Source organism: Stegostoma tigrinum, chromosome 7, assembly GCF_030684315.1.
Source record: "Stegostoma tigrinum isolate sSteTig4 chromosome 7, sSteTig4.hap1, whole genome shotgun sequence".
NCBI classification, from domain to species: domain Eukaryota; kingdom Metazoa; phylum Chordata; class Chondrichthyes; order Orectolobiformes; family Stegostomatidae; genus Stegostoma; species Stegostoma tigrinum.
The window spans coordinates 12,373,011-12,619,699 of record NC_081360.1 but is presented as its reverse complement, the minus strand read 5'-3'; the positions used below and the strand labels follow the sequence as shown (position 1 = coordinate 12,619,699).

General features: G+C 43.9%; 1 protein-coding gene and 1 long non-coding RNA gene across 3 annotated transcripts; one reads left to right on the top strand and one right to left on the bottom strand.

The window, feature by feature from the left end:
* Window positions 1-59,830: 59,830 nt before the first annotated feature.
* LOC125454055 (ATP-dependent 6-phosphofructokinase, liver type-like) lies at window positions 59,831-115,187 on the bottom strand. Its single transcript, XM_048534333.2, has 22 exons — window positions 114,775-115,187; window positions 105,316-105,389; window positions 101,242-101,319; window positions 98,978-99,167; window positions 96,440-96,605; window positions 92,809-92,853; window positions 91,743-91,851; window positions 85,502-85,597; window positions 84,385-84,477; window positions 82,366-82,491; window positions 79,969-80,033; window positions 77,486-77,549; window positions 74,495-74,641; window positions 73,973-74,043; window positions 72,937-73,024; window positions 71,960-72,112; window positions 71,091-71,255; window positions 70,577-70,638; window positions 66,830-66,941; window positions 65,335-65,434; window positions 64,686-64,791; window positions 59,831-61,955 (listed from the first exon to the last, which is right to left on the bottom strand). Exons 1-22 carry the CDS (start codon window positions 114,857-114,859, stop codon window positions 61,808-61,810), a joined length of 2,343 nt encoding a protein of 780 aa, XP_048390290.1. The 5' UTR covers window positions 114,860-115,187; the 3' UTR covers window positions 59,831-61,807.
* On the top strand, window positions 114,069-208,443 carry LOC125454057 (uncharacterized). Of its 2 annotated transcripts, none has more exons than XR_007247921.2 (5): window positions 114,069-114,154; window positions 148,225-148,309; window positions 153,164-153,291; window positions 153,621-153,644; window positions 207,222-208,443. It is a non-coding gene; the product is annotated as an uncharacterized LOC125454057 (long non-coding RNA). The 2 variants fall into 2 exon arrangements; XR_007247920.2 differs by having other exon boundaries at window positions 114,069-114,184.
* The last annotated feature ends 38,246 nt before the right edge of the window (window positions 208,444-246,689 follow it).

Below are 246,689 nucleotides of genomic sequence, written 5' to 3'. Positions count from 1 at the left end.
ACATGGACCGTTGTTCCAACCTAGTTTCCACGTTCTCTTCTCAATTGAATGAATTGGCCCTGTATCTTGGAAATGGGGTTTTCTACAGCTGGGAAGTGGTGGGACAAGAATATGGACTTTCATACTTCCCTCTAATGAATTGATGGACAGCATTAACCAGGCAAGTGTGATAGATATGGCCTAAACTAGAGGAAAGGCACCCTGAGCTGGCAGCTTTTAATGCAAGGAAGAGGGAAGTTTGCTGAGGAGTTGGGGAGATGGGTGCAGTTGAAGGAGAAAAAGAATGTGTTGAAGCAGGTAAGATTTAATAAGTAACTTATTTTACATGGGATAAATGAGATAGTCTTGTCTCTCCAAATCGCGTAAGTGTTTGAGTAAATCTATTTCACGTCAGTAGCTGTACTTGGATCCCAGATGACCACATATGAGCTGTCTCATTGCTGACCGGCTTACTTCATTGCGCTGAGTCAACTTGCCACTGATCTGATATTGACAGCACAGGGTACAGTTACTGGCAATTTACCAGGGTCTCGGAAGGGAAAATCAACGCAACCCAACACGGTGCACTCTCTGTCTAAGCGGTGAATGTACGACCAGGCCCTGATGCATTGAGAATTGTGCCTTATGTAGATGCTTGCCCTTGCCTCGATCATGCTGGCTGCTATCCCTCATCCTTGGAAGCATCGATCTACATGGCGCCATGTGACCTTCACTTTGCTGTCCAATCAGCTCCTCTGAAGCACTCCAGCATTCCTCTCCTGGTCAATTAGTTTGATGCTACAGTGCCTGTCAAACAGTTGAAAATACACCTGGGTGAATCATCATCTGATTTACCATTACTAATCCTTTGCAGCATAGTCTGTTCTCGGTAGCATATCTTTTTGTTTGGGGTGGGATGGGTGGAAACTGGGGGATGGGAGAGTCCTTTGGTGGGAATTACGCTGACAATTTTTTAAAAATTACACTCTGCTAGCTCAGTGGTGACTTGTAACTAGCCGAATAAATCCATACAGGCTAGTTTTATATATAGATATATATAATATATTGTTTTGAAAGTATCATTTTGTTTCAGATGAACAATGGTTAGAACTGTTGCATTGTCATTCTCAGTAATCTGAGAATCAGAACTCCAATGTTTATAATATTGTATAGATTGAATATTTATGCTCTCGCTCTCTCCTCTCTCTCCTGCTCTCGCTCTCTCACATTATCTCTGTCCTGCTGTATTTTTTTTCTTCCTTTTCCTGCCATGTTCTGCCAAAATAGCATTAACATATTGCCTGGGATGAAGATGATGTCCTTAATATGTCCTTGTAGAAACTACTGAAAGGCCTTGTGTTGGAGATGATCGAAGACACTTCTAGTTTGAAATGAAGGGATGAATAGAGCTGTCTGTTCCATGTCCTGTCATGTTGTGGTCTCACTCCTCCCTCTTGCAGTTGTTTTTTAATCATTCATGAACAGTTTTTTTTTCTTTTAAGGTGGTCAATCCAGATCATGTTTGAACTGACTGATCAATGCACTTCGTTCTTGTTGTATTGTTTGGCTGTAGCTACTTTGATAAGAGTTATCCAAAGTCTGTTGTCACTATAAAATTCCCAATCAAGTGGTAGGGTTTAAGTTTCCATGCCAACCAGTTAACCACCTAAACACCATATTTGGAATATTTTTCTTCTTTGTGCATTACCAGTCAGTTCAATAGGTGTGAATTCAGATATTGGTGTTCATTGAGGTCTATGTGCCCAAACTGCCAATATCTAGTGCACAATATCAATAAAATGAAGATACATCCGGAGAAATGGACATTGCTGTTATGAGACGGAACACCCGAAATCTCTGAATATAGACATTGTGATTGACTCCCCGGAATGTGCATCCTGAATTTTTTACAACAAATGTTTTCTGGGGATGGGGTTGAGACGGGAGATTGATAATCAGGATAAGGATGAGTATTTGTGCTTCTCTGGTTTTCCTGGTTGAGGAAAAAAGTTTCATTGTGATAGTACTAATTGTGCCAGAATGTCCTTTCCCTCTTAATATGGCTGAGAACCAGGCTATTCACTACCAATATCTCATTAACAGAGGTACTAATATTCTCCTCATCCTGCCTCCATCTCTTAATATTCCAGTTGTTAGCGAACTCTGGATTCCATGTTAGCATGGTGTCTCATTATCTAGTCTGTCTTGGTTATGGATCTTGTATTGAATCCAGTATGACTCTGCAAGGTGTTAAGAGGCAAGAGTTCACTCCATCATGTCATTAGCCTATCCTAATGATAATGCTGCCCCCCACATAAATCATGTTTCATTATCAACAAAATGTTTGTAAAAGCTTCCAAGGTTCCTCCAACACTTGGACTGGTTGCTGCCTCTCTGCTGCTGTTAGGATCTCCCACATAGTTCACGGTAGCGTAAGTGATGGGAGAGGCTGGGAAGCTTTCAGGGTGTTGTAGGGTTTGCTTTGTTGAGCATTTGTTCTGCCTTGGCTTCTGCTCTACAGTTTGACCATCGTGACATACTTAACCTCCAGGTCAGCAACCTCTGGACAGCATTGGGTCACATCCTGCCCGTGTAGGAAGATGCTTGGTATGTAGACCTCCATGTCTGATGGTAGCTGCATACCTGACCTCAAAAAAAAAATGAATCCCAAGGTAATTGTGGCAGTGTTGTGCTCATCACTGCAAAAGCGATGGTTTTAGACCTGATTGCAATTGCCAATTCCTAAGTCAGTCTTCTACTGGAGAGCTAACTTGGGTTCAGTGAAACCGAGCCTATGTAATACATTTAATGTGGGGTTGGCCATTGACTGGGAAGTTTTCTGAAATAAAACATTCACTATTGATGGGCTTCCATTGGAATGAAAAGACAGCTAGTCTTCCGTGTGTTTGAATCTCTAGCGAGCAGTGTCGTGCAATGTGGCAGTTTTGGTTGTCAAGTCTGGTTTAGTTTTTTTCGCCCCAGACATCCTATTTGAAACTGCTCTGCTTTCATGCTTCTGATGCATCCCATCCTCGGTGTCCAACTGTCCCACACCACTCAGATTGGTGCCTAGACTCTAGGGGTCTTGTGTGAGACGGGTGCCAGAAAGCTAGGTAGTCACCCCTATTTCCATAGGGAGAAGTGGTACAGCTTTTTGGTAGTGGTCAGAGTAACAGGGTGGGGTTGGGGGGGGTGGTGGTTGGTGGGGGGGTTGCGCGGCAGTTGTGGGTATAAGGCCAATGGAGAAACCATTGCACTAACAACTGGGGTGAATAAGTAGACTTTTGCAACCAATAATCACAGTTTCCAAATACTATATTGGTGTATAAAAACCAATGCAACACCCCACCTGGATTTAGTCTCAAATTTCTCCAATTTAGACTGTGACTCCAAGCATACTGTAACCATGGAGACCCTATTGCTGACAGCCTTACCTTTAGAATACTGAAATAGAAATCTTCAAGGCCAACATGCTTCATGGCATCACATTACCACCAAAGGGATCAAATGTGCCCCATGTCTTTCTGCTGTTTAATTGTGATTTTTTTTTCTTTTTCTGGTCTGGGTTAGGGGTCTGTTCTATACAGGGTATGTACTCCAATCTGACCCCTAACCGTCTTCTCCCCCACCCCCACCTCATGTTTTCTGCTCCTCTGTAATGATGTTATGTTTGATTTTTTTTTTCCACCCCCCCATGTGTGTTTTGAGAAGGTAGAATCCTGGAAGATGGGCATTGGTTTGGATTTCTGACCTCTGATTTGGCAGTTACTTTAAAATAGAGCATCTAGATACGTAGAAGTGAGTACAAATGATTCTTCTCCAAGATTGCTTATGGAAATGTCCAGTTGATTAGTTTGTCATTCCTGAAGACTCCAGGACAATCCTGGAGGTGTGACTATCTTTGACTATCTAGTGGTAACCCTTTCACAAGGGAGATTACCTTTTGTGCACATTCTCCTTGTTTTCATAGATAACCTTGCTCTATTGTAACATGCTTCCACTCCTCCCAAATGTGATAGAGGGGATAATATCTTTCTAAAGGGAAGGGGCAATTCAAAAATTCAGTTTTGGGGCTTATTCTGCAGGCTATCATGCCGTCTCTTGGTCATGACTGGGATGAGTCCTGCTCGTTAGCCCCATAAAGTCTGCTATCCTGTGCCCAGATTCTCATGATTTGGGGCCAACTTTCTGACCACAGTCCAATTGCTAGTTCCAGTCATTCACACTTGTAAACCCGCCTTGCAACAATTTATTTTCATATGCTGTTCATTTTAAACATGTGGAAGGTCACTTAACCAGCTCTGGGCCTGAAAAGGACTCAGGATGGAAAACTGCTCAGTTAGCCAGGAATTTTAATATGGCCCAGATGATGTATGTGATGGTTTAAAGGGGAATTGAGATATTGGGGATCCACATCCAGCTTTGTTAGGCCCAAGTTCTACCAATTGTTTACTCAGTGAGGAAGGTGCCATTTCTCAGGCCTTCTCAGAGTTCCATACACTTGCCCCTGAAAATTTTGGATATTGTTTGTTTTTTCTTTCTTCTTACCTCTTCTTTTCTGTTCTGCTGTTTCAGTTTTGCTGTACAAAGAGTCTTAAGGAAAAACATTCTTTGTATTATATGATGGTAGTATGTTAATGTTACAAAATTATTAACAGAAGAAAAATTTATTTTTGTTACTGGTCTGTTTCCTAATTCTTTTTTAAATTGGTATTGTAAGATAACTATGCAAAATTTGTTATGTGGAGCATTTTTATTTAAGAATGTAATATGTGTAGAAAACAGTAGAATATGCTCGGCCTGGGATATATGGCTTGTGTTTTTTTTATTTTGATGTGCAATTTATGAACACGTAATTAAAAAAAATGCAAACAATGCTGCAACCTCTCCTGAAGAAATGTCTGCCAATTCTTTCCTTTTTAAGTCTTGGTTGTCTGGATATCACCTACAATTTTCTTTGTAACACTCAATAGGACTAAGAGAAGAGAAACAGCAGTAGGCTATTCCATTAGATAATGGCCGAACTATGCTTTAACTCCATCTGCCGGCCTTGGCTCTCTAGTTCTTAATGTCCTGACCTAATTAAAACTGCAAATCTTTATTTTGAAATTTTCAATTGACTGTGACAGCCACAACATTTTGGAGGAGGAGATGGCATGTTATTTGTTTCCTATCACCCCTGAAAGAAAATGAGGGAAGGATCTCATCCCTGCTGATCTGTTTTCCCTGCAGCTGAAACCCCTGTAAATCGCCTCTTTTGCAATAGAATCAGGGAATGGTTACAGCCTAGAAAGAGACCATTTGACCCATTCTGTCGAAGCTAGCTAGCAATAAGAGCATCCTAGACAGCACAGTTTCTTTGTCCTTTCCTGTAGTTCTTCAACTTTTTTTCCTTGAGATAACCTTTCTGAAAGCCACAATTAAATCCGTTTTCACCACACCATGTACTTGGGCAGTGCATTCCGTAACCGGTCACTCTAGTGTATCAATGGTTGTGGAGTCGAACACCTGAGAGAGTCCTGACCTGTTAGAGGGTTGGTGGTTTTATTTTCAAATGCAGATCTGCAAAGCAAATGCTGTCCCTGGTCACATTCAAGCAAAGAGTTGACTTAAGGATTTCCCTTCTACATTTCAGTGTCCGGAGAGGCGACAAAGTGTGAAATGGTGGCTATAGTTTAGAGTTTTGCTCGATCATTACTTAAGAATTATCTATCTTGTTACCTCAACATCAGATGTTGTAGTTAGGCAAAATGGACTTCCAGGAATTAAAAAATTAATCTGAAAAAAAACAGCTAGAAGCTGAAGTAGCTCACCCAGTCCTTCAAGCCTGCGCCATCATTTAGTGCAATCGTGACTCATTTTATATTTCAACTTTAATACTTACTTCCCATATCCTTTTTTTCCCTTGAGCTACCAAAAGTTAACTATTACAGCATTAAATCTATTCAACGACAGTTACAAAAATTTGCAACCTTTTGAGTAAAGGAATTTATCCTAACCTCCGTCCTGAAACTTTCTCTTCATTCCAGATTCCAAGTAAGGAAACCGCTCCCCTGCCTGCCCTTTTAACACCCCTTCAAGTTCCATGAGTTCACCTTTCATTCTTGCAATCAGCAAAGAATATAGGCCCCAATTTACTTGAACCTTGTTATAGGATCTCTCATTCCCAAGGATCAGTCTGTACTGTTTCAGTTATGTGCGTATCCTTTCTTAGCTGTGGTGTCACCAAAGCCTTGTTCTTTTTTTAAAAAAAGTAACAAGGCCTTGTTATACTGTATTCTTTAGCTGGATGCTAACATTGATTCCTCCAAAAGTACAGACCAGACCCTCCAATTACCAATATTAGCAAGTCGTATGCTTGCAAAAGTGTTAGGCTTTTCGAATATTCTACAAAAATGAATAATCCGCACTTCTCCATTTTTATGTCCTGTACTTATGTTGTTGCCCACCTTACTTGTCTATATCACTTTGCATCCATCTTCAAACCTTGCATTTCCATCTAGCTTTGCATCATCAGTAAACTTGGATACATAGGACAAAGAACAAAGTTTCATAGTCCTATGCTATAGTTTTAACTTTGTTTTAATCCCAATCCATGATAATTGTTATGGGCTAATTTTCTGTTTAAATGAGATGACATTTGAGATTCTAGCTACTTAGTAAGCGAATAAAGCTACAAGCTTCCACAGTTTTGAGCACACAAGTTATACTATACTGAGTTTAAAAGAGTTACAACAATCTACATGTACAGCATATACACAACTTGTATTCTAATGTCCCGAGTTAACAAATTAACTGTGACAAACTCACTGATCAAATGCTGCGTGGAATGCGTCAAACAGCAAAAGGGGTCCTGACTTCCAAGGATTTCTCAGCAATCCGACCTTGCTGTTAGTGATACTCTGGATCACCGAATCCCATTGAAAATCTTAATTCTTCACATTGAATGACCTAACCATGAAATTCCCACAACTGCCATTTTAATTCATAATGCTTCACTGACTGCTTATGTCTGGGTATTTTAGTTGCTTCTGAAACTGTTTTCTTCAGGATTCCTGAGGCAGTTTGCAAGCATCTAATAACAGCACAATTTCAGCTCTTTACTGAACGTTTGACTTCAACAACCTGCAGCTGCTGTCTCTGAATTTTTCTGAACCTCAATCTTTCTCAGTTTCACTAAGTAATTTCTTTTGGGCTCTTTCACCTCAGATTTCAGCTCTCTGAATTATTAATAACTCACAGAGCTGCTTCCAAGCCCTCGCTACTCTGGATGACTCCCAGGCACCTCCTAAGTCCTGACTCCCATCTCTTAACGGCAGCAGATTACTTGCAGGGTTTCTGCAAACTTCTGAAAAAAACCCAAAGAACTGTGGATTCTGACATCAGAAATTGCTGAAAAAACCCAGCAGGTCTGGAAGCGTCTGTTTCTGTTTTCTGTAAATCTTAACTGCCTGAGGTATGCTGTAACAGCATCTTTTCAATGAAGGGCCTTTGTTTCTCCGCTTGACTGACCCACAGATCAAAGGTGGCAAATTTCTGCCTTGACTGATTTTAACTAACTGACTAAAACTGACTTTGGTCTTTGAACACCTACCTGCCCACCAACATTTGAACTGTTTTGAGTGACCTGTTAAAGCCATGCAACAAGCTCCTTCTTTTTCCTAGGCAAATTGAATACAGCAACTATTGGAACATCCTGTGCCTACATAACAATTTTCAGCTAACTCACCAGTTTCAAATACTTCAAACACAATCTGATTTTATCACAACGTAAATAGCGCAGACCCCGCAGTGATCCTTGCAGCACTCCACTAGCCACAGCCCCTCAACCTGAAAATGTGCTGTCTAATCCGCTGCTTTGCTACCTGTTCCTAAACTGATCACCCAATCATGTTGATATATTAGTCCCAACGTCGTGAGCCCTTTCATTTCTTTTGGTGTGGCACATTTATCAAATGCCTTTTAGAATCTAAGTATACGGTATCATCTACCAGTTCCCCTTTAAATCCCCAACACATTACATTGTTGGATGTCTGTAATAAATTTGTGAAACACAATTTCATAGAACCCTATGCTGACTTTGTCTGATCAGACAATGATTTTTTAAAGTACCCAGTTTGGATTTCCTTAATAGATTCCAGTGCTATACTGATGGCTGATATCACACTAACAGGCCTATAGTTCCCTATGTTGTCTTTTGTCTCTTTCCCTCAATAGTGGTGCTACTTTGACTAACTTCTAATTTGTTGGGGCCATTCTAGAATCTAGGAAATGTTTGAAAATTGCTCAAATATACTCGATCTCAGCAGCTACATTTTTTTTCAAACCTCATTTAGGATTTGCTGGATTTTAACCTCTTAGGTATTCCTGGATGTTGTTACATGAAAGTCAGGAGAAAAATCATTGTGTGTTGTGTTTCTTTGTATTACTTCTAAAAGTAATGGGGGTAAGAAACAAAGGCTACTTGGATTGTCTAAGCAAGTTGGGGATGGGTTTTTATATGTTGCAACTTTTAGAATTGCATTGAGCCAGAGTTGGCAATGCTGTCTCTGCAGAAACCTTCACGCCATGGACTCTGATAGGTAAGAAGGGATAAGTCAAGCTTTTCAGCTACTTGCCAGGCTATAAGCCCTCCATGAAGTTGATCCTTCAGAGTTTTACCAATAACAGGAGGGGTGTCTGTGAATTTTGCAATGGCCAGAAGTACTTCACACACCGATGTATACATGTTACAGTCTAGCATTGCCTGCAATTTGCATTCCATTTACATACAACTCCAAATGTAAAGCTTGTGAACCAAAGCATATTCTACACCTGTTGTCAATAATCCCATATTTCTTAGTGGTGGATTTTTATTGCTTCGTGATATTTTTCTGTGCTCAGGCAAGTAATCAGCACGTAGTATGAAGGTAAGTGACAGAGCCAAAAATACTCAGGGGGATAATAAATGTGAGGGAACAGAGATAAAGGGGTAGACACACAAAGGTTGCCTTATTGGTTCTATGCTGCTCCTCCTTTATTGCTTAAAACCTGTGACAGAAGAATATCAGTGATTGTGTTGCACTTGAATCATAGAACCCCTACAGTACAGGAGGAAGCTATTTGGCATATTGAGTCTGGACCAACTCTCTGAAGAGCATTCCACGCTGACCCCTTCCAATATCCCCATATTTCCCCTGGCCAGTCCACCTAACATGCACATCTTTGGATTGTGGGAGGAAACCCATCCAGACACCAGGAGAATATGCAAACTCCATGCAGACATCTGAGGCTAGAATTGAACTCAGCAACCTAGTGCTGTGAGGCAACAGTCCTGACCGCTGAGGCACTGTGCTACCCTGCTTGGCATAAGTGCATTGTAGCTGGAGGTACTTGGAGGCAGTGTGAGGCTAGAAACACTGGTTAGAGGTGTATAAGTGTGAGATGCAATACTTGAATGTTAGATTTGAGTCCTGAAAGCCACAGGGGTGATGCAGTCAACAGTGTGAGTGATTAGCATTAACAATGGGATGAGATTTCCTTCACTAACTTTGATCACCTTTGTCAGGTCATTAAACGTCTTGTGGCAGTGTAGACAAACCTTTGAGACCAAATTCTGGAAATTGATCTGCTCCTATTCCCTTTGGAGGGTGGTCCTTCAGGAATCTTGGGCCGTTTGTGAAAATGTGGCCTCTCTCCTCGGGCCAACTTCCATGCTAAGGGCCTCCAGAACAGCAGAGCTGTCTCACCCCTAAAATTCCATCTACTTTGTTTGCCGTTACTTCAGTGGGATTCAGCAGCAGTCTGCTATGATCCCTCCTTTAGGTGGGACAGACTGTCTTTAAGTGCAGGAAGTTTAAGTGCCACACGCAAATGCCCTTGCATGCTATTCCAATCTCTGGTGTGCATACAGCTAGCTAGTAACATGGATCAAACTGGATGACCAGTGAGGAAGCAGCATTAAGTTGTAAGCAACCTGCCTCATAGGAACAGGTATAGACAGGTCACAGATTGCATCTCCATGCCCAGAAACTTGTTTAGATCAATATTCAGATTGAGTTTATCTGCTGTCTGCTTATCAAGACTAATTTCCCTTTTCTATCCATTTCTAATGTAATCAAACACCCAAAGACCAAGTGCTGCAACTGACATTCTTGTGTTACACTTCATTACATGTTTTATTGCTTTCTACCAGACCATACTTCCAAATATCTAACCATGCATGCTTGAGATGCACAAGAGGTAATAATTTAATCGGAGAATCCAAATGGCATTTATGATGTACCTTAAGTCCTCTTTAGACAGTGTCTAGACTGAGATTCAATTACCATTTTTATCTTGCTTTTGAGTACGTGCCTTTTTTTTAATATGTAATAGGTCTTATTGAAAAATCTTGCTGTTTGTTATTAACCTTGAAAAATGGGCTGCAGTCTGGCAGACCAGCAGGGGAATTTTTATTATTTATATTTTGGTTCTTGTAATTACAGTGAAGGTAACCACAGATGAATGCAACTTTAACAGGAGGGTTCAATGTCCAGCTTTGCAAATGTTGCTTGTAGTTCTGAGGTACAGCTCAGTGTCAGAATACTGTTCTCCAGTTCCTCACTCTGCTTTGATCCTAATTCATGCACGAGTTGTGGCACTGAAATGTAGAAAGGTCACCCCCACCATGAATGGAATTCCAGTTGACCCTGTCCTCACCTAATATCAGAAACACAAGTCTCCTCCTTTGTGTCCAGGTGGTTCAGTTGGTAGTACCTAAAGGTTTTGAGTTCAAGTCCCCATGCAAGACTTCAGCGCAAAAGTCGTCATGCTTGAGGGAGATCACTATCAAAGATGCTGTCTCTAGTGAGAGGTGTTGAACTAAAGCCTGGTCTTTCCTTTCTGCTGAATGTTAAAGACCCCGTGACATTATCTTAAAGATCTCTCTCCAGTGACTTGGCCTATATTTGCCTCTCAATCGACATCACCAAAACAGAACACCAATTGCTCTTTGTGGGAACTTGCAGATCGCAAATTGCTATGCTTCCTATGTTACAACAATCAAAGAATTTCATTAGCTTCAGTGGCTCCTTTGATCATGAGAGGTGTTAAATAAATGCAAGTCCTCCTTTTCTTTAGATCCTGATACACCAGTAGGTAGCAGGATTTGGACTTGCTTGATTCTGAACATTATTTCCTATGCTAAGGTTTACTGAGCAAAGCTGGTGGAGTTCACATAGGGTAGTGACTTACTCGTAATCTCTCTGGACAAGATATCTAGAGGTCCAGGCTAATATCATGGGTAGATGGGTACAAATCCCACCAATGGAAACAGGCAGCTTTTAAATTCAATGAACAAATCTGGAATTGAAAGCTAGTCTCTAATCATTTCATCAACATCTGTTCCCATCTAGTTTACCTTTTAGGGAAGCCGTCCCTATCCGGTCTGACCTACGTGTGATTCCAGATCCACAGCAAAGTTGTTGACTTTAAAATTTCGCCTGAAATAGCTGAGCAAGCCATTCAGTTCAAGAGTAATTAGGGATGGACAACAAATGCTGGTCTTGACAGCTATGCCCACATCCTATGAAAAAGATTGTGCTGAGTATTCAACTTACTGTTCAAAATGGTTCCAAACTTTTTGCTGATACAAAGATAGTCATAGAATCATTGAGTTTCACAGCATTGAAAGAGGGCCTTCCATCCATTGTATCTGTGTCAGTCATCAAGTACCTGTCTACTTTAATCCCATTTCTCAGCACTTGACCCATAGCCTTGAATGCTATGCTCACCTAATGACTTCGTAAATGTCTTTAGGGTTCCTGCCTCTACTATTGTTTCAGGTTCTGACTTTCAGATACCAACAACCCACTGGCTGAAAAAACCTTACCTTAAGTCTACACCGTGTGGTTATTGATCCTTTCGTTAAAGGGAAATGTTCCCTCTTAGGTATTCTGTCCATGCCCCTCATAATTTGAACTCCTCAATCAGGTGTTCCTTCAGTCTTGTCTGTTCTTAGGAAAACAACCCCAGCCTATCTGGTCTCACTTCAGTTAACATGCAAGTGAATCTCATCTGCACCATTTAGTTATGGCTACTAAATCACATCCTTCCTATGGTGTGACAATCAGAACTGCACACAGGTCCTGACTGGAGTACCAACTGATGTTATATGCAGCTCCATCGTAACCACCTTGCTGTTGTACTCAGTACCCTAATTAATAAAGGCAGGTATCCTCTATGCCTTCTTAACCAACTTGTTCCTGCTACTTTCAAGAGTCTATGGACGTGTGCGCTAAGGTCCTTCTGATCCTCTGTGCCTCTTAGGGTCCAGCCACTCAATAGGTACTTCCTTGTTTTGTCAGTCCTCCCAAAATATGTCATCTCACACTTTGCAAGATTAAATTCCATTTGCCATTGTTCAACCTGTCTATATTGTTCAGTAGGGTAAGGCTTTTCTCCTCACTATTTGCCACACTATCATTTTTCATTGCTCTCTGCAAACTTACTGATCATACCTCCTGCATTCATGTCTAGATTATTTACTTACACTACAAATATCAAAGGTGCTGCTATCGAAACCTGTGGTATACCACTGAACACAGGCTTTAAATCACTAAAATACTCTTCAGCCATCACCCTCTTTCTCCTGCTACGGAACCAATTTGCCAAATTGCTCTGGATCATATCGGGTCTTCTCGTCCAATCCTATGCATCCCTTGACATCAGGGTTCTCTGGACTCATTGGTTCCTCCCTTTGTCTTTACAGGAACATATTGGCCCTAAATTTTCACTGTTTACTTTTTGAAAGAATCTCACTGCCCAGATGTAGATTTTCCTACAAGTAGCTGCTTCCAGTCCATTTTGGTATGACCCTGTAATATCTTATTAAAATCAGCCTTCCCCAATTCATAACCTTCAGTCTGGTCCTTTTCCAGCAATACCCTAAATCGTTCTTAGTTATGGCCACTATTACCAAAATGCTCTCTCATTTGCACTTGCCTGGCTTCGTTCCCTAAGAATAGGTGCAGCACCACTCCGTCTCTTGTACAACTTCCTACATGCTGACTTAAAAAGCTGTCCTGGATACAGAATTCCACCTCTCTAAGCATTTCACCCTTTGTTTATCCCAGTTAATACTGGGGAAGTTGAAATCCCCTCTTGTCATCCTTACATGCCTGTACGATTTTCCCATATGCCTGTCCTTCTATCTCTTCTTGACTAGGGGTGGGGGATGGGTTGAAGTAATTGACTCTTTGATCAATATTGAGACAACAACTCTTTTACACCCTTCCCATTGCCTGTCTCACCTGAGCATTCAATACCCTGGCATATTGAGCTGCCAGTCCTGCCCGTTGCTCAACACATCTCTGTGATAACAATGATATCATATCCCCTGTGTTCATTAACATCCTCAAGCCATCTGCCTTATTCGCAAGACTCCTGGCATTAAAATAAATGCCAACCAGCTTTTCCAAGCTCCCTTGTGTTTAACTCAACTATATATGCTCTGCCTGCTGAATTGAGTTGTTTTTTCCCCTCAACTTGTCTGTGTATAACCTAGCGTTGTACTGTTGTATACCGTTCCTTTGCCAAATTAGTTGAAACCCTCACCAACAGCACTAGCAGTCCCCCATTCCAGTTTAGGTAAAACCTTTAGGACTTGTACAGCTCCCACCTTCCCCAGAATTGGAGTCTGTGATCCAGGAAGCTAAAGGCCAAACTGCTCCCAACTCCTCAGCAACAGAGTCATCTGCTCTATCCACTTGTTATTGTACTCTCAAACACGTGGCACCAGGTGTAAATCGGAGACTGCAATCTTTCAGGTCCTGCTTTTCAATCTACAGCAAGATCCTAAATTCTTGTTGCAGCCCTCTTCCTATCCATGTTGCAAAAGTAAGGGTGTTATGCTCGTTTTTATACAGGGCACCAGTGAGACCACATCTGGAATAGCGAACACTGTGTTGGTTACCTTTATTTAAGGAAGGATGTAAAGGCATTGGAAAAGTTCAGAGAAGTGTTTCCAGATTAATACCTGAAATAAGTGGGTTGCCTTATAAGCAAAGGTTGGACAGGATAGGCCTTTGTCCGCAGGAGTTTAGAAGAGTAAGAGGTGGATTAATTGAAACACAAAATCCTGAGGTGTCTTCACAGAGTAGATGAATAGAAGATGTTTCTTTTAGTGGCAAAGTCTGGAACTAGGGGTTACTGTTTAAGTATAAGGTGTCACACATTTAAAACAGAAAATAGATTAATTTGTTTCTCATTGATGGGCGAGAGTCTTTTGGAACTCTTCTTGAAAAGGAGGTGGAAGCAGAATATGTAATATTTTTAAGGCAGAGGTAGATAATAAGCAAGGTGAGTGACAGGTTATCAGCATATGGGGGATTGTAGGTTTGAGGTTACAATCAGATCAAGTTTGAGGAGCTGAATAGGCCTACTGCTACCCTTTATTTCCATGTTCGTATCTGCTGTCATTTAACGAAATGGTAGAACAAGGGACAACACTCATGCTCCTATAATTCTTATTTACATCCTAACTCTTCAAAGAGGAGGTGTTGGTCTTGTGGTATTATTGCTGGACTCTTAATCCAGAGATCCACATAATGTTCTGGGACCACAGGTTTGAATCCCACAATGGCAGATGGTGGAATTTGAATTCAGTAAATACCTGGAATTAACAATCTGATGATGACCATGAATCCATTGCTGATTGTTGGAAATATCCCATCTGGTTCACTAATAACCGTTAGGGAAGGAAACTGCCATCCTTACCTGGTCTGGCCTGCATGTGATTCTAGACCTACAGCAATGTGGTTGACTCAACTGCCCTCTGGGCAACTAGGGATGGGCAATAAATGCTACCCCAGCCAGCGATACCCCAATCCTGTAAATGAATAAAGAATGGTGATGTAATTTAAAAGGACAGTCACCACTGTGTAGGCAAATACAGCAGCTGTTTTGCACTGGCTCACAAATAAAGACAAACACAGAAAGCAATCTGATATTGCTTGCGACATAGAAGGAAAAGTTTGAGGCAATTCAATGGTGAAATTCTCCGCTCAATATTTAACGTACCGTGGCTCAGTAGTTAGCGCTGCTGCCTCCCTACTCCAGGGACTCAGGTTCAATTCCAGTCTCGGGTGACTGTGTGGAGTTTGCACGTTCTCCCTGTGTCTGCGTGGGATTCCTCCAGGTGCTCCGGTTTCCTCCCACAGTCCAAAGATGTGCAGTCTAGTTGGATTAGCCATGGGGAAAGCGGGGTTACAGGGACAGAACGGGGTTGGGGGACAGGAGGAGTAGGCAAGGGTGGGATGCTCTTCAGACAATCAGTGTGGATTAGATGGGTGGAATGGCCTGTTTCCACACTGCAAGGATTCTGTGATCTAGTTGAACAAAACTCAAAGCCTCATCCAGCATCCTGGAACAGTGCAGCCTTCCTTCAGTACTGCATTAGGAATGTCAGCCTGTAGAGGGGAGCTATCTTCCCAGTGTTAAGACTCCTCACAATGTGGTAGGTTAATTGAGCTAGCACAGGTTGGGAATGATCCTGGTACATGTAGGCCTGTGTATGATACATTTGCAAGATTAACTGTCCAAATGTGACATTGAAGCACAATATGGAAAATAATTAAGATCTGGAATAAGTTACAATTCCATTAAAAGAGGAAATACTTCTGTCCTCGTAGGCGTTATAGGCAAATTAAAAATATTGTTTGGAAGAAAAAGGCTATTTGTAGCCTATTGAGTTATGAAATTATTTACCAGCTTGAGTTCAAATAATGGCCACTTCCTGGAGTGTTAATGAGGTCCCTATAGATTATGCTAATTGTTAAGCAAACCTTCCCCACTCTAAATTTTTAATTGCTTTTAAGAATGGTGTCATTTAGATTCTTTAAAGGTGATTTTTGATTTCTACCCACTAACGAAATTTATTGAACAAAAGTGATTGTACAAAATCTTCATATCTCTTTATGGCTTTCAAACAGTTTTCAACAGATTCTGTGCCTCCCAGAAAATTAACGACTTGTTAGGATTTAAGCCACTTTTGCAAAACGATGGGATCTCCTACCCTCCGGCTCCTTCTCACCTCCCCGCCCCTGATCTGCCTCTCCCCTACTTCTTCCCAGATGGAATCCTGTCAAAAACTCTATAGGCAAACAAGCAAGGACATGGCGAGAGAAGTGGATTTTCCTGTGAACCCTTTCGGAATCAGACCCATTACAAGAATAGGAACATCGAAGAAAAGTAAGGCTACGTTGTGAACCACAAAAGGGATATCAGTCTAGAATTCCATTCCTACACACACACACCCCAACCCCAACCCCAAAAATCCTTTCATTCTCAGACAATCCTTAGCACCTGATTCTTTAACTGAGCTTACAGCCACTTAGAACATAGAACAATACAGCGCAGAACAGGCTCTTCGGCCCCCGATGTTGCACCAACCTGTGAACTAATCTAAGCCCCGCCCCTACACTTGCCCCAGTATATCCTTGTTGTTCAGTGTCAAGTTTCACTTGACAATCAACCCAGAGAAGCACCTTGGGATACTTGACCACACTAGTGAATAAGCGAATTCGTTTTCATTGTCACATATACTCAAACACGGGGATACATGAGTGTAGCGAACAGTGTACGAAGTCACTATTCCTGGTGCCATTTTAGTTACAAAGGTGCTTAGATACAAAATCTTAGGTATAAGGTAGAAAATAAAGGAATAAGTTAGATGTTCACCATTACAGTCCTTCTGAAATGCTTATCCATGGCCCTGGAATGGAACTGACAGCAGGGAGCAGTGGGCCATTCCAGAGTGATATCCCTTTCGTGGTTCACAATATAGCCTTATTTGTCTTCGATGTTCCTATTCTTGTAATGGGTCTGATTCTGAAAGGATTCAGATGAAAATCCACTTCTCTCACCATGTCCTTGTACGTTTGCCTATAGAATTTTTGACAGGATTGCCATCTAGGAAGAAGAAGGTGAGAGGCAGATTGGGGGCGGGGAGGTGAGAAGGGGCCGGAGGGTAGGAGATCCCAGTGTTGTTGAGTCCCTTTGCCATGTTGCCCGACGCCATCTTGACTCCTACTGACGACACCACCACCATGAGTCCACGCTGGACTGACCCTGGAAATGGCAGCCACTGCAGATCCTGCAATGGGCACTGGGCCCAAACTCCCCTCCATCCACCACCACCACCAGGGAGACACTCTCGCCTCCCTCCTCAGCCGCTACTGCCGGGAGCTCAAACTTGACTGCCTCCAGGAGAAGCCTTTATCAGACACGTTGCTACTCCGCTGCCATCTCTCAGTCAAATGGGAGTGTATGGACAGGACATATTGATAGATGCTGATTAAGTTGCCATACCTCCTTCAGCCCCACAGCCCTTCGAGGTCTGTGCCCAACTCCAACTCTGACTTTCTGTGCAGCTAATGCAGAATCCATTTGGCAATGGGTGATAGGAACATATCATGGTCTCCCCATTCACTCTGATCACAGCTAATTATAAGTGATGAGGCAGCAATCGGCAAAAGATATCGAGGAGAGATCCTCACCATGCCAGCAGCCTCTGAATCCACAAATAGGAGAATCCACAAGAGGAGGAATAGCCATTCGGCCTCTCGAGCCTGCTCCAGCATTCCAGATCATGGCTGATCATTTACCTCAACACAATTTTCCCTCACTATCACGGTATGTGAAAGTGACTGTAGTCCCAGAGGCTGCTCTCTCAATAGAGAGAGATGGAGCAGTGGTGAGTTTAACTGGAAGGTTACCACACCTCAGGCTAGGTTCAGTGTCAGGATGTGCATGGTAGCCTCAGAAAATACAGGAATTGAACACATTGCTGTTAGCATCACTCTGCGTTACACACTAGCCCTCTAGCCAATTGAGCTAACTAGCCCCCTATCGTTCTAGTCTGTGATTTCATAGAAATTTCTATCTTGAACATACACAATGGTGGCAAATCCACAGCTCCACAGAATTCCAAAGATTCAGTACCCTCCAAATGGAAAAACTTCTCATCTTAGTCCCAAATGTCTTATGCCTTCTGAGATTGTGCCCCCTGGTTGTAGACCACCACCTTCCCTGCCAATGGGGAAACGTCCTTTCTGTAGCTGCCCTGTTTTAGGTCATTATTTTTCTTTCTTAAGAGGACCAAGGTAAAGGCGAACCCACAGAACACTGCAGTGTTGGCATCAGAGAATATGACAAAACAGCACTTGCCTGAGCCCCAACCACACCCTCCACGTTTTCCTGGGATATGGGCATCAATGGCATGGTCAGAATTTGTTGCTCATCCCCTCTTCCTTTTGAACTGAGTGGACACCTAGACCATTTCAGAGTGTACTTACAAGTCAACCACATTGCTGTGGGCCTGCTGTTACCCACATGGATCTTACAATCAATGAAAGTTGATATGGTTGTCTTACTGAGATTAGCTCTGTATTTCAGATTTATCAATTGATTTTAAATTGCACTGGCTGTAGAGAAATTTGAACCCATATGCTGTATGGCATGAGCTTCTGGATTACTGACAGGCTACCTCTATGCTGATGTGTCCTCTTCAGCTTTGAGAACAGCCTGTATAAAGCAATAGCAGAAGACTCATATGAACTGCACCTCCCAGTCGTGAACCATTTCAACTCCCCCTCCCATTCCTCAGACGACATGTCCATCATGGGCCTCCTGCAGTGCCACAATGATGCCACCCGAAGGTTGCAGGAACAGCAACTCATATTCCGCTTGGGAACCCTGCAACGCAATGGTATCAATGTGGACTTCACAAGCTTCAAAATCTCCCCTTCCCCCACTGCATCCCAAAACCAGCCCAGTTCTTCCTCTCCACCCACTGCATCCCAAAACCAGCCCAGTTCTTCCTCTCCACCCACTGCATCACAAAACCAGTCCAGCTCGTCCCCTCCCCTCACTGCATCCCAAAACCAGCCCAGCCTGCCTCCTCTTCCCTAACCTGTTCTTCCTCTCACCCATCCCTTCCTCCCACCTCAAGCCGCACCTCCATTTCCTACCTACCACCTCATCCCGCCTCCTTGACCTGTCCATCTTCCCTGGACTGACCTATCCCCTCCCTACCTCCTCACCTATACTCTCCTCTCTACCTATCTTGTTTTCCCTCCATCTTCGGTCCACCTCCCCCTCTCTCCCTATTTATTCCAGAACCCTCTCCCCATCCCCCTCTCTGATGAAGGGTCTAGGCCCGAAACGTCAGCTTTTGTGCTCCTGAGATGCTGCTTGGCCTGCTGTGTTCATCCAGTTCCACACTTTGTTATCTGAGCTGTGGCTCAGTTGACTTTACAGTTATACATCTGAGTTCCTTTCATGATCCTTGAATTTATTGTCCTCTTCGGCACAACATTATGGGTCAAAGGGAATGTTTCTGTGCTATACTGTTCTATGTCCTATGCTATAATTTAGGCTGATGATGCCAGTGTAGGACTGAGGGTGTACCACAATGTTGGAAGCACTGATTTCAAATCAAAAGACAAACCAAATGCTCAAATGAACAGGAAACATCCCAGGGAGATGGCTAACAGGAGTGTTCTCTGTGACCTCTAAACAGAAGGCCTGCCATTATTGCATTGTTGTTTGTGGGAGCTTACTGTGCACAATTGGCTGCTGTGTTTTGCACATCACAATAGTGAGACTGTGTGCAAAGGTAGGTCAGTAATTGTGATTGGCTTTGGGGTGGTCTGCAAGGTGCTGCGCAAATGTGAGCTTATTGTTTCTTTTTCTTTTCAAACTACTATGCTTCCTCACAGAGCTACAATGGTTTCTCTTGATAAGCCCATGCCTTTCCCCACAGGAAGAGAGGATGAGTTAATCGAAGCCCAGTCTCATTAATGCAACACTTTCCCCTTTATTGGAAAGTGATGGAGCAGTCGGGGGACTCATACATACAAAACCAGTCAGAAATTTTTCGAGTGTGCCGTCTCCGATTGTTCTTACTGGTGGGTGACCCACAGGAGTTACACCTGCCGTTCCCAATCCTCATTTTTTTGAAAGTCTAACTAAATGTAAGTAGCCCCAGCTGTTATTTCCTGCATCCCATATCATTCCCCTCCCTCCCCACCCATAACCAGGTTCAGATCCTGACATTCCGTGTACACTGTAATGAAAAATGTATGAGCATTAGTATGTCCCAAGTGAGCACATTCACTTTGCTGAAAGAATGGTGTTAAGCCATCACAGTAGAAAAGGGAGCACAATCACTTAAGCAAGGCTGCGATTTTCATTTTGTGTTTGATCCTTTAAGTAAATCTGATTTTGTTTCTCTTTGTTCTGTACTCCAGTATTCTTTTTCTACCTCCCCCCCCCCTCCCCCACCCCAAAAATCTTCCACCATGCGCCCTCTGGATCTTGAGTTTGTCCCGGATTCTGCTACCTGTATCCTAGCTCACATTGAAGCTTCCTGCTCACTGACCTACATTGTTTCACTGTCTAGCAATGCTTTCCAATTTTTTCAAATCCCTTCATATCTTCAGCCTTTTCTATCTTTTTCAGTAAGCTGTGCCAGTTGCTGCCACCCTCCATGACCTCTCACTCCTCCAGTAATGGGGAGGTGATGGCCTGGAGGTATTATTGCTGGCCTGTTAATCCAGAGACCCAAATAGTGTTCTGGGGACCTGGGTTCAAATCCCACCATGGCAGATGGTGGAATTTGAGTTCAATAAATATCTGGAATCAAGAATCTAATGATGACCATGAATCCATCGTCAATTGTCAGAGGGGAAAACCCATTCGGTTCACCAACGCCTTTAGGGAACGAAACCGCCATCCTTACCTGGTCTGGCCTACCTGTGACTTCAGACCCACAGCAATGTGGTTGGCTCTTAACTGCCCTCTGAGCAATTAGTGTGGGCAATAAATGCTGCCTGGCCAGCGACGCCCTCATCCCGTGAATGAATAAAAAACAGGTAATGACATCCTGAGAATTCCAAGATAATAAAATGTGAGGCTGGATGAACACAGCAGGCCAAGCAGCATTTCAGGAGCACAAAAGCTGACGTTTCGGGCCTAGACCCTTCATCAGAGAGCTCCTGAGATGCTGCTTGGCCTGCTGTGTTCATCCAGCCTCACATTTTATTATCTTGGAATTCTCCAGCATCTGCAGTTCCCATTATCTCTGACATCCTGAGAATTCCTGGTTTGTGGCTGTTTGATAACTTTCCGTGCTTTGTCCCAGATCCAAATCCTCTGCTCATCAATGCAAATTGAATTAAGCTTTTATACTGTTATAATTGTCCCTTTGTATGTTTACTTGTTGTTTGTAAAGTGAAGCAAGGTACCAATAAAATCTCTAATTCAAAATAATTAAAGTGCTTTAAGTTTATCAAAAGTCTGGAGAATCCAGTGAAAACTCAAAATATAGTTTAGATCAGAAGGGTAGACTTGCTGTAACACCATTCTGGTAGATACAGAGCATTCTCCTGAACATAAGGCCCAGGGAACAAAAACAAAGTTGCTGGAAAAACTCAGCAAGTCTGGCAGCATCTGTGACGGAGAAAACAGAGTTAACAGTTCAGGTTCGGTGACCCTCAGAAGGTACAGGGGGATGTTTACAGGAGTTACCACTTCTCACGGTAATTCTAAAGCTAAGAGAATATTTAAGCTGGACCAGGATAGGCTCTGGACAGAGAATATATTCAGTAACTTCTAGCATGGTGGTCAACTGTGGGTTGTGTAGCTTGGTGGATTAAATGATAGAGTCCAGAAACCTTGTCTTGATTTTCTTCACCATCTTGGATAAGGTCCAACAGTTCAAGATTGTCCTTCCATTGTTCAATAAAGCACCTGTTTCTTGGGCACCACATCACAGGAAGGATGTTTAGGTATTTTAGAGGATGCAGAAGAGATTATCCAGAAAGACCTGGGGGACTTGAGTTGCATTGAGCAACTAGAGAAGCTGCAATTGACCTCAAACTGGACAGGACGAAGGTTAAGGCCAGTTCTCTCGGCCAGAGTGGCAGATGACTCAGTGGCTCAGTGGTTAGCATTGCTGCCTCACAGCGCCAGGGATTTGCATTTATTCCACCCTCAAGTGACTGTCTCAGCTTCTCTTCCCTCTGAACTACCTGTAAGGACCCCATTTCCTTGCAATCTAGTTTAAATCCACCCCAGCCGCTTCTGCAAACCTCCAATCTCGTTGGTCCTGCTCTTGTTCAGATCTAACTCATGCAACTTGTTGGTGAGGCTTTTTACTGAATTCAGTGCCCACTCCTAGTCTCCCAGTTAATGAGAAGGATATTATTAAGCTGGAGGGTGTTCAGAAGAGATTTACCAGGATGTTGCCAGGAATGGCGGGTTTGAGTTTTAAAGGGAGGCTGGAACTTTTTTCACTGGGGTGTAGAAGGTTGAGAGGTTGATCTTATTAGAGGTTTATAAAATAATGAGGGGAATAGACCGGGTCAATGGCAAGTGTCTTTCCCTAGGAGTGGGGCATTTCAACACTAGGCGACATATTTTTAAAGCGAGAGGCAAAAGATTTGAAAAAAAAACATGAGGAGCAATTTTGTTTTTACACAGAGTGGTTCATGAATGGAATGAACTTTTAGATGAAGCAGTGGATGCAGGTACAGTTACAACATTTACAAGACGTTTAGATAAGTTCATGAATAAGAAATGTTTGGAAGGATATGGGCCAAGAGCGGGCAGGTGGGACAAGTTTTGTTTGGGTTTATAGTTGGTATGGACTGATTGGACTGAAGAGTCTGTTTCCCTGCAGTCCGACTCTATGACTGTCTCTGCCACCTCTCCCAGAAACGGTCCCAATGCCTCAAGAATATAAAGCCCTCCCTCCTACACCATTTCTCCAGCCCCGCATTCATCTGCTCTATCTTTCTATTCCTTTCCTCACCACTGTGTGGCACCAGAAGTAAGCTGAAGATTACAACCTTTGAAGTCCTGCTTTTCAATTTCATGCTGAACTCCTTAAAAGCCTACTTTCAGGACCTCAGTTCTCTTTCTTCTCGACCCAATGTGAACCATCACCACACCTGCTCACCTTCTTCCTTCAAGTGCCCTGCAGCCATTTTGTAATCAGCTTGATCCTGGCAGTGTGAGGCAGTGTACCATCCTGGAGTCACGTCTACTGCCAGGGAAGTGCCTGTTTACTGCCATCACTAATGAATCCTATTGGCCTTCCAAGCTTCATCACTTCCCCTCTGCCCTGAACAGCTCGACCAACCACAGTGACGTGACCTCGCCTCTGCCAGGCCTCCACACAGCAAAGTGTTTTCCAAGGTCAAAAAATTGTTTGTGAGTGAAATGCATCTGGGAGGTATCTGTGAGTGTCTAATCGAAAGAGAAGCCTGATGAAGGGCATATACTGCAGAGAAAGCATAGGAGAGCGAGACCAATTGGTCAGCACCGATAAAAAGCGGCCGCTGGCATCCCGTGTGGAATAACCTCTTCCCGTGCGGCATACAATTATATTTGAGTGAGGGCAGAATTTGTTGCATGCTCTCCTTTGCAATCAGAGACAACAAATTCCAGCACATCTCCTGACCTCCCCAGTCCAAAGCCATTGAGTCATAGAGGAACGAGGAAAAAAGTGGAGAAGTCTGTCAGTGCAGCCTCTACTCTACTTGTTTTTTCATACAATCCCTACAGTCTGGAAACAGGCCCTTCAGCCCAACAAGTCCACACCGAACCTCAGAACATCCCACCCAGACCCATCCCTCATAACCCACCTAATGCACACATCCCTGAACACTATGGGCAATTTAGCATGGCCAATCCACCTAGCCTGCACATCTTTTGACTGTGGGAGGAAACTGGAGCACCCGGAGGAAACCCACACAGACACGGGGAGAATGTGCAAACTCCACACAGACAGTTCCCCGAGTCTGGAATTGAATCCAGGTCCCCTGCCTATAGAGTCATAGAGTCACACAGCACGGAAACGGACCCTTCGGTCCAACCTGTCCATGCTGACCATAGTCCCAAACTAAACTGGTCCCACCTGCCTGCATTTGGCCCAAATTTCTCCAAACATTTCCCATTCATGTACTTATCTGAATGTCTTTTAAGTGTTTTAACTGTACCTGTATCCACCATTTCCTCTAATAGTTCATTCCACACATGAACCAGTCGCTGTGTATAAAACCTGTCCCACATGTCTTTTTAAGTTCTTTCTCCTCTCACCTTAAAAGTAAGCCCCCTTGTCATGACATCCCCCAACCTAGGGAAAAGACATCTGTCATTCATCATATCTATACCCCTCATGATTTTACAAATCTCTATAAGGTCGGTACTCAGCTTTCTTCGTGAAAAAAAGTCCCAGCCTATGTAGCCTCTCCTTATAACTCAAACCCTCCATTTCCAGCAACATCCTGGTAAATCTCTTCTGATCCCTCTCCAGTTTAATAATATCCTTGCTGTAACATGGAGACCAGAACTGGGCGCAGTACTCCAGAAGAGGCCTCAACATTGTCCTGTGCAATCTCAAAATGACATTGAGCTTCAGACATTGCTACTAGTCCCTACCTCCACTGCCCAGCACCAAAGACGCCACCTCCAGCCCCGTTCAGAATCAGCCTTTCCAGATTCGCCAAGGGTGGCTGATTGAGAACACTGAGGCTTTCTCTTTTTACTTGCGAAAAGAGGGAACTCTGACCTAGATTGCAGTCCCAGTGAGACAAAAAGGCCCAGCATCCACTGTGAGACATGTATAAGGACATTAGATTGAACATTGCCCTCTCAGATATCGCAGCCACTAGGTCTGATATAAAGTGGATCATTTTTACGCCAAGTCTTCACTCATTTCAATTGGCGAGTTGTGACAATGTTAACCACAGGCTGATTCATCAGCATTCAGAAGTAACAAAAGGCTGATTAATTGCTTTTGAATGCAGTTGATGTTTGTCATATTTTGAAATGAGCCCTCATGGTTAAATACTTCACAGGTCCCAGAGCTCCCTGTGGTTATGGGGGGCAGTGGCTAAGGTTAGAGTGATGGTCAGGGGTGAATCATAGACATACTGAGGCCGCAAACGTTGGAGGATCAGGGCACACAAATCTGTTTTTTACCCAGCTGCCTCTCAGAAAAAGGGTTACCGTTTGAAGTCTTCCCAGCAGATATTAGTACATTTAACGCCAATTAATATTGCCCCAGCGCAATACTGAAGAAGTGCTGTATTGTAACAGCAATAGGGGCAACAAGGTGGCTCAGTGGTTAGCACTGCTGCCTCACAGCACCAGGAACCAGGTTCAATTACAGCCTGGGGTGACTGTCTGTGTGGAGTTTGTACATTCTTCCCGTGTCTGCGTGGGTTTCCTCCGGGCACTCCGGTTTCCTCCCACAGTCCAAAGATGTGCAGGCTGGTTGAATTGGCCATGAGAAATTATCCATAGTGTTCAGAGGTGTGTAGCTTAGGTAGGCTAGAAGGCAATGGGTCAGGATGGGATGCACCTAGGGTCGGAGTGGACTTGTTGGGTCGAAGGGCCTGTTTCCACACTGTAGGGATTCTATGAAGTAACAGGATCATGACTGAGGAGTGCTGCACTGTCAGGGGGTCAGTACTGAGGGAGTGCTGCACTGTCAGAAAAACAGTACTGAGAGAACGCTGCACTGTCAGAGGGACAGTACTGACGGAGGGCTGCACTGTCAGGGGGTCAGTACTGAGGGAATGCAGCACTGTCAGACGGACAGTACTGAGGGAGGGCCACGCTGTCAGAGGGACAGTACTGTGGGAGTGCTGCACTGTCAGAGGGACAGTACTGTGGGAGGGCTGCATTGTCAGAGGAACAGAACTGAGGGAGGGCTGTGCTGCCAGAGGCACAGTACTGAGGGAATGCTGCACTGTCAGAGGGACAGTACTGACGGAGGGCTGCACTGTCAGATGGACAGTACTGAGGGAGGGCCGCGCTGTCAGGGGGACAGTATTGAAGGAATGCCACACTGTCAAAGGGACAGTACTGAGGGAATGCCGCACTGTAAGAGGGACAGTACTGAGGGAGTGCTGCACTGTCAGAGGGACAGTACTGTGGGAGGGCTGCACTGTCAGAGGGTCAGTACTGAGGGAGGGCTGCGCTGTCAGGGGGACAGTACTGAGGGAGTGCCGCACTGTCAGTGGGACAGTATTGAGGGAGGGCCGGACTGTCAGAAGGACAGTACTGAGGGAGGGCCGTACTGTCAGAGGGACAGTACTGAGGGAGTGCTGCATTGTCAGAGGAACAGTACTGAGGGAATGCCGCACTGTCAGTGGGACAGTACTGAGGGAGGGCCGCACTGTCAGAAGGACAGTACTGAGGGTGTACTCCACTGTCAGAGGGACAGTACTGAGGGTGGGCCGCACTGTCAGAGTGACAGTACTGAGAGAGGGCTGCACTGTCAGAGGGACAGTACGGAGGGAGGGCCCTGCTGTCAGAGGGACAATACGGAGGGAGGGCTGCACTGTCAGAGGGACAGTACTGCGGGAGGGTTGCACTGTCAGGGGGTCAGTACTGAGGGAATGCTGGACTGTCAGAGGGACAGTACTGAGGGAGGGCCGCACTGTCAGAGGGACAGTACTGAGGGAGGCCTGCACTGTCAGAGGGACAGTACTGAGGGAGCGCCGCACTGTCAGAGGGACAGTACTGAGGGAGCGCCGCACTGTCAGAGGGACAGTACTGAGGGAGGGCCGCACTGTCAGAGGGACAGTACTGAGGGAATGCTGCACTGTCAGAGGGACAGTACTGAGGGAGTGCTGCACTGTCAGAGGGACAGTACTGAGGGAATGCTGCACTGTCAGACGGACAGTACTGAGGGAGTGCTGCACTGTCAGAGGGACAGTACTGTGGGAGGGCTGCACTGTCAGAGGAACAGAACTGAGGGAGGGCCGTGCTGCCAGAGGCACAGTACTGAGGGAATGCTGCACTGTCAGAGGGACAGTACTGACGGAGGGCTGCACTGTCAGATGGACAGTACTGAGGGAGGGCCGCACTGTCAGAGGCACAGTACTGAGGGAGGGCTGCACTGTCAGACGGACAGTACTGAGGGAGGGCCACACTGTCAGACAGACAGTACTGAGAGGGGGCCGCATTGTCAGACGGACAGTACTGAGGGAGGGCCGCACTGTCAGACGAACAGTACTGAGGGAGAGCCGCACTGTCAGAGGAACAGTACTGAGGGCGTGCCGCACTGTCAGGGGGTCCATACTAAGGGCGTGCTGTGGTGTCAGACAGCTGGATGAGCCATTAAACTATCAGCACCGCAGCGCCCCGCACCCCGCAACTCCTCATACCTGCGAGGTAGATATCAGAGATCTCATGGCATCATTTTGAAGAAGGACAGAAGACTTTTCCACAGTACCCTGAAAAATATTTATCCCCTAATCGATATCACTGAACAATGGATTAAATGGACCCTGTGAAACTGCTGTCTGTGGAAAGGTGACCGTGTGTGAAATGGCATTGTGTCTTCAATATGACAATGTTGCCTGTGTTGACAAGTGTTTTGGGACATTGTGTGCTTATGACAGGTGTTAGAGAAATACAAGTCTCCTTTGTTAGTCTCAAACACAATCATTTCAACGGCAACAAATACTGGGATCAAAACCATAAACACTGGAGTAGAGATGATGGGAACTGCAGATGCTGGAGAATCCGAGGTAACAAAGTGTGGAGCTGGATGAACACAGCAGGCCAAGCAGCATCTCAGGAGCACAAAAGCTGACGTTACAGGCCTAGGCCATTCATCAGAAAAGGAGGATAGGGAGAGGATTCTGAAATAAATACGGAGAGAGGGGGAGGCAGACCGAAGATGGATAGAGGAGAAGATAGGTGGAGAGGAGAGTATGGGGGGAGGTAGGGAGGGGATAGGTCAGTCTGGGGAGGACGGATAGGTCAAGGGAGGCGTAATGAGGTTAGTAGGTAGGAAATGGAGGTGCAGCTTGAGTTGGGAGGAGGGGATAGGTGAGAGGAAGAACAGGTTAGGCAGGCGGGGACGAGCTGGGCTGGTTTTGGGATGCAGTGGGGGGAGGGGAGATTTTGAAGCTGGTGTAGATAGTTCATGTGCTCTTGTGCATGTACATTGTCTGTATGGCTGCAGCTGCTGATTCCCTTCCTTCCGAAGCTGTGCATTGAGATTCCTGAGCCCCAGACACAAAGCGTCCAGCTCTCCACCTCTCCTTCACACTTACTTCTTCAACTGAGCTTATCATCACTTGGCCCCTAACCTCTCCTTTTCCTGCTCGGTGTCAGACCCCCTTTTGTTCTGTCCGATTTGCTGATGAACCCCTGAGATCTTTGCAGGGGCTACACAAATGCAGCCTGCTGTTGCTGGAAAAGGTGCCTCAGTCAGGGGTCCACCTGCCTGATACCATTTATTGGGTTGCAGAGCCAAGTTCCCTGGGACCTTGCATTGCCACCTCTGGGTGCCCATTTCCCTTCGACCTTTCACCTCAACCTCTCCAACCCAATTAAATCTCCAGGATCTGGGACCTTTCAGATCTTCATTTAAAAAGGAAGGTGCAAGCCTACAAAATTTTCCTGCTTCTCCCCAGTATTTATAGGAGATGTTAATTTTATTACATTTGCGAGCCGGGCTGCAAGATAACGCTGGAGGGTTGGCACCCCCACTGTCAGGATGGATTCTCTCCCTGTTGATGTCGATGACACACTTTCCCTTTTTGAAGGCAGAAAGCTTGCAAGGCTAACTCAGGCTCCACCTGCGAGTGTGAAAATTGGGCTGCAATCTCCCAAAAGAACAGAGGAGCTTGTTCCACTTGCTGTTTCCTTGGAAACGAGAGCCGGCGCTGCTAATAATTGAAAGTAAGTCCTTGGGAACCCTCAGCTATTTTGAGGTTTATTTAAACTGGAAAAAATGCAATTATATGAGAAGGTTTGCAGCACCCGGTGTAAGCATGCAGGAAGATAATGTTGTTAAATTAAACAAAAGGACACACACGCACACACACATACACAAACACATGCAAATACACACAAATAAACACATGCGCACAAATACACACACAAATACACACACATGCAAATACACACACGTGCACGAATACACACACACAAATAACACACACACACACACACACACAAATACCCACACAAACACACACACAAATAACACACACACACTCTCTCTCTCTCTCACATACACACACAGACACACAAACATACACCCACACACACACACACACACACAGCCTCCCACACACAAATACACTCACACAAACACACACACACACAACCCCCCCCACACACACATACACACACATACACACACACACACACACGCACATACACACACGTGCGCAGAAAGCCAGTTTAAAATGCAATCTAATCTTTCCCTCTGTATTTGGGAAGAATGAGAGGAAAGAAAATGCACATGTGTAATTATTCAGCAGCTGAGAGACTGATGGGCTATGATCGAAGAGCACTTAGCTTTTGTCAGTGATATTTGTGCGTGAGGTGAAGTACATCTGTGTAGCCAAAGGCTCTTAGAGCCTGTGTGCATTAAATACCACATTATGGATAGCATCCTGTCCAACATAGTGACTTAACTCTTCAGTGTCAGGTTCGGCGTGGGGAACCGAGGGGTTCAGGTGACGGAACGAAACAGATGTCATGTAGAATGAGACATCTCCTCAGCACCCAGTTGTTGGCAGCATCAATGGCTAGAAATGAAAGACTTGCTTTTTAGCATCGCAGTTTGTAACCTCCTCAGGCCTACCCGAGGCACTTGGCTGCAAAGGGATTTTCTTTGGAAATGTATCACCCTTGGCCCATGTAAGAATGTCCTTGCCTGTTTCAGTGGGATCCATCCTGTGCTCGAATGTACCTTTGAATCTGATCTGTCCAAATGGGTTCCCTTTCCTGGACATTCAAGATGGCAGCGGAGTATCAGGGCTTAGCCTGGGGCTTGTCAACTTTCCTCTGCTTTCTCTCTCTCTATTTTTCCCCTTTTCTTTAAAGCCTGGAGAGTAGCGGGCGAAGGAGGAGGTCTCTGGAAGCAGCTCCACCCCAGCCCGGCCCAGCCCAGACTCGCGGGCTGAGACGATGGTCTGGGCCTGTGGCTAGGCCCAGGTTACCCAAAGGAGCAGGGGTGGGGGTGATAGGTGGCAAAAGGGACAACAGTGGGGGGGACCCAAAGGGAGCATCAATAGGGGAACAGGAGGTACTGAACCCACGGATCCCCAGGCTCCAACTCAGACACGGCTGTTGTGATTGTGGCAATGATGGAGGCCTGTCATGGAGAACCCCAGGGCCCTTGCAGAGTCCCCGGCCGACGTCAAGCAGGTAGAACAGCTAGAAGAGAGAAAGATGGAATCTATTGCAATCGAATCTTGCATTGCGTTCAGTGTTTCAAGATGGTGCCGGCGCATGGCAACACATTGCGAGTAACATGCAATTTACCCTATCTTTCAGATGTGTGTGACAATAAATCTAAGTCTAATCTAATCCTCTAACTCCTACAGTTGCTCCTACAGCTGGTGGCGGAGTCCCCTGCTACAGCCTGCGACTAACCTACCTTCACTGTTCAGCACACACGTTAGAACTGCTGCAGGTCTGTGCTCCAAAAGTCTGGTCTTATCCAAATAGGCCTCACTACTTACGTTCGCTGTGCCAGCCTGGTGCTGAAATAGGGGGCTATCCTGCTGAAAACATCTACCCTGATCGGACACTTTCCCCTCAAATCCTGTGAGTGGGCCGTCACTTTGGTTCCTGAAAAGTGGCCAGTCTACCCCCGCTCACCCCAGAAGGGTAAGACACCCGAAAAGTGTCAATGATGGGTCAACATGCTCCTATTACAGTGGCAATGAGAGAGGGGCTCACCGCTAGCATTGCACCGCTAGCAGGGTGCCGTTGTCAAGTTGAGAAAGGCCATTGTGCCCATCGTGGTAATGAGAAGCATGTACTTGTTTCCCGTAGACCTCCAGAGTTAGTTTAAAGCCCTCCAAAATGCTTTGCACAGAAGTCAGTCCCAGCTCCGGGCAGATGCAACCAGTCCAGCGTTGTACAGGTTCCGACTTCCCCAGGGCCAGTTCCACCAGGAAACTAAAGCCCGCCATGTTGCACCATCCTCCCAGGCATGCATTCATCTGCCCCACCCTCATACTCATCACGTCTCACTTCCACTGAGGGCAATCTGGGCATTATTGCATTTGAGGCCCGGCTTGCTAATTTTCTCCCTAAATTCTAATTGACACTCTCTTTCTGACCTAAGCCGACGTAGACCCTGACCTCTGGTTGCCCACCTAAGAAGAAAGTCCTGCAGCCGCTCTGTGACCTCCCCAATCCTAGCACCAGGGAGGCTAACAAACTATGGAATCACCTCTGTGGCACACGTGCTTGTTCCCCTAATAATAAATCTACTATCACTATTGCTCTTCCTTCCTTCTCCTTCCCCTCCTGCACATCCAAACTCTTTGTGGTGTGACCAGCTAGGCTCTGACAACACTCCCTTGAGGAACCAGCGTCCTCGCCAGCTTCCGAAAGGTGGTGTCCGCTGGTCACCCGTTTCCTTTCTGCCTCCAGACTTTAGGCTGGGGCATGGCTATGGCTCAGAACATACTGTTATGTAGCTCCAAGCCTTTACAGTGACTCTAGCTGCCTCTCAGGCTCTGAAGCCAGGAGCTCAGTGGTTCTGCAGCACTCTGGACACCAGTAAGATCTATGACTTCCCACTTAATGCGGGACATACCTTTCACTGAGCTGCTGTGTCTTAAAACTATTTTCCTTGGGGTGGAACAGCAGCTCAGTGGTTAGCACTGTTGTCACCAGGGACCTCAGTTTGATTCCACCCTTAGGTGACTGTCTGTGTGGAGCTTGCACATTCTCCTTGTGTCTGCATGGGTTTCCTCCCACTGTCGAAAGATGTGCAGATTAGATGGATCAGCCAGGCTAAATTACCCATAGTGTGCAGGCTAGGTGGGTTAGCAATGGGAAATGTGGGGTCATGGGGTAGGGGTTTGGGTCTAGGTGGGATGCTGTTTGGAGGGTTGGTGTGGGCTGAATGGCCTATTTCCACATTACAGGGATTCTACAAGTGTGGTCATGGCTGACTATCCAACTCAGTAACATGTTCCCATTTTCTCCCCACATCTTTTGATCTCTTTAGCCTTAAAGACTAATAACTGTCTCCTTCCTGAAAGCATTTAATCTTTTGACCTCTTCTGCCTTCTGTGCTGGTGAATTCCACAGGCTCGCCACTCTCTGGGCGAAGACATTTCTCCACATCTCCATCCTAAACGGCCTGCCCTGTCTCCTTAAACTGTGAGCCCTGGTTCTGGACTCTCTGGTCATTTTTTTCTGTGCTGTGGAGTCCCTAGATCAAGGTAACGTTCCATTAGTAGGCATCTTCTCGTTGCTTGTGATTAGTGTGAACTAGGTGGCTGGGGGTGGCCTGTTTCTGAGGAGATCAATACATTGCCGAGAGCCAAGTAAGAGCTGTCTCCATTTATCCTGGCGTCATGAGCCAACAGAACAGAACTCAATTGGCCTGCAAAGGCCAGGGGAGCACAGTATCAAATGGAACTCTTATGCTCCACCGCATGCACTCTCAGACAATGACAGCAGTTCTAAAGGTAGCCTCATTTCACCGAGATTGCAGCATCCCTTATTCATGTGAAGCACCTTCAGGTTGTGAGAATGGGTCTAAAGCTGTAATTTAATCCTCAAGGTCACACAACCTCAATGAACCACCTGAGCTTAATTCTCAAGGTCGATGATGTCATTCTCAAGCCCGAGGGTAATTACAGCTCTATTATTCATTCCTCACCTTGTATACTTCTGCAGAGAATTTATGCACTGGAGTATTGTATTCCAGTAAAACAGAAAGCAGCATTTTCCAATAAACCCCTTTCTTCGTGTCAGCTAATGCTATGACAACAGACCCACACCCCCTCCTCTCCCCTCCCCGCTTCTAGAAGGTCACCAACCTGCAATCTTTCTTTCCTGGTCACATCTCCCTGTTACTGTTTTAAATGTGGCTGTGAAGGAGTTCCTAATCTCTCAATGCACTTTACATAGGTGAAAGGGCACTGAAAATGGCTGCTTGGCCTATCCACAGGGATGCAAGCATTTATTCCAGTCATTTCCTCCCATTCTTTCCTTGACTAAATCTATCATTGTAACCCTTTAATCCCGTCTCCTTCAGTTGCTCATTTAGCTTCCCCTTTAGGGTGGTTCAGCAGTCAGCACTGTGGCCTCATTGCCACCAGGGACCCGGATTCGATTTCACCCTCGGGTGACTGCCTGTATAGAGTTTGCACATTCTCCCCATATCTGTGCAGGTTTCCTCCCACAGTCAGGAGTCATGTGGATTGGCTGTGCTAAAACACCCATTGGGTCCAGGGATTAGTGCTTAGCTGCCTTAGGTGCGTTAGCCATCGGAAATACAGGGATAGGGTAGGGGGTGGGTCTAAGTGAGGTGGTCTTTGAGGATCAGTGTGGACTTGATGGGCCGAATGGCCTTCTTTCATGCTGTGGGGATTGAATGATTCTAAGAAAGCTGGAAGAGATCGAACCAGTCCTGGTTCTGGACTGTGTTTCAGCAAGCTCAATGCCAGAAATGGCTGCAGGAGCGTGAAGTTACACATAGGATCTTCACCATGGATGGCATTCAATGGACGGACTCGGATGTTACAAATTCAGGCCTCTACCTTTTAGACTTAAAGTGAGATAGGATGTGATCCACCAGGAATACAGGGATCCAGATGAGCATGGCAGCTGACAGCCAGATAGAGGATAAAATGTCATGGAGAGAACGGGGATCAAGTTAAACTTGATTAAACCTGTTAAACTTGTGTTGTGAAGGTGATGGAGTGCTAGATCTTTGCAATAGAGTACACCACTGGATGGAATCAGCCTGAGTGCTGAACGAATCTTGACTACCTCTGGGATGGAACAGACGAGAAAGTGTTAACAACTGGAGATAGTTGGAACTGCCAATGCTGGAGAATCTGAGATAACAAGGTGTAGAGCTGGATGAACACAGCAGGCCAAGCAGCATCAGAGGAGCAGGAAGGCTGATGTTTTGGGTCTGGACCCTTCTTCAGAACTGTCCTTGATTTGATCCATTACATGATACACTTCATGACATACAGGTCAGACAATGACTATTCAGGAAGACAACTTTAGCAGTAACAAACATGTCTCCTGCAACACCCTTGAACTACAGGCACAACATTGCCCATAAGGTGCGCTAACTTATTACTGAGAACAACTATTGCTGAATCCATTAGGCGGAGGTGTACCATATTGCCTCCTTAGCAGCACAATGAATAATATTTCTTTTAAAATAAAAAATACATGCTATGGAAGGCCCTAAAATCAGATTCTGTCAATTTCCAAACAAAAAAGTCAATCTGTAATCTTCACTTTACAACGCCGAACGACTGGAACAGTTATAATGATGGGGACGGTACATTTTAAAGCAGGAGAGTTGCTGTACATTGTTGCATTACCTGTATACAGAGTTAGGAATGAGTTACCCAGCAAGCATTTTTTTTCTGAAAAAGGTCTAGGCTCGAAACGTCAGCCTTCCTGCTCCTCTGATGCTGCTCGGCCTACTGTGTTCATCCAGCTGTACACCTTGTTATCTCAGATTCCCCGGCATCTGCAGTTCCTACTATCTCTACTCAGAGAGTAGTTGCTTTATGTAAGTGTTCCAGGAGTGCATCTTCAAGGCTGCGCTGAAGAGTCTCACGACAAGTATATAACCGGGTGCGGACAGTTTGAGTTATAAAGAAAGGCTGGATAGGTTGGGACCTTTTTCACTGGAGTTTGAAGGCTGAGAGTCGACAATATGGAAGTTTATATAGGTATAGGTAGAATCAATGGTAGTTGTCTCTTTCCTAGGTATGAGGTTTCAAGATGAGGGGGCACATTTTTAAGGTGAGAGGAGAAAGACTTAAAAAGGGGCAAATTTTTTACACAGATGGTGGTTTGCATGTGGTATGAGCTTCCTGAGGAAGTGGTGGACGCTGGTACAGTTACAACATTTAAAAGACATTTGGATAAGTAGGTGAATAGGAAAAGTTCAGAGGGATATGGCCTGGAGCAGACAGGTGGCACAAGTTTAGTTTGGGATTATGGTCAGAAAGGACTGGTCTGTTCCCATGCTGTATGACTCTATGATTCTGTGTGACAGGGCGCTAGCCTAGAGTAGCTCTTACCAGGCACCATGGCAAACTCTATCAGACAGAAGGAGCAATGAGTTCTTGCACGTGAATCCAGCAGTCAGACCTGGCATGTTTTTAAATGCACAAGAGGTTCCTGGATCGACTCATCATTATCATTTACACCAGAGATTTTGTAACTGTTTTCCACGTGGAACATTGAATAGATTTATAAGATATTAAGATTAAATCGATTTAATAGATATCATTATGGTAGAGTGGGAGCTCATTTAGCCATGCCTCAATTATTAGCTGTATTGTCAATGAACAAGAACAACATCTCTATCATTGAGTTAGTACATTTAGATAATGCTATATCCAAAGTGCTTTATGGGAGAATTCAAGACAAGAATTTACTACTGTGTCACATAAAGACATCCTGGGTCAGGAGATCGAAAACATGGAAAGAAGCTTCTTTTAAGGAGTCACAGAATCATATAGTACAGAAGAGGATCTTCAGCCCATCAAGTCTGTACTACCCAAACTGTACAATTATCTATACTAGTCCCACTTTCCCACGCTAGCCTTGAATGTTATGATGCTTCAAGTGCTCAGCCAAGTACTTGTTAAAGGTTGTGAGGTTTCCTGTCTTAACTACCGTCCCAGGCAGTGCATTCCTGACCCTACCACCAGCTGGGTTTTAAAAAAAAAGTTTTCCCCAAATCCCCTCTAAATGTCCTGCCTCTCACTTTAAATGTATGTCCCCTTGTTACTGAGCCTTTGATGAAGGGGAACAGCTGCTTTCTATCCACCCTGTCCATGCCCGTCATCATATTATACACCACAAACAGGTCCCCCCTTCAACCTTCACTGCTCCAGAGGAAACAGCCCGAGCTTATCCAGCCTCTCTTCACAGCGGAACTGCTCTATCCCAGGCAACGTCCTGGTAATTCTCCTCCATACCCCCTCCCAGTGCAATCATACCATTCCTATAGTGTGGTGACCAGAACTGCACACAGCACTCCAGCTGTGGCCTGACCAATATTCTGTGTAGCTCCAACATAATTCCCTGCCCTTTTAATCTATGCCACTACTGATAAAGTCAAATATTCTGTATGCCTTCTTAACTACTGTATTAATTTGCCCTACCCCCTTCAATGATCTGCAGACTGGCACTTCCAGATGCCTCTGTACTTCTGAGCTTTCTGGTGCCTTGCCATTTCTTGAGAAAGAAGTGAAGATGTTTGGGGAGAGAACTGCAGAAATTAGGTCTTAAGCAAACACCAGTACAGCAGTTATAATCAGGAGTATGCAAATGGACAGTATTGGAGGCTGAGATCCCATACAGTTGTGGGACTCGAGATTACAGACTGAGATAGATATTAAAGACAGAGCGAGATCTAAAAGGAAATAATGGGGAGGAAAGTTTAGAATGACAAACACATATTGAGAAAGATGGTGAGTTAGATAGTGCACCATGTAGAACTGTGTGACATATAAAGTGGGTCAAGAGACAGAGCATTCTAAAAACCAACAGAAAACCAGGAGAATGCTTAACAGCCAGACTGCGGAGAAATTTGAGGATGGAGCTAGAGTGCCTCTATTAGTTCCTGTAGTTTGAGCCAGAGGGCCTGACTGTTCTGTACTGCTCGATCCAATTATTTGGCGTACGCTTCTTTAATAGACAGTCAAATGAAAGCTGCAACTGTGGAGGCAAATTATTGGGTTTGTCATTTCTCCAAGGCACTGTGTTCAGACATTAGTAGACCACACGGAATGGTCTCATTCAGTGCAAGTCTAATTTATTTTCGACGGGAATAAAACTGCCACTTGCGAGTTTAGTGCTGAAGGAAATTGCAGCTCGGAGGGACCCAAACAGCGAAGGCTAATCAAGTGTTGAAGAAATAGATCAGTTTAATGAAGGTGCAGGAACAGTGACTGAATTTGGCAGGAATCAATGTTGGGGTCACAGCGGGGTCAGTATAGGGGCTCGTAGAGGAGAGTAGCAGTTGACAGAATCCGAATGTGAGGGTGGCAGTCTGGAGTCTCAAGGCAATACCCCTATCCAGCACCTGAAAGCGTAGATCAAACAGTATGTCATGGGGCTTGTGAGAAGGCACTGCACTGCAAGTTACAGTCCTTCAGTTTCAAATGTTACCTGGAGATGTTCAACGATCAATACCCAATCAAGACAGATAGTTAATGCACTCAAAAGGCCTGGGTGATTAATTCAGTGGCTTCAGCCTCTCAAATGGAGCTTTGATGAAGTGTGTTTAAAGAGTTAACATTTGGGCCATGGAAGACATTTCCCTTTGTACCAATCAGGCCTCTCTGCTGTGTCTGTGACATTTAACATCAGATTTTTATGATTAAGATGTGAGTTGGAGGTTTCCACAAGCAAGGATGGCAGACCCCAAAACCGTCCCAACCCGAATCAATCCAAACTCTGTGCAGTTGGCACCAATCTGATCCACAGTGACCACCCAGCCCTTTGACCCCCATAAAGACTGTCACAAAAAAACCCTGTCTAATCCACTCATGGCCGCAAAGGGACAAAATATGCATTTTCACCTATTCTAACCTTAATGTAACTCCAGACTCACATCAATGAGTTCGATTATTGACAGATCTAGCATGTTGAAAGCTGGGTATCCAAGATGTGCTGTGGGCCATCAACAGCAGCAGAATTGTATTCACTCACAATGTGTATCTTCACAGCCCAGCATATCCCTCACTCCACCATTACTATCAAGCCAAGGGATCGACCCTGGATCAATGGAGAGTGCAGGAGGGCATGCCAGGAGCAGCACCAGACATGTCTAAAAATGAGGTTTCAACCTGGTAAAACTACCAAACAGGACTACGTGCATGTCAAACAGTATAAGCAGTAAGTGAAAGACAGAGCTAAGCGATCCCATAACCAATGGATTATATCTAAGCTCTGCACTCCTACCAAATCCTGTTGTGAATGGTGGTGGGTGATTAAACAACACACTGGAGTAGGAGGCTCCACAAATGCCCCCATCCTTAATAATGGAACAGCCCAGCACATCAGTGCGAAAGATAAGCCTGAAGCTTTTGCAACAATGATCCGTCCTGGCCTCCTCCAGAGGTCCCCAGCATTACAGATACCAGTGTTCAGCTAGTCTGATTTACTCCATGTGATATCAAGAAACCGCTGAAGGTATTGCAAGATAACAAAGTGTGAAGCTGGATGAACACAGCAGGCCAAGCAGCATCTCAGGAGCACAAAAGCTGACGTTACAGGCCTAGACCATTCATCAGAAAAGGAGGATAGGGAGAGGATTCTGAAATAAATATGGAGAGAGGGGGAGACGGACCGAAGATGGATAGAGGAGAAGATAGGTGGAGAGGAGAGTATGAGTGGGGAGGTAGGGAGGGGATAGGTCAGTCCAGGGAGGACGAACAGGTCAAGGGGGTGGGATGAGGTTAGTAGGTAGGAAATGGAGGTGCGGCTTGAGTTGGGAGGAACGGGCAGGTGAGAGGAAGAACAGGTTAGGGAGGCAGGGAGAAGCTGGCCTGGTTTTGGGATGCAGTGGGGGGAGGGGACGAACTGGGCTGGTTTTGGGATGCAGTGGGGGGAGGGGACGAACTGGGCTGGTTTAGGGATGCAGTGGGGGAAGGAGAGATTTTGAAGCTTCTGAAGTGCACATTAATACCATTGGGCTGCAGGGTTCCCAAGCGGAATATGAGTTGCTGTTCCTGCAACCTTCGGCTGGCATCATTGTGCCACTGCAGGAGGCCCATAATGGACATGTCGTCTAAGGAATGGGAGGGGATGTTAAAATGGTTCGCGACTGGGAGGTGCAGTTGTTTACTGTGAACCGAGCGGAGGTGTTCTGCAAAGCGGTTCCCAAGCCTCAGCTCGGTTTCCCATATTCCGCTTGGGAACCCTGCAGCCCAATGGTATCAATGTGCACTTCACAAGCTTTCAAAATCTCCCCTTCCCCCACTGCATCCCTAAACCAGCCCAGCTCATCCCCTCCCCCCACTGCATCCCAAAACCAGCCCAGCTTCTCCCTGCCTCTCTAACCTGTTCTTCCTTTCACCTGTCCCTTCCTCCCACCTCAAGCCGCACTTCCATTTCCTACCTACTAACCTCATCCCGCCTCCTTGACCTGTCCATCCTCCCTGGACTGACCTATCCCCTCCCTACCTCTCCACCCATACTCTCCTCTCCACCTATCTTCTCCTCTATCCATCTTTGGTCCGCCTCCCCCTCTCTCCCTATTTATTCCAGTTCCCTCTCCCCATCCCCCTCTCTGATGGAGGGTCTAGGCCCGAAACGTCAGCTTTTGTGCTCCTGAGATGCTTCTTGGCCTGTTGTGTTCATCCAGCTCCACACTTTGTTATCTTGGATACTCCAGCATCTGCAGTTCCCATTATCTCTGAAGGTATTGCATACTGCACAGGCTATGGGCCCTGACAACGTTTCAGCAATAATACTGAAAACTTGTGCTGCAGAGCTTGCTGCTCCCCTAGTCAAACTGTTCCAGTTCAATTACCACACTAGTAACTACCCGACATTGTGGAAAATTTCCCAGGTATGTCCTATGCACAAAAAGCAGGACAAATCCAACCCGGCCAATTACCACCCCATCAGTCTACTCTCAGTCATCAATACACTGACGACAGTGCTTTATTCTTGAATGCTGCATGCCTGTACACACATGCAGCTTATAAAATTAAGGAAAGATTTAAATCACATTGTGCCATACTCACTAAATATATCAAAGAATATTACAGCCATTCAGGAAGTTTTGAAACATTTATCACAGTTCTAACATAGGCAGTGTGGCAGCCAATTTACACACAGCGAGTTCCCATCATGTGTCAGTGGCCATAAAAACTGTTTGACTGTTATTGACTGAGTTGGGATACTCCCACGACCTTCTTTGACACAGTGGCATGCTCCCTGTTATTTCCAGACATTGGGTTTCAGTGTAAAATGTCACTCGAAAGACATCACCCCAGTCAGTGCAGCACTCTCTCAGCTCTCCACAGACTGTCAGCCTGGGTGTTTGCTTTCAGGGTCTTGGATTGAGACCCGAACTGGAAGCTTTGTGAGAGTTTTCCCAACTGTGTGGGGATACTGCTTCGCAATGTTGTTCATCTTGAGTTCTCTCCCTGCAGGCAGATCCCACTCACAGTGACCTGTACCATGGGCTGTCCAAGGAGGCAAGTCCTGAACCCACCCTGCCAAACTACTTCAAAGCTCATTGTTGGCATCAACCTTTATCACATGTAAAGCCCAGTGGTATTCCCCACAGTTTCTGTGGCTGCATATACTTTTACATACATGTGGTAGCCAGGGACAATAATAAGTAGTTGGCAGTAGAGTGGGACTTGAACTCCAAATGTCAAATTTCAACTTCAAAGAGTAACATTCAACTTCCCACACCCCAGGTCATAAGCCCTGCTGGGCAGTGTGTCTGTGTAGTGTCCAAACATAGAATTCCTACACTGTGGAAGCAATCATCCAATTGAATCCACAACAATCCTTAGAAGAGCATCGCACTCAGATCCCTCCCCATCACTATTCCACCTGACCTGCTCATCTGCAGGGAGGAAGCCCACACAGACACAAGGAGAACCTGCAGATTTCACACAGTCCCCTGAGGGTGGAATTGAACCCTGATGCTGTGAGGCAGCAGTTCTAACCACTGAGCTACAGTGCCATGCCTAATTAGCAATTGATTTCATGTCTTTGATTGTGAAATGTCCCTTACTCACATTTGCTGTGCGGTCACACATTAAGAAAAGCCTCTTGGGTAAACTATGACTGTGACATGGAGGAAGTAAATGCAGGAAGATTATGACCTTCAGGAGTGGTGGAATTTATTTAACAATAACAGAAATGAGTGTGGGGACTTTGAGGTAAGATTCAGGGGAAAATTTGTAAAAGGTTTAACATTTGTCGCTTTAACATACTGAGATGTGAAATGGTAGCAAAGCAGAGGGTGATAACATCAGGCACAAGCAGAGCTTTCCTTTAATGCAAATATGCCTTTATTTTATATTGCTGGATCAATGAAAGGCATGGCTTGGGGGATGGGGATGAGAGAGGAAAATCGATGTACCTTGGCAGGGGGAAGACAACAAAAACTACAACTGCAAAAAACAATTCCATTAACTCTTTCAGCATTAGTTATCACTTCTTCAATCATTTCTCACTTACTTTTCCTATCTGATTCTGCTCTCTATCTCTTCCTCCCTGTTCGAACCCACTCGCTCTATCTCTCCCTCCCTGTTTGACTCTGTCAATGTTTTCCTTCCAATTTTCCTTCTGTATTTTTGAATCTCCCTCTCAATATCCATCAGTCTCTCAGTCACTGTCTCTGACCAGCTGTCTTTTTTCTCTCTCTCTGTCCATCTCCCCCTCTATCAAGTACTCCCTCAGTATCTATCATCAATATATGTAATATCTCTTTCCTGTCTTAGATATTAACACACCAACCACACACAAGGATTGTGAAACAATGTGAGTTATTTATTTGAAGATATTTTTACAGATCATGCTCATTTGGACCTTTGTCTAGTGTGTCTGATTTGTATCACTGCTGCTACGAACTGCCTTCAGTTCTTAACCTAAATGCATTACATCCAGTCAAGGTCAGTAACAATCTGTTGTTAAACTAGTTAAAATATGCCCCTTTAAAGGGGTATGCACATCATATGGTGCAAAATGGTGCAGCGATCTGCCATTTTTCTTTCTCAGTCAAAAAGAGGATGGAAAAGAGGGTCGATTTCTATAAAGTACTTTGTTTAAATCTTAAACAAGGGCCTATGATTGTTCTGAGATCTTATCCAAACTTGGCCCCTTTCAGGCAGGCGCTATGGGAAATAGAATTGCTCCTTCTAAAGGGTGGTAATCTGAAACTAAATCTAAGGCTTGGTTGGTAAACCTACAACCTCTGAGCTTTACCTTTCTTTTAAGATTCTGAATGAACATTGTGAGTTTACCTTCTGTAGCAATTACAAAGCTTGGCCCAGCCTTAGACTGTAGGGGGCTTTGGGTGTTGTAGGGAGGGTGAAGATGAGGGGCGAAGTGTGGTAGTCATGGGGCCTGAGAGGTCGTAGAGTCATTGAGTCATACAGCACACAACAGACGCTTTGGTCCAATTCATTCATGCCGACCAATCTAACCTAGTCCCATTTGCCTGCATTTGGCCCATATCCCTTTAAATCTTTCCTATCCATGTACCTGTTCAAATGTCTTTCAAATGTTGTAACTGTACCTGCATCCACCACATCCTCTGGCAGTCCATTCCACACAGGCACCACCTGCTGTGTGAAATTGTTGCCCCCTTAGGTCCCTTTTAAATCTTTCCCCTCTCACCTTAAATCTATGCCCCTCCCTATAACTCAAACCCTCCAGTCTCGCCAATATCCCTAGTAAACCTCTTCAGCACCCACTTCTGTTTAATAACACCCTTCCTACATGGTGTGGTGGCGGGGGAGGGTTTAAGGCCTTTGGGGAGGGGGAGGAGAGAGGGTCGTAGGGTTGAGGAAGAGTGAAGAGGTGTGGTTAAGATTGAGAAGGAGGGCAGTTGAGAGGATGTGGGGAGGTGGATAGGGTACAGTGAGAGGAAGGAATGCAATGCGTAATTCTGTAAATAGAATAGCTTGCTTTCCAATTCCTATTCTGGCTGAGCGGACTGGTAACCGAAATACACAGATTCTGAATAATTGGCAAGAGACGTGGAAGGGAAGCAAGGAGAATTTCGTTACCAGTCTGTTAAAGAGAATCTGGAATCCATTGCCTGAAGGACTTGCTAGATGTTGACTTAATAGCAACTTTGTGAATAAAATGGTATTCTATTTTAGAGAGGAAATGGTCGCTCGGCTATGAAAGGAAGTAAAGACTTATGCTCATGATAAGATTGCTCTTTGATAGACGCAAGGTTGGCTGAATGGTCTGCTAAAGACTGTAAGACATAGAAGCAAAAGTAGGCCATTCAGCCCATTGAGTCTGCTCCAACATTCAGTGAGATTATGGCTGATCCCATAATCCTCAATTCCACTTTCCTATCTTTTCTCCCTAACCCTTATTGATTTAAAAATCTGTCTCAACCTTGAATCTTGCTGCACTGTTAGATTCTATGACTTTTTTGGGTGGCACAGTGGATCAGTGGTTAGTACTGTTGCCTAAAGGTGCTGGAGACCTGGACTGCCTGTGTAGAATTTGGACATTCTCCCCGAGTCTGTGTGAATTTCCTCCGTGTGCTCCAGTTTCCTCCCACAGTCCAAAGATGTGCAGGTTAGGTGGTATGGCCATGGAAAATGTGGCGTTTTGAGGATAGGGTGAGAGGTTGCTGAGTCTGGGTGGGACACTCTTCAGAGGATTGGGACAGACTTGATGGATTGAATGGCCTCTTTCCATACTGTAGGCATTCTACGAGGATCTAGGTGTTTGGGTTTGGTTGTGCGTTGTGAACATGGAGGAAAATGTTTGTGATCCAAAATTGTTAAGTGCAGTGTCGAGTCCTGCAGGTTATAAGGTACCTAGTCAGAAGATGAGGTGCTGTTCCTCCAGCTTGTGTTGAGCCTCGCTGCTGTGGAAACACTGTCATGGGAACATGGTGATGTATTGAAGTGTCAGGCAACTGAAATATTATAGATAGCAAGAACTGCAGATGCTGGAAACTTTCTGAAGAAGGGTCCTGACCCGAAATGTCAACTTTCCTGCTTCTCCGATGGTGCCTGGTCTACTGTGTTCCTCCAGCTTCTTACTGTGTTGTAACTGAAATGTCAGAGTCACTTTACAGACAGAACATGGGTGTCCTGCAAAACACTCTGTGTTTCGTCTCCCCTGTGTGGAGGAGACCACACTGTGAGCAATGCATACAGTAGACGAGATTGAGTGAAGTGCAGATAAGTCACTGCTTCACCTGGAAGGGTGTCAGGGGCCTTGGATGGTGATAACTGTATCCATAGGGTATATAGCCCTCTGGGATCTCTGCATTCCTCCAGTTCTGGCCTCAAGCTCTTGTTCCTCCTCCCACTATACCTCTTTGACTATGATATTGGTCATCTGCCTGAATATTGCTTTGTGTGGTCTCGTGTCCAATTGTACTTGAATGGTCTTGAGGAGCAGCTCGAGAAAGAAGTCATGGAGGTCTACAGCATGGGAACAGGCCTTTCGACCCTACCTGTCCGTACTGCACCATTTTCACAATTAAATTAGTCCCATTTGAGTGAGGTCTGCAGCATGGATCTTTCAATGTCTGTAATGTTTACATTTTCTCTGTTATATCCAAATCACATTGCTGTAAGAGCAATTTAGTTCATCTCGCTTGCTTTCCCTGTAGCACTGCTTTTACTCCTCAGATAGCCATTCAATTCCAACGTGAGAGCTACAATTGAACTTCCCTCCATCCCACTCTCAGGCAGTGCCTTCCAGTTCCTAAACACTCACCACTTATATATGTTTCTCCTTGTTTCACTCCTGCTTCTTTGGCCGAAAACTGGGACTCTGCCAATGGGAACAATTTCTGTCTGTCCACTCTGTCCAGGCCCCTCACGATTTTAAACGTTTCAGTCAAAATCTCCACTCAACCTTCTCCTCTCCAAGGAGAATGGTACCAACTTTCCCAACCCATCCGTTCTACGTCTGCAATCATCTTGTATTTTATTGCACTCTCTCTCTACAAAGCTTTCAGATTCCTCCCAGCTGGACAACTGGACCCAGAATCCTAGCTGAGGCTGAACCAGTGAAGGGTCAATGTAATTTCCTTTGCTCTATTTATGAAACTCAGGATTCCATACGCTATTTTATCCAGGCTCTCAACCTGGTGCACTTTTAATGGCTTGTACACAGCATGTCTCTGTGTTCTCGCACCCTGTGTAGAGCTATGTCCTTATTTTAGACAATTTCTCCATGTTCTTCCGATCAAAGTGTACAACCTCACTCTTCTCTGGATTCACTTGCATTTACTCCCTCCAAAAGCATCCATCACTAACGCTCAGTAGCAGCACTATCTACAGGATGCCCTGCAGAAATTCACCAAAGATCCTTAGACAACACCTTCCAAACCCATGGCCACTTCCATCTAGAAGGACAAGGGCAGCAGATATAATGGGAACACCACCACCCTCAAGTTCGCCTCCAAGCCACTCAGCACCCAGACTTGGAAATATATCGCTATTCCTTCATGATCGCTGGGTCAAATTCCCTTCCCATTGGCATTGTAGGTCAACCCACAGCAGGAGGAATGCAGCGGTTCAAGAAGGCAGCTCGCCACCACCTTCTCAAGGGCAACTAGGGATGGGCAATAAATGCTGGCCCAGCCAGAGATGCCCATATCTCATAAATGAATTTTTAAAAAAGCACCTGCTTATTTCACCTGCCTGACTACATCCTCTTGTAGTTTATCACTGTCCATCTCACAGTTCACAATTTTGACAAATTTTGGATTATCTGTTAAATTGTGCACCCACGCCTAGGCCAATAATATAAATTGTGCAAAGCTGTGATTCTGCAGCAGATCCCACAATACATGCTCCTCCAGTCCAGAGAACTACTGTTCACCAGAACTCTCTGCTCTCTGTTCCTCAGCCAACTTCATATCTAGGCAGCTGCTGTCCTTTTCATCTCGTGAACTTTAATTTTGCTGGCAAACCTGTTGGAAGACTTCTGAAAGTCCATGTTAACCACAACGTTGGCATTACCCTCAATCACGGTGACCTCATCAAAAACTCAATTCAGTTTAACTACAATGATTTGCCTTGAAACAACTCCATCCTGGTTTTCCTGGAAAAATCCACACTTATAAAATGACTGGATCCCTGGATTATGATTTCAAAAAGCTTTCCCACTACCGGGGTGAACCTGATGGACCTGAATTTATCCTTATATCTCTTTTGAGTAAAGGTGTAACATTTACAGTTCTTGGGGCCTGATGGAGTCTCAGTAAAGGCTTCATAAAATGTCGCAGTTCCCTGAAGTGGGATAGAAAAACGTCACACAAATCCAATCCTTGGTTGTTCAACATGTTGATCATCGTAGTGGTTTATCACTTCAGCCAATGGGAAAGCAGACAGCGCCTTTCTTTTTATCTGGTTGGATAACCTTCCAGCCAACCGGCCATTTTTTTCCATTGAATGGTAGAAGCACGGAGTAATGCAACACAGAGACCCTACAACTCTGTTCTTTGAAAGGAGAGCCCCCACTGCCCCAAGATCCTTGCAAAACCTTGTCCTTTAAACTATTGAGCCAATTTCCTTTACAAGGCAGTGCATTAGAAATCCTAACCACTCTCTGGGCAGAGTATGTCTGCTCTGAATCTCTTGCCAATCGCATTAAATCAGTCCTTTTCATTGACCTTTTGGGCAATGGAAACAGGTTTTCCTTACTTCCTCAATCCAATCCTTCCTGACTTTAAACCTGACTTTAAACACCTTATCAAGTGCCTTCAATTCGCCTTCTCTGCTGTAATATAAGTGGAAAACCTCCAGCTTTTCCAATCAAACTGTCTAAACTGAAGCCCCTCTTCCCTTGGATTATTTTTGAAAATTCCTTGCGTGCGCTTTGCCAAAGGCTTGACTTCCCTACAGTCCCAAAGTCTGGCGGGGAAGACACCCCTAGTTCCACCCTCCTGGGAGAGTGTCAATGCTACCGAGATAACCCGAGAGCTGTGGGTCCCGGGAAAATCTGGTGCACGGAGATGGGCGTGTGCGCCCATTCACCGTCCCCCCGGGCCTGTGGCTATCGAATTGGATTCGTCTAGCGAAAAGGGGCTTCACCGATCAAGAGCAGGTCGCCATCACTGGTTCGTGGCGCCTTTGATCGTGTGTGGCGGTGGAGGAAGAAGCTGGTCGGGCCTAGCTCAGCAAGCTTCTCGTTCACCCTCATGTGGAGCGTAGAAAGCGATGGGAGAATGCAGGACGACACGCACTGTTTAATTCACAAGGAAGGCTCAAACGCTACTGCTCGTTGGCGCAACTTCAGATTCGTTTCTCAGCTCAAGAGAAAACGCCAAAGTCTGAATCAATTACTTCTGTCTCTCCCCCGAGGACAATTTTATGGATTCCTGATCAGTTCCCAGAAGGTGCTTTCCCGTCCCTAGTTACCATGGCGACAGCAAGTCAGCCTAGAGGAACCTATATTGTTGTCAAGTGCGTTAAGTCTCTTTTCTTTCCCCCCACTGTCAGCTAATTGGGCCATTAAACTCATCAGCATTCTCTCCAGGGAAGCCATTACTTTTCTCTTCCTTGAATAATTTGGAACATTTCCCTATCGCTCTGAAATACTCTGCCTCTTAACATATTAAAATTCATCCTTGACCCCACAGGAGGAAGCTCCCATTTCTTGGCCTTATGTGCTTCCTGCAGTCAAACAAGGATTGCCATTCCTGATGACAACACCTGCCCAGTAGCTCACACTTGGGGTACATAGTCGTTTACTCTCCCACCTCGGCTGCTTCCCTATTGATCATCTGTCATCTTTAATGCCTGCCTCAGACCTTTTTTTGCTGTTTCACAGTCCAGTCGTTACTTATCCAATCACTCTCATTGTCACCCCTTCGCTCGACAACAGAAACCCGCACAATTCCTCTCCTCTTACAGCACTTCCTTCTGCAGTAATTCTTTGGAGGCTTGAGGAACAATTGTTTAATTCACGTGAGCCGACTCCTTTGCCTTCCTTCCTGGTTTCATTAAGCTCACTGCCAACTTCCAGGGACGCAGCCTGTGCGTTCTCTGAGGGTGACTGTGAGTGTGAGCGAGTGTGTGGGGGTGAGAGTGTGTCTGACTGAGAATCAGTACCCTAGTGTGTGAGCGGGTGTCTGAGTCTGAACAAGTCTCTGAGTGTCTGAGAGCGAGAGGGAGTGACTGAGTGTGAGTATCTGTGAATTTGTGTGTGAGCTGGCGTGTGAGCTTGAGTCAGGGTGAGTGTCAGAACGTGAGCTAGTGTCTGAAAGTGTGTGTGAGTGAGAGTGAATGCCAGAGCGTGACTGTGAGTGAGCGCACATGAGTGTGAGTATCTATGAATGTGAGCAGGGGTTTAAAATGTGTTCATATGAGAACCTTTGAAAGAGAGTGCGAACGTACGTGTGAATGTCTCAAGCTGTGTATTTGTGTGACAACGTGTCTGATTTGGGTAAGTATGCATAACATACGGGGCCCGTTTGGGGCTTGTGGATCAGCGGGGGTAAATGGGAAGGGCAATTAGGAGGGAGATTTGAATGTTTTGAGGCAGGAGCAGAAGATGGCCGTTCAGTCTGCTGTGACGTTCAATAAGACCACGGGTTGAACTGATAATTCTCATTCTGCTTTCTCGCCTTTTCCCATAACCTTATTAATTAAAAATCCATCTGTCTCAGCCATGAGTCCACTTAACAACTCACCCTCAACAGACCTCTGTGGTAAAGAATTCCACCGATCCACTACTCAATGAGAGAAGACATTCCTCGTCATCTCGGTCTTAAATGGGGGACTCCTTATTCTGAGATTCTGTCCTCTGGTCCGACACTCTCCTGCAGGGGGAAGAAACAACCTTTCCGCACCCACTTAGTCAAGTCCCCTAAGAATTGTGTAGGTTTCAATATGATTGCCTCTCGTTCTTCTAAATTGCAATGAATAGGTCCAGTCTACTCAATCTCTCCTCATAAGACAGTCTCCCCATACCTGGTTTCAGCCCAGTGAACCTTCTCTGGACTGCTTTCTATAATGCCAGTATATCTCTCTTTGGATCAGGGACTCAAAGCTGTTCACAGTATTCTAACTGTAGTCTGTCTAGTGCCTTGTACAGATTTAACAAAACTTTCCTACTTTTATCCTCCATTTCCTTTGAAATAAAGGCTAATACACTGTTTGTCTTTCCTGTTACCCACTGAATTTGGATGCCAGCTTTTTGTAATCGATGGACAAAGACTCCAAAACTCTCTGTTCTATAGCTTTTTTGCAGTCTTTCTCCATTTAAACAGTACTCAGCTCCTCCATTCCTCCTGCAGAAGTGCATATCCTCACTTTTCCGACATTATTTTCTGTGAGCCAGGTTTTTGTCCATTCACTTAATTTGTCTGTATCCCTCTGCGGACTCTTTGCATCCTCGTTGCTTGCCTTCCAACCTAATTTTTGTGTCATCTGCAAACTTGCTAACAGTGTATACACTTTCTTCATCCCAGACATTAGTAGACATTGTAAGTAATTGGTGAGGAAGCTCATGAGGCAAGTTTGGTGAGACATAACAAAAAAAAAGCCAGGTTTTCGAGGCAGGGATCACTTCAGAAATCTCAGGACCTTTCAGGTTTAGCCAAGAAATTTAAGATTCGGGCCTATGCCCTTATGTATCAGTACACATATGCTGAGTGAGTGTCTGAGTGTCTATGTGTTTGTCGAGTCATTGCGTACACTGTGTATATGTGTGTGAATGTGTGTGTGTGTGAGTGTATGTGTGTGTGTGTGAATGTGTGTGTGTCTGTATGTGTATTAGTGAGCAAGAGATAAACTCTCTGGAATTTACAAATTTCCTTCAGAGTGTGACAGTGTGGATGTAGATCCGATGTTTTCCCAGGCTGGGGAGTGTAAATCTAGGGACCATAATCGCATAATAAGGGGTAGGCCATGCAAGACAGTGATGAGGAGGAATTGCTTCGCTCATATTGTGAGGAATCTTCGGGAATCTCTATCCCAGAGGGCTGAGGAGGCTCAAACATTGCATTAATGCGAGATGAAGATTGACAGTTTCCAATCTTCACCATCCTCGATGTTTCTTAATCCAGTCTGTTTTGGAAGTGTGTGTGAGTCTATGAGGGGGTATGCGTTGGGTAACAGTTTGTGTGTGTTTGAGTGTGTGTGTGTTGGGGTGTGACACATTGAGTTAGTTGCATGTGGGTCAGAATGTGTGACTCTGTCGGAATATGTACAGTAAAAGTAAAAGGTGTGTAGGTTTGGAAAATGTGGGGATGATTGTTGTGAATGTATGCTGTATACGTGAATGTTCTGCATCAGTATATGTGAGTGTGTGTGCTGGTTCAGTATATGTGAGTGTGCGCTGGTTGTGTGTGTGTGTGAGCACGCGTGCAGAGTAAGTATATATGACTGTGTGTGCTGGTTAAGTGTATATGAGTGTGTGTTACTGGTTAAGTATATGTGTATGTGTGCTGGTTAAGTGCATGTAAGTGCGTGCTGGGTAAGTGTATATGACTGTGCACCTTTTCTCTGTACTGTGCTCTGACAATGCACTAAAGCAGATGCCGATTTGGAGGGGAGTAGGTGCCCGTGTCACTCCAATGGAATTAAAACTCCAGGTGAAGCAGTGAGAAAACTGATGGGAAAAAAACCATGAATCACTCTGGAATGAACACAAAGGAAAAGCAGTCAGGCTCTGATGCAACACAACGCTTGCAGAAAATCTGTTCAAAGATTGACGATGGCTGCCATCTGGTGGTGTCTGGAAACATTACCCTGGCAGAAAAAATCTTTTGTCTTCCTAGTGGGGAAATGCAGCCTGTTGCTCACTGCCACCTCATCTTATTGTTGTTTAAAGAAGGTCTCACACTATTAATGTTATATCTTACTTCTGAACTGCTTGGTTTATACTAATTTTTAACATCTCTTTTTTCAAACTCCAGCATTTATTTTAATATATCTTTTCAAAGAAAGACAGAGGGTCAATGGCGTTGAGAGTAGTAACTGTGAATGTTTACTCTTAAGTTAATTCTGGTGGGTTGTCGCTGGCTGGGCCAGCATTTCTTGCCTACCCCTAGTTGCCCTTGAGAAGGTGGTGGTGAGCTGCTTTCTTGAACCGCTGCAGTCCATGTGCTGTAGTTAGACCCATGACACCCTTGGGGAGGGAATTCCAGGACTTTGACCCAGCGACACTGAGGGTGCAGTGATATATTTCCGAATCAGGATGGTGAGTGGCTTGGAGGGGAACGTGCAGGCGTATCTGCTGCCCTTGTCCTTCTGGATGGAAATGGTTGTGGGCTTGGGAGGTGCTGGCTGAGGATCTTTGGTGAATTTCTGCAGTGCATCTTGTAGATGGCACCCACTGCTGTGACTAAGCATCTGTGGTGGAGAGAGTGAATGCTTGTGGATGTGGTGCCAGTCAAGCAGGCTGCTTTGTCCTGGACGGTGTCAAGCTTCTCGAGTGTTGTCAGAGCTGCACCCATCCAGGCAAGTGGGGAGCACTGTACATGGAATGAGGATGGATTGCAGAGCCCAGTTCTGTGAGAGAGATAGATTGACTGACACTAGCAGAGAAATGTTCATTAGCTCTGACGTTCACACGCTCCTTTCACATTGCTGGCTTCAGTAACTCCTGACTGGTGAAGTGGGAAGGTTGCCCTCTTCTTGAAAGTAAAGATACAATCTTGTCCATTAAATCGTACATTAGGAGTCTGGAACTACTTCCACAATTAGTCTTGCTTTTTGTGCCATGAGGAAGCCCCGTGTCAGCATTTCTTAACCTCAGGTGGGTGTGTTTGGCCTCAGTGCCGCCAGGGCTAGTGAAAGGATTGGAGTGGCGGTGGTGGGGGAAAGAGTTCATGGCAGACCATAGAATCCCCCATTCCCGACTCCCGTCCAATTGTCTATGATGCAAGTGCTGTGGAAGTCAGCACAGACACAGTGTGCCCATTGTAGTCGAATAGTTCATCGCCCTCTGGCTGGTGTCACCTTTGGGCAGTGGTTTTCTGATTGAGTAAGGCTGTCAAGCGTCTGCTAAAATTGTACCCCCCTCACCCCCACCATGTGAAAGAGAGAGACATAGAATGAGAGAATGTGGGGAAACATTGCCCAAGTTGAATCCCATTTGAATATGGAATTGGAAGGGAGAGGATGGTGATGCTGGCGTAGATGCACTGCCAGGGCCTCACGGACCAGGCCTGGAATCTCATTTGTGGGGATACAAACTCTTCCTGAAACTGCCCTGACCACTGCTCCCATCAGTGGGATCGAATAATCCATCGTACCATGGCAACCAGCTCCCACAGAGCCCTGAGACAGAGTCGTATCTCTGCCCCTCACGTCAGTTGCCATGGTAATGTTCACTATGGTGTTTTTATAGTTGGTAACTAACGTTCAAATCGATTGCATCAGGTTAATTGGCCATGTGATAAGGCAACACAAAGTAGACTGAATGCATTAACTTGGCTCACCAGTGGTTTCTGCAATGGTGATAAACACAGCTCTCACAAGGCCTGCACTACCGAGTGGAGATTGCTTAAAATAAACACTAATTAAAGAGCTGATCTCATTGTTAATGCTTTTTATTTTCTGTTTATGAGGCTAAGGGATGTTGTTGTTGGGGAATGGAGCTCTTTAGTCCAGACTCTCGTATTCTAGGCCTATCCATGTTAGGCCCCATGCCTTATTCAGAATTAGATTTAGCTTTAGGGTCACTTACTCAAATGAATACAATCAAAAGTTAACAAGTTGCCACTTACGGCACCATTTTAGATACAAAGGCACCTAGGAACAGACTCTTAAGCACAAATTCTTAGGGGAAAAACACAGAAAAGTAAATAAATTGAAAGTCCAACATTACAGATTGTAGGAATAAATTAGATAATAGAGAAATAAAAACTTCAGAACAATCATGCTTGCAGCTCAGTCCATGCCTCTGGTCCTGGCCGGGCCTTGACTCCAGAGTGCGTCAGGTTTCACCTTAAGGCTCTCACCAGCTGGAAGACCGCTCTGGAATCATCTCGAGGCTGGAGGTCCATGCTCAGGCTATGCCAGGCTGAGAGACTGCCACTCTAGGAACCTGAGAGATTACCAGGCCTGCAGACTGCCACTCTGGGCCACTGAGAGATCACCAGGTCTGGAGACCGCCACTCTGGGCCACACTGTGGGCTTTTCTTGGCCCCCAAAACAGCCTGTGCTCAAGAAATCTGAAGGCACATTTGTACAACAGTTTGAATTCAATTTCCTTTTTACTCACTCATGGGAACGGGGCATCGCTGGCTAGGCAGCATTTATTGCCCATCCCTAATTGGCCAGACGGCAGTTTAGAATCGACCGCATTGCTATGGGTCTGGAGTCACATGTAGGCCGGACCGGGTAAGGATGGCTGTTTCCTTCCCTAAGGGGCATTAATGAACCAGGTGGGCTTGACCAACAACAAACAATGGAATCATGGTTATCATTAGACTATTAATTCCTAATATTTACTGAATTAAATTTCTATCATCGGCCGTGGCGGGATTTGAACCCAGGTCCCCAGAACATTACCCTGGGCCTCTGGATTAACAGCTCAGCAATAACAATACCATGTTATTGCCATTACATAAAGTGAAGAGCCGACCAGGCTGAGACTTACAGAGATGCCAAATTTCTAGCCCCTCTGCACACTGTGACATGGGTGTGTGTATTAGATGGGGCCTTGCTCCCATTCAGCATTGGCACCAGTTTCTTCAATGTCTAGTGTTGCCTTGGTATGTAGTCCTTGTCTCTGTAGGTACCTGTCCTTAAGCCACAGCAACCTGTCTTTGGAAGATGGTAGGCATTGGCGTGATCCATTTCGGACAGGGGCGTTCTTAAGAGTGGGAGCGAGTCCTGTCTTCCACATTATTCGAGGGGCCTGAACGCTAGTCTGATGCACCCAGGCCAACGTGGAGCTGTCCGGGATCTATCGCACGTGGAGCTGGTGGTGGTGAGTACGTGGCAGGTTTTGCGAGGGCTTCCTTAGCTGACGGGACTCACACTCCCCAGGGACGCCTGTCAAAATACATCCAGCACTCCCCATGCTGCAGTTACAGTGAGAAGCCTGTAGACAGTGTAGCCGCAGGTTAAAAGCTGACAGATACCCGACTTCAGCAAGCCCATCCAGGAGTAGGTGAGGTTTGGTGGCTCAGTAATGCATGATGTGTTGTGACAGAAGTGATCATTCAATTAAAAATTCTGTTTCTGTTCTGGTTGCCATCTCAGAATAACATCAGTATTCTGCCGGCCTTGCACGCTGATGTTGATTCAGGGGTAAATATTAGCCAAGAGACCAGGGGTTATGGTACCGTGGGATCTTCCACAATAACCTGGAGTGGGCAGGTGCTCAAAAATGGCAAGTCCGGCACTGTGGCACTCCCTCAGTATTGCACTGGTGCGGGCAGTGGTGTGAGAGACAGCATCTCTGCCACTGTGGCACTCCCTCAGTACTGCACTGGTGTGTACAGTTGTACGAAGACATAATCTCTGGCAGTGTGACACTCTCTCAGTACTGCACTGGCACGTACAGTGGTACAAAAGACAACATCTCCAGCACTGTGGCACTCCTTCAGTACTGCACTGGAGCATGAGCGGTGTGAGAGTGAAACTCCTACGAGTGAACATAAGCACACATGGAGGCTGGGACAAGAGACATCTTACTCCATAGATCCAGGCTCACATCGCACTTAAAATTCAGATCATTGACCAAATTGACTGTGACAGAACAGATGACACACGACACAATGAGCCTAAGTTTGAATCATGTGGATTGTATCTTTACAAAGATCTGTGTGTACCAGTACTGCTGGTCCATTGGTATCTATCAGGCAGAAGACTTAGAGAAGTCAAGGTGAATTTGTGCATTGGCACTGCAGTGGGATTCTGCAAACAACTGGAATTAGTGATCTATTATATGCTGCACTATGGAACACCACATGCTGAGGGACATATCCTTCAGGATGGGTGGTGGTAATATGTTTGCACTTGCTGTCATGTTATTTTTAGCTTTTAGTGTGTATCATCCTGCCTTTTCAGGACATATGGAATCAATGGTTGTAAAAACTTAGAATCACCTAATAACTCTGACAAGGTGTATGGAAAGCTTGATCATCTTCTGAAAGGGACCTTTCACGTGGTTGACTTTGAACCTCATTGATGTGTTTGTATTTATTTGTTTTCTTAACAATTTCCATCTTGTTGGCACCTGTCTTTTGTTCTATTAACTGATTTGGCTTTTGGAACCACACTTCCCACACGTCACCAATGTCTCTTTGGGACATGCTTTTTAGATATCAAGAAAGGCTAGCCAGCTTTTGATTGGATATGGCAAACTGCAATTGTTAGAGTGTTTATTGGTTTGCTGCACTTCCACTGACTACAGCAATAATGTTAGCTGCTCCTAAAGCACATAATTGCTGTTGTCCTGTTGCTATCATTTTACACTTGCATCTATCCTCAAATCAATGGTGTGGCCCTATCTCTTGTCCAAAGGGTCCTTTCCAGAGTCTTTATTTATTGTAGAGGCAATCAGGCTATCTGATTGTCCCTTTGCAACAGCATCTTCTGACTGACTGGTCAGTAGACTGTTGAAGGTGCAGTCTCTAAGACATGAATTAGAGTCTGTTAGTCCTTAACTTGAACTGGTCTTTGAGACCTTTTTTCTGTATCGTTTTGATCATTGACAGAAAGAGTGGAGATGCTAATTCTGCAAAAACTCCTCTTTGCCACTGGTGAGCAGGAATTTCAAAGCTCTTGGGATTTTCTATCATTTGATTTGTAAAATAGAACTGTAACCATTGTTTGAACTGTTGTAATTCAGTAAAGATGTCAATGGATTGCCATTCAATAACAAGGTTTCTATTATTCATGATTCTGTCTTAAAATGTTGGAATTGTACCTTTAGGTTAGTGTAAAGTAAGAATAAAGCTTCTTGATGACAGAAATTAAAAGTGCTCCATTTAAAAGAATCAGAATGTCCACCTGTTGCAAGATTGCTACTTTGTCATCAATTGTCAGGACAGAGGTTTTGAGAGCACAGGTTAATGTCTCAGCTCACAAGATTGTAAGTGTTTCTTAAAAAGGAATCTTAGAAATTCCTTTTAATCTGAAAAATATGCTTACATTACAATTACAATAAATTAGCTTTGTATTCTTGGTGGTTGCTGTCCTATTCTAAAGATCGATATAGATATCAGTACTCTTAGAAACCGTTGCTGCTGATTATTTAGTTGGCGTTCAGCTAGTTTTCCAAATATCCAACACCAAGCTATTAGCTTCATTTTTTTTTGTAGATGGCCACAGCTGCCAATAATGTGATTTTGCCCTCACCAGGGTATTTTCTGTGATGTAGCAATATCTATTTATCCATTGTAACATCCTCTCCACGTGGACGTTGTGGTATTGAAAAATCCAACTGATGATTATGACAGCTACAATTATATACAAATGTTGCATTTGTCAGACTAGTGCCCAGGGTAATATTAAGTTATAGGTTATGACAGAGCAGTATGCTTTCAATAACATGCCAACTGATCTGCAGTAAGGTAGAGTAGGCGACCTCTATATTTTTAGATCACAAGCTGTAATAGTGATCAGGTCATAAGCATCTGTCTGAAAGCTAAAGTGATTTCAGGCTTATGGGACATAAACAGAACAGGTTAAGAGTAAATCTTCCTCTTAGAATACTAATCTGATCATGTACCCAAAAGTGCAAACTATATCATGTTTATGCATTTTGATTTTTATTTAACATTTCAAACTTTCCTGGTGAGGAACTCAACAGATCACAATTAGCCCATTCCAGGACTTTGAAATAAAAAGAACTCAGACAGAGCCACAAAAACGTGTCTCAGTACCCATAGGCTACAACCAACTACAGTTCCAGCTCTTAGTTACTATCTATAGACTCCAGCCCGAAAGCCGTAAATACCAGACTGTGGTTCACCCTCCACCCTCACATCATTGGTAATATAGTATACTAATACTCCACTACCAAAGCAAATCTCAGGGAAAGACCGTCAATTCATAGACAACCTGATCGTTGTTCATGCAAGTGTACCTAGGGAAGGAGTGAACATCATTAAATCCACAGAAAATTAGGAGAGATAAAGGGTCCAACAATGCCTTACAGCGTGTTGCCTTTTTCCTCAACGAAGATGAGGGGTGGAAAGCCTCATTGTGTTAAAATATAAAACTTGGTGGCCAGAACAGGCAGAACTTAATAGGACAGCACGTGTGAAGAAATCAATTATCCAGAACAACCTCTTATCACACTGTCTTGTAATAATTCACTGCCATATTAATCAGTAGAGCCTCTGACTAGATTAGGATTTAAATCTGACTGCAAGGCAACGAAACCATAATTAAGTCAGTGTTTATTGGATGGGAGTAATTAATTTTACACATGTATGCGACATCATCATCAGTGGAAGAGGCTGTGATTTATAACTTCAGATGAAAGCAATTTTCAAGGATAATTACAGGCTTACCTCTCAACCCATTGCAGACGGCAGCCAAGTGCCCATTTCTTATAGTTTGTGAACTCTCCCTTTCTTTCTCTTTTGGTTTTAAATATACTGCTAGGCACTGATCATTGAACACCCTGATCTGCACACTTACTAATTAAGATATCTCACAAACATGCTTAAAACATCCTCACTTAGAGTCTTAGAATGTACACCGTGGAAACAGACCCTTCGGTCCAACTCATCCATGATTAATGTATAGATTAATGTATGCCCATTTGCCAGCATTTAGCCCATCTCTCTCAAAACCCTTCCTATTCATATACCCATCCAGATTGTCTTGTTCAACCTTCATCCATGTTCCCTAACCCACAACTCAATCCCGGTTCATCAATACACCCTTTCTTCAATCCCCTTCCTCCTGCACAGATCTCTCCACAGTCTTCCCCCAATCCCTCCCCAATTCTAAACCCCTGCAGCCAGCTGAAGGCTCTACATTCTTCTAGCTCTCAGGTCTCATGCATTTTTCTGCTATTCTTCAAAGATCAAGGATCATAGAATCCCTATAGTGCAAAAACAGGTCATTCGGCCTAATAGGTCCACACTGCCCCTCTGAAGAGCATTCCACCCAGACTTGTTCCCCTACCCCTGTATTTCCCATATCTAACCCACCTAATCTAAACATCTCTGTGCACTACGGACAATTTAGCATGGTCAATCCACCTACCCTGTACGTCTTTGGACTATGGGAGGAAACCGAGCACCCAGAGGAAACCTGCACAGACACAGGGAGACTGTGCAAACTCCGCACAGACAGTCGCCTGAAGCTGGAATCAAATCTGAGTTCCTGGCGCCGTGAGGCAGCAGTGCTGACCGCTGAGCCACCATCCTGACCCCCTTCCTAACATTGCCTTGTCAAACATCTTGGGGATACTCAATGATGTTAAAAAGGTGTTGTACAAATGCAAATTGTAGTATTCCTTCTGTTACCCCTTATGTCTTCAGTTTCCACTTCAAACCCATTCCAAAACCTGTCAGGGTTTAGAGGTCATACACAGGTGCTCTGACAGATGTTCACAACCTATAACCTGTCAATAAGTAACTGTGTTCTAGAACTGGACCTTTTTACTCGTTCATGGGATCACTAGCCAGGCCAGCAATGTATTGCTCATCCCTTATTGCCCAGAGGATTGCTGTACATCTAGGAGTCATACATGGGCCAGACAAGGTAGGTCAAAAGATTTCCTACTCTAAAAGGACTTTTAAGGGAATCAGATGTTTCTTCTAAAAGCAACAATTAACAGTGGCCACCATTTGAAAAATTGAGATCAAATTTCACCATCTGCCATAGTTGGATTCAAATTTGCATCCCCAAAATGAATAGGCTGGGGCGGTTTGCAGATTCAGCAACATTGTCACTAGACCACCACTTTCTCAAAAGCTGAATGAACAGCCCATTCAAAAATTTACCTCCTCTTGGTATCATAGAATCCCTACAGTGTGGAAGCAGGCCATTTGGCCTGGGTCTACACAGACTCTGCTAACAGCATCCCACCCAGACCCATCCCCCTCCCTTATCCCTGTAACCCTGTACTTCCCATGGCTAACCCATCAAGCCAACATATCCCTGGACCCAATGGGGCAATTTAGCATGGCCAATCCACCCTAACCTGCATATCCTTGGGACTATGGGAGGAAGCCCACACAAGACACAGGGAGAACGCGCAAACTGCACACAGTCATCTGAAGCTGGTAATCGAACCCGGGCTCCAGGGACATGAAGCAGCAGGGCTGACCACTGAGCCACCCAAGTCTTTTTATAAAAGCAGCATATTACAACTAGGAGGGGGCTCCTGTCTTAAAATTTCAATCAGCTTTTGTCTCGAAGGGCGGTTTACTTCCAATCTCTAGCTTGCACTGGCTGTGGCTGTGGGGAGTCAGAAAGGCCACAGGTTCAACTTTCTACTTCACAACACAGAAATCAAGACTGAGTTTTAAAGAGGTACTGACTTTTAGAAGAATTTAAAATCAGATCCCATCAGGTAGATAATGAAAGGCTCGGTTTCAAAGAGGAGCAGGGAAGCTCTCGACAGTAAAAATACCTCAGTCAACACCAGGGGCTGTACCGGTGTACAAGTCTTTGCTCACTTTAACTCGGGCTATTCTTGAATCTGCATTGCGGATTTTTTTTTTAAAAACACCCCAAGAGAACTGCAGATGCTGTAGAATCCGAGATAACAAAGTGAGAGGCTGGATGAACACAGCAGGCCAAGCAGCATCTCAGGAGCACAAAAGCTGACGTCAGCTTTCGTACTCCTGACAGTATCTGTCAAGGTTCACCTCTGCCAGCTAAAGTCATTTGCAATGCCACAAGGCAGGGGGTGGGGGGGGGAAACATGCTGGGAGAAAATTCTTCTGGAACTGGAGCGCAGAGTAAATCTCACCCTTGCGTGATGAGTTAGGCCCAAGGGAAGGAAACAAAAACTGCTCATGTTTTGCAGCTCAAAACAAGGTTTTGTGATCCTCTTTTGCTGGCCCCCTTTGCATTTCCTGTTTCTTGCATTGACACATTCCCTGGAAAGCAATCGGATGTCTTTGTCAACAACCATTTTATTTTTCTGAGTTGGGGGGGGTGGGGGAGTTTCTGGGGGAGGAAATTTTAAAAGCCAAAAAGAAGTCAATAGGTGAGCAATCAAAGCCATTGCACAGTACAAATTTAATCACACGCAACACAATTTAAATCTAATTCAGGTCACAACTCATTGACAGTACACAGTTTGTTATATACACGCACGCACAGTCCACGGACACATTGCAAGGGGCACACTTAACTGGCCAGCAAAAGCTTGCTCTCGGCGCTAAAAACCGTGCTCGTCACCTCTTCGAAACTTCAAAACGGCTGAATGCGTTCATGTTGACTCGGGCATCCTTTCACTGTTCCCTGGCAGCCTTACGACCTCCCAGACGTGGAGTTGTCTGGCCCCCGAGCCATGTGCCAGCAAACGGGCCACATTGGCCCTTCTGTAGGCAGCATGTCTCTTACCAGCTAGTGAAGGAGACCTAGTACCTCAGCCTGGCTTGAATGTGCAATGCAGTAAACCGCCTGGTATTGTCACATCTCATTGACCTTGTGTCCTCTCAGAGTTTCGCCACATCACATGATTTGCTGCAGTGGTCACATGATTAGAGAATACAGTCGAAATGTTTAAAAGGAACAGTCTGTCGTCCTTGAATGTATGCTGGCCGAATCCTCGTTTAAAATAGACACACACACACACACAAAGTCTTACTACATACTTATAAGAATAATAGCTGTTTCCATCCTCTGTAAATGATCATCTGAAGATAGCCCTGCTTAAGCTTTTTTCTTTCAAAAACTCGAATCCTCTCTATATTAAAACAAATCGTGAAAAATTTCAGGATCCCAAGGGCGGGGGAAGGGACTCATTGAAATCAAGAGAAGCCATGGTATCTCAATTCTATTTTTTAAAAAGGACATTTATCAGAATATATGCGAAAAAAAGTTGTGTCAAGGGGCTTCATTTCAGGAGCTACTCAAGTTGAAGCATGGCCAGGGTGACTTGAAGTGCTGAGGATAGTTCAGCATCAGAGACAACACAAACACACAGTGTACGATTTAACACGACGACACTCTGTTGCATTTAGAAATGGGAATTAGCTACATTTCCTCGGAGTGACTGGGGAGGCAGCTGCTCTAATCCAGCTACTCTCAGTTGCTATTAGGGCGAGCGTTAAGGGCGGACAGCGGGAGGATTTAACACGGGATCGTTTTCAGCGCCGCTGCTGCCGCTCGATTGCAAATTCACACGATCGCGGCGAGCAGCCTTTCCACGGAGGAACCCTATGGTCACTCAACTCCTTCCCCAGCCTCGGGCTAAAATCGCGAGTTACTGTGTCGAGCGGAGGGGTTGGGGGGGGGGGGGCGCGGGGAGAAGAGATAAAACAACCCGCGAAGTTGCACACGCCACAGACGAGTCAAGTAAAAAAAATCAAAGCAGAAAGCAATGCCTGGAACAGGATGGAGGGACAGCGAGCTCTCTGGCTGCGGCACATGATAGCCTAGGAAGTCCGTGTTATCTTTGTACCAAACTCCTGTATAGTGTCAGTAGCAGCGAGGAGTGGTGAGGAACGGCCAGAGGCAGGGACAGCTGCAGGGTGGCGGCCGAGGAGGGGGGAGAGGGAAGGGCGGAGGGGGGCAAACAGAGAGGGCGAGACAGAGTCAGGAAATATGGAGGTTGTAAGAGATAGATAATATGGAGTGGGGCAGCCACAAAATGCTCCAGAGCAGCTCAGGGTCTGGGGAGGGGACTGTAGCTGAAGCGAATGGAAAGCACTAACTTTCTCACAGGCCTGAATCCAGTCTTTTCACTTGAATTAAACCTGACCCTTTTGGGGTCCAGAAAAAAAGTGTTGGGAAACTCCTCTCTCTCTTTCTGGACTGAGCTCCTGCGACACACCCGGAAGTACGGGGGTGGGTGGTTATTATTCTACGGAACAGGTGCTGTCTCAATGCAAGCCGTGTTTTTTTTTTGAAACGCTACTTCACGGTCAATTCATGCTAACGGTGTTTAAAACGCGGTGACGGGGAGATCGGTCCAAGCGGCCGCCTTTTTCTTTTAAGTCTCGCTCCTGCTGTTGAACTCAGAAACCAGACTCGACGCTTAGACTGCGCCTGTTGACGTGCTCGACCTTGCCCGTGATGTAGTTATCGAAGCGGGTCTGGTACTTGGCCAACATCTTCAGGAGGGGCCGTACCCTCAGCCACCACTGCTCCTTTGGCATGCGGTGCCTGTCAAGGACACAGAGAATTCAGGAGTTAAACCTCTTTGCAGCAGCAACATTGCAGCGGGCAAACTCCACTCCCAGAAGTTGGGAGCAAACGCAGAGTTTTCCATCTGATCAGCGGAAGCACATTGACTTCCCTCGTCAACCTCCATCGCCACCTCTGCCCACCAGCGCCCTCTGTTGGATACGCTCGGGAGGAGATACAGGCTTCAGAGGGCCCGGGGAGAAACAGTGACAGGTCAGTTCTGCTAACAAACGCGTGTTTGCTCGCCGCAAAACAAAAACAAAAACAGTGGGGCCGTAACGCCACGGATGAACAAGCGGATGCTGTTTGGATAACGCGAGCTTTCTGCTGTTCTGGCGTAGCGGTTTTCTGAAGCAGGGTCCAGACCCGAAAGCGTTTCCTGCTCCTCTCATGCTGCCTGGCCTGCTGTGTTCATCCAGCTCTACGCCTTGCTACATGCTCTATCTTCCCTAAAACGTGTTCTGCTACGGTGATTTTTTTTTAAAAAGCTCGAGGTCACACCAGAACGCAACTAGGGTGTTATAGGAGAACCACCTGTCGGAGGACAGCTTGATGGATGTGGACATACGCGAGATGCTTGCTAGGGCCGTTTTCCTGAAAAAGAGGAGATTGGAGAACCGTGCCCGAAACCACAGGGATCTGGACAGCAGAAACGGGGAGAGGTTGTTCCCTCGGCAGGAAGGCAGAGAGGAAGAGGACGTGGATTTCAGGAGAAAGGCCATAAAGGCGACGTGAGACAAAATGTTTTTTTGCGCAGTGTGGGGGCAGCATCTGGGTGTGACAGAGACAGACCATTTCATGGATTTCAACAGGGATCTGAACAATTACCTGAAGAGGAGTAGTATTTGCAGGACAATGGGGGAGAAAGGGCTGGGGAGTGGGACCAGCAGAGTTGCTCTCACAGAGAGCTGGCCTGGTTCCAACAGGACTAACTGCTTCCCAGTGCATTGTAACCATCCTCTGATGGTATGCTGGAATAGATGGAGAGAATTTATTTCTTCTGCCCGATGATTCCAGAGTAAGACTGAAGGGAGCTCATAGTGAAGTCAGGAGGCAGTTCTTGTTAGGGCAGTGGAACAGTTGAGAACTCTCTCCTAGAAAAGTTACTGAAGTTCTCTCTTGTTGGGTAGGAGTACTAAAGGGATGTGGACCCAAAGTGAATACTTGGCACGAGAACAGATTGGCCAGTAGCTAATGGAAAGAGAGTCCTTCTCTCACATTCAGTGTCTTCTTCATCAACATCCAATGCAGAGTTGGGGTTCAGAAATGGACAGTCTGGTCCAATCATATCTCCACATGCTGTCACACTGCGATGCTGCACCCATTTGTGCTTTAGGGAGGGCAATTCCAAATTCTGGTGCTTCCAGGGTGGCGGGCCTGGCTCAACAAATGTGGGCAGCACTGCTGTAAGCCCCATTGTAGTCTATGCCGTGAACGTGTCTTGTACAGCAGGACTGTGGGGGGGGGGGGGGTCCACATTTCTGGTGACTTCCACTAGCTGCGATGAACAATGAAGCCAGTGGGGTCCATTGTGCTTTCTAGGCATTTTTGAGCACCACACATTAATTTTGCTTCACAGCCATGCCCTCAGCTTCCTTGGCCCAGAGTTCTGGAATTCCCTCCTAGATAATCTCCTCTCCTCCTTTGAAGGCACTCCTTAAAATGTAGCTCTTAGCCTTTTTACCCCAGCCTTTCATTAGGCCTAAGGTAAAATCTGTGTTATCTGTCACACTCAGGGGAATGGTGGGGGCCAGTTATGTTACTCCAGACACAAGACAAAGCTTTGAAGAGTGGAGAGGAAGCTCGTGAATAGTCAACTGTCCCACAACAGTAGGGCATCACAATAAAATCCCTACAACTGGAAGGATGACTTAGCAGCTTTTTAAAAGAAAAATGAACAAGTTCTGACTTTACTGATCATGGTATACTGCTGAGAGAAACAATCATTTAGACAAAATAACCAAAACTGACTTAACAATTTCAACATAAACTATATCTGCAGATTACAACCTACTGCTTTCATTATTAGTTTTTTTCCTTTGGATAAACAAATTATCTGAGCAGAAAACATAACTGGCTCTCTTTAAGGAAAAGAACAAACTGTCAGAAATTCTGGTTATTAGAGAATATCAGTTTGTATGATGTCAGATCGTGCAAACTTTACTGTATGCAGAGTGGCATGAAATTTTGTCCAGTTAGACTCCTGTGAAAATACTAAATAAAAAACCAGAAGAACTGCGGATACTGTAAATCAGCAAAAACAAAACAGAAGTTGCTGGAAAAACCCAGCAGGTCTGGCAGCATCTGTGAAGAACAAAAAAATCAGAGTTAACGTTTCAGGTCTCGTGACCCTTCCCCAGAACCGGTTCTGAAGGGTCATTGGGCCTGAAACGTTAACTCTGATTTTTTTCTCTTCATGGATGCTGCCAGACCTGCTGGGCTTTTCCAGCAACTTCTGTTAACTTTCTTTGGATGTTTATAGAAACACAAATCAATTGCTTGGGAGAAAAAATGTCAGTGTATGGATTAGGAGGGTGATGAGGAAAGTGTAAAAAAAAACACAACAATCTGTGGTTACTGCAGTCCTTTCTATCACCAGCTGGCATTTCCTCGTTTTAGGTGGTCTGGTTCTGGAGAGGGGTACTGCTTGATACTTCCATTGTGTTAATACCCAAATTCCCTCCACTATCTCCTTCCACTTGTACTTACTCAAAATCCGTCTCTGCCTTCAGCTCGGTCACAGGTCGGAAGACCAAGGCCTTCCTGTTCATTCCCAGGACACAGGCTGTCTCAGGAGAGTTGGCGAAGACTTGTCCTATCCAAGGAAAGGATTAGAGGGAGGACAGTGAGAATGGACATACTTTCGAGAGGCTCGAACCCCATATTCGACATGAACATCCAGCAATCCCATGGCCCCTGCCCTGCCACTGTCCTCAGCTAAATCTTTCCCTTAACTGGGACCAGATCTTTCCACAGATCGGGAGGGCTGCACTCCCCAGATGATGTAGCGAAGTAGTCAAACTAACTTTAAAAACCATCAGGAGCTCCTCACAGCTTCCCTCATGCTACAAAAGGGGCTGCCTGGCATGATGGGCCTCCTCTCTCAGCCCATGCATGTCTGGTTAGGGGTATTCCACCTGGAACACCTCACTCACTGGGTTGCGAGCGAAGGATTCTTTATCCCCTCTTCCCCCGCCCCCAACCCAACCTCAGGAGTCTCCTCAGTGATCGGTTTGGTTCCAGGTCTGCCCAGAGCAGCTCTCCCTGGCTTCGCCGACCAACTCGCTGGAGGTTCCCTGGCCCTGCTCTAACTCTCTCTCTCTCTCTCTCTCAGCACCGCACAAGGCCTGGAGCTCACCTTTCCTGTAGCACTCCAGGAGTTTCTCCGTCAGCCACTGCACAGCCTTGACGCCCAGCTTCGTCCCAAAGTTCCTGTCGAAGGGTGTCGGTGAACCGCCCTGAAAACGGAGAAGAGGTGAAGTAAACAGAGGCGAACATTTCGATACAAGAGTGACAGGCGGCCATGCGTCGCCAGGCCTAACGGTCTCTGCTTTAACTCTGTCCGCCACCAGCCCTACAAATGATGGGCGGGCAGGGATAAGAGTTAAAAATCAGAGAATAAAAAAAGTGTTCCCACTGTCAACCTGTGGCTGTCCTGGTCATTGCAACATTAGGACCAGTCAGTCATTCAGATCCTGGAGCTGGTTCCAGCAACTGTGGGACAGGGGTCTTGTTAACGCAAAGGAACCTCGCTACTGGATAGCGTCACTAACATAGCAAAGGGCCATTAATTGCCCGGTGCCCTGGAGCAGAATCTCAGTGACCGGATCCTGCTGGGCAGATGCGATTGCTGGAAGTTAAGGAATCTCTTCAGACGGAACTCCCGTCGAAGCAGGGGCATGGGCTCAAAACCAGCCCACCCAGCTGCCTCAGCCCGGGGCTCCCGTTGAACGTATTGCAAACGCCCCACCCCACCTCCCACAGCACCCTGACAGAAGCTGCCAGTCACCACCTTCCTGCCTGTAAAAGGGCAGGTCATGCATCTGGCTCGGATCTGGGACAGAGTGCTGTACCACAGCAGACTCTGGGCATTTAGTCAGTTGGTGGAGATCTTCCCCAACGCCGCTGATGTTTCTCTACTTATAGAGACATGCTGCATGGGAATAGGCCCTTCGGTCCAACCAAATCATGCCGACTATGTTCCCAAACTAAACTAGTCCCGCCTGTGTTTGGCCCATATCCCTCCTTTCCTATTCATGAACTCATCCAAACATTGTAACTGTACCCGAATCCATCACTTTCTTTGGCAGTTCATTCCACACACAAACCACTCCCTGTGTAAAGAGAAAAATTGCCGCTCGTGTCCTTTTTGAAATGTCTCTCCTCTCACCTTAAAAACATTCCTCCTAGCCTTGCGCTCCCCTTGCCTAGGGAAAGGACTCATGTCATTCACCTTATCTACGCCCCTCGTGACTTTTTTTAAAACCTCAATAAGACCACCCCTCAAACTCCTACGCTCCAGTCAACAAAAAAAAACCCAGCTTTTTTTTAAAATATCTCAAACCCTCCATTCCTGGCAATACCCTGGTAAATCTTTTCTGAACCCTTTCCAAATTTAATAATATCCTTGCTCAAGGATGGCGACCAAAACTGCACACGGTACGCCTTAAGAGGCCTCACCAACGTCCTGTTCGACCTCCACACGATGTCCCAACTTCTACACTCAAAAGGTCGGAGCAATAAAAACAAGCGTGCGAGACGCCTTCTTAACCACGCTGCTTATCTGGACCCAGACAGTGAGTTATGTTGCTGAGCCATTAGTTGAAACCATTTGCCTTTGAGGAGTCACCTACCTGCTGCATATGGCCCAGCACATTGGTGCGACAGTCAAACACACCCTTTCCCTCAGCAGAGTACAGGTTGTACAAGAACTCAGTGGTGTAATATTGGTGACACTTCTCGTTTCTGCAGGAAAAGGAATGGAATGAAAATTCACATAAATGTCTTTTTTCTAAAGAGAGCAAACATTGACCTCCCAGTTCTACGTTCACCTTTCCTAAAGCAATATGGTGGACTCCTCTTGCCCTCCTCCTATATCCCCTCTAGTCCCACCCACAGGGCTAAGATAGGCAGCTCACCAGGAGGTAATTCACAAGCCCAGTGTGTCAGAGCACTGACTGGCTCGAGCTCCCAGTTTAACCATGTTGACGAATGGTATAATCCATACGACAGAGGGCCCTGCTACCTCGTCAGTGACAGTTACAATGCGGAGGTGTAGGTGTGTGTCAGAGAGGTGGGGGAACACAGTCAGTATGTGCACAGAAACAAGAACAGGAGGCCATTCAGTCTCTCTAGCTTGTTCCATGGTTCAGATCATGGTAAGTCCATTTAGCCGATCTGGCGCCATTAAACTCAAGACAGCTTGCCAGCATCAACCCGTGTCTTCAATATTTCCAAGTGCCCATCAGCAGCTCCGACCCCCAGCTTGGAGGCATTTGCACCTCTGCAGGGGAGGGGGGGGTGCTGCTGGGTTCAGTAAAAAGTGGAATCTCTTCAGGGCTAAGGGGACAGCACTTTGACAGGGGGCACAGCAGATCGGTTGCAGAGAGAGAGAGAGAGAGAGAGAGAGGGTGTGTGTGATGGTCCTGCCTCCGAGGGAGGTGAACGTTTTGAGTCCAAAGCCACAATTCCACGTACTGGGGAGGATTCCTGAAGTAATTGCTGGCAGAGGAGGTGCCAATGTCTCCCCCGTTCCAGGGAATAATCTTGCTTCTGTGCAGCCTACTGCCTGGTGACGTGTAAATGACAATTTCGGCTGCCCTTTACCATGCAGGATGTACCAGAGCGAACTTGGACCCAATGGCTATGGGGAAACCCAAAGGGGCAGCAGAGACTTCTCAGCCTTGCTTGCAGTCCACCAGAGGCTAAGTAACATGGAAGGTCAAAAGAATCCTAGCGAAAACCAATGGGGGGGGGGGGGTGAGGAATCAAAACACACACACAGTAAAAGCAATCTGGTGCGAGAGACTGGAGTGAGGCACTATGCAATGGCGAAGCATCAGGACAAGAGAGACCCTGGATGGTGCCAAGCGAGTGGATTTTATTTTTTAATAAATGAGGAATAAAGGGTGGCAGTGTTAGAAGTCGAAACATTGGCTCATTTTAGACAGAACAGAGGATGCGGAGGACCACGACTGGGGTGGGGATAGGATGAGCAGCCTGGATGTTTCTCACCCCCTACAATTCAGTCAGTGTTAAAAAGACTGCCAGTGAAAATCAGCTCTGGGGGACCATTGGTAGCTGTGTCAAAGAAAGGAAACAGCTCACCGAACCCCAGGCATTTCTAACAGGGATCGGAACGGCTTTCGAAAAGTCCACTCTCCTTTCATCTAAACGCTAATAAAACAGGAGCGGCACTTAACTAAACAGAAGGCACAAATCCGACACTCAGCGAGAAAGAAAAAAACACACTAAATTCCCCTCCAGCAAGTTATTCACGAGGCTTAACAGATACAAAGGACTCATTGCCCAGAAAGAAACTCAGCAGCACCTTCTAGTGGTCAGCACGAGAATGTCACCACTGCTGCTTTCAATGTGTTAGCTCAGAGGCTGGGAGCACAGCACTCTGTTCGGAGAGACCAAAGTACCTTTGCTAGTCTCACAATGCCCCGTTTAATGCTGGGGAACACCGGATCTTAGGTAGCACTGAGAAGGATGAAAGTAGGCTACTTCTTCGCCCTGTCTGGGAAGATGGGCAGAGGGGAAAAAAAACTTCCCTTTTCTAAAAATAAAGACCAAATGTCCTGGTCCACAAAGCAAGACGACAGACCTGCATCTGTCACAATGTCAGCTCATGGGTAAGCAGTCACTGAAGCTATAACATAAGGAGCACGGCACACAATTTGCATTCAGCAATCCTTCTTAAACAATAACATGATCACAGCTCAGGGATGGGGGCCAGGGGTTGATGACACCAAGGAGAACTTCCTTGATCTTCCTCAAAAGCATCCATGTAGGATCTTTTACGTCCACCCAAGGAGGATTGCAGGGATTCAGTTTAACAGAAGATCAAAATGAAAACAAGGAACTGGAGTAGGCTATTCAGCCTATTAAGCCTGCACTATCAGACAATCGTGGCTGATCGGATTGTGGCCTTCTCCACTTTATAGCCCAACCCGCCCCTTCCCAATTTCCCTTTCACAAAACCACGTTGACTTTGCCCAATTAAATTAACAGTTTCTAAATGTCCTGCTGCTCGAATCCATTACTGAGGAGCAAGTATTCTCCTAATGGAAGATGTCAAACCAATTGATTTAGTTTCCTGCTTCCTGTAATCTTATTTTCTTGAATAGAGGTACTACATGTGTTAGCTTTCACAGTCTGTCGGAGCTTTCCCAGAATCTAGGACACTTTGGAAGATTAGAGTCAACACACTCACTGACTCTGCAGCCACTTCCAAGGTGGTCCTTAGTCCAAGTACATTTCCTACTACTTTTTCTGGTGTGATGGATTGTTTACTTTTTCTCCCCTCAAGAATAATTAGGAAATTGAGAGGTGATTTCTGGGTCTTCGACAGAAGTAAGGATCATAAATCTGTCATTCCCCCATTATTAATTTCCCTGTTTCACCCCCTTAAAAGGAGTCAACACTTACTTGAGTCCTGATGAAGTGTCAAGACCAGATGTTCCTGCTCCTCAGATGCTGTCTGACCTGCTGTGCCCCTCCAGCTCCACATTTTATCAACACTAATTTTACCTATTTTCTATCCCTTTTACATTTATATGGATGCTTTTATTAGCTGAGTTTTTATTTCTAACTTTATTCCACTCATTCTCAAATTTCATCCTCTTTATGACGTAATTATTTTTTGTTGGTTTCTAAAATGTTCCCAATTTTCTATAGCATGGCTATTTTTAGCAGCATTGTACAACGTCTTTTTCAATTTGATATGAACCATAAATTTCTTAGTTAGCTGGGTCATGATGTAACATTTGTACAGTATCTATTTTAACGAGGAATATTTCTGTCAAGAGTTCTAAAGTATCTCTTTAAATTCCTGCAAATGCTTCACTACCGTATTATTTATTTTCCAGTTCTACATTAACCAGCTTCATACCCCTGTAATTGCCTCAATGGGTCTGATACCAGTGATTTAGACCCAAAGTTCTCACCCTTAAACTCAATGTGAAGATCCATGATGTTACTATTTGAAGGATCCTTTACAACAGTGACATGAGTCAATCCTGTCTCATTACACATTACCAGGTCTAAAATATTGTACTCCCTAGTTGGTTCTGGAGTGTATCCCAAGCACACATTATGAACTCGTCCTCCAGACTGTTCTTGCCAATCTACAAGATGACTAAAATGTCCCCTTACCTGAGAGATGACATCTTATAGTGCAGCACTTGCTCATCCTGGAATGCAAGCCTCAGGAGTGGCATTTGAACTCTTAACCCTCGAACTCCAGAGGCAAGACAGCTACCCACTGAGCCAATGGCTGTCACCCAAGGTGACCAGGCAGCAGACAGGCACATGTGTGCACTGGCCTTACCACTGACGCCCCATGTTCCTCTGTGGCTTTCCCAGGAAGACCCTACCTCAAGACAAGCCCTCGCTGGATGGTCGTCTTCATCTTCCCAGTTAGATGCTCCACATTGGCCTGCAGATATGAAGCAACGCGTCAGAAACAATATATTCTTCTCCCTGAAGGTGGCTTTAGCAGAGCAACTTGGGAGCAGCTGCTTCTACTGAGGAAGGGCACAGATTTAATGTAATTGGCAGAAGGACCGGAGGCCGAACATGGAGAATTTCCCCTTTACAAAAATGTAGCAACTCGTTATGATCCAGAGCACACTGCTGGAAAACAAGGGGGAAGAAGAAAGGCAGACAGACAGAGAGAGAGAGAGAGAGAGAGAGAGAGGTGGGGGTTGGTGAAGAGAGAGGAGACCAAGGGAGGTAGGGGATAAAGAGAGGAAGGGTAAGGGAAAGGGCAATAGGTTTGGGGATGGCGACAGTGGTGGAGGTGAAAAAGGCATGCCCCCAACCAAAATGTTGGACCAGACCCCTTTTGCCCCCACCACCAAACCCAGATTTTGCATCTCATGAACCCACCGTCAAGTCATGAATGTTAATGGGGTCTTCGTAGATGTAGGCAGCATCAGCCCCGACAGCTAACGCTGTTGCCGAGGCCAGGTAGCCACAGTAACCTCCCATGGTCTCCACGATGAAGACTCGGCGCTTGGTTCCCGATGCGGACTGCTTAATGCGGTCACAGGTCTGCCAAGGGACAAGTAAAACGTGAGTAACCCGAGAGGTCAAGTCGCCCAGCCCAGAGAATCTGCAGATCTCAGACTGACCCAGCTTTCTGCAGTGACCCAAACCTTCTCTGGCCAGACCTGCTCCAAACCTAAAACTAGCTCACCCTCCTGGTCACTCTAAACAACATTTAACCTGGTTTTGCCTAACAGTGGGCCTCAACTTCCTAAATCCCTCCGATCCAGACCTCGATTCCCCTGGTCCCTGTGAGCCCAGGCCCCTCTGACCCCAGAGGTGAGGCGATGGTCTAAGGTGGTATTAATCGCTGGACTGTTAATCCAGAGACCCACATAACGTTCTGGGGCCGTGGGTTCGAATCCTGCCTCAGCAGATGGTGGAATTTGAATTCAATAAAAAAAAAAAAGAGAGTCTGGAATTAAGAGTACAATGATGACCATGAATCCATTGCTGGAAAAACCTATCTGGTTCCCTAATGTTCTTTTGGGAAGGAAACCGCCATCCTTATCAGGCTTGACCTACGTGTGACTCCAGACCCATGGCAATGTGGTTAACTCTGAGCTGCCCTCTGAGCAATTTGGGATGGGCAATAAATGCTGCCTGGCCAGTGACGCCCTCATCCCATTAATGAATAAATAAAAAACCTGATCTGACTGATGGCTGTGGAGCTGAACAACCCACCACATCCCCCCCAAACTCTGACCTACTTCCATAGCTGCATTGACTGCGGTATCACAGCCAAGGCTGAAGTCAGTGCCTGGCACGTTGTTGCTGATGGTTGCCGGGATGACGCACATGGGGATGCAGAGCTCTTCGTAGCGTTCCCGCCCCTCGGTCAGCTGCAAGGCCGCCACGAACGCCTGGTGAGGAACGAGAAACAGGCGTCGCTTCACTTCACTTTTACCTCAGACAAACACACTGACCAATTCCTGAAAGAAACTGCAAAGCGCAGAGAGGTCTGGACACTGGGCAGGAGAAGGCCAAAAGCGGTGAAAACAGCAGGGATCATGGACATCGGAAACACCAAACTTTTTTTAAAATTATTTAAAAAGAAAACCAAAACAGCCTGTGGCTTTTAGGTAGACGTGTCAGCGTGATAGTGCCTTGGAATGAAGGCAATCCTGCTAGGGAAAGTGTGATGGGTCTCGGTTTTTGCAGGGTGACACATGGGAAGGTCCTTTAGGACAAAACACTTGAAAACCTCTGAACCTGACAGTCAGTGTTGTACTTGATAATAGCCTCAGGGCTGTACTGCACGTGCCAGGCCAGCCAGTACACCCTGGTTGTCAGATTGGGAACTTGAACATGCTGCTGCTGACTCTGCAAGGATCTAAGTTACGCCCCACTGCGCCTCCCCTGTGACAACCTAACAGACCTCCTGCTTCAGATGAATGTTACCTGCTCCGTGGGTTGTTCCAAATTGTTACAATGCCAGCAAGAGAAAAATATAGGATGTCCATTCTGGTCATCATGGCTCCAGTACCAGGTTACAGCAACAGGTGGTGAGGCTGAGCAATGCTCTGTACCACTCCTTGCCTGGCAGCTCAACAAAGCAAATGTCTGAGATGGGGAGATGGGAAGAGTTGGCCAGAGCTGCAGGGGGCAGTGGGTGGGGGGGTGGCGGAGATGAGGAGGAGGAATGACAGGAGCTTCCCCGACTTGCCGATCATGCGGAATGTCTCACCTCAAACCCACCGATAATGAGGAGAGCGTGGATCCGGTGCTGCCGGATCTGTTTCACCAGCTGCTCCATGCACTTCTCGGGGAGCGTCCTGCAAACGAAGGGAAGGAAATAGCGGCAGATACGTTCAAACAATGTCGGTGTAAATTCAAGCCCGTACAAGAACACCGAGGGATAGCGGGCCTCTGACTGCGAGGGTGAGGAACATGAATAGAATCATTGCACAGACACAGGCCAGTCAGTCAGTCAAACCGGTCTCGGTCAGCTCCACACTAAACTCTTCTCAATTCACATCATCCAATCCTTATCAGCATGTCCTTCTACCCTCATGTACTTATCTATAGTGTGCACAACTATTTGCCTCCCTGCACTGGTGAGTTGTGGGTAAAGACACATCTTGACTTTATTAGTGATTTTATAGTTATGGCCCCTGGTTTTGGGCTTGTACACCAGTCTGCGCTTAGTTTACTCTATTGAGCGTCATTATTTTACACAACTGTGCATGATTATGTGCATGTTTGTGTGCCTAGCTGTGTACACGTATATACACGCACACAGTGAACATTTATAGGACTGAGCTATGATGATCCCCATGGTGGAATATTCTGCCATCAAACAAATAATGCTTAAAATATTAAAGAATGGCTATTTTGGTGAGGGAACATATCTGAATGATGGCATCAGAGACTGCAGCACACCCTCAGCACTGGACTGGCAGAACAGGCTCGTAACCCTCATGTGGCACTAGACCCCAGAACCCTCCAACTCAACAGGACATATCCAACACCGATCGGATTGTAGTTTCACAGTTCTCTTCTCGTGGGTGTGGTTAAGCGGGGACACTGTAAGGGATTCTATGATTCTACGTGAACAAGCAACATCAGGAAGACCATTCCAAGTGATCCCAGCGATATGAGCAGCTGGTTTCCGAACAACTTGTGCACAGTTCGATGCCAGACAGAGACTTTATACAGCAACACACAGTCTGCTTGGAGGAGTGGGGGAGGGAATGGTCACCAGGTGAAGGGGCAACACTCACCGTTTCGTACCCAGCAGTGAGCCACCTTGTCCAGTCCAGCCTCCAACATCACACCATCTCATTTCCTTAATCTGCAGGGGGCGGGAAAAAAGGGCAAGGGGGACATGCATCAATAATGTCTCAGTTCTGCTGAGTAACACATTTCTCTTGCTTCCTGTTACATTATATTATAAACATCCCTGATATTATATGGCAGTGTCTTCACTAACTCGATGTGAGGAATGTCACAGGACATCAGCTATAATGCATGTATAGACACTGTATCTCCAACTGTACCCAGTGCCACAAGATACTTTTATATTTAACAACATGATAACGCACAACACACACAGTCATCTGTCAATGCCAAAAGACCTGCGCTATTTATGCAGAGACAAGAGTTTCCTTCATCACTGGGAGCAGTGCCACAGGAGATCGTCTGGTATCCAGCTGGATACAGTTGAACCCCTGCCCAATACCTCGCGAACGCAGGGGGAGCAATCTGGCTCGGCACGGACACGAACAAGGCTGTGGAACACTGACCTGGCCTGCAGCAAAGCCTTCCAGCCCATCGGCGACAGTGTAGACAACGTGGCCCGACGAGAGGCCGACTCGAACCGCAGAACGCACTGCTGCGTTCATCCCTGCAGCTGGAGCTCCAATGTTCACGATGGCAAAGTTGAAGTTACTCTGAGAATGGGCAGAGGGCAGAGACACACATCAGCAAGTGCAACATACACTGCTGTCTGGGACAGTGGTGCAGTAACTCGCAGGGAGCAGACTGATCAAAGTTGTCACTGTGGGTTGTACAGGTCACTCAATACCAGACCTGTAGATCTACTTAACAGGGTTTAGTTTAAAAAAAAAGTGATATGCTATTTTGGAGATAGCAAGGTGTAGAGCTGGATAAACACAGCAGGCCAAGCAGGATCAGAGGAGCAGGAAAGTTGACGTTTCGCGCCTAGACCCTTCTTCAGAAATGGGGGAGGAGAAGGGGGTTCTGAAAAGGGAGAGGCAGATAGAACATGGATAGATGAGAAGAAAAATGGAGAGAAGACAGACAGGTCAGAGGTGGGGATAGAGCCAGTAAAGGTGAGTGTAAGTGGGGAGGACGGACAGGTCAAGGGGGCGGAATGAGGTTAGTAGGTAGGAGATGGGAGTGGGGCTTGAGGTGGGAGGAGGGGATAGGTGGGAGAAAGGAGAGTCAGGGAGGCGCGGACGAGCTGGGCTGGTTTAGGGATGTGGTAGGGGGAGGGGAGATTTTGAAGCCTGTGAAGTCCACATTAATACCATTGGGCTGCAGGGTTCCCAAGCGAAATAAGAGTTGCTGTTCCTGCAACCTTTGAGTGGCATCATTATGGCACTGCAGGAGGATCAGGATGGACATGTCGCCTGAGGAATGGGAGGGGGAGTTGAAATGGTTCGTGACTGGGAGGTTCAGTTGTTTAGTGCGAACTGAGTGTAGGTGTTCCGCAAAGCGCAATGGTATCAGTGTGGACTTCACAAGCTTCAAAATCTCCCCCTCCCGCTACCACATCGCAAAGCCAGCCCAGCTTATCCCTGCCTCTCTAACCTGTCCTTTCTCCCACCTATCCTCTCCTCCCACCTCAAGCCCCACCCCAATCTCCTACTTACTAGCCTCATCCTGCCCCCTTGACCTGTGTGTCCTCCCTAGACTGACCTATCCCCTCCCTAACTCTCCACCTATGCTCACCTTGACTGGCTCCATCCCCAGCTCTTTCACCTGTGTGTCTCCTCTCCACCTATCTTCTCCTCTATCCACGTTCTATCTGCCTTCCCCTTTCTCCGTATTTATTTCAGAACCTCCTTCCCCTCCCCCAATTCTAAAGAAGGGTCTAGGCCCAAAATGTCAGCCTTCCTGCTCCTCTGATGCTGCTTGGCCTACTGTATTCATCCAGCTCTACACCTTGTTATCTCAGATTCTCCAGCATCTGCAGTTCCTACTATCTCTGAAACAATGTTATATTGGAATTGGGCTAACTATCATAGCATTGCTTTTCCCTCTCTGCTCGTAGAGGAACGAACGGTGGCAGAACAGTGCAATGGGTGTCCACAAATGGCTCTTGGGTCTCACCTCACTCCTGGGTTTGCCACTTTCCAGCCAGGGGATTGAGAACCAGAAGACATAACACTTAAAGAACCAAAAAAAAATGGTGCCACGAAGAAAGAAATTTTACATATAAAAGTGCAAGACAGTGTGATGGCTTTCAAAAAATAAAGGGCATTAGATAGAGAGAAAAATAAACAAACAGAACTGTGGGAAAGGATTGAGATTGGTTAAATTTGGCAGAAAGCCAGCATGAACTCCATGGGCTGAATGGTGGATATGATAAATCATTTTATGCAACCTCTAGAGCAATTGCAGTGCAGACCCTACTGCTAATTACAGCAGTTTTTGAGGTGTAAGGCCATGTAGTCATGGAGCTGGGCCAGAGTAAGCAAGATGCTGCAACTGTAGAACTTGTTTGAATCACAGCCGACCTTGCATGGGAGAGCTAGTGGCAGGCCAGCATGGGTGTCTCCCACACTTCTTCACTTCCCATATGCCAGTAACTGTCTGTGAAGAGCCAGAAATCAGCCCCGAAGATTGTCTGAGGAGGGGATAGGGAATTTCAGAGCCTTCTCGATGAGCTCAGAACTCGTGTCTCCACCATCGAATCAAGCAGCTCAGATTGGCTGTCCATCAGAGATGGAGCAAGTGCTTGGGGGCATCCTAACAGGTCTCCCCTAGAGTCAGGCAGGGGCACTGAATACCGGCTTACTATCCTATGTCTGAACCACAAAAAGAAATAGGTAGTTGGAGACCTATAGGCACTATGGATGGGCACTCTCTCAACTCTGGTGAACCGAGGGACATAGGAACAAGAGAACAAGAGACCATTCAGCCCTTCAAGCATACTCTACCCTTATTCAATTAGATCTGAATCTTAACTCTTTACTGACCTTGGTTCTCTTATCATCCTTGCCTAACATAAATCCATCAATCTAATTTCCAAAGTGTTCAACTGATGCCCTCAATTGCTTTCCTCGGGGGGGGGGGGGGGGGGGGGAAACAGTTTCAAATTTCAACTTCCCACTGAAGAAATATGAAGTTGTGCCTCCTGATAATATCTACATGCCTTTGGTGACGCTCCCACCACCCTCGCTACCCTACAAACTCCTTGGATCCTCTTAAACACCCCAGTTTGATCCGTACTACACCTCCTTACCCAAACCTACACAAGCTTAGTCCATGCAACCTGTTGTCATAATTTAACCCCTTTAATCCTAATACAATTCTTATATATCCTTCCGGAGGTACAGCATTCAGAACTGAATGCAGAACTGCATCAGGGTCTCATCAGATGCAACTTTAAAATAACTTGCAGAACGTAGAGTACCTTGCGACACCCCACATGTGGATAACAGGGGTACTGTGGTGGAGCCTTATCCAGCCCCCACTGTTTGGGGCTCTCAGTGAAGCACCTAATGGAGAAGCCCAGCTGTCTCAATGCTATGAGCCTAAGAGTTTACCTTGGTCTGAGCAGGTTTCTGGTGAGCCAGCAGCTTGTAGATATTCCAGTTATTCTCGAAGCTCCTGTAGCAAGAGGGGAGAGGAGAGTCCTCTGTTAGGAATGATAGTCCACTGGGATGGTGCTCACAGACTAGCCTAGCTGTGATCCATTAACTCACTGGGAAAAGTGGGGGTAGCTTAGCCCTTCTGGTGCATGCCTGAATGTTTACATCTATAGATAACCTCGCTTTATTTTTGTTGATGGGTCATTATCAATTGACAGCACAGATTTTTCATGGCAATATCATGCGGGTATCTGGCCTATAGTCTAGCTGGATACAGAACACATCATCACCCTGTATATTTCTGCATTAGGGACAATCCAGAGCTGCAACAGAAAATATAGCTACATTTTTGCACAAAGTCCCAGACATAGATGTGATCAATAGCTGAGGGGATAAATATTAGCCAGCACAGTGGACAGTATATTCCCGCTCCTGCTGAGAGAAGCCCCAAACGACCCCTGACATTTCGGGTCAAGACCCTTCTTCAGAAATGGGGGAGGGGAAGGGGGCTCTGAAATAAATAGAGAGGAGGGGTGGGACTGGGCAAGATAGGTGGGATGGTGATAGGTGAGTGGAGGTAGGCAGTGGTGGGGATTGGTCAGTGAGGTGGGAGGAGCAGATAGGTGGGAGAGAAGACGGACAGGTTGTGTCAGCTTAAGGAGGCAGGGATGGCAGGGAGGGTTGGTCATAGGATGAGGCTGGGGGTGGGGAGATTTTGAAACTAGTAGAGTCCACATTGAGACCATTGGGTTGTAGGCTCCCAGGCCCAGAGCACAGTGGTCTCAATGTATTCTGCCTTGGGAGTCTACAACCCAATGGTCTCAACGTGGACTTTACCTTTCAAAATCTCCCCACCTCCTCCCAACTCCACTCATCCCATGACCAATTCTCCCTCTCATCCCTGCCTCCTTGACCTGACAACCTGTCCATCCACTCTCCTACCTATCTGCTCCTCCCACCTCACTGACCAATCCCCAACACTCCCTACCTGCACTCACTTATCGCCATCCCACCTACCTCCCGCAACCCCAGCCCTCCTCTATTTATTTCAGAGTCCCCGCCACCCCACCCACCCAATTTCTGAAGGGTCCCAACCAAAAACGTCAGCTTTCCCGTTCCTCTGATGCTGCCGGGCCCGCTGTGTTCCTCCAGCTCCACGCTGTGTTACCTCTGACTCCAGCATCAGCAATTCTTACTATCACGTACGATGTTGTGTGTCCACTCAAGGGGCCAACCGAGCAGGTTGCTTTAAATCTGAAGGATGGTATCTCTGACAGTACGGCACTCCCTCATTATTGCACTGAGTGTTAGCCTGGATTTTTGCTCAAGGGACTGGAATGGGACTGGAACCCACCAAGTGGGGAGGCTGCAGTGCTATCCACTGAGTCACTAAAGCAACACACAGTCTTTTCCATTCATCATGAAAACCAATAGAACTGCAGATGCTACAAGTCAGGAACAAAAACAGAAGTCGCTGGAAAGGCTCAGCAGGTCTGCCTGCGTCTGTGAAGAAAATATAAAATCAGAGTTAACGTTTCGGGTCCTGGTGACCCTTCCTCAGTTCTTGTTTTTGTTCTTGTTCTTTTCCAATGATCGGTCCTTGAAGTGTTCATTGGAATGGCAACTGCTGGCTCAGGCTGCTTACAAAAGGAACCTTAATCCCCCATTATCCGATCACCTCTGAATCTCCTGTTACTGACAAAGCTGGGAGAAATGGCCGAGTTGGGTCGACTGCAGCAGTATCTGCGTTGCCTCAGCCTCCTCACACCACCCCTGTCGCAATTTGACTTGCCCCCTTGTAAATGGCAGACAGGCTTTGGGGGTCCAGGAGTTATCTTATCCGCAAAATTCCCAGCCTCTAACCGACGGTGACTCTCACTTCACCTCTGGAATTCGACCCTTCTGTCTAAGCTGAGAAGGGTCCCCTAGCACCAGGAACGAAGGCGAAGGCATTCACTGGAGAGAGATAAAGTAGTATTGATATGCGAGGAAGACTTTCACACAGCGAGTCTCAAGTTTGTGGTGCTCACTCCGCAAATACGAGCGTACAAAAAAAAGAATAAAATAAAAATCGACCCTCCCTAGTGCAGTACTGGGTTGGGAGTGCTGCACTGTCAGACGAGATACTAACTTTGCCTAACCTCCCAGGTGCATACACATATTAAAAAAAATGTCCTGACCCTTATCCTGAGGAAACGTTGGGAATTTTCCCCCAGGTAAAACAACCAACATGTATCCTTGGACCGACACCATTAAAACAGATTACTAGTCCGCGATCACATTGATGTGCAGGCGGGCTGCCACGTGAAAGGATTTTGAAAGCACTGCACCTCACCGGCTTTGGGACATCCCGGGTTTAATCACTACAGAAAAGCAGGGACGTTTTAATATGTTGGAAGGCATCCAGGCTACAGAGAACTCCGAACCGGAACCCTTACCTGCCACGAAGAACGATGGCCTCGTCAAACCTCTTCTCGTCCATTGCCTTCTGAACGTCTTTGGTCTTCAAACGAAACAAAAAAGGAATCCTTGAGAAATGGCCCCCATCTTTAGCCAAAACATTCAAAGTTAAACGTGCTGTAGAATTGTCGAATGTGTCGATTCTCCCCTCTCTCAACCTGCTCTGATGGAGATATCGACTCTTATTGGCGAAGTCTCACAGATAACTAGCCTACTTAAGTGGTATTGGACAAAAAAGGAAAATATGGAGGGCACCGTGGACATGGATATCGACATGGCCTTCCCCCTTGAATGGCGAAGGAGGAAGCAAAGCAATTCCTCGGTGAACTAAAATTAAACCCACATTTGCAGCAAAATTTTAAACCATATTCATCATACACTATGCCCATCTTCAACTCTGAAATCTGCAGACCAGAAGCCCATAATGTTCGATCACAAACGGGATGGCTCCCCCCACCACACCCTGTCCCCTGAACTACTGATGTTCCTCTCACTAGTTCAAGAGAGTCAAGGTCACCAGAAACTCAGGGATCCAGCCTCGAACCCTGAACTGTAGCTTATTACCACGCCACAAAGAGTTTAGTCACCTCAAGATGAGGATTTTAAAATAAAAGTTATGTTCAAATCCGTGCCTGCTCCGTCCATTCTCCGTGACCTCCCGCAGCCCTACATCCTTCCACGTTAATTCATTTTTGGCCTTTAATGCATTTTTGAATTTTTCACTCTGCCATCGACAGCTTTCGGGTCCCTTAGCCCTAAGCCTCAGAATACCTTATTTGAAACTCTGTCCTCCTTTAAAACAGTCCTTAAAACCTACCTGCTTGACCAGGCTTTTTGATCACTTAACCCTAAATATCTCCTTGTAGTTCAGTGTCCAGGTTTTGTCTAGCAACACTCCTCTGAAGCGCCTTTGGATGTTTTACTGTGCTAAGAAAAAAGGTACTATATAAATGCAACTGTTAATAAACAGGATATCATAGGAATTTGGCTTCGTTTATTTATAAACATAACAAAAAGAACCCTTTAAACGTAACTGCTTAATCCCACCACCTACCAAAATGACACATTGCAAGCACGAGGCCATTCAGTCCCTTGAACCCGATCTGCCATTCAATTTGACTGTGACTGGTCCGTAGATCAACCTTAATTCTGTAACTTGTTATATTTTCAGTTTTATTAAATGCCGTCAAAAAAAAATGCTTCTAATTTATATCACTAAGAAGACAGGCATCTTATCAAAACTGCTCAAAATCAAAATAATTGCAAGAACTCATCCTTGAGAGCACCACTGTTGGGTGACTGCTTGGAATTTGGCATTTTTGCTCTCATTCTGATGAGGATCAAGACAAAAATTTTGGCAAAAATCTCTTCTTTCAAAACACTCTAAGTTCTGTACTACCAAGCACTAATACCATGCTTGAAATGTTCAATGCCCCCACAATCTCAACAGCTTGTGAAGCGCAGAGTTTCAGGTGTCTGTAGCCCACGTGTGAAGAAATAGTCCCCCGATATCACCACTGAATGGCCCCAGGTTTAAATTTAAGAGGTCATGTACCCTTGCTTTGGATTTCCCCACCAAACATACTGGCTTTCCTCTACCTAACTTATCAAAGTCTTTAAAGTATCTTAAGCAGCTCAGTCAGATCCAGTTTTAATTTTCTGTCCTCAAGCCTAGTCTAAATGACTGCTCCTCATGATTAGTCTTTCTGGTGAACCTCCAGCGCACACCCTCAAGGCCAAAACCTGCTTGCTGAGGTGTAATAGCCAGAACTGAGCATCATACTCCAGACAAAGTCTAGCCAGAGCTCTGTACAGCTGTGATAGAACTTCCAACCTTTGTATTCCAGCTCCTGTGCAATAAAGACTACCATTCCTTGATGCCTATGCAGAAGCAAAATACTGTGGACACTGAAAGGAGATCAAAAATGCTGGAAATAACTCAGCAGGGTTAACGTTTCGTGTCAACAACTCTTCCTCAGAACAGTTCTGGTGAACGCTCAGGGATCTGAAACATTAGCTCTTTCTCTCCTGAGCTTTTCCAGCATCATCTTGTCCTTATTTAGTTGCGCCAGTTCACTGGCCGGAAGTGACGGACTCCACCACCACAAACCCAACCCTCCACCCACCACCGTCAGTCTCCATGCTCCTCTACAGTTCTAAGCTTTGGACTAGAAAATAATCCAATCTCCCTTCCCTGTGGTCAAAACACTGGCAGTGTGACTAGATTACTGGAACAGAGATTTGTCAAGACAGTGACTGGGAAGCTGGGGAAAGGAGGCAGCATCAGGTTAAAACACACTTTGCAATAGGAGACAGGAACTTGCACGTCAGCTGCCAGGTGGGAAACCTCGACAGGGATATGCCCAAACACCTACCAGCTGCACACACTCCATCAGTGGCAGCCGTAAGGCCTGGTTACCGGAGAGGCTGACGACACAGGATGACGTCTCAGGCGAGGCATCCAGGAGCGTGAGTACAGCTTCCATTCCCATCTTGCTGCTCTGAGAACGGGACAGAGAGAGAAAAGGGCAAGATCAGTCAGACAGCGAAGGGGAAATAAGCAAAGCAAAAAGGTAGGTTCTGGAACCTAATTCTGCAAATTTTATAGGAAGGAATGCTCAAATGAAATGAATACTCAGCAGAGTTGCCTTGCGTTGTTTCTTTTCTTCTTATATCCTGGCGTGGCACCCAAAACCCCACAGGTAGTTTACCTGTCCTGGAGTGGACACAAATCTCACCATGGGCCACGATTTTGAAGAGTTTTGCCATTATACCAAACACTCACCTTCAACCAACTACCTTGCTATTACTTTTAAAGGGAGCTTATTGTGCATAAGTTAGCTGCTATGCTTTCTGTATCACAACAGCAATATTTTATTCCCCCCCGTAAGTACTTAATTGGCTGTAAAAGCACATTGGGACCTACCAGTTGTGTAATTTCCAGTATGATTCAAGTCTTTTTTTCCTATTATGTCACTCCAGTCAAAGAAATAAAAACTTGATTTGCATATACAGTACCTATCATACTCCAGGTGCCTCCTGATGCATAATATTACAGCCACTGGGAACTTGAGTCACTGTTGCTTGATCGGAAAACTTGGCAACTAGTTTATACCCAGGAGGATCTCACAAGCAGCAACAGAATGAATAATCTATTTGGACCAAGGGATGAACGCCCAACCCACCGCTCTTCTTCAAAATTGTGCCAGAGGACTGGCTGGGCATTAGTTCAATAGCTTGTCTTGGGAGAACAGCACAACCAACAGTGCAGCACTCTCCCGACAATGCACTGCAGTTTGGCTTAGCATACCTACTGGACTGGCTTTAAATCGATAACAGGAGAAGCTTCCTGACCAAGTTCGGCTGACAACGCAGTTAAACGGAGCACAGTTCCGAGCTCCAGATGGGGCACACAGCTCTGACCGTGGCACATGTTATGCCACTCAAGTTCCCAGTGGCTGTAATATTATGCATCAGGGCACCTGGAGTGTGATAGGTACTGTGTATGCAAACCAAGTTTTTGTTTCTTTGATCATTGGATTGACATTGTAGGGAAAAAAAACCTTGAATTATTCTGCCAATTGCACACCTGTAGTATGACCCATTGTGCCTAGTGATATTACGGCTGGACTGTTGATCCAGAGACCCAGCTAATGTTCCGGGAACCTAAGTTCAAATCCTGCCATGGCAGATAGTGGAATTTGAATTCAATTTAATAAAAATCTGGAATGAAGAGTCTAAGAGTGATGCTGAATCTATTGTCAATTGCTGGAAAAACCTATCTGGTCCACAAATGTCTTTTAGGGAGGGAAATTGGCATCGTTCCCTGGTCTGGCCTACTTGTAGCTCCAGAGCCACAGCAATGTGGCTGACGCTTAACTGCCCTCTGGGCAATTACAGATGGGCAATAAATGTTGGACCTATGCAGTAACTTCCTCTTCCCACTCAAAAAAAACATGCTGCAGTACCACAAACAAGGTTGACATCCATGCCACCCTCTTTTCTCCTTTTCACCACCTTCCCATAAGGCTTTGAGGTAATATTCATAAACAGTTTCACAGGCATTTCCCACAGGCATCCATTTCTAACCTAAGTCTCAACACATCACAGCAGCCAACAATCATGGGCAGCAGAGTAGCGTCTGATCCCAGCCTCAGCCAACACCTGCTGCTGGGCGCCTAGAAAATGGAGGACCCTCACGGCTTGTTTCCCTTTCCAAGGCAAAATTCACTGTTACACAACTATTATTGCTCCCTTGCATGGGGTCAAGCAACACAGCACAGGTCGGAAGTGGAGTTGAAAACCTTTTTTCCTAGCGACTCAGTCAGCTGTTCGGGAGGGGATCACGGAAGGAGGTTCCCTCTGCGGAGGGGCAGAGTGAAACCCAGGCTTACCAGAATTCGATCGAAAGCTGAGGGCGTGCCCCCTCGCTGCACGTGTCCCAGGACTGTGACGCGTGTATCAAATCCAAGACGTTTGGAAACGAGCTGGGAGAGAAAGAAAATAAAGAAAGTGGAAATGGTGATGGAGGAAAATAAGGCACAGGACTTGAGGAAATAGTAAAAAGGCACTTAGTAAGCCTTGCACCTCACGCTCACTGAAATTCCATTAACACAGGAGACAAAGGAAACAAATCATGTAATCCAAGGGGGGAAGCTTACACCCAGAAAGGTGTGCCGATTTCAAATGGTAAGAAAGTCCACTATCCTTGTCTTCTCAAAAAAGGATTTATAAAAGCACATTTCTCTTCAAGTCAGAGAGGGTGCGAGTGTTTAGTTTGGTAGTCTGTGCAAACCTCAGACTATGTGTTAACGCAATGGGGCTCTAACACGCACACTCTGCCAGTCAGTTTAGGGCTGGGATTTCTTTATGTAAGTTCCAATTGAATTGGATCAGACAGCCCGATCTTGATTACTCCTCTCTGGCATTAACCTATTGCAGAGATCGCTGGATTGTTCCTGCTCCACTTCCAGTGTCCAAAGATCTAGGATTCCAGCTCTGCATTTGCAGGTGTATACGAGCAGCACTTTATTCCATCATATTTCACTGATGGAATGGATGTTACAAGTGAGCTTCTTTCAGTTAAGCAATCTGATGTGTTGACAAGGTGAGATATTCAGTGGGGAACAAAACTCTCTTGATGGTTCTGCCAGTTAAGACACAATGCATCTGTCTGCAAATTTATACACATTCTGACAATGCAAAATAATCCAAAGGTGGTGTACAGAAAATACACAAATGAATTTAAATACAGAATAGCCAAAGACTGGCATCAACGCTGTTCTTCACAGAATCAATGATTCAATTTGCACCAAATCCAGGCTGCTTCATTTTGTCTCAATAACTACGAGAAATGATTTGTGTCATGCTTTAAATGGCTTGACTCTGGTCTCTGTTCCTAGATCTGGTATTTAAAATGACAAGTGCATACAGGAGCACATCTTGGGACATCTGATGCATGTCACTGCTGCTGTCACAATCACACATACACGCTGATTCTCTCGTACATACCTCTTTCACATAGTTGGAGCTGATTGGATTTCCTTGCCGGTCAATTGCTCCCTCTGCAAGGATGATGATGTTCAGCCTGGAACCTCTGCTGCGACTCTGGAACAAGGACACATGAGGTTCGATGGTGAGCTTTCGGTGCCAGCTGTGGGTCAGTGGACGCCACTCTCACTTCTGTATCAGACGGGGCGAGGATTCACAACCCCATTTCAAAGACTTGAGCAGTGGGGCCTTACTGACGAAGTGATAGTGAAGGAGGATTACACTGTCAGAATGGAAGCCTTCCAACCCTGTCTGCTGTCCCAAACAGATTTAGAAAAATTCTGCTGAACCCTTATTGCCTGGCTAATATTTATCTTGTTTTTGTTTACAGGACCTTGCTCTGTGCAAAGTGGTTCCTGCTATCTTGCGTTCCAACAGTGACTGCACTTTAAACAGTAATTAAGTGCCTCAAAATGCTTTCCAGCTTCTAAGGTCACAAAGGATGCAACATAAATGCAAGTCTTTCTTTCGTTGCTGCACTGGACCTAACCATAGGACTGCTGCAGACTACAATTAGACCCTTTGCAAGAATGTTTACTCCAAGGTGCAAGAAGCTACATTTAATGGATTGCCCAAGTCCCTAAAAATTGACCAATATCACAGGACATCATTAAGTACATTTAAGACGGAGATAGATAAATTCTTGATTATCAAGGAGATCAAGGGTTACGGGGAAAAAGCAGGAGAATGGGGTTGAGGAACTTAACAGCCATAATCAAATGGCAAAGCAGACTTGATGGGCCAAATGGCCCAATTTCTGCTTCTATGTCTTATGGTCTTATCCAGATGTACTGACATTGCTGCAAGAGGGCAGGATGGCAGGCTGTCAAAAGGAAGTCTCTAAGTGAAGAGGTTTCTCAAAGACAAGACTGATTCTCCCTGCCAAGAGTCAGTCAGTCAGTCTGATGAATGCTCCTCGGGCTTCATTAACATAAATAGTGGAAGCAGATTCAATAGTAACTTTCAAAAGGGAACTGGAGGTATAATTGAAAAGTAAAGACTTGCAGGAAATGAAACCATCTGGATTTGTTTTTCCAAAGAGCTATAAGTCACAACGAGACAAATAGCCTTGCTCTGGATGTAAGTTTGCTCGCTGAGCTGGAAGGTTCGTTTTTAGACGTTTCTTCACCATTCTAGGTAACATCATCAGTGAGCCTCCGGTGAAGCTTCGTCAGAGGCTCACTGATGATGTTACCTTGAATGGTGACGAAACGTCTAAAAACGAACCTTCCAGCTCAACGAGCAAACTTACATCCAGAACCTCAACCTGAGCTGCAAATGTTCTCAAAACTCGCCAAATAGCCTTGCTCTGTGCTATATGAAAAGGATAGCAGGAAAATTCAGTTCAATACAGAAGTGAGCTTATAATCTTGTGACTACCAGCCGGGCTTGTTGCTGAAGTATTGCCCCCCCCGCCAGCTCTACATTCTTTGTGTTTCACAGCATAACAGCAATATCAAATGGCTCATCAACTTTTCACCCACTGTTTGGAGTTTGGAATTAAAATTGATTCTGGAGATTTCCTGCTCGTGGATAGAGGCTCCACAGGAAGGATTGGAAGCCCTCTGCATTCTTCTCCAGTCCCACATCGGAGGGAACATCCTCTCCTCACCTGACTCCGGGTTTGTCGTGGATCTCCCAACCCCAGGCTCTAACAGTGGCAGAGCCTTCACTTGGCACAGCCTTTCCTCACAATGCACGTCTATCTAACACTTTAACGATGGCAAATTGTCCCAAAGCTCATCACTGAAGGGTTGGAAAGCAAAAGCTGGCATGAAGCCACAACTTGAGAAATTAAGACAGCTGATCAAAAGCATGGGCAACGAGGGAAAGTCCTCAGGGGAATTTTAAAAGGAGAATGAGGTGGAGAGACAGAACTCAAAAGAAAGGAACAGAACTAGACTTGATGGCCAACTGCAGCTACTCCATCCATTCAAGACAATCACGGCTGATCTTGGGCTTAAAAATCCACTTTCCAACCCTCTGTACACAATTTCTTCAGGCACCAACATCTATCAACTCAGCCCTAAATAGTATCAATGATAGACATACCACAACCCGGTGGGGCAGAACAGTCCTGAAGATTCACAACCCTTCTCCTCATTTCAATCCTAATGATTGGTCCCTTACACAGAGTCTGTGCCTCTGCATTTTAGATTCCCTGAGCGGAGGTTTACGGAGAGAATTTTGTGACATTAGAATCCCTGCAGTGTGGAGACAGGCCCAACAAGTCCATGCTGACCCTTGGAGCATCCCACTCATTGCTCCATAACCCACGTAATCTACAGATCCCTTGGGCACTACGGGCAATTTTAGTGTGGCCAATCCACTTATACTGCACATTTTTGGACTGTGGGAGGAAAACGGAGCACCCGGAGGAAACCCACGTAGACACGGGGAGAATGCGCAAACTCCACACAGACAGTCGTCTGAGTCCCTGGGACTGCGAGGCAACAATGCTAACCACTGTGCCACCGTGCAGCCCAAGTGGCAAGATACAGTGACAGCGTCAGAGAACATAACCAACTACTGATCTGTTACTCTCTCTCAAACAGTCAAAACTATTAAAAAAAAGACGCACTGGGATAGTCGACACAATAAGGAGCAATCCCTCCTCCTCAATCTTTGGATATTCTCACTGAATCCTTTAAACCCATCTGAGAGGGCACTGAGGGTCTAGATTTATTCCCATTTGAAAGTCAGCTCCTTGAGGAGTGATAATGGGAACTGCAGATGCTGGAGAATCCAAGATAACAAAGTGTGGACCCACAAAGAGGGTCTGAAGGGTCTAGGCCTGAAACGTCAGCTTTTGTGCTCCTGAGATGCTGCTTGGCCTGCTGTGTTCATCCAGCTCCACACTTTGTTATCCTTGAGGAGTGCAGCACTTCCTCAGTACTACTTTGGAGTGTCAGCCTACAATCTGCACTAGTGAAAAATCACACTGTCTCCTAGTTACAGGCAACTGGAACTCAATCCTATGGATGATCCATTAAGCAGCAAGTGATACAACATAAATCAAGAGATTCAAGGAATGGCTGCAAAGGTTTGAACCAAAAAGCAAATAAAAGTTATGGAAGTGAGGAGGATATGGCTTAGAATTTATAGAGTCATAAGGCTTTGAGACAGATCCTTTGGTTCAACTCATCAGACATCCCAATCTGATTTGGTCTCATTTGCCAGCATTTGGCCTGTATCCCCCCAACCCTTTCTAATCATATGCCCCTCTGGTTCCCTTTTAAATGTTGTAATTGTACCAGCCTCCACCACTTTGTCTTGCAGCTCACGCCATATATGCACCACTCTGCATGAATAAGTTACCCCTCAGGTCCTTTTCAAACCTTTCCCTTATCACCCTCAGCCTCCGATGCTTCAGGGAAAAATGGCCCTAGTTTATTCAGCCTTCCCCTACAACTCAAACTGTCCAACCTCAACAACGTCCTTGTAAATATTTTCTGCTCGCTCTCAAATTTAACAACATCCTTCTTATAGGAGTGCGACCAGAATTGTACACAGTATTCTAAAAGTGACCTGCGCAATGTCCTGTACAACTGTAACATTATGTCCCAACTCCGATACTCAATGTTCTGACCAATGAAGACAAGCATGCCAAATGCCTTCTTCACCACCCTGTCTACCTGTGACTCCACTTTCAAGGAACTATGTACCTGCACCCATAGATCTCTTCGCTTGGCAACACTTCCAGGGCCCTACCATTAATTGTGTAAGTCCTGCCCAGGTTTGCCTTACCAAAGTGCAACACCTCATATTTGACCAAATTAAGCTCCATCTGATACTCCTTGGCCCATCTGATCACGGTCCCATTGTATGCAGAGCTAATCTTCTTCACTGTTCGCTACACCACCAGTCTCGGTGTCATCTGCAAACCTAATAACCATACCTCCTATGTTCACATCCAAACCATTGACGTAAGTGACAAAAAGCAGTGGGCTCAGCACCGATACTTGTGGCCCACCACTGGTCACAGGCTTCCAGACTGAAAAACAACCCTCTAACAACACCCTCTCGGCAATTTTGTATCTAATTGGCTAGCTCCCCCTGGATCCCATGTGATCTAACTTTACTAACCAACTTTATCCGGTGAATGCCTAGCTGAAGTCCACGCAGATGACATTTACTGATCTGCCTTCAATGTTCTTTGTCAACTCTTCAAAAAAAAAAGTCAATCAAGTTACTGAGACATGATTTCCCATGGGCAAAGCCACGTTGACTATCCCTAATCAGTACTTGCCTTTTCAAATGCATGTAATCCTGTCCCTCAGGATTCCCTCCAACACTTGCCCATCATTGATGTAAGGCTCACCGATCTATAGTTCCCTGGCTTTTCCTTACAGCCTTTTTAAGCAATGGCACCACATTAGCCAACTTCCAGTCTTCTGGCACCTCACCCCGTGGCTATTGATGAAACAAATATCTCAGCAAGACGTCCAGTAATCTCTTCCCTAGCTTCCTGCAAAGGTCTCGGCAACACCTGATCAGGTGCCAGGGATTCATCTACCTTTACTCATTTTAAGGGCTCCAGCACCTCCTCTTCTGTAATATAAAAACTCTTTTGAAGACATCACTGTTTATTTCCCAAGTTTCCTCGCTTCCGTGTCGTTCTCCACAGTAAACACTGACTCAAAACACCTGTTTAATATCTTACCCATCTTCTATGGTTCCATAGATAGATGGCCACGTTGATCTTTACAGGGACTTTATTCTCTCCCTTGTTACTCTTTGGCCTTAATGTTCTTGTAGAATATCTTTGGATTTTCCTTAACTCTACTTGCCAAAGCTATTTTGTGTCCTCTTTTTGTCCTGCTGATTTCCTTAAATATACTCTTACTGCCCTTATGCTCCTCCAGTGATTCACCCGATCCAAGCTGATATATGCCTCCTCCTTTTTCTTGACCAGAACCTGAACTTCTCTAGTCAGCCAGCATTCCCTATAGCCGAGAGAATAGTAAGAACTGCTGATGCTGGAGTCTGAGATAATACAGTGTGGAGCTGGAGGAACACAGCAGGCCTGGCAGCATTAGAGGGCCTGCAAAATTGACATTTCGGGTTGGGACTCTTCTTCAGAAATTCTTGCTGTGTTCCTCCAGCTCCACACTGTGCTATTTCTATTCCCTATAGCTGCCAGCCTTGCCCTTCACACTAACAGGAACGTTCTGCCTCGGAACTCTTATTATCCCATTTTTTTTTTTTTTAAGGCCTCCCACTTCCCAATCGTCTCTTTACCTACAACTAGCCTTTCCCAGTCACCTTTTGAAAGTTCCTGTCTAAAACTGTTAAAATTAGACTTCGTCCAATTTAGAAGTTTATCTTTTCAATCAGTTCCATTCTTTTCCATAATTATTTTAAAACTAATAGAATTATGATCACTCGCCCCAAATTGCTCCCCAATGACAACTGTGTAACCAACCCTGCCTATTTCCCAATAGACAGACAAGTATTGTTCCTTCTCTAGTAGGTGCATCCGCATATTGAAGAAGAGGTTTCTTGTACACACTTAAGTTCCTCCCCATCCGAAACGTTAATACTATAACAGTCCCAATCTTATCTTGGACAGTTAAAACCCCAATATTGCAACCCTATTATTCTTACAGATAGTGGAGATCTCCTTATATTTTTGCTTCTCAATTTCCCACTGACTATTGCCAGGGGAAGGGGGCCCATTATACAATCCCAACAAGGTGGTCATCTCTTTCTTGTTTCTCAGTTCCACCCATATATCTTCACTGAATGATATCCCAGGAATATCCTCCCTATTCACGATGTACAGTCCTGAAGAAGTGACCCAGAAATCCCAGTACAACAGCCTGAGAATTTCAATTAAAATAGCCGGAATTAATATCTGGTATGAAGAAGTTTTTAAACATCAACTGGTTTCCTTTAGAGAAGCAAAGCTGTTGGCCCTATCCAGTTTAGGCTACATCTACTTCCTGCCCCTCAAAGTGCCTGGCTTTCAATTTCTCTCTGAACTGACCAAATGAGCAGAAGTTAAATATACGTAGTCAAACCAGCAGGACCAGTGGTAATAACATCAAAAAGCAATATACAAAGTGCTTAGAACTATTTTGTGCAGACTGTTGAGGATCTTTTATGGCCCTCATTTGGCTTTCAAAATTAGGAACTGCAGAAATTGCCAGGCATGTTCTGAGAAATCACAAGGTCAAAAAATGGTTCTACTAATCCTTACTTCTCCAAGTCTCTTGCACATGATGTCCTCCCAGCCATCCTCTGGAGGTGCCTCTGGAATAAAGAGCCAGTCAGCACCAGAAGCCAGTGCAGACACCAGTGCCAGGTACCTGTATAGACAAGACAACAGATTGGTTTGCATGGCTAAACAGCCACTGAAAACCATGACTTATGACAGAACATTGTGTGGTTATGGTGAATTGCCGCACAGTAACAGGTGATTCAACTCCAGCGGTCTATGCCAATTTTTAAAAATGCACCACACAAGTCTCCCTGTAAATGCATTAATGTTACTCACCCCAACTATTCCATACAGTAGCAAGCTCCACACTGTAACCACACCTTGTGTAAACTAGTTTTACCTGGAGTTTCTCAATTAGTTTATTAGTGACCATTTTATATTTACAGCTCCTACTCCAATCTCTATTACCTGTGAAAAATCTCTTCTTTTTCAAGGACTCTTCATACTTTTATAGACCTTTATCTGGTTACTCCTCACTTTTCTGCTGTTTTAGAAAGCGAGCCTCAGTCTGTTCAGTCTTTCCTGATAATTGCAACTTCTCGGCTCATGTGTCAACCACGTAAACAAGTTTTAAACTTGCTCGGAACATCCATGATCCTTTTTAACATGAAATACAATAACTCCTAAAGAGCGGTCTAACCCAGGGTCTGTCCAATTTCAGCATCATTGTCTCTGCCTTGTAATTCTCCGTCTTTGGGAATGAACGCCAATACTTGCAATGCAAAACAAAAAAAATACAAGATGGTAATAGATAGATTAGATTCCACATGTTCTGTGCAGGTGGTCTTTCTTCCTTTCTTAATGTGGAGGACCAATAGAATTGGTATCAGCCCAAATGGCACACTAGCACCACAAATTCCTAATGTGCAACACCACAAATTCCTAATGTATAACACCAAGAGCATGCACTTATGTGGGGATGGGTTTAGAGAGTGCACTCTTGCAAGTCCTTTTCCTTTCATTTCAAAGATGCACTGTAATAACTTTAAAATTGTCAGAATTGCAACGGTTAAGAATTTGACTGTTAAAAGAATCTAACACTTACCCACAGTGCCTGCCCATGACTTCAAGCACAAACGTTCTCTGGTGACTGCAGAGTGAAAACAAGCAGATTACCATAATATGAAAAGGTTATTTTGTTTTAAGGAGCTCAACTCTCAAGTTGAATTGAATTGTTACATGGCTGCAACAAGCAGGCCTTCCCCAAAAGAGGAGCACCATGAAACTTTTGCCAGTTCTCCAGCAAGCAAACAAGACCTGTCACCTCCATTCTTTTAAAATTCATTCATGGGGCACGGGCGTTGCTAGCAACTATTGCCCATCCTAGCTGCCCTTTAACTGAGCAACTTGGAGGGTAGTCGAGAGTCCACATGCAAGCGAGATCAGGCGAGGATGACCGATTTCCTTTCCTGAAGGACATCAGTGAACCAGATGGGGTTTTTCTGACAACTGGCAATTATTAATTCCAGATTTTTTTAATATTAATTGAATTCGAAATTCATCATCTGCCATGGCAGGATTCAATCCCCGGACTCTCAGAACATTAAGTGAGCTTCTGGATTAAGAGTCTAGCAATAATACCACTAGGCCATTGCCAGCCCTAAATACTGTCCCTCTGGCTCACTCAGTATGCCCTGTAGTGTCTCTCGACTGAGTGACCCTCAGTGTAAAGGTATGAGGAAAAAAAAAAAATCACTGAATAGCCCAGCTAGAAGTGCAAAGGCAAATATTTTTTCCCAACAGAAACTTCAACAGTTTAGTTAACTAGTTAAATGTGAACCTTCTGGAACTTTCTTTGAGATGTTCATTACAAGTATCTTTTTAGATCTGTAATTTTATATAAGACATCTTATTCAGGGCAAGCCCTTCACTGACTCTTCGGTTCAGCGCACCAAGGGACTATCTGAGTTACCCAAATGCAGGTATAAATGATACTGTGACACTACAGTGAAAACAAGCAGAGGAGCTGTCTCTCGTGTCCTGGTTAATATTTATCCCTCAAACAACATCAATGCATCTGTTTAACCTAGTCACTTACCACAATGACATATGTGGGATCTTGCTTTTGCAAATATTCAAGGGCTTTATTATCACATTATAACCATGACTACACTTTAAAAAATGTTTTTCATTGGCTCCAAAACACTTTGTGAGGATGTAAGAAGTACACAATACAAAAGTTTTCTTTACTGAATTAACCATTATATTTAAAAAGAGAAAAAGAGGATGTATATGCACAAGCAATCACAATGGGTGAACAGCCATACCCTGAGTTGCAATGAGACCAGCCAATTTTGCTGTGGACTAAACTACACATGCACAGTTCAAAAAATAAGACTTTACAACTTGGGTGTAAAGGCTGGATAAATATCAAAGGTCATATTGTCCTTCAAACCCACCCTGACTGCTGAAACCGTACACTGGGTCACAGTCGACAGCAGTACATCAGCTTTCATTTCAAAACAGGATATTCTTTTTAACATCAGCCTGAATAGTGCTTTTCTTAAAATAAAAACTTAAGTTTATTATCTCTAATAACTGCTGTTGACTTGCTTGCTTCGTTCCTCATTCTGAATGATACAAATGTTACAAAGTGAGTGATAAAGCAGATGGACTACTGCAGACATGCAGTTTGATCAGGTTTATCTGAAATGCCATAACACAGTGCTTTGTATAAGGGCACAATAACTTGGATTAATCTTTGATGAAGCGAGCACTTTCACAGTGCAAACACAACGCACTAGCCTGAAAGTGTTTGGTGCGTAATTAGGTTCAGGATGTCACACACAAAATTTTGGAGTATAAAATAAACTTGAAAAGGTGAGGGTTTGGAAAGAAATAGCAAAAAGAAATATCAAGGATCAGGTTCTCACATGAACAGAGTTCTCAGGTCTTGTGACAACATGTTTTCATATTGCATCTTTGCACGTAAAGAGACACCAGGGCAGGTGATGAAAAACCTGGTCAAACAAAGTAGTCTTTAAGGAGGGGTATTGAGTACAAGAGTTGGCAGGTCATGTTAGAGTTGTATAGGACATTGGTTTGACCACATCTGGAATACTGTGTACAGCTCTGGTCGCCACATTACCAAAAGGATGAGGATGATTTGGAGAGGGTGCAGAGGAGGTTCACCAGGATGTTGCCTGGTATGGAGGGTGCCAGCTATGAAGAGAGAGTGAGCAGATTATGATTATTTACATTAGAAAGACAGAAGTTGATGGGGGACCTGATTGAGGTCTATAAAATCATGACAGATATTGACAGGGTGGATAGCAAGAAGCTTTTCCCTGCCCAGAGTGGGGGACTCAATTACTAGGGGTCACGATTTCAAGGTGAGAGGGGAAAAGTTTAAGGGAGATACACGTGGAAAGTTCTTTACCCAGAGGGTGGTGGGTGCCTGGAACACGTTGAGAGCGGGGGTGGTAGAGGCAGGCACGATAGCGTCATTTAAGATGTATCTAGACAGATTCATGAAAGGGGAGGGAGCAGAGGGTACAGATCCTTGGAAAATAGGCAACAGGTTTAGATAGAGGATCTGATCGGTGCAGGCTTGGAGGGCTGAAGGTCCTGTTCCTATGCTGTAATTTTCTTTGTCCTTTGAGGGTCCTGAAGGGGAGGGAGACCAACAGGCAGAACAGAAGAACTGGAAACTAGCAAGAGAGATCCAGAATTTGGGGTTAAGACAGCTGAAAGCATAGGCATCAGTAGTGTAGTGATGAAAATCAGGACTACTCAAATAAAATTTGCAGAGATCTCAAAAGGGTTGTAGGAATGAAGGAAGTTCTAGACGTGGTGTTTGAATCCCACACACCTCCCTCTGACAAGATTTGTAATTTGGAGGCAGTGCGGGAGGCAGAGAATTTACCCTCTTATACCTTGGGAGGTGCTTGCAGTGAGGGCAATCCATGTGGAGTGAAGGAGCCAGGAGTAAAAACACCAGAAGCACAACGCAACTGTGGTCAGTGTGTGTCACTTCTAACCAATTTCCCCTTTGATCCTACTCATTACTGGAGCCTGCTGTGCGAAGCAAATAGAGCCTGGGATGTTGCACATCACGGGAGCTTATTCGGAGACACCATCCACCTGGCTCTGTGGCAGGTGTTTTGATGTAGTTATCAGTTCAATGCTGCCTGACTCATTAAAAATTGGGTCCAGATCCAACATGTGCAAAGATTGTGGAACACTCACGGGTGGCACAAGAAAAGGGCTCACCCAGATATACAAGCAGATTGCGCGCCTTAAAACGGCCACGATCTTATCAATTACTTAAAATAAAAAGGCATCTTGTTAGGGGCATTAAAAAAAACCCATCGCCCTGCAATTTCCTGAACAAGAGCGTTGTGCAGCTTTGTATTAAGTTATACCCATCAGATACACCAGTGTGACTCTCGTACTGAGACATGGAGGTAGCAGTTTGTGCTCGGAGGCTACAATTGAGATGCTTTGCAGAAAGGAAATATAAGCACTGTGTTCTCAGTGTTTGGCCTGGGTGGACTTTTCAGTACAGCCTCATCAAAAGAGAAGAAAAACCTTGTTTAGACGGAAGCTTAAGACTCTCTGAAGAGGAGCTGAGAGTTTTAGCCAGCACTTATTCATCTGCTGGTTATTATAAAGGCTTGCTCCAAGCAATACGCTACATTAATGCTGTCCCAACGTGTCCTCCTGCTTTGACGTACCTCTGTGCCGTAGTGGTTATGGCATCAATCACTTCCATAATTCGGTGGAGGGCAGAGTCTGTACCGATAGTCATGTCTGTCCCACAGAAGTCATTGTCAATCGATCCCACCATCCCAACGATGTTCAGGTGAGAATACTGCTGGGAAACCTCTTCTGTGATTTTACCTGAATGACAAAGAGAAAATATATCAGTGCTACCTTTAAAACTGTTTACCTAAAGGCATCTGGTCACATGCCCATTTGGAATTGCTGGTTATTCAAGAGGCAAGGATCACTGACAGTGCAACTCTCCATTCACTGATTATTCAACAGTACAATTATTTACTACTTTTTAACACAACCGGGGTGGAGAAAAAAAAACACTGCAGTTCTTAGTTAGTGTCAACACAACACATTGCTGTGAAAGCCACATCCCTCCCACAAAGTCTTCTGAAACATACGGTAGTGAAGTCAATCCAGGACTTGGCTCCACTGGGAGACCTTAGTGGTTGAATAGTCTGTCAAAACTCATTTATCACTCGAAGGGTATACCCATGGGACGACTGTAGCCAGCAAGGAATCAATGCCTTCAGAGTGAAGGCAGGGAATTAATGGAAAAGCAAAGCAACTGTTGAAAAAAAAAACACGAACGCGACATAATTACACTGCAAGTAATCTTTACCCTGCTGAATAGTGGCGTAAGTGCTGGCAGATAAGAAGTTGACTTCAAATGCATGATTCCCTCTCTACTTAAATGTTTCATTTAAAGTCTTGGAAAGAATTACCCTTCAGTACTTTTGCTCCTACTCCTTTCAGCATGCTTACCATCGTGCAACTGTTCTCAGACAGCTGACCTGTGACCTTGTCCTTCCAAAGCAAGGTCAGTCACTCTGGGCTACAAGGAGTTTCCTCACTGCTGCAAGGAACAGGCAGCATTCAACATCTTTCATTTCACCACTGGCACATCACAGAAAAATGCAGTGAGGGAAGGAGGCTTTTCTTTATTCATTAACGGGATGAGGGTGTTGTTGACCAGGCAGCATTTATTGTCCATCCCTAATTGCCCAAAGGGCAGTTAAGAGTCAACCACATTGCTGTGGGTCTTGAGTCACATATAGGCCAGACCAGGTAAAGATGGCCATTTCCTTCCTTAAAGGACATTAGTGAGCCAGATGGGATTTTCCTGACAATCAACAATTATTAAATTCTTAATTCCAGATTTATTTTAATCAAATTCAAATACAACTATCTGCCGTGGCAGGACTCGAACCCACGTTCCCAGAATGTTATCTGGGTCCCTGGAGTAACAGTCCAGCGATAATCCCACTAGGTCATCACCTGCCCTTTCACCGTGGACCATGAAAGTGTTGATATTCCATTTGAGAGCCTGAACAGAGAGAACCAGCAAGATATGGACTGTGTCGGCCATCAGGTCTAAGCCCAATCCTGCTCCCATCGAATGAATAACATTCTGTATTCAAACTGGAGGTTGAAACAAAAGTCTGAATTGTTAGAAAATAAACTGAAAATACTTGCATGAGAAAAACAGAACATCAAAGTGGTATGAGGAGCAAGCAGGCAAGTGGGAATTTTATTAAGTTGTTTGTATATAAGAAACCTCTAGTACCAAGCTGATTCCATGCAGGATCAGCAGATAATGATTAGGACCAGGAATTCTAGCTTCAAGACCCAGACATTATCCTCTTGTATCTCACCTGTTGCCTTGGTTCAGATTGGCAAACTCAGTGCAGACCCTATGATGTTGTAGGTTATGAGGTTCAGACTTACAATTTCCCTCAACTCAGAGCGCCAGGAGGATTACGTGGACACACCTTATCAGGGGTACTTCTACAGTCACATCTTAAAATTTCCTTACCCAGGGTGGTGATCCTTAATCGGAGTGGGGATTGCGATCTGTTGCACTGATTGAGGTGAACAGCATTCTAGCGGAAGCTTGATGGTACGCAAACAGAAGTAAGTAGATTAGGATGTTAGAGCTAGACCGGTATGAATCGTAGAATCCCTCCAGCGTGGAAGCAGGCCATTCAGCCTATAGAGTCCACCAAAGAGCATCCCTCCCAGGCCCACAACCTACCCTACCCTATTCCTGGGCCCTCTGGACAATTTAGCATAGCCAATCCACCTAACTTGCACATCTTTGGACTGTGGGAGGAAACCAGAGCACTGGGAGAACATGTAAACTCTCCTCACATTCGCCCATGATTGGGATCGAACCCAAGTCTCTGGTGCTGCAAGCCAGCAGTGCTTACCACTGAGCCACTGTAGTTTAACAGGCTCATGTGAAGTGTAGACACGAGGCTGGATGGTCTGCTTGAGTAAATTATGGATCACTTCATCGATTGTGTAAGTTCCCCTACTGCCTCATACAGCAACACTGGATGCAACGTTACTGACTAGACAATGGCGCAGATAGTGAGAATTCCTAAAACTGCCATGAATATGTGATGAAATATTAAACGTGCGTTTACCTTTATTGCTTGGTCGTCATTCCAGTATATACTTCGCAGGTCTTTCTTACTGTTTTAAAAGACACTCACCCTCTTCCACAAGACTTGCAAGCAGGTCACTCCACTCTGTCCGGAAGATATTGGCCCCAGTGAGACTGCCATCTCCTCCTATCACACACAGGTTGTTGATGCCATTCTGCACCAGGTTGTAAGCTGCTGCCTGGCGACCCTCACGCGTGCGGAAACTCTTGCATCGGGCACTGCCAATGATTGTTCCACCCTGCCCATCAGATGGAAAAAACATTCCAGTGAAAACAGAGCATTATGCCTGACAGAACTGGGAGTCATAAACCTGGTTTATCACGTACAGAAGGTGCAAAGAGAAACAGTTCAGACTCATGCAAACAAAAAAAGAAAGGGCTGCTGCCCCAAGCGGCTTTGGGTCAGGCCAGTAATAATAATTTTAAAGAAAAAAAAAGGTGCCTTTGAACTGCATGACTTCAACACTGTTCCATTCCTTACCCAAGCTTCAAAGCTCACTTTACCTTGTCACCAATATTTGCATTAGCACAGCGTTTCACCGTTGGAAAGTCAGCCTTTTAACTTAACAGGCAGGCAACTTTCGACAGTAAGCAGTGGATTTTTTGCTTGCCATTTTTAGAATGCTGTGTCTCACAGACGTGCTCTTCGCCTCTGCACGCGGGGTTCCAGGCTGGTTCAAACCGGACAATTCATGCTGCACTGGCCAGCTGGTCCCTTTAAAAATGGATGTAAGCATCAACGTTCACAGTTTTTCAGACAATGCAGCGTGGACCAGCACTCTCAGTGGCACTGAGGGGCCCACCCACACTCCAATTCATGTGTGCACGGTCAATCTGGTCCTTGAGACACCGGCAATTACAAACTTAAGCTGTTCAGGCAAAAGCTATTTCAAAAACTCTGCAACGAAAGCAAACTGTACAACCACCCCAGCTGGATTCCTCCAGGCGGGTATACAGAACTGCAGCATATGCCAATGACTCATCTGTGCAACGGAGACTACTACTGACAAATTATTTTAGCTTCTTATTTGTGCTGTTTTGGTTAAAAGATGCTGTTCTGTGGTGAGTAGAGTTACCAAGTTAGCAATTAAAAAGCCATTTTCACTCAGTCAACGGAAGGAAAAAAACAAAGTTGCCATTTACCAGCTCCTCTACCCAAAAAAAGAGAGGCCGGATTGCAGCCACGTTAGACAAACCATACAAGCAGCACCAGTGCTACCCAACTAAGCCTGCAAAGGTGCAAAGCAACCAATGCCAGAAAATAAAGGCACCTTACCCCGTGGGCGAGAATCCCTCGCTTACAAGGGAGAATGGCTCAATTTCATAATGAAGGGAACCTGAGGCAGAGATAGGTCATAAGATGTACCAAGAGAGGAAGTAATACAGAAAAAGGCAAAAAGAAAAGCACATTCACAAGCAAGCATACTCAAAAGGAAGACGGAGACACTTAAACAGCTAGCTATCTAACTCAATGAGGTTCACGTTCATGTCACAACCAGTTGAATTTTTCAACTCCGTTCACCGTTCAGATGTTAACATGAGTTGAGTAATCATCAGACCACAGTAATCCTGAATATTGCACATCCACTTGTGGTCATGCCATCCAGTGTTCACCGAGCTCACTGTGGCACGTGATGGCTGACTAAGTAAGTGAAAGGATTAGATTGCTGGAGAAAGGTGGTCAGATTGTATAAAATCAACGTAATCCCAAACACGGCTGGGGTACAGGCCGACATGGCCTGCAGCAACTTGGGTGTGGTTTTTCTCCCGTTTCCCTTCTTTCATGCACGCTGCCGTTTCAAGCACCTATTTGCTGACTGCGATCATCAGAACTCTCAATTCTCTCAACACTTGAGTTCCTGCTCTCAGCTGTGTGATTGGTGAAAGAACGGGTTTCTACGTGAAGATATTTAATATGCCAGGGAGATTGCAGGCAGGTTGGGATAATAGAACCCAGCAGGAAGTCACCGCATGCACCTCCTAACACCTGGTTTGAACGTGACAGTGGTACAGCTAAAATTTCAGTTTTCACCACTGACGGTGAACAACAGAGCCCTCTGGTGGGAACACTAATCAAGATTAGTTGACATGTCCTTTGGGACAAAATGCCACTTGATTGCAAACTTGGATTTCAAGTACTACCGAGTACCTCAAGTGCTGCTCTCCATCCCAAAATCACTTCCCTTTGCAGAGATCCAAAGTAATATGATTTAAAGGAAAATTTGGTCACTCATAGCAACTGTACAAAAGTCCTTTTTCTAAATCGGGCTTGACTTGCACAAACCCTGAACAGAAATAGAACAAAGAGCTTACCAGTTGGATGATATTTGAAACACTGTCCCAGTCTGCCAACTTCAAATGCTCTGCACCACCAACGAGCCCCTCGTAACCCTGCAAAAAAATAAAGACGTGTCTGTTACAGCCTCGAGCATTCCAATTCTCGTTCAGCCTTATCTGTAGGATTGTACTCAATTCAGGGCAACATGTTTTGGAAAGGGCATGAAGACTTTGGAGAAGATCCAGCAAAGACTTAAAAGAACAGCTCCAGTGGTGAGCGACATGGATAAATTGAAGTAGCTGTGGTTGTTCTCCTCAAAGGAGAAGGCCAAGAGGAGATTTGACTGAAGTATGCAAAACCACGAGGGATCTGACAGAATAGAAGCGAGAGAAGTTGTACTCACAGTCATAAGGATAGACAACGAGAGATTTATGGTGGTTGGCAAATGAACCAAAGGTAACATGAGGAAACGCTTGTAATGTGTCGAGTGGCTGGGATCTGGAAAGCAAGGCCTGAAAGTCCATGGAGAAAGATTTAATCATGGTTTTCAAAAGGGAACTGGATGAATAGAGAGGAAACAATACTATCAGGCCTACGGGGAAAAGTGGCGCAGTAGCGGCAAGTGGCGGAGAAAAGGTGAGCCGCTGTTGAGGAGAAACGCTACAAAGAGAGCAGGTGAAAGGCCTCTTTCCATGTTTTAACCATCTGACTTCAAACATTCAGGTCCCAAATTCTGGAATTCTCTCTGCATGGCTTTTAACAAACTCCTTAAAAATCTGTCTTTTTAAATGACCTAGAATCACCTGAAGTGGCTCAGTGACAATTTTAGGTCAGCAAGCGCAGGGATAATGTGCAAGTAGATTTGGAGCAAGTTAATACATTGGCATTAGAATCTTTTGAGGAGCACAATTTTAAGCAGGTGGGACACTGGGAGGCTGACAAGGAGAACACCAAAACCGTCAAATCTATAAATTAAAAAGCCATGAATGAGGATTTCAGCAATGGGTGAGCTACAGGACGGTTAGCGTAACGTAATGCTATGCAGGCATGTGGCTGGGAGACTAAATGAATGATTTCGACCTTTGTAACACTAAATTCCATAAACACCTCACACTTACTGTCAGAGGCAACGATAGAGGATGCAGGAAAGTGTGGTTTAAGAAGATGGATTGTAGCAGAGAACAGTTTTTTTTTCTTGGCATTCCTTAAGTAGCTCTTGAGTAGCAAGTTGTTTTACTAATGGAGAGCATTGGCCGATATGTTTTCAAGTGGTCCAGCTAAATGGTGAAACAGGTTGTACAATAAAAGACATGCAAGTTTATGTCACTCATGGTCAAGGGAGGAGAGATTATGGGATACCGGAATTGAAGGAGAGAGAAAGTAATGGTTTATTTTTGTGGGGACGAAGCCATTAAGACTATGGGTGTGATTCAGTACTTCAATAGCTGCTAATGTTTTGAAAAGGAATTGAATGTCGAAGCCAAGATAGTCGGGGATCTGACAGTGCAGTGGGTAATGACTTGAGGATGAATACAGATCTAACTAATGGATTTCCACCAGATTAGAGTTTAGTTCAGTTGGTACTTATTTCCCAAGTAATAGAAACAAAGTCCAGGTAATGAGCAAAGATGCCATCAGATTTCGAACAACTTTGAATCCTCCAACAAACCAGACTAATTGAATTAGATATTGAACCGAATCTTGTTGGAACAGAACTGCAAGATGATAATAGTGCAGTAAGGACTGGAGGCACACCTGGAAACCTTAGTGAATCATGGGTTCAACACTGCAGCTCCTAATACAATGAGGTTTTAAGGATTAGAAAAGAACCAAGAAGAATGACAGAGCAGGAAAGAGTTGAATGAAAAAAGGAGATAGAAAACAAAATACAAGGAATTACACTCAAAATCTGACATTTTAAAACATTTCAAAAAAAGATTAAATTGAAGTGTTTGAACACTTCATTTTCTGGGCCAGAAAGCCAAGCTAGAATTAGCGACTGAACTATATTTAACAACACTCTAAGTTCCACTGAGATTATTAGGCTTTTCCTTTTGGAAATTCCTCGTTTCCAAGATGTAGGTGTTGCTGGCACAGCCACAATGCTATTAGGGAGCTCTAGGATCTTGGCCCAGCAACAGCGAAGGTCCGGTGAGATAGTCAGCATGTTCTGTGATTTTTTTAAAAAATTTGATTCGATTCCCTACAGAGTGTGGAAACAGGGCCTTAGGCCCAACAACCCTTTGGAGCATCCCACCCAGACCCATCCCCCTATAACCCACACACCCCCGACCACTGGTCAATTTAGCATGGCCAATCCACCTAGCTTGCATATCTTTGGACTGCAGGACGAAACCGGAGCACCAGGAGGAAACCCACGCAGACACGGGGAGAACGTGCAAACTCTGCACAGACAGTTGCCAGAGGCTGGAATCAAACTCAGGTCCCTGACCCTGTGAGGCTGCAGTGCTAACCACTGAGCCACCGTGCCGCCCCTTTGAGGAGGAATTGCAGATGCTGGTGTTCCAAAGTGTATGCCACCTTTTCCCTTCCATGTGGGTGACATTGTAGGTTTGGGAGGTGCCAATGGAGCTGTGGCAAGTTGCTGCAGTGCCACTTATAGAGGGTACACACTGCTGCCACTGTTGTTGGTGCAGAGAATGGATATTCAAGGTAGTGGATCAGTCGCCACTCAAGCAGGCTTATTTCTTCTGGATGATGCTGGGCTTCCTGAGTGTTGTTAGAGCTGCACCCATCCAGGCAAGTGGGGAGCTCTCCATTATGTTCCTGACCAATGCTTAGTGAGCAGTGGGCAGGCTTGGGGAGGGACAGACGATGAGTTACTTGCCACAGAACTCTCAGCATCTGACCTGCTCTTGTAGCTACAGTATTTACATGCCAGATCTAGTTAAGCTCCTGATCGATAATAACTCCCACAATGTCAATGGTAAGCAATTCAGCGACGCTCATGCTGTTGAGGGCTAAAATGAAACGGCTGGTATGACGACATTAGTTACCAGGCAAAATCTACTCCTGTGCCAAACAACTGCATTGCAAATCAACCAAAAATTCTGGAAGTTTGTAACTCTCTGGGGAATCTCCTAATCCCTTCAGCCTGCTGGTCAATTTGGGCATTAATAACAGTGTGCACCATTAACATGCTGTTGAATTCCAGCAAGAGCTGACCCTGGATAATTATATAAAAGGAGCAAGGAATCAATATCGGAAGTGCTAGTTTAACATGTACACACCCAGAAAGAGAAGTGGGAAGTAGAATGGAAAACCTTTTAAAGGGCAGCAGTTAGCATGACAGAAGGATTGTGTAAAAATCCAAGGAATTTATGCGGTGGCTGAATACAGTTCAAACACACATGGAGAGGTCAGTGACATCATTATTAGGAAGGGTGAAACAGAGATCCCAAAGGGACCAAGGTCAAAACGACGGGTTTGTTCCAGAAATCAGGAACTTGCAAGGGAGGCGTCAAGGGGACTGAAGTTATCCAGGCTATGAAGGTATGATGAATATTGACCAGTCAAAGTTCAAAAACGAGGGAGTACAGGCTAAGACAAAACTAGGCAATTAGGACTAAGCCGTCCCACAGCACTTTTCATGCCCTCACCATGTCAAAACACTTCACAGATAATGCACTGGTTTCAGTGAAGTCACTACTGACTAGATAAATGCTCGATTCGGTTCTTGATTGCTTCCTCAGAAGGACAAAAGTGAGTTTGCACAAGGATCCTATCAGGCTTGGCTATTATGACTTGTTTTCTAGTTTCATGATAAAGATAAGTGATTTAAATAGGTGATTGGAGGATGACAGCAAACGAGAAAGAGACCGAATTTAAAAAAATAAAATCAGGATCAGAACATGTTACGACTAAACTGTATGCTGTGTATTTAACCTTTGGTCTAAACAACTCCTAAAGAGCTTCTGCTCTCAGCTTTACATTTCCCTATAATCACCCTTTATGGAGAAAGTGCCCCTCATCAACCTCAAAAGAGGATAAAGAGAGCAAGGCCAAACCACCCATACTCACTGTAAACAAATAATCAGACAGCAATTGGATCTTCAATATTAGATAAACAGGACAAAAAGGGTACTAACCTCATACACAAAATAAACATCAGCTCCCACATAGATCCCCATCCGTACCACTGCACGCACTGCAGCATTCATACCTGCAGGTGACAACTACAATTAGTTTGAATAACAAAAGGTTATGAGAAGAGTTAAAATTGGGAGGGATTTCAAGATGGTAATGTAATGAGAGGATGCAGTTTTAATGCAATTGGTAAAGGGAGTGGGGGGTTGCTGGGGAAGTGAGAAGTTTCGTGCTGCAGGGTATTATATATGAACGCACTGCTTAGAAGGTAGTTGAAACAGGTTCAACAGTAACTTTCAAAAATAAATTACATAAATAATTGAAAAGGACAATTTGTTTCTGAAGGAAGAATGAGGAATCTTTCAAAAGAGCCAACAGAGGCACAAGGGTCGAATGACTCCCCTGTGTGCTATACAAATGTATATATAGTAACTATTATGTACAACATTGTTGTTAAATTGTATTGGCATCAATATAGGAAAATTCCACACAAATCAAAAGTGCTCTAAAGTACTTCCTATGCAATGCTTTTAACGCATGGTTGCAAATTATACCCAGCCATCAGATCTGTCTAGTTAGAATTTCACTTTGTTATTCAGCTCAACATAAAGAGTTTGAATTGGGGAGGAAGGTTGATTTTCATAAGATAACGTCTGGCCAAAGTGAACTGGGAGCAGCTACTTGTAGGAAAGTCCATATTGAAGCATTCAAAAAGGAAGAGGCAAAAGTGCAAGGCCAATAAATGTTTTGTAAAGGTGAAGTTTGAGACCGAAAATTCCAGATATTGGGGAATGGATAAAGGTAGAACAGCAGATACCAACAGCTCCAAACACCAGAAACCCTAGAGGCAGGTAGAAAGTGCAGGAGGTTACTTTGTATAAATGTAGAAAAGTAGGAAAGCAAAAAGGGTGTGAAAAAAAATAGTTGATAAAGCCCAAAGGCATTTCACAAATATATTAGTGGCAAAGGGAGCTCTACATCTGGACTCACAGTATAGAAGAATAATGTGGATATAGACCAGGGAAGAGGATTGTGAACAAATTACAATAGAAAGGAGGGATGTATTAATGGCTTTAGTCAGCTTAAAATTGGCTAAGTTCCTATAGTGCTGTGGGAGGCAATGGAGTAGATTGTAGGGACCTTTACATTAGTTTTCAAATCCTCTCTGGAAACAGGAAATGTTGGAGGACTAGAGGACAAGTAATATGGTCCCATTACTCAAGAAGGGTGATAGGGACAAACAAAGGAATTGTAGTTAAGTTTGTTCAAGGGGAACTATTGGAAAAAAAATCTGAGTGGTGAGGCCTCTTCTGTAGTACTGTGTCTAGTTCTGGTCACCCAGTTATAGGAAGGATATTATTAAGCTGGAGCAGATTCAGAAGAGATTTACCAGGATGTTGCAGAGTATGGCAGGTTTGAGTTATAAAGAAAGGCTGGATAGGCTGGGACAGTTTTCACTGGAGCACGGGAAGTTGAGAGGTGACCTTATCGAGGTTTATAAAATCATGAGGTATATGTAAGGTAAGTGGTAAGTGTCTTTTCCCTAGGGTGTGGGATTTCAAGGCTAGGGGGCACATTTTTTATGATGAGAGGAGGCAGATTTAAAAAGAGACAGGGGGAGCAATTTTTGGTTTTACAGAGAGTAGGTCACATGTGGAATTAACTCCGTAAGGAAGTGGTGGATGTGGGCACAGTTGTGCTTATGCTAAAGACATTTAGATAAGTACATGAGTAGGAAAGCTTTGCAGTGAAATGGTCCAGGAGCAGGCAGGTGAGACTAGTTTAGTTTGGGATTATGTTCGGCATGGACTGGTTGGACCGAAGAGTCTATTTACGTGCTCTATGATAGAATTAGCTTTGACTTGGAGAACCAAGGTTCAATAGAGAATAGTTAGCATGGTTTTGTCAGGTCAAGACAATGTCTGTTAAGCTAGATTGGAGCTTTGCATGGTGACCACGTGAGGATGAGTGTATTGAATTGGATGCCATCTACTTTGATTTTGGTAGTGCTTTCCACAAGCTCTTGGGTAGGAGACTTGTCAAGAAGCTAAGAGCCCGTGGGATCACAGCAATTTGGCAAATGGGATACAAAATTTGGGAGTGGCAGGGTTGATGCAGTGGAGGTTCACCAGGACATTACTTTTCCTGGAGCATTTCAGTAATGAAGATATACTAGATAGGCTGGGGTTGTTTTCCTCAAAGCAGAGAAGACAGCGGGGTGACCTGATTGAGGTGTACAAAATTATGGAGAATAGACAGGGTAGATAGGAAGGAGAAGGAGTCAATAGGGTGGTGCTGATCTGTAACTGGCTGTTTACAAGGGTGGTAGAGGCAGGAATGATCACAACATTTAAGTCTTCACTTGAAGTGCCATGGAGTACGAGGCAATGAACAATGTGCTTGAACACAGCACATGAGCTTGACAAAACGGATGGGCATGATGGGCCAAAGGGCCTCTTTCTGCGATGTAAAACTCTGTACACACGCTCAGCCAAATCCAAATGGGGAGGTATGATTGTTAATATTAACAATTATTAAATCACAATGCATCGAGTTATGAAAGGAAGTATTGCATTAATATGACGCTTTAAGATATCTCTTAGAAAGGGTTTCCAAAATGCCAAGAATTAAAACTCAAGGAAAACAACAGTAATGTAGTAAATAGCTGGAATTTTTGATCTCAACACAATCCCACAAACTTTAATCAAATGCATGGCAAGTTAATTTGTTCTGGTCCTATAGGCTGAGGGAGGAATGTCAGTCAGGACATGATACAGGAGGCCATTTGGCCCAATAAGTCCACGCTGGCTCCCAATCAAGCTATTTCGTCAGTCCATTTTTGCATTGACAGCTGTTTGCCTTTTGATATAATTTTAAATTAGGGAGAAGAAAGGAAAAGAAAATATCGACAGGAGGATAAAAAGGAGAAACAAGAGTGTAACCAAACTACGAACAAAAACAAAGTTGCTGGAAAAGCTCAGCAGGTCTGGCAGCATCTGTGAAGGGAAAAAACTGACTTAACACTTCTGGTCTGGTGACCCTTCCTCAGAACCAAACTACTTCGGCCTCATGACATACGGGGATGGTTGATTCTAACTATGATTTCATACCTCATGACACGTGGTTCACAAAATAAACATCCTCGCTCGCACTCTGGTACTTGAATGTTAAATTATGATCTGAACCGATTGATGCATTCCCTATATCATAATACACTGCTACATTCAGGAAATATTTTGTGGAGCAATTATATATTTTAAAAAGTACTTTATGATTAAGTAATTCAGAGAAGGGCCAAGGTTCTATTTCAGCACAAAGCTATGATCCTTCAGATCTTGCAGTCTGCCTAACAGACTGAGGTGAAGTTACTGGACTGTTACATATAGTGCTGATACTGATGAGAGCAACATGATCTGATGAAGTCAGGAAGGAAATGGCACAATATTGAAATGTGTGAGTGATTTACTATATTTTAGTTTATTATATTGCTACCTGTGATGCTAAAAACAGCCAACTGTATGCTTACCGGACTTGAGTTTTCAAAAAGTCTACTGATCCAGGGGGAACCTTGTTTTTGAACTTCATTCTGTAAAATCTTCTCCCCAACCTGTTATCTAGGTCAACTCTAATAGTGAAATCAGCTTATGTTAATTGTGATTCGGAAAACTGCCATGCCAACCACTAAACTTGCTTTTCAGAGACTTAGCATAGTTGCGATTTTATAGTAAATACTGGTTTCAGGGTGCATCTTTATCATTAACCCCAGTGTAAGGCATCAACGTCAATAACTCATTTGAACGTCGTTTTTCAACATATTTTCAGATATCGTTTCTTTGTGACCTCAATGCATGGTATAGTTGTGGAAATAAAAGATTTGAATGGAGGCTGCAAGCCATAGCCTGGGAACACTGGGTATTAAATACACAATTTAATGCTTGACTTGCATTGCATTGTAGCCAGGCTGGCCTCAAACTTAGTTTTTTCTGGGGCAAATGAAAACACAAGCCTGCCTGTCGAGTCTCGTAATCGACATTTACTGCCAGCAGACAGCATAAAAAATCACCGAAAGAGATAGTGAACGTTCTAACTAAACTTTTTAAATTATCAAAAGAAGAAAAACAATCCAGGATTGAAAATTGAACACACTGGGGGCAAAGGAAGCCACTGCAGCGTCATCCGCGGCTCAGCATTTCAAACTTATCCTTCAGAATCTTGTCTGTTCTAGTCCCACTCTAGAGTTTTGGAGGGTAGGTAGGAGATGGTTGGGAGCAGACGGGAGGGATTCAAAAGGAAGACGAAGGGCAGGAGACGGCTGTAAGCAGGTGCCCACCTTCCTGATGAGAGGACATTTGATCAGGTGCTGAGTGCCTTTCAACGAGGGACTGCTTCATCCCCTCCCTCCACAACTAAACCACAAACTCCACAGGGTGCGTTTGTCAGTCTCCCTGTATGACAAGTTCTCCTGGCTGAAAATGACTGAAAGTACTTGGTGGGAAGACCATCTTGAGGTGGGGAAAAGTGTACTGCAGTCCAGGATGTAGGCAGTTTAAAAAGAGAGTGAAGAATACTGGGCTAGGGCAAGAGGGGGTGTATGCAAACAAGGGTTTCACTGACCACAGATGGGAAGTGTGGAAGTACGAGGCGACACAAAGATTCAGGGAAATTAGATCCTATCTGCCCTGACCATTGAGGTTTTTTGATTAGGTCACATATGGATAAGGAGTATCTATCATATAGATAGATACTCCTTATCCATCTTGTCAGTGTTATCTGGAAGAACTTTTGAGAATTTGCAGTGAACATTTGTATAGTCGGACCTCCAAAAAACCTGCAGATGTTGGGGCCATTGAAATTTGAGACTAAACGAAACAGGACACTGATCAAGTCTCTCTCTCTAGATTTCTTGAAAATAGCTAGTAGATAGCTTCACCTGATGAAACTCTCAATAAGAGCATCAGTAACTTTGAGAAATGATACCAAAAGTTACAATTGCTGTATATGAGACAGTTGCGTTGGAGGAAAAAATGTCATGGACACAAGTTAAATGTACTGAAACGCCAGACAATACCAAGTCATGGGAAAGATGACAATAGAAATAACATTCCAAGTACAGAACCAATACCAGAGCACCTACTCAATTCCAAAGATCCAAAGTAAATACAGAAAAGGCAAAGTACACTTGGCTCAGAAGTTAGTAAGCTCACAGGCACAATATTCCCAGGTTCAATTCCCACTCTGGGGCTTGAATGCAAAATATAAACGGAGACTCCATGCAGTAGTTTTTTAAAAAAATGATTCATTCATGGTATGTGGGCATATTGCTCATCCCTAATTTCCCAGATGGCCATTAAGAGTCAACCGCACTGCTGTGGGTGTGGAGTCACATGTAGGCCAAACCAGGTTAAGAACATTATTTCTTCCCTTAAAAGGCCGTTGGTGAACCAGATGGGGTGTTCCAACAACTGGTAATGCTTTCATGATCATTAGACTTTTAATTGCAGATTTTTATTAAACTCAAATTCAACCATCTGCTGTGGCAGGATTTGATCCCAGGTCCCCAGATATTATCATGGTCTCTGGATCATCTGTCTAGTCATACTATGATTGGGCCATCACTTCCCCATTAGTAGCGAGGGAACACAGAACTAAAGCTAAAATGAGGCACCATATGCCCTCTCAAACAGACATAAGAGATAACATGGTATTTCATATTTGAAAGAAGGCAGAGGAGTTCTCCCCGATGTATTAGCCAATAGTAGTTTTTCAAGCAATGTAATTTGACCTGATTACCTGATCACTGCCAGGGTTCCGCTTCTGGGAGTTTGCTACATTACCACAGCCAACACTACAGTAAAGGTGATTTGGCTGTAAATTACTTTATGATGATTTATAAATGCTATACAAATGTAAGTACTTGCCTTCTGCAGCAAGTGCGTTAAAAATGGCAAGGATGATCACTTTTGACATTGGAGACAGTAAGAAGTGCCAATGCTGGAGTCTGAGATAACACAGTGTGGACCTTGAGGAACACAGCAGGCCAAGATGCTGCCTGGCCTGCTGTGTTCCTCCGGATCCACACAGTGTTATCTCACACTTTTAACATTGGTTACCCGGTTTCAGAAATGCCACAACTGGTTACCTGCTTCTTTTACATAGGATTCATATATTCTCGAGTTTAGAACGAGGAAATCTAATTGAGATGTACAAGATGTTAAAGTGAATTGGTGGGGAGGGGGGCACAGAGCTGATGTTTCCTCATTTGGGGCAATCTAGAACAAGAGGTCAGTTTATGAATAAGGGTTAACAGAGATGAGGGGAAATTACTTCTCTCAAAAGGGTTGTGAATCTGTGGAATTCACTATTCTAGAGTGCAGCAGATGCTGGAACATTTGGATATGTTTATAAAGGAGATAAGTTGAAGAGTTATGCAGAGTGGGGGCAGAAAAGGGGAGTGGAGCCTCAGGTGAGATCAGCCATTATGGTATCGAATTGTGGAGCAGGATTTGCAGGGAGGGACTGAAGTCCCTACTCCTGGTTCATATGGTTCACCTGGGCAGATGGTGGTAGCAGCTGCAGCAACCTTGAGTAAATGCTTGGGGGAAGCAGTGTACAAATCAGTCTCCTACTGAGTTGCAGCAGTCTGACCCAGCACAATGAATGTTAAGTCCCGAAGAACACAGGAACCTTGGTGCATAAGTTCAAAGATCCCTGAAGGTGTCAGCACAGGTACATAGGGTGGCAAAGAAGGCATATAGGATATTTGCCTTCATTAGCTGGGGCGTAGAATATAGAAGCATGGAAGTCTTGTTACAACTTTATAAAACATTGGGTTCAGCAACAAATGGAATAGAGTATGGAGCTGGATGAACACAGCAGGCCAAGCAGCATCTCAGGAGCACAAAAGCAGACGTTTTGGGCCTAGACCCTTCATCAGAGAGCTCCCTGATGAAGGATCTAGGCCCGAAACGTCAGCTTTTGTGCTCCTGAGATGCTGCTTGGCCTGCTGTGTTCGTCCAGCCCCACACTTTGTTATCTTGGACTCTCCAGCATCTGCAGCTCCCATTATCACTGATACAAATGGAACAGAGTGTCCAGTTCTGGTCACCGGACTATCAGATTGCACTGGAAAGGGTACGGAGATTCACCATGATGTTGACTGGGATATGAAAAGTCTCTATAATGAGTGAGACTGGTAAGACTGGATTTGTTTTCCTTGGAGCAGAAAGTGGCTGAAGGGAAATCTGATTGAGGTACACAAAAAGACGAGACGCATAAACAGAGCAGATCGTGAGAACCTCTTGCCCCTTGTAGACGTGTCTGAGTTCAGGGGGCACAAGAAAAAGGTGAGCAGCAAGTGGTTTAGTGGAGATTGTAAGGTGAGGAAAATTCACCCAGAGGGTGGTAGAGATCTGGAACATGCTGCCTCAGGGAGGCAGGTGCTCTTACAACATTTAAGAAGCATCCGGGCGAGCACTTAAAATACCAGGGCATAGTGAGCTATGGCCCAGGCACATGGTAAATGGGGCTGGTATACTTTGGTGCTTATTGCCGCACAGACCTAACGGGCCAAATGGCCTACCTTCTAAACGCATGACAATTTACAGCCAGAAAGGGCAGGGTCAGCGCATGTACCACAGGTGCCCCTCCAAACCACTCGCCATCCTGACTTGAAAATATATCACCGTTCCCTCACTGTCGCTGGGTCAAAATCCTGGAATTCCCTTCTTATGGGCATTGTGAGTCAACCTATGGCATGTGGACTGCAATGGTTCAAGAAAAGACAGCCCACCACCAACTTCATATGGGCAACTAGGGATGAGCAATCAAAAATGCTGGGCCAGTCAGCAATGCCCATGTCCCACGAGTAAATAAATAAAATAAAACTAAACTACGTTTCCAAATGGCAGAAGTTAACTCACTTATCTATATTAGGTTTCAAACCAAATGTCCTAAGAACACAACTGCACTTGTGTAATCAAAAATAAAACATGATCAATAAAAGCACAATAATTAGTTAATGTGCATGGTTGTACAGAAGTAGAAATGCCAATAAGATGTAAGATTTGACATTAATCCATTGAGCCATGCAATGAGATCATGAATTTCATTGGAGAAAAGGAGAGGGGACCTAATTGAGGTATACAAGATAATGAGAGGCGTAGATAGAGTTGATAGCCAGAGACTATTTTCCAGGGCAGAAATGGCTAACACGAGGGGTCATAGTTTTAAGCTGGTTGGAGGAAAGTATAGAGGGGATGTCAGAGGCAGGTTCTTTACACAGAGACTTGTGAGAGCATGGAATGCGTTGCCAGCAGCAGTTGTGGAAGCAAGGTCATTGGGGTCATTTAAGAGACTGCTGGACATGCATATGGTCACAGAAATTTGAGGGTGCATACATGAGGATCAATGGTCGGCACAACATCGTGGGCTGAAGGGCCTGTTCTGTGCTGTACTGTTCTATGTTCTATATGGGTTTGAGAATTCTAGCGCACGCGCGAATGGATACACACGGTGGGACAACCTGACAGGCAACACGTCCGTCACCACGTGACTCACCCGCCATCATTGAAACTGGCAATGAAAACACGGGGTGATATTTCTTTTTTTAAAAATGTTTAAAAACTATCAAAGTACGATTCAGTTGGATAATGTACAAACTGAAACAAAAAAAATCGTAAACGGCGAAAGTAGTTTCCAGGTCACGGGAAAAAACCTTCCTCCGTTCGAACCGGCATGTGCCATTATCAATGATGGCGGGAGCTCGAAAAAAATTAATCGCTGGATTTGGCCGTTGGGCTCGAGCTCTGTCCGTTAGAGTTCGAGGAAAGATAGAAGCAGCGGGTCAGTCACATCTTTAACATTATTCACTTAGTAAGTGGGAGTTTTTTTTAAAAAACCCAATCTGACACTGAAAACTATAAAACGAAAGAACTGGTCAGGTGGAGGGGAGATGACTTTATGAAAGCACTATTAAAGCAAAACCCCATCAATTCTCAATTACCTCTGAACTGAACCCGACCCGCATAGACCAGCTATTCCCCAAAAGCGGATAAACGTCGAATTGTGGAGTAAACAAAACCTGCTATCCGTTTCTCTTTTATAGAGGAAAAAAAAGCATGAATCGCTTCAATGGCGACCATCCCACTCTCCCCATCCTCCGGATGACAGAGAGAAATTTTGAAGCTTTTTAAAAAAATTCCCCCCGCAGAGAAAACGCAGTCTTTAATTCCTCACTTAGCCATAATCTCGGTGCTTTTATTTATTGTATCTGAAAATTCATCCTGTTCGATATCTCTCTCTGATGTTTTACTTGGGGGAGGGGGTGGCCAGTAGTGGATGAAATTGCTGGTCACGTCCGCACATTGCGGCTGCGGCGACCTTGGTACTTGATTTTTTTTATTTGGGGACGAGGGTATGGTAAAAACCAAACCTATTGGAAGGAGGACGTTAAAAAAAGTTACCTTGTGCATCTCCTCCGCTGGTTAGTACCGCGATGGCTTTGCCAGCACCTCTGCTCCTCAGTTGTTCCATGTCCACTTGTGCCATGGCGTTCCCCCACCTCTTTTCCGGGGTTGCAGCTAATTCCTTTTCCCTCTTCTGCCGACCTCTCCTTGCTTTTGGGATGGTTTCCCCTCCTCCCCGCTTCACCGTCTCCGATTACAGCAGTAAAACCCCTTCCAACAACTCAGTGAATGCAAATCACCCCAGTCAATTAAGGCTTGCCCACATACAATCTGTGTTTCCTAAACTCCTCCCTCCTGTCCCTTCAGCCTTTTCTCAAAAAAAAGAAAATGAGGGCACTGCGATTAGAATTCTGACTGTGCAGTTAACACTTATTTCCATGGACGGATATTTCACCACTGGTTTGAATATTTTAATGTTATACCTAAAAGAAAAAAACAGTTATTGTTATAGAACTTTGAAAATATTTTGGCTTTTAAAAAAAATCAATTCATCTATAATCTATAACTATGTAATAAAAATCAAGGCTTCCAATCTCTGCACAGAAATATACATAGCTTTATAAGATACGAAAAGGATTGAACAGGCTTCGACACGTGTATCATGTCGTATGAGGGTTTATTTAGCAGTGCTAGCGATTTGTACATCCAAAAGAAAATACACCAAGTGTTGAGATAATGTTTCAAATGTTTTATAAATAAAAGTGTAACTACTAACAAAAAAAAATGTTGTGTCTGCAAACCCTGGGTGAATGTGCAGGTTCATGTTGGGACTGATTTTTTTCCTTCGTTTTGAAGTTGCACTTTCACCTTCCTGATGTAATCCAGAAGCAATCTGCTGACAGATTTTAAGTGTGAGAACTTGAAAAGCAGAATTATTTAACTTCACCTCCAATTTAGGACAGGCATGACTGACTCTGGCATTTGTCTTTGACAGACTGGGTCCTTAAAGCTCTGATATTACTTTCAGGGGTAGGAATTATGGATGTTGCCTAATACTGAAATAAGTAACAAATCCCATTGCTTGATGCTTATCAGCAAGAAAGAACTTTCTACTATCTAGCGCCACAACAAGCCTTAAACATTGCATGTTAATTACTTTGAAGGGCATTCATTCTTGATCGCACAAACAGCATTGAGTTGAACATTAAGCAAATCTTTGGTGGCATTGCTTAAACTAAAGAATGTATTGGTTCTCTCAAACTTACTGGAGTAGTGTACTGTAAATCAAGTCCGGCTATTTCTGGAGTCGTCACAGAAATGTGTGAAGTTCCCCAATTTATCTGTCTTTTAGACTCAGGTTAATAGAAAGTACAGACAAGGTTTCTCTATGTAACAAGTATTAATATTTATGACACATAAATAGATTCTAGCTATTGGTAGACAACGATGAATTGCTGACATATAACTCTTGAGTTAAAACTCTAATCCTCCTTATAAAATTTCTCATACACAGATATACAGACAGACACAAAAAAAAGCATAGGTATAATAGGCAGAGGGAAAGTCAAGGAAGGTAGCTCAATCTTCCGTTCACATGGTTGACTGAGATTATCCTTTTGGCTCGGAAGGACCTGCAGCTCCTCAGTCTTCTTTCTCCAGGTACTTTCATTTGCTCGCAGGAATCACAAGAAACAACTGGTTCATATTTGGAAGTCCTCTGATTTTACTGCTATGAAAAGGACAGCTCCTTTCTTCTTGGAGAGCTGATGGTTTCTGACCAAACTTGGAATCACAAGTTGGGAGCAAGTTACACCCTGGAATCTGTACTGAAAACAACAAATGCTGGAGATCATGGCTGGTCAGCTAGCATGTGTGGAGAGAGAGCAAGCTAACGTTTCAAGTCTAGGTGACTCTTCATTAGAGCTGAAGTGAAGTGTGGAAGGAGCAGCATTTATACAATAGTTTTGGGCGGGTGTGTGGTGGCGGCAGTTGTGGAGGGTGGTAGGTGTGGAGTGCTGATGGAGCAAATATGTTGATAGTTCGGATTAAATGATTGAAATGTGAGAATAGCAGAACAATGGTGTGTCTAACTGTCAGGTTTGAAAGTGCAGACAGTCTCACTGGGATGGATGGAGGGGAGAAAGGACACGGTGACAGAGAATTGAAGGGAGAGAGGGCATGGTGACAGAGCATTGCAGCATGCCGAGGACAAACAACGTTTCATCTTCAGACTAGGGGCACTGCTTGAACAAATGGCATTTGCAACGAGTGTCAGGCATCTTGCTTTGAAAAAGTGCTGTAATCCTTTTTGACATCTTTGTTTTTTAAAGCAGTCGTTCCCGGTAAACAAAAATGCTGAAAAATCGAAAAATACACTCTTTACAATTAAGGAAACAATGAGAAGCAAATGACATTTATTCAGAAGAAAAACTCGTGATAAGAAAGTAGAAGGGTGGCAGACTGAGGGATCGGTTAGGAGAAAGGAAAATAAGGAACAAAAGCATAATGATCGAGAGAAGAGGACAGGGGAATAAGTGAGGGGATGAATTTTTACACATGGAGTAAGTGGCCGTCTGAGCATTTCAAAAAGAGGAAACTATTTTAAAACACTTACTTCATTTGCGCTTCTTGTAAGGGGGTCTTTGGATGTTCATTCTTCTGCTTGTTGCCAGCAAATTATGATAGGGGGCAAGGATATCAAGGTTTTCGTATATATGCATTACTTAGAATTCTCAGAATTCACACTGCTCTATTAATTGGAATGGACGGGAAGATTAGAGTAGTCTATCTATCATAAGAGGAGTCTCATTTTTGTTAATGAATCACAAAATCATTACAGTCCAGAAGGAAGTCATTTGGCTCACTGGTTCTCTGAATCATGTGACTTGTGACAAATGTGACTTATTACAGGGTTACTCAAAGGCACAAAATCATGAGTTTTTAGGATTATTCTCTGAATATATCAGTAAAATATTAGTAGTACCCATTGTAAATATATATTGAGTGGCAGTAGGATGAAAGCATTGAACCAAATTTTTATCACAACGAATCGTAGATTCACTTTCTTTCACTGCTGTTTGAACATTAGCATAGGAATCTGCAGTTGGCTGCAAAGTAAGCGTGTTTCCTGCTGTCCTCAAAGGAAGCTACGTACAAATAACTAGTAATCTCCGTGATAGGATTTGCTGTTTGAGGGTTTGTGACAGTTTAACTCTGTTGAACTGTGGCCAGAGGTCGAGTACATGTCTTGGCACGAAGCAGTAATAATATCAGCAATTAGATATGCAGTCAATTACATAAAAACATTTATGTACGGAATATCAGGAAGTTAAACCATTGCATCACTCACTTTTAATTCACATTTTTAAGATAGTGAGAATAATTATTATGATTGGATTGAAATTGAGTCTAACGTAAAGTTAAACAAACATCCAAGTAAAGGATCAATGTAATTTGGTTTAATAGCTGCATGTTTTTACCATAATGGACAAATTTACTATGGGTCAAATATAAATATTAGCTGACCAAGGCCAAGAGGGATGTTTAGCAGTAATAATGTGGGAGCAATAAGACCATTTGACACAGGAGCAGAATTAGGCCTTTCGGCCCATCAAGTCTGTTCTGCCAAACAACCATAACAGATACTTTTCTCAACTCCATTTTCCTGTCTTCTTCCCATAACACTTGATCTCCTTACTAATTAAGAACCTATCTGTCTCCGTCTTGAGTGTCCTCAATGACTTGGCCTCCACAGCCCGTTTTGGCAATGAATTCCACAGATTAACCACCCTCTGGCTGAAGAAATTCCTCCTAAAGGGTTGTTCCTTCAATCTGTGGCTGTGCCCTTGAGCCCCAGTCTGTTCTACAAATGGAAATATCTTCTCCACATCCACTCTACCCAGGCCTTTCATTATTCTGTAAATTTGAATAAAATCCTCCCTCAGCCTTCTAAGCTCTGTTGAGTACAGAGCCAGAGTCCACAATGTTCCTCATATGAAAATCCCTTCCTCCCAGGATCGTTCTTGTAAACCTCTTCCGGATCCCCTCCAATGCCAGCACATCCTTCCCGAGATATGGGGGCCAAAATTGCTCACAGTATTCCAAATGCGACCTGGCCAAAGCCTTATACAGCTGCAGCAGTACATCCCCGCTCTTGTATTCTAGTCCTTGCTTCCACACTAGGCATTTTATGATTCTTGGAATGAATGCTAACATTTCCAACTGAACCTACATGCTAACCTCAGGAGAATCCTGAACTAGGACTCCCAAGTCCATTCGTGCTTCAGGATTTTGAGGTCATTCTCCATTTAGAAAAAAGTTTATACCTCTACTTTATGTACCAAAGTGCATCACCTCAAACTTTCCCTCATTGTATTCCATCTGCCACTTGTTTGCCCTCTCTCCTCGCCTGTCCAAGTGCTTCTGCAGCCATCTGCTATCTGTCCTTCTATTTATCTTTGTACCATCTGCAAACTTATTGACAGAGCCGTCACTTCCAGATTGTTAATGTCTGATGTGAATAGTTGTGGTCCCAACATAGACCCCAGCGGAACTCCAGTGGTCATTGGCTGCCATCGTGAAAAAGAATCCTTTATGTCTATTCTCTGCCTTCTGCCAGTCAGCTAATCCTCTATCCAAGACAATACCTTTCCCAACATCATGAGCTCTTACCTTATTTAGCAGCTTCCTGTATGACACCTTGTCAGAAGCCTTTTGGAAATTCAAATAGATTATGTCTGCTGGCTGTCCTTTGTATGACTTGCTCATGGCCTCGTCAAAGAATTCTAACAGATTTGTCAGACATTACCTCCCCTTGACAAAGCCATGTTAACTCAACCCTATTTTACAATACACTTCCAAGTACTCTGCAATCCCATCCTTAATAATGTGCTGTAAAATCTTACCAACAGCCAAGGTCAGGCTCGTCGGCCTATAATTTCCTATCTTCTGCCTCCCTCCCTTCTTAAACAGGGGTGTTACATGAACCATTTCCCACCCCTCTGGGACCTAATTGATTCCTGAAAGATCATCACCAAATCCTCTACAATGTCCTCAGCTACAGATATTTCTCGTTTAAAGCAATAGTTGTGTTCTTGTGAGACCTCGCGCTGTAGACAATTATGTTATAGAAAATTGATACACCTATACAGCAGAAAGTTCGCATTACCTAAACAGCGTCCACTATTCATCAATCGCATTATAGCCTATTTGTGTTAACAAAACACGCGTTATAGCAGAAGTACTTGTATATCCATCAGAACTCAGGGGTGTAGACTATCTGGCCTGGGTCATTTATCCACTGTCAGACCTTAAACTTCCCCAGCATTTTCTCCTCCCTGATGGACACTACATTCACCTCTGTCTCATGACTTTCTTGAAGTTTTGGTATGCTGCTGGTGTCTTCCACTGTGAAAACTGATGCAAAGTACCTATTCGGTTCCCCAGCCATTTCTTCATTCCCCATTACTACTTCTCCAGCCTTGCTTTCTAGCAGTCCAATGTCCACTCTTGCCTACCTTTTAGATATCTAAAAAAACTCTTGCTGTCTTTTTTATAACTAGCTAGTGTGATGGTACAAGGCCTTTATGAGAAATGTGTTCTGTGCTGTTTCTCTTGCAGAGACATGTTGCCTCAGTGGTGCAAAATGTCTGCTGGAGACAGGCAGATGGTAAACAGCTTAGAGTAATCCCTGGGTTTTTAAAATAAAATTAGACAAAAGAAGCATGAGTAGGAAGTTCAGGATTCTCACAGACCCAGGAAGATTTTTAATTATGCTTTCACTTAGTTAGTGAGAAGATGCCTTATGGCAGCTGAGCTGTGGGCTTAAGTTCTCTGCTGAAGTGAAGCCTTTGACAGTGAGGTTTCCTGTTAAAAATCTAAAGGAGCAGATTGTTTCTTTCTTCTGTATTGGAGAGAGAAAGCATGTGAGAATCATAGCTGTTCTTCTGAATTGCATTTTTGTCAAAGTGTGTGTTTACGGGATGCTGCCTATATCAGAACACTTGATGATTAGTGGTTTAATAATACATTATCTTATTAAGTATTTCAGTAGAGTTAAGGTTTTCCTTAAAGCCCCGTGGTGGACCAATCAAATCACATCTGGAACACATCACCTTATATTTCCCTTTAAATAAATATAAAAGTTTGGGTCCAGGCTATGTCCTTACAAAATTTTGCTGGGACAGTGTGGATTGGTGTGGGGCGTCTAGTCTGATCTGATCTCATCCACAAGACAAGCTTATTTTCATATTTCATCTTCTCCCTTCTTATTGCTTTTTAAATGATCTTATGCTGGTTTTTAAAGGCTTTCCAAATCTCCGGCTTCCCACTAGTCTTCATCACATTGTACACCTTTTCTTTTGCTTTTATTGCTATCCCTGAGTTCCTTTGTCAGCCAGTGTTTGTTCATCCTCCACTAGTATGTTTCTTCTTCCTTGGATGAATTTCTGTGCTTCCTGAATTAACCTCAGAAACTCCTGCTGTTGTTGTTCCACTGTCTTCCCTGCTAGGCTACCCTTCCAATCAACTTTGGCTAGGTCCTCCCTCATGCCTTTGTAGTTACACTTACTAATTTGTAATATGGTTAAATTTGATTCCAACTTCTGCCTTTCAAACTGCAGGGTGCATTCTATCATATTATGGTCATTACTCCCTCAGGGTTTCCTTCATCTTAAGCTCCCTAATCAAGTCTGCCTTGTTACACATCACCTAATCCAGAATTGCCTGTTCCCTAGTGGGATCTATCACAGGCTGACCCAAAATAACCCTTTTCTTGAGATTTGGCACTAACTTGATTTTCTCATGTTGAAGCCCCCATGATGACTGTAACAGTGCCTTTCTTATTTCCCTTTTTAGTCTTCTGATTTATTTTCTTTCCTGCATCCTCACTACTGCTAGGTGGCCTGTTCACAACTCCAATCAGGCTCTTTTTCCCTTTGTGGTTCCTCAACTGTACACACACAGATTCTGTGCCTTTTGACTCTATATCATGTCTTGCTAGTGACTTAATTTCATTTCTTACTAGCAAGGCAACACTCCCCCCTCTGCCCATCTGCCTGTCCTTTTGATAGGATATATATCTTTGGATATTTAGGTCTCAACCCTGATCGCCTTGCAGCGATATCTTGGTGATACTCACACATTGTATCCACCTATTTCAATTTCTGCTACAAACTGACTTACCTTGTTTTGCTTATTGTGTAATGTGTAGGCTTAGGCACCAACAGGCTGCTCTGGGAAAGAATAATACTCTGAAGTTAATATTTTACTAAAACTCAGTTATTCTTTATTCAATTATAATATAGACAGTTACAGATACTTCATAGCAGAAAGAACAATGTAAAAACATAGAAAATAGTGCACAAGAAGGCCACTCAGCTCTTGAGGCCTGCTCCACAATTCAGTACCATCATTGCTGATCATACAACTCAATATCCTGTTCGTGCTTCGTTTCCATACCCTTGGATTCCTTTAGTCCTAAGAACTATATCTAATTCCTCTTGAAAACATTCATTGTTTTGTTCCTAACAATATTATAATAAGGTCAGCCAGCTGGAATTCATAGAATATGAATTCTCTGATTGGGGCTGTTAATCTGGTCGAATCAAGGGTCCTTAGCTGACAAATAAAAAGAGTGAATGTCACAGATACTGACACTCTGGTGCTGGCTCTGTATGAGGCAGTACTATAGTCAAGGAGTGTTCACATGTAAATAAGGGGTGAGTTGGTAAATAAAGGGTGACTTGTGTTTTATGCTTCAGAGGACAGATTTTTATTTACAAAATCCTGAACTTGCGAGGAATTCATGACTGGAATCATGTGTCAGATCAAGTTTTACCTACTTTGCTTCATTCATCTCTTAGAAGTATTACATCTTGTTGGGCTCACATAAAAGCATAAAGTACTGGAGAGATGCAGCAAGCATGATGGCATCTCAGAATACGAATACAAAGTTAACATTGAGGGTTCAACATGACTGTATTTTGGAGCTGAAGAAGTGTTATATTGTACTCAATAAGCTAACTCTAACAAGTTTTCTTTACGAAGATGCAGACTGACCTGCTCAGTTGCTCCAGCATCTCTGTTTTTATTTCAGATCTTCGGCAGTATTTTGCTTTTCTTTGAGTCTTGGGGACTGATGTTTATGATGGTCAACTGTGCTCCAATGGTCTGCCTCTCTGTAATTCTGGGCAGTGAGTGAAGCTCAATGGCCTTGGGAAGAGTAGGTGGTCAGTTGGTGATACAGTGCTCAAAGCGGAGCTAAACATAAGGAAAAAATATAGATATCATGTTTATAGTCAAAGTAGGCCAAGTTAGATTGTTGCCGCAAGTGACAGTTTGTGTGTGAAATGATGAAATGAAATGCAGAAAAAAACTTATTGAGAGATAGTTTTACATTGCGAAACAAATAGGTGGTATATTATTTGCTTCAGTATCAGTGAAACCTCATGCAAGATTTGAGAAAGTAAGTAGCAAAAGATAAATCAAACAATAGACTTACAAACCTTGGATAAGCAAAGATTCAGAATGTTGAGTAATTTTTCATGCAATGTGTTAGACTTCAGCTCAGTTACTGCAATTGAAGCCTAAAGTTGTTAATTGTTTGCTGGTAGGGTAGAAAATTATTAACCAGAGTTTTATTAGATTATGAAGGATTTTGATAAATTAGAAAAGGAGAAACTGTTTCTGCTGGCAGCATTTACAGAAAAAACAATAAAGCTGTTATAAATTAGAATATTTGCTTAAAATGGTGGTGGAAGCAGATTCAACGGTAACTTGAAAAATGTAATTGGATAAACACAGAAAAAGAAAAATGCAGGGAAATAAACAGAAATGAAGACAATTGGATGGCTTATTCAAAGAATAAGCAGTATAGTCTGATTATTCTCCTGTGCTGTGTGATTTCACAGGTGATCAGATCCTAGGGCAGCACAGTGGCTCAGTGATTAGCACTGCACCTCACAGCGCCCGGGACCTGGGTTCAATACAGCCTCGGGCGACTGTCTGTTTGGAGTTTGCACATTCTCCCTGTGTCTGCGTGGGTTTCCTCTGGGTGCTCCAGTTTCCTCCCATAGTCCAAAAATGTGCCGGTTAGGTGGATTTGCCGTGCTAGATTGCCCGTAGTGTTCGGCGTGTGTAGATTAGGTGTGTTTATAAGGGGATGGGTCTGGGTGGGATGCTCCAGGCGGCGATGTGGACTTGTTGGGCCGAAGGGCCTGTTCCCACACTGTAGGGAATCTGATCTAATCCTGTGATGTAAATGTATGTTTTAACTGTTTTAGAGTAAGGTAGTTGGAAATGTCTTGGAGTACTACTTTTTAGCAAGAATCTTTTTTTCTGTGAGCTTCTATGCTTTCTAATGTGAGTAGGATTCCTTTATTTATGTAATTGAGACCTTATGGTGAATTTTACTCAGTGGTGAATCAAATTTAAAAGTTCAAGAGGCAATTTGTCCCGGCCTTCTCTTTCCATGGTCATGTTTTGACTGAATTTTAAAAATTTATTCACGGGATGAAGACACAGTTATCTAGGCCAGCATTTATGATTCATCCTGAATTTCCCAGAGAACAGTTAAGACAACCATATTGCTGTGGGTCTGGAGTCACATACAGGCCAGACAAGGTAAGGATGGCAAATTCCTTTCCCAAAGGACATTAGTGAACCAGATCGGCTTTACTGACAATTGGTAATGGATTCATGGTCATCATTCGACTCTTAGTTCCATATTTTATTCTACATATTAAATTTAAATATCAAATTCCACCATTTGGCATTTGACAGTCATAATAAATGTATTTGTAGACTCAATGGGGAAAATGTAAGAAGCTGGATAGATAAATGGGAAACAGTGCATGTAATATGAATATATCAACAGTCGGTGTAGATTTGAATTTCATTTGATAAGATACCACATTTTCGGCGACTTAAGAGAGGAGTCAGTGGAGCTGGGGTAATGTAATAGCAGGGACAGAGGATTAGCTAACTAATAGAAGGTAGAGATTTGGTAGGAGTAAGGAGGGCATTTGCAGATGGAAACCTGTAACTCGTGGAGTGTCACAGGGTTGATGCTGGGACGCAAATCTATGTTTGTGATTTGGATGAAGGAAGTGAATATATCCAAGTTTGTGAATCACACAAAAACAGGTTGAAAGGCAAGTCATGATGATCACACAAAGATATGTACAGGTTAGGTGATTAGGAAAATGTGGCAGATGGAATGGAATGTAGGAAAATGTGAGGCTGGGCTCTTTGGCAAAAAAACCTGCTGCACATTATTTAAATGAAGAAAGACTGCAGAAAGCTTTAGTATGGAAGGATTTGGGGTTCTAGTGCATAAAGAAAGAAAAAGTAGCATATAGGTTTAGCAGGTAAAAGGGAAACAAATGGAAAATTAGTCTTTATTTCATAACAAAAGGATTATAAAAATAGGGAGATATTGCTGTACAAGGCACTAGTTACACCACAGCTAGAATATTGTGAATATTGAGCTTCTTATCTAAGAAACAATAGACAAGGAATAAGACAGTCCAGACAAGGTTCGTGAGGTTGATCCCAGTATAGAGGGATTTTTGTATGAGGTTAGGACAGTTTAGAAGAATGAGAAGGACCTTATATAAACATAAGTGATTTTTAGGGATCTTGCCAGGCTAGATGATGAGAGTTTATTTACCTTATGGAAGAGCCTAGGACCAGATGGTATAATCTCAAAGTAAGGGGTCATCCATTTTCCACACGGATGAGGAGAATTTTCTTATCTTGCAGAAATAATCAACATGTGGAATTCTTTACTGCAAATACAGTCAAGCCTGTGTTGTTAAGTATATTTCAGCTAATAATAAAGGATTATAGGAAAAGAAAGGAAAGTTGAGCTGAGGATGATCAAATCAGCCATGATCTCTTTGAATGGTGGAGTAGATTCAATGGCCTAACTAGCCTACTTCTGCTTCTACATCTAATGGTCTTATGAGTCCCATAAGCACCAGCTTAAGAGAAGAGTGAGTATTGCATGTTAAACAGGGGTAAAGTTTGTTCAGGGTAAAAAGATTTAGCATTGGCACTAATGGGAGAGCAGAACAGTGCAGTACACCACAATGAAGCTCACCTGGGTGGTTCCTCATTGAGATCCTGATGTCTCCACATGAGTAATCATCCTGCTATGGCCAATTCTAGTATTTTGTCTTCATATGAGGTGAGGAACCTAGTATTTGCCACCTTGCTGCTAGTCTTGAGATACAGAATCCCTGCAGTGTGGTAACAGGCCCTTCGGCCCAACAAGTTCACACTGACCCTCAGAGCATCCCACCCAGACCCATCCCCCTATAACCCACCTCATCTTGAGTCCCCTGAACACTACAGGCATTTTAGCAAGGCCAATCCACCTAACCTGCACAACTTTGGACTGTGGGAGGAAACCCACGCAGACACGGGGAAAACGTGCAAACTCCACACAGACAGTCGCCCGAGGATGGAATTGAACCCAGGTCCCTGGTGCTGTGAGGCAGCAGTGCTACCCACTGAGCCACCATGCTGCCCTGTAGTCTGGTTGTGAGATATGTTTTCTTATAGTGAGACAAAGAGAAGACGTTAGTATGATAGATGTGATGGGAGAGTAGTGAGCAGTAATTTAGAGACAGAAGGGGTGGTAAGGTGCCCCCAAGTGAGTGAGTAGGAAGCACAGAGGCAGGGAGGGTTAGTGGTTTGAGAGGATGAGGTCGTGAATGCTGTTGAGTGGACGGGCTGCATGCACTAATAAGAGTTGCAGAACATGAGTCTTGGTGAGAGCTCTGTACAGTGGTGGAGTCAGAGTGAGTAATTGCGACCCTTTGAATATGAGGTGGCATAGCGAAAATATGGCACTTAACCTTACAGAATGCAGAGGGTCATTGACCTTCTTTTGGCATTGCTGTGTGTTTTGCTTGACTCTGGAAAGTATACTGACCCAGACTATTGTCTCTCTATGGGCTGTCTGGGACTGGTATGTGACCTCCTTTGTTCAAGTGGAGGAAACTGCCCTTCTCTCAATGAAGAACACGTCCAGATTTCTTTCTGCCAAATGGGGTGCCAGTTTCCCTTTCTGGGCTATATCTTCAGTGATTAGAGTTGAACAGCGCACAATGAGGGAAGTTCCTTGTTTGCAGTGGCTGAAGTGCTGTAGGTTTGTAATTTAAATATGTTACTAGTAGCATGCAGGTAGCACAGTCTCAGTAGTGGTGAGCAATTCCATCATTCTTGCTGCACGATTGTATCAGCTGGGCATCTAAATACTGACTATATAATTAAGGGGCTGAAGAGCTGAAGAATTGGGGTGGGGAGGGTGATGGTGTGAGTGGGAAGAACTATCAATAAAGAATCTCACCAGAAAAAACACCTTGTCGAAAAGTGGGAAAGATCAGCCCATTGGTTCCACAAAATTGTTACAATATTTCAACATTTTGAAAAACCAAATTATAGAATATTTTAAACTCAAAAAGCACTTGCTATGAAGAAAATAACCCACATATGTCTATCATTAAGAGATGACGAGGTGTTGAGCTGGATGAACACAGTAGGCATCAGAGGAGCAGGAAAGCTGACGTTTTGGGTCTAGACCCATCTTCAACCCCACATATGTCTATGTTGCTTACAAAGTATAGAAAAACAAAGGTTAATCAAGGGTAGACTACGTAGATTTGTTAAAGGCATGGAATTAAGCAAACTCAGTCAGACTTTTTGAAGAGAGATAATGGGAACTGCAGATGCTGGAGAATCCAAGATAATAAAGTGTGAAACTGGATGAACACAGCAGGCCAAGCAGCATCTCAGGAGCACAAAAGCTGACGTTTCAGGCCTAGACCCTTCATCAGAGAGGGGGATGGGGTGAGGGTTCTGGAATAAATAGGGAGAGAGGGGGAGGCGGACCGAAGATGGAGAGAAAAGAAGATAGGTGGAGAGGAGAGTATAGGTGGGGAGGTAGAGAGGGGATAGGTCAGTCCAGGGAAGACGGACAGATCAAGGAGGTGGGATGAGGTTAGTAGGTAGGAAATGGAGGTGCGGCTTGGGGTGGGAGGAAGGGATGGGTGAGAGGAAGAACAGGTTAGGGAGGCAGAGACAGGCTGGGCTGGTTTTCGGATTCAGTGGGGGGAGGGGATGAGCTGGGCTGGTTGTGTGATGCAGTGGGGGGAGGGTACGAACTGGGCTGGTTTTCGGATGCAGTGGGGGAAGGGGAAATTTTGAAGCTGGTGAAGTCCACATTGATACCATTGGGCTGCAGGGTTCCCAAGCGGAATATGAGTTGCTTTTCCTGCAACCTTCGGGTGGCATCATTGTGGCACTGCAGGAGGCCCATGATGGACGTGTCATCTAAAGAATGGGAGGGGGAGTTGAAATGGTTCGCGTGAAATGGTTCAACTCCCCCTCCCATTCTTTAGATGACACGTCCATCATGGGCCTCCTGCAGTGCCACAATGATGCCTCCTGAAGGTTGCAGGAACAGCGACTCATATTCCGTTTGGGAACCCTGCAGCCCAATGGTATCAATGTGGACTTCACCAGCTTCAAAATCTCCCCTTTACTCACCGCATCTCAAAACCAGCCCAGTTCATCCCCTCCCCCCACTGCACCACACAACCAGCCCAGCTCATCCGCTCCCCTCACTGCATCCCAAAACCAGCCTAGCCTGTCTCTGCCTCCCTAACCTGTTCTTCCTCTCACCCATCCCTTCCTCCCACCCCAAGCCGCACCTCCATTTCCTACCTACTAACCTCATCCCACCTCCTTGACCTGTCCATCTTCCCTGGACTGACCTATCCCCTCCCTACCTCCTCACCTATACTCTTCTCTCCACCTATCTTCTTTTCTCTCCATCTTCGATCCGCCTCCCCCTCTCTCCCTATTTATTCCAGAACCCTCACCCCATCCCCCTCTCTGATGAAGGGTCCAGGCCCGAAACGTCAGCTTTTGTGCTCCTGAGATGCTGCTTGGCCTGTTGTGTTCATCCAGCTTCACACTTTATTATCCCAGTCTTTTTGAAGAGGTGAGTTGTGATGATTTACTGCATACTGATGCTCAGAACATAGCGACAATAGGATAAGGGTTAGGTTTAGGAACCTGTTATTTAGCGAGGTCATGCCTGATCTTCATCTTAATTCCCTACTCCCACCCTGATTCCATTTCATGCACGCACTTAACTTGCAGAAACCTTTCCATCTTTAATGCATTAATTGACCTAGCATCCATATTGTTTTGTTTCCTAACTTGAATCTTGAATGATCGGTTCTAATTGTGAGGCAATATCCTCCTGTTCTAAATTCCTCTACCAGAGAAGTAGTTTCTTTTTTCAAACTCTAGTCACTTAGTTCCGAGTCAACATACCCAGTTCCGAGTCAACATACCCATTAATTTTAACACAGAAAACTGGTAGGTTGGATTCATATCATTCTGAAAGTTCATTTTTGGCTTTGTGGAGATGAGATAAGGACCAAGCAGCCAACCTATCTCAGTCAACAGATAGGTCATTCCTATTTTTTAATAAGGCTGGCAACCCCAATCTAACCATTTTTGTAGTTTTTACCAGGACTGGATATGTTTCCTAGGCCTGAGGAAACCCAAACGCGGAAGTGAATCAAGGACAATTTCAGGGAGAAGCTTTACAGCATCTGTTGTGTGTCACATATGGCTGGACAGTTACACTACTTAAAAGAAAGATTACGTTTGCTCTGAAATCTGGAAGTCAAATTACCCAGTGGAGATGCCATTGAAAAGGAAACAGGACAAAAGCATGTCAATGAACTTGCAGGACCAAGAATCAACTGCTATCTACTCTTATCAGAAACCTCTTCTCAGAAATTTCTGAAGAAAGGTCCCAAACTGAAACATGAAATTATCCCTCCATTCCTCTAAACCTTCACAATCAGATGTGCATTCTAAGCAACAGGAAAGCTACCTACCTGTGGACTCTGCTGTACCAATCCCTACGCAACCAAGGAGCCAAGCCTCTCGATCAGGTTGGCTATCAGACAAGAAACCCACTAAGTTTAAAAATGTACACACAGTCCTTTTTGTTCCACACGTATATATTTGGAACTGGGGGGGTCTCAGGGAAGCAAGCATGAAACGTGTGAACCACAGAAAACTATGAAGGCTGGTGAACATGTGGAGCACCTCTAAAAAACTCCAGGAAGATATCAGTCATTTATTGGAGCTCAGTTTTATCAGCTATATGGGGATAGGATGGAAGGCCAAAAGGTTGGTGAAATAGTTTGGGAAAGATCTGGTGACATGCCCAAAGTTTTCTTGCCATTATGCCATGTTAACAGTGGCAGGAAATCTGCCAGGTGGCTTAACCACCTTGAGTTCACCCTTCCTATCAAATGCTAGTACCTGACTTTGAGAGTGCATAACCGTCAATGCAGCTTCTTCATTCAGCTCCAAATCTAGCCGCAGTAATGTCCACTGCTAGTGGTGGCATTGCTAAGGATGCTGAGCAAATGGATATTTATTATTTATACAGCAAGCCCTGTTCTTAATAGGACAACAGTCTCAGATGCAGCCACTTGATTGACTGCTGTCAACAGAATGCAACTCTGAGTCCTGCAGAAGCAGGGTCACCTCAATTCAGTTGTCCCAGGTGGTGAGACTTATTCTCCATGTGCTTAACTCCAGCCTTGGAGTGGGCCAGCAGATGCACTTTAAGCGGATAGATATACCATGACAATGGATCGTAACCCTAGATTACTTAGGACGACTTGAACTTCTAAGTACACCATGTGCTTTTTAAAAGAGACATGCTACCAAAAATGGCTCAGTATGTAAATTCAGTGTCTGTCTCACAAAGCCCTTTGAACTCACAGAATGTCATACCTGTATAATGTCAGCAAAACTTCAAACAGAGAGACTTAAATGTAAGAGATAACAAGAGGCTGACTACCCTCCTCACTAGAAATCATATACTATGTATTATGCCCCAAATTGCGGAAATGTTTATGCTTCAATCTTCCAGAAATATACAAAAAAAGGATTAAAACCCAACTGCAGCCACTGTGCATGTTACTTGGCTGATGTACTTGTGGAGATTAAGTGCTGTCAAAGTCATAGCTTACGCACAGCTATTGGATACATCTTGCTGCAGGTAAAAGAAAGACTTACATTTACTCTGAAATCTGGAAGTTACCCAGTGGAGACGCTATTGAAAAGAAAACAGGACGAAAGCATGTTAATGAACTTGCAGGACCGAGAATCATTTAAATCATGCTATTTACTCTTACCAGAAATTTCTGAAGAAAGGTCCCAAACCTTTCCTGAACTTTCCTGCTCCCCTGATACTGCCTGGCCTGCTGTGGTTCTCCAGCTCCACAGTGTGTTGTCTCTGACTCCAACATCTGCAGTTCTTGCCAGGTCTGAATGGTTTTTATATCTTTTTAACTGTTATCATTTTTGTTAATTCAAATTTCTAATCTATGTGCATGTGTGTTGCATTTTATTGTCTTTTCTTGCAGTTAGTAGTTCACCCTTTAATTCAAGAAAGCCTTGTAGCTTAGTTCCTTTTAAAATTTAAGTACTTTGGATTGGGTAAAGAGAGCTTTTCTAAATTAGTCTTACTGCAACTAACCTAGAGAGAGTTTGAGTTCAGAATTGAAGCCAGTTCAACACTCCTCCCCCAGGGACCATAACTATAAGTCCATCCAGAATCACAATGAACTTGGGACCTGCTTCTAAGGATCAATTGTAATAGATGAAAGATCGTGGGATGTTAAGAGAAAGCTTCATGTGCTGTTCAGGTGGATGTGTTAGATTTCATGGTACGCTTTTAGAGAGCTGTAGTGATAGAGTTACTGAATTGGTATTCCAGAAACCTAAGCTAATATTCTAAAGATATTGATTCAAATCTCACCATGGCAGCTGGTGGAATTTAAACTTAATGAATAAATCTGGACTGTAAAGCTGACCTCAGTATTGGGGCCATCAAACTATTGACGATTGCTGTAAAAACCTAACTAGTTCAGGAAATATACCTGCTATCTTTACATGGCCTAGTCTGTATGGGACTTTAGATCCGTAGCATTGACTGTCAGCTGTCATCTGCAATGCCACTAGCAAGCCACTCAGTTTAAAGGCAATTTAGAATGGGGAACAAATGCAGCTTTTGCTAATGAGCGCACATCCCATGATAGAATAAAAAGACTATTTTGAAGAAGTGCAGGACAGTTCTCCAAAAATCCTGGCTGGCATTTGTTTCTTAGCACTACTTCACTACAAATATCGGGAAAACAAATTATCCAGTCAATAGCACAAGACTATTTTTGGGCCCTTGCTACTTGGAAATGAGCTACCCCATTTCCTACGTTACAACAGTGATGACCATTCATAAACACATTGTGGACTGCAAAGTAATTTGGGATATCCTGAGAATACATAATTATAAATCATCAGTTTCTTTAGACAATACAGTTTGGAAGAAGAAAGACGGGGAATATAAGAAAATAGAACAGAAGTTAAAAGAGTGTGGATCAACATAGGAGCTTTGAACTTCAAAGATTCTGTTCCTTTGAAGAACAGAGAGAATAAATCCAATAATTGCTCAATAATATTTTTGATCTAGGTCATAATGAAATAGGGTACAGGAGTGATAATTTTTTACAATACAAAATATTGATTAGGGTTCAATTAGATTACTGGCTATAGTTTTGGGTGTCCTGTTTAATATTTCTGAAAGGTTATTTAAGTTCTAGATGATGTGGAGGGAAGAGGAACCATGGTTTGATCAGCTTGCAGCACATTCCAAAACTTGATTGGATTTCAAAAATTTCCACTTTAACGTTAAGACCTGGAATGAAATATGTTCAAGTCTATAATTAATCAGTCATGTTGCCCCTTTCTTCTTAGATACACCTTCTCAATCTTGCTATCGTTATATTATTGTGAATAAATAATTATTAACAATTAAGTAATTTAAAATTGTTTTAACCACAGACTTCTAAAGTAAAAAAAAACAAAAAGCTATCTGAGGTACAAGTTATTTTGATAGTTTGTGTCAAGGAAGACTTGTAGCTGACAGAGTGAAAGGCTCTGCTCTACAGTCAAGGAGGCAGTAGATTAGATTAGATTCCCTACAGTGTGGAAACAGGCCCTTCGGCCCAACAAGTCCACACCGCCCCTTGAAGCATCCCACCCAGACCCATCCCCCATATAACCCACACACCCCTGAACACTATGGGCAATTTAGTATGGTCGATCCACCTAGCCTGCACATCTTTGGACTGGTTGATGGTTGTTTATTTATGTGACCATGTATGCACAGACACTGGTTGGCAGTGCTATTTCACTGAAACAGCATCTGCCAGAAACAAAGATAGAGCTGCCCACATAATCACACTGCAGTAATTAGAAAACAAAGAATTGTAGATGCTGGCGGTTTGAAACACAAGAAATTACTGGAGAAAGTCAGCTGGTCTGGCAGCATCTGTGGGAAGAAAACAGAGATAAATTTCAAGTCCGGTGACTTTTCATCAAAACACTGTAGGATGGTTTCAAACTCCTGAGTGTCAGCTCACTGAAATCACCTGTATGGAATGTCATTCCACAAGGAAATGCTTGACATCTCTTTGGGATGGTTAAAAAAAGATTTGATCTGGTCGATAGGCAGAGTGCAGGGGGTCAGCTTTGGTTGGGGCCCACATGAGCCCAGAACCAGTGCTGCCCTAATTTTCAAGGATATGTTCTCTGCAAGGCCCTATACAACTACAACAACACATCTCTGCTCCTGTATTTGAAACCTCTTGCAATGAAGGCCAGCGTACCATTTGCCTTTCTTACTGTCTGTTGACCTTTAGCGACAAGTGCATAAGGACGCCTAGGTCCTGCTGCACACTCCCCTCTCCCAATTTACAGCCATTCAGGTACTAACCTGCCTTCTTGTCTTTGCTTCCAAAGTGAACAACGTCACATCTATCCAAATTATACTGCATTTGCCATTGATTTTCCCACTCAACCAACCTGTTGAGATCATACTGAAGGATCTCTGCATCCTTGTGAACTTGGAGGTGTTACATTTTGTTGCCTTATCCAATTCATTAATGTATATTGTGAATAGCTGTGGCAGCTCACTAGTTACTGCCTACCAATTTGAAAATCTTAGAATCCCTACAGTGTGGAAACAGGCCATTTGGTCTAACAAGTCCACACCATCCCTCTGAAGAGGAACATCTCACCCAGACCCATTCCCCTGCTCCTGATTTCCCCATGTCTAACCCACCAAATCTAAAATCTCTGGGCACTATAACATGGCCAGTTCACCTACCCTGCACGTCTTTGGACTGTGGGAAGAAACCTGTGCACCCAGAGGAAACCCACGCAGACATGGGGATAATGTGCAAACTCCATACCGACAGTTGCTCGAGGCTGGAATCAAACCCAGGTCCCTAGCACTGTGAGGTAGCAGTGCTAACCACTGAGCCACCATGCCATCTGTTAAGGACCCATTTATTCCTACACTTTGTATCCTTTCTGCCAACCAGTTTCCTGTTCATCTCAATACACTCCCCCCAATCCCATGCGTTTTAATCTTGCACATTGGTCGATTATGACTAATATGCCCATTATTATTTGTCAAATGCTTTCTGGAAGTCGAAATATACTACATCAACTGTTCCCCCCTTGTCGACTGTACTAGTTACATTTTCATGGAATTCCAACAGATTTGTCAAGCACGATTTTCCCTTTTCTTGTGGAATGGTTTTATTAATCTCACAGACTGAAAAGAATCGCTCAGGTGATGGCCAGCTTGGTGTGGCCAACACACACTCTGGGAAGAGACTGTGTACTTTTGGTAACATTCCTGTTTGTAGCTTGTCCTGACTTATGAATTGCTGTTTGCGCTCAATACTTAATGAGCAAATGTGCCTGGAGGCATGATGAACACTTCCATTTGCAGTCCTTCCTGTTCTTTTCCAGATCAAAATTCTGCTTCATTGATCACCTTCATCACTAGGCCACAGACCCCTGCCCCATTCATGGCCATTCCTTCTACTCTTTATTCCTTTAACACATTCTCTAAAACCTATTTCTTTGCACAGTCTTTGGATTAGCTGTTTCTTATGTGTTGCAGAGTCAAATTTTGTTAAGCCATATTCCTGTGAAGTGCCTTAGGGCATTTTACTACAATATAAGTGCTGTGTTGCCCAAAAAGCTAATTAATTTACGTCTCTGAAACAAAATTTCATTTTCAACCTGTCACCCCTGTCTTTGTTTTAATTGATTGTCAGGATAAGGGCATTACTGAATATTACCTTGGTGTGATGGTTCAGTGGTTAGCAGTGCTGCCTCACAGTGCGAGGGACCCAGGTTCAATCCCACCCTTGGATGACTGTCTGTGTGGAGTTTGCACATTCTCCCTGTGTCTGTGTGGGTTTCCTCCCACAGTCCAAAGATGTGCTGGTTAGCTGGTTTGGCCGTGCTAAATAGTATTTAGGGATGTGTAGCTTGGGTGGGTTCTAGGGGGATGGGTCTAAGGTGGGATGCTCCAAGGGTCAGTGTGACCTTGTTGGGCCACAGGGCCTGTTTCCACACTGAAGGGATTCTATGATTTATTTCATATCCCTTGTTGCCTGTGAAAATGTTGTTTCTCCTTTGAGTTTGATACATCCGATTGGCTAGCCAAGTCCTTTCAAAGGGCACTTTTTCCAAATATACTTCATTCATAAAAAGTTTTAAAAGTGGATTGCATGTCTATTCAAACTTGACATGACATTCAATGCAAACCAAATTATTTTCTTCAAACACTGTATGTTAGCACTTTTACAATTGCGGTTAATTACACAATTCTGCACCTGTCAGCTTTTCAGCCCAAGGGGTTTTATCCAGTTTTCAGCTTTCCATTGTACTATGGCAAAAAGGCCTTAGCCAGTAACCTTTACCCCATTGTAACTGCCTGAAGATTTAATGTGTCCCTCATCATGTAGTCCTGGACTTTGGAATGTGCCAGTCTACAACACTCAGTCACGGAGACTCCTTTGTACTGGAAGCCGAATAAGTTTTGGACAGACTAAGACTGTCTATCATCAAGCCGATGATCCTCCAGATGAGCTAATGTTTGTCTCAGTGTTTGTCCGTGGGAGCAGCCTGCAAAGCACAAAGTCCTGTTACGGAAATACTTGTACTGGAACAAAAATTACTGCAATTCAGCTCAGACCCCCTTTATAAAAGTATATTCCAGAAGGAGGTGGGTGATAGTTTCTTTCCCACAGCTGCCACTTTGAACATAAAGTGCAGTGTTGTTGAAACCTTAGACGTGCATGAAGTATCTGATGGGGAGGGCCCTTCTCACCTTGGTGCTTGTTTGAATGTTCTGCCAATGAGGCATTCTGCCAAATGATTATGACACTTCTGTGTAGGAGCAAATTATGTCAGCAGGTTACTTTCCCTAAAGCACAAAATTGAGTGCTTTTTTTTGTCAGTGCAGACTGAATGGGCTGAAGGGCCATTTCTCTACTGTGTTTCCATGATTCTGTGATTCAGATGGGTTTTTCGAAAACCTGACACTTTCTTAGATACTCTTCCTAATATTACATTTTTATCGAGAGTTATCTTTAAACTCTTTGACCTTATTTGAATTCGTTCTCTGGATCCAGTCTTTGCATTTTGTCTATCAATACTAACTCCACCACTGACATTGCAGAAGTTACCCCATCTTGATTTTCACTTTGAACTATTGCGCTTTATTGATTGACTTTTGCAAAATACAAGATGATTCAATTCCCACTGACATCCACAAACAGGATCAATAATGCACTGATCCTGAATTGCTGAATGTCTGTGCAAAATATTCAGCATCTAGCTATTAACTCTAAGAAGTACAACATGGCACAATTTTCCTAATGAAGCAAAAAAATCCTTAAGAACTTCCTTTCTGAAATAATGCATAAGATCTGGCTGAGTTACTAAGTTCCCTTGTCTGTTATTTCAAAATTTTTGTATATCTTATTTTTCTATGTCATGTGCCTTGTTTCACCCTCATTTCCAGAATCTCTCACTTTCTGCTTGGGTCTCAAAATAGCATTATTTGAAAATGCCGATATTAGAGCAACTGGATTTATTATCATGCACACACTTCTGGGTGAATCATACTTACTGTTATATTGGTGCAAACATTGACAGGCATGCAGTAAACCGGGTCTAACAGTATGCAGAACAAACTGATCATGGCATCAACAAGTGTGCAATGCTAAGTTGCCAACAAGAGTGCCATTTTGACATTGAACATTCCAACAAATGCCCTTAGTCTCACGCATTTGAACACACATTCAGCAGTAGGAAAGACCTCCAATCAGTGCATGTTAAAGGGATCATCAATTATTTGTGGGATAGTTGCTTGTTGATTTGCACTCGCTGTTTCTTCTATTCTACAAGATTTAGTACTTTTGATTGCTGCAGACTTCAACAGCAATTTATGTGGCAGTTACTGAAGCACTTTTAGCTTCCTTCAAAACTTTTGCATGAACCAAGGGGGCCCCTTGAAAGTGGACAAACATAGAATTGTTCTCAAAGCATGTTGCAGAGAAATATATGGTTTATCACAGTCCTTCTGATTACCTGAGAGCTGATCCAAAAAGCAGGTCGCTGATGCAGAACGTCAGGGCTGAAGAGATTTGATATTCAAGTTAGAACTTTCATTCTCGCCATTGATGGCATTACACAACTAATGTGACTTCTGACATTGTAAGTACGAGTAACAACTGTATCATTTTATACTTATGTCACTGTTACAACACACAACTGCAAAATTGGGTTTTCAATGCCTGTAGGGTTGAAAACAAGGCAAACTGACTGACCATGGAGCCTACCATGAGAGTGAGGTACTCAAGCTTGGAACCAGATGCCACGTCATTGGTCTTCCATCAAAAGCAGTGACTTTATAGAGTTGTAGAGATATATAGCATGGAAACAGACCCTTTGATCCAACTCATCTATGCCGACCAGATATCCTATGTAAACGTAGCCCCATTTGCCAGCATTTGGCCGATATCTCTCTTAAACCCTTCCATTTCATGTATACATCCAGATGCTTTTTAAATGTTGTAATTGTACCAACCTCCACCTCTTCCCTGGCAGCTAATTCCAAAAAGCACCGTCCTTGGCATGAAAATTTCACCCTTCAGATCCTTTTTAAAGCTTTCCCCTCTCACTTTAAACCTATGCCTTCTAGTTTTAAAATCCCCGCGGTCGGAAAATGACCTTGGCTATTCACTCTATTCGTGCCCCTCATGATTTTATAAACCTCTCTAACTTCACCCCTCAGCCTCTGATGCTCCAGGGAGAATAGTCCCAGCTTATTTAGCTCTCCCTATAGCTCACATCCTCCAACCCTGGCAACATCCTCATAAATCTTTTCTGAACCCTTTCATGTTTCACAACATCCTTTATATAGGAGGGAGACCAGAATTGCACGCAAAATCCCAAAAGTGGCCAAACCAATGCCCTGTACAGCTGCAACATGACCTCCTAACTCCAGTGCTCAATGCACTGACCAATAAAGGCAAACATACCAAACGCCTTCTGCACTATCCTATCTACCTGTGACTTCACTTTCAAGGAACTATGAACCCATACTCCAAGGTCTGTTTGTTCAGCTGCACTCCGTAGGACCTTGCAATTAAGTATATAATTATTCCAGCATCTGCAGTTTCTTTTATCACCACAAGTCCTGCCTTAATTTACCTTTCCAAAATGAAGCACCTCACATTGATCTAAATTAAACTCCATATGCCACTTATTGGCCCATTGAATCAAGGTCCTGTTGTACTCTGAGGTGACCTTTGCCATTCATTACATCTCCAATTTTGGTATAATCTGCAAACTTACTAACTATACTTCCCATGTTCACATCTAAATCATTGATAGGAAGCGTGAAAAGCAGTGGACCTAGCACCGATCCTTGTGGCACACCACAGGTCACAGGCCTCCAGTCTGAAAAGCAGGCCTCCACTGCCACCTTCTGTCTTCTACCTTCAAGCCAGTCATGTATTTAATTAGCTAGTTCTCCCTGTATTCTGTGTGATCTAATCTTCCTAACCAGTCTTAATTCTGATCAGCATTTTGGCAGTGGCAAAGGAAAACAGGGAGAGTGAGACTGCAAGGTGACCCATGGGATCTTTTTCCCTGCCCAAATGGATTGCAGATGATGACATCTGAGAAGTACCGCACTAGTAGGCATTTCTCTTGCAGTGCAATGCAACTTGAAGAATGAACAGAGATTATGTCGTGTAGGAAAAGCTGTTAGAAGAGGGAGGAGAGATTGGGCCAAAAGGATCTTCAGTAGGAGACTTCATTAGCACAGAGAGTTTAAGGAACAATTCTTTACTGAATCTTGATGAGGCCTGTGAGTCAGTGAAGATGTCCCCACTGAAATCAGGCATCTATTTCAATAACAACTGGAAGCACATAAGGGCAAGGATTTGCATTGCTATCAACTTACATCATCATAGAATGCCTATGGTGTTTGAACCGGCATTCGGCCCAACAAGTCCATGTCAACCCTCTGAAGAGCATCCCAACCCCCTGCCCCTGTATTTCCCAAGTCTTTAGAGACTTTTAAGCAATTCTTGGTTAGGCACATGGAGGTTGATAAATGTCGGGTATTCAAGGTAGATTGATCTTAGTAGGATAATAAGTTGGCACAACATTGTGGACCAAAGGGCCTGTACTGTACTGTTCTATGTTCTAACCCACCTAACTTAAACATCCCTGGACAGTACGGACAATTTAGCATGGCCAATCTACCTAACCTGCACATCTTTGGACTGTGGGAGGAAACCCACGCAGATGCAGGCAGAACATACAAACTCCACACAGACAGTTGCCCAGGGTGGAATCAAAACCTGGTCGCTGGTGCTGTGAGGCTAAACCACTGAGCCAACCATGCTGATCATTGCAACGAGCATTTATACATCCAGCCTCTTCTGGTCTGGAATTTGAGATATTTGCAAAATCTTGCAGTTTACCATCTACGTTTCAATAAGAAAGATCACTTAGACTTTCTATTGAATAACAGCAAACTATATTTCATTCTCCATCTGCCAGAAAGAGGCAGGTTTAGGAAGCACATAGCTCAGGAATGTTTTTCTGAGGGTTGGAGACAGAGACTGGGAGTTTCCAATTCTCAAACTGACCCCTGAGGGAGAAACAGTAGCTCTTTGCAATTTTACAGATAAACACCCTTGTTTGATTCCCTATCCAATCAGAGAGGCTGGCTGGACTCTAGAACTTGGACAACTTACTAGCTTGGAAGGAGCAGCTTGGCTGCAAGAAAGCGTAAGTAACAGGGGAGAATAATTCAAAATGTAGGTAGCCTCTGTCTAAATTTTTAAAACCTTAAATTTATAAAATTAATCTTATAGCCAGACCACTGCTGGTGTAGAGAAGGGGGAGGTTGGGGAGCCTGACCACAGGATGACTTCAAAGGCAAGAAGGGTATTTGCACCCACCTGAGCCTGGCTGTCGGACACTCTGCTTCAAGTCACCTGAACGGGTCTGGCCACCTCCTGGAACCCTTTAACTGGCCTCAATAACTCCTGAAGAACTGTGTTGACTACTTCCAACCTTCGCAAAAATGGCGAGATGAATAAGGAAAACTGACCCATCATCCGTTAGGCTATTTTATCTCTGGCCCACCTCTGATCGAAGCAACAACAGGCGTGCTTAATTCTGCCAGTGGCTTCAGTTGGATTGCAGGCTTCTCTGTACTGCTGAGTGCCATTAACTGGATTGACATTGCTTTGTGAGTATGGCATGTTAACTTGGCCTTACTAGGACCGAAAGTGATTCCATTTGCTCAATGTCTGGCTATTTTGTGAATGTAGGCACAAATTATGTAGTTACCTTTTAAGCTAACATTATGCCTTCATTGTTTGTCTGCAGAAACTTTTCCTATCTGTTTTTATATTTTTGGCTAACTTTCTCCCATATTCTAATTTTTCCCTTGTTAATCTTTTAACCTGAGCTTCCATTGGAGCGCTCTGATGTCAGGCAGCTGTCGCTTATACTGTAGTGGAAGTTGAGACATTAGCCAGCAAGTCCTGAAATATGGTTAGAGCCACAAGTATGCAACTATTCTGCCATTTCTAAATTGTAAAGAACGGGTTCTAAGCTCTGTGCGAAGCCCCTCGCCAAGTTGGTGCTGATTGCTTCTTGACATTAACTCCAGCCTTTCTAACTCTTTGCTATTGCAAATCTAGGTATAAAATGACTTCATCATCAAATTATTTTTATATCAACTGTCCTAAGATATGCTGCCAGACATAGAACATAGAACATTACAGCACAGTACAGGCCCTTTGGCCCTCGATGTTGTGCCGACCTGTCATACCGATCTCAAGCCCATCTAACCTACAGCATTCCACGTACGTCCATATGCTTGTCCAATGACGACTTAAATGTACCTAAAGTTGGCGAATCCACTACCGTTGCAGGCAAAGCGTTCCATTCCCTTACTACTCTCTGAGTAAAGAAACTACCTCTGACATCTGTCCTATATCTTTCACCCCTCAATTTAAAGCTGTGCCCCCTCATGCTCGCCGTCACCATCCTAGGAAAAAGGCTCTCGCTATCCACCCTATCTAACCCTCTGATTATTTTATATGTTTCAATTAAGTCACCTCTCAACCTTCTTCTCTCTAATGAAAACTGCCTCAAGTCCCTCAGCCTTTCCTCATAAGACCTTCTCTCCATACCAGGCAACATCCTAGTAAATCTCCTTTGCACCCTTTCCAAAGCTTCCACATCCTTCTTACGATGCGGTGACCAGAACTGTACACAATACTCCAAGTGCGGCCGCACCAGAGTTTTGTACAGCTTCACCATAACCTCTTGGTTCCGGAACTCGATCCCTCTATTAGTAAGAGCTAAAACACTGTACGCCTTCTTAACAGCCCTGTCAACCTAGGTGGCAACTTTCAAGGATCTGTGTACATGGACACTGAGATCTCTCTGCTCATCCACACTGCTAAGAATCTTACCATTAGCCCTGTACTTTGCCTTCCGGTTACTCCTACCAAAGTGCATCACCTCACACTTGTCTGCATTAAACTCCATTTGCCACCTCTCAGCCCAGCTCTGCAGCTTATCTATGTCTCTCTGCAACCTACAGCATCGTTCGTCACTATCCACAACTCCACCGACCTTAGTGTCGTCTGCAAATTTACTAACCCATCCTTCTACGCCCTCATCCAGGTCATTTATAAAAATGACAAACAGCAGTGGACCCAACACCAACCCTTGTGGTACACCATTAGTAACTGGTCTCCAGGATGAACATTTCCCATCAACTACCACCTTTTGTCTTCTTTCAGCAAGCCAATTTCCGATCCAAACTGCTTTATCTCCCACAATTCCATTCCTCCGCATTTTGTACAATAGCCTATTGTGGGGAACGTTATCGAACGCCTTGCTGAAATCCATATACACCACATCAACCAGTTTACTCTGATCTACCTGTTTGGTCACCTTCTCAAAGAACTCAATAAGGTTTGTGAGACACGACCTTCCCTTCACAAAACCGTGCTGACTATCCCTAATCAATTTATTCTTTTCTAGATGATTATAAATAGTATCCCTTATAACCTTTTACAACACTTTACCAACAATATAACCTGCTGAGCTTTCCCAGAAATTTCTGTCTTTGTTTTTGATTTGTAGCATCTGTAGCTCTTTTGGCTTTAAAAAGATTAATATTCATTATTATATATAGTATATAATAAGGCACAAAAATTAGATTCTATTGTGAGGCACCTCAGTGGGTTAGTTAGTTAACACACAATGCTATGAAGAACTTAGAATACATAAAAAAATTAAACTTTGAATCCCAGTTTATATTGAATTGGCTGACCTCAACCAAGAAAACAAGGAGTGAACTACAAAATGTGTATTGTAATACCTCTGGAGTAAAAAAGGAGAACTTTCACACAGCATTCTCAGGACAGATTTTGATCTAGTATTTTCTGATGAAAAACAGGTATGTGAGAATGGCATTGCTTCTCAGTTGTGATACTGGCTTTTCTGATTGCTTGCCAGTATTCAGCATGGAAAATAACACCGTGATTGATTAGGTGATGACTATGTCACCATATCCAGGCTGCTGGATTGCCCACAAGTGTGAAAACCTATGCATGCATTCCACATGAAATGGATTCACCCACATCTACCACGTGTTCCCAGAGCATTAAGTACTTTGGAGCCAGTAATACAAAATATGTTTTTGTGGCAGTGATTAAAATTGAACAGTTAGGAATGCCAATGTGGATCTTATCTGATTAAGTACCTTCCAGCGCCAGTTGGTCTAAATTCAGTCCATCGTCCCTGATTCTAGCACTCTCTCCTGTCAATAATCACATAACATCACAACGCGATGCATCTCATTGTTTGAAAATACTCGTGCATACAGCGCCTTTTATAACCTCAAACCGTCTCATTAGCACTTCCCAGCCAATGAGATACTTTGAAGTATTGACACTTTTGTAATGTAGGAAACACAGCAGCTAATTTACACTTAGCAAACTCCAAAGCAAAGCAATGTAAAAATAACCAGATGACCTCTTTTAGAGTTTTTAATTGTGGGATAGATTTTGGTCAGACCATTGGTAATAACTCCCTTCCACTTTGATATAATAGGTGGAATCTTATAGAGGTCTGAGTGACATTGGCTACGGAGCGATTTATGGCAGAATTGGATGAGAAGTCTGGTGATGATTGGGACTTGGTCGTGATCATCTTGCTGCATCTTTTATGATTTTTGCCAAGTGGTGAGGCACATTTCTTGCTCTGCATTGGCATGTTGCCAATTAATGGGGAATTAAATCTTGTTGAATGCTATAATAATACCCCAAGACATTTCACATGACGAAGGAGCAGAGCTCTGAAAGCTTGTGGTTTCAAATAAACCTGTTGGACTTTAACCTGGTGTCGTGCGACTTCTAACTTTGTCCACACCAGCCCAACACTGGCACCTCTGCATCATGAATGCCTCAACTTGGCAGATTAATATTCAGTTTTCTACATTGTCAAATGCTCTGTGCAAGCCTGATATTGAGAAATTTCAACATAAAAATCAGGATGGGTGGACATTTTTTATTCTTCACTCATTGTCGCTGGCTGTCCAGCATTTATTGCCCATCTATATTTGACCTTGAGAAGGTGGTGGTGAACTGTTTTCTTCAACCACCGCAGTTCACGCACTGAATTTTGACATCCAGTGCCGCCAGGGAGAGAATTACAAGATTTTGATCCAGCCACTTTAGCTCGCCTTTGGCTGCAAAGAGCCCCCAAATTACTCTGATTCATGGCCCTGTCCTCAGGAGAATTTTGACTTTGAGAGAGGACAGTGCATGACCACATAAGAATTGCTGGAGAAACTCAATGGGACTGACAAAAAAGGTCTAAAGAAAGGTCACCAGACTTGAAACATTAATTCTGTTTCTGTCCCCAGATGCTGCCAGACTTGCTGTGTTTTTCCAGCATTTTCTGACCCTGTTTCAGATCACCAGCATCTGCAGTTCTTTTGTTTTATATGAATATATGACCACACCAGGCATGGCCACCTCATATGCTAGGCACTAGGGATTGGGTGGGGTGGAAAGTTGGCAGGTGTAGGCTGCTGTAGACAGGTTTGGTGGGGACCTGGGGTGGTGAAAAGTGATGGGGTTCATATAGGAAGGGCAAATGAATGTTCGCTGACATGTAGAGGCAGAAGCTGGAAGCAACTTACTGATGTGCATTTCCATTGTGCTTGAAGTCAAAACTATGCAATGGGAAAGAAAAAGGCTACCACCATACTCAGAGCGGCAGGTCTTGGCCTGTGAGGGATGGTGCTGCAGGACCCACCAATGTGAGGCCCTTTAAAGGGAAACACCATTACACAAATTCGCGTTACAAGATACAGAGCTATGGGGTCCCTAATCCTTGTTAGCTTAACGCATTTACCCCTGTTTCTTGTGAAACCTCCCTGCTCCAGACATCATTGACCATGGCATTCACAACAAAGGTTTTGGATGCAGAGGCCAGGGGAAGAATAATGATTCTGTAGGATGAGGGGTAATGGTGTCAGCAGGACCCATTGCCCTGTATGTGCTTTGTGCAACTTGCTTCCAGATGCTACAGCAGTCTCACAGCGCACTCATTATTCCATGGTCCATCCTATGACAATGAAGTTATGCCTCATGCTGGTACAGTTATATTCAGGGCTACATAGAAAAAGAAATAATCCGAGGCAAAATCAAAGCTGCACAATTTCTAGAAACATTTTAAACAACATTTAGTACATTCTGACCACTGTCAAAGTACCCTCAATAGATTTGCTTCCTTTCTCTCCCACTGCATGTTAGTGAACTGCCTATTTCTACAGTTGGGCTAGTGATGTCTGCTTTACAGTGGAGCCCGTGACCCTAGAATTTGGTCAGGCACCCCTGGTATGTGGGTCTCTCCAACAGACACTGAGGCAACTGCTAAAATGTCTGGATGGTCAGTGCTGGCCAGAAAATATGTCCACACCCTGTGAAAGAATAAATAAATGTTTTTGGATCCATCTTATCTATCCAGGGCAGGTAGGGCCTGGGTTTCTACTCATTTGAAAGATTAAACCTCCAACAGTACAGCATTCCCTGTTGTAACAGTGCAGCATTCTCTCAGGACTGCCCTGCTTCAATTTTGTGCTAAAATCTCTGGAGTGTGTCCACAATCCATATCTCAGGCAATAGTGGTTGACACCACTAAAAGATCTCAGTTAGTTGTCGCAGGATTTTGTTTCACCCAGATTCATTGCCAACTGAATCATTGTGAGCTTTAAAATCAGATAAAATCATCTGTATGTTTCCCACAGTTATTTAGATAAAGCGCAGCTTTTGACTGTGGAGCAGTAAAGGTCACTAATCATCTCCAGAGTAAATTTTCCACTGTTAGTTTTCATGATTCATTTTGGCCTCATTTTAGATTACCATATCCACAGGCAAAACAAATAATGACTGCACTCAATAATTTTAACCATTCTCAAATGCAACAAAGGATAACTCTTGACTAAAGAAAAATGCTGCAATTTTAAGTATCGATCATGGGTACCTTAATTAACTGGTAAATCCATTGTCTGACATTTATGTGTGGCTTAATGTATTTCATGCTGACTTTCTGCAAAAGGTCATCGGAGAATCTGCACTGTCTAGAGTTGGAATTTGAGGTTGCTGCACCAAAGTGCAGTATATTACTCAGATGTATATTCATAGTTAACTAAGATGCAGGAGCGTCATTGGAAAGATTGCAATCCAGATGCAGTACTGATGTAACATAGTAACAGGAAAATAATTTTAAAAACTATATAACTTTATGTGCTCCAGGATTGGAGTTAAACCTCTTTCCCGTTGCTGGAGAAAATCACATTTGGCTTTATTTGTTCAGACGAAATGAGTTATTATCCAGCAAGCCGAGCATTTGTTACCCATCCTTAAGTGCCCTTGAACTGAATAGCTTGCGAGAATGTGTCATTCACATTGTTGTCCACCAGCTAAGAAGAGCAGATCTCCTTCCTGAAAGGACGTAAGTGAGCTAGATTTTTCTTTTAAAAATGTCAGTCAATGATTGTTTCATGGTCACAATGTCTGAGACTAGTTTTCAGTTCCAGATTTTGTCGAATTCAAATTCTACCATCAGCTGTTGTGGGATTATGAACCCACATCCCTAAAGCATTAGCTGAGTATTTGGATTACCACTCCAACATTGTTGCCTCACCACCCCACCCCACTGCCCTCTCTCGCCCCAAAGGGACTTTGAAAAAAGCAAAGCAATTTTTAATAAAAATCTTATTTTCCACACTTTTTCTGTTTAGTATTTAACCACATTTCAGTGGTGGGAGATTAACTATGTGACTGATAATCAATCCAATCATTTTGTAAAATTCCTGCAGTGTGGAAGCAGGCCATTCAGCCTATCAGGTCCACACCAACCCTCCAAATAACATCCCAGACAAACCAAACAACCAACCCCCCCACCCCCCCCCCCCCGGCTCTGCCTTACCTTATCCCTGTAACCCTGCATCTCCCATGGCTATTCCATCTAGCCTGCATGTCCCTGGACACTACGGGCAATTTAGCATGACGAATGTACCTAACCTGCACTCTTTTGGACTGTGGGAAGAAACTGGAGCACCCAGAGGAAACTCCACGTTGACATGGGGAGAATGTGCAAACTCCACACAGAAGCCACCTGAGGGTGGAATTGAAGCCAGGTTCCTGATGCTGTGAGGCAGCAATGCTAACCACTGAGCCGCTGTGCCCCCACAAAAGTCTCTTGCTTTCCGATTGGCTTGACAAGATGGTGCACAATTAGCATTGGGCAAACAATAGCAAGAATCTGGGTATGGAACAGTTCGATGTGGAAACTCATGACACAACTTCCTTGGGTACGTTCAGCCAAAGTTAGCAATCCTATTTAGCATGGTGCCTGAATTAACAAAAAGGGCAATATCCAAGCTTGTGCTGAAAAGTGGCTTCATGCCACACAAGTGTCAGGCAATGTCCATCTCCAAAAGAGAGACAATCTAAACATTGCCCCTTGATTTTCAATGGCTTTATCATGACTGACTCCCACACTATTAGCATCCTGGGTGTTACCATTGACCAAGAACTAAACTGAACCAACAATATAAGTAAGTGGCTACGAGAACAGGTCAGAAGCTAGGAGTACTGCAGTTAGGAACTCTCCTCCTGACTTCCCAAAGCCTGCTCACCATCAACAAGACAAAGAAGTCAGTAGAGTGATGGAATACTCTCCAGTTGACTGGGTGAGTGCACTCCTGACAATACTCAAGAAGCTTGGCACTATCCGGTCTGAAGCAGTCCACTTGATTGGCAGCCCAACCACAACCTTCAAAAACACCTTCCAAACATTCAACCACGGCAACCTAGAATGACAAAGACAGCATGGGAACTCCACCATCTTTAGATCTCCCTCAAAGTAAAATATCATCCTGACTGGGAACTATATTATCATTTCTCAGCACGGTGTGTGTCACTATGGCCCCCAGGCAATGCAGCAGTTCAAGGAAGTAACTCAGCATCACCTTCTCCAAGCCACTTAAGGATGGCCAATAATTATCTAGCCAGTCACACCTTCCTCATGGGTGAATGAAAATGCTAAAAACATTTACACAAGTCAGTTACGTGTTGTATCTGAGATAATGGGAACTGCAGATGCTGGAGAATCCAAGATAACAAAGTGTGGGGCTGGATGAACACAGCAGGCCAAGCAGCATCTTAGGAGCATATCTTCTCGTTACCAACCATTAGTGTCTTGTGGTCAGGGTGATTTACTGCTACAAATTCATTTTCCCACTCTTTTAGTAAAACTGTTGAACTGATTAAAAAAATTTGAAGTGACAGCCTCTATAGCGACACTGTTACAAAAATCAAATCATGAGAAAAACTTGTTAAATTTAACTTAAAATTCAAGCAGCTAGAACTGCCAGGTTTCATCAACGCTTTCTGTTTTTATTGCATTCAGATCAAAGCAGACCCAACAATGTTCTGCTAATATTACAAAGAAAAACTAGCAAGCATCTGTGTGAAGAACATTGATCGTTTCCCTGGTGAGTTTTTATTGAAGCTGAACTATGTATGATAGATAAAATAAAACAAATCCAACACCTGAAGTCAGCTGTGAAGTCCTTTAAGTATAAAAGGGAAAGTCGTCATAGTCTTACCAGACCATAGGGCTACTGTGTTATTAGAGTACTCCTAATTTATTCGGTTTAATAGCCAAGCCTAAATATATAGGTGTGGCCATTAAACATGAAAAATTAGGAGTGACTTTGGATCAACAAAGTGTCATACTTACATCTTAATAAATTGGGTAAGATCCTAAAAGAAAGATGATTTTGGATTCTGTGAAGAAATTATCCAGTTTAGAAGTCTAGTTAGATAGGGTATGCAGTCAGACTCGATCTGATGCTGGTTATGGTGTTTTGGAATTAAGTACTGTGATGAAACATGCTACTATTGAGAAAATCTTGAGGGCAAATAAAATATGAAAGAATTGAATTAAATTAGGTTTATTGTCACATATGGTGCTATCTTAGGTACAAAGGTACCTGGGTACAGAATCTTAGTACAAGGCAGAAAATGAAGAAAATTAAATTAAACATTACAGTTCATCTCACTAAAAAGTAGACAAAAACAAAGAAATGTAGCTAATAGTTCCACACCACAGTCTATAAGCACATAGCCATGATGGGCTCGCTGTACTCCCAAGAAATTAAATTCTGAAAAATGCACAATTAGGTTTTGAGTCTCACAACACCCACTTGATATGAAACTAGTTCTTTTTTTGGTGATACCGCACATGTCAGTCTTCCAAATGGATATTCTATTACAGCAGGATTGATTACAGTCTTGGCGAGAAAGAATACTAAACGTTGTCCACTGCCGCTTAAGCAACAAAAATAACGTGTAGTTAGAAGCACCTTAGCTGCTGAAACACTGGCGTAGGGGAAGCAATAGATATGAGGGTATACTTGTCTAATATCTTGAAGTTAATCTTATACAAGGGAAAATCTGTGAAAAATTTGTCCGTACAATTTTACATAGTTAACTGTTCTCTTTGGGACAATGTACATTCAACAAAGGGTGTTGCTAAGAAGAGGCTGAAGATTGACTTTGATAGCTTGAGGAAAATGCTAGAAATAAAAGAGAATTCCAGAATAAAGTGGGTAGATGTAAGCCACTGGGTGCTAAACTGTTTCATGAAAGGAAGGTACTTTTCAAGAAATTATTGACGATCCTTGGAGGGGGACACCTGGTGGTATGAACAGTTATGACCATTTCTTTTAAATTCCAGTAATTTTGTGGATTAAACATGTTACAGTTGTTTTTGTTTAAATAAATAAATGACAGTAAGGAATGTTGCGTTTTAATATAAAATGTAGAGTATGAAATATATCCTCAGATACTGAAACAGTTCAAATCCAAATGCAACAAAACCTGGACAATAATCCAGATTTGGGCTGGCAAGAGGCAAGTAATATTCATGCCAGACAATGACCCTCAACAAGAAGAGACAGTCACCCATCACCCCTTGACATTTAGTGGCATTATTATCACTGAATTCCCCCAGTATTAATAACCTGGGAGTCGCCATTGACCAGATGCTATATAAATACAATGGTTACAAGAGCAGATCAGAGAGAAACTCACCTCCTGACTTCCCAAAGCCTGCCCGCCATTTACAAGGCACAAGTCAGGAGTGTGATGGATTACTGTCCACTTGCCTGGATGGGTGCAGCTCCAACAACACTCAAGAAGCTTGACACCATTCAGAAGAGAAGAGCCCACTTGATTGGCACCACAAGCACAAACATCCGCTTCCTTCATTACTGACACTCAGTAGCAGCAGTGTGTACTATCTACAAGATGCACTACAGAAATTCACCAAAGATCCTCAAACAGCACCTCCCAAACCCACGACTCTACCAGCTCAAAGGACAAGGATGGCTAACAGGAACAACACTACCTGCTAGTTCCCTCCCAAGCTACTTACGTCCTGTCTTGGGACTGTGTTGTGGTTTCTTCAGTGACACTGGGTCTAAATCCTGGAATTCCGCCCCTAGTAGTGTTATGGGTCAATCTACAACACATGGACAGCAAGAAGGCAGCTCATTACCACCTTCTCAAAGACACCTAGGGATCGGCAATAAACACTGGCTCAGCTGGCGATCCCGTGACTAAATTAACTTTTTAACTTACTTTTCATTAGTTTCTAGTCAAGGATTGATTGTTTTCTTTAAATGTTTTATATAAAAACACAAGGGATATCTGTCAGAAAAGCAAGAGATAAGCTGCTGACTGGGATTAATAAATTAATTAAATGACTTAGTAAACATAAAGGGAGAGGAGGGCTGTTGAGGCACAGTGATAATGTCATAAATCTGGACTAGGAGGCTTGGTTTCAGAATTCACCTGCTCCTGATGTATGCAACACAATAATATTGAGGGTCCTTGTGACATTGTGGTAATGTTTCTACCTTTGGACTGGAGCCTGGGTTTAAGTCTGACCTGCCCCAGTGTCATTCATGGGATATGGCCTTTGTTGGTTAGGCCAGTATTTATTGCCTTTGAGGAGGTGGTAGTAGTGAGCTGTCTTCTTATAGTGCTATAGTCCACTGGATGTAGGTAGACCCACACTGCAGTTATGGAAAGGAGTTCCAGGATTTTGACCCAGTGATACTGAAGGAATGGTAATATATTTCCAAGTCAAGTATCTTGGAAGAGAACTTGCAAAGGGTGGTGTTTCCATATATCTGCTCCCCTTGTCATTCTAGATGGTAGTGGTTTAGAAGATGCTAGGAGCCTTGTGAACTTCTGCAGTGCATCTTGGAGATTGTACTCACTATTGCTACTGAGCATCAGTGATGGTGGGAGTGGATGTTTGTGGATGTGGCGCCATACGAGCGGACTACATTGTCCCGGATAGTGTTAAGCTTCTAGAGTCTTTGGAGCTATACTTGTCCAGAGAAAAGGGAAATATTCCATTATGTTTCAACTTGTGCTTTGTCGATAGTGGACAGGCTTTGGGGAGTCAGGAGGCGAGTTGCTCACTGCAGGGTGCCTAACTTCTGACCTGCTTTTGTAGCTCCTGTATTTATATGGCTGATTCAGTTCAGTTTTTTTTTGTCAATGGTGACTCTCAGCAAGCTGATTTTGGGGGGATTTAGTGATGGCTCAGATGCTTTTTAACTGGCTTAGATCTGAATTGATACCCTTCCACCTCTTCCAGCTAAACTTCAATCAGGACTTTGCTGACGTGAAATTTGTATGTCGTATAGATTGGGGCCTTCCTTATTTGGATCTGAATGGGACTTCTGCCTCTCAGGGCTAGGAAGCCCTAACTTGGTGAGCTGCCAGCCATTCAGTCAGCTTGGCCAGTAGTTCTGTTGTCTCAAGAAGCTTGACACTACTCAGGAGAGTTCCAAAGAAGAGTTTCTGAACTGAAAATGTTAACTCTTGCTTTCTCCTCTTAGATGCTGCCAGACCCACTGTGACTTTCCAAAAATTTCTGTTTTTGTTGTAGATTTCCAGCATTCACAGTTCTTTTGGTTTTTGTCTACGATGAAAGCATTGTGGGATTTCAACACAAATATCCGGTTTGGTGCTGTGGAAGTGCCAGAAGTGCAACCGTTCGGATAAGAATTTGAACTGATGCTCTCTCTGTTCTCTCAGGAGCTATTAGGTCCCATTAGATACTTGGAAGACAAACAAGGGAGTTATCCCTGGTTTCCTGACCAATATTTATCTCTCAAGCAGACTGTCAAAGTCATATTGTTGTTTGTGGAAATTTGCTGTGCCCAAATTGGTTGCTGCATTCCCTATATTACAACAACAACTACATGACAGAGGTACCTCACTGACTACAAAGCACTTTTGTCCAAAATGAACTTTGGAAAGTTAAGTCTTTATTTATACCTTTGTGAAACCTCTCGTATCCATCACAGTTCACTTTCTCACCTAACTTTGTATCATTGGCAAACTTGAATGTGTGACACCCACTGTCCCTTCTTCAGTTACTAATATACATTGTACATAACTGATACCCAAGCGATTTGTCCTTAATGATATCACCAATATTTCACAATATTTTTCTTTCTCCTAATTACCAGTTGACTGGCCTATTGTCTCTTCTTCGCTATCCCTCATTTCTTGAGTAGTGATGTTATATTTACCACTTTCCAATCCATGATGACTATTCTAGAATCTTAGGAATTCTCAAAGGTCCAGATGAATTCATGTACTCCATTCAGCCACCTCTTTTAAAAGTTTAGGATAGGCTAAAACAGGCCCACAGGATTTACGCCTGCTAATTTCCCCAGAATTATTTCTTGGGTGGCATGGTGGCTCAGTGGTTAACACTGCAGCCTCAAGGCGCCAGGGACCTAGGTTCAATTCCAGCCTTAGGCAACTGCCTTTGCAGAGTTTGCACATTCTCCCCATGTCTGCATGGGTTTCCTCCCACAGTCCAAAGATGTGGAGGCTATTTGGATCAGCCATGCTAAACTGCCTGTAGTGTTCAGGGGTGTGTGGGTTATAGGAGGATGGGCCTGGGTGGGATGCTCCAAGGGGCAGTGTGGACTTGTTGGGCCGAAGGGCCTGTTTCCACACTGTAGGGAATCTAATCTAATCAATTCACTAAGACTAATTTCTTTAGGTTCTTCATTCTTACTGGTCCCTTAATTCCCCACTGTTTGTGGAATGCTTTTTATCTTCCACATTATAGGCAGATATAAAATGCTGAATCTTGTCATATTTTTCTATATTGCAAGATGGTGGTGGGGTAGGGGGCTCTCCATCTCCATCTGCTTTTCTTTTTGTTCTTATCTTTATTTTTCTCTCTCTCCTTTTATTTTTCCCTCTCTCCCTTACTTAACTTTTTGTACCTGTGGTCTTCTTTGAAGAGCTCGCTTGCGGATGGAGCATTGGCAGGAGCGAGCTGTCCCGGTGTGACTCATGGTGGAAGGGAGTGATCTGAGTGTGGACTTGAGTGGGCCCAGCGCAGAGTCAAGTGGATCCACACTTTTCTGAGGTGAGCATGGGACCCTGCTATATCAACAGAGATGGCATCAATTAGATAGGCCGTGTGACGATAGATGGCACCTGAAGATCAGCAACTTTGTTGTTGGTTGGGTCCAGCACAGGTGGCGGCAAGGCAGTGGCGGGGGAGAATCGGTCCAGTGGTGAAAACTGGTACCTGGAGATTGGCGACTTCAAAATTGGTTGGGTCTGGTGTAGACAGAGGCAAGGCGGTGGTGCCTCTGAGCTAGCTCAGGGCTCATGTAGAAGGCAGTGGAATGTAGATGGACTTCTGTTTAGGCTATATCTTTACATTTTTTCTCCTTTCCTTCAACTGTACAGAATGGTGCTGGCTTGTGGCAACAGGTAAAAGCTTTTCTCTGTATTTTACTGTATTTCTTAATGTAAAATACATGTGACAATAAAATAAAATCATTCACTTTTTAAATATTCATTAAAAAGATGAGGATGTCGCTGGCTAGGCAGCAGTTATTGCCCATCCTTAATTGCCCCGAGGGCAGTTAAGAGTCAACCACGTTGTTTTAACTTTTGGTAAAGTGCCATTTCCATTGAGTTTCTTGGATGGTTTCTATCAGTGAGGCCTGGTCAAATTTCTGTTACTATCATCCCAAGCTCTCCTCACCAGCTACTTGCCACACCTCTGTGGTACTTTTTTCATCTGCTGCTATCTTGAATCGACCACTTGCTGTAGCTAAAAGGATTCGCCATTGGCCGATATCTTGGAGTAGTCTGACATCCCTAGTGCCACTGCCTTATTCAAAATAGTGTTGCACACCCAGACAAGCGCTGGGATTCCAAAGCTGCCTTACTTGGTTGCACATGCTCCCTGTGGGCATGGCAGATGAGGGGAACTTGTTGCAGCAATTTCTTTATGTCTTAGTGGATGTGGTGGCTATGCCCTAAACTGTCTAGAACAGATTCATATTGGTCAGGATGATTCTGGGTTCTTGGCTTGGTCCGCCTCAAACAGCCAACTGAAATGTTATTTGCAACAGATCTGAGCACCCTGCAATGTTGATCAATAGACAATAGACAATAGGTGCTGGAGTAGGCCATTCAGCCCTTCGAGCCAGCACCACCATTCATTATGATCATGGCTGATCATCCACAATCAGTATCCTGTTCCTGCCTTATCCCCAAACCCTTGATTCCACTATCTTTAAGAGCACTGCGGTCCAAATAGTCTCTTGGTTCATATTTACAGTGAGCTCTCTTTTGATCTTGGAGTTTGAAAGAGCAGCGCATGAAGCAACGGAGAGTCATGCAGAATTTCAAATGAAGCATGGTGTTTACAAATCGTGGGTAAAGATAATGCTGACAAGTGTCATTCTGGAAGATGGTGTTTGAGGAGGACCTCTTGTCCTTGTGTAATATGATAAAGTGATCTCTCTGACAGAAAACAACCTAATCGTTCCTCCTCAGGGTTTTAATTGTGATAAATTTGAGACAATGAAATGTACAGCATGCATGGTTGGCAGCAGACTGAGGTTTATTGCATGTAACATGCTCTTATTATACAATCATGAATATTACTTCTGTAATGCAGAGGGTGATTTGTATCTATATATGTTCATATTTTCAGAGTTTGGATTTCAAACTAATTGGTTTCTTTTGAGCAGGCTTTTGTGATACAAAAATTGATAAGTAGTGGGTGATAATTAGTAAAGATACACTACCAGAGAATGTAGACAGGCTGGTCAGATGGGCTGATCACTGGGAAATGGAATTCAGTCCGGATAATTATGGGATAATACACTTAGGCATGGCAATAGAAACAGGAGTGTCAGACATCCTATTCACTCTGAGAACTGGTTCTGAGGGAGCTGGATCAGTTTCTAAGACTTTATACCTGTAAATAAAGGGTGACTGTGATAGGACACCGGCCACTGTGGAGTTATTTCAGTGTCGACAAGAAAAAGGCATGCTCCCGAAGAAATTCGCTCACAATTGTCTTTTATTTGGAGTAAGCATTTCTGACATCATGCCATTAATTGGGAAACCTGATTCATTCAATTCTGTGGTCAAAGACTGGGCCCAGTAAGTGGAGAGAATGCGATTTTTTTTCTGGTCACATGACATTAGGGCAGACGAAAAGCGTTGAGTAATCCTCCTGACATCTTGTGGACCCACTGCATTTTTGGTTGTTAGTAGTATAACTTGCCATCACGCATCAGATATGAAAACCTTTCAAGAGTTGGTTGATTTAGTTGAGGAATATTATGACCCCAAGCCTCCTTTAGTTCTGAGATCATCTCAGTTTTACTTGGCAATTTGAGAACCAGAGGAGTCAAGATTTTTGATGAGGTCAAGAAGACTGGCAGAGGTATTTGACTTTTAGCTAATCCTTAATAAGATGCTGAGAGACTATTTGGTATGTGGGATTAATGATGTAACCATGAAAACGTCGCTACTAGCTAAAGCCCAGACATAGCCACATTAATGGGGCAGTGCCCAGAGTACCAACAAGGACAAGGAACCTGCAGCTCCCCCAAATTCTTGGGAATGGCTGGGTAAACCCTGCACTCATCACATCAACTAAGCTGGCCCTTTCATGGGCTCAATGTTCTTAGTGATTGTGGAAGTCTGCTCAAAGTGGTTGAACATGTATTGAGTTCATTTGTCAAACAAGGAGATGGCGATAGAAAGCTGTGCGCACCTTTTGCAATACATAGGCTCCCAAAAGTGCTGGTCACAGACAATGGGTCATCATTTACCAGTAGGGAATTGGAGGATTTCCTAAAGTTGTGAGGCATTTGGTATGCAAAGAAAGCGCCATACCATCCATCTTCGAATGGTCTAGCGGAAAGAGCAGTCTAAAGTTTGTAGGCTGGCTGAAAGAAACAACTTTACTCAATTCCAAATTGTCCTGATTCCTATTTGATTATAGGACCAGCCCTTGTGAAACTACAGAGATAGCTCTAGAGGAGTTACAAATGAGGAGAAGACTCTGCAGCAGGTTAATTCTGATCTTTCTGAACCTGGGTGGGTGGAGGGTGAAACGGCATCAGAAATGCCAAAATGAGCGATACTTTGGGGGACAAAGTTTGGTGCCAAAACCATGGGTATGTCCCTGCATGGGTAAGAGGCATGGTCGATATGAGATCAGGTCCCATGATGTGATAGGTGAGGCGGTCCTGTACAAGCATGTAGACCACATGAAAACTGCAACCTTGCAGGGGAGACAAGAGCAAAACATACTCGGTCCCTTCGAACATCTGGCAAAGTTGTCGGAACTCATGGGTTCTCCCCCCTCATTTACTGTCGAAGAAACCTTGGAGTCTGAGATGGACATGGTGGATGTCGCAGCCTTGAGGCCTTGACTGCCTGAAGAAGAGGATGAATCATTCCTGAGAAGCTCCGGGGTGCGGGTGGCCGACTATGGTCTAGTACACACCGCCCATATCCGAGGATGAGTTGGACGAACTGAACTCAGTGTGAAAACGCCCCAGGAGGGCTTACAAGAAAAAGAACCAGCCAATCTCCTCCACCTCAGAGGGGCAGGCATGTAGTGATTGTAACAAGATCAGCCAAGTGGACATCACAGAATATGAGTTCCCTGACTGGGGTGTTAATCTGGTCCAATCAGGGAATCCTGGCTGACAGATGTAAACAGGAGTTAGCGAGTTTTGAGAAGATTTGTAGCTCAGGTTGAGGTTCTGGATGTGAGTTTGTTCGCTGAGCTGGAAGGTTCGTTTTCAGACGTTTCGTCACCATACTAGGTAACATCATCAGTGAGCCTCCGACAAAGCGCTGGTGTTATGTCCCGCTTTCTATTTATCTGTTTCGGTTTCCTTGGGTTGGTGATGTCATTTCCTGCATTGGTGATGTCATTTCCTGTTCTTTTTTCCAACCCTGAGAAAAAGAACAGGAAATGACATCACCAACCCAAGGAAACCTAACCAGATAAATAGAAAGCGGGACATAACACCAGCGCTTCGTCGGAGGCTCACTTAGGATGTTACCTGGTATGGTGACGAAACGTCTGAAAACGAACCATCCAGCTCAGCGAGCAAACTCACATCCGTAAACAGGAGTGTCAGATGTCCTGTGATAATGGGAACTGCAGATACTGGAAAATCCAAGATAACAAAGTGTGGAGCTGGATGAACACAGCAGGCCAAGCAGCATCTCAGGAGCACAAAAGCTGACGTTTCAGGCCTAGACCCTTCATCAGAGAGGGGGATGGGGAGAGGGAACTGGAATAAATAGGGAGAGAGGGGGAAGCGGACCGAAGATGGAGAGAAAAGAAGATAGGTAGAGAGGAGAGTATAGGTGAGGAGGTAGGGAGGGGATAGGTCAGTCCAGGGAAGATGGACAGGCCAAGGAGACGGGATGAGGTGGTAGGTAGGAAATGGAGGTGCAGCTTGAGGTGGGAGGAAGGGATGGGTGAGAGGAAGAACAGGTTAGGGAAGCAGAGACAGGCTGGGCTGGTTTTGGGATGCAGTGCGGGGAGGGGACGAGCTGGGCTGGTTTTGTGATGCAGTGGGGGAAGGAGAGATTTTGAAGCTGGTGAAGTCCACATTGATACCATTGGGCTGCAGGGTTCCCAAGCGGAATATGATTGCTGTTCCTGCAACCTTCAGGTGGCATCATTGTGGCACTGCAGGAGGCCCATGATGGATATGTCGTCTGAGGAATGGGAGGGGGAGTTGAAATGGTTCGCGACTGGGAGGTGCAGTTGTTTGTTGCGAACCGAGCGGAGGTGTTCTGCAAAGCAGTCCCCAAGCCTCCGCTTGATTTCCCCAATGTAGAGGAAGCCACACTGGGTGCAATGGATACAATATACCACATTGGCAGATGTGCACGTGAACATCTGCTTGATGTGGAAGGTCATCTTGGGGCCTGGGATGGGGGTGTGGGGGCAAGTGTAGCACCTCCTATGGTTGCAGGGGAAGGTGCCGGGTGTGGTGGGGTTGGAGGGGAGTGTGGAGCAGACAAGGGAGTCGCGGAGAGAATGGTCTCTCCAGAAGGCAGACAAGGGTGGGGATGGAAAAATAGCTTTGGTGGTGGGGTCGGATTGTAGATGGCGGAAGTGTCAGAGGATGATACATTGTATCTGGAGGTTGGTGAGGTGGTATGTGAGAACGAAGGGGATCTTCTGGGGGCGGTTGTGGCGGGGATGTGGTGTGAGGGATGTGTTGCGGGAATTGCGGGAGACACGGTCAAGGGTGTTCTCGACCACTGCGGGGGGAAAGTTGCGGCCCTTGAAGAACTTGGACATCTGGGATGTGCGGGAGTGGAATGCCTCATCCTGGGAGCAGATGCGACGGAGGAATTGGGAATAGGGGATGGAATTTTTGCAGGAGGGTGGGTGGGAGGAGGTGTATTCTCGGTAGCTGTGGGAGTCCTGTTCACTCTGACAGCTGACTCTGAGGGTGCTGGATCAGCATCCAGGATTCTCCATGGTTAAATAAAAGGTGACTTGGTGATCGGATACCAGCCTTTGTGGAGTTATTTCAAATTTAGCTCAGAAAACCCACACATTGAAAGCTCTTGGGGAATTTTGGAAAAGTCCTGACAGTGCAGAACCTAAAATTCTGTGGACTTGTGTGCTTGTGCTACAGTTTCACCCTGCCATGTAGCCAGTAATGTTTTCACAGGAGCATGTTAAACCTGACAAATACAAAAGGATTCCTCCTCATTTTAACTATCATTGCTCCAATACACATGACTAAGTTTCCTCACTGGTTGCAAATGCATTGCTTCATGCCAGGCCAATAACTATAGTTATTTCTGATTTAAAATCCAACTTATATTTTGGCTGAAATTCAGTCATTCCTTGAAAGACAGTCAAACCCTTTCCATTAGTAAGGTCCTTGTCCATCTCCCCTTCAATAGGGAAGATGTTGTTAAACTTGAAAGAGTGCAGAAAAGATTTACAAGGCTGTTGCTGGCACTGGAGGGTTTGAGCTATAGGGAGAGACTGAATAGGCTGGGCCTGTTTTCCCTGGAGCATCGGAGGCTGGGGAATGACCTAATAGAGATTTATAAAATCATGAGGGGCGTGGATAGGGTGAATAGCCAAGGTCTTTGCCCTAGGGTAGGGGAATCAAAAACTCGAGGACATGGGTTTAAGGTGAGAGGGGAAAGATTTGAAAAGGACCTCAGGTGCAATCTTTTCACGCAGAGGGTCATGCATGTGTGGAATAAGCTGCCAGAGGGGGAGTTACGTACAATTACTACATTTAAAAGGCATCTGGATGAGTAGATGAATAAGAAGGGTTTAGAGGGATATGGGCCGAATGCAGGAACATGGGACGAGGTCAGATCAGGATGTCTGGTCAGTATGGACAAATTGGACCTAAGAACCTGTTTCTGTGCTGTCTGACTCTATGACTCTATATCCACTTCCCAAATCAAGACAGCCTTGCATCACTTGCTAGCAGTACAGGCAGCAGGCACTTGATGGCTCTCTCATTCTTTCATTTGGCTTGCTTATTCCCTGCAGATCATCAGGATTGTAGGCTGGTGCCAGCTCATTTGCCTATATTTGGATCCTTGACAATGGCTCTGAAGATGACAAATAGCTGCCTGTGTTTGTAGTAAAGACTGACTGTATTTGCATTTGGGTAAAATAAGTACATTTCTTCCCAATTTGGCTAAAATATAAAGCACAGAGATTATTGGCACAGTTCAATTGTTTTCTCCTCCTAACACAAACTGTCAGACCATAGGTACGTGTATCGTCATTGCTGTCTGAATCCTTTGTCTAAAACAGTCATTTTTGGGTGAAATATTAACTGTGGCATGTTGTTCCTGATGGCAGTATGGGAGGTGGTCATCATTTCTAGACTCTTTTTGCTGGCTGCTGTGCTATTTGAAATAAAATTTAAAGAACCCTTGTATGTATAGCAGACAGGTACGATCACATGGCAGGGGAAAATTTTCCATGGTGTAGCCCACTATCAACTGATTATGCACTCTTATAGGCATGGGTATCCTACCTTACTGTGATTTTCCACTCTAGCTCCATTGCCATTAATGTAATGTATTGAGATCACAAAGGTGGTTTGGTGTTTTTCAAATTTACCTTTGTTTCATTATTTAAATATAATATGAAGTGTTATTCATCATTGCCATTTGAGATGAGTTTAGTCAGAGTTTAATGTAGTGGCACATTTTATGGTTGGTACAGAATTGGGGGCATTGCATTTGTGTCCAAAAAGCATAACAAGCCCTCTACTTCCTCAGGAGGTTAAGGAAATTTGCTATGTCCGTAAGGACTCTCACCAACTTTTATAGGTGCACTATAGAAAGCATTCTATCTGGATACATCACTGCTTGGTATGGCAACTGCTGTGCCCAGGACCATAAGAAATTACAAAGAGTTGTAAACACGCAAGCCAACCTTCATTGACTCCATCTGTACTTCTCAGTGCCTCGGGAAGGCAGCCAATATAATCAAAGACTCCTCCTACCCCGGTTATAATCTCTTCCTACCTCTTCCATCAGGCAGAAGAAACAAAAGCTTAAACACACATACCAACAGATTCATCAACAGCTTCTTCTCCACTGTTATTAGATTTCTGTGTGGATCTCTCTAATTTTAAATTTAATGTCAACCTTGCTCTTTGTGTACCTTCTCTGCGGCCATAAAGTTGTACTCCCCACTCTGTTCTGTTACGCTAACGCACTTTGTATGTTGTGATCTGTCCATACTGTGCGCAAAACAAAACTTTTCACGGTACCTAGGTACATGTGACAATAATAAATAAAACCAAAAAACCAACACTCTGAGACATGGCTGAATTGGAGACTTGAAATGAGCTCAAAGTCCTGTAAGATCTCTGCCAACACCCTAGGATGGACTAAGATGTGGATGGTATTGACCTTGCCTTTCAAGCCCATCTTTTCCATTTTTTGGCTGACTCTTCCTGTCACACCCAGGATTTCAGCTGCTTCCTTTTTCCTCTATAGCTCTGATCCCCATCATATCATCCAATAATTCTCTTGCTTGTCCAAGCTTCCATGTAAGCTTGCTCATTCCCTTTGCAGCAGAGATCATCAGGTAAGACCATTGACCTCTAATACATCACTCAAAACCAAATGCGACCTTTAAAGGGTGCAAAAAAGATTTACATGGATGTTGCTGGGGTCAGAGGGTTTGAGTTAAGAGAGAGGCTGAGTGGGGGCTTTTTCGTCTGTAGCGTTGGAGGCTGCGGGGTGACCTTAAGAGGTTTAGTAAATCATGAGGGGCATGAATAGGGTGAATAGCCAAGGTCCTTTTCCCAGGGTAAGGGTGTCCAAAATAAAGGTTGAAAGAGGAGGGAAAAGATTTAAATAGGAACTGAGGATAACTTTATCACGCAGAGGATGGTACGTGTATGGAACGAGCTACCAGAGGATGTGTTGGAGGGGGGTACAATTGCAACATTTAAAAGGCTTTAGGATGAGTATATGAATAGGAGAGATTTGGAGGGATATGGGCCAACTGCTGGCAAATGGGACTAAGTCAGATTGGGATGTCTAGTTGGCATGGATGAGTCGGATCTACCAACTCCTACACTCAGTATTCTGACCAATGAAAGCAAGCATGCCAAGCACCTTCTTCACCACTTGGAGACAGAAAGGACTGCAGATGCTGGAAGCTAGAGTCAAAAAATGTGGAGCTGGAAAAACACATCAGGTCAGACAGCATCCGAGCAGCAGGAAAGGTTGATGTAGGAGAATGACATGCAACAATTCAGACTGAGAAAAATTAATTGGCGGAGAGATGACTTTAAAGGGATAAGGACAGAGTTGGGCAGGATTGACTGGAGCAAGAGCTTGGTGGGAAAAAACAGTAGCTCAACAATGGGTCACCTTCAAAGAGCAGATGGTTCGGGTACAGGAGCGGTATATTCCCTTAAATAGAAAGGATATGACAAATATATTCAGTGTTAGAGATAGCAAGAACTGGCAGATGCTGGAGTCAGAGATAATACAGTGTGGAGCTGGAGGTGGGCTCTAACCCGAAATGTCAACTTGCCTGCTCCTCTGATGCTGCCTTGCCTGCTGTGTTCCTCCAGCTCCACCCTGTGTGATCTCTGTATTCAGTGTTGCCTGGATGAGAAAGGAGGTATAAATTAACATTATAATAAAAAAGGTATGCTGATGACAAGTATGAGAAAGAAATTACAATTGGGAATCAATGGGAAAACCGAAGGAACTATAAGAAAATACTGAGACAACACGGTGCGAAGCTGGATGAACACAGCAGATCAAGCAGCATCAGAGGAGCAGGAAAGCTTGACGTTTCGGGTCGAGACCCTTCTTCAGAAGAAGGGTCTCGACGTGAAATGTAAGCTTTCCTGCTCCTCTGATGCTGCTTGGCCTGCTGTGTTCGCCCAGCTTCGCACTGTGCTGTCTCAGATTCTCCAGCATCGGCAGTTCCAACTATCTCTATAAAAAAATGCCAGCAACTAAGACAAACAGAAATCCCAAAGCCTTCAATAGGTAGATAAATGGCACGAGAGTGGGTACAGGAGGAGTAGGGCAATCAGAGACCAAAAAGGGGGTTTACACATAGAGGCAAGGGGTATATCTGAGTACTTTGTATCTACCTTAACTAAAGAGGAGAATGCTGTCCAGACCACGGTGACAAAGGGGAAACTCTGTCACTGGAAGTGGCGATCAAAATTAATAAGGAAGAAGTCTTGGATAGGCTATTGACACTTAAAGTTCACAAGATGCTGGGACCAGATGAAATGCACCAAAGGATTTTAAAGGGAGTGAGGGTAGAAATTGCAGGGACACAGGCCATAATTTTTCAGTTTTCCCTGGATCTGCGGGAGTTGCTAGAAGTCTGGAGAATTGCAAACATTACAGCCTTGTTCAACAAAGGTCCTAAGGATAATGCCAGCAATTTCAGACCAATTTGTTAAACTTTGGTGGAAGGAAAGTTTCTAGAAACAATTATTCAGGATAAAATTAATAATCAAATTGGAAAAAAAATGGCTTGATTAGGAAGTGTCGGCACAGATTTTGAAAGCTTGACTAACATGCTGAGGTTCTACAAAAAGGTAACAGAAACGCGAAATGATGAATACACTGTTGATGTGTTACATGTGGATTTCTAGAAAGTGTTTGGTACAGAACCACACAACAGTCTTTAGTAACTCCCCTAGGGAGTTAGTACTAGATCAATTGGTTTTCCTCAGACATAATAATGATCTGGATCATGTGTACAGGAGACAATTTCAAAGTTTGCAGATAACCACAAAACTGTGAAGAATTGTAAACTGTGAGGAGTACAGTGTGGAACTCCAAAAGGACACAGACAAGTTGGTGGTTAGATAGCAGATGAGGTTCAATGCAGAGAAGTGTAAGGTGATGCACTTTGGTCAGAAGAATGTTGAAAGACAATACAAAATATGGGGTACAATTCTATTTCTTGCGAGAGAAAAGGGATCTGGGTATAGTTAATAAAGCACCCAGTATCCTTGGCTTTATTAGTATGGACAAAGAGTACATGAGCAGAGACTGGCAAGAGGTAAGCATGATGGGCCAAATGGCCTCTTTCTGCACCATAATGATGCTGTGATTCTGTGAGAAAATTCAAAGGCTTGATATTTTGCAGAGAGTAACAAATCTCCTTAGTTCCTAAAACCTGTGTACAATCTATAATGTCAGGGTCAGAAGTGTGATGAAATACTGTCCATTTCTCTCTGATTGTAGCTCGAGAAGCTCAACACCATCCAGGACAAAGCAGCACCTCAACCACCACCATGCACAGCAGCAACTCACTAAATCTCATCTGACAGAACTTTCCAAACCCACACCCTCTTACAGCTTAGGTGGACAAGGACAGTAGATATATGGATACACCACCAATTGCTCCAAGCCACAAAACATCTTCGCTTTATCACTTATACTTCACTGTTACTGAATTAAAAACACAGAATTCTTTTCCTAATACCATTGTGGTTTACTGCAGATAGACTCCAACAGCTCCAGGAAACAGCTCACCATCATCTTCTCAATGATAATTAGTGTTGGACAACAATACTGCTCTCAGCAGTTTTGCTAATGAATTCCCTGGCAGTTTTTCAAGGTTCAATTCCAAAGTTCCCTATCAAAGCAAGTGAGCCTCACTAATGTAGTCAGAACATGATAAGTATGTCTGCATGCAGTTCACAACAAACGATGTCCTAATTGCTGTACTAACTAGAGTTTTCATTTTGTATTACTAAGAATTGATATAGCATGCAGGGTATCTAGTAAAGCTCATAATAGGTACTCAAAGTGTCTATGTGCAACAAAAACAACCTAAAACTTCTTTCTGAAGAAGGGTCTAGGCTCAAAGCGCCAGCCTTCCTGTGCTCCTCTGATGCTGCTTGGCCTGCTGTGTTCATCCTGCTGTACACCTTGTTATCTCTAAAACTCTTATTGTTATTGCATATAGTTGTTTAAGGATTCCATGTCATTTAGAATTGAGAATATTTCTTGTCCACCTCCATCCCAACATACCAGATTCTGCTTAACGTCAAGTTTTAACATGAGGCAGAATGTTTTCAGTGCTCAGTATTGACAATACTTAAGCCCAGCTGTTGATCTCCTGTCAAAACATTTGCATCTCAGCTGTTGATTGTATTCACATTCATGGCTTCAAGCCAGAGCTGATCTTCATAGCAAATTATTAAAGAAGTTGAATGCCAAACTTCATAGAAGGGTATGTTTATAGAATTCAGAAGTAAAGCAATTATGCTAAAAGTGTACAATTCACTGGTTAGGCCACAGCTGGAATACTGAGTTCATTTCCGGGCAACATAATTGAGGAAGGATGTCAAGCCCTTGGGGAGAGACAGTGCGGAGCTGGTTTACAGGACCGTACCAGAAGTGAGGGATTTCTTTTATGTGCAGAGACTGAAGAATCTGAGTTTTTCTCCTTAGAGCAGAATGGGTTAAGCAGAGATTTAATACGTGTTCAAAATTACGAGATGTTTTAATATACAGAAGTTACATGGAGAACTTTTGTCCCCCACTGGAAGATGGGTTGGTAACCAGTGATTGCAGTTTGATGCTAATTGGCAGATGAACCCAAAAGGTGATGAATGATAAAAAATGTTTCATCGATTTGCTCTGATCTGGTATGGAGGCCAAGATTTTCCACTTTTGAGTAAATTGATGGCACCAGTCATTCTAGATGGTATCACATCTGCTATGACCCGTGGCAAATTTTCTGGAGCAATTAGCTGCTATTTAGTTTATTTCAGATGCAAGCACATTCAATAGTGACTAATAAGGGCAAATCACGTAGGCATAGCAAACAAAAATTCTTGCCTGCTGTTGGCACTTTGCAGGGTCAAATGTTCTGGTGCTGTATTTAATGGCCAGCCAGGCACTCACGAAATGACAGGGGCTGTCACTGCCAGCAACCTTCCCCCATTATCTGGAGATGTCTGTCTTGTATCAATCGATGGTTCTGCACTTTAATTATTCTAGCTCTGAAATGGTCTCTCTGTGCTCTGTTGTCAAAAATCACTGTAAACCTGAAGCAAATCAATTGATCGTTCCTGCAACCGTTGTTGTGAGCAGTGACTTTTAACTCATAAGTCAGGGAGTTTTTATTTTACCAGTGAACAGCCACCAAAATTGTATTTCGAAGTTAATTAATGCATCCTTTGTCATCCCTGGAGCTCTAGATTTGTTTGTCCTACCTTTCTCATTTGAGGAAATTTTGTACCGCAACTGTACTTGAAGCATCTCCAGTTTGAAAGTAGCCCATTGTTGAGTTACAGTTTTCCCCAGCAACCTCTTGTTCTATTGAATTCTGCCCAACTCTGCTATTGCTCCATTGAAGTTAGACCTCCAACAATTGATTTGATTGATGCATGGCATTTTTCTCTACAATGTTGAAACTTAAGATATGGTCTCCTTGATTTAATTTGATTTGATTTATTGTTGTCACATGTACCTAAGTACACAGAAGTTTTGTTTTACGACAGTACAGGCAGATCATAACAAACAAGGAGATACAGATCATAGGGTGCTTAGACAGAGTGAGGCATTTAAGATTGTGGCTACAAAGGAGGTGCACAAAGCAAGATCAACATTAGACTTGAGATCAGAGATGTCCATTCACCAGCCCAATAACTGCAGGGAAGAAGCTGTTCTTGAATCTGTGTGTGTGTTCATTCTTCCATGTCTTCTGTCCGAAGAAAGAGGTTGGAACATTATTACCAGAATGGGAGGGGTCTTTGATGAGAGATAATTGGAACTGCAGCTGCTGGAGAATCCAAGATAACAAAGTGTTGAGCTGGATAAACACAGCAGGTCAGGCAGCATCTTAGGAGCACAAAAGCTGACGTTTCAGGCTTAGACCCTTCATCAGAAAAGGGTGATGAAGGGTGTAGGCCTGAAACGTCAGCTTTTGTGCTCCTAAGATTCTGCCTGACCAACTGTGTTCGTCCAGCTCAACACTTTGTTATCTCAGGGTCTTTGATGATTTTGGCAGTCTTTCCACGGCAACAGATAGTGTAAATAGAGTCCATGGGTCGGAGGGGGTTGGCCTCCATGATGGTCTGGGCTGTGCATACAACTTTCTGTAGTTTCTTACAGTCCTGGGTGGAACAGTTGCTCTACCAGGCCGTTATGCACCTGGATAGAATGCTTTCAATGGTGTGTCTGTAAACGTTGGTGAGGGTCCTTTATGGACTTCCTAAGCCACCTTAGGAAGAAGAGGTATTTTGTGCCTTCTTGACTGTTGCATCTGTGTGGGTAGTCCAGGACAGATTGTTGGTTACCATCTCTTCTAGGAATTTGACACTTTCAATCCTCCCACCTTCAGCTCCATTGATGTAGACAGGAGTTTGCTCCTCTTTTCTTCCTGCAGTCAATGATCAGTTCTTTTGTTTTGCTGACATTGAGAGACAGGTTGTTATTCATTGCACCACAACACCAAGGTTCTACTTCCTTCCTATATTTTAACTCATCATTGTTTGACATCTGACCTACAACAGCGATATCTTCAGCAAACTTATTGATGGCAATTGCATTGAATTCGGTACATAGTTGTGGGTGTACAGGGAGCACAGTAAAGGGCTAGGTACACATCCTTGCGGGGTGTCAGTGTTGAGGCTTATCGTGGAGGTGGTACTTTTATCTATCTTCACGGATTGTGGTCTGTAGGCCAGGAAGCTGACAATCCATTTGCAGAGGGCAGAGCCAAGACCTAGGTCTCGGAGTTTCCATACCTCTTCGGCATTTTGGAAAAACAGATTACAACGCTGTGTTCCGCCTCCCAGCTTACAATAGAAGTTGAAATGTGAGGATCCTTCACAGAAAGTAGTACAATGCCGGCCTTTGAGGTAGTGGAAATGCTTCTCCAGGACTCCTTGGCATCGGTGGACTGGACCATATTCAAAAATTCAGCGGACAATCTAGAACGCCACCACCATTGCAGACTTCATTAGCAAGTGCATGGAGTTCTGCGTGTGAAAGAAGTCATTCCGTGTGTTCCCCAGCCTGAAACCTTGGATGATCTGGGAAATCCACAACCTACTGAAGATCAGGCATGTGGCATTCAAGTCAGATAACCCACACCTATACAGAAAATACAGATATGACCTCCGCAGAGCCATTAGCGATGCCAAGAGGCAGTACTGCACCAAGTTAGTCGCCCAAACCTACCACACGGACAACTGCCATCTATGACAATGCCTAGACAATATAATGGGATACAAAATGAAGCAGAACAAAATAGTGGACAAAAACACATTCCTCCCTGATACACTCAATGCTTGGGTTCAGCAGAATGCCAGTGGCTTGGTTTTACCTGCCCCTTTAGCCCCAGATGCATCTGTTCCCTCTGTCACCACTGCAGACATCAAATTAATCTTCCTGAGAGTCAACCCAGGGAAAGTGACTGGCCCAGACAGAATCCCCAGCCATGCGCTTAGATCCTGTGTGGACCAGCTGGGGAAAGTATTTGCTGACATCTTCCACCCCTCCTTGCTACAATCTGAAGTGCCCAGCTGCTTCAAGAAAACCACCATCATCCCAATATCAGAGAAAACACTTGCAATGTGCCTCAATGACCACTGCCCAGTGGCTCTGACCTCCATAATCATGAAGCGCTTTGAGAGGTTAGTCATGGCCCACATTAACTCAAGGCTGCCTTGATTCCCAGCAATTTGCCTACTGGTGAAGCAAATCCACAGTGCACCCATTTCTCTAACCGTACACTAATCCGTGGAATACCCAGATAACAAAGACACCTACGTGAGCCTCCTACTCAGCGACTATTGCTCCACCTTCATCTACATAATCCCTACCTATATGTTCACCCAGTGGCACTTGGTCAGTTTGGCGCATGTCATTTCCAAGAACCAAGATCTTCATTGTCTCCTTTCTTGTTGGACTCAACACATACTGCTGTAGGAAACTATCCTGAATATGAACTAGGAACACTTGTCCCTCACAACACCTGTATCCCAGTCTGTATTTGGGTATTGAAGTCCCCCATTATAACACCACTATAATGTTGGTATTGTTCTCTAATTTTCCCACAGATTGGTTTATCTGCATCCTTCCCACAAGTTGGTGGCCGATAAATTACACTTACCAATGTAATTGATAACAAGATGAGTCTGAGACCAGACTAGATAAGGATAGCAGATTTCCTTCATTACCAAATCAAATGAGTTTTTACAAGTGTCACTTGTATTTTGTGGTTATCATTACTGACAGCTCACTTTCAATTCTAGATTTAATTAAGTTAATTTAAATTCCAGTGGGTACCACTTGTACCTGTGCCTAGATTATTAACACGAGCCACAGAATTACTGGTCCAGTAGTATTACCATTTCATCAGCGTCTCCCCATTTTTGTGGCTATAACCAGAAGAAACATAAGACGGACCTAGTGGATATAATGAATTGGATTTTCAAAAATCATTTGAGAAGCGATTATTACAAAAAACTAGTCCACTTGCAATGGAGCTAAGATAGTAGCATGGATTGAGGATTGATTAAAGGACAGAAAAGACAGAGAAGGAGTAGATAGGACATTTTCAACTTGGAAGATATGTACTTGGACCTCAACTATTTACAACACATATTCATGAGGGGATTGAGCATAAACAGTTTGGTGATGACATAAAGTTAAGCGACAAAGTCAACAGTGAGGAGGACGCCAAGAAGCTGCAGAGGGATATAAATACTCTGCAGTATCAGAGAAAAAGGATGTCTCAGAGGGTTCAAAAACTGAATCGATATGCCAAGAGCTAAGGAACAAAAAGATACAACTGCATTGGTAGAGAAAGTAGAAGGGTCCAGACCCGAAACGTCAGCTTTCCTGCTCCTCTTATACTGCCTGGCTTGCTGTGTTCATCCAGCTCCAGACCTTAGAACGTAGAACATTACAGCACTGTACAGGCCCTTCGGCCCTCGATGTTGTGCCAACCTGTTATACCGACGATACCAGCGACAATACTGCTTTGCCATTGCCTCCCCAGAAGAAGCTAGTGAATCAGCTCGTTCTGGAAGGAGTTGAAGTACTAGGTAAAGATGCAGACGTACATCTAAGTGTCCTTTCCCTTTTAAAATATTAGATTATTGACATTTCTTGCCTGTTACCTCCATTGTAGATCATAATGTGATATGTCACAATTGTCCTTGCTCATGGAAGATACTTTCGGAAAGACAGAGTTTGCATAGGATAGAAGAAAATGGTTTCTGTTGCCCAAAAGAAACAAAGCTTTAATCATACCACAATCCTCTCCACCTTTGTATCTGACCAAATCGCCACAACATCCCACAAAAGTATTGAAAAAGAAATCTCTCACCATTTTTCTCCACAAGGAAGGAGTTGACAGTTTATAAATCTAAAACATAAACTTGTATAACAATTAGACTCCAATTAATTTCAGGTTTGTCTATTTAATTATTTTGGATTTTGTGACAGTAAATAAACAGACTTATGTTATGCATGATAATACATTATTCATTACCAACAATAATGTTCCCGTCTTTACAAAATATGAGCAATTTGTAGGAGATTGGGAGTAATGCATTAAAAATCTTGTGTAGAGATTATCTTTCACTTCTTTGTCCCTCTCTACATTTTGAATCAAATACTGCCTTTGTACACCTGTTGCTTTATAATTATATTCTCTAACCAGGTGACACTGCACGGCAAGGAATTGACACAGCAACAACGGGACTGGAATTCTTATAGACAGCTGTTAGTATAGATGATAAGCACAGAGAATTAATATACAAATACATAAAAGTTACAAATGCTTCCTTTATCTTATAATATTCCTTTCATCCAAGGTTCACATGAATTGCCATACCTATCACTCATTCTTGCAGAAACGAATTGCACGATTTCGAAATGGGTTTGGGTCACGGCTGCACATGTTGGTCCCGCTATGTCCACTGTACACATTGAATCTGGGGAGCTGCTTAGTAGTAATTTTGGTGGACAAGTAATTTATGAACCCCCAAGTTAGTGTTCTGTGGATACTGGTTCATGTCTCATCATGGTAGATGGTAAACTTGAATTCAGTAATTTCAATAATTCTGGAATTTTTAAAAAAGCTAATCTAATGGTGACCATGTAACCAACGTTGATTGTGGTAAAAACCCATCTAGTTCACTAATGTCCTTGAGGAAAGAAATATGCCAACCTTACCTGACCTACATGTGACTCCAGACTGACATTACTCTCAGCTGTCCTCTGAACACTGAGATGGCAATAAACACTGGTTATATCCATATCCCACAAACAAATCTGAAAAGAGAAGACCAGCTGATAAGAGTTCAGGAGTGGCACATTCCTGCAAGAATGAAGGATAGGTACAGCAATTTATGTGAACCTTGGATGGCCAGGGATATTATGACCTTGGTTAAAAAGCAAAAGGAAGCAGACGTAATGTCTAGGAGAATGCAAACTGATGAAGCCCTTGAAGTATGTAAGGAAAGTAGGAAAGAACTTAAACAAGGAATTAGAAAGGCCACAAGGGGCTATGAAAAGTTGTTAGCAGACAGGATTAAGGAGAATCTTTTATAATATATAAAAAGCGAGAGGGTAGCCAAAGAATGGGTTGGCCCACTCAATGACAATGAAGGGAATCTGTGTGTTAAGCAAGAAGAGGTCGGTGAATGAATACTTTGTACTGGTATTCACCGAAGAGAAGAAATTAGTGGAGAATGATCTCAGGGAAGGGAGTGTTGAATTTCTAAGACAAATCACTATTAAAAAGGAAGAGGTCCTGATGGGATCTATCCCAGAATATTGAGGGAAGCAAGAAAACAAACTGCTGGAGCACTGACAGACATCATTGTATCCTCTTTAGCCACAGGTGAGGTCCCAGAGGACTGGAGAATAGCCAATATTGTCCCATTGTTCAAGAAGGGTAACAGTTCTGAGGAAGTGTCATTGGACCCAAAACATTAACTCTGATTTTCCCTTCACAGATGCTGCCACACTTGCTGAGCTTTTCCAGCAACTTCTGTTTTTGTAACAGGGATAATACTGGAAATTACAGGCCTGTGTGTCTCATGTTGCTGGTTGGGAAATTGTTGGAAAAAATTCTCAGGGACAAGACTGGTACGCATTGAGAAGCAAAAGGACTTATTGGTGATAAACAGCATGGTTTTACGTGCCTCACTAATTTAATTGAATTTTTTGAGTAAGTGACAAAGATAATTGATGAGGAAAAAGCAACTGATGTCATCTACGTGGACTTCAGTAAAGCTGTTGACAAGGTACCTCATGGAGCACTGGTACAAAAAATGAAATGAAATGATATTGGGCTGAGCTGGCAAGATGGATACAGAACTGACTTTGTTCTGGAGACAGAGGGTAGCAGTGGAAGGATACTTTACAGAATAGAGGATTGTGGCTAATGGTATTCCACAGGGATCAGTGTTGGGACCTCTGTTGTTCATGATCTGCATAAATGATCTAGAGAAAAGCAGTATTGATCTAAACAGTAAGTTTGTGGATGATACAAATATTGCTGGTGATGCATTTTGGAAGGTGAAATACAGGTGGAAATTATACAGTGAATGGCAGTATTGATATGCAGGGGGAATCTGGATGTGCAGGTCCACAGATCATTGAAGGTGGCAGCAAGATAGATAAGGCAGTAAAAAGGGTTTATAACGCGCTTGCCTTCATTGGAAGAGGTATTGAGTGTAAGGACAGACAAGTTACGCTGCAGCTTTATAATACTTTAGTTAGGCCACACTTGGAATATTGTGTACCGTTCTGGTCACCACATTACTAGAAGCATGTGAGATAATAAAATGTGAGGCTGGATGAACACAACAGGACTAGCACAATCTCAGGAGCACAAAAGCTGACGTTTCAGGCCTAGACCCTTCATCAGAGAGGGGGATGGGGTGAGGGTTCTGGAATAAATAGGGAGAGTGGGGGAGGCGGACCGAAGATGGAGAGAAAAGAAGATAGGTGGAGAGGAGAGTATAGGTGGGGAGGTAGGGAAAGGATAGGTCAGTCCAGGGAAAACGGACAGGTCAAGGGGTTGGATGAGGTTAGTAGGGAGGAGATGGAGGTGCAGCTTGGGGTGGGAGAAAGGGAGAGAGGAAGAACAGGTTAGGGAGGCAGAGACAGGCTGGACTGGTTTTGGGATGCAGTGGGTGGAGGGGAAGAGCTGGGCTGGTTGTGTGGTGCAGTGGGGGCAGGGGACGAACTGGGCTGGTTTTGGGATGCGGTGGGGGAAGGGGAGATTTTGAAGCTTGTGAAGTCCACATTGATACCATTGGGCTGCAGGGTTCCCAAACGGAATATGAGTTGCTGTTCCTGCAACCTTCGGGTGGCATCATTGTGGCACTGCAGGAGGCCCATGATGGACATGTCGTCTGAGGAATGGGAGAGGGAGTGGAAATGGTTCGTGACTGGGAGGAAGTTCATGCTACACACAAACCACCCACTCTGTAAAATATTTGCCCCTCTCACCCTAAAAATATGTCCCATAGTCTTGAAATCCCCCATCCTAGGGAAAAGACACCTACCATTAACCCTATCTGTACCCCTCATGATTTTATAAACCTTCTACACTCCAGTGAAAAAAATCCCAGCCTAACCACCATTTTTCATAACTCAAACCTTAAGTACCTGGGAACATTCTGGTAAATTAAATGTTATGAGAGTCTCTGCCTCTACTACCCTTAGAAGCAGAATTCCATATCTCCTCCAGCCTCTGAATGAAAAGAAAATCCTCACATCCCCTGTAAATATTCTGCTTACATTAAATCTTTGTCCCTTGGTCATTGATCCCTCTAGCAAAGGGAAAAGATTCTGTCTGTCTACCCTATCAATGTGCGTTACTTCACTGCAGCTACTAATGTAGCAATACTGACACCACAATGGTACCCAACTCACACATCTGCCAGGGTTCACACTTCAATCCTAAAAAGACATTCAAGATCCAGCTATTCACACACTATCAGGTCACTGAACTTTCACCACAACCTACCAGTCTAATAGTTTCTCACCAAAGGTTTGTATGAGTTAAGGACGCAAACACAAAGGATGGCTTCAGTGTGAACCCCTCACAAATATCACAGGCAAACACACCATCTCAAGCATCACTGCTTTTCATCAACTATAGCTCTCTGACAAGACTGAATCACTTTTCATTTAAAATCTTCTGTAACTTAGCTTTTTCCATATCACATGCTTCTGCCATACACACATGGACTATTGTTGCTCTGGGAATTGACATGTCTAAGTGTATCGTCCAATGCAGGCATATTGCACGTGTACCCAAACCTAAGGAAAGCAGAAGCCAGCATAATGATGAGAGAGAAATGTATTGTGGACGGGAAGGGCAGAGGGTGAATGAAGTGAATCAAAAGTTAATAATCTTTCTCCTAAATTGGCTCACAAAAGACGGCCTTGCAGAAGTTCCACCACCAAATGGGATGTGCCTGAAATATTGTTTGAATGTATTTCTGCAGAATGCAAATGTCATAGATAAGACCTCATGATATTGCCCTTGTCAAATCCTTTGAAGATAGTCTGTACATTTAAACATTCGTAGCTGTTTACTCTGAAGTTATTTCCCACAAACAAGACTTCCTGACATTAATGGTTCCAAACATCTATGAAGTACTGGCTTTGCTAACCACTATCCTGTTGCACTATAATTAATGGATCACAGATCTCCTCCACACAGGGAGATGAAATGCAGACTGGGCAATAAATGTGCACAACATCTACATTCTGTCCATAACATTGACCCTGAGATTCCAGTTGCCTGACTCCACTGTGTTTCCTGGCCAACATTTCTGTCTCAGAAATCCTCCAGTGAGGCTCAGTGCAAGCTGGAAGAATAGCACCTCACCTTCCATCTGGGGACACTGCAGCCACTAGGAATAAATATCAAAAAGCTGGTGCTTTGACCTTCCAAAAGGGGAAGGATGTTGTTAAACTTGAAAGCGTGCAAGAAAAATTTTCAAGGATGTTGCTAGGGTTGGAGTGTTTGAGCTATAGTGAGGAGCCCGAATACACTGCGCCTATTTTCCCAGGAACATCGGAGGCTAAGGTGTGACCTTGGAGGGGTGTATAAAATCACGAGGGGCATGGATATGTGAATAGCCAAGATATTTTTCTAAGGGTAAGGGTGTTCAAAACCACAGGACCTAAGTTTAAGGTGAGAGGGCAAAGATTTGAAAGGGACCTAAGGGACAACTTTTTCATGCAAACAGTTGATGTTTTTCTGGAATGAGCTGCCAGAGGAAGTGGTGGGTACCGGTTCAATTACAACATTGAAAAGGCATTTGGATAGGTTTACGAATAGGAAGGATTTAGAGGGATGTGGGCCAAATGTAGGCAAATCAGATTAGATGAATTTAGGGTATCTGGACTGCATAAATGTGTTGGAGCAAAGAGTCTGTTTCCTGACATTAATGGTTCCAAACATCTATGAAGTACAGGTTTTGCTAACCACTATCCTACTGGACTATAATTAATGGATCACAGATCTCCTCCATACAGGATAACTTTCTAACTCTAAGTACTAATTACCAACATGTGTTTTGACTTATCTCCATGAAATTGGGTCTCCATGTCCATCCCTCCTGCCCTATGGAGCAGCATGTGCTGAAGAGAAAACAACTGGTGTTGAAATTGCCCCTGCTGATGTTGTGTTGTTATTGTTGTTGCTACTTTCTCAGAAGCTTAACATCAAACTGTGAGTTATTCACTGCAGGATTCCTAGCCTCTTACCTGACTCTTGTAGCCTTTTATAAGGTGAGCCCAGTCAGTTTATTTGGGCAATGATAAAAAATGATGTTATAAGTAGGTGATTCATTGATGGCTAGTTCATTGAATGTGAAGGGGACTCCGTTGGATTTCCTCTTGTTGGAAATGGTCATTGCCTGGTACTTGTGTGGTGTGAATGTTACTTGCCACTTCTCAGCCAAAGCCTGGATACTGCCCAAGTCATGCTGCATTTGAACATGGACTGCTTCAGTATTTGAGGGGTTGCGAACGGTGCTGAATATTCTTCAATCACTGGAGAACATTCCCAGTTCTGACTTTATGATGGAGGGAAGGCCATTGATTAAGCAGCTGTAGATGGTTGGGCCGAGGGCACTACCTTGAGAAACCTCTGCAGAGATGCCCTGGAGTTGAGATGATTGATCTCCAACAACCACGACCATCTTCCTATGCTCAAGTATGACTCTGACCAGCAGTGAATTTCCCCCAATTCCCATTGATTCCAGTTCTGCTCAGGTTCCTGGTGTCACACGCAGTCAAATTTTGGCATGATGTCAAGGGCTGGCACTCTCACCTCACCTCTGGTATTCAGCTCCTTTATGTGTTTGAACCAAGGCTGTAATGAGGCCGGGAGTGATGTAACTCCAGGAAAACCCAAACGGTGCATCAGTGAGTAGGTAATTGCTGCAAAGTAGCTATCTGATAACACTGTTGGTGACACCATCCATCATTTTTACTGATGATTAATGGGAATCGGGGGAAATTCTCCTTTGAGACACCCAGCATAACAGAAAATGTTTGTGATTGTTGGTAGCCAATCATCAAAGCCTCAATACGTCATGGTGGGAGTTCCCCAGGCAACTGTTCCTGACACAAGTCAGATGGTGGTACATTTGCTGATGATTGAACAATATACAGCAATTTCTCAGACGCTAAAGAAGCCCCACCCCACACATTGCAAATTCTGGACAACATTTAGACTTGAACTGATATGTTGCGAGAGGAATTCATATTGCCACTCAATGATGCTTCTTCAACAAAAGAGAATTTAACCACTTTACTACTGTCAATAGTCTGGGGTGCATATTGAACAGAAATCTGGGCCAACCACATAAATAATGTGCCTACAAATGCAGATCAGAAACTAAGTATTCTGCTGTGAATGATCCTAAATCCTGAAAGTCCTCCATCATTTACCATGCACAAGTCCTACCTGCTAATGATTTGGAAGGTTCATTCAGAGGATACAGGGGTGATGTGGCTGTCTGGATTCAGAATTGTTTGGCTGACAGGAGGCAGAGAGTGGTTGTAGATGGTAAGTATTCCGCCTGGAGGTCAATGCTGAGTGGTGTCCCACAGGGCTCTGTTCTTGGGCCTCTGCTCTTTGTAGTTTTTATAAATGACTTGGATGAGGAGGTTGAGAGGTGGGTTATTATGTTTCCAGATGACACAAAGGTTGGAGGTGCCGTTGATAGTATCGAGGGCTATTGCAGGCTTCAGCGAGACATTGACAGAATGCAGAACTGGGCTGAGAAATGGCAGAAGGAGTTCAACCTGGATAAATGCAAACTGATGCATTTTGGAAGGTTGAACTTAAATGCTGAATATAGGATTAAAGGCAGGATTCTCGGCAATGTGGAGGAACAGTGAGGGATCTTGGTGTTCAAGTGCATAGCTCCCTCAGAGTTGCCACCCAGGTGGATAAGGTTGTTAAGAAAGCATATGGTGTTTTGGCTTTCATTAACAGGGCGATCGGGTTTAAGAGCCGCGAGGTTATGCTGCAGCTCTACAAAACCCTGGCGAGACCACACTTGGAATATTGTGTCCAGTTCTGGTCGCCCTATTATAGGAAAGATGTGGAGGCTTTGGAGAGGGAGCAAAGGAGGTTTACCAGGATGCTGCCTGGACAGGAGGGCTTGTCTTACGAGGAGAGGTTGACTGAGCTCGGACTTTTCTCTCTGGAGAGAAGGAGGAAGAGAGGTGACCTGATCGAGGTGTACAAGGTAATGAGAGGCATGGATAGAGTCAATAGCCAGAGACTTTTCCCCAGGGCAGGATTGACTGCCACGAGTGGTCATAGTTTTAAGGTGTTAGGAGGAAGGTATAGAGGAGACCTCCGAGGGAGGTTCTTCACCCAGAGAGTTGTGAGCGCATGGAATAGTTTGCCAGTGGTAGTCGTGGAAGCGGAGTCATTAGTGACATTTAAGCGACTGCTGGACATGCACATGGACAGCAGTGAATTGAGGGGAATGTATGTTAGGTTATTTTAGTTTTGGATTAGGATTATTCCATGGCACAACATCGTGGGCCGAAGGGCCTGTTCTGTGCTGTACTTTTCTATGTTCTATGTTCTGTGACACTTGTTGAATTGCTGCAGTATATTCTGTTGATGATACACTGATTGCTGTGACAATGTCCCTGTAGTGAAGGGAATCAATGCTTGAGATGGTTGAATATCACAAAGGATGTGCCTGTATTTAATTGACCAAATCATTTATTGTCATGTATTTAATATAAGAAACAGTGAAAAGTGTGTACCATTGCTGTACATAGGCACCATTTACATTAACTTAGAATAAAATTAAATAAAGGTGAGTCCAACTATTCCTTCTCCACTGCTACAGTCCTGCTCTGGGCTTCCCAGTCCACTCTGTGCCACTGCCAGTGTCGCCCTCCGGGCTTCCCAATCCATGCCATGCCACCAAAAGTAGCCCACTCCGAGCTTCTGAACCCATGACATGCCACCACCAGGGGCCCACTCCACGCAGAAGCGGGTGTCCTGCTCCAGACTTCACGGGCCACCTCTGCCGTTTGGGAGTCCATCGAAGCTGACTTCCCACAGACAAGCTCCCTACATCAGATAAGTTTGAGAAAAAAGAAGGGAAGAAGGAAAAGAAAAATAGAAAAACAAAAGCAGATGAAGAGCCAAGCCCAGGTACACTGCCTACTCTGCTGCAGCCATCCTGAATTGCTATAATGATATATCATGAACAGTTCTTACTTTATTCATTCATTTGAGATGTGGCAGGGCCAACATATGTTGGCTGTCGTCAATGATTCTTGAAAAAGTGAGATTAAGCCACCTTCTTGAACTGCTGCAGTTCATGCAGCATAAGGATGCCCAAAGTATATGTTACTGAGGGAGTCAGAGTTAGAATTATAGAGTCATAGAAATGTGCAGAGCAGAAACAGACCCCTTTGGTCCACTCATCCATGCAGACCAGATATCCTAAATTAATTTAGTCCCATTTGCTAGCATTTGGCCCATAACACTTCCTATTCATTTACACATCCAGATGCTTTTTAATTGCCTCCACCACCTCCTCTGACAGCTCATTCTATGTATGCCTCTACATGAAAACATTACCCCTTAGGTCCCTTTTATATCTTTCCCCTCTCACCTTAAACCTATGCCTTCTAGTTTTGGACTCCGCTACCCCTGCAAAAAAGACCTTGGCTATTCATTCTATCCATGCCCCTCTCATGATTTTATAAACCTCTTTAAAATCACCACTCAGGCTTGACACTCCAGGAAAAATAGCTCCTGTCTGTTTACTTCTCCCAATAGCTCAAACCCTGCAACCCTGGCAACAGTGAGCAGTGCAGAATTGCTACCAGTTAGCTTTAAATGCATCTGTCTGAAATGCTTAGGGTAGTAATTGATTTTGGGTTGGATTCTGATGGGAACTGAATAAAGAGAGAGTTATTTGACATTGGAGGCATCAGTTGCACCCAAAAAGCGGCTCAAGCATAGTTTAAAAACAAGGAAGAACTTACATGTGTGTAATGCCTTCTACACTTCAAGCTACCTCAGTTAGATTACAGGCAAGAAATACACTTTGAAATGTTGTAATGTAAAAGCCTAAAAGCCAATTTATCTGCAAGCTAGTTCCCACAATGATATAATGACTGGTTCATCTGCTCTTGATTGAGGGTTAAATGTTGGCCAGGTCATTCACCTGAAAGAGGCAGCACCTTGAATAGTACAACACTCCTTCAGTGGGACAACGGTGTATCAGTTGGCATTATACGCTCAAGGCTGTGGAGGGGCTGGGAATCTTAGACCTAGTTTTTGACTCAGGAGTAAAAACACAGGCAACTGAACCATAGACTTCCATCATATCAAAGAGCTAGTGACATCCTACTCATCAGTTATGAGGCTGTCTCATATAAATGATCTGGTGAGATGGATGTAGGGAAACGTGCAGGCTGGCAGGGACCCACCCCATTCCCAGACAGCCAGGATAAATGTTCCTGTTCCTCTCAGAAAAAACTAAGTAAATAAAGCAATAGTTTTCTAGCTCTTCAGCTGATGGCTAAGCCATGGGAGACCTAGGAAAAAGTTGGCAGTATGTAGCTCTCCTAGTCTTTGTAGAATTTGGCATCGGAGTCCTGATTAGTTCTTCAAGTTAACTATCATTTGCTTTAGACACATGTACCAGCCACTCACTAAGTCACTGGTGATTCACCTCTAGGCTTCTGTCAGGTACTAGAAATCACAACTGGGAACTAGCCACCTCAACATGACTCAGAAAGTTGATATGACATAAACCAAGCTCTTTTTCACTGAGTTCACCTCCAATTGTTTTCCCTCTCATGTAGATTCTGACTCATACTTAATGAATGATTCAATGATGATAGCAGGAAAGTGCCAGGGGCATTACAGAATACTAGGCTGACGCATTTGCAACAATATTCATCCAGAACTGTCAAGTGGATGATCTAGCTCGGCCTCTTCCAGTGGTCCTCAGTGTCTTAGATGCTAATCTTCACCCAATTTGATTCACTCCACATGATACTGAGAAACGGTTAGAGGATCCAGATACTGAAAAGGCTCTGGGCCATGACAACATTCCAGCTGTAGTACTGAAGACTGGTGCCCCAGGCGCTCGACCATGTTCTTCTGGTACAGCTACAGCACTGGCATCCACCTGATAAAATGGAAGATTGCCTAGTTATTAGCAGGGCAAATTCAACCAGCCAGTTACTGCCCAATCAGTCTGCTCTTGGTCATCAGGAAAGTTCTGGAAGGTGTCATCAACAGTGCTGCACCTGCTTAACAATAACCTGCTCAGTGACACCAAGCTCAGGGCCACAGACCTTATTACAGCCTTGGTTCAAACATGCACAAAACAGCTGACTTCTAGAGGTGAGGTGAGAGTGACTGCTTTTGACGTTGAAGCTGCATTTGACCAAATGTGACACAAAGGAGCCCTAACAAAACTGGAATCAGTGAGAAACAGGCAGAAAGCCTTTCTTTGATTAGAGTCATACATGAATTTAGGAAGATAATTGGTAGTGAGTTATCTCAGTTCCAGGACATTTCTGCAAGAGTTCCTAAGGGTAGAATCCTAGGATCAACCATCTTTAGCCGCTTCATCAATGACCTTCCCGCCATCATAAGATCAAAAACAAGGATGTTCACTGATGATTGCACAATGTTCAGCACCATTCGTGACTCCTCATATACTGAAGCAGTCCATGTTTACATGCAGCAAGAGCTGGACAATATCCAGGTGTGGGCTGACAAGTGGTAGATTAAATTTTGTACCACACAAGTACCTGCCAGTGGCTAATGCCAACAAGAGAGAATCTCTACAGTGACTTAGCCATCACTGAATCCCCTGCTATCCCAACATCCTGGAGTTAGTTACCATTGACCAGAAACTAAACTGGACTTGTCATATAAATGCAGTAGCTACAAGAGCAGGTCAGAGGCTAGGAATACTGTGGCGAGTAACTCTTGTCCTGACTCCTTAAAGTCTATCCACCCTCTACGAGACACACAGGGGTCTGATGGAATATTCCCAACTTGCCTGGATCGGTGCAGCTGCAACGATACTCAAGAAGCTTAACACCATTCAAGTCAAAGCAACCCACGTTACTGACACCACATCCTCAAGTATCCACTCCTTCCTCACTGATGCTCAGTTGCTACAATGTGTACCATCTGCAAGATCCGCTGCAGAAATTCACCAAAGCTCCTTAGAGAGCACTTTCCAAACTCATAATCACTCCATCTAGAAGGACAAGGGTAGCAGCAGATATATAGGAGCACCACCACCTTCAAGTTCCTCTTCAAGCCACTCACCAATCTGACTTGGAAATATATCACTGTTCCTTCAGTGTCGCTGGGTCAGAATCCTAGAACTCCCTTCCTAACAGCATTATGGGTCTACCTGCACCAAACTTGCCCGCAGTGGTATGAAAAGGCACCTCAGTACCACCTTCTCAAGGGCAACTAGTGATGCACAATATGCTGGTCATTGACACCCACATCCCATGAATGAATAAGAAAGAAAGTAGGTTAGTATATAGTATCTGATGTATTAAGAATAACACTGCCAACGGATGTGATCTGAGCAGAAGTATGTGAAATATGTATGCTACATATGAAACATTGTTCACTTATGGTATTATCATTCATGGTCCATCATTCTTGTGTTTGTGGTGTTTCACATACGGACATGTCAATCAGGATATATCATTCATGTAGCATTATGCATGGACCTACAAAGAGGCAGGCATAGCTTGGGCCCATGCGAGTACCCATGGCCACCCACTTTGTCTGTAGGAAGTGGGAGGAATCGAAAGAGAAGTTGTTGAGGGTGAGGACGAGTTCAGCTAGGCGGATGAGGGTGTCAGTGGAGGGGGATTGGTTGGGCCTGCGGGACAGGAAGAAGCGGAGGGCCTCTTTGTAGGTTACATGGAACAGTCCCTCTTCTGCACCTACACAGGCCCCAAATCCCACATGACTGTATTGGGGCCACCTCTTGCTCCCCAGAGGAGCTTGAACAGTTCATCCACTTCACGAACACCTTCCACCCCAACCTCAAGTTCACCTGGGCCATCTCCAACACATCCCTCACCGTCCTGGACCTCTCAGTCTCCATCTCAGGTCACCAGCTAGAAACTGATGTCCATTTCAAGCCCACCGACTCCCACAGCTACCTAGAATACACCTCCTCCCACCCACCCTCCTGCAAAAATTCCATCAACTATTCCCAATTCCTCCGCCTCCGCCGCATCTGCTCCCAGGATGAGGCATTCCACTCTCGCACATCCCAGATGTCCAAGTTTTTCAAGGACCCGCAACTTTCCCCCTGCAGTGGTAGAGAACGCCCTTGACCACGTCTCCCGCATTTCCCGCAACACATCCCTCACACCACGCCCCCGCCACAACCGCCCCCAGAAGATCCCCCTCGTTCTCACATACCACCTCACCAACCTCCAGATACAATGTATCATCCTCCGACACTTCCGCCATCTACAATCCGACCCCACCACCCAAGCTATTTTTCCATCCCCACCCTTGTCTGCCTTCCGGAGAGACCACTCTCTCCGCGACTCTCGTCTGCTCCACACTCCCCTCCAACCCCACCACACTCGGCACCTTCCCCTGCAACCACAGGAAGTGCTACACTTGCCCCCACACCTCCTCCCTCACCCCTATCCCAGGCCCCAAGATGACATTCCATATCAAGCAGACGTTCACGTGCACATCTGCCAATGTGGTATATTGTATCCATTGTACCCGGTGTCGCGTCCTCTACATTTGAGAAATCAAGCGGAGACTTGCTTTGCAGAACACCTCTGCTCGGTTCGCAACAAACAACTGCACCTCCCAGTCGCAAACCATTTTAACTCTCCCTCCCATTCCTCAGACGACATGTCCATCATGGGCCTCCTGCAGTGCCACAATGATGCCACCCGAAGGTTGCAAGAACAGCAAGTCATATTCCGCTTGGGAACCCTGCAGCCCAATGGTACCAATGTGGACTTCACAAGCTTCAAAATCTCCTCTTCCCCCACTGCATCCCAAAACCAGCCCAGTTCTTCCCCTCCACCCACTGCAATTCAAAACCAGCCCAGTTTGTCCCCACCTCCCTAACCTGTTCTTCCTCTCACCCATCCCTTCCTCCCACCTCAAGCCGCACCTCCATTTCCTACCTACCACCTCATCCCGCCTCCTTGACCTGTCTGTCGTCCCTGGACTGACCTATCCCCTCCCTACCTCCCACCTATACTCTCCTCTCCACCTATCTTCTTTTCTCTCCATCTTCGGTCTGCCTCCCCATCTCTCCCTATTTATTCCAGAACCCTCTCCCCATCCCCCTCTCTGATGAAGGGTCTAGGCCTGAAACGTCAGCTTTTGTGCTCCTGAGATGCTGCTTGGCCTGCTGTGTTCATCCAGCTTCACACTTTGTTATCCTGAAGCAAAAACCTGGTTTAGATTCTCAGTTAGAACCAAACTGAACTCTCTGCCTGATGATGATTCTTAAACTACGTCGTGTCCCTTCAATGGTTTGAATCTTTATCTTTGGCTGCTCTAAAAATGTAACTCACTAAATGTGATTATCTGAAACCTAGGGCTAAATTTGCCCCAAAATCAGTCAAGTGTCAATTTTGAGAGTTTAGTGATGGATTTGAAGGGGTGTATTGTTGTTGGAAGTCACGTAATGATTTTTTAAAGACTACCCATTGCCTATGCACAGTCATACCTTTTAACATATTTTCCCTGTCATCCTCAGCCAAGTTGTGCCTCATGTTTTTTTTAACCTCCCTTATTCAAATTTCACACCTTTGCTTCAGAATGAACTACCTCACTTTTAGTTGTTACTTCTCTCTTTCTCATTACGTAATACTAGATTGAAACTAGAACATACAGCTCTTGAAAACCATCCCTAATACAGTCCAGAAACTCATCCTCCACACCTTTAGCGCTCAATTGGTTTACTCAGACTGTAGCCAAAAGATACAAAGATATGCGGATTAGTTGGATTGGCCACATTAAACTGCCCATAGTGCCCAGGGAAATGTAGATAAGGTGGGTATGCCATGGGAAATGTGGGGTTACAGGGATCGGGTAGGGGATGTGTCTGGGTGTGATGTTCTTTGGAAGTTCAGTATGGACTCAATGGGCCAAATGGCTTGCTTCCACACTGTAGAAAATCTATGAATCTATGATGTGCAGATTGAAGTCACCCAAGATAATGGCATTGCCCATGCTACATGTGTCTCACATTTCCTAAATTATACCACATCTACATTACCACCCAGAGCAGTAAAATATTATTGTCAGGAAGGATATGGTCTTTCATGTTTTGTTTCTTATATTGTTCTATTTACTGGTCCCTCTGTGTCTTCCAAATCAGGCAACGACTGACCAGTGACTCTTGATCATGATGAATGGATTGCAAGTTGAAGCTCCATTAGGATTGACACCACTGAAAGCAATGGAAAAAAATGCTCTGCATATAGAGTCATAGAATCATGCAGCACGGAAACAGACCCCTCAGTCCAACCAGTCCACACCGACCATAATCCCAAAGTAAACAAGTCCCACCTGCCTGTGCTTGGCCCATATCCTTCCAAACATTTCTCATTCATGTATTTATCCAAATATCATTCAAATGTTATAACTGTATCTGCATCAACCACTTCCTCTGGAAGTTCATTCCGTACGTGAACCACACTCTGTGTAAAATAGTTGCCCTTCATGTCTTCTTTAAATCTTTCTTCTCTCACCTTAAAAATAAGTCCTCTTGTCTTGAAATCCTCCACCTTAGGGAAAAGACACCTGCCAGTTACCTTATCCATGCCTCCATAACGTAACACCTCACTGTCCTATGTTCCAGCCGCTTCTTATAACTCAAACTCTCCATTCTCAGCAACATCCCGGTAAATCTTTTCTGAATCCTCTCCAGCTTAATAATATCCTTCCTATAACGTAGCTTGCAGCAAAGAAGGTAGAAGGAACTTATCAGCAATCATGTGCAGAAGAGACAGGATGATAGGGTTCTTAAAAGTCCCTTGGGAGCCTGTAGGGCTTACAATCAACATTGTGAGACACCGCAAACATACAGTCAAGCAAAGCCATTTCTTATTTAAAATAAGCAAAGACAACTCTGTACAGTTGGCTTGGAGCTAACAACAGCACACAGAGTAAAGGGGCACCCCATAAGGGAAACAACATATTTGCTTCGTAAGGATAACACATGTTAAAAAAGCAGTCAAAGTCTTGTGCTTTAGGGTAGAAGCATTTGTGTGGAATATGTAAATTTGTTCATTGAAAAAGATTTTTTAAAAAAATCTGCTGCTATATTCTGTGGTTTCACTGAATTTGAGACTATTTTAATGTCATTAAAGTGGTGCACTTTCATTTATAGGAATTCCAAACATTTCAACACATTGCGTTGTGTACTTTTGACATGATCCAGACAGTGGGGGATAACTTCTGGAAACTGTGCTATAGATAAGTTACTACTGAGTCTTGTATAAACTTGCTTGACTTAATAGATTCTTGTAGTGTGCCAGCATTTATTTTAACTGCATGATTACAATCAGTTCAAAAGATCTGTTAAATAACATAAAAATCCTCTTCAGGGCTTGTTGAAGATCTGTCTAAAGCCTGTGAGAAAGTACAGAAGCTCAATTCTTATGGCACTACAACTCCAATACAAGAGCAAAGCATAAAATGGTAGCATCACAAGTTTCAGTGCAGAGTGAGATAGGTCATCTTACCAATTACATCTAATGTTGACATGGCATGGAACTTGCCACTTTGAAATTTCCAACACAGTTAAAGTCCTCTTTTAAAGAAGCAACCTGGAGCTTGCACTCAGCTTTGTTGTATGGACAAAGCCATGCCCACCCAAACCCCCTGGCCACTATGGGTCGTTCAGATGAGGTGGTTGGAAACAGACCCTGTGGTCCAACCAGTCCATGCCGACTATAATTCCAAACTAAACTATCAAACCTGTCTGCACTTGGCCCATGTCCCACCAACCTTTCTTATTCATGTACTTATCCAAATGTCTTTTAAACATTGTAACTTTACCCGCATCCACCACTTCCTCTGGCAGTTCATTTCACTCTCTGTGTAAAATAAAAAGACCCTCATGTCATTTTTGAACCTTTCTCCTCTCACTTTAAAAATATATCCCCTAGTTTTGAAATCCCCACATTAGGGAAAAAACACCTGCCATTCACATTATCTGTACCCGTCATGATTTTATAATCCTCTATAAGGTCACCCTTTGGCCTCCTGTGCTCCGGTGAAAGAAGTCCCAGCCTATACAGTGTCTCCTGAAAACCCAAACCATCCTTTCCTGGCAATATCCTGGTAAATCCTTTCTGAACCGTCTCTACTGTCTCCTCTTGTTACTACAACTTACTTAATGGACATACCATGTCACGCAGTGTTTGAGGATTTCACACAAGTTTTTCAAGTCAGTGGGAGTGGTGCTGGGCATTCGCAAGGTGTTGAGTCAATTTTGAAGATCTCTGAAATGAAGGTCTGTGATTGATAGAATATTTGCAGGATCTCCTAGGCTGCAGCACAGCAGGGAGTAGGAGCAATGGCAGGTCAGGGAGGAAGCTGTGTGCAGATATACGAGTAGGAGAGCTTTCAGTAGGATGCCGACTCCACTCAACATAGTGTTTTTGCTAGATCATCAGAGGCTGAGGGTGACTTTATCGGTGATTATAATATTATGAAAGGCATAAACAGCTTGGATAGTCAGAGTCTTCGCTCCAGGGTGGAAATGTCAAATACTAGAAGGCATAGGTTGAAGGTGAGTTGTCTGGATTGTGCTGCTCGGGTGGGTAGTAGAAGCAGGTATGTTCGCAATGTCTAAGAGGCATTTAGACAGATGCACAAACAGGTGAGAATTGGAGAGGCACACAATGGGATTAGTTTAGAAGAACATCATTGCTGGTACAGACATGGTGGGATGAAGGGCCTGTTTCTGTGCTGTACCATTCTATGTTCTAAACCTCAATCACGTTCCTACCTCCACTTCAGTCAGGAGCTATGTCAGTGCCAGCTACCATTGAATGAGACCTGTTGCCACAGAGCAGGATGAGGAGGTCCTCCAGTTGTATGCCTCAGGATTCTTAAACAGTTATTTGAAGCGTTTTTAATGGCAAGGTGGACTTCTGGGATAGCCAAGCTGAGAAGTGTGGGAGAGAGATATTTAGATGCAAGGCTCCTGAGTTAAAGAACATTAGACACTGGGAGAAATTTCAACAGAAATGGCAATGCTTAAGGCATTAGCGGTATCTATGCTAAACAGGCACTCTACAATGTTTGAGTTTAAAATCTAATGTTTATCTTTACCACTGAAACACATGAATAATTCAATTCTGTTTTTAATGCACACGTTCTTGACTTTTTTCAATGTGATGTTATCTCATCGGTATCCCATCAGCAAGTCACCCTTTATTTACTCATGGAGAGTCCTTGACACTAATCCAGCTCCCTGAGATCGAGCTGTCAGAGTCAACAGAACCTCTGACACTCCTGTTTATATCTGTCAGCCAGGGCTCCCTGATTGGACCAGATTAACAGATAGTCTATGTTGGTCTCAGCGAGCAAACTCACATCCAGCATCTATTGGTATTGGTCCTAATAGTTGATTTTGCTGTGGAATGACCAACATTAGCATGTTGGTTGAATTTTTTGCGAACTTTCCACTGTTGATGAGTAGAAGGGCATTATGTCTGGTGTGGATAAGCGCGACCACAGTGGAAACATTCTTTGAAGAAGTTACACTTCTGTTTATGTGTCCGCTCTTGTTGTTTTGCAAGTTGTTTCCTGGCAAGGTAGAGATCACAGAATCCCTGAAGTGTGGAAGCAGGCCATACGGCCCATCAAGTCCACACCAAACTCTCTGAACAGCATCCCACCCGGACTCTGTAACCCTGCAATTCCCATAGTCAATCACCCAGCCTGCACATCCCCAGGCACTGTGGGGAAATTTAGCATGGCAAATCCACCTAACCTGCATGTCTTTGGACTGTAGAAAGAAATCGGAGCACCCGGAGGAAACCCATTCACATACGGGGAGAATATGGAAACACCACACAGATTGTTGCCCAAGGATGGAATTCAGTCTGGGTCCGTGCTGCTTTGAGGCAGCAGTGCTAACCAATGAGCCACTGTGCTGCTCTGAGATGGATAATGTGCACAGACGATGAACATGGAGTACATATTTTACTGTTAGCAATCTCAATTTCACTAGCTCTTCACTCTGAAACTAATAATGATCTTGCAAACTCTGTCAACTCTGGAAATTTCTTGTCTTTCTTGTGTGCTTTGCAACATTGTTGATCAAAGAAGATAATCTTTTACTTTTGTGTTTTGACTTCCTGGTTTAACATGTTCAACATCACATTTGTTGCTAATTGTGCAATAGTCATCAATTATCTAATTTGCTTTTTACTTGATGTACTGGAAGACACTTGTAATTATCCTGAGTGTGAAATAAGTTGTCAATGAATTGTTTTATGAGTTGTATTTATTTAGCTTAAGTATTTCAAAAATAACCTGGGTTTTATCCATCCTCGAGTAACTGTCTGTGTGGAGTTTGCACGTTCTCCCTGTGTCTACGTGATTTTCCTCCAAGAGCTCCGGTTTCCTCCCCTTGTCCAAAGATGTGCAGGTTAGGTGGATTCGCCATGGGAAATTGCCCTGTCATGTGTGGGGATGTGCAGAGTAAGTGGATTAGCCTTGGGAAATGCAGGGTTACGAGTTTAGGGTATGGTCTGGGTCAGGATGGGATGTTCTTTGGAGGATCAGTATGGACTTGATGGCCCAAATGGCCTGCTTCCACACTGTGGCAATTCTATGATGCTATGATAACTATTCACCTTCTTATTGGAAAAGTAAAAAAATTCTGTTTCATCATCTGCGATTGCCATAGTTCCTTGAAAAAAAATCACAGCTACTTTTGCCAACGTGTCAATGCCATTGATGTGTATTAGAAAGTAATTAACTGAGCATAAAACATACAATTCCAGTGAAAGAGTGTGTGTGTATGTCTGTGTGTGTGTGTTTTGTTTCCTATTGCTAATCCTATGTGTCTAACATAGCCTCAATTTCTTCTCTAAATTTCCAAACAGCGATCTACCAAAAGTTTTATATCTGAAGGCATTGATGCTTATTTCTCACCATCGTTGTTGCCATTATGATGTTCTTGGGAAGATGCAGTAAGATAGAACATAGAACATAGAACATTACAGGCCCTAGCGCCCTCAATGCTGTGCCGACCTGTGAAACCAATCTGAATCCCATCTAACCTACACTATTCCATTATCATCCATATGTTTATCTAATGACCATTTAAATCCACTTAAAGTTGGCGAGTCTACTACTGTTGCAGGCATGGCATTCCACACCCTTACTACTCTCTGAGTAAAGAACATACCTCTGACATCCGTCCTATATCTGTCACCCCTCAATTTAAAGCTGTGTCCCCTCGTGTTAGGCATCACCATCCGTGGAAAAAGGCTCTCACGGTCTACCCTATCTAATCCTCTGATCATCTTGTATGTCTCTATTAAGTCACATCTTAACCTTGTTCTCTCTAACGAAAACAGCCTCAAGTCCCTCAGCCTTTCCTCATAAGACCTTCCCTCCATACCAGGCAACATCCTGGTAAATCTCCTCTGCACCCTTTCCAATGCTTCCACATCAATTTCAGAAGATTTCAAAAGAAACATTCAGAATCAGAGTTTTATGACACTGAATTCTTTTATTTCCTTCTCAAGACTCACTTTGTTGGTTTGTGTATACGGTGCGACGCACAATTCAATTATTGCATGGAGAATACTGCATTTGGAATATTGTGAGCAGTTTTGGGCCCCATATCTCAGAAGGGATGTGCTCATCTTGGAGGGGGTCCAGAGGAAGTTTACAAGAATGATCTCGGGATTGAAGGGCTTGTCACTATGAAGTGCGGTTGAGAACTCTGTAATGGATCTGAAAGAATGAAGGGGATCTCATTGAAACTTACAGGATACTGACAGGCCTGGATAGAGTGGATGTGGAGAAGATGTTTCCACTAGGAGGAGAGACTCGGACCTGAGGGCACAGCCTCAGAGTGAAGGAATGACACTTTTGACCTGAGATGTGGAGGAATTTCTTTCGCCAGAGGGTGGTGAATCTATGGAACTTAGTGTCACAGAGGGCTGTGGAGGTCAAGTCATTGAGTGTATTTAAGACAGAGGCAGAGAGATTCTTGATTCGTAAGGAGATCAATAGTCAGGGGGAGAAGGCAGGAGGATGGTTTGAGAAACATGTCAGCCATGACTGAATGACTCGATGGGCTGAATGGATTAATTCTGTTCCTGTATCTTATGGTATCAATAATTATATCAATCTCGCTGGGTTCCACCGCTTTCATTGGACTCTCCTGGGTACAGGGTCTGATCACTTGCACCAGATAAGTCACCCAGCAATTGGGCCCTGATATTCACAAACAGGAAATGCTTCCACTCTTCCTCCTGCAGACCTCAGGCTGATCTCAGATCTTCTCACCATGGCTCCAGCATTTGATTAATCTGAAACCATTGCAGATTGTTGGAAAAACCAGTCTGGTTCTCTAATGTCCTTCAGGGAAGAACTCTGCCATCCTCACCCAGCCTGGCCTATGTTTGACTCGAGACCCATATCAATGTGGTTGACTCTTAATTGCCTTCTGAAATGGCCTGGCAAGCCATTCAGCTGTACCAATTGCTATCCTACTCCATCCATGATTCTAAATGTACAGGAAACCTAAATGGATTGAAGGATCATTTGGGCAAATTTGAGCTTTAATTAAATTCCCTCCAGAGATGGGTTCTGACCAGAAAAGAAATCAGGCTTTCATTTCCTACCTCCATTGTGAAAATTCAGCCTTTGTTTGGTAAATCAAGTGAATTTTATTAATATGATCATTTTTCATCAATTGTATCTTGAACCACAGAGACTAGCAGCTTTAGGACAGAAGCAGAAAAACTCTCATTCATTTTTCCCCATTAGTCATTCAGAAGCATTGAGTGCTACTGCTTCCATGACTGAGAGCTGTACAAAAGTGTAACATTTAGAACAGAAGCTGGAGACAAAATTCTTGAGGGAGACTTGAATGTACTGGAAAAGATTATTGTCTCGGTCAATCCAAAGCCAACTTCACATGCCATTGAAAATACTCAGACTTCATGAGAAGTCATTGTATTTCAGTTGGCAGTGGTGTAGATATTGATGTGCCAAAACAAACACTAGAAAATAGAGGACTACAGCTCAGAACATTGAAAGTATAATATATATTTTGTTCACTGGTGATTTAAAACATATATGTTCTTTGAGATCTTTTATGAATTTGCTGAAATCTTCTTTATCTTTGGCTTCAAATTACATTTCATTTTTTAATATTGCACCTCACTGTGTTTCAGCAGTAAATGTCCTTGAACTGAGTGTTTGAATCTACGAGGGTTAGGAATTAGTGGTGTGGGCCAGTTTCGATCAGAAGGAGCAACTGTTGGTTGTTTTTGCAGGAAAAATGTAATTCAACTCTTTATGTGTTTAAAAATAAACCTGTGGTACTTTTGATTAATTTTGCTGTCCAATTGCTTACCACTGCCGATCAGAGATGCTACTTCTTCAATGTTGCCCCCTTTCAGAAATCAAATCAATTCCAGGAAAACCTGGACAGTTGAAGAAAATGTAAATTGTACAGATTTGCTTTGCTTTGAAAGCAAATACACTGGAAACAGGTTTAACCTAACCCACCCTCAGGAAACTGCCCAATAGTGATCTCTATTCACACCAGTTGAGAATAATATCAGCCAAGGCTTGATAAACGTCTGCTCCGCCCAATCCCACCAGTTTCCCAATCTGATAGTGAGGTTAAAGTTGCTCTGTTCTGTCCCATGACACAATTCATGGACCCAAAGTGTAAATTGTTTGGCTTGGAGTTTTTGTTACGATGTGTGGTTAATCTTCACACATAAGATTTTAAAAGAAGATTACCATTCATGAAATCGTGGCAAATTAATGACTGCTTGGATGAGCTGTTGGAGACAGGTCTCTGTTGGACATGAAGAACAAATTGTGCAGAAAGTAGTAAATGACATTCTGATTTGGTGTTCAAATCAGCACTTGGACGGTGCTCTCAGTGTGGTGGGTGCATAGAACGTACTCTGGATGGGGACTTAAAGATCGTCACCAAGAGTGTCTCAGTAACATCACTACTGACCAATTGATTTTAGCCTCCAGTTGAGATCCCCAGGATGATGGATGCCAAATCAGCCAATTTGATTCACTCCACAGGATATCAAAAATGGCTAATGGGACTGGATACTGCAAACTCTATGTGCCCTGACAACATTCTGGTAATAGCACTGAAGACCCGTGTTCTGGAACTACCCATGCCCCTTGATAACTTATTCCAGTATAGCCACAATACTGGCGCCTTCGCAACAATGTGGAAAATTGTCCCGTTATGGCTTGTCTACAAAAAGCAGGACAAATCAATCCTGGCTAACTATCACTCTGCACTGAATTCATTGAAACGTAGATCATAGAATGCCTGCAGTGCAGAAACAGACCGTTCAGCCCAACAAGTCCACACCAACCCTCAAAGCATCCCACCCAATCTACATATCCCTGAAATACTACAGGCAATTTAGCATGGCCAATCCACCTAGCCTGCACATCTTTGGACTGTAGGAGGAAACTGGAGCACCCGGAGGAAACTCACGCAGACATGGGGAGAATGTGCAAATTCCACACAATTGTCCAAGGGTGGAATCGAACCTGGGTGCCAGGCGCAGTGAGGCAGCAGGGCTAACCACTAAACCACCATGCCATCCTGTTAACAACTTAAAAAATGTATAAGAAATTAATTGAATGTGTCATTTTCAGTGCTATTAAGCAGGACTTGCTCAACAATAATCTGCTCAGTGATGCCCAGTTTGATTTTTGCAAGGCCTACTCAGCTCCTGATCTCATTACAGCCTTGGTTCAAACTGAAGCAAAGGAGCTGAATTCAAGATGTGTGTGTTAGCCTGACATCTAGGCAGTTTTCAATTGAGTGTCACGTTAAGAAGCAAAACTGGAATCAATGGGAATCGGAGAGAAACTATTCACTAATTGGCTTCAAACTGGTGCAGAGGAAGATAGTTATGGCCAATTACCACTGCCACAGGAAATCATTTTTGATTTCCTCATGTCAGTGCTCTAGGTCGAAACATTTTCAATTGCTTTGGAAACGAACATCCCTCCGTCATCAGATCGGAGGTGGGGATACGTGCTGATGATTGTACAATGTTCAGCACCATTCATAACTCTTCAGATGCTGAGCAAGCTGTGTCCACATGCAACAAGACTGGGACAATGATCATGTTTGTGTTGATTAATGGCAAGTAACATTCAGGCCACAGATACCAAGCAATGACCATCTTCAATAAAACAGAATCCAATCATCGCCCTTAACATTCAGAGGCAGAATTCCCCTACTGTGAATATCCTGGACATTACCATTGGCCAGAAATTGAACTGGATCAGCCATCCTAATACTGTGCCTACAAGAGCAGGTCAGACACAGGGAATGCTGCAAATCATCTTCCTGATTCCCCAAAGCTTGTCAACTATTGACAAGGTAGGAGTGTGGGATGGGTGTAGCTCCAACAATACTCAAAAATCTTGGCACCATCCAGGCAGCTTGAATGGAACACCATTTAGCACCTTCAAACATTCACTGCTTCCACCAACAACTCACATTAACAGTGATGAAGTACCATCAATGAAACAGACTGCAATAGTAACATCAACAAGATGCATTGCAGCAACTGAGCAAGGCTCTTTAGATAACACCCCAGAAACCTGTAAGTTGTGCCACATGGAAGGACAAGAGCAACAGACAGCTGGGCGTTCCTCTGCCAGTACTTTTTCCCCCAAACCACCCAGCATTGTTGTTTGGAACTATATTGCTGCTCCTTTAATAGCACTGGCCAAAGCCCTAGAATACCCTCCAAAACAGCGTTCTTTCACTAGATGGACCTACAATGGTTCAAGGTGGCAACTTGTCACCACTTTTCCATGAACACACTGAGATAGGCAATAAGTGCTAACCAGCCAGCGATGCTCATGCCCCATGAATGGATAAAGAAAAATGGAAGGATCACATAGCAAAGAAGGCACTTAGTACCCCATCAAGGAATAGTGCTGCAGCAAAAGAAATGGTTTTTGTCATTAATAGGATGCTGCTGTCTAGCCACATTCTGCTTATCACACTCTTTTGAGTAAAGTGGTATTTGAATTTCAGTGCTGATGTGTACAAGGGCCGTACATGCCAAAGACTACAGACACTATCAAAAAGAAGAGCATTCCCTAATTAATCACCTTTTTAACCCCGCATCATTGTAAATTTCTCCCTTTTCTATATATATCCAATGCCCATTTAGAAATTATATTTGAATATGTTTCCACCACTCTTTGAGGTAGCTTATTTCAGATTATAACAACTCAGTGCACAAGTGGTTGTTTGGTAAAACAGAACTTGAGTATAGCTGAGAAAAGACATTTTGTTGAAGCTTTACTTTTGTATTCATCAGGACAATTTGCAAGAATACCAATTCAAGAAGAAAATCAACATTTATATTGCATAAGAGGAAAATGCTGAATGGTTGGGAAGTGGAATCTGACTAGTAGAGACATTGCTGTAGAGAATAGATCACTTAATGATGATTGACAGTTAACAACCAGACTTTGTTTAAGTTTTAAACCAGGCAGATTCACTCTAAGTCAGTCCATTGCCCTGAGCTAAATGACTTGTTAAGTTTAAGAAAGCAATTCAAATGTACATGTTCTTACTGTCTGCAAAGAACAGGATTTTGTCTGTTAATGCATAGTAATAGTGTGAAAGCTTCACATGTTACTCAAACATCTGAGCTACCTTACCCTTCCAGGGTTACCTGAGATAGGCCATTCATTTTTTAAGACTAAAGTGTTTGTCTTAGGCTTGTTCATGTTTTTGTGTAACATACAACGAGAATCGATCTGATCAGGGCAGCTATTACTTTGCAGGATCGCTTTGATTTAATTTTGGCTTTTTACAACGTCACTATGTACTAGCAACACAAATGTTTTGCACCATAAAAAGGATACTATTATCAGCTCAAAAAGATGTTCTGCCTATTGCACAAATGAGTAATATGGTATACAAAATTCATGCCAGTATGATGCCAGATATGCAGGCAGTATGACAAAGATTAGCAAATTATATCAAACAGCGGATCCCGTTCTGAGGAAGGGTCACAAAACCGAAAATTTTACCTGTAATATTTTCTTCACAGATCCTGTCAGACCTGTTGAGCTTTTCCAGCCACTTCTGTTTTTATTCCTGAGCATATCCCTTCAGCTGTTTGCAACAAGCATTGTACTAATTGTACCCAATCAGACCCTGCTGGCAAAATTTGCAACACAATGTTCAACTTTAGATATGATTTTGCAGTTGCACAATATTTGCCAGAGGGCAATTAAGAGTCAACTGCTACGGGGCTGAGGTCACATCCAGGAAAGGTTGGCAGGTTCCCAAAAGAATTTTAGTGAACCAGTTGGGATTTTACAGCAATCGATAATAGTTACCTATTTGCCATTCAGTAAGCTTTTTAATTCCTTATATTTATTTAATTCAAAATTTCACATTCTACTATGGAATTTGTGGAATTTGAACCGATGTCCCAGAGAATTAACATAAGATTCTGAATTGCTAGTGCAGTGACATTACTGTATCCTACACCTTCCCCTAAGTGAGCTTGCATATTTTGGAAACTTACATATATTAATTCACTGGGCTTTATTCTTTGCAAACAGAAAGAATATGTACATACTCTTCACTTTTTCATACCAACAGAGTAGGTGACATTCATTCATGGATTCATTACATACATATGCCTGTTTTAAAATTTGAACAAAGCCTGACAGTTATCTGTCAATCATCAGATTCTCCATCTCAACACCTCTCTATGAATCAGAGTCCAATTACCAACAGACCAGCACTTTTCTGTCCTGCTGTTCCCCCCCTTGAATTGTTTATCTTGTAAATTGTTCTGATGAGTTTAAGATAAAAACTTCAACAAAACAAGTCTTATTTCACCAACACTCACTGCATAAAATAATTTCTCATACGACCCTGAACTTTTTGTCAATTATTTTGCATCCATGTCCTCTGTTTACTGGCCTCTTGCCAAGGGAAGCAGATTTTCTCTGTCAGCTCACTGAAAGCCCTCAATTCAAGATCATTTCATTTTGAATGGTCTAGTGAGGGGATACATTGATTACAATAAGCAGAATAGCCATTTGAGATAGCTACCACCATTAGGTATGACTATCAGGTGTGGAGGTTCCTGCATATAAAATCTACTGCAATACTTTAAAAATCTATCTAGCAATGACAGAAATGCTAGATTTCAATCTTCTCCATCATGCAGATATTAAAAAAAAGGTGTATGGAATTGTTTTAAGTGCTGGCTGACTTAGTTTAAAAAAAGTCGTTTATAAATTATTTATAATTCACTATTTTTTCTAAGGTCATTACAACTCTGTTCTTCAGTGATTTTCTCCATAAAATGTACATTCAAATACAACCTATATTCTGATAATGAGACCATAATGGACAATAAACCTATCATCCCAGAAAAAAGACAAAGTTGTCTTTCCATAGCATATTCCTCAGCATCAGGGACATCCCTAAACACTTTACAGCCAATGTAGTGCTTCTGAAGTGTAGTCACTGTCGCACTGTGGAAAACAAGGCCATCGATTTGGGTACAATGAAGCTCTATACAACATTGAAACAGTGACCAGATAATTTATTTAGTGATAAATATTCAATAAGACGCTGAAAGATCTTCAACATCATAGAGTGGGAAATCACCCCAACCACAACAGAGGGCAAATGATTTGCCAAAAGGCATTCTCCCAGTATTATATTGAAGTGACAGCACCTAGAGTGAGATTTAACCTTCCCAAATTCTAACAAAGTGTCAAAAGTGTTATTTCCAAAGCCACAGCTGACACTTCACATCTCTAGCTTTGCCTGCATGTGATTATTCATTTAACTTGGTCTCCAATGATCAGATGGAGAATAAGGTCTAACCGTAAAATCAGTCAGTAAAAAGTAAGTCAAATAAATAAAAATTATGTGAATTTCCACTGTTGTGGCCCCCACCACAACTGCCCTGGGAGGCAATGGCTTCATGGTACTATCACTGGACTGTTAATCCAGAGACCCAGATAACGTTCTGGGGACCTGGAATTTGAATTCAATAAATATCTGTAATTAAGAATCTAGTGACAATCGTGTTGATTGTCAGAAAAACCCATCTGGTTCACTAATGTCCTTTAGGAAAGGAAGCTGCCATCCTTACCTGGTATGGCCTACATGTGACTCCAGACCTACAGCAATGTGGTTAATTCTTAACTGCCCTGTGGGCAGTTAGGGATGAACAATATTTGCTGCCCAGTCAGTGACACACTCATCCTGTGAATGAATTTTAAAAAAAATTTAGCATATAGATGCGATAATTTTAACAAGATATTTGCTAGTGCTCTATAGGATGATAACTGGTGCTAATATAGTGCTACATCAGACTTGCTTCACAATCTGAAAAACTTCTGGTCTTAAAAAATGGCCAGTCTATCTCAGATAACTATGGTTTATGAAATCTGCATGTAGGAAATACTGGCATTTGGACTACCCAAAATGGGTTGTGTTACAGAAGAAAGTTTCGTGTATGAAAGAACTCCATGCCTCTCACTGTAGGGTTATTAGCGCTCCCATATTTAGTAAGTACCTAACATTTGAGGATCTCTTGGCTCACCATAAGAAAATTCTCTGGAGCTTAAAAAATGGGAGGACAGTTTGTTTTTGGACAAATAAAGAGGTATCCTCTGCAAATCTCATTGATCAGAAAGACAGAGGTAGGTCTATGAAAAGCAAGAAAACGAACAAAACAGTTGAGCACTGGCCATCCAAAGTACTGGAAACTTTATTCCTTTCTAATCTGCATCTTGAGGAGAAGTTTAGAGGCAGTTGTTGTCAGGAATGGTGCTATTTTTAATGTATAGTAATGCCGAGGAGGTACTGGACGGAATGTCAATGCTTGCAGATGACATGAAATTCTGAAATGTTGTAAACAGTGAAAAAAAATTCCAAGGAATAAAGAGAATAAAGTGGAGTAGATATTGTAATGATTATAAGAGAGATCAGCCGGGTGGACCTCATAGAATGAGTTCCCTGATTGGGGCTGTTAATGCAATCCAATCAGGGACCCCTGGCTGACAGATAAGAACAGGAGTGTCAGCGATTCTGTTCACTCTAAGGGAGCTGGATCAGTGTCAATGACTCTCCACATGTAAATATAAGGTGAAGGGGTATCGGCCTCTGTGGAGCTATTTTGGAAATACACATCGCTAATGAAATTTGAACATGTAGAAATGTGATGTGATACATTTTTGTATGCTTACTGTGGTGAGGCAATATACATTACAGGTATGATAGCACAATAGGATGCAGGAACAGAGAAACATGAAGGTTTGTGTACACAAATCTTTAAGGATGTCAGGGAAAGTTGAAACAATTAAAATGTAGATGTGCTCTTCATTATTAAGACAGGAAAGACAGGAAAGCTTTTCCAAAACTTTATAAAATACTGGTTAGGTCCCTGCTGAAGTACTATGTCCAGTTCTGGGCACTACGCTTTACAAACAATGTCAAGGCCTATTGATTACTGTCATGGTGCTTGGAATGTGCAACTTCAGTTATGTGGACTCCAGGGATTAGAGAAATTGCAGTTGTTCTCCTTAGCACACAGAAAGTTAATGCAGAATTTGCTAGAGGTATTCGAAAACATAACGGGTTTTTGTAGGGTAAATAGGCAGCAGCCGTTTCTAATGGCAGAATGATTGGTGACCAGGCAAAGCATTGCAAAAACAATTGGGAAAAGAGCAGAAGTAACATGAACGAAAAACACACCTATCGGCGAGTTGTTCTGATCTGTAATATGCCATCTGAAACGTTGCTCCTAGGTGCCAGTCTTGCTTCTGTCCACCTTCTGCCCCCAGAGTTTGCACTTGCTTTGCCCCGATTCCTCCAGCCTCAACAACCTTGCTTACCACTGCCACGCACCTCCTCAATGCGTTTCCATTGGCTGGCTGCTTCTTTCCCACGTTTGATGCTGATAGGCTCAGGGTGAACATAGCAGCAGCAAGCATGAGAGAGAACCAGCGCGTGATTCGATGAGCAATTCCTCATAGATTCCGTCCCTCCCGGAGGTTTTGGACAGGGTGGTGAAGTGGTGGTAGAGCAATTTATGATAAAGAGATAACAAGGTGTAGAGCTGGATGAACACAGCAGGCCAAACAGCATCAGAGGAGCAGGAAAGCTGATGTATCGGGCTTAGACCATTCTTCAGAAAATGTGGAGCAATTTATTTCTGATCAGTCACACCCACAATTGAGTTTACCCAGGCAATTTTGGGACTCTTGTGGGCAAATCTATCCACTGCCTTGGTGTATTTTAAACATTCCTACTTAGAACATAATCTTGGATGTTGCTGATTGTAGGAGCTTGTTTTGTGTAAAATTTTTAATGCCATGTCCCTCTTTCTGCAGTTTCTGCTCAGGGCAAGGAAGACTAAAGAGCGGAGATTAAATTAAGATGTTGAAACACCATTGGATTAACATGAGTTACTTTGAGTTAATCCTCAGAGATTCAAATGATTGCAAGCATTTTACAACAGAACAATTAATATTATTTAAAAACAACAACATTTACATACAACCTTTCACAAACTCAGGGCTTTCCAGCATGATTTATAGTCTAAATGTACTTTTGGTGTGTAGCCATTGTTTTAATGTGGAAAACAGTGATGATTAAAATTATTTTGTGCAGAAAATCATAATGATTAGAAGGAGTGGAGGGGTTGGATTTGTAGCTGTGAGAATAATGTCACTAGAGCAGAAATCCAGATGCTCTGGCTAATGTTCTGGCAAAATGGGTTCAAACCCCACTCAGGCTGACGGTGAAATTTGAACTCACTGAAAAAGCTGGAATTAAAAGCTGTTTTAATGACAACTTTGTAACGACTGTCGATTGTTGTACAACCCCCTGTCTGGTTCACTAATGCCCTTTAAGCAAGGAAACCTGTCATCTTTACCTAGTCTGATCCAACATACGACTCCAGACCTACACCAGTGTGCTCAATTCTAAATTGCCCTCTGGTAGTTGGTTTAATGGTTAAAAACCTAATGGTGGTTTACTAAATACCTGTAACGTTCATTATGAAAATAGGTGCATTAATGAGACAAATAGAGGCTAATGGGTAAGATGTAGTTTCAAGGAGATCATAGCTGGCATCTAAATATTCAGGGCGATGTAATATTTTAAAATGTTGGTGGGTTAGTTTTGTTGGTACAACTTGGAATAAGTTTGACAGGAAGAAATGATCTTGGATTAGATGATATAGAATCCATATGGGCTGAGGAAGAAATAACAAGTGAATAAAGAAGCAGGATGGAGAATAAATGAGGGGACAATGAGAACATGTTAGAAAAATTAATCATGGGTGACTTTAACATTCAAATAGATTGAAAAGATCAAATTAGTAAAGGTAGTCATGAAGAAGGGTTTATAGAGCACATGTGGATTCTTTTATTTAGAGCAATTGCTGCGGATTGAACCAGGGATCAGACTGTTTGGGATCTGGTGATCTGTAATGAAGCAGATTGACAAACAGCCTCAAAGTAAAAGTTCTCAATGAAATAGTGAGCACAACTTTGTAGCATTTAATGTTTAGCTTGGGAGTGAGAAACTTGGGTTGGAAACAACTGTACTAAAACAGGGTGGTCATTATGAGAGACTTTAACTTCCCTAACATTGACTGGAAATGCTATAACTCTAGTACGTCGGATGGATCAGTTTTTGTCCAATGTGTGCAGGAGGGTTTCCTTACTCAGTATGTTGAAGGGCCGACAAGAGGGGAGGCCACACTGGATCTGGTACTTGGTAGTGAACCAGGCCAGGTGTTTAATTTAGTGGTAGGTGAGCACTTTGGAGAGAGTGACCATAATTTGGTTATGTTTACTTTAGCAATGGAAAGGGAAAGGAACATGCCACAGGGCAAGAGTTATAGATGGGGGAAGGGCAATTATAATGTGATTAGGCAAGACTTAGGAGGCATAGAATGGGTTAGCAAAATGCAGGGGATGGGGACAATTGAAATGTGGAGCTGGTTCAAGGAACAGATACTGCATGTCCTTGATAGATATGTCCCCGTCAGGCAGGGAGGAAGCGATAAGATAAGAGAACTGTGGTTTACTAAAGAAATTGTATCTCTTGTTAAGCGGAAGAGGGAGGCTTATGTGCCGAAGAGACGAGATGGTTCAGATGAGGTGATGGAGAGTTACAGATTAGCTAGGAAGGATTTAAAGAGACAGTTAAGAAGAGCAAGGAGGGGACATAAGCAGACATTGGCAGGTAGAATAAAGGAGAACCCTAAAGCTTTCTATAGGTATGTGAGGAATAAGAGGATGACTAGGGTAGGAATAGGGCCAGTCAAAGAAATAAGTGGGAAGTTGTGTGTGGACCCTGTGGAGATTGGAGAGGTGCTAAATGATTATTTCTCATCTATTTTCACTGAGGAACAGGAGAATATTGTAGAGGAAATGACTGAGTTACGGGCTACTGGAATTGAAAGGATTAAGGTTAGTAAGGAGGAGGTGTTATCAATTCTACAAGGTGTGAAGGTAGATAAATCCCCTGGGCCAGATGGGATTTTTCTGAGGATTGTCTGGGAAGCTAGGGAGGAGGTGGCGGAGCCTTTGGCCTTGATCTTTGAGTCCTCATTGTCTACAGGTTTAGTACCAGAGGACTGGAGGATTGCAAATGTTGTGCCCTTGTTCAAGAAGGGCAGTAGAGATGACCCGGGTAATTATAGACCTGTGAACCTTACGTCTGTTGTAGGAAAAATTTTGGAAAGAATTATAAGAGATAGGATTTATAATCATTTAGCAAGCAACAATTTGATTGGAGATAGTCAGCATGGATTCGTCAAGGGAAGGTTGTGTCTCACAAACCTCATTGAGTTTTTTGAGAAGGCGACCAAGCATGTGGATGAGGGTAGGGCAGTTGACATGTACATGGACTTCGGTAAAGCCTTTGATAAGGTTTCACATGGTAGGCTCTGGAGAAAATACAGAGGCACGGGATTGAGGGAGATTTAGCAGTTTGAGTTAGAAACTGGCTTTCTGTAAGAAGGCAACGAGTGGTGGTTGATGGAAAATATTCAGCCTGGAGTCTGGTTACTAGTGGTGTATCTCAAGGATCTGTTTTGGGACCACTGCTGTTTGTCATTTTTAGAAATGACTTGGATGCAGGCATTGGTGGATGGGTTAGTAAGTTTGCAGATGACACTAAAGTCGGTGGAGTGGTGGACAGTGTGGAAGAATGTTGCAGGTTGCGGGAAGACTTGGATAAACTGCAGAATTGGGCTGAAAGGTGGCAAATGGAGTTTAATACAGATAAATGTGAGGTGATTCACTTTGGGAGGAATAATAGGAAGGCGGAATACCGGGTCAATGGAAAGATTCTTGGTAGTATAGGTGTGCAGAGGGATCTTGGTGTCCATGTACATAGATCCCTGAAAGTTGCCACCTAGGTTGATAGTGCTGTTAAGAAGGCTTACGGTGTGTTAGGTTTTATTGGTAGAGGGATTGAATTCCAGAGCTGTGATGTCATGCTGCAACTGTACAAAACTCTAGTGCGGCCTCACGTGGAATATTGCGTACAGTTCTGGTTGCCCCATTTCAGGATGGATGTGAAAGCATTGGAAAAGGTGCAGAGGAGATTTACCAGGATGTTGCCTGGTCTGGAGCGCAGGCCCTATGAAGAAAGGCTGAGGGACTTGGGTCTGTTGTCATTGGAGAGAAGGAGGCTAAGAGGGGATTTAATAGAGACGTACAAGATGATCAGAGGATTAGATAGGGTGGACAGTGAGAGTCTTTTTCCAAGGATGATGGCTTCAGCTTGTACAAGGGGGCATAGCTACAAATTGAGGGGTGATAGATTTAAGACAGATGTCAGAGGCAGGTGCTTTACTCAGAGAGTAGTAAGGGCGTGGAACGCCCTACCTGCCAATGTAGTTAACTCAGCCACATTAGGGGCAATTAAAAAGCCCTTGGATAAGCATATGGATAATGATGGGATAGTTTAGGGGGAGGGGCTTAGATTAGTTCACAGGTCGGAGCAACATCGAGGGCTGAAGCGCCTGTTCTGCGCTATATTGTTCTGTGTTCTGTGTTCTAAAGTTAATCAGGGCTAATTACAAAGGAATGAGGACGGAGTTAGCTGGTGTAGATGGGGAAAGGCATTTAGCAGCAAAGATGGATGAGGATCAATGGCAGATGTTTGAGAAAATACTTAATGACTCACAAAAAGAGATATCCCAGCAAGGTAGAAGGATTCTAGGAAAACGATAAACTAACCAGATCTAAACAAAGAAGTTAAGGATAGCATCAAATTAAGAAAAAGTACACACACAATATGGCAAAGATCAATGGAGAATGTTTTAAAACCAACAAAAGATGATCAAATGAATTAAAGGGGGAGAAAATAAACTTTGAGAGTAAACTTGCAAGTAATATTAAAATGGGCAGCAAGAGCTTCTTTAAATATATGAAAAGAAAGAGGCCAAAGTAAACCCAGCAGGGCCTCCAATGGGGTTGCATGGTGGCTCAGTGGTTAGCACTGCTGCCTCACAGCGCCAGCGATCTGGGTTCAATTCTAACCTCAGGCGACTGTCAGTGTGGAGTTTGCACATTCTCCTTGTGTCTGTGTGGGTTCCCTCCAGGTACTCCGGTTTCCTCCCACAATCCAAAGATGTGCAGGCCGGGTGGATTGGCTTTGACAAATTGCCCATAGTGTTCGGGGATATGTAGCCTAGGTCTGTTACAAGGGGATGGGTCTGGATGGGATGCTCCAAGGGTCGCTGTGGACTTGTTGGGCTGAAGGGCCAGTTTCCACAGTGTAGGGATTCTATGTAAACATAATCTCCTCAGGGAATGAGGCTGGGAAGATATAATTGGGGGACCAGGAAATGGCAGTGGAGTTGAATAAACACTTTGTATCAGTCTTCACAGTAGAAGACATTACAAGCATTCAAAATATACGAAACAGTCAGGCAAATTAGGAACCAGAAATACATACAGTAACTATCACCAGAGAAAAGAATACTAGGGAAATAAATGGAGCTAAAGGATGTGCCCCCTTGACTTGACGGCTGCACCCTAGGATATTAGAGAAAATAGCTACAATAATAGTAATCTTTTAGGAATCCTTAGAGTCAGGAAAGTCTAAGAAGGTTTGGAAATTGCCCAAAACACCGTTGTTCAAAAAGGGAAAGAAACAAAAACAAGTACCAATAGGCCAATTAGCATAAAATCTGTCTTTGGGAAAATGTTAAATGTGTATTTTGAAGGCTATAATAGCAAAACAGTTAGAAATATGTAATATAATCAAGTAGAATCAGCTTGCATTTGAGAAGGGGAAATCATTCCTGACAAATTCATTAGGCTTCACTGAAGAGGTAGCAAACAACGTACATAGAAGAGAACCAGTAGATGTAAAATATTGGGATTTCTATAAGGTACTTAATAAGATACCACATGTTAGACTACTTAAAACCATTAAGCCCAGGGTGCTGAGGGTGGTATATCAGCATGGATTGGGGATTGGCAAATTAACAGAAGACAGAATATCGGGATGAAGTGAGTGGCATTTTCAGGTTAACAACCTGGAATGAATAGAATACCACAGGGATCAGTGCTGGGGCAGCAGTTATTTACAATATATGTTGGTGACTTTGATAAGGGAAGTGAATGTACTTTCATTAAGTTTGCAGGTGACACAAAAATAGATGGAAAGGCATAGAGTGAGGATGACACAAAGAATCTGCAGAGGAATGTAGACAAATTAAGTGAGTGGGCAAAAACTTGACAGGTGGAATATAATGTAAGAAAATGTGAGGTTATGCACTTTGGCAGGAAGGAAAAACGATCTGAATATTATTAAAATAGGAAGAGATTGCATTAACATTTATCACAGAAGGATTTAGAGTTCTCATGAATAAACAACTCAAAGTTAACATACAAATCCAGCAGATAATGGAGAAGGCAAATGGATGTTGGTCTTTATTTCAAAGGGAGTAGAGTTTAAAAGTCGGGATCATTTGCTAAAATATACAATTTAGACCACATCTAGAAAACTGTTTGCCTATTTAAGGAAGTATATGTACTGGCATTGGAGGCAGTTCAGAGAATGTCCAAAGGTGAATCCCAGATGTGGAATGCTGGTCTTGTGAGGAGAGGTTGAGGAAATTGGACCTGTTCTCATTGAAGTTCAGAGGAATAAGAGATGACCTTCGAAAGATATAAGATTCTAAGGGACCTGATAGGTTAGATACCGAGAGGTTATTTCCCCTTGTGTGAGAATTTAGTAACAAGGGCACCATCTCACAGTAAGGGTAGCCCAGTTAGGACAAAAATGAGAAGAAATTATTTTTCTCTCAGAGTCTACTGGATCTGTAGAATTCTTCATCACAGAAGGCTAGGACACTAAATGTATTCAAGGCTCAGATGGATTTTTAGTCTGTTAGGAAATCAAGGGTTATAGAAGATAAGGCAGGAAAGTGGAATTAACGATTATCAGATCATTATCAGATGATTGCATATAGTGGCAGAGCAGACTTGATGGGCCAAATAGCCTACTTCTGCTCCAACGTCTCATGGCTTAACTCTAATGTGTTGTCCAAAGGCAAATTTGACATAAATTCACACCCACAGTGTTCCCTGGGTGAAGTTCCTTAAATTCTGTTGTGGTCACCTTGAGGAGTTGCAGATGTCAGGCTTCTAATATACTGCGGGAAAACAAATGATGGACTGATCTTTGGCTGTTCCTCGCGGACACTTCCCAAACGTCATTTGCAGGGGCGAAGAAGCAGATCACCCACTCACTGTCTCATCCAAACAGATGTGTGGGGCATTGGGCCAACTATGTTCCCATCCTCAGAGATCGTTTTCTTAATAAGCTGGAATACTTACACAGGCTGACCGAGAAACCAAACACTTAGCTCAGCCAGTGCAGACAACTTAACATCTGAGTCATTGAAAAGCAAATTGAAAAACTGGCAAAACTGTGTATTCCATCATTCTAGCAAAATTGTAGGGTGCACAACAAATTTGAGGGTTATTTGTTGAAAAGCAAGAGCAAGCTGTATCATATAAATCCAAGTAACTGATAGATGCATAAACTAGAACATTCAGTTCTGGTCTGCTGCATTGCCAAAGAATAAATGAGCCATGTGATGAAATGAATGAACATTTAACATGTTTATGTTAAGTGCCTATCACTGCTACCTTTAATAAAGGTGTTGCCCTGTTTACATGAATGAAGTCAGTGTTGTCATTAGGAAACAGGTTGGGCAGACGTGGGGTGGGGTAGGGCAGTGTTGAATTTTATTATGAGTGTGGGAGAAACACCAGTTGTGGTGTTATGTCTCAGGGCAGATCTGGAACATAGAAACACAGAACATAACAGCAGGAAAAAGTCATTTGGCCCCTCGAGACTGCTCCAACACTCATTACAATCTGGGCTGCTCAACTGAGTACTTTGTTCCCTCCATTGAAATATATCTTCAAGGGACATGCACATGATATTATCACTGTATCATGCATGTGACCTAATGCTATAAAGGTTTCATCTTGTTAGGAAAGCACACACAATAGCATGCTAGAAAACATCTGAACTGTTAAGTTTGAGCCCAGAAGCACAAATGCCTGTACTCATAATGTATATAAGTAACTACCAGGTATTGTGTTAAATAAATTCTTCAGTTCTACATGATCAACATCTCATTGGCATGTTACAGAAACTAACATAAGTAGCACATTATCATGGTTGAAGCAAAGTGGAGGACATGCCCCTGTCTACATCAATGGGGGTGAGGTAGAGATGATCGAGTGTGTGAGGAGTGACGATCCCAGGAGTGACGATCACCAATAATCTGTCCTGGTCTATCCGTTTTGATGTGATGGTCAAGAAAGCAGAACAATGCCTCTAATTCCTCGGGAGGCTAAGGAAATTCAGCATGTCCGCAAAGACTCTTACCACTTTTATAGATGCACAATAGAAAGCATTCTATCTGGGTACAGCGCGGCTTGGTATGGTAACTGCTTTCCCCAAAACTGCAAGAAACTGCAGAGATTTGCAGACACAGCCCAGTCCATCACGTAAATCACCCTTCTGTCCACTGACTATCTATATAGATATTTCTGCTATAAAACGTGTTTCGTTAACACAAAATAGTTGTAATGTGAGTGATAAATAATAGATGCTGTTTGGATAATGTGAACTTTCTGTTGTACAAGTAGCAATTTTCTGTCGCGATTTCCCTATGATGTGATTTTCTACAGCGATTTTTTATAGTACGATTTTCTATAGTGCGAGGTCACACAAAAACGCAACTAACACGTTATAGCAGAACTACATGTACTTCTCGCTGTCTCAGAAAAACAGCCAACACCATCAAAGACTCATCCCACTCCAGTTATATTCTCTTCCACCCTCTTCCCTCGGGCAGAAGAAACAAAAGCTTAAATAGATGTACCAACAGATTCAAGAACAACTTCTTCCCCGCTGTTAGTAGATTTCTGAATGGTGTTCTCAAATTTTGAATTTAATGTCAATCTTGCTGTTTGTGCACCTTCTCTGCAATTGTAACACCGTACTCCTCGGTCTGTTCTATTATTCTAATGCAATTTGGATGGCATGATCTGCCCATACTGCAAGTAAAACAAAACTTTCTACTGTACCTAGGTACATGTGATAATAATAAATCAAATCCAATCAGATCTAATAGTTGAAGATTATGCCACTTCACATCACCAGGTGTGGTGGATCAGGCATCCATGATAAATCCTGTCCAGCATGTATTTTGCACCAGAGATAATGGGAACTGCAGATGCTGGAGAATCCAAGATAATAAAGTGTGAAGCTGGATGAATACAGCAGGCCAAGCAGCATCCCAGGAGCACAAAAGCTGACGTTTCGGGCCTAGACCCTTCATCAGAGAGAGGGACGGGGAGAGGGCTCTGGAATAAATAGGGAGAGAGGGGGAGGCAGACCGAAGATGGAGAGAAAAGAAGATAGGTGGAGAGGAGAGTATAGGTGGGGAGGTAGGGAGGGGATAGGTCAGTCCAGGGAAGACGGACAGGTCAAGGAGGTGGGATGAGGTTAGTAGGTAGATGGGGGTGCGGCTTGGGGTGGGAGGAAGGGATGGGTGAGAGGAAGAACCGGTTAGGGAGGCAGAGACAGGCTGGGCTGGTTTTGGGATGCAGTGGGGGGAGGGGATGAGCTGGGCTGGTTGTGTGTTGCAGTGGGGGGAGGGTACGAACTGGGCTGGTTTTGGGATGTGGTGGGGGAAGGGGAGATTTTGAAGCTGGTGAAGTCCACATTGATACCATTGGGCTGCAGGGTTCCCAAGCGGAATATGAGTTGCTGTTCCTGCAACCTTTGGGTGGCATCATTGTGGCACTGCAGGAGGCCCATGATGGACATGTTGTCTAAAGAATGGGAGGGGGAGTTAAAATGGTTCGCGACTGGGAGGTGCAGTTGTTTATTGTGAACCGAGCGGAGGTGTTCTGCAAAGCGGTCCCCAAGCCTCCGCTTGATTTCCCGAATGTAGAGGAAGCCACACCGGGTACAATGGATACAGTATATCACATTGGTAGATGTGCAGGAGAATTTCTGCTTAATATGGAAAGTCATCTTGGGGCCTGGGATGTGGGTGAGGGAGGAGGTGTGGGGCAAGTGTAGCACTTCCTGCAGTTGCAGGCGAAGGTGCTGGGTGTGGTGGGGTTGGAGGGGAGTGTGGCGCGAACAAGGGAGTCACGGAGAGAGTGGTCTCTCCGGAAGGTAGACAAGGGTGTGGATGGAAAAATGTCTTGGGTGGTGGGGTCGGATTGTAGATGATGGAAGTGTCAGAGGATGATGCGTTGTATCCGGAGGTTGGTGGGGTGGTGTGTGAGAACGAGGGGGATCCTCTTGTTTCAGCAGCTGTGATTAAATGTTAAAACTTTTCCATTGGTTGCAAAGTTCCTTGTAACATTATGAGGTTGTAAAAGATGCTATATGTGTATGAAATGTTTTTCTTTCCTCTTATTCAATGTCATCCAAAATTGTCAAATATCTTAATATTTGTTATAACTAACAGCTTTTGAATAAAAATCTTGTTAAAAGTCTATAATATTCACATACTGTATTGCACTGGGCAATTGACTCATTGTTGCCTTAGTTACCAGTGTTTTGCTTATTTGTTAATTTACAGTTTCCTGCAACCTATCTACAAACACTCATTTCCAGGGAAGTCAGAGAAAACTATTTCAGAAAGTCAGAAACAGATTTATGAGCAGGGGCTGATAGTGTAGCTTTGAGTATAGTCATTGTTTGGGCAGACAGCTGTGGGAGCCAAGCAATAAATAGAAATGGTGCCAGTCCAGGGAATGAGAGGAGCCTAAACTTCCCAAAATCACCCTCAGTGCCTCTGTTTTACTGGGACCTTTGATTAACAAACATTACTTAGCAGTACATTGCCCATCAGCAACATCAGCTGAACAAATAAACAAAGCTCTGCTGGATTAAACTGTAGCATCAGCTTTGAAGAAGGTAAAAAGCAGAAGCAGAAAGATTTTTTTTCCACATGGAAAACCAGACTCTAGTCTGAAGGGAACCGATTACTAGGAATTTCCAGCATGTGGCAGCCAAGACACATCAATTAAGCTCCACTTGGAGCAGATAAAATGAGGGTATCGTTGATAGCTCTCCACCCACATATAATGACAGTGTAGTAATCTAATAAGGACTATGGATACCACATGCCCCATATACAGTACTCCAAAGTTAATTGTCTCATGGAATTCTTAAGGAGAGTTATCTATTGAGGAATGTATGTTTGACAGATGACAGAATCCCGACTACAGAGTTCTAAGAAATGCAGCTGGAAAGGATAACATCGTGAACATTATTTTAAAAAAATCTCAGATCAGCAGTGACTCATTAAAGTTCAGTTACTTCTCCCCCAAGGAGGTGGATAGAGAGACAACGTTAGTGCATAATGAGGGTTCCTAACTCTGATCAGACACAAACTTGGCATCTCATCACATGAACTGCTGAATCCAACAAAACATGTTGTCTTTATTTCTTTTCCCAATTGTCTTCCAATATCTAAAGTCTTTAAAGGGAATTTTAAAAGAAAAAACCCCAAAATTGTTTTTAATGCTTCTGTGATGTTGTTCTCAGTGGTGTGCTTAAGATGAGCTTGCAATGCTTAGAGACTCCAGGACAATCCTTTACAGAACTTCAGGAATGGATTCCTTAGTGGTAATGTTACCAGATCAGCAGTTCAAAACTCCAGGCCACTGTTTCAGGAATATGGGTTCAAATCACACCAAGGCAGACAGGGGCTTTTGAATTCAATAAAGATCCACCATCAATTATCTTGAAATCGCACCCAGTTCAGTAGTGTCCTTCAGGGAAAGAAATATGCCAGCCTTACCTGGTCCGATCTACATGAAATCCAGACTCATAGTTTTGTAGCTGCCTCTTCACAACTCTCTGAAATGGACTTTGAAATGGTCTAGCAAGCCCTTCAGTTCCAGAGCAAGCAGGGACAGATTAGAAATGCAACTGATAATGTTACACCGATATCAGCGGAAGAGGTCAGCATGGAGAGATGAAAACATTAGTGCAAAGTTGTCTTAGGTACTGCACAAGAGAGCTGTAAATATTAGCCTGTAGTGTATGAGTCTAAATAAGGAATGTTACAGTGCTCACAAGAGTGAGAGAGCTTTACTCATGTTGTAGGGTGAATTGGAGTGCTAGAGAGGAGAAGAGCTGTTTTTCCTTGTATTCATCCATGGGATGTGAGTGTCACAGGCTGGGCCAGCGTTTATTGCCCATTCCTAACGAATGGTTGTGTTAACACTTGTCTAAGTTGACAAGTGCATAAGTTATTATGTACCCAAGTTGTCAGATGCTTGACTTAACACATACCTGAGTCCAATTGTTGTCAATTGAGATAAGCAAAAAGTATAATGGAAATCTGGAACTCTCTCTTCCCAAAATGGTGTTGAGGCTGAGCATCTACGGACAGTCTCAGAATGGAGAATGATGCATTTTTGTGAGATAAGGATATTATAGAGAGGCCCAATGGCTCAGTGGTTTGCATTGCTGCTTCACAGCGCCAGGGACCAGGGTTCAATCCCACTCTTGGGTGACTGTCTGTGTGGAGATTACACTTTCTCCCCATGCCTGCACGGGTTTCCTCGGGGTGCTCTGGTTTCCTCTCATGCCCCAAAGATGTGCAGGCTCGGTGGGTTGGCCATGTTAAATGGCTCAGTGGTTTGCATTGCTGCCTCACAGTGCCAGGCACCTGGGTTTGATCCCACTCTAGAGCGACTGTCTTTGTGGAGTTTGCACTTTCTTCCTGTGTCTGCATGGGTTTCCTCAGGGTGCTCCGGTTTACTCCCATGTCCCAAAGATGTGCAGGCTTGGTGGGTTGGCCATGCTAAATTACTCATAGTGTTCAGGAATGCGCAGGCTAGGTGGGTTAGCCATGGGAAATACAGGGATAAGTTGGGGACGGGGGTCAGTGTGGGATGCTCCTTGGACGGGCAGTGTAGACTGAATGGACCAAATGGCCTGCTTCCATACTTGAGGGGTTCTATGATTCTAAGGAATGCAGAGCTGATGTCGAAAAATGGTATTAACTCACAGATCAGCCATGATTTAACTGAATATTTCAGGATGGATGTGAAAGCATTGGAAAAGGTGCAGAGGAGATTTACCAGGATGTTGCCTGGTCTGGAGCGCAGGCCCTATGAAGAAAGGCTGAGGGACTTGGGTCTGTTGTCATTGGAGAGAAGGAGGCTAAGAGGGGATTTAATAGAGACGTACAAGATGATCAGAGGATTAGATAGGGTGGACAGTGAGAGTCTTTTTCCAAGGATGATGGCTTCAGCTTGTACAAGGGGGCATAGCTACAAATTGAGGGGTGATAGATTTAAGACAGATGTCAGAGGCAGGTGCTTTACTCAGAGAATAGTAAGGGTGTGGAACGCCCTACCTGCCAATGTAGTTAACTCAGCCACATTAGGGGCAATTAAAAAGCCCTTGGATAAGCATATGGATAATGATGGGATAGTTTAGGGGGAGGGGCTTAGATTAGTTCATAGGTCGGAGCAACATCGAGGGCCGAAGGGCCTGTTCTGCGCTGTATTGTTCTGTGTTCTGTGTTATCTGTGAATGGCAGAACAGACTTGGCTGGTAGATTGACTAGGTGTCAAGAACCCCTTTTACACTGTCTGTTACTAATACGTTCACTAGATAGTATGGGTCATAAATGTATTCTCTTAGAGAGATGAGAGGATGATTGCATTTGATCTCAAAGACTCTCCTAACTCATTGTAGCGCTATGGAATCAGACAGGAGATTCGTAGCATAATTGATCTATCATTAAGATGTGGGGTAACATTGTAATAGGGATAGCGATTGTATAAAGGACAGAGAGGTGGAAGAATCCCTTCACTGTGTTACAGTACGTTTCTGGTCAAACAAGGAAGGAGGCATTGTTGGACCTGGTTCTGGGGGATGAGATGGAAGAAGTGAATTGTGTTAGTAGAGGAGTGTTTAGGAATCTGTGATACAATGTCCAAAGGATTAGATTAGGTCCGAGAATGGACATCTGGAGTAAAACAAAATGCAACTGGACGAAGGCTGGTTCCAGTGGGTGAGAAATTTGTCCTGGCATTGGCAGGGAGTGGTGTTACAGAACAATGGCTGTTTCTGAAGAGGGCCTGTTTCAAGTAAATTCAGGGTACATTCTGATGTGGGAGGGAAAGGAGAGGCAGCCTAAGTCAGACATCACTAGACAATGTTGAGATATAGAGTAAGTGAAGCAGAAAGAGGATGTGCATGATGGATGTCAAGCTGATAGTGCAAATGAGAACCAGGCTTAATAGGGAAAATTCATGCAGAACATGGAATTGTCAGAGTGATAGAGTGTGAGAAGAGTTTGGAGGCTGACAGGAGAGGATAAACAAAAAACCTTCTATAAATAACAAAAGGACAGCGACTGGAGGGGCAAGACAGTTTAGGGGCCAAAAAAGGACACAGAGGGCATAGTTAAAGTACTAGGTGTATACTTTGCATTTGTTTTTATTAGAAAGGAACTGATGCCAAAGTAGTAGTGAATAAAGATGTAGGTGAGATGCTGGATAGGCCAAACGTTAGTAAAATGAAGACAATAGAAAGGCTGTTGCACTTAATGTTGATAAATCATCAGACAGGACAAGCTGCAACTGAGAATCTGCAGGCATTGAAGATGGAAATTATGCTGATACCGGCCATAATTTTCCAATCCTCCTTAGATAGGGAGTTGGCCAGGCAGACTGGAGAATTGGAAATGCTACACCGTTCAAAAACAAATGTGCGACCAAATAAGTAGAGGCCAGTCGATTTAACTTTCCCGGAGTGAAAGTTTTTAGAAATAGTAATCCAGGATAAAATCAACAGTAGTTTAATAAAGTATGAATTAACCAAGAAAGGGCAACATGGATTTGTTAAACCAGTTTGATCCATTTGATTGAGTCTTTTCATGAGGAACTCGAGAGACCTGATGAGGGTAATCTGTTTGATATACTATGTATGAATTGCCAAAAAGCAATTGCAATGTAATGGGCTTGCTATCAAAGCTGAAACCTATTGAGTAAAAGGGACAGTGAAAGAATGAAGAATGACAATGGAGTTGGCTGAGTGTCAGGAAACAGGGAATATTGTTGAACAGTTGTTGTCCAGTCTGGAGGAGGATGTGCAGTGAATTTTCCCAAGGGCCATTTTTCATTTTCTTGATCTGTATCAGTGTTGTAGATTTGAAGGTACCAGGCATGATTTGAAAATTTGTGGATGACACAACTTCGCAAAGGTTGTGAATCGTGAAGAGGGCATTGATAAGTTATAGACAGGACGGTGGAATTAACTGACACACGGCTGATGAATTTGAATGTAAAGGAACATGAAGTGATACATTTCAGTGAGAAGAACATTGGGAGGCTCTTTTAAAGTAAAAAAGGTTCAATTTCACAGGAGGTGCAGGAACAGAGAGTTCAGGCTTTACTTATGTAAATTGTTGAAGTTTGTAATGATCCCAGCTAATGTTACTACGGGGCAAGTCATATCCCAGAACAAAGCTGAAACAAAAACAGAAATTGCTGGAAAAGCCCAGCAGGCCTCGCAGCATCTGTGGAGGGAAATCAGAGTTAATGTTTCTGGTCGAGTGAACCTTCCTCAGTTCCCTCTCTGCAGATGCTGCCAGACCTGCCGAGTTTTTTCAGTAATAAAATGTGGGGCTGGATGAACACAGCAGGCCAAGCAGCATCTCAGGAGCACAAAAGCTGACGTTTCGGGCCTAGACCCTTCATCAGAGAGGGGGATGGGGGGAGGGAACTGGAATAAATAGGGAGAGAGGGGGAGGCGGACCGAAGATGGAGAGTAAAGAAGATAGGTGGAGAGGGTGTAGGTGGGGAGGTAGGGAGGGGATAGGTCAGTCCAGGGAAGACGGACAGGTCAAGGAGGTGGGATGAGGTTAGTAGGTAGCTGGGGGTGCGGCTTGGGGTGGGAGGAAGGGATGGGTGAGAGGAAGAACCGGTTAGGGAGGCAGAGACAAGTTGGACTGGTTTTGGGATGCAGTGGGTGGGGGGGAAGAGCTGGGCTGGTTGTGTGGTGCAGTGGGGGGAGGGGATGAACTGGGCTGGTTTAGGGATGCAGTGGGGGAAGGGGAGATTTAGAAACTGGTGAAGTCCACATTGATACCATATGGCTGCAGGGTTCCCAGGCGGAATATAAGTTGCTGTTCCTGCAACCTTCGGGTGGCATCATTGTGGCAGTGCAGGAGGCCCATGATGGACATGTCATCAAGAGAATGGGAGGGGGAGTGGAAATGGTTTGCGACTGGGAGGTGCAGTTGTTTGTTACGAACTGAGCGGAGGTGTTCTGCAAAGCGGTCCCCAAGCCTCCGCTTGGTTTCCCCAATGTAGAGGAAGCCGCACCGGGTACAGTGGATGCAGTATACCACATTGGCAGATGTGCAGGTGAACCTCTGCTTAATGTGGAATGTCATCTTGGGGCCTGGGATGGGGGTGAGGGAGGAGGTGTGGGGACAAGTGTAGCATTTCCTGCGGTTGCAGGGGAAGGTGCCGGGTATGGTGGGGTTCTTCCTCTCACCCATCCCTTCCTCCCACCCCAAGCCGCACCCCCAGCTACCTACTAACCTCATCCCACCTCCTTGACCTGTCCGTCTTCCCTGGACTGACCTATCCCCTCCCTACCTCCCCACCTACACCCTCTCCACCTATCTTCTTTACTCTCCATCTTCGGTCCGCCTCCCCCTCTCTCCCTATTTATTCCAGTTCCCTCCCCCCATCCCCCTCTCTGATGAAGGGTCTAGGCCCGAAACGTCAGCTTTTGTGCTCCTGAGATGCTGCTTGGCCTGCTGTGTTCATCCAGCCCCACATTTTATTATCTTGGAATCTCCAGCATCTGCAGTTCCCATTATCTCTGATACTATTTTTTCAGTAATTTCTGTTTTCGTTTCTGGTTCACAGCATCCGCAGTTCCTTTGATTTTTATCCAGAATGAACCTGTCCTAATAGATCAAATTCCTTTCAAAGTCATAGAGTCATACAGCATAGAAACAGACCCTTCAGTCCAACTGGTGCATGCTGACCACGTTCCCAAACTAAACTAGTCCCAGCTGCCTGCATTTGGCCCATATCCCTCCAGACTTTTCCTATTCGTGAACTTATTCAAATGTCTTTCAAATGCTGTAACTGTACTAACATCCCTTTGGAAGTTCATTACACACACTATGTAAAAAAGTTGCCCCTCATGTCCTTTTTAAATCTTTCTCCTCTCACCTGAAAAATATGGCCCCTTGTTTCGAACCCCCCCTCCCCCCCACCCTAGGGAAAAGTTCCTTTTCATTCACCTTATCTATGCCCCTCATGATTTTATAAAGCTCAACAAGGTCATCCGTCAACCTCCTATGCTGCAGAGATGTAATGACTCATGTCCAGATTATTTAATGTGGTGGTCATTCACTGAAACAGAAGTACACGATGCTGAAGATTTTCTTTAACAAAGAAAGAAAGTGGAATTTTATGACAGGAAAGAAGAAAAAGCAGTCTAAATATAGATCACTGTTTGAAAGGTCTTAAAACAAAATCTCATCTATTCTCTAACACTATCTCTTTACACTGATTCATAACCAGAGAAATCTGCCTTCTCTGGCAAATCTTTAGGTTTGAGCTAAATGTATCTCTCAGGTTTTGCCCTTGAACTGCGAAGACTTCTTACATGAACATTTGCAAAACTGAAAGCTTAGACTTTTCAGTCATTTAATAATCTGTCAATTTCTAACCAAACACTCCTGCTCTGGAAGTTTCACAAGCTAGACCTTTACTCCAAGTTAACTGGACTCCCCTTGCACTGTTCTTTATTCCTTTCTAGGTGTAAAACTATTTGCTTCTGACTTCAGTTAGGTTTTCTCCAAAAATGTCCTAAAAGCTTTCAGTCCTAGAGTAAGTGACACCACCCTCTCTCTATAACGTCACACTACCTCTGCCATTGCACCTCCCTCCTACCCAGTTTCATGGTTCACCACTCCCAACATTGTGAGCAGCTCCTTCACTCAGTGCCTCTCATGTACCTTCTTCCTCAGTAACCCTACTGTCTTCTGTCCTTCCTACTCACTCACTCATTCATTCATTCTCACACTCACTCACTTGCACTCACTCACGCGCAATCATACACTAACTCACTCAGACTCTCACTCACTCACTCTTACGCAGACACACACATTCACACACTCACTCACTCGTACTTTCATTCACATACACTCATTCACTCAGTCATTCACACTTATTCCCTGATTCACTCACTCACTCTCACTCACACACACACTTACATTCACTCACACTCACCTACCTATTCTGACTCATTTAATCATATTTGCTCATACTCATTCACACTAACTCATAGTCACTCAATCACTCACACACTCACCTACTCATTCACTCTCACTCATTCTCACTCACTCGCACTAACTACTGATTCACTCACTCAAGTCTTACTGTAGCTTTCACTCACAATCACTCACTTACATTCACTCACACACTCTGACTCACTCATTCACTCACATTCACTTATACTCATTCACACACACACTCACTCATATTCACTTTTACTCACTCACACTCACTTACATTCATTCATACTCACACACCCATACAGTCTGATTCACACTCACTCACAGTTTCACTCACTCACTTACTCAATCACTCAGTAGCACTCATCACTCAATTTCACATACACACATGCATAGACAGATAGACACACACACACACAGACATGCACACTCACAGACATGCAAGCACACACACAGATACACACACGCGGACACACAGACACACACGCACACACACAGACACACACACACACACACACGCAAAAATATGACAGACAAAAGATCAGTTCCCTAATTGACCATAGTTCTCCGTAGCAGTACATTGCGTTAAAAGATAGTTCGGTTATCTGTTTATACCACTGTCTCAAATGACCCTGATGATATGGTCAATCTAGTGCTTTGTTGATGATCCCCTCCAGGGTCAGAGGGCGTAGGTGGTTACTGCCTGTGGTAAATGCCTGAGGTGTTGGAGAATCCTGACCAAGGTCGCAGCTTGCAAAAGATGCCAGCAAGTGTCAGTCACCAGCTACTCACACATAATCTCCTATCTGGAGATCTCACCATCTACTTTCTCTCCACTGTCTAGGCTAATGAAAAATACATGTAAGTGAGGTGATAACACAGTGTGGAGCTGGAGGAACACAGCAGGCCAGGCAGCATCAGAAAAGTAGGAAATCTGACCTTCTGGGTTGGGACCCTTCTTCAGAAAGTAAATGAGGTGTGGTGTGGAATGAGATGTTACTGCACATAGCCTCCTTGCTGAGAATCTCGTGGAAATAGGTGAAACTGTCAAATCAAAAAGTTTTCTTCTCGATGTTGAAAATCCCATTTTACCATTTTCGCCATATTTCCCCAAATGAGCCGTTTTTGAAAAAATTGAACCCAGGACCATTCAGCCCTGAGAGATTGCTGATACAGACAGTCAAAGGGGTAGATTAGTTTTACACCAAGAAATGTGGTGTTATTCATTTTGGAAGGACAATGAGGAGCAAAACTGGGAAAAGTGGCTGAGAGTTTGGATACTGCTTGAAAAATGCATATGAATGTCCTCCCAATCTTCTTTCTTGTCTATAAATGAAGTGAGTGAACCAGAATAGTTCCATATTTTGTGAAGCTTTTTCATTTAATCATATCGTACATTTCAGATGAAGTTGTTTCTGAAAGCCTATTGCATCTTCCTCTGGCTGTTTGGAAATTTTAGCACATAACCCAAGACTTCTTCATAGTAGCGTTCTGGGCTTTGCTGGGAAGTAAAATGCTTCAAAGATTACTCATTTATCATCATGTAAGTTTTATTTTAAATGTACCTAAATTATCTTACTAAAATGATTCATTTGAACTCATCATGATGTGGAAAATATGCTATTGATCATCGTGGTGAGGATTCTGGTTAACTGCACCTTTGAAAGTGGCCTTAATAATGTACAGAAGGATTATAGTGGTCACATCCAGACTGTACATTACTGTTTTTCCATGATACCCTTCCACCATGATTGGCTGGTATTGGCAGATGAAGACAGTCATATGTTGTTCAGTGGGTAGCAGTCTCACCTCTGAGTGAAGAAGTTGTGAGTTAAAATCCCACCCTAGAGATTTGAGCCTACAACCTAAGATGACAGTCCAGAGCAGCTCTGAGGAAGCACTGTAAGTGCTGTCTTACAGATGCTATATTGAACTTTGGCCTTGCTGGTGAAAGTAAAAGAAAAGCTACAGAAATGATGTTAACTCCTCCTCGATGCCTTGGCAAATACTTCACTTTCAGCCAGATCATTAAATAAAAGTCAGTGATCATCTGTTCTGGAACCTTGCTCATATGGTACTAAGGTGACTACACTGCAAAAGTAGTTAATCGACTGTAAAACATTTTTAGGACATTCTGAGATTGTGGAAGATGCTAGGAAAGTGCAAATCTTTGTTTCACAGATTGGGTTGATCACATTTGTAGGTTTTTGCATTGACTTTACATAAAGTTATTACAAAAAAAAACGATGATTTAAATCAACTGGATCACTTTACTGGCGAAATCTGAAATACTTGTTGCCAGGAACATAGCCTTTACATTGAAATACTTCAGCGTTGACTGTAGTCCATAAGTGTCTTCCACTTCAAGTATAGTAATGAGACAAATATAACATTGTATGGTTTGGATGCTTATTATCCATTTTTCTGCCCAAACATCTGCTTTAGGCGATGTTTGTGGTTCATTTTATGCGACAATTGTAACTTAACTCCAGACAATGGTTCTCCAGACAGAAATCCTAAATCTAATTCAATGATATGATATTGCTTTTTGGTACATGTTGAAAATGAATTTATTTTATGGTAGGAAGCTAACAAGGAGCAAAAATGATAGGCACCAATCACTTTCAGATACAGTCACTATGATCAGTGTCAGATAAATACAATGGGAGCAAAAAGCTAAAATAAGGTTGTGTGCGTGTATGTGTGTTACATTATCACATTACTGCACAAGCAGTAACTTATATTTAGCAATATGACAGGCATTTTGCACACAAAATGTAGCAATAAATAAATCAGTTCATCTGTTTCCTGTTCTATTGTACTACTGAATGGAATTATTCTTTGAATAATATCACGGGATTTGTAACAACCATCCAGTCAGCAGATGGGGGTCTGAAACTAGCATCTGGTTCAAAGCATGGCACCACTGACTATCATATGAACACAATAAATGACGAGCAGGAATAATGTGCTACTTCCAATACCTCCCTCCATCTTCATCTTTTTTAAGTTCTAAGAGTTTGCACCAATTATAAAGGGACTGATTTGGAATTTGGATTATAAGTGCTGATCCACATGACTTGGTGACACTTTACCTGAAAGCAGCACCAGCAGGAAGTAAGTTAAAATGCAAAGGCGATGTGGTACAGATACAGAAGAACAATGAGACTAGGAGAACAAGATAGACAAATAGGAGGCTGGAAGAACTAAATGTTGACTGCTCCTTTCCTCCAGATGCTGCCTGGCCCCCGTGTTCTTCCAGCCTCCTGTTTGTCTACCTTGGATTCCAGCATCTGCAGTTTTTTTTTACTTAGACTGGGAGAACAGATGAGCTGGATGTCACCAGCAGGGAATTAAATAAGTCCTTAAAGGATAGGGAATTCTGGTTGGAAAGAATGTATGGCTGAAACAAGCACGGTCAGACCAAGATAACAAAGTGTGGAGCTAGATGAACACAGCAGGCCAAGCAGCATCTTAGGAGCACAAAAGCTGATGTTTTGGGCCTCGACCCTTCATCAGAAAAGGGGGAGGGGGAGAGGGTTCTGAAATAAATAGGGAGAGAAGCGGAGTCGAATCGAAGATGGATAGAGGAGAAGATAGGTGGAGAGGAGACAGAAAAGTTAAAGAGGTGGGGATGGAGCCAAAGTGGGCATGAGATTAGAGATAGTCTTTATCATGTCTGCTTTCTTATGTAATTTGTCATTCATAGCCACTGCGATTTGTAAAATCTCTGTTATCATCATATGGTTTCAGATGTACCCCTGGTTAGGATCGATAGAAACAGTGGGAAGTATGGTTTTTGGTAAATTTATTGTGTTTTATTGAATACATTTTAACTCTATACATGACAAGATTAGCACGATGCATCAGTTAGGCCCATTTCCCAATACTCTGTGTTGTCATGTGATCTTACACCGCAGAAGATAAACTTTTTCTGCATTTGGCATGAACCCTTACACTACAAATTCATGGTAGTGTTTGTTGACTCTGATTTGGGCTTCTTCATTTGGATTGTTTAGTTTGTGGATCCCCGTGGGATCAGAGCACAGCCCCTTACTTTCATTTGGGGTGGGATTACTGGGGAAATGCACTTTGATTCCATTTGAATAAGTCTGACCACTGGCGGGAAAGTTTTCAATTGTAATGGGTGGGAATAAACATTTGCTGTTTGTGGGGGAGGGTTGGGAGGGTGGGGTGGGGGTTAGGTTGGGTGGGTTTCGGGGAGTGTGTGGCAATGATGGGGCAGGAGCCTTCTGCCTGTGGGGACTTGTCAAAACAATCTCCCAGCAAGTTACGGGTGATCAGGGAAGTTGGGAATCAGGGGAAAGGATGTTGCAGGGGTCAGGACAGACTGAAAGTGTCCTTCTGGCCACAAACTGAATACCGTGGACTCCTTCAGAATTCCGGCCACTACTAGCTGTTAAGAAGCTCAACACCATACAACACACGTGGTTGGTACCATGTTATAACTGGCACGTTTGTGCTAGTGTAAACACTGAGAAGCCGCTTGGCCTTTTAAGTCAGGATACCTCACTTTCAAGGTGGACAGCTTTTCTGTGCCTGATTTCACCTAAGCTCAGCTGGCCGGGGCATGGGTATGTATTTGGAAACAGGACACAAACTCTGCTACTTGCTGTCTTAAACTTTTGGCTGTGCCCTGCTCAGATGCTAGGGGATGCAAATACGCATAGCAATGTAGAAGGAGAGTTGGAGTTGGGTAAGTGGGCAACTTTTACCTTTTGGGCAGTAGATACGTAGGAACACCACAATTAAAAGATCACCCTCAAGACACATAACACCCCAACTTGGAAATACGTTGCCATTCCTTGACAGTTACTGGGTTAAAATCCTCTCCAATTGTATTGTGTGTGACCCTACATCAGATGGATTGCCGTGGTCCAGGACGGCAGCTCATCACCACCCTCTCCAGGGGTAATTAGGGATGGGCAATAAATGCCACTGATGCCCGCATCCCACTCATGAACAAAACTAATTCCAACAGCGAGATAGATGCTTGGCCACAGTGTTGAAAGAAAGAATTGATTGGCTTGTTGAGTTAGACATTCAGAGAGAGAATTATTTGTTGTATAAAGTATTGATGAGAGTTTGGATGCAGTATCCAATCATGGATAGAATCCCTACAGTGTGGAAGCAGGCCATTCAGCTCATCAAATCACACCAACCCTCTGAAGAGCTGTAACCCTGTATTTCCTATGGCTCACCCACCCAGCCTGCACATCCCTGGACACAATGGGTAATTTACCCTGGCCAATCCAGCTAATCTGCACATCTTTGAAGTGTGCGAGCAAACCAATGCAGACACGGGGAGAATGTGCAAACTCAACACAGATAGTTGCCCGAGGGTGGGATCAAACCCAGATGGTAAAAGGGGCGGAGGTGTGGCATTGTTGGTCAAGGACAGTATTACAGTTGCAGAAAGGATGTTTGGGGACTCGTGAACTGAGGTAGTATGGGCTGAGGTTAGAAACAGGAAAGGAGAGGTCACCCTGTTGGGAGTTTTCTATAGGCCTCCGAATAGTTCCAGAGATGTAGAGGAAAAGATAGCAAAGATGATTCTCGAAAGGAGTGAGAGAGACAGGGTAGTTGTCATGGGGGACTTCAACTTTCCAGATATTGACTGGGAACACTATAGTTCGAGTACTATGGATGGGTCAGTTTTTGTCCAGAGTGTGCAGGAGGGCTTCCTGACATAGTATGTAGATAGGCCAACAAGGGGCGAAGCCACATTAGATTTGGTACTGGGTAATGAGCCCGGCCAGGTGTTAGATTTGGAAGTAGGTGAGCACTTTGGTGATAGCGATCACAATTCTGTTATGTTTACTTTAGTGATGGAAAGGGATAGGTGTATACCACTGGGCAAGAGTTATAGTTGGGGGAAAGGCAATTATGATGAGATTAGGCAAGATTTAGGGAGCATAGAATGGGGAAGGAGACTGCAGGGGATGGGCACATTAGAAATGTGGAGCTTATTCAAGGAAAAGCTCCTGTGTGTCCTAGATAAATATGTACCTGTCAGGCAGGGAGGAAGCTGTAGAGTGCGGGAGCCGTGGTTTACGAAGGAAGTGGAATCTCTGGTCAAGAGGAAGAAGAAGGCTTATGTTAGGATGAGATGTGAAGGCTCAGTTAGGGCACTTGAGGGCTACGAGGTAGCCCGGAAAGACCTAAAGAAAGAGCTCAGAAGAACCAGGAGGAGACATGAGAAGTTGTTTGTGGATAGGATCAGCGTAAACCCTAAGGCTTTCTATAGGTATTTAAGGAATAAAAGAATGACGAAGGTAAGATTAGGCCCAATCAAGGATAGTAGTGGTAAGTTGTGTGTGGAGTCAGATGAGATAGGGGAAGTGCTAAATGAATATTTTTCAACAGTATTCACTCTAGAAAATGACAATGTTGTCGAGGAGAATACTGAGATACAGGCTACTAGACTAGGTGGGATTGAGGTTCACAAGGAAGAGGTATTAGAAATCCTTCAGAAGGTGAAGATAGATAAGTCCCCTGGGCCGGATGGGATTTATCTTCGGATCCTCTGGGAAGCCAGGGAGGAGATTGCCAAGCCTTTGGCATTGATCTTTAACTCGCCATTGTCTACAGGAATAGTGCCAGATGACTGGAGGATAGCAAATGTGGTTCCCCTGTTCAAGAAGGGGAGTAGAGACAACCCTGGTAATTATAGACCAGTGAGCCTTACCTCAGTTGTTGGTAAAGTGTTGGAAAATGTTATAAGGGATAGGATTTATAATCATCTAGAAAAGAATAAATTGATTAGGGATAGTCAGCACGGTTTTGTGAAGGGAAGGCCGTGCCTCACAAACCTTATAGAGTTCTTTGAGAAGGTGACCAAACAGGTAGATCAGAGTAAACTGGTTGATGTGGTGTATATGGATTTCAGCAAGGCGTTCGATAACGTTCCCCACAATAGGCTATTGTACAAAATGCGGAGGAATGGAATTGTGGGAGATATAGCAGTTTGGATCGGAAATTGGCTTGCTGAAAGAAGACAGAGGGTGGTAGTTGATGGGAAATGTGCATCCTGGAGACCAGTTACTAGTGGTGTACCACAAGAGTTGGTGTTGGGTCCACTGCTGTTTGTCATTTTTATAAATGACCTGGATGAGGGCGTAGAAGGATGGGTTAGTAAATTTGCAGACGACACTAAGGTAGGTGGAGTTGTGGATAGTGACGAACGATGCTGTAGGTTGCAGAGAGACATAGATAAGCTGCAGAGCTGGGCTGAGAGGTGGCAAATGGAGTTTAATGCAGACAAGTGTGAGGTGATGCACTTTGGTAGGAGTAACCGGAAGGCAAAGTACAGGGCTAATGGTAAGATTCTTAGCAGTGTAGATGAGCAGAGAGATCTCGGTGTCTATGTACACAGATCCTTGAAAGTTGCCACCCAGGCTGACAGGGCTGTTAAGAAGGCGTACAGCGTTTTAGCTTTTATTAATAGAGGGATCGAGTTCCGGAACCAAGAGGTTATGGTGAAACTGTACAAAACTCTGGTGCGGCCGCACTTGGAGTATTGTGTACAGTTCTGGTCACCGCATTATAAGAAGGATGTGGAAGCTTTGGAAAGGGTGCAGAGGAGATTTACTAGGATGTTGCCTGGTATGGAGGGAAGGTCTTACGAGAAAAGGCTGAGGGACTTGAGGCTGTTTTCATTAGAGAGAAGAAGGTTGAGAGGTGATTTAATTGAAACATATAAAATAATCAGTGGGTTAGATAGGGTGGATAGGGAGAACCTTTTTCCTAGGATGGTGACGGCGAGCACGAGGGGGCAAAGCTTTAAATTGAGGGGTGAAAGATATAGAACAGATGTCAGAGGTAGTTTCTTTACTCAGAGAGTAGTAAGGGAATGGAACGCTTTGCCTGCAACGGTAGTAGATTCACCAACTTTAGGTACATTTAAGTTGTCATTGGACAAGCATATGGACGTACATGGAATAGTGTAAGTTAGATGGGCTTGAGATCAGTCTGACAGGTCGGCACAACATCGAGGGCCGAAGGGCCTGTACTGTGTTGTAATGTTCTATGTTCTATGTCCCTGGCGCTGTGAGGCAGCAGTGCTAACCACTGAGCCAACTGTGCCACCGTAAAGAACATGCCGTTATTGGTGCACTGCCAATCTCAGATATAGCATGCATTCTCCTTCAGAGAATTGAACCTGGGCTCCTGCGTGATAGGCAGGGATACTAACTATTATACTGACGAGGAGATGCTCAGTATTGTACTCAATCCAGACGACCATGGGACAGATCTGTTTGCAGGGGGTCTTGCTTCAGAAAAGCATTTTTACCCACATGCCCGTCATGTTTAGGTTAGATTTCAAATTCAGCTTTCCAGACTTTTGAGTGCCTGACTCTGGATTCTTTGACTAACTTTCCCTAATACTGCCTTCAAACCTTTTTAAGCCACAAGTTCTGTGCTCAAATCACTTAAAGTTGCAGCTGTCACTGCTGGCCACACATGATATCTGAGTACAAAATTGATCTGAGTAGAGCACATTCAGAATCCCCCTGGAGTTCAGCCAACATGGATCAAGATGGATTTGGTAAGTGCCGATGGAGCGCCACCCCTTTTGACTGTCTCTGCAATCCACTTTTTATTACTGCTGTGTGATATAGCGGACAATTGGGTTTATGCTCCACTTATCAGGTGGCTTGAATCATTGACTGAAACAAATACTTACATTCATACAACACTTTCCACATTGTCAAGATGCCTAGAGTACTTTTCAGCCTCTGAAGTAATTTAGGGAAGTAATAAAGTGTGAAGTAACCAATTTGCTCACAGCAAGCTCTCTCAAATGTGATATCAAGTTGAGAATCTGATTTTTTTTTTCAGTGATTCTGACTGAAGGATTAAATGTTGGCCAGAACTTCCCTGCTCTTTAAGTACAGTGTGAAATGGGATCTTTTACATCTGTCTTAAAGGGGGATATATAGAAATATAGAAAATAGTTTCGGGGTAGGCCTTTCTGCCCTTTGAGCCTGCAGCACCATTCAATATGATCATGACTGATCATGCAATTTTAGTATTCCACCCCCACTTTCTCTCCATACGCCTTTGTCCCTTTAGCTGCAAGAGCCACGTCCAGCCCCCTCTTGGCTATATCTAACAAACTGGCCCCAACAGCTTTCTGTGGTAGAGAATTTCATGGGTTAACAGCTCTCTGAGTGAAGAAATTCTTCCTCATTTCGGTCCTGAACTGCTTACTCTTTATTCTCAGACTGTGACCCCTAGTTCTGGACTTCTCCAACATTGGAAACATTCTTCCCACAACCAGCCTGTCCAGTCCCACCAGGATTTTATATGCTTCTATAAGATATTCCTCTCATTTTTCTAAATTCCAGTGAATCCAAGCCCAGTTGATCCAGCCTTTCTTCATACGTCTGTCCTGCCAACCCAGGAATCAGTCTGGTGAACCTTCGCTGGACTCCCTCAACAGCAAGAATGTCCTACCTTAGACTAGGAGACCAAAATTGCACACAATACCCAAGGTGTAGCCTCACTAAGGTCCTGCATAACTGCAGCAAGACATCCTTACTCCTATGCCCAAATGCTCATGCCATGAAAGCCAGCATGCCATTAGCATTCCTCACTGCCTGCTGCATCTGCATGCCACCCTTCAGTGACTGTTCCACCATAACACCCAGATGTCGTAGCACCTCACCTCAGTTTAACCCTGTCTGAAAGACAGCATCTCTGATCGTACAGTTAAGAATGAAATAGCAATCTCCAGACACTATTCCGGGGAAAACAAAACGTAGGGATATTGAAAACAATATTCCAGTCTAATTTCCTCTGAACAGGTATCAATTAAGACTGTTAGAATTAGAATCAGCTTTATTGTTACATGTACCCACGAGTTCAATGAAAAGTTTACAAGTCGCCATTTTTGGTACTTTCTGAGGTACAATGATGCCTAGGTACAGATTCTTCAGTACAAATTATTAGGCGAAAAAATAGAAAAACAGAGAAATAAAAATGTCCAGCACTAAAGACCTTCAAAAGTACAAAATCACAGAATAAATTAGAAAAATAAAGATATACGATGTTCAGAATAATAGTCCTTCCTGAATAGCATAATTTTAAAAAAATAGAATTTAACATAATGTCCATCCTAGTTCATTTCATAGCTCTGGGCTTAAGGATCGCCCTCCTCCCATTGGAATCCATGGCCAGACCTCCTCAGAGCTGCAGAAAAGGCTGCTGGGAGCCACAGACTGATGCTGAAGCTGCTGAAATGAGTTCCAGACCAGTCATTGGAATCCCAGACCTGGAGCCACCTTGCCTTCAATGTATTGCAGACAGAACAATGTTTGACACAAGCCTCTTTTTTTCCCATTTGGCATGAGAAAGCAATGTGCTATGAGCAGGGTAATTTAACAGGTAACCACTGGTTCGTGCATCACCATGTGCTTTAAATCAATACTACTTGGAAATTGAAGCCATCTCTGACTGTGGGTGCCTGTGTATACACCGTCCCTCAGCTTGCGAGCCCCTTATCCCCTTGTAAGACTCTTCAACTCCTTATCTAATCTGACTCATTTTTTCTCTTTATTGATTCACGGGACAAGAGCTTCACTAGTTAAGTTGCATTTATTGCCCATCCCTAATTGCTCAGAGGGCAGTTAAGAGTCAACCACATTACTGTGGGTCTGGAGTCACATGTAGGCCAGACCAGGTAAGGGTGGCAGTTTCCTTCCCTAAAGGACATTAACGAACCAGATTGGTTTTTCCGACAATCAACTCATAATCGTTACTAGATTCTTAATTCCAGATATTTATTGGATTCAAATTCCACCATCTGCCATGATGGGATTCGAACCCACGTCCCCAGAACATTATCTGGGTCTTTAGATTAACAGTCCAGTGATAATACCACCAGGCCAACTCCTCACCAAATTTACATTTTTAACCAATAGGTTATCAGAGCAAGTGTCTAGTGTAATATCTGAGACCTTTCTCTTCATGTGCTCGTTCTACGCTTGTCTGTTCTTTTCTATTGATCGTGGAGTCATGTGATCAGTTGTATCCCCGTGATACCACATTGAAGAAATGGATAAGAGGTAAGATTATTGTTTGATGAGACTTCCAGAGACAGCCACAATTGGTATAAGCAGCCCTAGTCCTCAGGCCTAGCTCAAGTAACCAGGACAAATTCGTGGGCCTTCTAGTCTTGACATTACGGTAACTAGCTCACGATGCCTCACTCCAGTTCGGGCAAACAGTCCACCATCAGTTGTATATGACGCTACTCCGGCAAAGGAGTGGGTGTGGCTGCCAAGTCACACAAACAGCTTTGCAAAGGAAATCCCTCAGACCCAACCAATTCCACTGATTAAAACATACACAGAGCTGATGAAAAGCAGCTGAAGGGTTTTAGACATCAGAGGCCCAGCTCGTTCCTCTGGGTATTGAACATCCTGTGCAGATTCCTCAGAGTATATAACAGGATCCTACAGTGTGCCAACAGAATGGTGATGGGTGCGGTTAATTTGTGTTTGGTTCTCATGCTGTGAATTAAGTAAAAATATGTAACCGTTCAATTCAGCTAAAAATAGCATACATTTGATTTTACTTAAAGTCAAGACTTCCATTTTAGGCGGCACGGTGGCTCAGTGGTTAGCACTACTGCCTTACAGTGCCAGTGACCTGGATTTGATTCCACCCTCGGGCTACTGTCTGTGTGGAGTTTGCACATTCCCCCTGTGTCTGCGTGGGTTTCCTCCGGGTGCTCCCATTTCCTCCCTCAGTCCAGAAATGTGCAGGTTGGGTGGGTTGGCCATGCTAAATTGCCCACAGTACCCAGGGATGTGCAGGCCAGGTGGATTGTAACTGAAGATGCTGCACCTAAGGTGGCACTGCAAGTGGCATCTTATAAACTTTTCACTGTTTTGATTTGAGTACATGTGACAATAAAGCTGATTCAAATCAATTAGCCATGAGAAATGCAGGGTTACAGGGATGGGGTAGGTGCGTGGGTCTGGATGGGGCACTCATCGAAGAGTCAGTAAGGACTGGATGGGCTGCTTCCACACTGTAGAGAATCCAATGACTTCAGCCACAATGTTGCCTGCATCGGGGTGCCTGGTGGGTCAATGCTTCCACAACATTCCATGATGATTCATCCCTTTTGCCTCTTCGAATGCAGACGCTGACTCATTCGTGTTTAAGCCTAAACAATTAAAGGGAGTCTTCTCATCCAGAGTTCAGCTGGTTTTCCAGTCACTTCCTGAAGAAGGGTCCCGACCCAAAATGTCAAGCTTTCCTGCTCCTCTGATGCTGCTTGGCCTGCTGTGTTCATCCAGTTTCACATCGTGTTATCATATATAAATGTGACTTTAATTCCTAGCTCCACAATGATGCGATTACATCAGTCATAATTTGAGCTCTGGGACGTCCAACAGGGTAATTCTTCCTCAGAATTCTTCCTGCAGTGTCAGCCTCAATTATGTTGTGAAGTGTCATGAATTGGTGCTTTAGCCCACAACCTTCTGGTTTCAGTAGCAAGAGTGAGGCCTAACTGAGGCAGAACAAAAATTGAAAAGCAGCTTTTGGCACCATGATAGTTAAGAAGCTGCTTGACTTTAGGGTAGAAGCGGCTAAGAGTTGGTGGGTACCGTAATTCTCCAGCCCCCTTTTTTTCTCTCTGGAGACAGGGAAGAGCTTCAAAACAATCCCGTGGTGTTCCCCTGTCTTCCTGTGGGGTTTTTTTTGTGAGACATCCAGGGCTGCTTGCCAATTTGTATTGGGTTCCTTTTGTTTATCTCTCTGGGTCAAGAAATGCAACACATGGTTCACGTGTCGACATTGACAGAAAGAAGATTCACAACCACTAACCTCCCCCCTCACCCCCCGACACACACACACACACACACACACACACACACACACACTTCCCTTTGACTTACAGCAGTCTCAATAAGCATAGCTGTTGCTAAATGCTGCCCAGATGGGGCTATTAAAAGAAGTTTACATTTCCTCAGTGGAGATCAAATAGTTTCAAAACTCCCATCACTGGCTTGGATGCCAAAAGACGGCCATGGCAAGAAAGAAACCGGTCACCAATATTAAAACAGAAAGCCCTGAACTGAGATTAAGAAAAGTTAAATATAAAACGCACACAAATGGGATTACACTGGCCTCATGGTGTGAATAGCTCAAAGAGGGAAAGGCTCTCCTTAGATACCCAAAAAGGATAGAAATGAGCTACGTTTTAAAATCCTTTGAGTTTTGTTTCTCAGTATTTCATGCAAGCCGGGCCTGGTCACAAAGAGTACCTCAGACTGACAGACAGGGTAGCACTCTCGTGGACGTGGGAATGGTAGGACAGTGGTTTAGTTCCAAGACCGATAATATCCAATGCCACCATGGCAATTTCAGAATTTGAGTTCTACCTCTAAAATAAAGCCTGAAACCAGCAAGTTGGCACCAACAAAAGCAGATATATCCTTCTGGGGAGGAAACCTGCCATTTTTAGGTGACCTGCTGTTCTCCAGGCCCGCACCATACTAAAATGCCTTCTAAAGTGGCTTAACAAGCCACTCCATTGGTATCAGCATAGGGTTGAGGGTGGATAATAAATCCCGGCCATCCAGTAGCACACACTTCCTCAGGATGAATCAACAAAACAAAAAGCGCTGAATAATGCCAGTAGAGATACTGTCAGTACCACAGGCACCTCTGTAATGGGGCCAACATGCAATAGCTCATCAGTCTGGTGTTTAATAACTCTTCAGTGCCATAATCTTCAAAGTCCCATTTGCTGCCCTAGATGCATTCAACAAAAAAAAATGAAAGTGCAGTCTTGACATAAAACTCTTAACTGTTCAAGACTAAAATCATCAGAGGAGGCAATGATGTGAGAATATTGCATGGGATGTGCACTCATTCTTAGGGAATAGATAAGAATGTTTCTTATAATGCTGGAGAGTAATGTTTCAAACCTGTTTCATTTCTGAAACCCTGTTGCTCGGTTTTAGCCCAAAGAAAGCATCATTTGCTTGATACAAGGACATTTTGGCGCGCAGATGAGTTGGGATTTATACATTTCCATGCTTCCTTCTATACCACAACTGTTGAGCAGGACACATGGAAGAGTAAAATATGTTGCTGATTCCTCTGGTGGCCTGATAGAGATAAGGAAGTTGGTATAGGAGGAGTAATGGGAGTCTTTCCACAGCTACTACAACAATCCCACTTACCCTCTATTTTACTTACAGCAGTCCTTCCTTCTCGGTAATCGTGGCTCTTTCCAAATGCTGCCCAGGTGGGGCTATCAAAAACTCACATTTTCTCAGTGGAAACAAACACAGGAAACATTCGAAATGATCATTCAGACAAAACAAGTAGTGACCTAGGTAAATATTAATTGATTAAGGAAAGACAAGATGGCATTCATTGAGAGTCAACCCAGTTTTGTTGAAGAGGCAGCAGAGAGGGTGGATGGAGGCAATCTGTCACATGGACATCCAAATGGCACTTGATAAAGTAATGTGTATGAGATGTTACTGGGAGCAAAGATGGGGCTCATAGGATAACAGGACGGTAGAAACACAGGGCTGAATTTTACAGCACCAATAAAGGGGCACGTTTTCAGAGAGGGCACTGTAAATTTTGTCAATTCATTCACAGGGTGTGGGCATTGATAGCAAGGCCACCATTTTATGGCTCAAACCTAAATGCCCGGAGGGCAGCTAAGACTCAGCCACATTGCCGTGGATCTGGTGGCTCAAATAAGCCAGACCAGTTAAATGTGGCAGATTTCCTTCCCTAAAGGGACATGAATGAACCAAATGAAATTTATTCTTAGCAATCAACAATAATTTCACAGTGATTATGAATTCTAAATTTTTATTGAATTCAAATTCCGCCACGGTGGGATTTGATCACAGATCCCGAGAACATTACCTGGGTCTCTGAATTAATAGTGAGAAGTGTGAAGTGATTCAAGGGTATTTGATAAAGGTCTTCAAGTCTTATAGGGGTGCCTAATTGGAAGGAAATATTCCCATTGCAAAGATCAAGAACAAAAGACGCTTCATTTTAAGACAGGAGAAGCAATGGTGACAGGAGAAAAATCCTTTCTCATTATCTTTCTCACATAATGAGTGGGTAGGATCTGGAAAGCACAGGCTCCTGGAGGTAAGGTTGATTGAAACTTTCAACAGAACGTTGGATTATTATCTGAAGAAATAAAAGTTTTCAGGGCTAACAGAGAGAAGACAGCAGAGTGGGAATGAGTGAGCTGCTCCTACGGAGAGTCAGCACAGCCATGTCAGACTGAAAACACTCCTTCTGCCCTGCAACCATGCTATAATTTTCCAGATGCAAGTGCACCGCAATGACTATCTCCAAGAAAATAAGAGTGGAACTACCTCCCCACAATATTCAATGTCATTACCATCACTGAATCTTCCATCACCAACACAATACGCCAGGCAGTAGAAGGTGGGGGTAGAGCGAGAGCGTATCGTTTTTTTTGGGGATTACTTTCGACCAGAGCCTTAACCAGACCACCTATATAAATAATCATATAAATGCAACATGCTTATGCTGCGGAAGCTGGAAATTAGAAACAGAAACTCAAGGTCACTGATGCCCCTCTCGATCCTTGCTCCTCTCCCTTTCTCTCTGACTCCATCTAACCACACTTCTTGATTTGCATATCTCACTTTCCCCATTGTGGTGCTGAGCAATATGGGCTCAGCAAAGGACTTTGCTTTATCCCCTCTGTGCCCTCACCTCAACACATTCCAGACACAACATGACACCGGTCCCGACCTGAAACATCAGCTTTCCTGCTCCCCTGATGTTGCCTGTCCTGCTGTGTTCTTCCAGCTCCACTCTGTGTTATCTCTGACACTGAACTCTTCTTCTGTTGCCTTCACCTCTGTGCCACTTCTTTAGATAGGAATCCTCTATGCATCACACATACCCCTTCAGCCATCCCCAATACTCCCCTTCTATTTGGACCTATCCGTCTGGCCTCTTACATACACTTGATCTCCTCATTGAGAACTGACAATGTGACATCTGAAGGAGGGCAGCAAGGTAGCACAGAGGTTAGCGCTGCTGCCTCACAGCATCAGGTTCGATCCCACCCTTGGGCAACTATCTGTGTGGAGTTTGCACATTCTTCCTGTGTCTGTGTGTTTTTCCTCCAGGTGCTCTGGTTTCCTCTCACTGTCACAAAGGTGTGCACATTAGGTGGATTGGCAATGGGAAATGCAAGGTTACAGGGATAGTTTGGGGGGAGTGTGGTGGGATGCTCTTCAGAGGCTTGGTGTGGACTCAATGGGCTGAACAGCCTGTTTCCGCACTGTAGAGAATCCATGACTTCAGCCACAATGTTGACTGCATCGGGGTGCCTGGTGGGTCAATGCTTCCACAACATTCCATGATGATTCATCCATTTTGCCTCCTCGAATGCAGATGCTGACTCATTCATGTTTGAGCCTAAACAGTTAAAGGGAGTCTTCTCCTCCAGAGTTCAGCTGGTTTTCCAGTCACTTCCTGCTCCACTTATCCCACATTGTGTGAAATTTTAACTGTCGCTGTTTAGCTGTTGTAGCGTCAGAATCGGTGGAGTGCTCTTTGGAGGGCTGGTGTGGATCCGATGGGCAGAATGACCTGCTCTCACACTGCAGGGATTCTATGATTCTCTGTTATTAACTGTTAAGAAAGATGAGGAGGGCTAGCTTTTGAGGATACGAAGTACAGAGCCGGAGCAGACTGGATTACCTTTGTCACAGTCATGCAGAAAGCCCTTTGTGATTTTTATAACGGTCATAAAGTCGTAGAGCTGTACAGCACAAGAACAGACTCTTCAGTCCAATCTCTCTATACGACCAGATATCTTAAATTAACCTACTCATTTGCCAGCATTTGGCCCATAACTCTATAAACCCATCCTATTCATATGCCCATCCAGATGCCTTTTAAATGTTGTCATTGTACCAGCCTCCACCACTTCCTCTGGCAGCTCATTCCATACACGCACCACCCTCTGTATGAAATAATCGCTCCTCAGGTTCATTTCAAATCTTTCTCCTCTCACCTTAAACCTATGCTTTCTGGTTTTTGACTTCCTACCCTGGAAAAAGGACCCGGACTATTCACCCTGTCCATGCACGTCATGATTGGCAGCGGCAGGAAGCAGATCGGAAAGGTTCCGACATGAAGTCTGGGAAGGTACTCTCAACTTTGGGAGCGATGGCTCACTTATGGGCTTTGGAGAGAAAAGGGTATTGAAGGGTCTGGTGGTATCCAGAAGGGCAGAATGGCTTAGAGTTTTTTTTTATTTAAGGAGAGGGATGATGAAGGTTAATTCAGTGAAGATGGAGAATCGTTAACCTTAGCAGCTAAAACGAGGACCAGGAAAGGCAGTTGGGTGGTGAACAGTTCATAAGATTGACCAAGCGGACTGCAGCAGGTTTAGATGACTCACCTCCACCTTTTCACAGGTAGGTAAGGACGAACAATGAATAGCCCAGCTATTAGTGCTGACATACATAGAAATCATATTTTAAAAAGCATTACAGGCAGGGAAACTCCAATCAGCAGTGATAAGTGTGTTATTAGATGGCAGTTGCTATTGAAGGGCTATGAATAGGGGGGAGAGTGCATAGATGTTTTTGGAACTGCTCATCAACAGGGAGCTGAATCTTTCGGGGAAGGTATTGAAGGTGCATAAAATGGACAAGAGTAAAAGTTTTAAAGTCAGATTTTTCAATGTTGAAAGGAGAGGTATGTATGAAAAGGCCAGAGTGGGCTTCTAGGAACTCAGACTGCCACATTGCGCATATAACTGAAGGAACTATAGCCAATGCCTTGGATTTCCTCAGTGCTGCTGATTAGAGAATGAAAATTGGACAGGGTTCCCATTGTTGACCAATATGTGCTATCCCTCCATGGGGTATTGTGTACAAGTGTTGATATTGTCCTGTGATAACCACCCCATCATACCATCATCCCTGGGTGAGTGCCTCATTGATGGACTCTGTCTAGGCACACGCATGAAGGTGAGCATTTAGGCATGATAGGAGGGTATGTCACTGCTGTGATGGCCTATATTTGCCATTATGTGCAGATGAGGGGGAGTGAGTAAAATGAAACAAGAAGCAACACACTACGAACTGTTACATCTCACTAAAGCTGAGCACTGGAAATCAAGCCCCGCCCATCACAAAAATTAAAAATGTTAAAAATACATACATTTCTCCAACTTACCTGTCTCTCAGACCCAGTTGGCAGAAAGTATGGACAAGGTTTCTGTACTTAACAAGAAATACAATTTATTGCAGGTAAATATATACTAATTACAGACAAACAATTATGCACTACAAACATATAACTCCACTAGGTAAGATTCTAATGCACTTCTAAAACTCACTCTCCACATGCATACACATATATGCATGCACATTTACGCATTCAGACATGAAGAACAGTAGATGTTGTGGGCAGAGGGAAAGGCTAGGAAGGCAGTTCAGTGGTCCCTGTCCACTAACGTTTGCTGAGATGATTCTTTCACTGATCAGAACATTGCCTCTCAATCTTCCTTCTCCAGATGCTTTCACTAGTGTGCAGGAGGCACAGGGTGACTGGCTCACATTTATAAAAGTTTCTGACCTATTAGTTAACAGTCATAACTTACAGCAAGAAAGAAATATCTTCAGCGTCAAGATGCTTTTCACACTGCAGAGCAGTAACACAATTCTTTTCCTTCCTAAGGTCCAATGGCTTCTGTGCAAACACTCATACTCACAAGCTACCTGGGAGCCAACCAACTAGTTGTTGTCAGGCAGGATTCATGATATTTGGTCTTTAGCCCACAGATCAATCAGCTACTTGTTGCTGGAAGAAGCTCCATTTGGACACAGCCCCCTGACTCCAATGAATCTGCAAACTAGGTTTCTACTCCTGCTTCACCATACAGATCTATAAACAACATTTACAATGAGCGCTGTGTTGCTTGCTTTCAAAATGTGCAGCGCGCCTTCAACAATCCTTGGTTTTATAAAACCATTCTTTCCCCATTACAGTTCACAGTCAAAAATATAGAAAATAAAAATAGATGCAATCTTGACAGAACTCCAACCAGCATACACAAAGGGAGGAATCATATGGCATCTGGACAACTTTCTTTTGATTCATTCACAGGGTGAAGGTGTTGCTGGCTAGGCCAGCAGTTTTTGCCCATCCCTAATTATCCAGAGAGCAGTGAAGAGTCAACCACATTGCTGTGGGCCTGGAGTCGCATGTAGGTCAGACCAGGTGAGGAGAGTAGTTTCCTTCGCTAAAGGACATTAGTGACCCAGATGGGGTTTTCCTGACAATTGGCAATTGACTCTTAATTCCAGATTTTTATTCAATTCAAACTCCACCATCTGCAATGGCCAGATTTGAACCCAAGTCCCCAGGGCATTACCTGGGCCTCTGGGTTAATAGTCTAGTGATAATACCACTAGGCCATCACCATGGGCAATGGTGAGGTTTGTGGCAGAGTCAGATGGGAAGTCCAGTGAGGCCCACATCAACAGTACGGGTGGCTCGCTCCATCTTTTACACTTTTCACCAGTGGCATGGCGAGTTTGCTGCTGGGCAACAGCAAGCTGCCATATGAGGGGAGTTATTGCTGGTTCATTTTTTTTGTTGTTGACGACATGACCTTCTCATTAACGTTCAGCTTGCTGAACCCACCAGAAAACTCAACATTGAAACCAGAGTGTGCACCTACCAGATTCAGCTCTGCACTTATTTCCAACCACCAAACGACATCTCAGGACATGTTAAACCAGCACTGGCTGCATGTACCACTCACCCAGGACATTGACATCTGGCCTTTGCCAGCTCCCCACAACCATCATGCCTACTCTCTGTTAGGGTCTGCATTGATGGGCATCCTAGCAACAAGCATTGACAGGCTGCACAAGGGCACACTTTTGCCCACAGTGGTGGGCAACTAGCTCACACAATAGACCAGGCCGCATCTCAGGGGTGTCTTAGTACTTACTCGCATCTCCTCCCTATGTGCTCGCAGCATCCATTCTTTATCTTCTGTTTGCTAGCCTTCGGTGTTGCCAATTCGTGCAGTCACACAACCAGGCAGCTCACCTTGTTGGTCAGGGATCTTCAATCAGTGGGATTAGACAGAGTGCTACGTCCGACTCAGTCCTGCTCAGTGTGCCAACAGCTTACTGGGCATCTACACTGCACGGGCAGCAAGGGGGCAGCCCTGACTCTAAAACTCTTGTGGAGTAGTCATAGAATCCCTACAATGTAGGAGCAGGCCATTCAGCCTATCGAGTCCAACACCGACCTTCTGGAGGCCCCGAACCCAACCAGACCCTTCAATCCTGAATCTCCCATGGCCAACCCACCTAACCTGCACATCTTTGGACTGTGGGAGGAAACCCATGCAGTCACGGGGAGAGCATGCAAACTCCGCACAGGCAGTCGCCAGAGGCTAGAATCAAACCCAGGTCCCTGGCACTGTGAGGTAGCAGCGTTAACCACTGAGCCACCGTGCCTCATGGAAGTCAGGAAGTCCCTGCACAGTAAGGTCTGATACAAGTGTATGCAACTACTCATGGGCAGGGTGATGTCGGTCATGGTATTCATGCCTGTGTAGTTGAGGAGCAGAGGTTGGGGCTGGATCGGTCCCAGACCATCTGGTGGATCTGTGACATCGAGCCCAGGAAGTAGGGCTAACCCAGTGTCAAAGGAAATCTGCAGTCACTAACAGGGCTGTGGGGAGTTCTCACCTGGATCTGTGCGATCATGAGAGAGGGAGAGGGAGAGAGTAAGTATTGCTGCCAGTGGCTGAGTCTAACAGTTCAGTCACTGTCAGGGCATTGGGGTGATCAGTCAGGATGTGAATGTCGCAGCCCACAGAACAATGCCACTCCTGGTGGCCGTCCCCTGCAATGGCCATGATTCTTTACCTCACTGCGGATAACAGGCCTGATGATAGGCACATTTACACTTCTGTGCACCCCTCCTCACCATATAGCCTCTTTCTGCCTACACTATGGGCTCTCCTCCTTGAAATTGAGGGAACTGAGTGGGTCATAACTTTAGATGCTGCTACGGATGGTGGGAAGGTGATCTGAGGTAATGAGCTGGTGGTGCGGAGGGTTCGCAGGGGTTAAGTGGTGTGGGAGGGGTGAAAGTGGGTGAGGGAATGTGACACAGGCGGCAGTGAGAGCGGCAGAGCATGAGCCTTGACGGGAGGTGGACAAAGCGGCAGGTGGAGTGGGTGGCACTACCCTAGCATCGCGGAGAAGATTATTGACCTTCTTATGGTGGTGCTGGCTCTGTCGTTGCACCCTGGAGACATCGTTGCCTTGGCTAACTGCCTCAGACCAGGCTGACAGGGTCTGTGTGCATAGCCTTCTCTGGCCATCCTCAGGGAAGAGGATATTCTCTCCTTTGAGCCACCCTGCCCACCAAGGCTTTCAGGTGGAGAGCTACTTTTTCACCTTCAGAATGCTAGTGCGCATCTTGGTGCAGAATAGATGGCATGGGGCACAAGGGATGCCAGGCTCATCTCTAGGGAGTAGCAAGATGTTCCAGGAATGGCACATGGTAGGATATGAGGCTGGAATTGGACATGACTGATGTGTCGCAGGGATGTGGGAGGTAAATAATACAGTAAGTTTGATATGATATCTCACTAGGTCCGACAGAGGAAAAAGTGTCCAAAAAACTCAAGGTAATGCAGATAGATAAGTTGCAAATGCGTGGAATTTTCATTGAGAGAATTCAGTGGATGTAGATAAAGATCCGTGATGCCCTGGGGTTTTTTTCCTCTGCTCACCTACCAGAAATATTTGCTTAATTGGAGATGTCTGTGTTCTCTTGCCTGTGGGCTATGGGTTTAAAATTGTAATGTAAATGTAATTCCTTGCCATCTGCTCGGTACGATGATAAATCTATGCCTAGTGAGCCCAGTTCCAGTCTGCCTGGAGTTATTTCACAGGCCAGCTGCATGTTTAACAGTATCCTTGATGGAAACAGATGTGACGTTACCTCAAGACTGACTTCTGCTGTTGAAGGCGAAGAGGCATGTTTTTCAGAAAGTGGTTTCTTGATCCCATTCTGCGCACCTCCCCACAAACCTAAACCTGTTAGTGGATTGAACAGTCAATATTGAGATGGGATTCATTCAGGCAAATCTTCATTCAAAGTGCACAGATGTGTGTCAATAATGTGAGGAGGTTCTGGTGCCAGATGAAGAGCAGGAATGTTATGTGTGGCACGACTTCCATACTTTTAGCAATTGGGCAGGCAGCTCTATTTTGGTTGGACTCAATCACTCGCTGCTTAGGTCCCCAACTCTCTTGGGCCAAATGCCTGGCAGGGGTTGGATCACATGACCTGCTGACCCCCTCACCACCAACCCCACCCCCACTTCCTGCTATTGGTTGCCCAATAGGCTCCACCTCACTGTGCTTCCCATTTGTACATCAATGGACAAATGAACAAACGCTTTTGCTGCCAATTAGATGACTTGATTCTCCTTCAAGCAACCTTCTTTAGCTCTTCTCCAATATTTTTATGACTGACAAATCAAAGTTTTTGAAGAAAGTGGAAACAGTTTTGTTTCAATGTTCCTATGATTTATCTCCCTGGGTGGACTGTAAAAGCATTCTGGAGACCCCAGGCCATTAGGGTATGAGAGACTGTTTTCTTTCTTGCAAAGATGCCAAGGAATTACATCTGCAACACAGAAACAGGATATTTGGTCCCCAAGCAATCCATACCGATCTTTATGCTCTACCCAGTCCTCCACCCATTCCTGTCTCGCATACCTAACACAATTACCATATCCCTGTGGCTCCACATTATGGCTGGACAGGACATAGGTAAGGCCACTTTTAGAATACTGCGTTCAATTTTTATCTCCCTGCTATCGGAAAGATGTTGTTAAACTTGAAACATTGAGAAAAGATTAACAAGGATGTTGGAGGGTTTGAGCAATAAGGAGAGGCTGAATAGCCTGGAATAGCTTTCATACCGAGAGTGTCAGAGGCTGAGGGGTGACCTTATCGAGGTGTATAAAATCGTGAGGGGCATGGATAGGATGAATGTAGTCTTTTCCCCAGGGGAGGGGATCTAAAACAAGAGGGCGTAGGTTTAAGGTGACTGGGGAAAGGTTTAAAAGGGACAACTTTTTCACACAGAAGGTTGTGCATGTATAGAATGAGCTGCTAGAGTAAGTGGTGGAGGTTGGTACAATTACAACATTTGAAAGGCATCTCAATGGGTACATGAATAAGAAGGGTTTAGAGGGTTGTGGACCAAATGCCAACAAATGGGACTGGATTAATTTAGGATATCTGGTCAGTATGGATGAAGAGTCTGTTTCTGTGCTGTACAACTCTATGACTCTATAACTATGGTCCCCCCTACACTGTGAGACCAGTTGGTTCAATGGACTGGATTGTTATAATACAGATTGATACCAACAGTGCAGGTTCAATTCTTGTTTGGTGGAGGTCATCACACAGGGCCTACCTTAAACCGTTGTGAGTGTATCTACACTAGGTAGTCTGCAAATGTTCAAGAAAGAACAATGGGCTGAATGGCCTACATCTGCTTCTACATCTTATAGTCAGAAGGCAGTTCAACAGCAGTTTCTGAAGGACAATGAAAGATAGGCAATCAGGCTGGCCCAACTAGGAACACCATCATCCTTTGTAGATTTTGGTCAAATTATTTAATATATTGTCACTGGTACTTAGGTCCAGTGAAAAGTGAATAATGTTGTCATGTCCCAGCGCCATCTTGGATTACAGGATAGATCACCGAATAGTAAATAATTACTGTACAAGTTGTAAAGTGCTGAATAAATCAATATTAAGTTGATATTGCTAACTGAAACATCTTAGAAAGTTTATCTTTCCCTCGTTGTAGACTTCACCCTCTTTCCTCCTCCGCCATCTGGCATCATCTCCGGGGTCCTGGCAATGTGCTCCTTTCTCACTGCCACTGGTGCTGTCACTTGCGCGTCCACAGCATCCAAGGTGGAGACAGTCACACTGCGCAGTCCCACACCTCCCTCTGGTGCTGGACGTTGACTGGTGGGGGGTCTCGGCTCATCTTCCATTGCCACCATCTTGAGATGGAGCTGGGGCTGGAAATACATCGGGCCCTAGCCTCCCACAGGAGGAGACCCCAGGGCAAATGAAACAAGAAAATAAAATGTTACCGAGCTGATAAAGCCGTGCAGGTGCGGCAGAGTCTGCGACGTGAGCCATGGGCAACCAAGCCCCATGCTGAGGAGCCTAACTGCGAATGAACAAAAAAATTAGTTATCCAGGTAGAAACTAGTACTCTTAACTGCAGATAAGTGCTTTAGGAGGTTTTCTCTCAGCGTGGACATGTTGGGTCAAAGGCCCTGTTTCTACACGGTAGGCATTCTATGAAAATGGGCAGGGCTCCAGCTTCTGAGCTAGATGTTACGTGTTCAAGTTGCACTCCAGGACTTGATGGACATGCATTCGACACAGTGCAAAACAGGTTATTTAACAGCCTGTAAATTCTTCCTCTTAGTGCCACTGATAGACAGCAAGACTGGGAGAGATTCCTGATCAGCGTGCATGGGATGGACAGAAATCGAACCTTCTCCATCACTGTTTATAGTTCCCAGGCTGCAACATACTTATAAAAATGGATTTTGCTACACAGCAGTTTGAATTGTGCGGAGGTGTAGTTAGCTCAGTTGACCAGACAGCCAGAATGGATCAGATCAGTGCCAACAGCTTGAAGTTCAATCCCCATTCTGCCTCACCCAATCCCCATTTAGGACCTGCCTCCTTGACCTTGCCATGCTGGTGGTCAAAGGGCTATGGGTTGCACCTGTCTTTGAGTGTTTTACTCAAGAAGAAAGAAAATTACAATGCTTCAATGTGACCAACATACATATCCATTGCAGCACATGCTCTATAGGATTACAGTCTTCATTGGAGACAGGACACAGCCACTTCAAATTAATTCACATCTCCTGCTTCCAATTTTGAGAGACCTTTGAAAGATTCCTCCCTTAATTGTAGGGAGATTTCCAAACCAGTGAGGAGTTTCCAGAACTTCTACATTATCATGGGATCATAATCTTGAACCAAAGACCATCCTCCCATGCTCATTTTTCTCAGTAGCTGACAGCGAACTCATAGCCCTCATCTCTCCGATGACCACATCAGTTTCACCCCCTCTGAGGCTTCTCACCCTGTCTTTCTCATTTCATGTCAAACATTTGGGAGCTAATCAGCTGTGCTTGCCTTAAGCTGCCAGCATTTTGCACCTTACTTCCATAAGTTGAAATCTGGGCTCTTCCGTTCCCATGGTAACCACCCCATCCCTGGGCTTGTTGCCAAGCAGAACTTGAAGCAGGTCAGATTTGCTATCTTTACTTTTCCATTTTATTTTGAAACAGATAGTCCAAAAACATAATCATCTTATAAAACCCTACATAAATTCAGCATAACTTCTCTGCTTTTTAAATCCATTCCCCTAAAAATAAACTTTGCTGCTTGATTTACTTGTGGTTTCATGGTCTCATTAATCTGGACCATAACAATTAGTGATTTGTATATTTGTACTCCCAAAGCCCTTTGCTTCCTGATCTCATTTAAATACTTACGCAGCGATATAATCATTTACAATCAGCTTTTATAACTTTGTCAATCACTTTGTCAATCTCCTCTCATATTCCATTTTCTCATCCACTTGTCCTTCTTTGTGGAATTCTAAAGTACTTTCATCCTTCACTCTTGCTGCTGTTTTTGGTTACATTACAAGCCTGTCTTCGACCTAGTATTATCTTTAACTCCTTTTGTTAATCACAGTTTGACCACTTATTCTGTTTGTGACCTAAAGGCCTGTATATTTGCTGCAAATTACATTATTAATTCTATGAATAGCAGCCATTGTTTGCCTTTCATCGTATCTTTTAAAGTAATGGTCCAACCCACCTTAATAGGCTCACCTCTTACACCTTTATGGATTGCTTTATTTAAATTTAAGCCAAGACTGAACTTAACTAAATCACTTTCAAACTCAATACAAAGTTCTGTCGCATTGTGCCATGGCCTTTCCATATTGCACAACACTAGATCCAAAGTAATCAGTTCCCATAGTGATTGGAACCAGCTGGATCTTGTTGACTATGAGATTCTTGACAGGAGTCGTTAACCTGGGCCAATCAGGAAAGCCCTGGCTGATCAATATAACGGGGAGCTTGCCAAAGAAGGAAAAGAGAAAAGAAAAAAGTCTGTAATCAGGAGATCAGAAAAAAAACAAGAAAAAAAAACCAGGAGAAATAACCAGGAAAAGAAAGAAAAAGAAAACATAAACCAGAAAAAAATATAAACAGGGCCTCAAATATAAAAATACATATAAGCAGGAGATTTAGAATCTCCTTGGTGCAGGGGACTATCTTTGAGCTGGCTGACCACAGACAAAGGGTGTTTTGGTGATGGGATACCAGCTTCTGTTCAGTTATTTCAACATGTGACAACAAAATCGAACTCTAAATCTAGCCCTCAGCACTTAATTAGTAGCAATTTGCAGCAAATCAGAGTTATCACAATCTCAAGAAAAGATGCTCTCATTTAATTATTTTTGGTGAAAGTGTGCGTGTGCGTGTGTGTGTGTGTGTGTGTATGTCTTTGTGTGTGTGTGCATATGTTTGTGTGTGTGTGAAAAGAGAAAGAGAGAGAGAGAGAGAGCGAGGGGAAAAAACAGACTAGAGTCCATCAGAGGGACATTGCTAATGATGATGGCTTCTGCCTGTATGGCCTCAGGTTACTGTCTGTATAGAGTTTGCACATTCTCCCCGTGTCTGCAAGGGTTTCCTCCAGATGCTCCGGTTTCCTCGCACCGTCCAAAGATGTGCCGGTTAGGCACATTGGCCATGCTAAATTGCCCATAGTGTCCAGTGTTGTCTAGGTTGGGTAGATTCACCATGGTAGATACAAGGTTACTGGGATAGGGTAGGTTAGGGTAGGGTCTGGTGGGATGATCCTTGGAGAAATAAAAAACCAGGAGATGAGAATCTCCTCTATTCAGGGGACTGACTCTGAGCTGGCTGGCCACAGCCAGTGTACTGTGCACCAATAAATGAAGGGTGACTTAGTGATGAGATACCAGCCTGGGTGCAGTTATTTCAGCGACAATGGGAGAAAACAGGGCATGCCTGAAAAACATTTCCTTGCATCAGTCATCTTGGTGTTCGGGTAAGAATATCTGGCCTTTATTTGGAAATCTTGACTCATTTGATCCTGCTGTCAAAGACTGGGCCCGATTCATGGAAAGAATACGATTTGTTTTTGGGGCAAATGACATTGGGGAGAATGAAAAGGCAGTGAGTGACCCTTCTGACTGCATGCGGACCCACAGCATTTTTGGCTATGAGGCACCAAACACTGAAATCTTCCGAGAGTTGACTGACTTGGTTCAGGAATATTATGACCCCAAACCTCCTCTAATTCTGAGACAATATCACTTTTATTCGATTGTTAGAGATGCAGGGGACTCCATGTCAGGATTTTTGATGAAGTCATGACGACTGGCAGAGGCATGTAGTTTTGGGTTAACCCTGAATGAGATGTTGAGAGAAGGTTTGGTATATTTTTTATTATTCATTCACGGGATGAGGGCGTCACTGGCCAGGCGGCATTTATTGCCCATCTCTAATTTCTCGGACGCAGTTAAGAGTAACCACATTGCTATGGGTCTGGAGCCATATGTAGGCCAAACCAGATAAGGATGGCAGTTTCTTTCCCTAAAGGATTTTAGTGAACCAGATCGGTTTTTGCAACAATTGACAATGGATTCACAGTCATCAGTTGACTCTTAATTCCAGATGTTTTATTGAATTGAAATTCCACCATCTGCCATGGCAGGATTAAAACCCGGGTCCCCAGAACATTATCAGTGTTTCTGGATTAACAGTCCAGCGATAATTCCATTAGGCCATCAACTCCCATGTAACCATGCAGAAGTGCTCACTAGTTGAAGGCCAACTGCACCAGAAACAGGCACTACAACTGGCTTTGTCACACCGAATCATTAGAAAATGCAGCACGTGGAGCATGGGGGCTACAGGAAGTCCCAATGGAAGTGGACACCCTCACCTGTCTGACTGAGCTTAGGGAATTACCACCAGGTGATTGCACAGCTTCATAGAGGGCATATTTTGAGCAGAGGGAGCATAGGCCAGACCACAGCATAACCCCACACAAAGCCAAACCTCAACCAAGTGGCTATAAAGTTCTTCAGGATCCTGGCCAGCATGCCATTGTAGTTGCTGCTGGTGTGCCGACTCGAGAAAACAAAGGACTCCTACAAGGCCTGACATGAATAAGAGAATTCATAGACTGGTACCCAAAGAGTGCATACCCTGGAAAGTCCCCCTACGTGTGGCTTGGAGCAATTAAATTGTTTAGCGACATCCAAATCGGAACCGATTAAGGTTAATGAGAGATAATGGGAACTGCAGATGCTGGAGATTCCAAGATAATAAAATGTGAGGCTGGATGAACACAGCAGGCCAAGCAGCATCTCAGGAGCACAAAAGCTGACGTTTCGGGCCTAGACCCTTCATCAGAGAGGGGGATGGGGTGAGGGTTCTGGAATAAATAGGGAGAGAGGGGGAGGCGGACCGAAGATGGCGAGAAAAGAAGATAGATGGAGAGAGTATAGGTGGGGAGGTAGGGAGGGGATAGGTCAGTCCAGGGAAGACGGACAGGTCAAGGAGGTGGGATGAGGTTAGTAGGTAGGAGATGGAGGTGCGGCTTGGGGTGGGAGGAAGGGATGGGTGAGAGGAAGAACAGGTTAGGGAGGCAAAGACAGGTTGGACTGGTTTTGGGATGCAGTGGGTGGAGGGGAAGAGCTGGGCTGGTTGTGTGATGCAGTGGGGGGAGGGGATGAACTGGGCTGGTTTTGGGATGCGGTGGGGGAAGGGGAGATTTTGAAGCTGGTGAAGTCCACATTGATATCATTGGGCTGCAGGATTCCCAAGCGGAATATGAGTTGCTGTTCCTGCAACCTTCAGGTGGCATCATTGTGGCACTGCAGGAGGCCCATGATGGACATATGATTAAGGTTAATGTTTGGTTCAATGGTTACCCAGCTCCCATGGAAGTTGAGACTGATGCAGCTGTGTCTGTGGTTGCAGATTCACTTGGACTCCAACACTGAAGTTTGTGCAAGACCTCAGCCAGACTGAGAACATACACTTGGCAACCGCTGCAGATTATGGCTACA

What these genes read in the sequence shown, in the direction of transcription:
- LOC125454055 (XM_048534333.2), bottom strand. Translation starts at nt 114,859, where the DNA reads ATGGCACAAGTGGACATGGAACAACTGAGGAGCAGAGGTGCTGGCAAA. An exon ending in AGAAACCTGCTCAGACCAAG is followed by an intron (nt 74,642 to 77,485) that starts GTAAACTCTTAG and finishes GCCCATTCTCAG; the next exon opens with AGTAACTTCAACTTTGCCAT. An exon ending in TGCTGGGCCATATGCAGCAG is followed by an intron (nt 65,435 to 66,829) that starts GTAGGTGACTCC and finishes CTCCGTTTTCAG; the next exon opens with GGCGGTTCACCGACACCCTT.